Here is a 288,358-nt window from a genome sequence, read left to right on the forward strand (position 1 = left end):
CTTGCGGTGGAGGATTGTTGACTCCTGGCTGGTCCGTAATGGAAAACAAGCAGCGGTGTAATCACCATCTGCTCTGTGTATGGAACAGAGGCTCTTAAACTCTACTCTCTACTGTACCAGAAGTCAATGAAAGGCCTTCAGAGCCAATATATTGTGGTCTCTCGCCATAGACAGAGATGAAATCTTGTTGTTTAGTTGTGGATTATTTGAAGTATCCACAATTCCTTCTTAAGGACATCCACACTCTGCTGTAATAGTCAATGTAGTTAACAATATTTAAACGACAACTTTTTTTTATTAGATGAGCTGGTTAAGGTTTCCCGGTATAATTAGATTTTCTAAATGGAGAATGTTGTTATGAACTTCTATCCTGCTACATGTAGGATTATTTAACTCACTATGGTAATCAAGAAGGACGAATATCCTAGCTTTGTCTGTAGCATAATCATGTAACGAGAAGAGAACTCTTGTTAGAATGTCAACCACATTAATTTGGAAACTGTTGTATAGCGGAGCTGAGGGAAGAGAAAATGTTTGCGTGTAGAAGCTTGAAATATGAATAACCCTTTGTGCAGAGACCGCAAATGAGCAAGTTGGACACTGCTGCCTGTAAAATATTCAATAGATTCGATAAAAAGACTAAGGGCCAGATGTAGGTAAATTCCATTTACTGATTCATAAATACCGACTCATACCGAATCGGTATTATAGAATCGGTAAATGGAATGTAGGTAAAAAATCAGTAAAAGTTACCGATTCGGAATGACTCGGCAACCCAATTCGGTAATTACCGATTCGGAAAATTCCGAGTCGGTAAATTCCGAGTCGGTGAAACACAAGCATTCCTATGGGCCTCCTAGCCCATAGGAATGAATGGGATTTACCGAATCGGATAAATCCGAATCGGAATATACCGATTCGGTAATTACCGATTCGGTATTTACCGAGTCGTGAGTTTGAAAACAGCCATGTGAGCCTGCCAACCAATCAGGGACCCCCTCCACACCCCACAACCAAGGCCCTGAGAATCCAACCAATCAGATTGAAGCACTCCACCCCAGTACCTGGAAGTGGCCACACCCATGCAGGTGCAAAGCCAACAGAACAAACATTTCTGCAGAGGTGAGAGGAGCAGAGCATCCACAGGCAAGCAGTGCAACAGGATGGAGTCAACTGAAGGCCAAAAGGATGGTGGGGAGAGAAAAAGGAAAATCAAGTTCAGCCCAGGGGAACTACAGGTGGCTGTTGAGGAAATTGTCAGCCACTACAGCCAAATTTTCGGGAGGCACTCTCTGCATGTTGCAGAGAGTGTGAAGAGGAACATTTGGATTGCCATACAGGGCAAAGTGAATGCCATAGGTGTGACCCACCGGGATATTGAGGACATAAAAAAGCGGTGGTATGACCTGCGCATCGTGACAAAAAAGAAGATTGCGGCCCAGAAAAAGGATGCTGGGGAGACTGGAGGTGGCAGGAGCAAGCCCCTAAGCTGACAGCAATTGAGGAGCTAGTGGAAACCACCATGGAGCCAGAATGCATCCATGGGATAGGAGACATTGACAGCACAGCAAAAGCTACCAAAAATCAAGGTAAGAGGCATGTACCCTTATCCACACCCATCAACCTGACCCCGTACCCCACTGTGTAGACCCATCAAACTGCATAACAAATCATACTCGGTGTTAGCAATGCATCATGGTAGACGTAGTCATGAATACATAGATGCAAAGCATCCACCACATGACTCTGCAAGGCATGCCACACACATCACCAAACACACAATGTGCACTGGGCAAAGATGTGTAGACTATTTATTTAGGAACTACACACAAGTGAACAACAACATTGACCCTATGTCAATTTTATTCCACAGGAGAGTCCTCACGCAGTTCAGCACCACCAAGGGAGGAGAGGGCAGCTGCACCTAAGAGAGGGGAGAAAGAGAAGAGACAATCTGGTCACAGCGCGGTAGAAGGAGGCACTGACAACACCCAGGCAGCCTCATCACCAGACCGACCCACAACACCTGTCCCACTTTCCCCTCTATTGTTCGGATCGCCTGAACTGACAAACACACCCATTGCAATGTCCAGGGTGTCCATGCCGGGTGGGGCAAGTAGGCTTGAGGAGCCTCCTCAGAGGATCCTGCAAACCTCTGAATCGGAGGATGAGGATGACATCCCCCACAAGAATGCACCTGTGGCTGACAGGGCAAGACGACCGACAGCAGCAGGCGCTGCGCGCACCAGTGTGCTTGGCAGGAGGGTACGTTAGGGTGGGTAGGGGCAGGAAGGGGAGAGCGTCTTCTGTGGCCTGGAGGGCACAATGGTGAAGGTCCAGCGGCAGCAGGCCAAAGCACTGTTAGCCATGCATAGGCAGGTCCGCTGCATGAACAGTAAAATGTCCAACATGGACAAGGGCATTGGCCACATAGCCTCAAGTCTGGACCAAATTGCAAAGGGGATTACAGACATCTCCACATACATGGGAGTACTGTCAGATAAGCTGGACAGGGATCATCTGCAGCGTGCCAGGGATCGACAGTACATGAATCAACAAACTAAGGCAATGAATCCATTTGCAACTAGTACCTCACTACTCTGCAGACGCTCTATTTCCATGCAGGATGCAGTAGTGCACTGCTGCACAGACTTGACACGGGGCATGGGGAGAGTGACGTCTGCGATGGAGCAGATGCTCAACACCAACACTGGCAATGCTGGTGACACCGGTGTGGAGGAGACAGAGGGGTCAAGCAGCAGGAGTGGCTCTAGCACACCAGTCCCAGAGGTGCGCAGGAGCGACAGGCGCAGCCATGCAGAGTCAGGCCCCAGCAGGGGATCTGAAAGCCAGGAACAACAATCGCGCAATGTGGTGCGTGGACGTAAGCACTGACCTATGGTGCTGATTTATTTATTTATTTATTTTAGACATTTGTAAAGCGCGGCTGTCACCATTGCAGGCATCCTGGCGCTGAGAGATAAAAGAGACCGGAAAGAGAGCGGGCTAGCAGGGGAAAAGCCAAGTTTTAATCCTCCTTCTGAACGGGAGGAGTTCACTGATGTGCCTAATCTCGATAGGGAGAGTGTTCCATAGTCTGACGGCAGTCACTTCGAAGGATCTGCCACCGGCTCTGACCTTCCTGAATCTGGGAACAACTACCAGTTTAGCGTCAGAGGATCAAAGCTGTCTGTTGGGGGTATACCAGGCAAATTTAGATTGCAGAGGAGCTGGACCAGCTCCATGGAGAGCCCTAAAAATTATACAGAGTGCCTTAAAATGAATCCTCTGCCTTATGGGAAGCCAATGCAGTTTTGCCAGTGCAGACTTTACTGAACTGTTTGCTGAACTGCGCACAGTGATGGCAACTGAGCAGGAGCAGGCAGAGACATTGACTTTGAGTAACGAAGCCTTTTCGGTGTGACAATGATGATGTAGTGCAGATTAAACTACACTTGTCAAACACTACACCTGTCTCTGTGTCATACATTACCTAGAAATATCGACGTGTAATTTCTGTCCGTCTCAATCTACCATCTAGTGCTGCTGGTCCTGTTGCCTGGGGCTCTGCATGTTCTTGGTCCTCATCGATGTCCTCGTGATATGTCAACTCCACCTCTGTGCCTTCCTTGGTAGCAAGATTGTGCAAAATGGCACAGGTCACAATTATCTTGCAACACAGGATGGGGGTGTACTGTCGAGCACCTCCACTCTTGTGGAGGCAGCGGAACCTGCTCTTGAGGAGTCCAAATGTTTGCTCCACTACGTTGCGAGTAGACCTGTGTGCCACATTGTATCGCCTTTCGGCTCTGTTGGTTGGGTTGAGGTACGGTGTGTGCACGAAGGAACGCAGGGCATATGCACTATCACCTGGGAGGGAATGAGAGGTACATGAGTTACAAACACATTGCACATTCAGCTGCCATTCATTACAGGGTGTGTTACATGTATTTACCTAGCAGATATCCATCTCCAAAATCTCCAGCAACTAGCCGTGTGTATATTCCGCTGTTCTGGAAAATGTAGGAGTCGTGCGTGCTCCCAGGAAATTTGGCCACTATGTCGGTGATGATGTTGCCTGCATTGCATATCACCTGCACATTAATGGAGTGCGTAGACTTACGGTTTCTGTATATGTGTTCGGTGACTGCAGGTGGGCATAGGGGAATGTGGGTGCCATCTATGCAGCCTATCACATGCGGGAAGTGTGCCAGTCCATATAAATCTGTTTTTGTTTTTGCTAGTTCTGCAGGTGTGTCAGGGAACCGGATGTAATGTCCCATTCTCTGCGTCATGGCATCCAGGAACTTTCTGAAGAAACGGGACAGACAGCTCTGGGATACACCTCCTACCGCAGCTATCACACTCTGGTAGCTCCCAGAGGCCAGCAGGTGTAAGCTACACAGCACCTGGACATGGGGTGGGATGGCGTGGGCCCAGGGTGTTGGGTGATCCAGGTATGGCTGGAGGTCCCTTATGAGGTCCATGGTGGTCTTGGGGTGCAGCCTGTACCTCTGGAGTATCTCAGGCTCAATCAATTGGAACAGTGTGATCCTCTGCCTGTATACCTGCTCCTCCCTTTGCCATACCCTCAGACCTGCAGCCTGTAGCCTTCGCCTCCTCGCAATCACATAGAGTGCCTCCATTTTTGCAACACTGTTGCATTTTGGGCCAATTTTTATAGGCTGCACATGGTTACCACCTGCTTTCATTCCATGGTAAATACCGACTCTTAAATACCGATTTTCATTGAATTCGGTATTTTTGGCATTTCCTACATCTCGATGGGCTTTTTTTCCGATTTCTTATTTACCAATTCGGTGAATAAGGACTCGGTAAATAAGGAATCGGTAAATACCGATTTGGTATATATGTATTCGGTAAATACAGATTTGGTATTTTCACGATTCATATTTACCGATTCGGTATATTTTTGACTCCTACATCTCTTTTTCTCAATACCGGTCGGTAACGGCCGATTTTACCGATTTTGGCCCGTTACCGACCGGTAAAGGGCTACCTACATCGGGCCCTCAATCATTATAAATTGGTGAGTCAATTATGATAAAATATAGTAATGCACAGATACAATGAACCAATCAATCAATACCGTCTTTATTTGGTTTAAAAGAAAAAAAGCTAAAAAACAGACATAAAAAACAACAATTGGTTCATCACTTAAAGCAAAAGAGAATCACAAAAGTTTTAAAAAATGACGCAAAGCAAATAAAAGCATTCAATAGTAATTGTGGAAACATTAATGTTAATCTACATTTGTTAAATCCATAAAGTTTAGGTCAGGGTACTAAATACTGATGCATTAATTTCTAAAATTTACAAAAAAAAGATAAAATACATCAATTATTGTGTTAACAATTTATCTCAAGGGCAACTGAGTGTAAATTTAGGATGAAACCAGCCTTTGGGGAAAGAAAGTCGATGATAAACAATCCCTATCATGAAGAGACACAATACATTTATTTCCCAAGAATTATTGACTAAAAACAAATACAATTCTATTATATGTTGCCTGAGAGTGTTTTCTTAAGGCCCAGAGATTCCCTCTGCATATACCTGATTTCCAAAATATTTTTTGTTTTTAAAAACGAAATCTGCCAAGTTGAATATATAAATTATCAGCATAATTTAAGCATGGAATCTTCAAAAGTCCTTCCATTTTACAACAATCATTGACTGCAGCTCTATTAAAGGACGTTGCTAGTTGGACAAGTGCTCCCTCTGAAGATTGTGATTATGATTGGTTATCCATGATTGGCATATTTGATTTACTCTCAAATATGCCAATCATAATCACAATTTAAACAGGGAGCACTTGCACTTTAGCAGCGGTAGAGTGGCCTGAGTCCTAAAGCCAATGAAAACAGTCAGAAAAATGGAAGGCAAAAGGCAAAATGTTTAGGTATAACCCTGCAAAAAGGGCCAGGTCCACACAATCCCCCACCAGCCTAAAGCCAGGGGAAACCAATCAATACCTTGATGGACTTCCCTTTTTGGGGCAATAGAACATGGACCCTGGCCTGCAACAGCAGGGGCACATTCCAGTTCTATGCCTTCCTGATCCCAGTTGGATCCTTTTGTCCATACTCCCAAGGCCCACTAAGCTAACCCATGGGGAACCCTTCTCACTTGGGGGTCACATCTGTGCAGCATCTTACCACAGATGTCTCGCAGTAGGGCGACAATATCACCACGACCAACACAGTGGTGTGGCCCAGCCCATCCCCAGGGTGTGACAACTCTGTCCACCAGGACAGCAAGCTACAGTGGCTAATAATAGCTATCAGTGTCAAGAGCCAGGGGTCAGGCTTCTCCAGGCTCTCTATCCTCTTTGGTGTCTGAGATTGGGGGGTGGTAGCCACAGCTCTTGGCTCCCTATCTCCACTCTCCCTCCCAAGTTCAGGGATGACATCCTGACACTGGCCCACAAGCCCAGGGGCTGTACTCTGCGGCTGGGCAAGACACTCGGTGGGCTTTCCCACACCCTGTCCTCCCCCCTGGGGTCCTGAACCCTTCATCGTGGAGAGCTACCACCAGACTCCAAAACTGTTAGGACAATTGTGGCAAGTTTCCTGCACAATTCTCCCACCAGTTCAGGGGTGCTATCCTGCAACTGGCCTTCCCGCCTAGGTTTTGTACCCATAGACTCGACAGGAGTCAGGGGCGAGGCTTCTCTCCCTCTGCCTTACCTTCTGGGACTCTGTACCCTCCCACCTGGATTGGCACCCCCAGGTAACAAAATGGTAGGGACACTGCTAGCAGTCACCCCTTCCTCCAGGTCAGGGGGGACACCATGAACCTGACCCTCCAACCCATGGTCTATACGCTTAGGCGGACCTGTGCCTGGAAAGCCAGTACTTCCGGGGGAGTACACCACCCCTCTTCCCCCCAGGGAAATACCTTCCTCAGGTGTTGTGCGGAATCTGCCTGGGTCAAGCCTCCTGTCACCTGACAGTGCATGAAGACCCCAAGGCAACAAGTGGCCTCACCAGGGTCAGTCCTGGGGTGCTCTGACCATAGAGCTGACAAACCCTGACCCACTAGTCCTCCCACTGGGACTGCAACCCCCTCTGGAGTTCACATTTATATGGTTACATTACAGCAAATTACACAAGTTATGCCAAACCCCTACTCTTTCTAGACTCCTTTAGATGTATTCAGGGTAATATTCAAGTTTACTTTGGCAATTTTGTTCTAGTGCCAATAATTCATATGCCATGTTTTACCTCAGAACCCCAGCACAGTGAAATGAGGAATTGGGGAGGATGCTCTAATAAACAGTTTAACAGAAACTTGACGTAATTTGCTCTACTTTCTCCTGATGAAGGATGGAGGCCTCGGGTTAAACTAGACCTCTGGCCTAAGGCCAATGAATGCCTTTCTAAAAAAGAAAAAATTCTAAATCTTTACTCTGGCTCAGATCCTCTCTGATCTAGATCCAGAGTCCCTGGATTGTAGGATGTGTATTTTCATACACCAGTCCTGCAGCCACACAGAAGCTACCTCCAGGTCACAGTGGTGTCAGTACACTGCCAATTTGCCGTGCAGCCCTTCAACTTTACCTTTGTGCTTCAGACGTTCATGATAGTAATGAGGGGTTTGGCAGTTTTGCAACCCAGGGATACCTCAATGACTATCTGTGCAAAACAAGCTTGCCTATGTCCTCGGCCTTGGTGAAGATGGTTTGAAGCTTGTTGGGTTCACACTGCCTTCTTATCCCAAATGCCAGATGGCATGTGCAAACCCTGCATTGGTACCTAAGACTCGTCAATGGGATTAGCACCGGGGAGTTTTTTCAGCACTGTCCATTTCTCCTAGTCTCTAGTTGGCAATGGTTTGGACCTTTGGCCAAATGGGGACACTTGCTTCTAGTCAGGAAAAGGGGGATACTCTCCTAAAATAACCCCTGTTCACACCCTAGGTAGCTTAGCACGAGCAGACAGGCTTAGCTCAAACGCAGTGCGTAAAGCATTTGTGAACACATACAGTAATACAGTAAAAACACTACAAATGGACACCACACCAGTTTAGGAAAATAAGTAATCTTTATCTAGATTTAACACAAGACCAAACGACAAAAATCCAAAATACAGTATTTAAAAATATGACTTTCAAATGGTAGAAATAGATTAGTTCAATGTAGATGGTAAATGAGACACTTTACTCTCAAAGTACCTTGGATGCGTCACGCAAAACAAACAAAAGGGTCACAGGGAAGGTGATGAGTCAGTTCCTTACCCTCGTGGAGGCGATGCGTCTCTTCCTTACTGCAGCGCAGGGGAGGCGTGGCGTCTGTTCTTTATTGGAGAGGAGGGGACGCATCTGTTTCTTACTGTGTCCTGGCTACGATGCAACAAGATGGTGCCAAGATGCGTGGCGATGATCCGGTGCGATGCGACAAAAATGGCGCCTTTGATGCGATGCAACAACTTGGATATGATGCGTGCACGCCCAATGGGCGTGCAACAAAATCGGTGGTTGCTTGAGCAGCGACAGGCCATGCGACGCGACGCGATTCTCCGGTGATGCGAGAGCAACCTCCGCGGTGGTGATACACTTCTCCGGCAATGCGACATGCTTCCTCGGTGATGCGACGGTGAACAGCTGCGGCGGTGGCACGCTTCATCAGCGATGCAACGGCGACAGCTGCAGCGGCAACACGTTACTTCCTCATTGCATCGTGCTTCCCAGCTCCTAGCGACTCACAGTCTCTAGAGGTCCTAAAACAGTAGGCACCTCTCTGAAGGTAGAATTCCCAGCAAGGAAATTCAGGGGAGCTGGTGGTGAAGTCTTTGTGTCTCTGAAACTTCAGACAGGAGCCAAGCTCAGCTTCAAGCCCTTGGAGATCGTCCTTAAGATGATAAAGTACACACAAAGTTCCTTTTCTCCTTTCCTCAGCAATAAGTAACCACTGCAGGCCAACCCCAAACAGTAACCAGCTCAGGGGCTGTCTCCTCCTTCAGAAGTGATCTAAAGTTCTGGGGTCTGGGCCCCAAAATTTATACTACTAAATCCTTTGTTCTCTGTGAGTGTCTGTACCTAGTCAAAACCAGTTCTGTCCTCTCGGGTGCAGCTTTCTGGCAGGAGGTGGAGACCGCATTGTTGAAAGCAGACAGGGCCCAGGTAGCTGAAGAGAAATCTCCGACCCCTACTGTCTATTCAATGTAGGCTCAGGCAAGGGAAAGGAAATCTCCTCCCCCTACTCTCTATTCAACCCAGGTCCTATTCAGCCCAGCCCTGACTCATCAGACTGCTGGAGCCAAAGCCCTCTCAATCCCCCTGTCACTCACAAACCAGACATGTAATACACAAACCTAGTAGAGGCATACTGGATGGTTAGGCAAGAAAATACGTACTCTCTAGAAGTGGTGTTATCAAACACAGAACGTAAAAATCACCCACACTAAAAGATGTACTCGAACAGCATGTACTTAAATCTCTGTCAAGCTATCTGGAGTCTAACCATCTACTCCATGAGAGGCAGGCAGGCTTTCGTGCACACCACAGCACCGAGTTGGTCATGCTCTCGGTGCTGGATGAGCTCAGAAGGATGGCTGACAGTAAAAGACCGAGCGCCCTGATTTTGTTAGACCTATCGGCGGCGTTCGATACTGTCAGCCACCCCATCCTGCTGAACAGGCTGGCTGGGTTTGGGATCCAGGGTCTAGCCCTTCAGTGGCTGGAATCATTTCTATCTGGGAGAACGCAGAGAATCCAGATGGGAGATAGTGTATCAGGAGTGGGAAGTCTGACTTGTGGCGTCCCCCAGGGCTCAGCACTTTCCCCACTCCTGTTTAACATTTATCTGCAGCCCCTGATTAACACACTAGCGGGAATGGGCTGTCGAGTATTCAACTATGCTGATGACACACAGCTGCTGCTGGGCATAGATGATACAATACATGCCCAGTTGCACGCGCAAGATATACTCCGATACACGGTCCACTGGATGTCCATCAACCAGCTCAAAATCAACCCGGAAAAGACAGAGGTGCTGATAATACCATCTAAATGCACCTCCTGGAGCGATTTGTACTGGCCCCAGGAGCTGGGCCCAACCCCACAGCCGGCAGCCACGGTTAAAAGTCTGGGCATTAAACTGGACAGTGGCCTCTCAATGACCAACCAGGTTTCCACCGTGGTTGGCACTTGTACAGGTCTTCTAAGACAGCTGCGTAAACTGGTCCCTCTTCTCTCCCAGTCGATGCTACGCACAGTGGTCTCGGCCACTATAGTGTCAAGACTAGATTACGGCAATGCGCTCTACCTAGGCCTGCCAAAAATACTAACAAACAGACTTCAGGTAGTCTTAAATGACGCCGCAAGACTTATCTTCAATCTCCCGCGGAGAACGCATGCCTCTCCACTATTAAAAGATCTACATTGGCTACCAACTGGACAGAGGTCTGTTTTCAAAGGCCTCTGCATAGCCCACAAAGCCATCTACGGGAAGGCCCCGACCTACATCAAGGAACGGATCGAGATATACAGACCGGAAAGAAATCTCAGGTCCTCTGATGCCAAACTCCTTGTATGTCCCCGTTTTAAGCTGGCCACAATGGGTGGGAGATCTTTTTCGGTTGTATTACCGAAGCTTTGGAATGCCCTGCCTGAAACACTCCGAAAGGAGGAGAATCTACTCCGCTTCAGGAAAGCCTTGAAGACCAGCTTGTTCCGAACAGCACTTAGTCCAGCTTAGGCACCCCACCCCTTCTCTTTCTCGGTTGTTATGTTCTGTGGTCAAAGCGCCCTGAGACCTGTAGGTGACCCGGCGCTATATAAACCCATAATAACAAATAACAAATAACAAATGTATTTTAACATTCTCGGTTCAGGCATACTAAACTCATTTTTCTACCATGTTCCCTGGGTCAGCTAGGATTATAATATATGTTATAATCAAACTGCCCATTCTGGCTCATGGGAACAGGTAGCCTTGCAATAGTGAAAGACTAAATTGGCTGTAATTCACTATCAGGACATGCCACACACACCAGGGCATGTCCTACCTTTCACATACAATACACCCTGCCCATAGGTGTCCCTTGAGTCTACCCTAGAGGTGATTAACATGTAGAAAATGGCAGGTTTAGGGACTGGCAAGAGGGTCCACTTGCCAAGTCAACATGGCAGTCCCAGACTGCACACAGGCTCTGCAATGGCTGGCCTGAGCCATACTTTACAAGCTGCTTCAATAGATGGCAAAGTCAGTGCTGCAAGCCAACCAGCAGCATTTGATTTACAAACCCATGGCATGGTGCACTGTACTAGGGTCTGACAAGCAATCAAATAGGCCAATCATGGAGTCACTAATCCATTACAGAGATTTACAACAGGGAGCACTTGCACTTGCACATTTCCTTGATGCTAATCACACTCCTAATGACATGAGATGGACTGTCATTGAGCAGATTCCAAATGGACCCAACTCTCACAAGACCCTACATGAGAAGGAACAACGTTGGGTGTACCGACTTTCCACTCATATCACGGGCCTGAATGATAATGTCCCTTGGGCCTCAATACTGTAAGCCTACCCTTTGAGTAATATTCAGCCTACTCCTAACCATCTAATGAGTTGTCCATAAACATGACTGTAGCACTTTTGTAATTTATCAAGTCATGGTCCGTTCTGGTTAGTATGACCACGCCTAAATCATAACATTGGTCTCCTGTCGGGGTCCTCTGGTAATATACACCCCAGTTCTATCTCAGAACCCCCCTTTGATATGGCTATATAGGATGCGATCACCAATATTCCATCAGCCTTTCAGGTCTTTGTATATATTATCTGAAATACTCCTCATGACCTCTTAAGTATTTTACAATTTTGTAATTTGAAATATTGTACCTCCTAGCCTGGGCTTTACCCTACTACCCTACACGAGATTCGATCTCTGACATTCACTGCTACCATTTGAGGCTATGCGGCCACCGTCCTTGTATCCCTGTCGGCCTTCCGCCCACGTGATTGCGGCTCAACCACGCCCATCACGGAAGCGCCGACACTCTATTTCACTCGCGCCTTCACCCAGCCCAGTACTAGCGGGGCGGTGCAGGCAGTAGGTTACAAACTGAATACCTCGGCAACTAACTGTAAGTAAAAGTACCCGTTTCACTGCGGGCGTGTCTTTTTTCAACAAGCGCCAAAAACGAACGCGCCCAGGACACGAGTTGGAAGATATTCCTTACCCGCATTTATCTACCTCTTAAAAAATATCACTCTCTTTCAGAATACGTTTTAAAGAGGGTAACCTCCCCCGTCCCATGAAGTCCCTGAACACTCCATTGAGAGTGAGCCTTGGTTATATATACTTTCTGTCTGTCGTGTGTCTTTGTTGTGTGTGTCTCACTTTGTGTTGTACAGTTTCTCTTTGACAATGCATGCACGATCGAATTGGATATAGTCTCGCACCAAACTAGTCGGTATGCGAGGATGTAACACGCGGTGACCATTTTATGAACCACGTGTGAGTTGTGAATAGAGAAAATTACGATATTCCCTCTGTGTGAAAGTTGTGGGTAATCTACACTGTCCCACATATCGCACCTGCACTTCCCTCCTCTAGAAGTATGCTGGAGTAGAGCCCAACACTGGTAACGCTAGACGCTGGATGCTACCACTGAATTCACCATGTAACTGGGTGTGACAGCATGCTGACACAACGTTGAAGCACTGCACTACGTTACAGGCTTGTAAATATGTTCAATACTTTGACAAATGTCGGTATTTTCTTTTACAGGTTTTTTGATTTTTTAGCTCACCCAGTGTGGAGCGAGCTTACACCACGGGCGCATTTTCGCCATCCAGTGGTCCCATGTGGTAGGATTGGGTGCGTCTTTTAGGGGACGCAGACCGTCCACCACGTGGTTGTATGGTCCTGACGAAAACCTGGTTAACCTTAACCAATAAGGTTGAAACATGTAGACCTAACACTTAGACCCTATTAATTATAGAGATACACGGGTTCATTGTTGCCCTATTTTTATCTCGCCACTATTTTAATATTGTCCAGTTGCTTGCCAATAAAAAATCTTTATTTTACAAGTTCAAACCAGGACAATTTTTAACTCACTGATTTTTTTCATTTTTCACACACCACCACTCACAAACCTGCTCCACTGTAATCAGGTGTTGAAGCACACCCTGATGACGCTAGGTCATTAGGGTGGACCCCGATGATGAAGCATGTCATCACTAGGTGATGAGTGAGGGGTTTTTAAGAAAAAGAGTTTTCCTCTATTTTGTGAAAACCATCCACCAACACAGTGACTTGTGAATTCCCACTGGTGGTACTCCTTCATTTTTGTTTTTTCTACTATTGTATCCAGGGGTACAGGAGTACTCCCCGTTCACTCTGGTGAACATAACCCTTGCTCTCTCCATTGTTTTTGTGTAGCACTTGCACTTTGTCACTGAACAGCAGTGGCAAAGTGCCCAAAGCATCTAGACCAGCAAAACATAGCAAAAACATAGGAGGCAACAGTGAAAAAATGGAAGGGACACCCACACCAATGGTGCCACGCCTACCATCTCCCATAAGACATCACACAACCTCTTGTGGTGGCAGACATGCATCAACATGACAGTTGTGAGGCCACTCTCCCTTCCCAACCCAGATGTCACAGTTGTAACTGATGAGCTGTTACTTGTTTGGAGAGGCCCTCTTCGGGAGGTTAAGATCAAGGGCATCTGTTCTCCTTTAGAGAGCCAGTTCCACTGCAAACTTTTGCATCTTTCTTCAATTTGTCTGACCCTGCAAGTATCCTTCTTGACTATCAAGGGAAGGCTGGGTCAGGTCAACAAGAATGCCACCGTCAGGGGCAGTAGGCGCTATATAAATGTAATTACAATAGATTACAATACAATACAATACAATATGGTACTGCAACAGCAGATGTGGGTGAGGTCCTAAATCCTGTGCTGGGAGGCTACATGTTTCCATAGCTCGTGTGCTATGAGACTCTACGTCTCTGTAGGTGGCTGGACCAGCAGAAGATCATTTTGGTATGCAACCACCAAGCAGATTTCCTAAATGCCAAAGCTGATGAACTGAGCAGACACACGCTAAAGGACACCAAGTAGCACCAACATTCCGAGCTGGCACATGGCATCTTTGATCAGTGGGGAATGCCCTGGCTAGACCTGTTTGATACTAAGGATGAACTCTTCTCTCAGCAACAGTGGAGAGTCTTGTATCCAATACTCCACACTCTACACTTTCATCCAGGGAGATTAAGCGGCAAAAGCTGAATTCTTCTTACTTGCCACCTCCATCTACGGCAGGTGCTGAGGCAGGTTTGCCTGGGTCTGGGGTCCATCATCTTAATCCTCTTCGGGCCCAATTTTCTGTATATTGTTCTTTTTATATTTGACCAAGGGTTGCCTGGCACTGGGCACAGTTACCTGTTACTTGTTGGCCCTTTTGTTTTTTTTATGTTTGTCTGATTCCCCTCTATCTGTAAATCACTAGTTAAAATGTGTTTTGCAACGGCCTTGCACATATTTTTCCTCCTAAGCCATTCTACATACCTGAGTGGGACCTAAATTGAGTCCTGAAATTCCTTTTGTCTACGCTGTTCTTGCTTATGGCTAAGTTGCCAGCTATGGCTTTGGAAATTAAGAAGTATTTCTTATCGGCATCACGTTGGCACCCTGAGTGAGTGAATTACAAGTGCTCTCCATGCAATCTCCCTACATCACTTTCTTCCTGGGCAAAGCGGTGCCGAAGACTCTGGCGTCATTCCTGCCAGTAGTCTCTATATGTAAAAGTTGCCAAGAAAAATACCACTTGATATTCCCCCTTGGGACTAGAGATAGTACACTCTAAAAGGAAGAGATATTCCTGAGGAAATAATTCTAAGATGGCGATGTGCTAGCCTCCTGCTACCGTCAGGGCTACTCAATTCACTATATGAGTAAAGAGGCAGGAATATTGTTCCTGCACTAATAGGATTAGAATACTTTATGTTCTAAATTACTTATGTTATTGTGTTAATATTGTTCACTTCTGTGTTGCTGTCAAGGTAAGGAAATCAGAAATCTTCCCCTAGAGAAATTTTCAAATATGCTAAATGCTTGTGGCACAGGGGCACCTGAGTCGATTGAAAACATATGACAGTTTTGAAAACAAAGGGGTTTATTTGCAAGGGCATTGCACTACAGGAACATCAATGTTAACGACGTTCCTGTGGCACAATGCCCTGCTGCATATTTACAAAGTGACGTTGTGGCTTAACACCACTTTGTAAATATGGTACCCTTTCACACGAGTATTTGCATGAAAGGGGCATGCAATGGGTGTTGCTGTGGACATTCCACTGCAAAACCTATAGCCTTATGATACTGCCCCAGATTTACAAGATGTGTAAATTTGAGGCACCGCCGAAAAAATGAATGCCATGCGCGAGCAGGCGTTAGAATGGCGAAATGAGGAGAATTACTTTTATTTCTCCTTGTTTTTGCTTTTTCTATGTGTGCTGTATTCTGCAGCACACATATAAAGAGCAAAACGCCATGAATGATTGTTTAAGTGCAGGAAGGTATTCCTTCCTGCACATAAACATTAATTAAATAATGATGATTTGCTACTCCTATATGTGCTGCATTCTGCAGCACACATAGAAGTAACAAATCAGCATTATTGATTGTTTATGTGCAGGAAGGGACACCTTCCTGCACATAAACAATAATTCCCTGAGGCGCCGGCCTCCTTGCACTGTAGTGCAAGGGTGCCTGCATTAGCACTAGATAGATAATTGTATCGCCAGTGCTAGATAAAACACAGGGGTGTGCCACATTGTTGTAAATACGGCACATCCCTGCATTTTGGACATTTGCTCTTACATATCCCCCAAAGTATTCTATAAATATAACAGTTTTACGTGGCTCATATAATAATTAAGTTAGTTTGTGATTTACAGAGGCGCAGTAATAAGGTAAAGATTGGATGTTAGGGAAAAGAACATTTTGTGTGACAATTAGAGAAAGGAGAAATACAGCAAAACATTTTCACAAGATGATTCTGGAATATGGAATCCATCCCAATCCAATCCCAAGAATGGTTCCTGGCATCCTTCCCATTCACGACCTACATATTTGCAAGATTCCATACCTGTGAGCTCATTAGATAAATCTAATCTCTTTGGGCGAACAAAATCACCCAAGACACTATTCCATACATTTCATAGCTTAGTTTGGCAGGCACTGCTGGCTCAGGCTATTGCCTTATCCTCATATTGTATTACTTCACTAAGGCTCCCCAAATACTCTCTCTCTCTATACTCCTACCATCCTCAGAGTTTTTACCTTCCACCCGTGTGAGCTTTTTGATTGCTCTGCTGTTGAAGCTCATCGTGCTAGGTAATAAGGGGCAGATTTATGAGGCCCTTGCGCCACGTTTACGCCGCTGTTGCGTCACGCAAGGCGGCGTAAATGTGGCGCATCCCTACGAACGATTTACAACGTGACGCATCTAGGCAGATGCGTCACGTTGGAAAGCCCTGCGCCGCTTGTGGGCGTTCCGGCGCAGGGTGGGCGTTCCGGGGCAGGTGCGCCTCGCAAAAGTGGCTGAGTGAAATCTATAAGATTTCACTCAGTCACTTTCAGGCCAATGCTGCGTCAAAAGCCTGCGCCTGCTTGAAGCAGGCGTAGGTCTTGATGCAGCATTGGTCAGATAGGGCACCCCCGAGCCTTGCTGGAGCTGCGTCGCGCTTGCGACGCAACTCCAGCAATGCGCCGCCTTTACGGCACAGATGCGTGACGCATCTGTGCCGTTTTTGCCCCATGGTGCGCCGCATTGTAAATGCGGCGCACCATGGGTGGCGGAGCTGTGGCGCACTGTGGCGCACATTAACTGGCGCATCCCTGGGGATGCGCCAGTTAACATAAATCTTCCCCTAAGTATTTAATGAGAGGAATAATGTAACCTTTAAACCAAACAGAAAAAACGCACGACTCTCACCAAAGTATTCACAAAAAACATGTAATTTACTCTTTAGCTTTTACATATGAAACTGACTGGGCAAGCAACTGCAAGCACTGGGGTTTGGGGACACTACGGATTACATTCCAACACTTTTTTAATGTGCCAAAAAATGTAAGGTCTCTGTTGAGCCTTTCCATAGGACGACTCGTGCTGTGTTTTGTCGTGTCGAATATGGTCAAATAAAAAACCTCGTCAGTTGGTAGTGAATCAATCAAATAATTTGAATTTTCAAAACAATCGATCAGCCTACTGTCAAGGGTATTTTATTGCTTTGAAATTTGAATATATATGTTTAATCGTGCGAAAATTTTATAAAACCATATTTTTCCAACACAGTTTTCTATGGATATAGATAGATCTATACAATATCCTTTTAAGCACATTTGTACAGTATTACAAATTCTAAAATAGTTTGAATTGATCTACATTAACCAACCATAACATCATAACTATAGCAGATGTTTTCAGAAAAGACGTCTGAACGAAAGTAAAGGTAACGAGGGGGCAAGGATAATAACAGTTCAGCAAAATCTTGACCCGAACAATATTTATAGGATATTCACAGGATAATCAGTACATTTAATAGACTAACAGGCTGAGTGCAACAGTTTTGGAAACAAGCATACTGATTGTGTGTAATTAACTAGTATAGTTCATTATATATCTATTTAATCAAGCAAACTTGACTATCAAGGACACAATAAATCTATTAATGTGTGACAGCCAATCAGAAACTGGTAAATGTTTGTAAACAGAGAAACTAGTGTAATAGGCAGACAATCAGAATCCGGTGTTAGTATACCGAGAAACCAAATGAAATGAAGGCAGGACTATCATCACTTGTCAACTCAAACGACAAATTGAAGATTTCACCATGAATAGAGGTAATTTTCAGCCTAGATAAGCTTTTAAGTTACGGTCTTCCAGTTAAATATGTGCCAATAGCCTTGGTAATATGACATAACACAAAGATGTGTTTTATTCGCAAAAACTGTGGCCTTTCTTCTGACTGCTCTGTGTCCGATACTCAATAAACAGAGTAGGAGTTATACATTTCTCACCCTGAGAACATCTGGATGAAAAAACCGCTGTATGGATTTAATTTAAGTAAACAAGAAGTCTGGACCAAGTAAGCACTGGCTGCCCCGAGCTCAGTGGTCCACTGCTTACTCTTACCAGTCCAATTTAGAGGTAGAACTCCTGGCATCTGGTCATCACGACCTTGAGGATGTCCTGATTGGGTCTGGAAACATTTTGAAAAAAGCATTTGCAATGCAATAGGTCTCACATTTATAAGAGTTTGAGCTATGGGCATTGTAAATGACAATCAGCCAGATTTATGAAGCCAAATTGCGCTCGCAATTGCTGCGAATTCGCATTTGCGAGCGCAATTTGAACAAAAGGAATTCTTGATAGTGAAAACTCTATAATTGCAAATTCGCTAAAGAAAAAATGCGAGGTCGCAAATAAATTCGCAGAATCCAGGAAGAAGCCCATTAGCGAATCGGAAATTGCGAGATACCATGGATTCTGCGAAACAATTTGCGAAATCGCAAAATAATCGCAATCGCTATTCAAGAAAAATCGCAAAATGCGAAAAACCCGAAAATCGCTATTCGCGAGGCGCAATTTAAGGAGAACCCAAACCAGGTGGTAACCATTAAGAAAAAAAAATAAATAAATAACTTTACCAAACTACCAACAGGTGCAGCTCTGACCAAACAGACTTAAGGGGACGCAGCTTGGGCATGAGGACTCTCACAATGCCCGGACTCTACATGGTGGTCAGGCGGTGAAGGCTACAGCGAGCAGCACAGAACAGACGCAGGATCCAGGAGCGAATATTCCGCCAGTGGATCACCCTTCTGGGCCAAACTAATGAGCAAATTTACTCTAAGTACCGCCTGAATGGGGCAATGATCATCAAGCTGATCCGGGACCTAGACCCCCTGATGCAGCACCCAACAAGGAGGACCAATGCCGTGCCCACCCATGTCCAGGTATTGTGCAGCCTGCACCTACTGGCCTCCGGAAGCTTCCAGGGGATAGTCGCTGTTGCAGGTGGGATATCCCAGCCCACCATGTCCCGCTGCCTAAGGAGTTTCCTAGATGCAATGCTGACCCGGCTACACCACTACATCTCATTCCCCACCACCCAACAGGACTTGAATGACACCAAGCTTCATTTCAACAACATTGCACAATTCCCACATGTAATTGGATGCATTGACTGTACCCACATCCACATCTGCCCACCAGCACAAACGGAATACATGTACCGCAACCGCAAGTCCTACCACTCCCTCAATATCCAGATGGTGTAAAACGCCAAGACTATCATCACGGACATAGTGGCACAATATCCGGGGAGCACACATGACTCCTTCATCTTCCGGCACAGCGGCATGGACACACAACTGGCCAGGGGAGACTTTGGCGAAGGACACCTACTAGGTAAGTACACATGCCCCCAAATAGTACACTGTGATCATGTATCTGCGCAGAACAGGCACTCACCCTGTACTTCTTACCTTCAGGTGACAGCGCCTACGGTCTACGTGAGTACCTCCTCACCCCATACCTCAACCCTGCCACACCACAGCAACGGCGTTACAATGCTGCACACATCCGCACAAGAAATTGCATTGAGAGGACATTTGGCCTATTGAAGAGCTTTTTTGCGCATACTTCACAAGACTGGTGTGGCCATCAAATACACACCTGAGGTCTGCTGCCGCATCGTGGCCGTGTGTGCATTACTCCACAACATTGCTACCAAGCGCAGGATACCAGTGGAGATATCTGGCAGTGAGTCGGAAGGGGACAACCGCCCACCTCCACATGTGCGTCATGCACGCGGGGAAAATCCTGCTGAAGGACACAGGTGCCGCAACCACATCACTATTAACTGTTTCTAGTGCACCCATACCCCTCACAAAACACTGCACTCATGCATGACAAATGTAATAATACATGAGTTTGATTCAAGTCAGACCATAAATCTTTATTGTTAATGCACAATAAAGAGGCCTTTTGTTTCTTTGGTGTCACATGAGGACAGTATTTCTTCATACCTCCCCATGCAGGGGTAGAGGGCTTGCAGAGGTGTCCAGCATGGCCCTACCGACAGTGTCCAAGTTCTCACTGGCAGCTGCGACAAGACGCACCAAGTCGTCTCTCTGGGTCCTGAGGGACGGTGTTGGCCCGAGTTGATGCTGTGGGCCTGCTGCTGCGGCGTCGTACAGGCACAGGCGGCAAGGATGTGCTGCTGTTTGTCGACGCAACCTCGCTCACATCATCAGGCCCCCCTGGTTCTCCATGGGCAGTGGGCTGGCTGCCGAGCACTGCTGCTGTTAGCAGATCAAGTGACCTGGCCACATCCTGGCAACACTGTACCATCTGGCCCTGCATGGCAAGTGACCTGCGTGACAGCTGTGACGTCGCATTACCTACAATGTGGTTCGACCTGGTGTAGGCCGACAGGCGGGCCAGTAGTTGGCGGTGGCGGCGGCGGCGGCGGCGGGTCATGTCCTGCTGGGCTACCAGCAGCTGGCTGTTCTCCCTGACAGCAGCGGTCATCTGGGCGATATTTTGGCCAGTCGCCTGCAGCTGTGTATGGATTGCTGCCAGGTGACGCGCCTGGGTACGGTGCACCACCAGCATGCGGCATTCAATGGCCAAGCCAGGATCAGGAAGAAGGAGTGCCCTGCCCGTGCCTGTTGAGGCCTGACGCTGCTGGCGCCTCAGTGCGCTGGAGTGTGTTCTTGCTCCAGCTGTGCGCCTCATGTGCCTCCTAGGCGCTGGTGGTGTGGCCTGTACCACTGCTGTGGGTGTCTGTTGGGGTGTTGGCTGGACACCTGTGGCTGCAGGGGTGGCCCTGTCCACACGGGGTGGTGGTGGTGGAAGCACTGCAGGTGGCTGTGATGGACCGGGTTGTTGGTTGGACTGGCCCTCACCCTCAGTGTCCTCCTGGGTCTCCGCGATGTGCAGGGCCTCGCTATCAGTGCTGGGTTGGTCAACAGCACCTGTGATGTAAAAGGGTGCATGATTAATGTTATGTCTCTTGCACATGAGATGTTGATACATGCATGCAGGCTTGCTTTCCCTGACTGGCTTTTGGAATTACTTAGATTTGACAGGTCTGGCTGTGTTGAGCTATCTGGGGAATTATGATTTCACTACAACTACCACAATGCAATGGGGCATTTCAGGTGTGCATGGCCTGCATTACTGGGGATGTCATATTGCTAGCTCAGGAGTCATGGGCATTGTTGGGGGACAGGTTCGCAGTCGCATGGCACTTACCTTCTGGTTGTTGGCTGGGTCGGGACGAGTCCAGCTGGATTACCCCCATGCAGGCTTCTGGTGCGAGGGTGTCCTCTATGAGGTCCTCCAATGGAGTGTTTGGTGTGGCAATAGGATCCCCTCCACCGGTGGCCAGTCGCTCCCCAAGCCTCTCGGCAATAGGCTCCTTTGAACGACCTCTCAGGTCGTACCAGTGCTTCTTGAGGTCATCAATTAACCGCTGGGTCACCCCGACCGAATTTACTTTTGCGCGGATGCGCAGCCAGATCCGGCGCTTGTCTGCCTCTGGCACCCTCCGAGAGTCTTTGCCGAAGAGGCTTGCATGGTCCTTGGAGACGCCCTCAATCAAATACTCTAGTTCTAGTTCAGAGAACTTGATTTTTCTCTTCCTGCCTTGCCCACTGCTCCGTGCTGCTTCCTGGGACATGTTGAGGATTTGTGTCCTGCTGGGGTGCTGCACAATCAGAGGTTTGGAGCTCTTCAAAATGCTGCTTCCACTGTCTGGCTCAGTGTTCTGTTTGTGGGTGGGAAAAGCCTACTTCCTGGTTGTGATGTCATCAATGGGCTCGAAATGCGACTTCCCGTTTTTGCGATCTCACAGTTAGCGAGATCGCAAAATGCAATTTCGCTAATTGCGAGATCGCAATTTCTACATGGAAAAATGCTGATTCTGCGAAATTTAAGCGATTGTGGCAAAATCGCAATCAGCAATTGCGGCCGATTGCGATTCGCTTTTTTCTATCACATTTGTACATGAATGCTATTCTGCAAATTTCAAATTGCGATTCGCTATTTCTCGCAAATTGCTATTCGCAGAATGGCACTTTCATGAATCTGGGTGTAAGTCTTTTAATTATGTGTTGTTTTTAAAACAGATAAATAAAAGGCATTGTCATTTACAATTCCAATAGCTTAAACTCTTGCAAATGCGAGACCTATTGCATTACAAATGCCTGCTTTAAAAAAAAAGCGTTAGGAGAGAGCGTGTCCTGCCTGAATCAGCAAACATGACAAAGCTATTTGAGAAAATAGTGTTCAGAGGCTGTAATTAAAGCCTACAGTGCAACAACACACATAACAGGGGGGGTCGCCATGGAAGGTTACAAAATGAGACAAGCAGTACTAAGGAGGGACTATTAAGACTTTTGACCAATGAACAGCCACAGTTTACAGTGGAAAATGATACAAGCCAAAGAAAAATATGGGCGGAGAGTGGGCGGGGCTTCAAGTCCCTACCTCAATAGCCTTGCAGAGCAGCGCATGTGATGCCCAGGCTCAACCTAAAAATGTGTCACAAGCTGAAGAGAGCTGAACCCAATGCCAACTGAAGTGGGCTCGCCGGCAATCTGAGCTACCCTGACCCAGCCTGCATCACTTTACAGCACACCAAAGTAGTTGCAGGAGCCTGCTTTGGGGACATTGCCAAATTCTTCTTTCTTGCAATAGGAATTGGGTCAATTGTTCTGCTTTTAGACAAGAGGAGAAAAAGGAGTCACTAGATGAAATCAAGAGGCCGAGCTGAGCTAAATTGAGCAATGCAAGCCATGGAACCTGAGGGGGTTGAGGGGTGCTGCACAAAATAGAATGGGGGAATAGAATTGACTGCAAGTGAGGATGGTAAACATTCCAGTTAGGGAAGAGTGCATTGAACATGTTACCATCTAGGCCTACTGCGGTCATATGAAAGGCTCTACCAGGGTTCTGAATCCTCCCCCATTCTTTTCAATGTGTATCTTCAATTGCTAAATAACCTTTTTAGATTGCTCATGTTGTTCGAGTTGATTTATCAATAAAGATTAACTTTAATTTTAGGAATGTTTAAATTAGCACAAGTAGGTCGCAAAAACCAATTTACTTGTCCTCTTGACCTGGTTCCACTGACTACTGAAGAAACATAGCTATTATTGCGCACCATGCTTGATGTTCTCTCTCATTTTGTGTTTTCTTTTCACAAAATAGATAACATGTGATCTGTTCCCTGATGTTGTTTATTTCTACTGTATCAACTAATGTGATTTGAAGGAAGCCTACATTTATTTTTCAAATGTCAAGGTTGATGCTGCTATCTGGTTCAACTCTGCACCTATTCATGTTGAAATGATTCATTGTTCAATTATGCAATGGCATTTCCCCTTGTATGTAGACTATTAGATTATAAAATGTAGGTGGGTTTCTAGAGTGAGCCTGTTTTACGTAACCTAAGAAATATAATGTTGATTGGTTTCTATCAATGTAACCATATTAGTTCCTCTCATGGAGTCACCTCATACCATGCAAAGGGCATGATTCCCTATTCTTTTAAACCTATAAAATGTGCTGTTTTTTGGGATGACTTTGTCGGTCCTCTTGTTGCTCATATACTTATACACTTTACATGCCTTTTAAATTGAGCAGTCCATATGAAAGTTACCTCTTTGACTCTATATTTAGGGTATTTTATAAATGAATGAATTGCCTGACTATCTAATCTTTTTGGTTTCTATAAACATTCATTTTCTTTGACCCTTCATGGTTTGGACATTGAATCTTGTCTTGAGTCGTTTTTTTTTTATTACCTAGTGGCCTCCACTTTTTAATTCATGTCGCTCCGATCCGACCAATCGTCACATTTAGTAGAAAGCACTGAGAAGGTGGATTCTGTTTCTTATGCAGACTACACCCAGTTGATTCTATGGTTCAACCAGTCTCTGCCGAAGACACAGTCTACCCAGTCTACCCGACAAACCCGGGCTCCCTGTCATCCTGGCTTTGATGAGTGGGATTTTGATGACGCTCCGTGCCTCCAAGACAGAGGTCGTACATTTCAGCCACAGTTTGTGGTAGCCAGTCTTTTGGAAAAGGTGGATGGATTTTGCAAATCCTTAAAGTTAATTAGTCTTGGATTTTACTTTGATACAGATCTGTGACTGGATGTCCATGTTCATTCTGGGTAATCTACCTTTACTTAGCGGGCACTAGTACGCATTACCAATTCAATTCAATTAGTTTATTTGTTACGGAACTCCGGCGGAGGTCCACAAAAATACACTACATTAATATGCGCATTTATAACTTCGCAGGATCTTTTGTACGCATGCTTTTACTTAGCATGCCTTTACTTAACATTTACCGTTACTTCGGAAAATACTTCACTTTGCAGACTATCTACACCGTTGTTTGGAAAAGGAGTCGCTTCCATTTCCAAACAATGACGTGCAATTATGACGACGCATTAAGCAGGAGAAGAGAGGAACCACGGATGAAGGGGAAGAGAGGGACCACGAGGAGAGAGAGGTAAGTGGGTTGTGTATTTTGTAGGGCTGTGCAGGGGGTAGTCTTTTACGTTGTGGTGTTCTGTTTGTGTAGTGGTTATTTTTGTTTTTGGGTTTAGAGTAGTGTCGGGGGTCGTGAAGGGTAGTGTTTGGGAGTAAGGACAGGACTGGGGAAGGACATTTAGGGGGTAGTGATTTAGGGTTTAGGGTAGTGTAGAGGTGTTTTAGTAGTATCGGGTAGAGTTTTAGGGTTTAGGCTAGTGTCAGGGGGGTCATGCAGTGTAGTGTAAGAGTATAGAGACAGTACTGTGGGAAGGGGGTAGGACGTTTAGGGGGTAGTGATTTAGGGTTTAGGGTACTGTAGAGGTGTTTGAGTAGTGTAGGTAGAGTTTTAGGGTTTAGGGTAATGTCGGGGGGGTCATGCTGTGTAGTGTAGGAACATGACTGGGGAAGGCGGAAGGACGTTTAGGGAGAAGTGATTTGGGGTTTAGGGTAGTGTAGAGGTGTTTGAATAGTGTAGGGTAGCGTTTTAGGGTTTAGGCTAGTGTTGGGGGTCATTCAGTGTAGTGTAAGAGTGTAGGGACAGGACTGGGGTAGGGGGAAGGACGTGTAGGAGGTAGTGAGTTAGGGTTTAGGGTAGTGTAGAGGTGTTTTGAGTAGTGTAGGGTAGTATAGTGTTTGAGGATTTGTGTGGTGTAGTGTTCCTATTTGTAAATGTGAATGAGTTTAAAAAGTGGAAGGAATCACCCACCCAAAAGACATGCCTAAATTATTAAAAACATGTTGAAAATATTAAAATACATTAATGGTTACGTGAATTTTTTTAAATTAATGCGGTTTTTAATTACATTTGCTATACTCCCCCACCCAAAAACCATAAGTCCCTGTCATCCCATTCCAGGGGATAGGTTTGCATTAGAGATTTGTTGCACTTACTACGTGCAGTAAAGGAGTTCAAATGGCATTCATATTAATTAAATGTGGTGAAAATGCATTTTAAGTACATTTCAATGCATTAGCAATGTAAATGATTTTGCAGTATAAACTTGCGATGTAATGGTCATTGCGCAGTAAAAACTTCGTAATAATGCCATGTGTACTAACGGCTTGCGAAGTAACATCATATATTCTCATTCTGTGACCTTCTCCTGTTTCTATCAACTGTGGCTTCTGAAAATGATAATCATCTTGGAATAAAAACACCTCAGAGCCCTTGTGGAAGGAGCCAACACCCCACTCAAAAGCCAATATACTCTTGAGTATACCCTTAATCAAAAAGATGTACCTGGGAGCAAGGGATTTTTCCGTCATGACACATCAGCTCTGGAAACATTTTCTACTTTCCCTCTGGTAGTAAGCTGCAATGCCTTTCTGTAGGGTGCCCAAAGATATTTTGTCTTCTAATTGACAGATGGGTTGGGTTTATGTAGTTGTTGTACTGTTAGACTCACTCACTCCCACAAGTTGAGAGGAGACATGAATTACTAAGGCAGAATGGTACTGTGGACTAAGCAGTGCCATGTTAAAATCAGAGAAAATATGTGGCTGAGAATTAAACAAGGGGGAGTTAGGGGACGAGAAGCTGCACTGAACAGGAGGAAAGGGAAAAGAATGAAGATGGTGTGGGAGTGACATTACTGAGGCAATGTAGATATGTTTTCAGTGAAGAAAGTGTCAAAGTAATATGTGCTGTATTGCAGTGATGGGAAAGCTGGCATCACTGCGATTCGTGTAAAATGAGAAATAACTCTTATGCCCTAAGGCCTTAAATTATGTAACCTGGAGGTAATATATGAATTAAGGCTGCTTTAGTCCACTACATGATTAGCAGTTGTGGTCTACTTGAGCTGCACCACTGAATTAATGAACATCATACCTTACGGGTACACTTATATTCTAGGGACATATATGGGTAGTGAAGTACAGCAAACCTATATTTACCTCACTAGACATAGCTTCACAATATTATGACAGTTGATGTTTTGCCAAAGTATTTTTGTAGGATGATTTTTCAGTCATGATATTCTGGTAGTGTACTGCCTCTCTGGGTTCCTAGGCAAAACATAGCAAAATAACAAAATAACTCCACAAATGTAATGTTTAGAAACTCTCCACATCTCTCCAACAAGCCTGACAGCCAAGTTACTTTCTGGTCACTTGTTTTATGGCAGCTGAGTGGCTACAAATATTAGAAACTACTGTAATCCCAAATTAAAGGACAGGATGAAAAATAGTCCTTACAAATATTCACAAATTTCAGAGGTCAATATCTCAATCTGGGCTATACCCCAGTATAATGGTCTGCTACAGCAGATGGCTAATGGGCATAGGAGCCCTAAGGAATTATAAGAATTTCTACTACAACATGGGAAATGGATTGGGGTTCATAGGAGGATTTGTTGTCGTTTATTTCATGTTCACACACCACTAAGACATAACGTTACTTTGCAAAATACCAGACTACAAGAGGTGAGTGATCAATCAGACAGAACACAGCTGAGGAGGAGAGCCCACTCGCCTAGTGGGGGCTTCGCTGGAGGTCTTTATTGTTATTCTCTTTTCTTCTGAACTGTGCTAGACAGCAGGGCGGACAATCCTCTCCTCTAAGTCAGACCACACATTTCTGAGAAGGCCAAGACCGGTAATGTCTAGTTACAACTGACCAAACAATCTCTTCCTGTTCTTGAGAACCAGGATGACAATAATTTGGGCCAGATTTTTCCCTGAGTTGATTATTCCAATTGACTTCATGTACACTGTCCTGATTATGCTTATGTGTGACTTCTAGGAGTTCAAACCTGTGTTTTTCTGACTGTTTATAGCACAGTGACAGCTACTTTGTTTATGCCAAAGCATTAATGAAGATGAGCATACATCAAGATTGTTGTGGAACCAGTCTGCTGAAGGCCCTAAAAGTGGACCAATTAAATGTTAAGTAAAAGTATTTCTGCTCATTGCGCCAATCTAATGCCTGCTTTTGCATGGTGTTAGTTTTTGGTACTGCCTCAGATTTTCAGATCCATGTAAATCTGGGATACTATCAAAAAGCAATGGGTGTTGGTTTTCGGTGCTGTCTCATTGCACGCCCCAGCGTGAAAGGGTACCATATTTTCAAAGTGGCATTAAGCCATACATTGTAGCTAAACACCGCTTTGAAAACATGGTGCAGGGCATTGTGCCACCGGAACGTCAAAGAAAGTGACATTCCGTTAGAGCAATCCCCATGTACATATGCCCCTAAATTGTTATCCAAATGTTTCAAAATCTGTTTCTTCACTACTTGACTATGTTCTTACAAACGCTTCATCTTTGATCTTACTATCAAACTCTTAATCAGGCCAATATATGTTTTTCAATGTTACATTTTTCTAACACATCAACGCATCACGTCTAGCATAGGTTTTGCATTGGAGGGTACCCTTTCAGTACAAAATACTACACCTAGACAAACTTCAAAACTTTTCCACTTCAGATGGGTACTATTGAGGTTCTGTAACTCGCGAGTCTGATTCCATTTTGTTCTGTACCACCATTTTGTGTTGCCCTCACGTAGGCCTGTAAAGGTAACCTGGCGAACGAAGTGGCCTGACCTTCTTAGTTCATGTATACATTAACTAGGTTTCTTTTTGACTCTGAAATGAACTGTAAGAAACTGACCTCTTCACCTGAAACTGACCTCCCAAAGCCAATTTCCCTGATCGATCTTTATCTGAGATTGCCAATCAATGTTCAGGACATCGTTAACTTTTTAGTTTCCTTGCACGTGGTTTATCTTGTTCAGCATCTGTTACTGTTTCTTTTTTTATGTTTCTTCATTACATGGGTTATGCTTTCAATTATAGGTTTGTCCGGCTTGTGGAGATTGAATTTGGGACATTCCTAATAATTAACTAATAAAAATTAAAATAAAAAACACAACCGATCACAGAGAATAAAAATCAAAAACTTTAAATCCGACCTTCATCCGGTCATCAGAGGCGTTCCTCAAGGGTCTGTACTCTCCCCTCAGCTCTTCAATATCTACATCGAACCCCTCACCTCTCTACTCAGAAAATCCAATATCCCATTTCATCTATATGCTGACGACACTCAGCTCTAACTGGAAACTACCTCAATTAATAACATCCAGAGACTAAACAATACGCTCAAGGAGGTACAAGACTGGCTCACAACCAATCACCTGAATCTAAACCAAGACAAGACAGAAATACTACTCATTTCTAACAAAGATGATAACCCTCAAATCAAAGAATGGCTCAAAGCCATCGATGCCCTCAACGGCGACCTCTCTCTAGCAGACTCGGTGAAATCTCTAGGGATCACCCTAGACCCAAAACTTGACATGAAGAAACACATCTCAAAATCTGCTAAAAGTACCTTTCTCAACCTAAAATTACTTTACAAAATAAAACCCTTCCTCCCCCCCAAGGACCTTCAGCAAGCCACCCAAGCATTAGTCCTCTCCAGAATAGACTACGGGATCGCAACCCTGACAGGGACAGCAAAATCCCACCTTGCCCCCTTGAAGACGACACTCAACGCAGCAGCGAGAATGGTCTCCGGAATTAAGAAATTTGAGCACATCTCTCCAGCCCTGAAAGAACTCAGATAGCTCCCAGTAGAGTTGCGAGCCAATTTCAGAACAGCCTGCATCACCCACAAAGCCCTGCACACAGGCAAACCAGAATACCTGGCAGCCAAGCTCACCAGGGCAGGCCAGTCCAGGAACCTCAGGAGCTCCCACTCTCTACTGCTCATCCCCATGAAAGCTCGCAAGCACAGAACCTTAGCCAAATCCTTTGCTGGTAACGCTCCGAAAATCTGGAACTCCATTCCTCCCCACATCAGAACTATACCCTCGTTCTCTAAATTCAAGAGACTACTCAAAGCCCACTTCCTCGACCATGCTCGAGGGAACTGACAGACCCCAGACCACCTACATTGTCTCTCCAATTTTTTTTCTAAGACTTCGAGACGATCATCAGGGTCTCAACTCTAGATTCCACCTGGGACCAATCAGTTAGATGACCTATTCTGTACAGTTGATCATTTGCTAATTATTGTATATGATTTACATGTTGTGAAGCGCTCTGATACCTTCTGGTCTAGCTAGCGCTATACAAAACTACTAAATAAATAAAAAATAAATAAATAAATTAACTTTTGGGTTGGGATACTGTAAATTGAGTTTTTGCTATGTGATACTTTGTTTGAAAATGTATCTTATTGGATAGAATTTTGTGCAGTGGGTGTACATTTATAATGTGAATATTGGGTATAAAAGGAGACGTCTCTCCTTAGTTAAATGAGCAGTCTCCTGAGAATTTACACCGTGATGTATTTCTAGGATCACTGTTACTAGCTGCAGCTAATAAACTTGGTCTCTGACTCCATCCAGAAGTATTCTGTGTCTTTGAATACCAAGACAGGTGAACTCGAAGATCTTAGGCGTGCCCCTGACGCCGCGGGGTTAAACCCCGGTTCTTCAACTGGCGCCCAACGTAGGGCGACTTCAGCGGTACTGGTCCAAGCCCGAAGATTGTGAGGAGCCCCGTGAGGAAATTCTGGAGGACGGCCGCCACTTCATTGACCCCTGCATGTCGACGTGGACCGAAGGTTTTTTCTGCGAGGCTTCCCCTTTCCGACGGCTGCGAAGGACTGCTGCCCTGACTGTCGCCCTGTCTTGGACCCTCTTATGATGATTTGTAAGGCGAGAAGTTAGCCGGTCTTCTGGTGGCGTGACAGACATTTTGGTTAAGTATAAGTGGGTCGCTCCCACAACTTTGTTTTGTTTCTTGGTTTTGATTCAGCCATTGCAATAGTCGAAGCCGAGGGGTTTGTATATTTACGAGTGTATCATTTTTGATAACCCCTTGAAGTTTGAAGCAAGACTAGCGAGCTAAAGATGCCTGGTTTTGGCAAAATTAGGAAATGGTTTTATTGTAGTTGTAATAAGGATTCCCGATTGGAGGACTCGTGTCCGATACCTCCGGTTGGAACTCCAACCTATGAGCTCTATTCAAAGCATGGTGTGGGTCCCATTACCTTTAATGAAGTATGGGTCCGTTATACAAGAAAAGATGGTGTTTTACGATGGCCCCACCATGGTAGTTTTGAATCAGATGTTTTAGATAACCTAGAAGTTGTGCTATTTAAGAAGAAAGCCCGGCCGGCGATGTTTGACTCTTTCCGCCTTTGGCGTAAGGAAGCCAAACAGCGAGAAATTAAGCAAGCTCAGAGAGATAGAAAGGAAAGGCATATGTCGGTAATGCAAGCTGCTAGGCAGTTTAAGGAAGATGAAGAAGATCGTGCGATTGAAGTGTCAGATAGACAACATTACATGACCATTGACAAATATTATCCAGCTTTGCCACCTCCCCTTTCAAATGTGACTGAGGACCCTGAAAAGGATCCATTGATGTCACATTTACTGAGATTACCACCCCCTTATTTGCAGGGTGCTACTGTACCTCCGTTACTTCCAGTTGTTGCACCCCTTGTTGTCGTTCAACCCCCTGTTGTTGTTCCGCCACCTGTTGCTTCACAGGTGGTTCTTCCTTCCGCGGCGCAGCCCCCTACAGGGCCGCCATCTTTGTCACCAGCCTTGCCTCAAACTACTTTGCCTTACACTCCTTTATCTTCGACTTCTCTTATTTCTGTCCCTACGTCTCTCTTGCCTCAAAACACTTTGTCTCCTGTCCTCATGTCAACTTCTTCTCCTTCTGCTCGGCAACAAATGACTGAGACTGTCACTAGTCTTTTGTCTCCTTTCTTTGGGTCACTAAATATGACCCCTGTTTCTGAACGTAAGCAGAGACGTAGTCAGCTTCCTGGTCCCGAAGAGCGGGCAGTGTTAGATCTCATTGCTCGTAGATGGGTTTCGAATGCCTCCAAGTACGGTCCACAAGTGGTTATGGATATCTTCCTACAGTGGGATGCACCAAAACAAAGATATGTTTTTGATGTCATATGTACCTTCCTTCGTCAGGAGTGGGAAGATAATGAGTTGGGTTAAATTCCATTGGAATTGATTAATGTTCAGTCTGAATTTGCTAAAGGAACGATAGTGGGTTCCGATGTTGAGGAAGCGGTAGAGACACTACTCACTTTTAGGTCTAGACTTCCACCTCAGTTATTGTTCGAACCTGACCCTTCTGTTAGGAGAAAAGTGAAGCAGTATCCTATGAGAAAGGTCCCCCCTGTATGGAGAGAGGCAGTTGTGGCTGATGCCGCTCATGGTATTGTGGCTGCACCAGCATATTTTCAGCGAGTGTGGATGCATGTCCCTTGGAAGAGAGCTGAGGTCCTGGCTCTTAAACAGACCTTGCCTGACCCCCGTAAAAATCCTGCTGGTTATTACAAGGAGTTGTCTCAGACAGTTGATGCATGTGTTATGAATTTAGCTGACATAGATATGTTGATGGGTAATGTAGTTCCTCAACCCTTGTGGGCGAAGATCCGTCACGAGGATCACGCGCCAGAGTTAGGAGATACGTGGGTTAATATTACTGCTGCAGATGGTCGGCAGGTAGGAGGTGCCAAACCTGAACCCTTAGTTGCAGAACTACCTGGTAGGATTATTAATTTAATGAAAACTATGATGCCTCCTTTGCGGGTGAATTGGGACAAGTTAGCAGCATGCAAACAAAAGAAAGACGAGAGTGTGTCTGATTTCTTCACTAGGTTCGTGGAAACATTCATTGATCATAGTGGTCAGGACATGAGTACAGAAGGTGGTCAGAGGTTGTTTGTAGATAAGTTTGTTTTTAATTTACTTCCTGAACTTTCTACTAAGTTAAAAGATTCTGAGAGTTCATGGGCTGTTTCTTCTTCAGCCCAGATATTGGCTACTGCACAATACTATGAGAATAGAGATAAAGATGAGAAGGATAAAGTAGAGAAGCAGACTAGAGAATTAAAAACGAAAGTTCTTCTGCAGCAGGCTTATCTGCCTCCTAATCAGCGTCAGTTTCAGCAACCACTACAGTTTCAGAAACTGTTGCAGAAGCCTGAGTCTTTTGCTTCGCGACTCCCGCTAGGCCCTAATCAGTGAGCTTATTGTAAAGAGGAAGGTCACTTCAAGAATAGTTGCCCGATCTTGCTACAGCGTGCGAATGGGATCACTGAGATAATATCGACGGACAGAATATCGAGTTTGTATCAACAAACAGGTAAGTACAAAAACATCGGGTACAAAATATCGTTTACAAAAATATAGTTGTTAAAAATATCGACTTTATTAAAAACAGTGTTAAATTAAATTAATAGTAAAAATTAATTACTATAATATACTTAAAAATACTAAAATTAGCTTATAAAAATTAAATAATTAATGAAAATAAAAAATAAAAAATTTACAATCATATTTGTAAAAACATATATATATAGTAACATAATATAATGAAATAATATCCAATATTATTACCGTACAATAGCAGAAGTGTAAAAAATACTATTCCCACTCCAGAGAGTGCAACAATAGGGAAAGCATTGGATAGCGTAGGGGTAAAAATTACTATTCCCACTCCAATGAGTGCAACAGTAGGGAAAGCGTAGGATAGCGTAGGGGTTAAAATTACTATTCCCACTCCAAAGAGTGCAAAAGTAGGGATATGAAATACTTCATATAATATTTCTATAAATATAAACAATTATCTAGAAAAAAATAATTAAAAGTAATTACCAATTTAATATAATATAATAATTAATCAATTAAAATTACAAATTAAAATTAATTATTACAATTATTTACCTATTAATACAAATTAATTACAAATAACAGTTAACATAATTAGCAATTACTAAATTAATTAAAATTAATTGCCAATTAAAATTTAAATAATTACCAAATATCAATTAAATAACAATTTATTAAAATGAATACTAATAATTAAATTGACATATTTAATTAATTAAAATTAAATTACTTCCCACCCTATTCCCCTATACACCCACAACCCAATACAGAAAATAAATTAGCAACATTTACATAATTAACAATTAATCAATTAATAAAAATTAATTGCCAATTACATTTTAATTAATTACCAAATAAAAATTAATTAACAATTAATTAAAATGAATACCAATAAATAAATTTGCATATTTAATTAATTATACTTCCCACCCTATTCCCCTATAAACCCACAACCCGCTACAGAATTAAATTACGCAAAAATTAAAACAACAAATTTCATTCATTAAAACAAATTATAACATAAATACACACTTTCACACATATATTAACATTAAAACACTATAAAAAATTCGATATTATTAAAAACTCGATAATTTTAATAACCTATATTATATACTTCGATATTTTAACTGTCTATATTTTTAACATTCGATATTACATTACTTACCTTAAAAACGATATTTTTGATGTCTATATTCTGTCCTGTCGATATTTTGTCCATTCGATATTTAAAACTCGATATTATGTCCATTCCATATTTTGAAGTCGATATTTTGACTGTTTACCGTGCGAATGGTATGTCTGGTCTGAGAGGTCGTGGTGGTTACCAACAAGTACCTAGGGGTAGGGGACGTGGTATGTTTCCCCAGAATGAACGTTCCTTTTCCCTCAGAATTCTATAAATTATTTTGACCAACAGAATGTTCCTTCCGTTCAGTCCACTCAGTACTACACTGATGATTATTATGTTGGAAGTGAGAGTACTGGTTTTAATGATAGTTAGGACAGCCATGGACAAAGGGAGGGAGTAGTGTCAGTTCCAGTAGACCAGAGTGGACCTTATGTTGAAGTGATTACATCAGGTGTGGCAGAACCTTTTCTTTTGGATACTGGTGCAGCAAAGAGTTCTATCATGCACTCCAAACTCCCTGGCGCACCCTTGTCTGGCTTGACTAATGTTTCGGTAGGATTTTCTGGTGCCCCAGTTCGTAACCCGTTTTCTTGTCCTTTGCCCCTTTCTATTGGTCCTTGTGAATTGGAGGCTCCCCTTATTCTAACGACTGGCTGTGGTGAGAATTTGTTGGGTTTTGGACTTATTGAAAAGATTGCATGCGACATTACATTGTTCTCCTTTGGGAGTACATCTTACAGTGGGTAAGAAAGTGATTTCCCTGATGTATCTGTCTGAGGATCACCTTCCACTGGAACTGCGTTCTCTCCCTGATACACTTTGGGCTACAGGTCCTAATGATGTTGGTCTCTTGCAGATTCCACCTTACGTTGTTACCCTTAAGTCGAATGCTAAATTACCTCGCATTCCTCAGTACAAAATTTCCAGTGATGGCAAAAGAGCTCTTTTAGCGATTAGCTATGATTTGGTTGAGAAAGGTGTGGTTGAAGAAACGAGAGGCAATGTGTGTAATAGTCCTGTTCTGCCTGTCCTTAAGCATACTGACTCTTCTCGGCCACCTGTGTATCGGTTTGTGATTGACCTTCGAGAGGTCAATAAGATTGTTGTGCCACAGTTTCCTGTTGTTCCAGACATTACTGCTTTATTGACTATGATCCCTGCCTCAGCTGCTTGGTTTTCTGTTATTGATCTGAAGAACGCTTTCTTCAGTATTCCGATTGCTGAGGAAAGTAGGGATATTTTTGGCTTCTATTTAGGAGGCCGCAGTTTCCGGTTTAAACGCGCTCCTCAAGGTTATTGTGAGAGTCCAAATGGTCAGGCTTTGAAAACTCAGCTTGATACTTTTGCATTGCTTTCTGGTGCTACTCCTATCAGTATGTTGATGATCTGTTGGTTGCTGCTGATGATGAAGAGATTTGTAAAGAAGTTACTCTTTCTTTGTTGCGACACCTGTCTGACCTTCATCATAAAGTGTCACCTTCGAAGTTGCAGTATTGCTGACAAGAAGTGACCTACTTAGGTCATCTCTTGTCGAAGGAGGGAAGACGATTGACCCCAGAGCATGTTCAAGCGATTGCCCAAATGACTGTGCCATGCACATAGAGAGAGGTGCGTGCCTTCTTAGGTATCACCTCGTATTGTAGACAATGGATTCCGAATTTTTCTTTGCTAGCGAAACCTTTGTTGGCACTTACTCTTAAGGACACACCACACCCTCTTCCTTGGTCTGACGAATGTCAGAAGAGTTTTTCTGAATTGCGTGATGCATTGTGTTCTGCTCCGGTGTTGGGTACCTCCGACTATAGTAAACCTTTTACACTTTGGGGTCGATTCCGATCCCGTAAAAAGCGCTCCGAATCGTCGTACGGAGCATTTTTTTCCGTACGAATTGTACCCGTAACCGTCCCCGTACGAACGACATAGTACGATCCACACCCGATGCAGCTATCCGTCCGAATCGTACCAGGGACCGTACGAATGAAATTCCTGTACGAATCACCCTTGGAAGCCGCTGTACACAACGTTCATACGTTTCGCGGCTGCTTTTTACGACCCGGCAAATACGATCCGTGTTGTGTTCGCTCCGTACGACCCTTTTTCTACGGGAGCTGGAAACTGTCGTACAGTCAGAGTTCGCCCCGAAACAGGTATTGAACGGCATCCCCGGGTACGGCGCATACCCCCCATGACTGCAGGGGTACGCGCTGTACCCCTGCGATCATGGGGTACGTGCCGTACACCCAGCGTACATGGGGTACGTGCCGTACCCCATGTACGCTGGGTGTACGGCACGTACCCCCCATGTACGCTGGGTGTACGACACATACCCCCATGATCGCAGGGGTACGGCACGTACCCCTGCGATCATGGGGGGTATGCGCAGAATGGTGTGTAGGTGATCGTGCGCTTTTCCGTACGAATCGACGTGGACCATACGAATCGAGTCTGGGTCGCCCGATCGGGATCGGAATCGTCCGGTCGTACGGCGTCCGTACGAGTTGTACGGAAACGACTCCGGATGCGAGTCGTACGGACGGTGATTTTAACGGATCGGAATCGAGCCCTTTATGTACACGAGAGAGAAGCTGTGCGTTGTCAGTGTTGATGCAACAATTTGGAGACAAGCAGTGCCCATGTGCGTATTTTTCTGCCACTTTAGATCCGGTAGCTAGGGCATTGCCTAGTTGTCTAAGAGCTACAGCGGCTGTTTCTATCGACAGTCTGCTGGTTTGGTATTGGATAATACATTGATTGTGATGGTCCCACATGCAGTGGATACCCTATTGAACAGAACAAAGACTCAACATCTTACCAGTGCACGTTTGTCACGTTATGAGTTGACGCTTTTGGCTAGCCATGTGCACATCAAGCGTTGCAACACATTGAACCCAGCTACTTTGTTGCCAATTTTTGAAGAGACAGATGCTCAGGAACAGCATGACTGTTTTCTCCGGACAGAGGAGGAAACGAAGGGTAGAGTTGATCTGAAAGATACTCCTCTTTCGAATCCTGATGGTACCCTATGGGTAGATGGTTCATGCTTTAAGCTTCCGAATGGAGAGACGACTGCAGCATATGCTGTCACAACTTTGCATACGATTGTTGAAACAGCACGTATTGCACAGAATTCAGCACAGGCAGCGGAGTTGATAGCATTGACTAGAGCGTGTGTGTTGTCAAAAGGAAAGAGAGTGAATGTTTTTACTGATAGCCAATATGCATTTGGTGTGGCTCACAGCTTTGGTCGTTTGGGGAAAGAGAGAGGATTTCTTACTTCCCATGGTACGAAAATTCAGCATGGACAATTAGTGAGTGAACTTCTTGAATCACTTACTTTGCCGACCCAAATTGCGATAGTAAAGTGTAGTGCGCATAAGAAGGTTGGCTTTGGTATGGCAGAATGGTGGAATTCCTAAGTGTGCTGAGAATTTGGTTAAACACTGCATGATTTGCTTGATGCATAATCCTGGAAAGGGAACCCCAACTCCAGCGGGTCATTTTGATCCTCCAACTTATCCGTTCGAGGTGCTGCAGATAGACTACATTCATATGGAAACATGCAATAACTTGAAGTATGTCCTTGTGGTTGTTTGTGCCTTTTCCAGATGGATAGAGGCCTACCCCTAAAGGATAATACTGCCTTGTCTACAGCCAAGGTTTTGCTCAAAGAATTCTTTCCCAGATATGCTTTGCCGAGGATGGTATGGAGTGATAATGGAAGTGAATTTGTGGGTCAGATTATGAAGAAAGTATGTGCGGGTCTGGGTATTAAACAGAAATTTCATGCTGCAAATCACCCCCAGTCAGCAGGCCTGGTCGAGTGCTATAATGGCACTCTGAAGCTGAAGTTGGCCAAGGTGCAAGCGAGCTCTGGTCTTACATGGCTCGATGCCTTACCATTGGCACTTTTGTCCACGAGAACGACAGTACATTCTCGCGTGGGACTTAGCCCATATGAGATTGTTTTTGGACGTCCGGCGAATGTCTGGGGTGTGCCGAGGCCTAAGAAGTACAGTGATATCGAGTACCCTATGTTGGTTAACTACTTACATGATTTGACTGCTAAATTGCGTGTTCTTCACCAACAGGTCCATGACACTTTGCCTTCAGTTTCTGTAGACGCAGGCCACACGATCCAACCTGGCGACTGGATTCTAACCAGGAATTTTCAGAGGTTAAAGAACTTGGAACCAAGATGGACCCGTCCATTCCAAGTCCTGTTATCAACTCGGACTGCTATTAAGGTGTTCGGCAAGACAAACTGGGTACATGGTACCCATTGCAAGAAGATACCTTTGCCCTTACCGTATGATAAGTGGGTTTGGGAAGGTGTTGCCGATTCCGAGAGTGAAAGGGTTCCAAGATTTGTACCTTTTAGAGATGCACATCTGGAATGGACTCAGTCAGAACGTGCGGATAATGAAGTCTTGCAAGAAGCTGTGCCGCCGTGTTTGAGACTCGATACTACGTATCCAGAGAAACTCTTTCAGGATCAAACTGTGCCTGGTAAAGAACGATACAACTTAAGGTCTAAAAAGGACAAATACAATTTGAATTTTTTTGTGAATTACACTCTTTCAGACAAGAGACTATTTTTCTTTTTCTTTTTTGAGCCACCATCCAGGTTCAGCTGCAGGGTCGCGGTATAAGACTTAAGGGGTGGCCCGCGTTTTGACGAAAGGTCTGCGGTTCTAGGGACGTCTAGGACGCCTGGACGCACACTTGAGTGAAGAAGGAAAATTGCCGCGAGCAGCACGTTAGAGGATGGAGTCTGTTGTAACTGAAAGAGATGTTAAGAGAATAGATCTTAAGACAAGATTTTGTACATTGATATGTAGCAAATGTTTTATAATATTGTGCTTTTTGATGTTTTTAAGTATCGCATTAGCTTGTGTGGGTTGGATTGTCTATGTTACACAACAGACCTCTGCACCCACCTCCCAACCTATGCTTTCTTTCACTACTGTTTCTTTGCATCAGTTTTATACGTTGCCTGAACATGAGCAAACAAGGAGATCAGAATTTGTCAACAACTCGTTCATACAGTTGTTGCATCAGCATCAGTTAGTAGTAAATACCATTAATTGTTGGGTTTGTGGTCTTATGCCTCATACGACAGATAAAGGTATGCCATATTTGGTTTTGCCTTTTTCTTTTAATGGGTCTGTGTGGGCTTTACAGACCATGTTTATCTATGCAAATGAGGTACGCCCCTTACGTTCCCTTAAAGATAACTCCAGCAATAATGCCTTGATAAGGGGAATAATAGCTATGATCCGAGATGTTGATGCATATAATGCTATCCCTAAGGATGAGGTGCAGGCTTATGTTGGTTTGAACGTGACTGGATATAGTACCAGCTTGACAGAGAAGGAGAGACGAAAAAGGTCTCCCCCTATTTGGATTGTACCCCACCGAGGCCATTTTTGTTTGCAAGGTACTGATCGGAATCCGAAAGCTCAGCTGTGTGCTCAAACCTATGTCTATTCATCCCGGACTTCTCCACCGTTTGTGCCAGCTAAAGGCACATATTTTGTTTGTCATGACAGAGCCTACACATGGATGCCACCTGATTTTTCAGGAACATGTTATGTGGCGTTTTTGCTTCCCCCTACATACACTACTGCTTCAGACTATCATAGAACGAGATATGGTAGAGGTGTCTTCAATCAGGAAGATACTGCAGCACATGAAGCAGGAGATTTCTTCAAGGGCTTCCTGCCGTTTTGGGGTCCTATGATCAATAGTAGGCATATTCGACAGCTTGTCCGCGTTGTTGAAGCTACTATTAATGAGACAGGAGGTGCTCTTAGTAATGTTACAGCTGAGCTTCAAGCTGACCGCCTTATGACTTTGCAGAATCGTATGGTATTAGACATCATACTTGCAGATCGAGGAGGAGTATGTAAATTGATTGGATCCAGTTGCTGTGTTTACATACCAGATAATGCCCCTACAGTATACCAAGCCATCTCCAGGTTGCATAAGATCTCTGAGTCTATCCATGTAGACGAAGGAGACTGGTCATTGACGGGATGGTTTTGGGAACTGCAGTCTAAGTGGGGATGGAAGATTCTGACATTCCTTGGTATGGTTTTAGCCATCCTTTTCTTTTGTTGTCTTTGCATCCAGTGTGGTCCCGCCATTTGTAGTCTTTGTGCTACTATGTGTGTTCGGAGATCTGTCCCGAGAGAAATAGAGAATAATAAAATGATGCTACAGCAACACTTTGATGACCTAATGAATATTGATATAGACCTAGATTCAGATTAACATGAGACTTAGGTTATTGCCTACGTAATGGCAAAAGGAGGGGCTGAGGTTCTGTAATTCTCGAGTCTGACTCCATTTTGTTCTGTGCCACCATTTTGTGTTGCCCTCACGTAGGCCTGTGAAGGTAAACTGGCGAACGAAGTGGCCTGGCCTTCTTAGCTCATGTATACATTAACTAGGTTTCTTTTTGACTCTGAAATGAACTGTAAGAAACTGACCTCTTCACCTGAAACCGACCTCGCAAAGCCAATTTCCCTGATCGATCTTTATCTGAGATTGCCAATCAATGTTCAGGACATCGTTAACTTGTTAGTTTCCTTGCACGTGCTTTATCTTGTTCAGCATCTGTTACTGTTTCTTTTTTTATGTTTCTTCATTACATGGGTTATGCTTTCAATTATAGATTTGTCCGGCTTGTGGAGATTGAATTTGGGACATTCCTAATAATTAACTTTTGGGTTGGGATACTGTAAATTGAGTTTTTGCTATGTGATACTTTGTTTGAAAATGTATCTTATTGGCTAGAATTTTGTGCAGTGGGTGTACATTTATAATGTGAATTTTGGGTTTAAAAGGAGACGTCTCGCCTTAGAAAAATAAGCAGTCTCCTGAAAATTTACACCGTGATGTATTTCTAGGATCACTGTTACTAGCTGCAGCTAATAAACTTGGTCTCTGACGCCATCCAGAAGTATTCTGTGTCTTTGAATACCAAGACAGGTGAACTCGAAGATCTTAGGCGTGCCCCTGACGCCGCTGGGTTAAACCCCGGTTCTTCACTATACAGTGCAGCACACAGGCAAAGTCAGAAACTTTAGGATAAATAAAAACATTTCTCCTTTTTTAGGCCTGCCTCGAAGAGGCATTTGTTTTTTGGTGCAAAACTCTGTCTACTTGTGTTAGTAGATAGGACTTGACATCAAAAAACATTGGTGGTTGCATGGGAATGCCCATGTGCCATCCATGTGCCACCCCCTGGATGCAAAATACAGCAAAGAAGTGCAAATCGCTGCTTTGCGTTACTTTCACACAACTTTCCAGTGCAAAACACATTTAGCCCTGGAACATTAAATCCAAATAAACATTTTATGTCACGTTTATGATGCATATCCGGTGTAAAATGGTAATAGTAGGGTGTGGCTCTCCTGTCAAACTTTATCAGTGCTGTCAAACACATATTGAATATGATGCTTAACAGTTGCATCCCGTCATCTGCCTGACCTGGTCATGAAACCACTTAAGCTTCCAGAACTATGAAACGTAGGGCTTTCACCATTGTTACAAATAAACAGGCATGGCCTCCCTACTATACGTTTTACTATAATACACATGGACAACATTGATACTGAAGAAAAGGTAATGGTGCAGAATGTGAGACTTCTTCCTCCTTTCAGGACTCTGAGACTGTCGGTCTCCACCGACAGATTTCGTCAAGCAAATATTTTAGAGATAACTTGGAGTATGTCACTGGCGAAAAAAAAATGCAAGGTATATGCCGGCGAAGTTGTTATGTTGGTGTAATCTTGCGTAAATTTCAGCATTTACATCATGCTGGTTAAGAAATTCCTGAAATTACACCATTACGCTATCTTGCATAATTTCTCGTTCATTGGGGGTAGAAATCCTATCAAGAAATCCTATCAAAGGAGCATGGGAAGAAAGCGCATACATAGAATGGGTGTGGCTGTTGCTCATGAGGCATATGTTTTCAGTTCTTTTTTAACGTTACATGCATCGGCACACCAAAAATGGACAGAAGCATGCATTTCCTGCTAAAATGCAGTGCTAAATGTCATATTTATAATTTGCATAATTTTTTTGTAATGGGGCAAAACGAAATGACGTGAAATTCGCACACTCCTAGTAGGGATTACTGGTGTAGACTTGAGCTATTCGTGGTGTGCATCACAAATAAACAGTCTACAATGCTACTAATGCAGCAGACTTACAAAGGTGCCCTTTTAATCTGGTGTATTACACTGAAGAGACAAGTCCAAATCCACATCATCTGTTGTAGTCTCTTATGTGGCTCAGGGTTTAACATCATTTCGAAATGTGTTGCTCTGATTTAAATAGTTGTTTGTAATACAATGTTGCAACACAGTGAGACTCTTTGATTTATAACCATTTGTAAGTGGGGGCCATATTATGGAAGATGGATGGGAGCTCTGTGGGGTTCATGCTCATATGCCATATTATAGACAGCCAGCTGCACAAGAGGTCCTTAAGGTGCCCCACTGTCTGCCACCTACGAGGTGGCACACAGTTAGTGCCCCACACAAAATCATTTTTGCAAAGAGAGAATGGGAGTCTCAAAAATATGCCAAGGATCCCGTCTCAAGGGGTTGAGTCACAGACTGACCCCCATGTTGGAGACCTCTGCTCAACGCCTAGCGAGAGTGCACTTGCAACTTTTAGCAGGGGCGCCATCGACCTTAAATTAATGCAGGAATGAACATGGACTTTCCTGATCACTCTAGTTGACTATTAATGTATAGGCAAAATTGGGGTGCAGTACGTGGCCTCACACCGCTGAGTCCCAGTGCTGCTGCACCCTCTGTATTCATCATAGGTGCACTCCTGGCTAGCAATGAACCAGGAAGAATCAATTGCTATTTATATTCTTCAGCACAAGTGCTAACTCAGAAAGCAAATGCATTTTTGGGGTTAAGTGTGTTCATACCCCACTAGGCGCAATCAAAGAAGAAATGCATCAGCAAGAACTGACACTGTATGCTAGAGTACATAATTGACCCCTTGTTTTTTAATTCAAATATGTATGCTTAACCAACTCACATTTCCATGCTATCTGACTTCTTGTGAACATGTTTTAAGTATATAAAACTACAGACTTGTGAATGTTGCACTCAATGTTAAATGTTGACCTGCTTTTAAAGTCCCAGCAAACTAATGGAGGTCATATCACATAAGGATGTCTGAAGCTTCAGAACCATTTTAGAAAGAGTCAGTATATTCTCTGGTGGTAAAGTGGTGTGTGTGTTTGAATTACATTTTAAATGCTGTTGACACTATATTGGATGTAAGCTCAAAAACAAAGTTGTTATCTGCCTCATCTGGAAAGTCAATGACAATTACTTTGTCTGTTATAGAGCAAGAACTGCATATTCATGAACACTACTATTGACAGATTACAACTTATTGTTATCCAAAGTAGACCCCATGCCGCAAATTGACACTAACTGAGAGGACAGAGGGGTATGTTTACAAGGAAACTGTCTGAGTGCGGTGTTAAGCTAAAATTGCTTATGCTGTGCTCCAACAGGTTCAAAACGCAGGGATGAGCAGCATTTAAAAGAATGCAGTGCATCCCTGTGTTCCCCCTAGCGCTGGTGCTAAATTTAGCTGCCTAGTGCCAAAGCAGACGCCCTTGCACTACCTGCATTGCAGGGAGTGATTGTTCATGTGCAGGAAGATATCCCTTCATACACATAATGATTAATTTCACCTCGTCTTTGCTGTTTCTATGTGTGCCTCATTCTGCAGCACACATAGAAGTTGCAACTCGTCCTTATTTAATGGTTGTTCAGGTGCAGGAAGGGATACCTTCCTACACATGAACAATCAATCATGGTGATTTGCTGTGTCTACGTGTGCTGCACAATGCAGCAAAAACTAGGAAAAATTAATAATTTCTCCTCATTGTGCCAGGTTTTCCTGGTCTTACTTTTGGCGCTGGCCCATATAAATAGGGACAGCCTCAAAAAGCAATGGGTGTTGCGGCAGAACGCCCACTGCAACATCCATTGCCCCCCCCTTTCAAACTTAATGCTGCGTGATTAGGGGCATTATTTAAAAGGCCGCATTAAACCACATTAAGTGGCTTAAAACTGCCTTGTAAATAAGGTGAGGGACTTAATGCCACAAGAACGTCTCAAAAAGTGACGTTCTGGTGGCATTAAGTCCTTGTAAATATGCCCCCGTGTGTTCTACATCACCCAAAGCATCTCAGCCATAATCTCAGCAATTATTCTTGCAGAAAGACACACCAAAGGTGTATTTCTTCATGTAGATCTTTGGTGCACTCATATCTAAATTATCATTTGACTAAGCCTCAATTATGGGCAGATTAACTAAGATTTCACTTTTTTTTGTGTTCAATAAATTTATTAGAATTTTAAAAGGATAAAAATAGTTGCAGGCGCGGGCAGCAGAGAGAGGCAGTAGTGGCAGTGGGAGAACTGAGGCTATAAGGGCAGAGGCTGGAGGCAGGTGTCAAGGATCCAAGCAAAGCCCCTACTTCTCGCACTGCCAGGTCAGCCTACACTGTTGCCCATTGTATGCGGATACCACTTGCCAGGAGGGAGGCATAGCGCGTCACAGTGAGATCAAAGGGGGTAATTAACTCGCACCAACTGTGATAAATTACTTAAAGCGATGCCGCAACCTCCCGTTGACTACTAACTATTAGCTGCTGTAGCTTGCACGGTTCTTCTGCACCACCCCTGCCTCATCAAAATCTCTACGCCATCGCCATCGTAGAGGCACTGTGTTCTGCCAGGCTCTAGCATAGCCGCTCCTAGCGCACCTCGTACTACAATTACACCTCACCATCCTCCCTGACGGCAGCTGCTCCTGCTCAGTGGGGGCAGATGGGCTTGGGAGGGAGTGGAGTGGAGCGGAGAGGGAGGCAAAGGCCGGTGCGGTGCAGGCGGCACAGGGGGTATAGACAACGGGCCGCAAGGATACTAGGAAATCATCCACACAGCCCCTAAAGGATGAGATCAGGCAGGATAAGGAGGACACCAAAGCAAAATAAACGGACATCAAAGGCAAAGAAATCCCTACCAGTTGACCAGTGCAAAGCAAATCAGGAAAAAACACCACCAAACAAAACAAATACAAAAAAAGTCTAACAAAAGTGCTACCCACCCAACTTATCTCTCCAATTGCAACAATGTTCAGAAAAAAACAGGGCGAGAGAGAGAAACTAGAGGCAAACAAAGCTTTCTTCTTTCTGAAAAATCCAGGAGCCACTCTCCTTACGACCCAACAATCTCTTCCGGGCCTAACCACGCCCTTAACTCCCGAGAAGGTCTCCTGCAACAAAGGCCTAACATCAATATTCACGAAACTAACTCCCCAGTTACCTTCGGCGAATTCATCAAGCCCTCCTCGCCAAAAAAGTTACCAGGATGAATTTATAGCAATGGCCCACACGCAGGATGTACTGGGAGAGGGTCTTGACCAGGAAACTTCCCCGCCGCAAAAACGCAGTACAGGAGATATTTTTGTCCTGGATCTGAGTAAAACACAGGCAACTGGAACTACAACAGAGGCCACCATGGATAGTAAAAGGACGAAGGAAGTATCGACGTGCACAGGAAAATCAGCATTCAATACAGAACTTAAAACACCAACAGCAGCACTAACCTTTTTTAAAAAATTCTCAGAAACCAATACACACAACCCCCCAACAGTACCGCAAATACAGAAATGACTCAATAAAGAGCCCCAGATACTCAAAGTCCAGATACACAGGGAACAAAACACAACCCAAATGGAATTGACTAGTCAGAACACTTCAGAAACGTCATGGCTGAAGCTATTACATTTTACATCAAGCCCAACATCAAACAATGAATTAATGCAAGACATAAGCAAAAATAAAGGGGGAAAAAACATGGGGGAAATAAAATCATCAAGCCCCACAGTAAGCCTCGCACCAAGCCCAACAATAAACAAGGAAATGCGGCAAAATACAAGCATAACCAATCACAAAAGGGAAGAAATCTCAGATAAAAAACCAGGTAACACAAACGAGGACGGGCAATCCACTCAACTGCAAAGCAAAGGAAAATGAGTGGAATACCCCAGAGATGGAAGAACTGTTACTCCAAAACTGGGTAACTCCTCACTTCCCCAAGAACGTGCTGATTTGTCACTCAATCCGGACTACGAACAGAGTGCTAGTGTAAGCAACTCAGGGTTGTTACTCTCTACAATAGAAACACTTCAATCAACAGTAAATGCTTTAAACTGGCAATCCGACAAAATGGCTATCCAAGTCGACTTAATGAACACTATAGCCCACTACATTGCGGGGATCGACAATAAACTGGACAAACTAAATAACCTGATAATAACTGCTCAATCAAAGTACACACTGGAACAGAGTCCCTGCACCTGCGGTCCTATTATAGACAAACTAAACCTCCTTCCCAACCTAATAGAACAAATACTGGCTATAAGAAAATCAGACCAACATCTCTCGAATGGAAACTCAACCAGGAAAATTACTGATCACAACCACGCTAACAGTCCAGAAACAGTAAATTTGACCAAAAAAATTACTGACCATAATACCATAAAGATCCCAGAAACAGATACATCTAAAGGAAAGAACAGGGCAGAAATAAGTCAAGCAGTAAACATAACAACGCCAAATAAAAAAACAAGACGACAAAAACAACGGGAAAGAAAAGCAAGGAATAAACAACCACCAGGACACGCGGAAGAAGGTATCAAAATATTCCCCATATTCACCTCAGCTATAAACAAGGAGAAAACATCAAATACGACATTACAATCTGACGACTCATTTGATCAAATGTACAACTCATCAGGACAACAGCTCCGAACAAAAAAAGAAAGGGGGGCCCTTCGCGCAGAGACGATAAGCAACACTGGCATATGCACATTATTAACGGCCATAGGCGAAACAAACAGCAGAGACGCACAGCCGAGGTTGGTCTTGGGCAACAGAACACAGAAAATTGATACAGTGGAAAAAGGAAGCCGCATAGAAACCAGCAGCACATCAAAACCAACCGTTCCCCCAGGCCTACTTATAACCTCGGAGATCACCGAAAATACCAAGAGGCGGTCGAGAATAATAAACTAACACCAGCCAGACAAAGACGGGACGTCACCCAAGAAAAACGTCAAGAAGGAACCAAAAACTGCCCACAAGGCAGAGAAGAAACAATACTAAGACAAAGCAGGTCTCAAGGTACGTCACGAGATTCTACAATAGAGGACATACCTACTAACAACCAGGGGGAACCATCAATAATAAATGAAAGAACCGTAAACTGGAAAAGCAGGGTCTGGGATAGAAAAAGTCTACCCCCCACTGCGGGTATAAAAATACTACTAAGGCACGGAGTCCGTCATATAAACTTGAACTGCAACGAGGACGCCACTCCAGGGAGGGGAACAGACTCTGAGTACATCAGAGCCCCCCAGACTAACATAGCCACGAACGGAGACTCAACAAAAGAGAGTAACCAGACCATAATGACTACGATATCCCAGCCCGTACAGGCAATCGATACGCATGGAACACAAACATCCGCCGGGACCGGGCCTCATAGTAAAATCAGCCCAGATAATACACCAGAACTAGGGAAAGGCCCTGAGAACTGGTCTAGTAATGATAATTTACATCTCAAACAACTCTTTTTTACCCCGGAATACGAAACTCAGGGGCAACATGACATCCTCAACAGGGGAAATTTGTTTAAACTTTACGCCAACATTGAAGGGCTTCAACACCTAACTAACACGGATCTACTCTCAGTCGAATTCTGCAAGCAAGGTACAAATAATTCATTGGAACAAACGTTAACAACATGGCGAACAGCAGAAACTGCCCAGTTAATACTATCCTTTAGAGAGAGGTTCGAATCATGGGGCATAAGACTTTCCAGGCCGGTAAAACCACCCTACCCAGGCCCTCTTGAAGCTCGTCCGGTGACAAAAGAGAAAAAAGAAAAGCGGACAGAAAAAACGGATCAGGCAATTTCAGTACTATGGAATGCTAGAGGGAACAGCCCATCACCGACAATCCATCCCCTAACCACAACAGGTAATCAAATAAACGCCAAGGCTGACGCAGCCTATTGGCGCTGGCTAACAGACACATTAAATAAACAGAAAAATAATTGACCTCCGAAAAAACCTCAAAAGGATAGTACCCAAGAAATGTTCCACCTATTATCCTGGAACATAGCCGGATCCAGGAAATGGATGGAAGATGGCTCCACCCCCCACAACTGGACAACATGCGACATCATTGCACTCCAAGAAACATGGGCATTAGAGGAGCTACCTCTTGTTGGGTACACTCACTATAACATACCAGCAAGGAAAAATTTCAACTATGGTCGACCAAAAGGGGGTTTATCAGTTTATATTGCGTCGGATATCAAGATTAACTCAGAACAAATAGCCCCATATGGACCAAACATGCAACTAATAAAACTATCAATGCCAGGCAGACCAACTCCGGTACTACTTGTTAACTTCTACACACCCCCAAAAGTGAAAGAGAAACAAGTTGCATTGGATCAGCTAGTATCCATAATCATGGATACTCGAAACAATAACCCATCCTGGGAAATCATCGTAACAGGTGATTTTAATTCAAATCTATTCTACACGCCTGAGGATGATGAGATTATAGCAACTGATAACAAATTTTGGAATGTCAAACCACAAACTCAGCTGCAAACAGAGCGATTCGATCCAATTGTGCGCAAACTGGTAACAAGCCTGGAATTCCTCGGGCTGCGGTTCCTTAACGGGAGAATCAAAGGTGACAATCCACCGCAGTATACCCACCTAGGAACCTTGACGGCCTCAAGGCTTGATTACACAGCAGTCTCTCTTCCTCTATTGCCATTCGTCGATCAATTTTCAATAGATTATACTTCAAAAAGCGATCATTCATATCAGCACATTTACTTCAATTTAAAACTGACTAAATACCGCAGTTGTAACATAGTGGGAGATAACATGCCGACCACTAACATGAAACGACTTAACTGGACAACGTCTAACATCGATGAGCTGCAGGCAAATGTGCAGAGACTAAAAATAGAAAGTGAGGTTACAACAGGTACCCAAATACAAAAATAGGAGAGCTTTACGGGAAAATTAGTAGCAACGACGTCCGTTCCAAATAAATTACATCCTCCCACTAACAAAAATTCTCTGCCTAAGAACTTGGCAAAACTCAAAATAGAGATAAGGAGAAACGCCAGAGTACTAAAAAAGACAACTACGTCGTCCAAAGACTGGATCCGAAGACAAAACCTCAAGAAAGAATATAAAAAGAAAATGTGGGAATACAAAAGATCTCTGAAAGATGACTTCTGGGCAAAACTACTCTGCTCCGCCAAGAACACCAACTCAAACGCATTTTGGAGGATTATTAACAGCTTAAATCACCCTTCAAATCCAACATCATCCAATGTCCAAGAAGCGGACTGGGTTGCGTTACTAACAGAGAGGTTCGCAGAGATAACATTAGATCAGCCCAACCCAGGAGCAATCCAACAAACTACCAACGGAGTGTCCCAAAAAATAAAGGGAAGCATTACTCCCAGGCTTCCCCGCGACGCGGTTAACCTGTGGGAGAAGAAGGACGCAACAAATAAGGTCAAACAAACATGGTATAGCGAGGAGGACATAAGAAGAATCATAAGGAAGTCACGTGGCAACGGAGCACCAGGGCCGAATGGGATCACTCCAATAGTCTACAAAACCGATCCGGATTTTTGGTGCAGAAAATTAAAAATATTATTTGAAGAAATAATAAGCGAAAACCAAATACCATCTAGCTGGCAGGGCTCCATAATCTCACCCATCTTTAAAGGAGGAGACAGAACATCCCCAGCTAATTACAGACTGATCGCCCTCCTAGATGTGGAGGCGAAGTACTTTGCATCCCTCGTCCTGGAAGATCTAACAAATTGGTCCGACAACACAAAGAGAATACCGCTGAACCAAACAGGCTTCAGGAAAGGAACTGGGACACTAACTAATATTATGTCGCTCTCAGTACTAGCTGACAAATATCTCCGAAGAAAACAGCCCCTTCACCTATGTTTTATTGACTTAAAGGCAGCATTCGATAGTGTGGATCGTAACATCTTATGGAGGAAATCGCACAGTTGGAACATCCCGGATAAAATCCTGAGGGGGATTTTACTCCTTTATTCCAACACCTGGATGGAAGTTAAATTGGGGAACGGAACACGGCTCTCAAGAAAAATCAATACCAGCAAAGGTCTCAAGCAGGGCTGTGTTCTAGCCCCTCATCTTTTTAACCTTTTTATGGCGGACCTAACATCAAGTCTAAATAAGATCCCATCCCATCCACCTAAACTTGGCTCCATTCAGCTAACTCATTTATCCTATGCGGACGACGTGGTACTGTTGAACCTAACAAAGACTGGCATCCAAAGGTTACTAGTAGGGCTGGCAGAATTCATAACAAACAACAACCTGGAGATAAACACAACAAAAACAAAAACAATGCTTATCACCAGGCGGCGGACAGCCAGCACATGCATCTATCTAGAGGGAACAAAGCTAGAGGCTGTGTCCAACTTCAAGTACTTGGGCTTCTACTTTGATAATCGACACAGCCTTCAGCAGCAAATGTCGTACATCACCCAGAGATCAAATTCACTCTCATTTGCTTTTAGATCTTTGGCCAAAAAGCTCAAGGGGCCATCATATAAACCTCTACTGGCAACAATAAAAGCAAAAGTTCTTCCAACCCTGTCATACGGCAGTGTAGGACTGCATGGGAAAGATGTGGACCTGCTTAACAAAATGCAGACAGCCATCTTCAAATCCACCTTCCAAATACAACAGGGAGCCTCGCCAGCTCAGACGAGGTTAGAATTTGGAACAGTAAATGAAACAGTGGGAAGAAAGTACGCAAGTATTAAGTACTGGTACACACTGAAACAGAACACGTCAGCCTCGGAATTGCACCAAGCACTATGGGAAGAAATAAGATCTGACGCTAAGTCCCCATACAATCAGTATCTTGAAAAGTCCATAACTGAGACTGGAACAAGAAAACTTTGGGAACTTAACCTGCCTTACCCAGCGTTCACACAGGCTATAAACAAGTCAACAAAATTCCATTCCCTCGTACTTGATAAAGCCACGTTTAGTACCAGAAAGCACGCATGGATGGTTATATCAAATTACAAAACACTCGTGGCTGCCCCATACCTAACAATCACATTTCCAGCTCACAGAAAACAGAAACTAATGGGACTCCGTTTGGGGAATTTTCCATCGATTATGGACCAACCAATCTGGGTGCACGATGGACCGAAAATCTGCAGACTATGCGGGAGGAGCAACGAGGACTTCATTCACCTTGTCTGTATCTGCCCGAATCTAGCTCAAGCTCGAAGCTCTCTTTTAAAAAAGTCTATGAACGAGCGGGGTATAAGAACGTGCAGATCTGCAATTATGGCAACCTTGAACCCAGTAGACACGCGATTGAACTGCCTACTACTAAAGTTCCTTGCAGCCCACTCTCAAGCGCTAAAATACACCGCGGCACCCTGTCAACAAAGGGATAATACAACTGTGGTAGCTCGGGGAGAGAGCTTTCCGGAACATTAAAAGATGAAAAAATCAAGAACTTTAGAACTAAGCTATACAGACTGCATTTTAATTATACTTCATTTGATTTTAAATAACAAACTCGGTATTAGACAGAGAATGTTATAGAATATACTAACAGAGATTGCACTTATATATTAAGAAATTTTAAACACATTAGTCGATTTTTTTAAATGTATTGTTGTGGTTTTAATTAACTGAAACAATAAAAACTTTTTCACTTTCACTTTCAATACCAAATGATACAACGACTGGAGACAACGACAAATGTAGAAGTTCATTACAATACTTGGTCCAATGTCAGAAAAAATTATCTCGTATAATACGTAGATAAAAGATAAAGGAAAATTAATGGGGTCACGTTCATGAACCATATAATAAAAAACCATCAGCCAGGGTATCATTTATCAGAAAAGAAAGAAATACAGCTAAAGAAGAAATAAACTAGAAAGGAAGAAATAAAGCAGGGATGAAAATAGCAAGAAAGAGAGAGAGAGAGAGAAGAATAGAAAAAGAATAGGAGAGGAAAGGAAAGGAAAGGAAAAATATGGGCAAGAAGAAAGGAAAGGAAAGGAAGGATCTACTGTAGTGCTACAAAGACACAACAAAAACAAATAACAATCAGTCCGACGACACAAAGGGATACTGGTCATCCACCCCCTTGAGACCAAATCCATATATGTGTCCAAAGCTTTCCGAACATTACTAGAAATAGCGGGGTAAGATGAGCCACATCAACAGAAGTGTGTGCACTTCTTAAAAAAAGAGACCCATGCCCACCATGTATGATATGATACGGAAGAGAAAGACTTCCATTCCATAAGAATCACCTTAACCGCAACTGTTAATAAAAGATCCAACAATTGCAAATCCAAGGCATCTAACGGCACAGGCTCTCGGGAAGCTAATGGCCCCAACAAAATCATGGGAAAGGAAAGCTGGAAATTAATTTGGAAAATTAACATAAGATGTTTATGTATAAGATCCCAAAAGGGTTGCAAAAGTGAACAATGAAAAAACATATGTGGATAATAATCACCAGCAGCCAAGCCACAACTCCAACAAAGATCATCATCCTTTAAGTTTAGAGAATGCAGTCTCACAGGAGTCCAATGAAGAAGATTGATAGAATTTTTTTTAGATTGAAATAGAGATGGAGTAATTTTATCACGAAGTGAAAGCTTACCAATCAACTGCCATGTGTCCGGAGATATATACTCAGTAGTCTCGTTACCAAAGTGACGTGCCCATTTTTGCTGTGTAACACTACATAAAGCCAAGGAAGGTGAGGACAAGAATTTGTAAATTCATGAAGCGATATGGCCAGATTTGAGCCACAAAGAAAATAATGCAATAATAGGAGAATTGGGCTCTAGACGTACTTTGGCAAGAGCCACTTTAATTTTTAAGAAGGTATAAAAATCCAAATTAGAGAGTGAAAATTGTTGAGCTAAGGAAGAGAAGGGTAACGGATCATTATTGGAGTCATAAAGATGACGAACCAACGTAATTCCTTTGGACGCCCAATAGTGTATTAATGGGGGATCAATAAGAATCTTTATTCTAGGGTTACGCCACAATGAGGACCACCTTGATTTATGAATCGGGGTAGCCACTTTCTTGTCAACAGCTCTAACTGCTGCGATGGTGTCTAATATAATAGTACGAGGAAACGGAATACATAACGTGGACGCGGTTAAAAAGGAAGAGACTGGAAGAGGACAAGAAAGATCCTGTTCGATGAACATCCAAGAAGGCATGTGATCAGGCAGCGAGGAAAACCACAAAGCCCCTTGAGAAGCTAGAATAGCCAGTTGGTACTTCTCCCAATCTGGGAAATTACAGCCCCCCATATGGTAGGGCATCCTTAAGGACTTGCATGTGATTCTAGCCCTCTTATCATTCCCAAAAAACTTAGGTGTGATGGAATCAATCTCACGAAAAAAGGAAGAAGACAACTTCATCGAAAGCATGGAAGAAACAAAATTAATAATGGGAGTAACCATCATTTTCAATGTTTGAACTCGACCCCACCAAGAAATATGTTTAGGGGACCAAGTATCCAAGAGATGGCAAACTTTAAGTAGGGTCTGCTCTTCATTATAGGCCACCGTATCATAGCGAGTACCACAAAACCAGATCCCTAAATATTTGAGTCGTTTAGACTGCCACTTAAAACCAGCCGTACCCATATGTCCTGGGAAACAATAAGCATTGAGGGGAAACATCTCCGTCTTATCCATGTTAAGAGTATACCCAGAGACCTTAGAGAAAAGAGCAATAGTATCTGTAATTGCAGGAATAGCCGAAAAAATATCATCAGAAAAAATAGGGACATCGTCTGCATAGGCCGCTGTTTTTATGCAATGCGAACCAAAAGTAAACCCCTTAATGGCTGGGTGTAGATCAATGGGTCAATAGCTAATAAAAACAAAAGCGGGGACAAGGGACACCCCTGACGAGTACCTTGGTGAAGACTAAAAAACTCAGAAGTAGCCCCATTCACTCTAATATTTGCTCTAGGTTGGGCGTAGAGAGACATAACCATGTCGACAAAAGAATCCCCAAGATTATGTGCACTAAGAACAGCATGTAGAAAAGGCCATGAGACCTTATCAAAAGCCTTCTCGGAGGTCTAGGAAGAGCGCAGCGGCCGGAAGCGTAGACCGTTTGGCCGTACCCAAAATATGGCAAAAGGTACGAATATTATACCGAGCAAGTCTACCTTTGAGAAAACCTGTCTGAGAAGGATGAACCAGAGAAGGAATATAAGACTCCAACCACTTAGCAAGAATCTTGGCGAAGATTTTCGCCTCCATGTTAAGGAGGGAGATAGGACGAACATTTTTAGGATCAGAGATATCTTTCCCCTCCTTGGGGATTACCACAATAGTAGCATCCACCGCTGTACCCGAAACCGCACTCTGTTGAATAAATATATCAAAAAGAGCCTTAAGGCGGGGAACCATGAATGGGAGAAAAGTTTTATAAAACAAAATGGAGAATCCATCAGGACCAGGAGCCTTGCCAGACCGAGTGGACTTAATTGCATGTATAATCTCCTCAGCTGTAATCGGGGCACCTAATTTCTCCCCATCTGCAATTGACACAGAATGAAGAGGGATAGTTTTTAAAAATTCCTAACAATCTTCAAAAGACGACTGATTAGTGGGAGTATAGAGAGTACTATAAAAATCACGAAAAACCTCGAGAATCTCCTTAGTTTGAAATCCTTTAATACTGGACCTATCAGTGATAGAGGAAATTTGAGAGGACTTAAAACTAGATTCTTGAAATTTTAACGTGGCTGCTAGAATCCTACCAGCACGATTCTGTAATAGTAACCATTTAGACTTTTGGGCCTGAATCCCAATATGAGCCCTCTTAGTGACGATAGTGTTGTATGAATATTTCAAAGTTTTAATGGATTGCAACAATTGTGTATCTCTAGTCTGCCGAAAAAGAAGTTCCTTTTGCTTAATACTATCTGATAAATCAGCAAGTTCCTTCTTAATGTCAGCATTCATCTTCGCCATTTCTTTAATGATGTGACCACGAAGCGTCCCTTTAAATGCATCCCATAAGACTACTGGGGAGCTAACTGAACCTTCATTATCAGAAAAAAACTGCTCAATTTCAGTTTGCAGCGCTTGGACTTGAGAGTCATCATACAGAATCTCCGTATTCAGTTTCCAAGAGGAAGGCTTTATCTTAGGAGCAAGGTTTAAGAGAGAAAAAGAAACCGCTGCGTGATCTGAGACAAGAATAGGATGGATGTACGGAGAGGACGAGGATTGTACCAGAGACGAATGAACCAAGAGATAATCATCACGAGAAAAGCTAGAATGAGGAGAGGAGAAGAAAGAAAACTCACTACCTGTAGGATTATGAAGGCGCCAGATATCTTGAAGATGAGCAGAGGAGCACATATTTAATAATTGTTTGTGAGCTCTAGGAGGATGGAAGGAAAAAGCCGAATTCCTATCCAACACAGGATCCAAAGGCAAATTAAAATCACCGCCAACTATTAAATTACCATTATGAGGTGTATGGGCAAGTAATTTAATGATCTTTTGCCAAAAAGAAGGATCATCAGAATTTGGAGCATAAATATTCAAAACGACCCTCACAATCATGCTCAGTAGAGATCACTGATAATCCAGAATTTTTAGATATAAGTGTTATCATGCCATTCTTTTTACCAAGAGCATCCGAACATACCACATCCAAAACCCACTCTTTCTTCAACCACAGAGCCTCCTTACGGGATATCTTCGTCTCCTGCAAAAGTACCAGATCCGAAGATAGAGATTTAAATTAATCCAGAATTTTAGCCCTCTTGACCGGATGATTTAGTCCCTTAATATTAAGGGAGACCACAATCAAACCAGACATATTCGTACAACAAAAACATTAAATCTGAGTAACAATAGTGATCGAGGAAGCAAGACACCACCAGCCACCAATACAAAAGAAGAGCACCACCAGAAGATCCAAGAACAAAAAGAGAGAAAAATACAAGAGAAAGAAGAAGAAAAAGAAAGGAAAGGAGAAAGAAGCAGAGAGAGGAGTGCAAGAAGAGTGAAAAACAGACCCACCAAGGGAGGTCTATAAGAGACCAAACTCATACTAGGGGGACATGGAGAGGGAAACAGGAGACCATCAGGAAACAATTGATAAAATGACAGACCCCAAATTAGCTTGAATATAGAAACATCGAAACAAGCGCCCTGAAAATGATAGAAATAGGTGCCAATATATATTAAATTCATAGATAAAAAATAGAGAAAAGCTACAAGAAAAAGGCATAGAACAAGCAAACCAGGCCACTGAATAAAAACAGCATTGTATAAGCATAAGCATATAAAAAAAAGGGGAGGAAAACATAGCATAGAATGGGATAAAAGGAACTTGGATACAAACGACCAAACAAATAGCAAGAAATACAAATTCAGTACAGAAAACGGAAGAAGTATTTACAAAAGCAGTAAGCGTAAATGAACCAAAACCTAGCAAGTATAGTAGTGAAAGGTAATGAGTACAAAAAAAATATATGTAAAATGAGAAAAAACACAGTCATTGTCTATCAAAATTAGAATGAATATGAATAATAAGTAACGAGCAGTTCAATTCATCAACAAGAGTAAAACCTGCAACTGTATAAATAATACAGAAGTACAAACAGTACATTAATCAACATTCAGAAACAAAAGCAACAGGAAGAGATATGATAGAGCATAAATATATTGATATGCATAAGAACAAAACTAAAGCAGTGAATACAAAGATAAAACATGACGGTATCCGGAAAAATATCTGAAAAAACCAACAGAAATGCAACAACAACAATGAAAAGAACATACATCAGCATGAAATCAAGCGGAACAACAAGAATAAATGGGCAGACAAATAAACTAAATAAACCTATCACTATGTAACGAAAGTACGAGTAACAATAAAAACACGACCCGAACAGATACCGGAGACAATGATAACAAATAACAGTGAACACTATATACCAACGTAGAGAAAAGCAATGAAGGGAGTCGAAAGAACAAGCAGAAGTATATGATATATCATACAAAAGACGTAGAACAATCAAAAAGAAAAGGAAACAAAGAGACCAACAGGATAAACAACCACAGCAGGCCAACATGGCAGTTGGAAAACTATAGACAAATCACTTGAAAATCTGGTAATACCCAAAGTCTAACATATGAAGCAAAGCCCTTAACACATGCCAGACAGAAATAATCAAAAAACCACGTAAAAAACAGATACAAAATCAAGAACCAGAAGGAATAGGAGCAGGGGCAGAATCCATCTGAGATTCAGATTGATTATCCAAAAAGGAGGAAAGATCAGAAGGTTCATCAAAAATACGAGATCGATCCATTAAGATAATACGAAATTTGGAAGGACCAGCAAAGGAAAAGGGGATACTCATGTCCAAAAGACGTTTTCGCAGATTGAGAAACCCTTTTCTTCGAACCACAGTGTCTCTGGCAAAATCCTGTGAGATAGCAATCCGATGACCTTCCCAAGTCACTGATTTAACCTTCCTCATATGAGCCAAAATTTGCTCCGAATGCTGATGACGCAGCGGTTTAAAAATGACCGCCCTTGGATATGTGGAAGATTTGGGTCTGAACGTAGGAACTCGATGAGCCCTCTCAATTTCAAAGTCTCTCTGAAAGGAAATTTGTAAGGTAGAAGGAAGCCATTGGGAAAGAAAATCAATCATCGAGGAGGCTGATTTTTCCGCATCTTCAGGAAGACCAAAAATACGTAGATTACTCCTCCGATTACGATCCTCTTGCTCCGTGAGGTCTCTCCGCAAAGCCGCCATCGAACATTCCATCTGTTGAAAAGCCCTCGAGTGTTGGTGTGCATTATCTTCCACAACACTAATACGAGACTCCGCATTTGTAACCCTGACAGATAAAGCTTTAAACTCACTCCTGATAGCTGCCACCTCAACTTGCAGTAAATCGGTATTAGTCTTGGTAGATTGTGCAATGTTGTGTACAGCATTTAGACGCGCCAAAATAGTGTCCAGCATGGAAGTAGTATCCTTCTGAGAGGACTCAGGAGTGGGAGACTGTTGTTTAGACCTTTTTAAAGTCCCTTTAGAGTCTTTTCTATTGGAAGCAGGACCCATGGTGTCCGCCATAAGAGCAGTCTCCAGTGAAAGCACCAAAAGTGCGCTAGAACAGGTATGCAGCAAGGACAGATGAGAAAGAGGCCAAAAGTGACAAAAATGAGACCGCACCAGAACTCACTGATACTATAAGCTGTGTGGACAGCAAGCTAAGACTATGGCCGTGGCAATAGAGCACAAAATGGCGGCCAGAAACAAGCGAGGGAAAAAGAAAATGCCATATAAGTTCCACCAGAGCGTAAAAAATAGAACTGTCCCAGTGTCGAGCAACCTCTAGAACAGGTTAAGCAACACGCACAACCCAGATTGAGTAGAGTTTAGTAAGGGAACAGCAAAGGGAAGTCCAAAATGTCAGTCAGGAATCACCATGAAGCAAAAGCAAAACAAAACTCATAAACGTGCTTGCCAACAGTGAACCACTGCCATGGAACCAATTTTACAGAAGAATATTAAATGTCACCTCACATCATCTTCCAATTTGGAGTGTGATATCTCTCCACTGTTCCTGACACAGAAAACGCGAGCGCCGCCACCACAAAAACAAAATGGCGGCCGCTCGCGAAAATGCAGAGAACGGAGCTTCCAGACGATATAACTAAGGTTCCTGCCTTCTTCAGCTCAAATCACGCACTTCAACACACTCGTGGCATATTCCGATTCATTATGCCGAGTTCAGGACATCAAGCGAAGACAAACGGGACCCCAAAGTCATAACGATAGCCGCTGCTTCCCCGGAGCTCAAGTGCGATCCGCCATCACGTAGTGGCGCGCAAGCCACGCCCCCTAAGATTTCACTTTGGGGTTGCATCACTTCTGTGGCACAGCACCGTGGCAAAATTATTTTAAGATTTACTAAGCCACTCAAAGGCATGTTGCGTGGCTTAGTAAAAACAAAGTAAAGTAAAGCAGAGCATAGCACTGCCTTGCATTCCTTTGCATCAGGGAGGCGTTCCATGGGTGGAGCATGAGTGTTTGCATGCATCCACCCATGGATTTTGGTGCATTCTCAGATTTACTAAGGTGAGTAAATCTGGGAATGCAGCAAAATGCTACACCTCCCTGACAAGGCGTAACAAGGAGATATATCCTTATTTCTCCTTGTTACCTCCTCTTTCCATACATTTTGCATTCTGTGTCTGACTGTGTCACACACAGAAAGATGCCTTTAAGGATTGCTTTTGCGCAGGAAGGTGTCCCTTCCATCACGAAAACAGCTCTTCCTGTACCGCAGACACCCTTGCACCGTGCAAGGCTGCCTGCGTTTGTGCTAGGCACTACAAGACAGCAGAAATGCTCTATACCTTAGTTGAAATGGCACATTTCTGCTGTCTCCCTTTCTCGCAACTCAACACTGTTGCTTGCTGCCCTGTGTTGATCGAAATGTAAGTAAATATCCCCCTAAGTGTTTAGTATTCACATGCCAAATTTATACACATTCCCTCGAATCTTTGCTTTCCTTGATGTTTACCCACAAGAGCATTTTAAAATGTACACATCCAATTTCACATCACTAGCAGTGAAGGCTCTAAATTTGACATTTACTCCAGTAATTGCATAACGTGCTTACTTTTGATCAAATTACTTTAGCAAAGGTTAATTTTTTGATGGATTCGAAACAATTTGGCAATCCTTTAGGTAAATCGAATTACCACAAGTTTAACATGTTTGACTGATTTAAACTGGTGTCTTTAATGCATTTCCAATTCAATATTTGCTTTTTTACAAATCTGTTAGTGCTGTAAAAAAAAAAAAAAAGTAATAGAAATTCTCAATTTCACAAGGTTTTAAAGTGTGTCACCCCTGCAAAACTGTGCCAGATGGGAAAACTCCTCCCAAAAACATTTTTGCAAGAATCTTTTCATATAAAAAAGTGAGTTTTCTTGCAAATCCTTCTTTTTTAGTTTACAATTGATTTAGTTAGTCCACATAAACAGTGCATTTGTTAGAAACATAGTACTAAAATCCCTATATAATTTTCAGAAAATATATGTCAGAAGCAAAATGAAATAATAATCATCTTCTAAAATTCATGTTAATTTAATGAACACCCACAATTTATGTAGATGCCATCTGAAAATCATAATTGGAGGATCCCAATAAGATAATTACCAATTCCGTAACGTTCCTGACAAAGGTTTAAATTGGATAGATCCTCAAATAAGACCCATAACCAGTTCGGAACTTCCTGATCACAGCTGCACACCATCAGAGGATACTTTAGAGTTGACAATACATGAACTTCAAATTTGTTGTGTGGTCTAATTCTTAAACACACATCAGCAGTGTCATAAATCACTAGGTATCCCCCACCTAGCATCAGAGAGAGCCCAAAACATCAATATGCCCATGTTAACAGTATATATTTTCTCCTTATGATCAATAGTATCCCAGCTGGATGTGGTACTATAATTCCTCAAGCATGGTTACCAGTATCACATAGCGAAAGTGCAGGTTTACTCAATAAGTAAGCTAAGTCTACAAACTTAGGGGCATATTACCAATGATTAGCGATATTTATCGCTAACTAGGCTTAGCAACACATTATTGATCGCTAAGCATCGCCGAAAATTATGGCTGAGATAACTTGCTATTAGCAAGGTTTATCTCCAAAGCGATAATTTTTCCGGCGATAGCGTGAATATCGCTGAGAATACAGCGATATTCACCATTAGCGACAAAATGTTCTTAGTCATGTTATCCACCTCTCATTGGACAACATGGCTAAGAACTGGTCTGAGCAGGCGTTAGTTTTTGGAGATATTCGCTCTTAGAGCGAATATTTCCAATGCTACGCATGCCTTGTTATTAGGCGATAACGACGTTATCGACTGCTTTCAGTCACTAACGGGTTGGGTACGCCCACTTTGCATGTCATTAGCGATAAACATCGCTAACATGCAAAGCGGGCCCCAAACCGCTCGCTATCGCCTATAAGCTGTCGCTAACATCAGTTAGCGACAGCTTGCTAATGGGGCGATAGAATTATCGCCGCTTAGCGGCCGATAACGGCCACTAAATCGGCGATAATTGTCTATCGCCCCCCTTGGTAATATGCCCCTTAGAGTATTTCTCAAAACTTGTACCTACCACTGTCTTGAACAACTAAGGCCCTTATAATCAGAACCATCAAAATAGAACTAAGCGCATGACATCAGTCAGTTACATATCTGGTTGTCGCCCTAAATTGACGTTGCATCATGAACTTTCATACGGTATCTGGAAAACCTAAGGTAACTCATTACTATAGTACTATTTGGACTTCAAAATCTTTGTTTTTAGCCTAGTCACAATAATGAGGGACATGAACTTATCACTGAGCATGATATCTATATATTTGTAGTTACATAAACTTGATTGAAAGAAGGGGGTGAGCCAAATTTAAACAGTGATATCTCGACAGGTTACTAAGTTGATCGACAGAATTATCTGGACACAAAAAGAGTGGACGAGTAGCCAATTTTTATCGCGAGAACTAGATGTCCTCATTTCTCCTGTCGTATTTCCTGATTAATGGGGATTCTCTCTTAAATTCACTGCCCCTTTACAAAGAGTGCTCACTTTTCCAATTATGTATCTCCCTCCCATGAAATGTATCCGTGTTCTGTAAGTCTTTGAATGAATCAGATATCAATGTATTCAGTACTAATGGACTGTTTGTTTTGGACAGACTTATTGCGTACATTGAGATTCTAGCAATTGCCCATATCCAAGATGTTTAACCCCTTCGGTGCTCATGACGAGCTCAGCTCGTCATGGCATATACCTCTCGTCATGACCACACCCATTTTTATTACGGCCCAGCACTGCAGGGGAATCGCTCCAGCAGCCATGAGGCTAAGCATTTTATGTTTCCTGCTGCCTTACACAGCATTTAAAAGTGGCTACCCCTCAAGCTGGCCAAACACTGTTAATATAATAACCTAGGAAGAGTTGGTCTTTACAACTACTATTCTTCCAACGGGATGGCCAGACCAATTTTGGATCACTTGCAGCCTACGAGGACGAATTTTTAAAATACGATTGAATATTCATAAGGGTCATTCCTTATTTTAGAAACGTTAACAATACTTCTTTAGAAAAGACCCTGGGGGAAATTGTCAGAGACAATCAACCTTGGGCTCTCACTAATTTATATTATGCCTTATTTTGTAAAGTTTATAAGGCAGTAGTAGAAAAGGTTGTGCCTGTATAGTATAAATATCAGTCCCACATAATCAAAGCTGCCTCGTTGTACAAGGGGGAACTATGTTAAAAAATAGAGAAAAGGTAGAACACCAACGGAGATCAAATTACTGCAAAGCAATTAAAACAATTTACCTAACTATCTGTATAAAAAACAAGCGTACTATTTATAATATTTAGTTATAGGAATAAACGCCAGAAAAATCCAAGAAGGGGAATTTAAACTCTTAGAGGAGCTGACAGTGAAATAATCATTGTAATTCGCAGGTCATCTGTAATCAACTTGCTGTCCATCTTCACCATAAGGTTACAGTGTTTTGGAATGGTATTGGGACATCCAATGGATCCATTTCCATGGTTAATTGTTCTACTGTCAACAAAGCAATATCCCCCTGTTAGAAAGTCCATCTTGCCCATTGGATCACATTTAATCTGCTCTACGATGTTTCCCTTAGTTTTCTAAATAGCAATTGCATGTCTAGATTTCCTCTGGATCCAATTCCAGTTAGCATACTCTTTCAAAATAGTTCCTATTTGCCCCCTTTATAATTCCTATCATCTACTCGTCCCCTGCTACCATATTCTTAACAAAGGACATGAAACAGGGTATAATTACTCCCTTGATTAAGAAGAAAATATTAGATTCCTCAACTGTTGTCAACTATTATCTTGTTACTAGGCCTGAGTAAAATTTTTATTAAGCCAGAGTAATCTGAGCAATTTCAGTAACTACGCATTACTCTTGTGATAGAAAATATCCAAAATTTTACCAGTTTGAGTAATTAAGAGTAATTTGGGGCAAAAGCCTGCTGCAGGAGCACAGAAACAACACACTAAGAGAGAGCAAGTGCGCTGGCTGCCTCTGTTTGTGTCCTGTAGCATTTAGTACTATTTTCTTAACACAAAATGCATCCTCGGGCCCATTTTAGACACAAGGGTGCATTTAGCTGTAAGAAAATAATGCTAAATGCAATTATGCAAAATTATGTGCAATTCTTCTGCTAGTAAGAGTCATTATGCTAGTGAGAATTACGCTAGTTACTCTCACCCCCTACTTATTACCATGCTAACAGCAATAGCAAAAGTCATTGAACCCTATGTGACCAAGCATCTGTGCCACTACTTGAAGTCTAACACTTTGCTAGATGATGTCAAAGCAGGACTCCACCAAGGAAGAGGGACTGAGTTGGTTTTGACAGCTACCTTAGATGATTAGATTGATCTGAACAATGACACAATTGCCAGTTCTAATAGCTTATTCAACAAATCACTCTTCACAATGACACGTGACACTCATAGTGACTAGAAAAAATAAATTGTTTTTTTTTAATGAAGATTTGATTTCAAATAAAGTCAGTTCATGATATTATTTCAATGAACATTTTCAAAAATCGAACCACATAAAAAATTTACAAACATTCAACACATTACTTTTTCAAACACAAAAATGACATTACAGCGCATTTCATATTGAAAAACAGCTAAGAGGTATGAAAAAGCTCAAGTTCCAAAGAAAATGAAAAGTAGAATTAGTGGAAAATGAAAAGAAATCAGAAAAAGAAAGAGCAAACCAAGGGAAAGGTTGAAGCGTAACAACTTTTTTGAGATTTCTAGAGTACCACACCAACCCTAGGAGAGTGTTAACCAAACAGTCCTGTATTCAGGTCATTAAACCTTAATTTCATTTTTCATTATATGGTGCTTTCACCAAAGGTTTTTACTCTTCAACCTTTTCCAGTCACTAGGAGTGTCACATGTGATAGTGAAAAGTGATGTGTTGAATAAGCTATCAGTACTGGCAATTGTGTCGTTGTTCAGATTAGTGTATAGGCCTAGCCTTGCTGATTATGGGCCAGAACCCTTTATTGATTTAGATGATTAGATGTCAGCAGTGTCAGTGTGTTGATGTTATTTGATCTATCAGCTGCATTTTACAGTGTTGACCGTAATCTCTTACCTTGTAGGTTATCTACAGTGGACATACAAGGAATCGTTAATGACGGATTTGACTTGTCTTTATCTGACCCACACAAAAAATAAATTAGGTTCCTTCTAGTCGAGCTTTTTCCTTTTGCTGTCCCGTACTTCAGGGGTTGGCATTCTTTCTACATGTATTCAGTTTCGTATGCTTAACGCTTGTCAGTTTGGATTAGATCCTTTAGTATTCAACTATGTATGTAAGTGTATGATACTCAAATCCTCTTCCAAACTGACTCTATAAATAAAGTCAATAATTTATTAAGAAATACAATAAAACAGAGCTGACAGTACAGACATTGGTCAATCCAGACAAACCGAGGTTATAATCAGAGGCAGTGATCCTTACTTTATGGAATGCCTCTCTATGGACATACATTCTTAAGAAGTTGTTGAATGCCTCTAGACTCTGATTTAACATGACCTCGCAAGTGCTTTCCTTGCTATCATCATGTACTTATGCAGATTTGTGTTAAATCTTCAAGCTTGTAAGAAATCATTAGTGTTGACATTAATTGGATCTACGTTAGACTACTACAATTCAGTCTACCTCTGCATTAAATCATCTTTAATGCACTGGCTGCAGATTCTTCAGAACCAAGCCTTTTATTTGGTATTAGCAGCCTCTAGAAGAAGTAACTTGTTTGCCATCTTGGCTTCCATTTTACGCTTTCTTCACTGGGTACCTATTCAGTAATGGTTTCAAAGGGGCGTGTTATCAAGAACTGCGATAAAATTATCGCCGCTTTAGCGGCAGGAAACTGCTGCTAAAACGGCGATAATGGGCTCGATAATATGCCCTTGTGAATTCCCATAGCAGCCCAGGTTCTGGTGTTAACCTGGGCTGCTATGGGAATTCACAAGGGCATATTATCAAGCCCATTATCTCAGTTTTAGCGGCAGTTTCCTGCCGCTAAAGCGGCGATAATTTTATCGCAGTTCTTGATAATATGCCCCAAAGTTTTATGAACTACACATTGCCAATTTACAGCAATCTACCAGGTTTTCTAAACTGTAGAATTATAAGATTTATTCTACCTAGGACTCTTCTCCCGCCCAACAAACGTTTGCTAGCTCTGCCTGGCCTTAAAAGAACACAATTAGGAGGAAAATCTTTCTCTCTGCTGGCCGTTCTCCTTATAGAATGCATTCCCACAGGAGGCCTGTATTACCATGGCTCATCTTCCTCTTGCAAAATTTAAAGTCGTATCTTTTTACTAGGTCTGGGTGAACTGTTAATTACTCCCGAATAATTAGAGTATTTTCAGTAATTATGCGTTACTTTTGAGATTCAAAATTACCGAAATTATGCAATCACTCCTGCTTGAGTAATTAAGAGTAATCTGGGGCAAAGCTCCTACTGCAGAGAAGACAAGCAACTGCTGGCTACTGCTGTTCAAGTCCTGCAACATTTAGTAGTCACGGCTCGTGCAGGTAAGAGCTATGGGGTGGGCGGGGGCAGGGGTGGTGGGGTGGAAGTAACAAATGACAGAATAGGGAAAATGAAATAAATTAATAAATAAAACCACTTACCTTGCGTTCGCCACATCGCCGAGTCGTCGCAAGGTAAGTGGTTTTATTTATTCATTTATTTCATTTTCCATATTCTGTCGTTTGTCACTCCCACCCCCTGCTCCTGCCTTGCCCCCGTCCCACCTCACCATGCCTACCTACACGAGCCTTAACTGGCATTTAGTGCTATTTTCTTAGTGCAAAATACATCCTCTTTTGGACCCAAAACCCAAATTTGTAAATAGAGCTAAATGCCGGATTATGCTTCTCACATAATTACTCATAAGTACAAATAATTTGCGGTTATTACAAAAAATTACACTACCGAGTATTGCACTTGTTACATCACCTACTTTTTCCCCTATAATGCTCTGCAATTGTGTCCTCTGTGCCTGGAGTCCTCGTAGAGCTGACAATGGGCTTTATAAGATTCCTTTAACAAAACCCACAGAACCAATTCAAGAAGCAAAGTCTCCAAGCTGAGTTCATGGCTTGGTTCTACCTAACTTTCTCAAACAGGGTTGAATTACACAGTACTTTTTGAGATGATGATTCTTTTGACTCAGTGCCCACTTTCTGACTTTAGTTGAGAAGGAAGTTGCAAATCCAGTCTAAGGTAATTCCAGATATCCCTGACCATGTTTTTGGGTCTTTCATATGGTATCTTGTAACCCACAGTTCTACAAATTGAAAAGCGGTTGACCAGGACATAGTTATGGTTTTGTCCTTCGGTGATAGAAAGTTCCTAAGTCCACGTGAGCAGAATAATGTTTTTAAAAATGCACCATGTTAGTATTTATTTTTGCAGAAAGTTCTTAGAGGAGGCACCCACCTCCTGAGACCCTGTTCAGTGGTCGGGCTCCCTTGCTGCCCTTGCTTTCTTCACCCATTTTGGGGGTCGGTGGGACAAATTTTGTCTGGGCTCCTCTGAGACAGTGAGACATTTTGTTGGCTTACTGTGCACTTCAGGCATCCCCCCTCACCCCACCCCCCCAATCACGTACCTCTCATTGGCTCATTGTCACCCTCAATTGCTTGTCTCTAATGTCTTGCTGTAAAACGTGGATAAAACACATTGACAAAGCCAATAGCCCTGGAAGGCTTGACCAATCAGTTTTGCCAGTGCTTGTTGTTCTTAGAATGGTCCTGCATGCGTTTGCACTCATGCACTCTTGCTACCCCACAGTATCATTTAGATCCATAGGCGTAGTGAAATGCATACCTGACCATTGTTCTTTATGTCTTTGTTAAACAGCTGCACCAAACCACTTGCCAGAACCGAGAAACTCAGCATAATGTTCCACCAATTACAGAAAAGTCACAATTTCCTCGACGAAGCAGAAGGACGCGAAATAGATATCAGAATATAAACTCTGCGGCGGATGACCTTTAGGGATCCAAGGCTGTCGTCTTCATCAGCTGCGCTTTCTAAGAAAAACAGAACGTCAGCTGTGGATTTTGTACCATTTCAAGGCTGCAGAAGTCGAAAGTGCAGGTTCTGCTCGGACGGCACGAGCCCAGCAGGAGGAGGCTAATGATGTTGACGTTCTTTCTAAAGCTCGACGGGAAGCGGAAGACATGCAGGGTTATGAGGCGTTGGCAGGGCTTTATCTGGCTATCTCTGTTCTGCACTATTCCACGGAGAGCTATGGGTGGGCACTGCTTAATTTGAGCCGGTGGTTGCCGGTGGGGGTCAGCTGCACTTTTTAGTGGGGACAGGCACTTATTTTAAACTCACCAGACACTTCCTGAGAGCAAGAAAGAGACAAACATAGGTGAAAGAAGAGGAAGATAAAGATGGAAAAACGGTTACAAGGGGAGAAAGCAGCAACAGTGTTACACAGGTGTCTGGTAGCTGATTAAAGAGGCACGAGATGGACTGAAGACTACGAATCCTTGGTATTTGGTGCAATGACATTTAATAATGCCAGCTGTGGGCTTCTGAGACGAGATTATGGCACCCACACCCTTTCCAAAAAAATCTCTTTACAAACTAAGCACTGTGTGTGGGTGTCTCAGTACTAGAATATTGTAGCAGTGGGTGCCGATGGTCAAGGCTGAGGTGTATTGGAAAGCAATGTGTAGGTCTCAGTACTAGAATAATCACTGGGTGCTTCAGTCTCCTAATCCATTCCAGCCCTAAGGTGCATCAGAAGGTCTGTGCATAAACAAAGGAGAACACTGGGTATAAGGCAATAAAGATTGCACCTATCAGTAATATGGTTTGAGTAATACTAAAGTCAGGGTGCTATGGACCTGAAGCTCAATATCCCTAAGCTTCCAAAGGAAAATCCCACAATTTACAGTAAGATACAATGATCCAGCACACCACTCAAAAAGTTAACAATGAGCAAATATCACAGAAATTATAATCCATTCAGCAGATCTTTATATAAATGTTCTTTATTCAAATTCTTCTTGAGAATCACACGACCGTAGCCAACGTGTTTCGTCCATAGGACTTCTTCAGGGCTTGTCGGTTTCAAAATTGTCTTCCCTGGTTGCTGGCAGTATAGTTTTGGTAGGGGCGTGGCTAAGCGCCCGTGACGGATGGCAGCAGCGGGGTGAGGCTCCGTCTCCATCGGGGGATTTCGGCGGCTCCAGTCCCTCTCTACCGCAATGCTCACCTACAAACGACAGCGGACCCCTTCCGGCGCCTGATAAACCACACGCTGTGCACCAGCTCCTCATCCCGGCAAGGCGGGCTCCGTTTTCCTTCGGTCGCGGCTCCACCACTGCCGCGACCGCCATTTTGATGCCTCAGCCGGCGCTTGCCTAAGGAGCGCGCCTGACACGTCGTCATCGGCAAAACAGTGCACACCTCACGGCAACATCCCATAATTGCAGGAAATGACGGCGCTTCATGACTACATGGCCAGGTGACTTTCTTTTTCCTCTGGAATCATCCTCTTTCATTTTTATTCGAATTCCAGCATTCTCCTCAGCTTTGGTGGCCATTTTGCACTTTCCACTGCTTTGTTCAAATGCCACCTATGCTATTCATCTCATATTGACCGGAATGCGACCATTTCTTCTCAATTGCTCCTGACTTGGGTTGGATTTCACCCCACCTCCTCCTCTCATTGACTTTGCTGGGTTTTCCTCATTCTTGCGCTGTATATCTGCTCTACCCATTATTGGAGATTTCTTTTATTGTCGCTTCTATGGCGGAGGGTCCAGGCAAAACCCCTAAACGCAACTTCGTTAAAAACTCAAAGCTATTCACTGCGTTGGCTCAATTAGAAGCCTCTGCAGGCACCTCCAGTTGCGACTCTTCTCTCAACATGGACGCCCTTCCCCAGCCTGGAGCGAAAACCACTCCTAAGAGGGTGAAACATAATCCCCCGTCGCCCCCAAAATCACCGACAGCTATTTCCATGGAACTCCTTCTTGAGGAAATACGAGCATTGCGCCCATTTATGGAGGAGACCAACTCAAAGCTGCAAGTTCTAACTGACAATTGGTCGTTAATGGATACCAGAGTTTCTCATGTGGAAAAGGCTGTATCCTCTCTCCAGGAAGCCGCTACCAAATCAGTACATATGGATGTGAGGCTTTCCACTCTCCAGAAGCAGGTGGAAGACCTTGAAAACAGGAATAGGCGCAATAACCTGCGTCTTTACGGCCTGAAGGAAGGTTGCGAGGGGAATGACGCCATTGCCTTCTTCAAATCCTTCTTGCCCAAGCTCCTCCATCTTCCTGAAGGTACTTCTCTTAACATTCAGCGCGCACACAGGCTTGGTAGAGCTCCTTCCAATACTTCTCCTGCGACAAAACCAAGAGGCGTCATAATGTACTTTCTTGAGTATACTGATCTGCTGAAGGTTCTTTTTGCGGCTAAAGCAATACCTCACTTGAAATGGTCGGATTCCACCTTGTTTATTGCTCAGGATTATGCCAAAGCTACTGCCTCTCGTCGCAAAGAATTTCTCGACATGAGACCAGAACTGCGGTCCATTGGCGCCAAGTATGGACTTTTTCATCCCTGTTTATTCAAAGTTACTTATAATAACAAGACAATGACTTTTGAAGATCCTCTCCGACTACGCAGTTTCCTCAATTCCTGCGGTCCGGCTGATATGGAATTCTCTGGCCCTTCTTCTTCCTTCCCGCCATGACTCTGTTGCTAACATTTCCGGTCTTTCTTGCTGTTTATGATATTTTGTTGTTTCTCTAACGTTATGATATTTCTTCCACAGGTTCCTCAGTTACTACATGACCCTGTCGATCTCAGTTGGTGCTGGCTTATTCTTGTTCTCCAGCTGTTTAATCTACCGCTTTTCTTCTGTTATTTAGTCGTTTGCTTGTTCTAATCTCACTGTTTTCTTTTTCTCACAGATCATCTCATTGTGTGCCGTCGTGTCTCTCCGATGGGACGTCCCGTGACCCCGTTTGCTTGTCCTCCGTTGGTTGGCCTTTCCCCCCTCCTCTCGTCTCTCGTCTCCACTCCTTCCCTTCTGTTTCCTGTTCTTGAACATCCATCCCCCATCATTTATTGTAAGTACTACCCCATGTTTTTCTTATCGCAGTTTTTTCTCTCATGCTCTACCCTTTTAGTACTTCTATGCCTGTTTTCTTCTGTATACTTTCCTACCTTCATTCCTTTTTTCACTCTTTTCCTTTTCGAATTTTTTGAGGCTTACCTTCACTTCTGCTCTGCACTTTCCCCTTTCATATTTTCTTAATGTCAGTTCGTATTGTCTCTTGGAACGTTAAAGGTTTACATTCGCCCATTAAGAGGCAAAAGATACTTTCTCACCTAGCTAAATTCAATGTTGACATTGCCTTTTTACAGGAAACCCATTTACCCAACAGTGAGGCTGCTAAACTCCAAAGAGGTTGGGTGGGTACGGTTTTTTCTGCCCCTGGTGATGGCAAGAGAAATGGTGTTGTTTTGTTAATTCGTAAATCTTTTACTCATTCAGTGTTACACTCTGACTTTGACCCTGAGGGCAGGTGGTTATTTGTCAAATTATCCTCTAAAGGTGTCCCTTTCTCCTTGCTTAATGTGTATGCCCCCACAGGTGGGGATCCTATTTTTTGGAAGGCGTTTGCTTCCCGTATCACCGATTGCATAGATGACAATTTCATTTTTGCAGGTGACTGTAACCTGCCATTGGACCCCTTTTTGGATAGGCGCTCCAAATCTTCATTTGTTCCTAACAAATCACATAAACTTTTTGCCCACGCCATTTCCCAGCACAAATTAATTGATGCGTGGCGACTTTGTCATCCAACCGACGAAGAGTTTACATTTTACTCCCCGGTTCATCACTCCCAATCCCGTATTGATTATATATTTCTTTCCCACCATCTCTCCCAATCCCTTACCCAAGCGGAGATAGGTCCCATAGTTTTTTCTGATCACGCTCCTGTCCTGATCAACACTGATTTTCTACCGAAATCTAGTGGTCCTAAAAGATGGCGCTTCAACAATACCCTCCTCACTGATCCCAAATTTACCACCTCCTTTACTGAATTTACCAATGAATTTTTTGTTATTAATGAGACCCCATCCTTGCCTGCTCACACTGTCTGGGACGCTTTCAAAGCAGCTGCCAGAGATTTTATCCTCAGACATGTAGCGGCAAAACGTAAAATTGCTCGTCAGCGCACTAACGATCTGCTGTCTCAGATTAAACTCCTAGAGCATTCCTACTATACCTCTCATACTCCGGAGACTCTGACAGCTCTCGTTACTGCAAAAATGAATTATAATAAACAATCCACTGATGATGCTTCCCTGTACCTACTGAAATCCAGCTCAAAATTTTATGGTGGGAAAAATAAGGCGGGGAAAATTCTCGCCAATTATTTGAAAGTCAAACAAAATAAGTTAAATGTGGAGTCTGTTTTTGATATCAATTCAGTACTGCAACATAAAGATGCTGACATCCTGGAGGTATTTTCTCACTTCTACTCTGCACTTTATTCTTCTGGCACTCAACCCTCTGCTCACTCTATTTCCACTTTCTTATCCAGCATTCACCCTCCTTCCACCTTTCCTGTTGATTTGACCTCCCTTGAAGCTCCCCTTACCATTCCCGAACTCCGCACTGCACTTCATTCACTTAAAAAGGATAAAGCTCCCGGCCCAGATGGCTTCACCGTCGAATTTTACCAACACTTTGCAAACCTTCTCTTACCCAAACTATTCCACCTTCTTAATTCCTTCAAGACTAGCGATGCCTCCTCAGGTACTTTCTCGGATGCTTACATATGCATCATACCGAAGGAAGGCAAGGATCATCAACATTGCAAGAACTATAGACCGATTTCCCTTGTCAACATTGATTATAAAATATATGCTAAATCTTTGGCCATTAGACTTGATCCTTTTCTTCCAGATCTCCTTGGTCCTGAACAATCGGGCTTTGTTAAGGGTCGTTTTATCTCCGACAACACCAGGCTCCTTTTCAATGTCTTATCTAAATCCCCACGCTTCAATGGTTCCTTAGCTGCTATTGCCCTGGACGCCGAGAAGGCGTTCGATAGAGTAGAATGGTCCTTTCTTTTCTCCGTGTTAAAATGGTTTGGATTTGGCCCTAACTTCATTTCCCTTATTTCCCTCCTTTATGCAAACCCTAGAGCAGCGGTATGTGCCAATGGTCTCATTTCTTCATTTTTCCGTCTCGGTAGAGGAGTTCGGCAAGGCTGTCCTCTCTCCCCATTTCTTTTTAACCTAGCCCTGGAACCTTTCTTATCCAGAATACGTCAAAATCCGAACATTCATGGCTTCCCTCTTGCTCAATCACAAGTTAAACTTGCTGCCTATGCAGATGACATTTTACTCTTCCTATCGAATCCGTCGGTTTCCGTCCCCGCCTTCCTCGCTGAAGTCCACACTTATTCCCATCTCTCCGGTTATAAGCTCAATAGTGACAAGTGCGAAATCCTGCCTCTCACCAAATTCACCTTTAAACCCGATTTTGCTGCATCCACATTCACTTGGAGTCCGGCTCATATCAAGTATCTCGGTTTGTACATTACTCCTTCTGTCCCAGATACTATTTCACTATGCCTTACTAAATGTTCTCAAAAATTGTCTGACCTTACTTCTAGATGGCACCCCCTATACCTTTCTTGGTGGGGACGTCTCGACACTATTAAAATGATGCTCTCCCCAATTATCCTCTACACCATTTCTAATCTACCGATTTCCATTCCTGCCAAATTTTTCACTAAAATAAATTCCATACTCTCTGTATTTTTATGGTCTGGTAAGAGACCGCGTATGTCCTTATCGCGTCTCCGCCTCCCCAAATCGGAGGGTGGGGTTAATTTCCCTAATTTTCCTGCTTATCATAAAGCTTTCCTTCTGAAACAGGCAGCCGTTTGGCTTACAGACCCTGCTGACCCCCTTCCTCTATGGGCTGAACTTGAACGCCTATCTCTTTCTCCCTTTACCTTTGCTGAGTACTTATCCTTCTCGCGCAAGCCCCAATTCCTGTCCACTCCAATTCATAAACATACCGCGAAACTACTTTTAGCCAAGACTCCGGCCCCTCCCTCCTCTATTACAGAACTTCTAACCACCACAATTTGGTATAATAATAGCATTCTTATCAAATTGAAACCCATTTATTGGAAAACTTGGCGGCAGCGTGGTTTAATCTGGGTTTCCCAACTTTTCACGGGATCTGCCTTCACCCCTTTTCCAGTTCTTCGTCAACTCTTCTCTCTCCCTGCCTCCTTTGTTCATAAATACACCCTACTCAAACATGCAGTTATGTCTGCCTATGACTCTCTCTCTAACTCTAATTCGACTACATCCCCTATCACTCCCATCTCTTCTCTACACACTCAACTACGCTCTCACCCATCAGCATCCTCCATATACCATTCCTTTTACGATCCCCCATCACCTAGGCCTAAATCCAACATTGAGGAGCAATGGGAATCTGATCTTGATGTCTCGTGGCCCACATCCCTGTGGGACAAAATATGGACCAAAATACGCAAATCTTCCAGGGCAGCCTCTCTCACGCAAACCCTTTTTTTCCTCTATAACCGCCTTCTTTACACGCCATCTCTCCTCCACAAACGTTTTCCCCTGACCTCCGACCTCTGCTGGACTTGCTCTAACCCCAATGCCTCACTCTTTCATATGCTTTTCACATGTCCTCCCACGCATGCTTTCTGGACTAAAGTCTGGAATCAAATTAATTCTATCTTTCATACCTCCATCCCCTTTTCTATCACTGACATTTTCCTTGGTTCACTTTCCTCTTCTTGGATTGATGTTGATGCAAATGTTCACATTGTTGATTTATTATTGGCTGTTGCGTTCCAGCAAATTACTGTTAATTGGAAAGACTCCAAGGGCATTACTTTTAAAGCTTGGTGGTTTAATGTATGTTACAACCACAGACTAGATACTGCATTTGTTTACCCTACCTCCCTGGCTCCGAAAAGACTTGCATTATGGCTCCCCGTTACCCTTTACCTAGATGCATGTGCCCAGCGCTCCGTTCACATATCCCCAGTTCAACAAGAAGTTTCAAAACCCCCTTGAACCCCCTTGAATAACCTTTTGTTCCTTCTTATTCATTAGTGATTATTTATTTGCATATTTGTGCATTGCCTCTAATGTTATGTAGATTCAATGATTGTACTTTTAAAGTTTTAGCCTCATGGTTATCTCTCTGTATTTTTCTCCTCCCTCTCCTCCCTTTCCTTTTTGTCCCTCCCCTCATTTTATTTCACCGCACTTCTTATAATGCTCTCAGTTAATATTCATGCTATAGTTTTCTCTTTGTATATTATGTTGCCATTATTCAATTATTTTAATAAACTTTTCTTTGAACTAAAAAAAAAAAAAGTATAGTTTTGGTAGACGCTCACAATAAATAAATTCCAACTGATCCTTCGGTCTTTACTCGTAAAGTGGCCACTTATAACCTCAATCTTTTCCAAATATCCTTCTCCCTGTATTCGGGGAATTCAAAATATAATGTGCGCTCCCAATAAAATATATAAGGCGTTAGCCCATCTCAGTTTATTTAATGGATGCCGCATTCTCACGTCCTGTGTCGTTTCCAAAGAACCATCGGCCACTTTACGAGTAAAGACCGGAGGATCGGTTAGAATTTATTTATTGTGAGCGCCTACCAAAACTAGACTGCCAGCAACCAGGGTAGACAATTTTGAAACCGACAAGCCCTGAATAAGTTCTTATGCATCAGAAGGTCTGTGTTTGGCTCTCAGTGGTGAATACCTTGATTTCCATTACTCTTAATCCTACCTGTCCTCGCCGCAGTCGTCACTCGCAAGACCGACCCACCCCCAAAACTCAGAAGTGTGCTGAAATGCAGGCCTTGCACCCTCTGCTGGGTGGGCAGGGCTAGTATTTCTGTATTTGGTCAAAGTGGTGGAATGCTGTAGATAAGGGCCCTACTTCTCATACACACCAACAGATATGTGTATGGCGTCAGTACTGGAAAAACGCATTAGCTTGTGATGAAAGCCATGGCCGAGATGAGTGTGGTTTTATAACTGGAACAATGCATTCATTGTTGGTGAAGGATGGAGTTATGTGTGGTGCCTATATCATAACAATAGATTAGGTGGTGCTGAGTATCAGTACTGAGGTTCGTTCGGCAAAGCTTTATATGAGTCTCATGTCTGTATACTTCATCAGTGGGTGCTGCAGGTTAGTTCTAATGATGTATCATCAGAGCTGCATGTGGGTGTCACTAATGGAATAATGTATCAGTTGCTTCTGAAAAGCAGTGTTTAGGTGTATTGGTTGTTCTATGTTTGGGACTTATGTCTCTTAGTCTGGTATATTAAGTCTGTGGGTGCAGCAGGTTAACAATGAGGTGTATCTATGCAGCTGTTTGCAAGTATCACTTCGGAAATAATGCCAGTTGCCACTGTAGACCAGTACTGAATGCATAGACAGAGCATTGTGTGAGATGAAGTTTCTGATTAGTATGGTGCTACGCAGCACACATTGGGGCATATTTACTAGTCCCTTTCACCACTGGAGCGTCACTTTTTCTGACGTTCCAGTGGTGTAGCTGCATTTCACATATTTACAAGGTGGGGCTAAGCCACTTAGGCTTTTCAGATGTAGGTGGCCAAATTGTAGGATTCGGTAATTTACCGAATCGGTAACTTAAGGAATCGGTAAATTACCGAATTCTTAACATACCGATTCGGTAAAATTGCCGAATCCTTAATGTAGAGAGCACTCAAGTGAGTACTTTTTACATTTAAGGATTCGTTATTTACCACCAACTATTAGTTGATGGTAAATTCCGAATACCTTTCAAAAAGCAATTTTTAGCTTTTTATTCAGTGCCATGTGGCAGACATACATGCCCTGTCAGCCACATGTGCACCCATGCATCATACAGGGGTGCAACAGGGTGTCAGTGTGACACCCTGCCACCCTTGTAGGTCTACTCCCTATGACCGATTCGGTATTTACCGAATCGGTAATTCTCATTCATTCCTATGGGCCTCCAGGCTCATAGGAATGAATGGGGAATACCGATTTGGTAAATACCGAATTGGTATTTACCGAATTTTACCGGTTTGGTAAAATTTACCGAATAATTATCTACATATCATTTACCGATTCTAAAATGCTGAATCGGTAAAATTCGGTATTTTAGAATCTGTAAATGATATTTACCTACATCTGGCCCTAAACGTGGTATTTTGCTCTTTCCAGGTGTGCAGCATTCTGCAACGCACATACAAAGAGTGAATCGCCTTCAATGATTGTTTTATGTGCAGAAAATGCCCCTTCCCGCACATAAACAATCGTCCTTCAGTGCAGGAACCCTTGCAACATGGCAGCAGGGTGCCTGCGCTGCCACTAGGCAGCTTTTTTAGTGCTAGGAAAATGCAGGGATGCGAAAATGGCCCATCCCTGCGTTTTAAAAATGTCAGAGAGTGGCGTTGCCAAATTTGGTGTAACACAGCGCTCCAACATTTTTTTGTAAATAGGCCCCATGGTATGGAGTAGAGGAGCAAGGTGGGATAAGTAGTGGGCTATTGCCCTGCAAGTCACAACTGAAGTGCATCAATAGAGATGTATGTGGCTCTTTTTACTAGAACAGCTGAGCATGTGGTACCTAAGATCAGTGGTGAGTTGAATAGACTGAGCCTATTTAATTAGGGGTGTGGCTTAAAGCATGTTAATTAAAATGCAGTGCTTCCCATAATGAGACAACTGCCCAGATTTTGGTGTACCTATGTGAGCTTCCTATTATTGCACTCAGACATGTAACAAAACAATGTGTATACGCCTACAACAAGCAAGAGAGCTTTTGGAAATGTGTGGTATCCCTTCCGAAATCTCAGGTGCATAATATTGTGAAGGTGCACTGAGATTCTAGGGAGGGTCAGTGGGCCCAGGATTTCCTCTTGAGTTGACGTCATATCTAGCTCTTAATAAATGACTGCATACTTACCAATGAGTATGATCTGGGAAAACGTTATAGTTTGCCAATGCTTATTAGCTGTATGAGACGAATAAGTAACAGTGATTTAAATAGAGCGGTACAGTCAGGTATTTAGTACCTGCACTTCTTTATTTTCAGAAGGATAGTCCCTGTCCTTCTCAGTAGTGCAATACTTTTAAACAGAGGATACCAACACGCCTCCGAAGGAAGCAGATACAGGGTGCCTGTACTTTTTTTCCCAAGCACTGGTAACTTGTTGTGAATACTTTAAAATAAAAATGTTTCAATTATGTAAATATGAGACTGTGATTTAAACATTCCTAAGGTCTGTGGAAGGGGTAGTGGTCTTTGTATTCTCATGACCACTGTTAATACCCCTTACACCAATTTCCTCTGCAGTCTCTCTATGTTAGACACTTAATCCCATTTTCTCCATCCACCTTTCTGAAATCCTCCTTCTACATGTCTTACACCTCATCGTTCTTCTCTTTAGCACATATTTTCACTTCCCCTGTTTGTATTTCTTAGCATCTCCTTCATTTCACTTTCCGCCACCCACAGCGCACAAACTTGCCTGTAAGTATTGCCTTTTCTCTTACTGACATCTTGTCAATATTTTGATAGATGTGCATCTCTTTCACACACATTTACATAGAATCGCAATTCAAATTTGCACATGACCATTGTCTGTGCACTTTGCAGAGAGGCCAAGGATTTGAAGGGCATGTATTCTAATCATTTCTATGGCCCATTGACAAGAACTGAAAGAAACTCACATTGCCTTCAACTTCAGTTCCAGAGCTCTCAAACGTGCCTGTCATGAATAACCACCCACAACCTTCACTCATGCAGACACCAGGGGCGATATTACATACAATTAACAGTGTAAATGATAATTTAAGACACAGGCTGTGCCACGATTTTTAAATGACTTTTGTATGTCTAATTTACCACCACTGACAGTGGTAAATAGGTGTTTGTCATCGGAAGTTTCAAGGCACATGTTTTTTTTTGTAAACAAATTTTTATTGGGTTTCACATGAGCACCATAGAAGTACAATACAGCAGGATGAGACATGCTCTGAGGAACCCACCCTCCTTGCACCAATGCAGTTGCATGTACAGAGCAATGGCCAATGGACATGCATGAGGTCCTTTTGTACTCAGCATTCTACACACCCACCCGCCATAAATAATTAATAGTGGGGAGTCCTTCACTCAGATTACAGCTTCAGTAAGTCTGCCCAATAAACATAACCTGGAAAAACAGCATCCCTTCCCTCCCTCTCTTCCCGCTTCCGTGTGGTGTCCCTCCTTTCAGTTGACTGTGCCGCTAGTGAATATGGTTGTTGTCTCTGTTATCAGAGGAAAAATCTCTTCTGGTTGCTCCATGTTGCTATTAAATCTCCCTGGTGATGGTCCAAAGTCCTTGTGCTGGAAGGTTACAGGAAGTAGAGCCTTTGAATCAGTTTGTTGGGCCGGTGAACTTGAGGACATTTAGACAGATGCAGTAGTCCCATCATCATCATCCCCCTCTTTTAGTGTATCAACTAGTGCTTCCCAGGCTCTAGCAGGCACAATATTTCTCCTGAACCTTATGGGCTTTTCTAAGTAGGGCGCCTCCTTCCCATCTAAGCATGCCGGCTGTCCACCTTTTCACTGGGGGTCTGATGGAAGTCTTCCACTGAATTGTTATTCGCAGCTTGGCCAGTATCAATGCCAGGTCAATAAATCGAGACATCCCCTTATTATTAGTTGGGCAGGAAAAGTCCCCAATATACACGTTTTGGGCGAGGGGTCTAGAGAATGGTCCATGATCTGTCAGTAGGTGTAGCATAACTGTCCAGTAGGAGGTCAAGTGTGTACAGCTGCATATCATGTGTAGCACACCTGCCAATTTTAGGTGGCATCTAGGGCATTTGTGTGAAGTGTGTGTGAAGAAGGCATTGAGTCATCTAGATGTGAGGTATGCGCTATGTAAGACGCAATAAATAAATTTAAAGCAAGCATTTTGGGATACTTTCAGGACCACCTCTAGCATTTTGGTCCATTCCCCATAAGTTATGGGAGTCCCCAAGTCCACCTCCCACTTATCTTTCAGTTGACTAAGCAGCCGTATCATGTCTGACCGAAACGCTCCATAGAGTCGTGACACTAACCTCTGAGTGTTTGCAGTGTCGCAGAGGTATTGGCAACTTTGGTGCATTGGGGGTTTGGTGTCCCGTCTCCCCGTACTATTTCCTCACTGTCATGATCATCGTACCATATAGTAGGAACTGCCCGCTGGAATATCATACTCCTCCCTCATGTCCTCAAAGGAGAGTAACTCCCCTTTTCTGTACAGTGTATCCACTGTGTCTATGCCTGCTTCTAGCCAGTTCTGTAGCCATCCTTGTTCAAGCCTATGTGTATGCATAAACAAAGCCTGAAGTGGCAGCTTTAAGGAATATGGCATATTTATCTGGGTGTTCTGCAGTGCTCACAGCCAACAGTGCCAGATCACAGTTACGTCATTCCGGTCTGTGGTGGTTGCCCTTTCAGGGTCAAGTAGGAGGGTCCATAGCAAAGTCAAAGTGGGTGTGTTTGGGGTAAGAGGGACCCTCTCTGTGTCCCATGACCCTTGTGACTATTGCATATGCCAGTGGCCTTCTAAGTAATAGGTCTCAAAGTCAGGGGTGCTCGTTTCCCCTGCTGTGGAAGTGAATTGCAGTGCTACCCATCATCTGCCCTTTCCCCAGATCAGGTTGGCCAGTGTTAAAAGGGTGACACTACCAACCAGAATATAAGATCCTTAAGTATTGCCCGGCGGTGTCGTCTCTTGAACCCACAAAGAAGTTAAACTATTGAAGAGGCAGGCGCTGGAGACTGGAAGGCAGGAAACAAGGTTTTTATTCTCTCCGGAGGAGAACACAGCAAAACTGACAGTAGGTATCGTTCTGAGGTGCTCTAACTGCATCCCTGAGGCCTGGCCTCTTATACACAAGTTTATCTCTTTATTGCATGTAACACATTCTCGTCGATACTTTGATGTACGGAAAGACATCCTCAGAATCCCCCCTTCCCAGCCCGTTCCCACGCAAGGTTACAGTGGAAGTCCCCGCCCCGTTCACAACAGGTGATGATCATCGCGCAGCTGGATATTCCGCCGATTCACGGAGTGGCTGGGGTTCGATCGGATCTTGTAGGGCGGGGGGCTTTGATCAACCCGGGGATCCCTTGCTGGGGGGAAACTTTCTATTGTACGGGGAGGGGCAAGGAACAGTATCGGCAGAGCTGGGTGTCGGCCTGGGAACGAGGAAGACAAACGGGCACACGGGGAAAAGGGGGGGTTTGCATCAAAGGGCCGGGGATCATAAATGGGAAGAAGGGAGGTGTTGCGCTGGGAACAGGACGAGGGTCTGGGGCATAGCAGCGCTGAAGAGGGGTTTTATGATTCGAGGCAGGTGCAGGCAGGGGGGGTTGTCAGTATGCGGGGGATGCCAGTGAAGCTAGGAGGGGGAGAGAGGCGCGCTGGCTCTCGGCGAGAGCAGGGAAGCCATGGTGTTCAAAATGGCGGCTGTTTTACGCGCACAAAAGGCTTAAGGAGAGCAGAGGGCGCCGATAATGTTGACGGTTTCGGCCCAACTTTCAACAGTCCTCCCTTTTCAACATATCTAGCCAACTTGCTTTACTCAATGTCAATTTTCATCAAATTCCTAACTTCGGTATCATACAATGCTCTCATGTGTTCGCTTCCAAAGTCCACAGTTTTGGGAAAAATACAACTCGCACATAAAGAACACATAGGTGGCAGACATTGAATTCCTAAGCATAGGCCACATATTACAACTACGGGAACCAGGATAATGGTGAGCAGTCTCCAGCCCCAGCTTTTGACGGTGTCCCAGAACCAACCACCAAGCGACCATTCTTCTTGTTCTTGGTGAACTTCCGAAGAGAGTCTGTGAAGATGTTCGATGGCTTTGTACACTGAGGGTGAGTTGTCCGGTATGTATGTACAACAGCTGGACCCAATAATGCGGCATGCTCCTCCACGGTCCGCTAGAACCACATCTAGAACGAGGCGGTTCTGAAGAGCCACCAAACGGACCGCTTGGAGCTCGGCAGTGTTGTTGGCAAAGATGCCCGCTGTGATGTTCATGGTTGTCTCAACTGCCTGAGTCAAATGTCGGATGGCACGGCTGTTTGCCATCGGGCCCCAGAGGGGGACGAGTCCTTTCATAGCATCGAGGAACTGCGCCCCTGTTGAGTCGGCTTGTTCAATGTCTTTGGCTCGTCTTTGCCTGTGGTGATTCGCTGGGGCTACATAAGTCGGAGGAAGGACGAAGGAGATGTAGCAAGTGCCCCCCCAGCCTTTGGGGAGCCAGGTGTAGGCCTTCGTGCCGCAGATGAAATACATGTTTGGGGATGACACAAAGGAAGGTGGATCCGTGGAATCCAAAGTTCTGGTAAAGCGGCAAGCGCTGCGACCCACCAGCTGTGTCCCAAGTCCTTCTACACACATGTGGCCTGTGACGTTGATGACCGACAAGGCCACAGTCAGAGTGGCAGCCGTTCGTTTCCGCAGATAGGAGAAAGTGGATCTGGTTGGATTGTTGAACACCTGCATTTCGATCCGTTATTTAGCCGGGATGTCCATTTGGATTGAATCGTTGGAGGTCTGTGGGCAGAAGTGTGTCTTCGTTTTGTTTCGCCGGACCCCGTGGGAGAAATGCGTTACGGTTCTACCGGAGGTGGTATTGTCCTTATAGCTTTCTTGCAGGAGGATCAGCCAAGCAAGGCAGGAGCCGTGAACAGAGAAGGGTGAAGGGATGAATGGTATTGAATGTCCAGTGGCATGGGGTAGCAACCCACAGATCCAGCAGTTGGTGGCATTGGTGGCAAGATTGTGTTGGTGAAGCAGCTGCACGAAAGAGTTATTCCAAAACTCCTTTCGCCTCTCTCTTAGTTGAGGGGAGAGCGAAATCAGATAATGTTCCTTCATGGTGGTAGGCTGGGCAGTGGTTAGGAATGTTTCGTGAGCAGGTGCGTGTTCTTCCATAATCCAGAGCGTAGTCATGAGGAGAAAGCAGAGGAGGATTACGATGAAGAGTGCAATTGTCTTTGAGCTATGGAGTCTGTCTGTTCTCGGATTTTTGTGGTGGGTATTTCCTGCTGTCTCCGTCGGCTTCTTATTTGGCGCTTCCATCATCTTCTTATCTGGCGCTTCCATCATCTTCGTCTTCAAGGTGCTCGGTAGTGGGCAGGACCACAGACTTAGTTTTAGCTTCTCTCCAGGTAACCCTTGGTAGTTTGGGTCACCGTTCTGAGATCCTTTAACCTAGTCCGTGGCCTACTTAGCCGAAGCTCCCTCCTTTCGACGCAGGAAATACCCTTCTCGAGATGGCACAGTGGGGTCAGGATGTTTTGAAAGTTCAAGTGTCTCTGTGTCAGGATAGCAGTTCAACGATGGTCGGTCCTGGTTCAGGAGCTCTTCTTGGGTGTTGACGGTGTCTGTCGTGGCCAGGGCTGGAGATACCTTTTTGCAGTGATGAGCGTGCAGCCAGTGTTTCTTCCCCTCCACTCGAAGTGCGGTCCGAGTGCTGATCAGCACTTGCCAGGGGCCCGTCCACCGGGGTTCCAAACTCTTTGATCGTTGAAAATTTAGGATCAGCACGAAGTCCCCCGGCTGGATGGCGTGACCCGGACCCCTGGAAGCATCGGGGATGGCCTGCTGCACCTGCTGATGAAGGACAGACAGAGTTTCAGTCAATTTGTACAGATAATCAGACATTAGGACGTCCGGAACGTCATGAATGGAAGTTGGTTTCGGGGCAGACCAGACGCTCATGGGTCGACCGAAGACAACTTCATAAGGGGTTAAGTGATGTCGGGTGGGGGTAGAGCGCATCGATAGCAATGCCAATGGGAGGGCGTCTGGCCATTTCAGGCCCGTGGTAGCCACTATTTTGGCCAGTTTAAGCTTTAGTGTGGCATTGTGTCGTTCGACAAGCCCAGCAGATTGAGGGTGGAAGACTGCGTGGAATTTCTGTTTAATACCCAGCCCATTTAGGATGAGCTGGATAACTTTGGCTACGAAGTGGGGGCCATTATCACTCCATAAAACACGACAGAGGCCATAACGGGGGAAAAACTCCTTTAACAGAACCTTTGCAGTGGCCATAGCGGTGTTGTCACGGGTTGGATATGCTTCCACCCACTTGCTAAATGCGCACACCACAACAAGTACATATTTCAGGCCTTGGCATCTGTCTAGCTGGATATAGTCCATCTGCAGGACTTCAAATGGGTGGTTTGGGACCCCAAATCCCCCCCGGGGTACTACAGTTCCTTTCCCGGGGTTGTGTTGCAGGCATATTAAGCATTGTTGGACCAGGCGTTTGGCGGAGTCTGGGATCTTATCATTGTGCCAAACCCTGGAGACAAGTTCGATCATGGGGGCTGATCCTATGTGGGCAGGGGAGTGGGCCATGGTCAGTATGGGAATCAAGTATGAATCAGGTAGCAACCATTTGTTCGTGTCTTTTGTCCGCCAGCAGCCTTCATCGTCTTTCAATCCCACCCGTGTCCATTCAGTCAACTCGTGTTGTGTGCTAGCCGTTTGAATGTCCCTGATAGTGTCTCCAACGTCAGCCCATTTTTCCGCTTGTGATCTGGTCACATACATATGTGTTGTCGTCCTATTTTCAGCTGTTGTTCGGGCGGTGATGTCGGCTAGTGCATTTCCCTGTCCAATAATGTCTGTCACCTTCTTGTGTGCCTGGCATTTGATGACGGCAAGTTTGTTGGGGAGGAGGACAGCTTCGATTAAGGCGGAGACTAGATCCCCGTGCAAAATGGGTGTGCCGTGTGAGGTCAAGAATCCCCTTTCCCTCCATAGGAGCCCAAAATGGTGAACCACCCCGAAGGCATACTGGCTGTCAGTGTAAATGTTCGCTGTGGTTCCTGTCGCCAGGATGCAGGCTCGCGTCAAAGCAATCAGTTCCGCTGCCTGGGCAGATCGCTGGGTGATGCGGGCTGTTTCTACTACGGTTCGAGCCGTGGTGACTGCATAGGCAGCGGAAGTGGTACCGTCGGAGAGTTTGATGCAAGAACCGTCCACCCACAGCTCCCCGTCGGGGTCAGGGAAAGCCGTGTCTCTGAGGTCAACCCTACTCCTGGTCTGTTCGTCCGTAAGGATCACGCAGTCATGCACGGGGTGCACATTGGGATCGTTCTCTGGCAAGGGTAACAGAGTTGCTGGGTTCAGTGTGGTGCATCTTTTCAGGGTGATATGGGGGGCAAGTAAGGTCAGTTCGTATCCAGTCAGTCGTGCACTCGTCAGATGTTGCGTCTTGGTTTGGTTCAGGAGGGTGTCGACTGCATGGGGTACCAGTACCGTGAGGGAATTCGAAAGCACGATCCCCTCACTCTGTCGGATAGAGATCGCAGCAGCAGCTACGGCTCGAAGGCAGGCAGGTAAGGCTCTGGCGACAGGGTCAAGAGTGGCAGAGAAGTAAGCGCACGGTCGTTGCTTAGGGCCGATGGCCTGGGTCAGGACAGATAAAGCGCACCCCTCCCTTTCGTGAGTGTAAAGGGAGAAGGGCTTTTTGTAATCAGGGGTACCTAGGACAGGGGCTGAGCAAAGGGCATCTCGCAGTTCTGTGAAGGAAGTTTGACACTCAGGGGTCCAAGGGAGTGGGGAAGGGACGTCTTTGTTTAGCAGAGAAAGCAGTGGTTTTACAACGAGGCTGAAGTTTGGTAACCATTGTCGGCAGAAGGAGGTGAGGCCTAATAGGGAGCGAACCTGCTTCTGGGTCTTAGGGACAGGGGTATCTAGAATGGTTTGGATTCGATCAGGGGTGAGTTTTCTTCCATCTTTGGACAAAAGGTGGCCTAGGTAAGTGACCTGGGGTAGGCAGAATTGCAACTTCTTCTTGGAGACCTTGTGGCCATTTTCCGCAAGGAAGTGCAAGAGTTGAATGGTGGCGGTAACCGCTAGAGGGGTGGTGTCGGCTGCCAAAAGGATGTCATCGACATATTGTACCAACACCACTCCGTCGGGTAACTGGACTTGGTCTAGTTGTCTTTTGAGGGCCTGGCTGTAGATGCTAGGGCTTTCCGTGTAGCCTTGAGGCGCTCGGCAAAACCTATATGAGCGGGCTTTTAGGGTAAAGCCGAAGAGATATCGGCTGTCTGGGTGGATGGGGATGGAGAAGAATGCGTTCTTGAGGTCGATGACGGAAAAGGTGGTGGCAGTGGATGGAATCAAAGTCAGGATGGTGGTGATGTCTGAGACCACAGGGTACTGGGGTACCACCACTTTGTTGATCTCTCGGAGGTCGATGATAAAACGGTATGCTTTCTCATCTCCCTCTCCCTGCTTCTTGATAATGGGCAAGATAGGGCTGTTGCAAATGTTGCTAACCACTTCCTCTACCACTCCTGCGTCTATCAGTGACTGGATAATCATTACCAATGCCTTCTCGCCCTCTGGCGATATCCGATATTGTGGGAGTTTTGGGAGTGTTGCGTCTGGTCGGACAGTAATGTGCACTGGGTCAATTAACATACGCCCTACGTCCGAATCCGCTTTGGCCCACAGATACGGAGGTAGAGTGTCAAGCAGGGATGTGTCAACGTCGGTGATGGAAAACATGTGTCGGGGAGAGCAATGTCTAAGCAGAACGGGGTTGTCGTAAAGAAACACTCGAACTCCATCTTGAGAACACCTGATCGTCGCTCGGAAGTGTTTCAGTAAGTCAAGTCCCATAATGGCGTCAGGGCTATTGGAGGAAAGCAAGAACGTGGTGTCGGTGGTGTTGTTTTCTACGTCAAAGAGAATCGGGGCAGACAAAGGGTTGGTGGAGGGCGTTCCATCGAAACCTGTCGATGTTATGAGTGAGCCAGACAAGGGTGCCCTTGGAATCAGTCGTTTAGATAACGCACTACGTGTTGCGCCAGTGTCTACCAGAAATGGTGACTTGGTACCCAGGACCTTAGCAGTGACGTAAGGGCCCTGCTGGTCAACATAGAGCTCGACTGGATCCCTCCCTTGCCCTTGGCTGTCCTATGCGAAGGTGTGGGTGTCGTCATAGTCAGATTGTTGATATTGGTTCTGCCTGGGTCGATCGAACGTATTTGGTCTGCCTGATCTGTCGTTAGTCGCGTCATTTGGGGGCCCTCGCTGTTGTCCCTTAGGTCTCGGTCCGTTTGCTACGTCCCTGGGGTCTTTGTTTCTGATCATTTCCAGAAGAACTGGGCACTGGGACTTCCAATGGCCAGTCCCTTTGCAGAAAGCGCACTGGTTCTCTCTAAGGTCTGTGCGTCCACTGTAGGAAGTCAGAGTGCGGTCCTGGGGAAATGTAGTCTTAGGGACGTTCGTCTGGTAGTTTCCCCGATAGTGGTCTTGTCCTATAGTCACCCCTTGCAGTTTGGCAATCATCACCCTTTCTTTTAAGTCCTTCTTCTTTTTCTCTGTCGCCCTATCGTTTTCATTTTTCTGATGCTCATAATATTGGGCCATTTGGAGAATCGCTGTGGGTTTGGAGGCTGCCCAACTACTCTCGCTGGCCTGTAGTTTCTGGGAGATTTCCGATGATAGGCCCTTAACATAATTCTGGACAAACAGATGGTGTCCGGTTGCAGTGGTCATGTCCTGGCCGCTGTAATCGGAGAACACCGTTTCAAACCGGGAGAAGTATTCTGATACATCCTCCTGGGGTTTCTGGCGACAGGCTGTTACTATCGACCAGTCCACTTTCCTTTCTGGGATCAGGGTTTTTAATTTCTCTACGATTTTATCTGGAAGGTCTAGAATGGATTTTAAAGGCTTTTGCCCTGGTCCCCGTTGTTTATCCAGGTCATTGAGTTGTGTCCAGGTTTGTCCGAACAGCTCAAGGTGGTCGACTTTCCGGATTTGCTTCCACACATCAGCTGGTAGACATAACCCGAAGAAAAAGTCGATGTCAGCCAGGGTCATAATCGTTGAGCCCAGGGCTGTACCCAATTCAGTATAGAAGGCAGTGGGGTTTTTACGTAGGTCGGGTAGAGATTTCCGGAATGTCAGTATCTCTTGCCGATCCCATGGCTGGTAGACCCAGTTGTACACTACCCTTCCCTTCGCATCTTGGTGGTTTGCATCATCGTGAGTCCCTGTACCTCGGGGAGGAACCCAGTAAGGGGCAGCCTCTCGTATTGGCATCATGGTGTTAGATTGCTCGGTTGGTGGTTCGGTCACTACGGAGGTTGCGGATTTAGCTCCCGGTTTTCTTTCAGTGAGGTGGCGGAAGACCTCAAGCGTACGCGTAAGGAGGTCCGACACATCACACTCGCCCCCATCCCCGATATCGACCTTCCGGTACAGAGTCGTTAGGCTCTCGGGACCGTTTTCTTGATATCGGTCCTCGTATGCATTCAAGACATGATAACACAGTCGTACGGTAAAATGTCGTCTGTGGCTCCCTGTATACGAGCTGAACATATCTGTGACGTACTCTTCATCATCCTTCCTTTCTACCAGTGTCCTTGCTATTTTGTCGATCCCCGCTCGCTCATCTTTGCTTAGTCTGCTTGTTCTTGCAGGACCAGCCCCTCGGGTCTCATGGTCGTCTAACGTTGTTGTTGATGTGGTTTTTAATACAAGGGGTTTGGCTGGCACAAAGGCCGTTGGGGCCGAAGCTGTGGCGGTACCTTCGTTTGTACCTGGGGGTGGCGCGTGCTGCGCCAAGGGTTGGGAAGGGGCATATGGAGGGGGCATGTAGATGATAGGCGGACCTAACAGCAGATCCTCGTTGGCTCGTTGTTTCGAGGGTAAGTCAGGGTAGAGCATGGAGGGAGTTCTAACCGGACACTGGCTTGGTGTTTCCATTTCTAGTTTCTGTTTAGCTTTCTCTCTTTCCTTTATCTCTTTTTCTAGTTTCTGTGCAGCTAGGTGGGCTGCTTTTCGCAGCTCTTTTTCCAACCTACTCTCAGTTTTCTTTTTACGTTGTTCAGTTTCTTTTCGCCACATGCCGAAACTGTCAAGCATAGTGGGTGTTGTCTTGTTTTTACCCAGGGCAGTTTCTAGCGTTTTTATTTTATCATCATCGAAGGATCCTATCAGGGGCCACTGACTTTCTTGACCCTTTTTCGTATATTTATGCCATAGTTTACTATAGGCTATAGCGGTCAATCCATGCTTCATGAACATGTCCTTATTAGGGGTGCCTTCCAGTGGGGCTGGATGGTCCATCTCTAATAAGCGGTCCGGGCTAAACAGGCTACTAATCAGTGGGGAGAAGACAGACATGACGGCTCGTAACGAGGGACTAAAAAGTCAGCACTGCCTATCTTATCACTAGGTGCAAAGACTGGACAGAATATTTCTATTCTACGTTGTTTGCAAGCAGTGAATACCTCATGGATCAAAATAACAAAAGACCAATAAATATCAATGGGAAGAATGAGTAGGTCCGCAAAGATCTGCGTTACCTACCCTTTTCACTATCTGCAAAAAGGGTGGTCTCTTCCCTGTTTGCAGACAGAGAATCTCCAGAAAACAATAGTTTGCGAACAACAGTTCAGTTTCAAGTAATTATTGAGTGGGGGAGAAAAAATAAGCACGGCTGCTGCCCTACCTATCCTCCACTGTTTGCAAAGAGAGAGCCCGTTGTTTCTCCGTTTGCAGACAGCGAATCTCCAAATAAATAAATAAGAGCAATACTAGTATATTTTTTTTTTAAAACAATCAAGCAATCAAGCAATCATTTCGCAACTTGTCGTGTTTACACGACCTTACCCGGACCGCATGGACAGTTTCTTGTCTTCCGAATCCAGCGCCCGATCGTCCTCTCTTCTCCGTTTTCCCCGCGGCACTCCTGATGGTTCCCAGTCAGGACCGTAGATCACTCGAGAGAGGTCTGTTCGGAACCAGTGAAGTTCGGATGATCGGCTGTCAGACGAGGGTCTATCGGACAGACGCGTTCCCGATCGTTGCAGTCGTTCACTCTGTCGTCAGGACCTCTCCCACTGGATCCACGGGTCGTTGATGGGCCCCACGCTTGGGACGCCAATTGTTAAAAGGGTGACACTACCAACCAGAATATAAGATCCTTAAGTATTGCCCGGCGGTGTCGTCTCTTGAACCCACAAAGAAGTTAAACTATTGAAGAGGCAGGCGCTGGAGACTGGAAGGCAGGAAACAAGGTTTTTATTCTCTCCGGAGGAGAATACAGCAAAACTGACAGTAGGTATCGTTCTGAGGTGCTCTAACTGCATCCCTGAGGCCTGGCCTCTTATACACAAGTTTATCTCTTTATTGCATGTAACACATTCTCGTCGATACTTTGATGTACGGAAAGACATCCTCAGAATCCCCCCTTCCCAGCCCGTTCCCACGCAAGGTTACAGTGGAAGTCCCCGCCCCGTTCACAACAGGTGATGATCATCGCGCAGCTGGATACTCCGCCGATTCACGGAGTGGGTGGGGTTCGATCGGATCTTGTAGGGCGGGGGGCTTTGATCAACCCGGGGATCCCTTGCTGGGGGGAAACTTTCTATTGTACGGGGGGGGCAAGGAACAGTATCGGCAGAGCTGGGTGTCGGCCTGGGAATGAGGAAGACAAACGGGCACACGGGGAAAAGGGGGGGTTTGCATCAAAGGGCCGGGGATCATAAATGGGAAGAAGGGAGGTGTTGCGCTGGGAACAGGACGAGGGTCTGGGGCATAGCAGCGCTGAAGAGGGGTTTTATGATTCGAGGCAGGTGCAGGCAGGGGGGGTTGTCAGTATGCGGGGGATGCCAGCGAAGCTAGGAGGGGGAGAGAGGCGCGCTGGCTCTCGGCGAGAGCAGGGAAGCCATGGTGTTCAAAATGGCGGCTGTTTTACGCGCACAAAAGGCTTAAGGAGAGCAAGAGGGCGCCGATAATGTTGACGGTTTCGGCCCAACTTTCAACACCAGGATTGTGTCTAGATCTCAGAAGATATTAATTAATTATTGGGAGTGAGGTGAAATGGTAGAGTGGGCGGGGCAGCGTTACTATTTTAGAAATTGCTATCCATCCTGGTGCCAAAATTGGGTTCAATTTCCAGAAGTTTGTGCTAGCCTGAAAGGCTGCTACAGCCGCTCCTATGTTACCCTCTAGTTTATCGAGGCTTGTCCAATATATGCAGACTGTCAGATACTTTATTGATGTTGGTTCCCAGTGCATTCAGTGCAACTGGTGTTTCATGAGGGGTCGCTCTGGTGGGAAAAGGCTGGTTTTAAGACCGTTAATTCGCAATCCAGATGCATCCCCCAAATTTATTAGGGAGTTGCACTGTTCTCTCCAGTTCTGTCTGCGTGTCATCAAGAAAAAGTAGCATATCATCGGCGTATAATAGGATGTAGTGGGTAATCCCTCGTTAAAGTATTCTTGCATAGTGTATGCAGGCTCTGTCCTCCAGCGGCTCTACCGTTATGGCGAACAGCAGCAGAGACAGCAGGTAACCCTGGCTGGTTCCCCTCTTTACTTTGCACTGCTCCAGATTCTCTTGGTGAAAGATGCATTCAAAAGCTGTGTGCATTCTACAAACGTTTTCTCCAGTCCAATTCCAGTCTTCACAAACAGGAGACAGTCCCATTCCAGGCTGTCCAAAGCCTTCTCAATGTCTACATACATGAACCTGGCTCACTCCAGTCTGGTCAAATCATCCTTCGCCAGTAATCTCTGTATGTTTCTGTTTTCAATCTCTAGCCTGGAAAACAAGGTCTAGAATCTTCCCAAGCCAGCGACAGGAGTAGGCGGTTATAATTTGGAAATGGTCCTTGGCAAATATTCTGTGTCTGTTATAGCTCCCAGCACATCAGACGTGCATAAGAAGGTGTCTAGTCTTACACGTAATGCATGCACGGATGAAAAGAAAGAATAATCCTGATCAGTAGGGTGTTAAGGTCTCCATACATCTGTGATCCCCAGTGAAGTTGTCAAGCAGAGCACAGCCAGCCAGGTGAGTGGCAGTGGAGTCCCTGAGTGGGGGATGAGAGCGGTCCAGGTCGGTGTTGGCTAGGCAATTAAAGACTCCACCGATATGGATCTCCTGTGGCATTGGTGGGGCGGGGGCAAAATTCCAGATAAGGTGTCAAGAAATGTGCTCTGGTCAATGTTGGGTGCCTATACATTGACTATCAAGATGTCCAGCCCTGCTAGTTGGCCTGCTATAATGGTACACCTCCCTTCTGCATCCACTTTTTCACTAATGGCCTGGAGGGGTACTCTCAGTTCCACCCATATGTATGTACCTCTAAAAAAGCAGAGTGCATAGTATATTCAGTGCCTTCCCTCCAGCATTCACACAATGCCGCCCCTCAATGGCTATTCAAGTGAGTCTCCTCCAATAGGGCTATATGTACCCCCTTTGTTTTAAGTGCACCTGCATTTTATCACACATAGTCGTATTTTTAGACAGCAAATGTTCCAGGACATTTTTTTATATGTGTCGCATCCACATGGCGTCTGTGATCCGTGTTCACCCGACTTATCCCCAAGTACTACTGTTTGATAATGAGATGACCCTTGTCCCTACCTCTATATTAAAGATCCACAAGGCCCCTAAACTATAAATCCCACCTCCCCTACCCCAGGACAGTAAGGCAACATCTCTCCATCCAAACAGTATATAACAATGTCACTAACCAGTAGGCTACTATATCCACCTATCCAGCAAAACTGAGTGGGGGGGTGAAAGAAGAGGCAGTCCCTGTTTATGGGGAGTTGGCAGTGCTGCTCACCATCCAGCCATGTCTGGATTGATGGTGTAATACTCCTGGTCCCTGGGTGTCTCTTGGTCATCTTCAATGCTTTAGGCTTTGCACGGCCATCTGGACATGGAGCAATCTCATGCTCTGGCTGAAGTCCAATGTGGAATACGTATCCGAACCAGAGTCAGTGTCTCCCAGCATGTCTCTCGTTGGTGTTGGTGTCTTTTCAGATTCTGAAGTCATCAGCTTACCACTGCCTCCACCACATTTTGATGAACCTGGTATGCCTGAGCCACAATTGGAGCGCCACCACGGAAGCATTTGGTGCTGGGGCAGGATTGGGATCAGGGACGCCATGTGCCCCCCACCTGTGATCTCAGCTCCAGCCAGTCCCAAACGTCATGTGAGTCAGAGAAGAATTTGGTTCCCTGGTCTGTGACGACACGCAGTCTCACTGGATACAACATAGCATTTTAATGTCCAGTTCATTGAGTTTTTTCTTGGTCTCGGTGAGAGGTGTTGCAGTCACCACTCTCGGGATGGACCTGGTCAGGTTCCAGTGGTCTGCATTCAGTGCAGTCTCACACTTCCCAGCATCTCAGGGGGTTGTGTGCTAGGGGCTTCCCCTCATGCTTCATTCTGAGCCTCCACCTACCTAGTTGGGCACCACAGCTCCCAGCGCAGGCCACACCACACAGGCCCCCTCTAGCCAGCACTGACTTCCTCAAGCACCCAGCTGCCAGAAGTTATCCTCCAGTCTCTGGTAAGGCACACCTCTGCTCCTATAGGTGCTGGGGCCACCCAGGCAGCCGCTTCCCCGTCACCCCGCCATGCCTGTTGAGCTCCTTATTGGGGTCCAATGCGGGCCGTCGCCATCGCCATCTTGGACGTTTGTCCATCTGAGCCTCAATCTTTTCCCTCCTCTGCTCAATTACGGCTGCAACACCACCGTTTTCCCAGCTGCCATTGATCTGAGGCATAGAAACAATGATGTACACTGTGTTACCAGGGTTTGGGGGGTTAAATTCATGGCAGGATGGCGCCAGATGGGAGTGCTCCACCAGGAGCTCTGCAAACTGTGTTCAACACCATTAACATTAAGCCATGAACCCCCCTAGGCACATGTTGGTTATAGCTTTATAGCTGTTAATTTAGCAGCATTTGTTAACATTTATATGGCAAACAACTGAACAAAAAGCGATAACGTACACAAAACAACATAACAACACAATTAAAACATAACAGAAAATTACAGCAAAATGCTTAAAACAGAATGCAACACATCTGCAGTTCAACAAAAATCATTCAGCAAGAATGCAATACAACAACAAAGCAGCATAAAAACAACAGAATGTATCACCACCAAAGCACAATTCCACACAACCTACACAAAAGTTCCTGTTACGCATTACTATTTCCTGAATCCTAATTTCAGACCATGGTGTTTGGAGCAAGCACTGCCTTAATTTCCTACAAACCACGTGAAACAACAACAGGTGTTGCCCCCTAGAGATGACTCAGTTCACAGTATGCATTACAGAAAAATTGTAAGTTGTATGACAAAAAAAAGCATATAATCCGGATACAACAAATTCTCAAAGGGAATGTAAAATGAAAAAAAAGGTGAAATGTAACAGGAACTGCATTCGCTGACATTGATATAGCCCTAAAGCAAGAATCGTTTTTAGGTTACAGAGCTGGAATTATTCCGGTCTAAGGCTGGAGCTGCCTCGGCATGGCCGTGTGAATTCCAAGACTGAAACTTGAGGGGGCACGACGAGTCTTGGCGGAGGTGCACCAGCAGAGGACTCATTTTTAGGTCTCGGTGAAGCGAGCAAAGCTCGCTCTCGCCAAAGACCTATAGTCAGCGTGTCTGCTTTCCAGGAGGACAGCACTGGCCGCGCGCGGCGATTTGGTAAGGTCACGCGCACGAGAACGCGCTCGCGGCCAGGTGCTGTCCTCCTCGAAAGCTGCCTCCCTTCCCCGTGCAGGGCGGGCCGCCGCGCTGCCTGCGGCGACCCGGAAGCATTGCCGGCCAAACCGGAAGTAGGTGCTGTTGTTGCTTGCGGTTCTTCTTATTCTGTCATTGCAGCTTGTGTGGGGTGAGATGAGGCGAAACAGTTAAGCCTGCTGGCCCCCTCCGGCAGTGTGTAACGTGATCCCTGCCTCCCACAACAGGTTGGTTCGGTTTCCCGAGTCTGCTGTGCACACAGCACACCTTCGCAGCGCCTCGCCCTCGCTCGCACACCTGGGGATGCGCAGACATGGCTCCGGCCGCCCTCGGACGCTGCCGCATGGCTCTCCTGTAAGCGGTGCTGATGGACCTGGTGGGGGTGGCCTCCCTCCTGGTGGGCATCTTCGCCCAGCTGCAGATCAACGGCAGGGACTTTGGCGACTTGCTGATCTACACCGGCGCCATCCTGGTGTTCCTGAGCCTCATCGGCTGGATCTTCTGGTACACAGGCAATATCGAGATTTCCCTGGAGGAGATGGAGCGAGACTATGTCGTGAAAGGGGGCACGCTCGCCCACCTGGCCCGCAAGATCTCCCGCCGCCTCTCTCGTCGTAGTGGCAAGCCAGGGGGCGCTGGGAGGAAGAAGGGAGGGCCTCACAGGGGCATCGGAGGCGCGGCCGCGGCGGGGGAGGACAGCCTGCAGCTGCCCCGCATCAAGGAGCCGCCCTCAGAAGAAGAGGCGTCCCCGAGGGTGTTCCCGGCCTGACCTGTTGGGGTAAGTCGAAGGCTTCGCCCCGGCGTTCATGGCTTCGGTCTACAGATGGCGACAACAGAGTTAATGTTGATGTGTGGAAGTCAGTACGATCGATAGCCATAAACCATGGTAGGCGGCTTAAGGACAGACTATTACCCCCCTGCAATAACTCCGACCCGGTAGGGAGATAATGTTAAAACGAAGTGAGTTTGTACGATTTGGGCCCACACTTTCCCATCTTATTAATGCACACAAGGCCTGTGTGGCGACTGGCGTCAGACTTTATTTACCCTTCCACACCCAATTATGTAGTCCGACTGTTTCAAGTCAAATTAATCAAGACTAGAACTCCCAGAATGCATTGGTTGTAAATAAATACATGATTGGGTGGGAAAGATGGGAGGTGCTGCCTCTGACCTGTAAATGTATAGGCATTTATATTTATACATTTACAGGTCAGAGGCAGCACCTCCCATCTTTCCCACCCAATCATGGAGTCCTGGCTAAGCACTCAAGAGACTAGGGTGCGCCCCACCGCCTGTGGAGTTAGAATCGAAAGTCACGGGTGTTTACTCATTCGGCCCCTGCATGCGTGCAATGCCCTGGGTGGGAACCTCGCCGACTCCTTACTGTGGAGATTGCAACAGGCTGGGATCACACGCGGGGAGATCACACCTCGGCTCAACTGCCCATGCCTGGTGTGATCCTAGGAGCATCAGATGCTTGTATACCCGATAAGCATCTGACCCGATACGCATCTTTAATAGGAAGAAATGGGAGCAACATGGAATCCACACACTGACAAGAGTTGCTCAAAAATATCCTTTAACTGCTGGCATAACCGACGCTGTGAACCCATTTATCTAGTGGGCTTTATTGTTGGTATTTTTGTTTGCTCTGTTCGGATTTTTTGTTTAATTTTCAGTAGAACGTCTAATTTTACATTTGAATGGACTTAAAAATAAATACATTTCTAACTCGCGGACGTTTTCAACTAAAATTTAACAGGCAAACGAGCGCCGTCTGCACCCTTTCAAGGAGTACTAGAAATAAAACAACGTTGTATTTTCCCCAAAATTATAATAACGGTTATTCTGAAACTATGCTACAATTCTCGGTGAAGCAACACCAGGAGTATCTCTGTCTGGTTCGCGCGGGCCGTGGAGGGGGTGCTGTGGGGAGTGGGCCCTGGGGCGTGGCGGGGGTGCTGTGGCTTGTAGACCATAGTACTCGGTGCCCAGCTCTGGAAGATTCATCTTCCGTGCAGTCCGGTTTCTTGGAGTCTTCACTCCCCATATTGAGTGTATTGAGCAGTTCTGAGGGCCTCAGATTCAGCACAGAGCTCGTTTCTGAATATAAATTCAAAGCCGCAGTGGTACATATTGTCCCTCGCAGTGTCAGGGCCAGCACGCTCGTAATCGAGGCCTATGTGCTTAATGGGTCAACGGGAATACTAGCCTGGTCTAATTTGTCGTTAAATGTAGCGGGGAGATGAGATTCAGTGCCCAGTGGACGCTTCATCTTCTGGCGTTTGATCAGCCACAGGGAGACATCATAGCCCTCAAAAGCTTTCAAATAAATGAATTGAATAGCCTGCGTATAGCGTTCACACCTTACTTTTCTTCAAAGAAACTGTCGCAATTGCTGTCCCCTCTCGTGTTCCCCTGCGGGTGACGTGGCCATTCACCTTCCCAAAGTCTGGATGTTTGGTTTTGATGACTCTGTCTGGCAACACCTGAAACTGTCTGTAGCCAGACCTGAAATGCAGTATTTATGAAAGTAAAGACACTTGAGATTGTGTGCCAAAAATTCGTAGAAAAAGCAAACCAATTCTCCATTAAAATATAACAAGGAAACAGGGATGAGTACAAGGTCTGCCCGAGCAGCTCTGTAGTCTGATATACACTCTAGTCACCCCATGCCAGGCATGATAATCTTATTTCGTCTTTTTTTCTCTGCACTCTGCTACTTGTTCGAACATAAATGCAGAACAACAAGTACCAGAATGCAACGTAAGGACTACTTGTGCTGCTCCCACCTGGCAGGGACAGGGTCTGAAGCCCTTCCAGTCCCCATTCATAGACTATAGCTATTGGCATTGTAAATAACAATGCCTTTTATTTTTGTTTTATTTTAAAAAATATAAATAAAAGGCATTGCAGTTCACAATGCCAATAGCTCAAACTCTAGTCAATGCGAGACCTATTGCATTGCAGTTTTATCTTTTTCCCAGGGAGCATGAGCTCTACAAGCTGCTGTTTTTGGTTATACCAATGTACCATCACAGGAACGAGGCTAGATGCGGCGTAACCAGAGCCGCCAACTTTGGAATGTGGGGAACCGGGTCTCAGCTGAACTTGAACACCCTGTGAATTTGGGCAAATCACTTAATCTCCCTGTGCCAGCAAAACAGAAATGTGTCCTTGTGTAAGGTAATTGGTGCTCAGGTAAAGCCCTCTAATATCTTTATTATCAGCATATCAACGCATTGTCATACACAATGCCAATAACTCAAACTTTAATGCTGCGAGACCTATTGCATTGTAAATGCTTGTTTTCAGACTGTGGTCGAGGGCTCGCGCCTCCGTGACAGAGTGCTCCGCGCTGCGCCACGACAGGTAGCTCCCGAGGGGCCATTTACTCCACATGTACTTGCGGTTTAAATTAAGAGCGTTGCTGTTGTTAGTGCTCCGGGATAAAGACACATGTCAGGCGCGCTCACGACGTAGGCTCTCCGGTATTTGCTCTGTTAAATAAACAGCTTTCCCTGCGGATGGATTAATTATGGCTACATTGACAAAGAAAATACCAAATTGATTCCGTTTTAAAATCTTGCCCGGGGAGTGAATTATTGCTTCCACTTTACATCTACCTGGGAGTGAGCACAGACCTTTTGAACCCTCCGTAGTGCAATATTAGCTGCCCCTCTCGAGCAGGGTGAGTCAGTCACGCAATGTAGCGAGCAGTGGCGTTATTCTTCCACCACGCGCCACTGTTATACTTCTGTGCTAAATGGGGTGCATTGAGCAGAGCTGCTTATGCAGGCACCGCAGGTATAAAGTAAGGGCTTCAAGAAAGTGGAGGCGAAATGGTAAAAGAGCATCCGATTCCGGAGTCGTGCAGTGAGCAATGAATATGGCATTTTTGTGGCGCTGTGTATGGGGGGTTTAGTGCTGAAATAGCAGGGAAGGGATCCATAGCAAGGATGGCATACCTCCTAACTGCACAAGTGCATCACACTGCTGTGCCTGCAAATTAAACACAAACAATGTAAGTTGTGAAGGTACTGTGGGAGGCGAGCGTGTGTGTAGGCCTACTGTAGCTGGGTTTAACTTGGGTGGCCTGTATCCTCCTTAATAATCGGGAGAGTTGGCCTTACTTTGGGCTATGGGGTGCAGCCCATTAACCTATCGCTTCTGCCGAGGCCGTCGCGTGCACTACCTTTGGAGTGCTGCGCACGTCCGTTGGCCATTGCGGCCACGCCCGCGCAATAGAACGTTCCACACTAGTGCGGATTGTTCGGCGCAGTTAAGGAGTTAAATCGAGCTAGGGGAATGGAACAGACCAGACGCATGGGTTCGAAGCATCTGCCACTGGTTTCTTGACCCTCAGGTTGGTGGTTTGATTCAGGTCTCATATTATACAATTTGTTTTGGGCAAAATTAGCTCATGGAGGTCACCGTCAAGTAGGTTGAGCTAGAGGGGAAGCCACCACATGCTGCTTATATTTAATTTTTCACAAATTGATGGGTGGATGCACAGCTGGGTGCCCACTTTTGTCTGCACTATATATTGGCAAGAAAGACGCTCCGTGGGCCTGAACTTTTTTCATCGCCATTTAGGTTTAGTAATGGGGAGAGGGTAAAACCTAATGGCTGAGGTGGCCGCCGGTAAGATGGTGCACCAGAGTAGAGTCTGGCGGGAGGTGCCATCATTTGGTGGTTCTTGGCAAATCCCGTAATCCCCCCGTGCCTAAGGATGAATATTTCCATTGGTAATGCAACGGGTGCTTACTTGAAGCCCCCTGATACCGTCACGTCAGTTTCACTCTATGTAACACTGAGAAGGGTGTTTGGGGGCGGACGGGCCGGAGCATGTCCTTTTTCGGGAACCAAGGGTTTCACTTATATGGACATAAGGAGGTAGATAATTTTCACTTTAGGGATGACAGTAGCAACAAAGGGCTGAGATCCAAGTAGGCCCCATGGTGAACTTCCACGTTTGAGGATGTCACTAAGTTCCTAACAGGACTTTGTTGCTTCAGTTCGGGGCTTAGATTCATGGCCAGTTACATAGGGTACACTGTGGGAATTATCTTAGTGGTGGCTAGTAAATGCCCTCAAACATATGTTATGTTATGTTATGTTACCCGGATTTATTGAGCGCGCAGATGCCCCAGCAAAGGGGCGTCCTGGCGCTGGTACAGAACAGAGATCCGGACAAGAGTGAGAAACACGGCACAACAGAACTAAGGGACTAAGGGAAAAAGAAAGGTTTTTACAGCCTTCCTGAAAGCGAGGAGCCCATCGATAGCACGTATGTGGACAGGCAAGGAATTCCATAGCTTGGCGGCAAGAACTCTAAAAGAGTGTCCGCCAATCCTGGATCTCTTGAAACGAGGCACTATGGCTAGATGAAGACCAGAGGACCTCAAAGAGCGTGCTGGGACATAGGGGGAGATGTGATGCTCCAAAATCTGAGGGGATGAGTGTTTGAGGATTTTAAACGTCAGAGTGAGAGACTTAAACATTATTCTCTGAGCCACCGGAAGCCAATGGAGATTATGAATGGTTTTTCTGGCTGAACAGAATTTGGGTAGGCCAACCAGAGCCCTGGTGGCCGCGTTTTGAACGCGTTGGAGACGGGAAAGCTCAGCCTGATTGACTCCAAGAAAAAGGGAACTGGCATAGTCTAGTTTAGACAAAATCATGGCTTGCACAATGAGTTGTCGGGTGGGAGCGTCGAAGAATTTAAAGGTGGATCGAAGTTGACGCAAAATCCCAAAACACGTTGCAGCCGTCCTTTTTGTGTGGACGGAAAAGCTCAGTTGGGAGTCAAACCAAACCCCAAGATTTTTGACTTCAGTAACGGGGGTAGGGGTAGGACCAAGCTCATGCGGCCACCAGTTATGGCCCCATAAATGAGTTTGTTTTCCCACAATGAGCACCTCGGTTTTCTTGGCATTCAATTGCAGGAAATTGTCATTCATCCAGTGAGCCACAGATATTAGTCCCTCACGGAACTTAGTAGCCTCAAGATCGGAAGCCCCACTAATGGCAACCGCCAGCTGAGTGTCGTCAGCGTAGGACACGATGGATAGGTTCCCATGCTTGGCGACATCAGCTAGCGGTTGAACATAGAGGTTGAATAAAGTAGGGCTAAGAGCCGATCCCTGCGGAACTCCCTGGGCGATCGCATGTGGTTCAGATTCGAACGGGGGGGTGGTGACCCTGAAGGAGCGATCAGATAGAAAAGATCTGAACCATTCAAGGGCCAAATTGTCCACTGTCCACAAATTGTTCATAGTGATAGCGGGTGCTTACTTGAAGCCCCCAGATACTGTTGCATCGGTTTAACTCTATGTAACACTTAGAAAGAAGGGTATTTGGGGGCAGACTGGCCCGGTATGCCCTTCTTTGGGAACCAAAGGTTTCACTTATATGGACAGAAGGTGGTAACTAATGTTCTCTTTAGGGATGACAGAAGCAACAAAGGACTTAGGGGCATATTATCAAGGCAGGCAAAATGAAATTATCGCCGCTTTTGCGGCCGTCTTCGGCCGCTAGGCGGCGATAATTTCATCACCCTATTAGCAAGCTGTCGCTAACATCAGTTAGTGACAGCTTTCAGGTGGTAGCGAGTGGTTTGGGGCCTGCTTTGCATGTCAGCGATATTTATCACTAATGACATGCAAAGTGGGCGTACCCCACCAGTTAACGACTGAAAGCAGTCGCTAACGTCGCTAACGCCTATTAGCAAAGCAGGCGTAGTGATAAAAAGAATTGCGCTAAGCGCGAATATCGCTGAAAACTAACGCTTGCTCAGACCAGTTCTTAACCTGTATATCCAATGGGTGTTGGATATTCAGGTTAAGGCCCTATTTGCATTAATGTGTGAATATTGCTGGTTTTTCAGCGATATTCAAGCATTTCGCCACTATCGCCAGATATTTTATCGCATTGGAGATAAACGTTGCTAATAGCACGTTATCTCTGCGATAAAATCCGGCAATGCTTGGCGATAAAAAAAATTCCGCTAAGCTTCTTTAGCGATAAATATTGCTAGTTGTTGATAATATGCCCCTAAGATCCAAGTAGGCCCCATGGTGTACTTCCACGTTCGAGGATGGCACTAAGGGGCATATTACCAAGGGCCTTATCCCCGCTTTAGCGGGAATTTTTCCCCCTAAAGCGGCGATAATTTTATCCCCCTATTACCTAGCTGTCGCTAACACCAGTTAGCGACAGCTACTAGGAGATAGCGATCATCTTGGGGCCCACTTTGCATGTTAGTGATATTTATCGCTAATGACATGCAAAGTGGGCGTGCCAAGATGTTAGCGACTGTAAACAGTCGCTAACATCGCTATCTCCTATTACCTACAAAGGCGTACTTTTGGAAATATTCGCGCTGAGCGCGAATATCTCCAAAAGCTAACGCCTGCCCAGAGCAGTTCTTAGCCATGTTATCCAATGGTAGGTGGATAACATGGCTAAGAGCATTAGCTCGGTAATGCATGAATATCGCTGACTTTTCTGCGATATTCATGCATTACTGCCGATTTTTATCGCTTTTGAGATAAACCTTGATAATAGCAAGGTTTATCTGCGATAAAAATCGGCGGAGCTCGGCGATAATAATATTGCCGCTAACCGTATTAAGCGATAATTTTCGCTTAATCTTGGTAATATGCCCCTGAGTTCCTAACAGGACTTGGTTGCTTCCGTTCAGGGCTTAAATTTATGGCCAGTTACATAGTGTACACTGTGGGAATTATCTTAGTGGTGGCTAGTAAATGCCCTCAAACATATTCGTAGTGATAGCTGGCAAAGTGCAAGTTCAAAGTGCAAAGTAACGGTGTTATTTCTAAGGTTTGTTAATTTTAAACGCGGTGTGGCAATTACAGATGCTGCAATATTGTCACCTATGAAGAGGTTTGAGCTTGGGGAGCAACCTCATGGGGACACATGTATAATCTAGATGGCTGTCCGGGGTAAAAAGTACACAGTCGATCTCCTTGACTCAGACATATAGTGATATCAGGGTCAACAAACACAGCTATGAACCTTTTCAGCCTTGTAAGGTAATTGCAAATCGGTGGGATTCATGTTCTTAATTAATCGGGTAACTCATGAAAGTCACATGTTGTGGCACAGGTGCCAAATATTTTCTCTTAAGGCAGAAGGTGGGATTTGAAACAATGTTCGGTGGTGCAATTAGGGTATCTGGCACAGTAAGCTGTGTTCTATTCACAATAACATATAAACGCATCCCGCAGGTGGCAACACATAAGTAGCAGTTATTGGTGCTTAAGGGTCTCATACTTGGGAGGGGCAGGCAGACTAGGTCTTGACAAATATCGGGGATCACAACTACCTGAGGCAGTATACCTTGTCTTCACCAGCAGGTTTGCTGCTTTTCTGTTGGAACTCAGATAAGCTGGGCCTGCCAATATTTTAGCGCCTTGTAAACGGGCAAACAGTTTAAAATATCCAGTGTGTTGTTTACAGTGAACAAATTAAAGAATAATACTTTAAGATGTAATAAAAGACTGCGCCGTGATGACCAAATATCTGCCTGATGTCTCTCTGTGGTGCAAGATGATGGGGAGGGTAAAGTTGTTATCTTACTTGGGCGATTCGCACGATGTATGCACACTATGAACGGCACCACCCGCACCTAGGGGCATGGTGCCCTTAGTGGCATCTCGGGCGGGAGGCGGTCTGTTTCCTCTTTCTGTAGGTGGACAGAAGTAAGGGGGCGGGCCCTGCCGACGTCTTACAAGGGCGGAAGTAGTCCCTCACAAGCCACAGCAACTATAAAAGCAGCGGGAGAGATCGAGAAACCCTCTTTGTCCCTTCCAACAGCTCCCAAGGCGGTAGACCAGCAGCAAATTTCCCACCCACCCATCCCTAAGGCTAAGGACAGGACTGGCAGTGTCCCGGGCAAGAAAAGTGAGTGGACTCCTTTCTTGCATGGACTGTCTGACCCTGAAACAGGCCGAGCATTCAATGGGGTCCCCGGGCTGGCGGGAGGGGGGACTGACCTGCTGGTGGTCCTGGACTCTACTGCCCTACCTGAGATGCCTTGGTGTGTATTAGGGAGTTGGGGTAGCCAGTGTTCCGGAACCCCGGTGGGGGAAAGGCGTTAAGCTGTGGCCTTGTGGTAAGTGCCTCTAAGATGGAGGACTGGAAAGTTATTGCTGATAAAACAGTGCAAGTTGGGGCCTGCTGGCACAGCAAGCACAGAGGGATTGATTCATGACCGGAGTGTGTGTCTTGATATCCTGATGACCAAGGCCATGTCTGGAATGTAAAGTCAATCTGTTGCTAGAATGAGCCTACCTCTTGGGGCCTACAATATATGTGGTTGGTTTACCTATGCCTGAATAAAATATCCAGTGTGTTGTTTACAATGAACAAATTAAAGAATAATACTTTAAGGTGTAATAAAGGACTACGCCGTGATGACCAAATATCTGCCTGATGTCTCTCTGTGGTGCCAGATTATGGGGAGGTTAAAGTTGTTATCTCACTGGGGCGAGTCGCATGATGTATGCACAGTATACAAAATTGATTCTGTTTAAAAATCTTGCCCGGGGAGTGAATTATGTCTTTCACTTTCCATCTACGAGTGCTCTACAGTGCAATATTAGCTTCCCCTCTCCCGCAGGGTGAGTCAGTCATGCAATGTAGCAAGCAGTGGAGTTATTATTCCACCACGCGCCACTGTTATACTTCTGTGCAAAATGGGGTGCATTGAGAAGAACTGCTTGTGCAGGCTCCGCAGGTATAAAGTAAGGTCTTCAAGAAAGTGGAGGTGAAATGGTAAAAGAGCATCTGGAGTCGTTCAGTGAGCAATGAATAAGGCATTTTTGTGCCGCTGTGTAAGGGGGGTTTAGTGCTGAAATGGCAGGGAAGGGATCGATAGCAAGGATGGCATATGGGTAGGAGTATTGATTGTGGTGTACAGGTTGCTCTGCAGGTAAGTAGTGAGGCGCTATGTTAACGCTTTTCGAGGTCACCATTGTGAAATATTAGAGGGTCTGGTGCATGTCAGGACTAGGTGAAGGATCAAGGGAGTAGCCAGAAAATTAAAATACCCCCCCCCCACTTTGACCTATCCCTCAAACGCCGCCAGGTGAGCAAACTCTACACACTCTAGATGAGGTCCCTTAATCCAGCCTTCTATCCAACTATTCCTCCATCTTTTAAGCCTGTCATGCATCTATCCATCTTTTCATGTTGCACCTTACATCCATCCTTACACAATTCCATCCATCTACTCTCTCATCATTACAGTCTTGCAGCCATCCTTCTACTCACACTTCAAGCCATTCCCCCATACCCTTACCTTTATCCTTACATTCATTTTTATCCACCCACCAGTTCACCTTCCTTTTATCAATCCTCCAATTCATCGTTTCACCCTTTCATCCATCCTTTCATCATTACAGACACTTTCTTTCACCAACCAATGTAAATCTTGTTTTTCCCTTCCATCCATCAGTCCTTTTATGCTTGCATTCATTCTTTCATCTACCGTTCCTTCCTTATTTTATATGTCCTTCAGGCTATTGCCGCCCAGCTGGTGCATGTTTGTTTTAACTACCAAACATACCTGGTTTTAATACGCTTTAAAATATTTTAGAACTGTGTTTATTGAATCTGATGTGATTTTAGATTTGCGCCCAGACAGACCTGACTCCAAACACACAGGGCTGTCCTCCTCTCTACTTCCGCTTCACGGATGCGGTCTAGTGGCCACAGGGGAAGTCAGCTGCTGCAGATGCAGGGCGGATTGGCGGGGAGGGGCATGGGACGCGAAACATATTTCAATTGCACGCTGGAGTGGATGCGCCAAAGGCGTGCGTAAGGGAAGCCCGTCTGCGCTCGTCCGCTCCTGACAGGGTCCGGGGGCCAGGACCCTTGTCAAATCCGATCATACTCGGTGGCAGAAGTAAGGGCTCTAGAACACAGGTTTTTCCCTTGGAGCCACAGGTAGAAAAACTACTCCTGGCAGAAGAACTCCTCATCTCACATGAGAGGGGGGAGTTGAAAGTTAAAACTCCCCACTCCCTTAAAGGTAAAGACCCCAGCCACAGCAAGAATATTAAAACTGTGGTCCTCAACATGCGCTGTCTCCAGAAGCATGCCCTGGAGATCTTCACTCTCCTGCAAGAAGACTCTCCAGACATCCTTACACTCACTGAAACATGGCTCGATGATGATTCCCACCCAACCATAGTCGCAGCTCTACCCGCAGGTTATGAGGCCCTCTGGCATAATAGGCCTTACGGGAAAAGAGATGGGGGGTGGCAATACTGTATAACAAACGTTTGGTAATAGAAAAATTATCAGGAGAAAACCCTGAAGGCGACGATATTTTAATAGCCAAAGCTTGTTACAACACCTCAAGTATGGCAATTATGGTGGTGTACCGGCCCCCGTGAGCTCCCCCACGGTTCATTGACCTCCTCACCGAAAGTGTCACTGACCTTCGCTCATGTTTCCAACAACTCCTGGTGGTGGGGGACTTCAATTACCACTGGGACCAGCACCTAGAGAAGCACAGGTCCAACAGTTAGAGGAAACTACGTCCACACTTGGGCTGCAGCAGTTTGTGGTGACCCCCACCCACGAGAAAGGTCACATCTTAGACCTCATCTGGTCGACTCAGCCACAGATTGATTTGGTGGACACGACTCCCTGTGGGTGGTCAGACCACTACTTAATCAGCCTCCAGATCCCTCAAGCTAGCCACTATACGCGCCCGTCTCCCAAATCGAAAATGGTGTGTAGCTGGAACAAAATTGAGGGAAAGAGCTTAGGGGACACTTTGCGAGAGAACACGCCAAATAGGACTGGGACAGAGGATCTTGCAGAGAGGAGTGAATCCATCTCCAACCAATTGGTAACAGCTATCAACGGGCTGGTGCCAGCCAGACAAATAAGAGTGGAAAACAAGGGGAAGGGGGCTCCCTGGTTCACCGAAAAGCTAAGGGGACTGAAACAGAGGACAGTGGCGCAAAGCTTTTGAGAAAGGCTGAATTCTATGAACATAGAATTTTGGAGGCAGACAATAACAAACAAACGTTCAAAATCCTGAAGGAGCTTAGCTAAAAGCAGTCGTAATAAGCTCCCACCAGCCTGGAACACTGCAACAAGTTCTTGTCCTTCTTCATAGGCAAAGTACATGACATCCTGGCAGACATAGAGAATTCCCCCATTAACCAGCATGTCTTGGAAAGGGCAGAGCCACAGAAAGACAGGGTAGAATTGATCACCTCCTTCCAAAAGCTAGACCAGGAGTCCTTGTTTCGCACCGTGACCAGCATTAAATCAGGCTCACCCGCAGATCTGTGCCCTCCAAGGATTTTCAAATTAGCCCTCCCGGTGATTGAGGAAGAAGTCCTTTCCCTGATTAACCTCTCGCTAGAAACAGGGAAGGTCCCTAGGAAATTCAAAGAAGCTCGAGTAATCCCCCTTCTCAAAAGAATTTGAGCAGACACCACTAACATGAAAAACTGCAGGCCAATCTCCCAACTTCCTTTTCTGGCCAAAATCATGGAACAACATGTCCTCTTAACCTTTTTGATGTTTATGGAAGAACATCAACTACTTGGGGACAGACAGGCAGGCTTTAGAGCCCACCACAGTACCGAGCTGGTGATGTTGTCAGTACTGGACGAAATCAGGATCACAGCTGACAGCAAAAAGCTGTGCGCTCTGGTCCTCCTTGACCTGTTGGCGGTGTTCAACAAGGTCAACCACTGCCAACTTCTGGAAAGAATCCAGGACATTGGCATTGGGGGTACAATACTCCAGTGGATCACCTCCTTCCTGACAGATCACACCCTAACAATTCAGATGAGTGATTTTGTGTCCAATAGGGGTCTATAACCTGTGGAGTCCAGCAAGGGTCTGCACTGTCCCCACTTTTGTTTAACATATGTCTCAGACCACTAGTGAGGGACTTGGCCCAGATGGACTGCTAGGTGTTTAACTACGCGGACAACACACAAATTATCCTGCAAATTTACAACACCCCACAAGCCCACACATGGGTGCAAGACATACTGAGATATGTGGTAAACCGGATGACAGCCAATTCACTTAAGGTCAACCCCAACAAAATGAAGGTTTTGACCATTACTACGGACAGTAACCCTTGGACCTCTCTATTTTGGCCACAGGACCTGGGAGACACTCCGTCTCCAGTCCCGGTGGTAAAAAGCTGGGTATCAAAATTGACGCCAAACTCTCACTGTCCAACCAAGTATCCACTATCGGGACCTGTGTGGGCCTGCTAAGGAAGTTGAGGTAATTATCACCTATCCTCTCTTTCGCCACCACGAGGACGGTGGTGGCCGCCTTGATCATGTCACAACTTGATTATGGTAAATCGCTTTATATTGGCTTACCGGACAAGTTGATGGGCAAACTCCAGGTGGCGATGAATGATGCTGCTAGGCTTATCTTTAAGGTCCCCCGATGCACTCGGGCCACCCCCCTGCTGCAAAAACTGCACTGGCTATCCATCAAACAGGGCTAGATTCAAGGCCTTTGCATCGCTCACAAGACCCTGTATGGTCAGGCACCAAGATACATGAAAGAACGCCTGGGAAAATATGTCCCCGGCCGCACCCTAAGGTCCTCCATTGATGGCCTACTTACCTGTCCTTGGTTTAATTACAATACGAAAGGTGGGCGAGCTTTCTCTGTCCTCATCCCGCAACTATGGAATAGGCTGCCAGGCCACCACTGGCCCGAAAAGGCCCTCCTTCCATTCAGGAAGAAACTGAAGACTCCACTCTTCACAGAAGCCTGGGCATAACATAGATCACTCTGAGGCTAACATTCACCTATGGGACTATAGCTAATCTTCTCGCAGCGCTAAGAGACCTGCCGGTATTAAGCGCTCTACAAATCACAATTAAAATTAACATTTTGCTCTTCCTCCCAAATCGCTCTCCCACTCTCTCTTTCATTCCCTATCTTTTTTTTCTTAATTTCTTTGCTGTGGTTAACTCCTGATCACTGTGTTTATCGTTTTCCTTTACTTTTGATTTTTTAATAGCTTTGGTCTGCAGAGTTGCAGCCAGAACTGGGTCATAAATAACTATATTTGTCAACACCATCCCTGCTTAATCTGTGAAAGCAGGGGTTCAGGTCGCCATTGCAAAGGATAGCCAGAGTTATGATGGGCCTCACTATGAAAGGGTGCAAGGCGCAGATGACAAATTAAATACATGTCAGGAATCATTTGTTTTTGTGACTACTGGGGTGTGGTACCAGTACATGGGATAGTCACATTAATCCTGCTAAATATATGCCCAATGGTGGTCACCACTGGATAGGTATACATTAGGACCACGTTTCAATAAAAACTCGAGGGCATATTTACTAGAAAATGATGCAGCGCTGTGCTGCATGCCATTTTGCTGCTCTGAGCAGGCGCACAATTGGCTGTCTAATGCCAATGCAGGCACCCTTGTAACATGGTACCATATATATATATATATATATATATATATATATATATATATATATATATATATATATATTTATATATATATATATATTTATATTTATATATATATATATAGTTTCTTGCTCGAACACACGATCCTTTTCAGAAAAGACGAGCGTGGACCCAGATATTGCGCAGAATTTGTATCTTTATTTAGCCAGCTCTGCCACTACGCATTTCGGGCGCTCCCGCCCTTGATCACATATATATATATATATATATAAAACCTACAGGCGGTCTCCAGTAGTTAGTTATAATTAAGACCTAGTTTACATAGGAAGAACGTTTTTTCATTTTCCAATAACTATGGCGTCATTTGATGAATCCTTGACCTCATGAGGCCATGACCCCTGTGCGGATCCAGTCAGAGGCAAAGTTTCCAATTAGAATAGTTTACTCCACAACTGAGCTTCAGAACATCCGGAAGTTAGCCCCCGATTTACATAGTGCTATGTTAAACTGCCCCAAAACGTTCCCTGAGTTACTCGAAGGTCCGGTAGCTTGTTGAAGCTGCACCTTTCAGGGTAACCAATTTATTAGCCACGTTCCATTAACAAGACCCTTCAGGATCCCTTCTTAGGAAGGCCTAACCTATATTCTCTGTAATGTACGTTCCCTAGCCAGACACCCATTTGAAATATGGGACTTGATTAACACATATTCTCCGGAGATATGCTTTTTCACCGAAACTTGGCTGAACCCCACCAACCACCCGAGTATCAATATAGCTATTCCTGATAACTATACATTTATTCAGCTGGATAGGGTGGGAAAAACTGGAGGGGGTATTGCCTTTGCATTTAAAAAACATCTTAATATCTCTTGGATCAATTTGCTATTAGATGAAAATATGGAAATTGGCATTTTCAAAGTAATGTTCTCACCATCAGAAAGCTGGTCGGGAGCCTTAGTTTACCGGCCACTGCAGAGAGATTAGTGGATCAAATAGCCACCCACGCCCTTGCATCTAGTAAGTTTATGCTGTTGAGGGATTTTAATTTTCATGGGGAACTGCATTCACTTGCTGAGGAGAAGAAGCTTCTTACTGACATGGAGCAGTTGGGGCTCTTCCAAAGAGTTCACGGACCCACCCACAATGGGGGGCATACACTTGATTTAATATTCACTAATATTGACTCGCTTATGTATGATTCTCCCTGGCCTCTTACGTGGACGGACCACTTTATGATAAAGTTCATGATGCCACCCAATACGCAGATACTTAGGGGGCAGCCTGCAGGTAGATGCCAAACCCTGCAGCGGCCATGGAATAAGCTAACCCAGGCTTATAAGGAGGTGTTTTCAGCACTTCCATTAACAGAGGAGCAGGATGCCTGTTACTATAGGCTGAGACTTCTGCGGGAAATCTTCCCTTTTATTCCTTTGGAGCACCGCAGAACATTGACTCAAGCCATGGTTATTAGCCGTTTGGATTACGGTATATATATATATATATATATATATATATATATATATATATCACAGAAAATTCCTTAGAAAGCACAGGAGACAGACCACAGGACCAGGAAAAATGCTGAATTCTTCTTTTTTATTTGCTCATCACCGTGAGAGAGTGCATAACGCGTTTCGGGCTCCCTGAGCCCTTGTTCACATGCAACATTTTGTTTGTACATTTTCTATTTTTATAGTGCCCAATTCTCCCGAGTGTAGCCACCCCTCCCTACATCATGTGACCATAAACATGAAAGACAGATTTATATTTTAAATGTCTGAATCTCCGTATAAATACATATAAAATCACATGGAAATCTCGATCCATTTTAGTGGTTTCTGGATAAATCCATCCAACATTTTGTATCTAGAAGGGGGCAAAAGAAAAAAGGATAAAGCCATTATAAGCAATCCCTCTTCACTACCTAAAATGTATGTCTACATCTCATAAACGGGACTTAGAAGATTTCAATAACATTTGGGCAACATTTTAGATATTTTACATTAATTTCAAAAAGTGCAAACAGTGCATGTTCATAAAAAGTGCAAGAAACTATTGTGACCACTATTTTGTCAAGGAGGAAAAGGGAAGAAAAGTGCTTGAGTGCAGTCTGAAACCTACTCGTACATGTAGTACTTCAATCACATAATATCAACAATTGGGTTATCCACCACATTTTGTTCCATATGGTACATTTGATAAAAAGCATTTCCAAATACAAGCAAGTATGTTTTTCAATTATTAAAATTCATAAAAACACCCAGTGTATAAAAAAGTTAGTAGAAAAATAGAAAAATATCATGTTTAAATATAGGCAATAAATTACATATATTTACTGAAAAAGGAGAATAGATCAAGACAATTACATGTATTCCGACTAACAGGGACCCTGACTAGACGGAATCAGAAATATATAGTAATGTATGGGGAAACTGATTAAACTAAATCACTAGGTTGCAATAACCTCCAGGCAACAAGGAACTTGACTACCTGGGGGAAAGAATAGTGATTAGTGGTATAAATTCAGGCCGGATATCATCAAAATATTGATACATGAGGATTATTAAAGAAAAGTGTGCAAATCCTCTGTGTTGTTAAGGCCATTCGGGCTTTTACTATCGAACTCCAATATCATATTGGATTCAAGCTGTCTCAGTTTTAGATTCCTATCGCCTCCTCTTCTTAATTTAGGTACAGCTGCCACAACATAGTACGATAAACAATTTACATCTCTGTTGTGTATTGACTCAAAATGGCGTGCAACCGGATAACTTGAGTCATGATGCAAAATTGCCCGCAGATGCTGAAGGATCCTGACGTGCACCTGTTTGCTAGTACTTCCAATGTAGTTTAAGCCACAGGTGCACGTCAGGACATAAACTGCAAACTCAGTCTTACATGTATGTTGACCTACAATTGGAATTGCGGTCTCACTGAATGGGGTAAAGTAGTGTGTCTTATTGACCCCAAATTTGCAGGCCCTACAACTAGAGCATTTGCGGAATCCACCCATTGTATGCATCCAATTGGGTTTTTGCTTAAGTTCCGGACATGGTCGTTCCAAGACGGCTCCCATGTTGCGTGCTCTACGAAAAGTTATTGTGGGCTTGGGGGGCAACAGAACTCCCAAAACCGAGTCAGACATTATAATTGGCCAATTTTTAGTGATGATTTTCCTTATTGAGTTCTCCTGATCACTAAATGCTGTAATGAACCTAGGGCATGATTTATTATTGACTTCATCAACGGACGATGCCTCTTCTTCTCTAACAAGATTGGGTGAAAATAAACTGTCTCGTGGTCTTAAGTCTGCTTTGTTTAGGGCTTGATCAAAAGTTTTCTTCGAGTAGCCTCTTTCCCGTAATCTAATTTCAAGATCCCTTACACACTCAGTGTAGTCTTCATTTGTGCTACAGATCCTTTTAAGTCTGAGGATCTCTCCATAAGGGATACTATGGATGGTGTGCCTGGGATGAAGACTGGAGGCGTGTAGGGTGGTGTTCCCTGCGGTAGGTTTCTTGAATAGTGTAGTTTGTATTCTATTAGCACCATCAATGTATACCTTAACGTCTAGGAACTCTACCTCTTTCCTACTCATATGTGATGTAAATTTGAGATTCAAATGATTCGTGTTGATATCATTGATAAAAGCCATGGCCTCCTCCATTTCCCCCTGCCATATGATAAACACATCATCGATGTATCTGAGGTACTTGATTATTTTTTCATCTACCCATGTCTTGTGTGTTTTATTGAGGACCTGTTCCTCCCACCAGCCCACGTGTAAACACGCGTAGCTGGGAGTCAAGCAGGCCCCCATCGCCACACCTCGCAACTGTCGCCAGACATCCTTTTCAAAGGCAAAAAAGTTATTGCATAGACACCACTCAATTAGACTTAGAATGGCCTTATTGTGTTCATAGAAATGTGCAGGCCTACGACTTAAAAAGTATTTAACAGCATTGAGACCATCAGTGTGAGCTATGCTAGTGTACAATGACTCTACATCTAACGTCATCAATATCATATCATCCTGCCATTCCACCATTTCCAGTTTCGTTAAAAAGTCAGTAGTGTCTCTCACATAACTTGAAAGCAATTTCACAGGTTCTTGCAGGAAAAAGTCTATATACCGCCCCACTTTTTCACCCATGCTGTTGATAGCTGAGATAATTGGTCTCCCAGATAATGGTGAAATACCCTTGCGAATCTTAGGTATAAGGTAGAAGATGGGTTGGGTGGGGAATTCTTTGTACAAAAATTTGAACTCCTCCCCTGAGAGCAATCCTTCCCTTCTCCATTTATTAAGCAACTTGTAAAGATTGTCCTTTGCTTGACCATATTCCTTATTGCTAGACTTGGTGTAACATTCATTGTCAAGCAACTGCCTATGAGCTTCTGCAATATAGTCAGATTTTGGCCACAAGACTAAGTTACCACCCTTATCCGCTGTTTTTATCACAATGTTGGGATTGGTATCTAGCTTTTTCATCAATGCAAGATAATTTGCTTGTTGCTGATTGAACTTCTGTCTCTTATTTTTGTTAACTTTCTTGTAAAGTTTTTTCACCTCCGAAATTACACAGTCATGAAAAGTGTCAATAGCATCCCTAGCCATCAATGGTAAAAAATCAGACTTGCCTTTATATGGAGTCAATCCTGCTCCTTTCTAAGTCAAATTTATTCTGCTTAGTCGTTGTTGAGTCGAAATTTCCTCATCTTGTTGGACAAATTGCGAGTTTGGAGTCGTGTTTAAGTCATGTAAATCCAAAAATAACGGGACGTCAGCTGCTATTATCTCAGGAGCCCCTGAGACAGTGGCCAAAGTTCCAGAATTTGAGACGGTTTTCAATTTTTGTAATGTAAATAATTTTTTGAGCTTGAGTTTCCGAATGTAACAAAATACGTCAACACGGGTTGGCGCATATTTGAAAGATTGCGCTGGACAATAATTGAGGCCTAATGACAGTAGTTGTTCTTCTGCCTTGGTTAAGACCACATCAGTGAGGTTAACGATGGAATTATTTATTGTTGTTTCTTTTTCCGCCAACCTTGTGGCTTCTTTTGCTGTGGTTTTTTGTTTTTGTTTCCGTCGTCTCTCATGTCTTCTTGCATTCCGGCGTTTCCGACTAAGTTCTTTTGTCGAGGTCGGAGTGTTGACAGTCTTTCCGAAACTAAAAAATCAAGCTCCTGCTCTATGTTGAAAACCGTCTCCGGTTGCTGCTGGGTGTATGACCCTATACTTGAGACACTGGATGCACTTGACAGGGTATTGGAGTCCGTTGATATTGTACTCAGCGTATCAGTGCCACCCTGGCCACTCCTGCTTGTGCTTGCATTATTTTCCGTGGCTGTTGTCGTTTGTTGTTTGCAGCCTTTACCCATATATTGTTGTCGTTTCACATTATTATATTTACGTGCAAACGTGAAAATTTGGCCATTTGCATAATCAGCTTGGTCCCGAGCAAATTTACTTATTTTCCTCACTTTGATTTTGTCCCCGTGTTTTTTCAGTCTTTCCAGCATAGTGTCTTTCAGTTTTTTTGATGTTTCAGTTTCCGCAATTTTGTTGATGTCTTCTTGGATCTTTTCAATAATTACCAGAATCTCTTCCCGGTCTATGGCTGCATATTTCGTCAGGATTCGAACTGAATTCATGGAAGCAGCTAGATGGTTTTCTCCCCATTCCTTGAGCATCAAAGGATTAGGATTTTCAAAACTGGGCGCGAGTAATATGCGCAACCCTCTTGGAACCCGCTCAACAGCTATGTATTTGGATAACGAATAATGCTCCCACCATTTCGTTATCTCGAGCCGTCTTTGCTTTTCTAATGCTTTATACAATGTTGCAATATTTGTTTCCTCTCTAGTTGATGCGCTCGCTGGGGGCTGCTTATTACCATCGTGTCCCGGTGTAGAGATCTGGTCGAATAGTCCTTCGGCTTCCTCCTCCCTTGCACGGAACTCCTCGGCGGACATGCCTCTCCCACAGTGAAATAGAGCAACTTAGCTGTTAGATTGATGTCTTTCACGCTCCGGAAACGCCAGCCACTTTTGGCTTTTTCTTCGTTCCTTGAAGCGTTTCAAGCTAATCGGTCCACACCAAAATGTGACATTCCCACCTCCGCACTGCCAAATCTATCATTCACCGCGACGGCGTTTTCACCACACGTTTTCACGGAGCCCTCCGACTCCGCTTTCACCTGCGGACCCACACCAGTCGTCGATACAAACTGCTTGGCTGCTGAGGGAGCGTCTGCAAATATCCAACTTGAATACTTCGAAATTTCTCGGCTTGAAAGCAGAAACCTCTTCAGGGAAAGGGGTCTGTGCACGAAGGCAAGCCGACCTCCGTATTTATCACAGAAACCTCCTTAGAAAGCACAGGAGACAGACCACAGGACCAGGAAAAATGCTGAATTCTTCTTTTTTATTTGCTCATTACCGTGAGAGAGTGCATAACACGTTTCGGGCTCCCTGAGCCCTTGTTCACATGCAACATTTTGTTTGTACATTTTCTATTTTTATAGTGCCCAATTCTCCCGAGTGTAGCCACCCCTCCCTACATCATGTGACCATAAACATGAAAGACAGATTTATATTTTAAATGTCTGAATCTCCGTATAAAAACATATAAAATCACATGGAAATCTCGATCCATTTTAGTATATATAGATTGAAGGCTTCCATGGATTATATATAGACTTACAGATGGAGTTAAGGTGATATTTTTCACTGGAATATTATGAGTGTACCGGTGCTAGGCAGGCTTGAGTAGCTTTTAAGTACTGGAATATTATGATTGTACCAATGCTAGGCAGGATTGCGTAGCGTTTAAGTACTGGAATATTATGAGTGTACCGGTGCTAGGCAGGATTGAGTAGCGTTTATGACGTTCTATGGTGCACACAGGACACAGATAATAGAGTGGCCTCTATGGTTGAGGTGCATCTGTGGAGCTGTCGCGTTGTGTGCTACAGGATGAAATAATTAATATTCTGATCTCTCTGTACATGGCTGCATTATGTAGATATCGTTACTCGTTTCCCCTCTCAACAAACCCTGCCTGTGTGGAGTTGGACTGCACTTTGTTAAAAATGCAATGAGTTGTCACTGGAGTGTGGAACACAAATGTTGTCTCCATTGGCATTTGCAGCGCCCCTCCCTTTCTCTCCTGTGTGTCATTTAGAATAAACAGCTCAATTATTCATCTGAGGTGATAAAATACTTTTTTCTCTTTCCTTCTCATTCTGCCGTCTATTTGATTGTTCTTTCTCACCCTCTGGCCGCAGTACATCTCTCCCTCGCCCTCTCTTTCTCTTCCTCTCCCCTACAACGCTCTCGGTTCATTCTTATCTTCCTCTCTCAATTCAGTTCAGTTCAATTCAATTCTGCAACGAGGTTTGGCCATTTTATACAGCTTTACAAGTATTACTAGAGCGTATTCCCTTTGCAAGTATTACTAGAGCTAATCCCCTTTTTCTATTCACATAACCCTTCACTCCACCTCTATATTTTTGTAACTCTCTCATTTGTAGGTGTCTTCTTTCTCCCTCCCTCCCTCCCTCTCTTTCTCTCATCTCATCTCTTCTTTCTGTTATTCACTCACTCATTCTTTATTTTCCCATATCTTTAACCCCTACCTTCCACATTTTCTCTCCGCAAGTCCTTTGCTATATACATGATTTTATTTTACAGTTTTAACTAGCTCTCTCATCAAATTTTCTTACTTTTGCTTTCTCGCTCTCCTTTGTATCTGCCCTCTCCCCTTTCATCAGCCCCACCACCTTAAAAGTTGGTAGGAAGGCTTCTGTTCGAAGCAATAGCAGCTGCGTTGCAAAGTATGGCAGCAGTGGCATAGCGTGGGTTGCCAGCACCTGAAGCAAGACAAGTATTGAGCCTCTAAACCCGTGGACCATTAGCACTTCCTGGCGTAAAATTTTAAAAGAATAAAAATTAGTAGTACAATTTTTTTTTCTTCTAAATTTTTGCACCCCCCTAAGAATTTTGCGCCCTGGGCAACTGCCCCTGTGGCCCTGCCCAAGCAATGACCGCGTATGTCACCTCGGGCAATGCTAAACACGAAGCAGATTATTTAACAAATATGGATATCATGGACTAAATATCAATATTGTGTTCTAAATATTTTTTTTTTAAATATCCCATTATAGGAACTAACGTAAACTGTACACCCAGTGGAGAGATATTGTTTTACAGATATTCATGTCGGATGATACTTTATTATCAATATTCTGATACACAAACCTATTGTAGCAGTAGTAGGTCCTCCTAACTATGTCAATGCTGTTTTTCAATTAAATATCCTAAATGCGTTGTATCCTCTATTGAAGGCGGATGTATGTATGTTTCATCAGCATCATATATTTCTGGTAAATTGATTAAATTATTCACCCTATTTCAGCTATACCAGTAAGTAGTAAGAGTGAGGTACAATAATAGTCAGTCCTCTTGCTCTCTACATGAGAGTGTAGACTCTTACTAAGGGCCATACCATAGGAAGTGTTCCTGTCTGTGTGGTCACAAACCCCTTGTTGTGGCTCATAATCATCATGTGCATAGATTGTTATCATTGGAGAATGTTTTGATTTAACTGGGTGAGAAACAGCTGGGGACTCGTCTGTGAGTGGTCTATTAGAGGATTGGAGGTGCTCCTGTAATAACAGTGTCAACAGAGCTGGGTCAGGAGATGAGTGGATTAATAAATCCTTTGTATGGGCCTGTGTTCGGTCTCATGGTCACAAGTTCAAACCCGGCAGGTACGCTAAGCCTTTCATCCTTTCTGAGGTTGATAACATTTGTACCATTGAGTTGGGTAACAATAAACATCTGTTATTCAGCACCAAGATGCCCCTTTGGGGTAAACATGTGCTTTACAAATACAGATGTTATGTTAGGCAACAAGGATGAGATTCAATATGATTCCAAAATCTTTCAGGTGTCTTAAGCCTGGTGAAATGGTCTCCAAGCTTTGCCATATACACATTTCCTCCCATACCCCTGTCTTTAAATTGAATAATCAACACAATATGGAAAATATGTCAATATTTATACCACCACAAGCCCAAGAATTGATATCTGGTGGTGATAGCGTGATATCATCCTGACAAAATATATGTCCCAAATTATTGTCCGCAATCAAAGTATATGGTGACCCAGTCACCTAAATCCCTACCATCTTTCTGACAACCATCATCTCACATTCAGGTATCATCAAGGGTCACTGTCTACCTCTTCCATCGACCCACCTTCAGATTGACCATTTACATGGGAGATAATTTTCTGTACAATCGATGCTAGCCCCTCCGCCATCTTTACTTTCCCTCTCTTAGATTAACCGGTCAAATGGCCATGCTTTCCACACTTCGTAGATTTATCATTCTGGCTGAACAATTAATAGTAGTTGCAATGTGACCACAATTTTCACACTCAAAACATTTAAATTCCTTTGTTAAATTCTGACTTGAAGCCTTCTTTCTGCATTCTTCTGTGCACTACATGACATTCCTCCCTCAACCTTTTGCCTACAAGGTACCACCTCATTCACAATGTATGTATTTCCTGAAGGCTGCTTTCTCATCTATTTAACCAACATGAGGTATGTTCCATAAAGTGCTTAATTGTAAAAGAAATGAGTGCCCATGCAGTTAAGAGCAGTGGGTCGACAGACCACTACGAGGGAAAATTAAATAAATAATGAATTTCTCCTCATCATCTGTCAAAAACACCCCCTCCCTCACCTGGCCTCACCGCTCTTACCTGCACGGGCCAAGGCTGAAAATAAGTGCCAGGGTTTTTGTCAGAAGGCCACTGCAGCTTGCACCACACATTGCCCCTGCCATGCTGCCAATGCTAGTAGCAACAGAACTACTAATCATTAGACTCCTTCAACTGTGATATTTCAGACTATTTCAGGCCTCCAAAGCTATAAGAATGGCTTGGGTGGAAGGTAATAGACATTTTTTTATGTATATTGAATTAAAAATTATTGTTGTGTCCATCTCTAAATTAGCAGGTGTTGACAATTAAGGGCTGGTGACCTGCGCCGGAAACCACCTGCTCAAATTAAGCACTGCTTTCCATACCTTCTATGATGTCGATAGCATCTCTGAACAAGGAATGAACATAGGTTGATTGCACGAATGGCGCAATTCCCCTGCAGCACTCTGTGATACTTTTAACGTAATCTTGGAGGAAAATATTAATTTGACTCTGTGTGCTTGGTCCTTTCAGCACATGGGTAACCATATGCTTATATGTTATAGATAGATCCTTAAACCCCTGTTTTGGAATCTAAGTATACATTTATATCTCTCCACATCTACACATATAAATGGCGCAAAAGAGCATATTGCATTTGATGAAGTTCCTAAATCTGATAAATTGAGGGAAGAATTGGTCAGAGGGGTCTTTAAGGCAGCAAGCCAGTCAGACCAATACCTTGGCTGATGATTAATTTGAATATGGCTTGTGACATGCAAATGAGCCTGTTTTGCAAGCTGTGTCTGAACTGTCACAACATTATGATTAACCTATTGATGGCTTCAACTTCGCCTATGATTAGGATTCTGTTTTGTAAGCTAACACCCCGAGTAATTTTGGATCAAAAAGAGAGTTGTTTGCTCCATGGAACAAGATGTAGAGGAGTGATTTTACTCTTTTTCAGTTAGAGTCCCTGCTAAATTGGACGTGTTTATCGGAACTGGAAAAAACAGATCCACTGTTTTACTCCCAGAGACAGTGGAATATATTCCCTGCTGCAGCCTTGCTTGTCTGTTATTGAATTGCAAAGAATCCTGGCAGGTCTGGTATGTGCAGAGTGCAGGAAGAACAGGGAACGCAGAGTCGTGCAGTGCATACACCCTGAGGACGAAATCCTGCCTAATCTTAGCTCTATTCCATCAAGTCTACAAAAATAGTGAGACAAATACTGCATTCACTAGTCTAGTGCTGTGCTAGGACTTGGTCTTAAATTCACAGGCCTGAAAGTTCTTATCTGATTTCATAAATCAAAGTCCAATAGAGCCTAGTCCTCAGTTGTGGGATTTCTCCAAGCAGTGTTCAGCATGGTCCAGTGGTTAAACCTTACCGTCCAAAAACCCAGAACTTTTCCAAGAGCCATCGGAAGACTGGGATTAGGAACCAGCACCAGTCAATAGCAGAAGCTTCCAGATGAGCCTTTGTGTGCACTTTGCCTGGTTCAGACTCAGAGCTTTTTCTACCTGCCTAGAAAAATAGATATCGATCTTTTCCTCCACACAAGGATTGCATGTGAGAATTTCAAAAACACAAATAACATCTGAATTAAATAGTATGGGTCTCATTTATGAGAAGTGACGCATTGTTGCGTGAAAGCAACTATGCGTCACTTCTCAGTGCGTACTCCTTGCAACATGATTGATGCATCAATTTTACTGTATGACGCATCATGTCACAAGGAGTTACAGATACGTCAGTATTTCTGATGTATCTGTATGGCGCAAACGTGACGCATTGCTGGAGTGTGTCACAAAAGTAACGCAACTCCAGCAATGTGTCCTTTCACATGGGGCAAGCCCCATGTGAAAGGGCAGGCATCAGTCTTACGCCTGCTGTGAGGCAGGCGTAAGATATTGACACATTTGCACCCAAGAAGTGGCGCAGTGAAATCTGGTAGATTTCACTGCACCACTTCTACCAGGCGTACTTACGTGGGAACGCCCACCCTGCATACATTCTACCTGACGCAGGTAAAATGTAGGTCCGGGGTTTACAAAGTGAGAAGAAAAACCCCATTAACCCGGGAAAGAATAAAGGAAAAAACCTGTGAGTGTCACAATGTCACAAATAACCAATACCTAGAAATTACTAAAATTGAATTTAATGAAATTTAATGAAAACACAAGGGTGCACAAATAATTACACTCATAATATACACTCCAAAAACATAAACATATGTGAAATCCAAACAACAGTGGCAGAGACAATTACACAAATAACAATAAACACAGTACACAATCAAAAAATATAATGTCATCTCTGATTTGAGCCATGTTAGAGGCGTTGACAGCGTTTCAGCCCAACATTTCTTTAGGGTGATCATCAGGACTGAAAAAACTTCAAGAGTGGTTGCGACCACTTGATAAATTATCTATAAAGAAATCACAATATATACATTGGTTTTCATAAAATGGACATTAAGGTGACAAGCATTTCATATACGCAGGCTTTTCCACCACTGAAAAAAGTTTAAAAAGAGATTTAAAAGAAAGTGTCAAGATTTAGTCATGGGTTTTAGATAAGAATAGAACCTAATTTCATAAAGAATGCAGTCCAATTGTGCAAATACTTATATATAAACGTGAGTGTATAGAAAGAAAGATTTAAAAAAAGATTTAAAAAAAAGGGAAAACCTTAGTAATCCTCCTACACGTAGCAGTGGTCTTCCTCTGGTATACCAAAGAAATTCCAACAGGGAGACCTATAGAAAGTTGATGGAATACAGCATATTAAACCATTATTGCCATTAAATAGTGGGTAGTGAATCCATTACATATCACCACCCATATCGATACCTGGCAGTATACAAAAGTCCTGTTTAATTGGTGAACCTCCGAATTAGAATATAAATAGTTCAATGGCTTGTATGATGTGTAGCTCGATATTCAAATAAGTCGAAAGCACCGCGAGTCCATTCCTTGCATCAACTGCAATGTAAGAAATGGGACTTTAAGAATTTGTAATCATTTGCTAAAACCATAACTGCTTACAGTTTATTTAAGACTGAACATTTCATAAATGCCGATGAAATTTATACAGACTGAGCCTCCATATTCGTTGCTCAAACAATTTTAATTACAACATATAGGTGGAGTGGTATTCCGAGATACAGCCAGAGATTACAGCTGGGCCAAAACTCAAACAAACCGAACGAAGAGGTAACTCATATTTACCCGCTCCCAAATACGGGAGTTTGATATTGCGAGACTGAATAACTCATACTTATGAGTACCCGCATTCAAGAGCTTAAAGCTTTGTTTGAGTTTTGGCCCAGCTGTATTCTCGGGTGTGTCTCGGAATACACTGCTGAACGTGTTTTTGTGTTTCTCAGTGAGGTACCCCATTGAGTCAAGCCTACTGCTCCTGCTTGCTGATAAATTAAGCTCAACAAAATGGACCCAGACTCAGTAAAATCGCGGAAAGGTTGGTGAATCTACATTTATCACACTTTCTTGAGTCCAATGGCCTGCTGAGAAATTCGCAAACAGGCTTTCGGCCAGGCCAGGGCACCGACACTGCTCTTTTGGCAGTCGTTGAGGAAGCCAGAAGCATTTTGGATTCGGGAGGATCAGTGGCAGTGATCCTCCTGGATCTCAGTACGGATTTCGACACTGTTAACCATCAAGTGCTACTTCAACTGCTGTCAGATGTAGGGGTAACAGGAATGGCTTTGAAATGGCTTAAGTCATTTCAAAGTGACCGGACCTACCAAGTATGGGAAGGCAGCGCACGATCAGCGTCAATCCCCCTCCATTGTGGTGTGCCACAAGGCTCATCCCTAAGACCCACATTGTTTAATGTGTATATGGCCCCCTTGGAGGATGTGGTTGCCCCATTTGGTATCAAAATCGTGAGTTACGCTGATGATACTCAGCTGGTGGTCGCCTTATCCCAGCTTGCTAAAAGTCCAGACACGCTGCACTCCTGCTTGTCCAAAGTCTATACTTGGATGTGCAAATCGGCTTTGAAGTTAAATGGCTCAAAGACCGAAATAATGCTCTTAGGGCATAAAGGAGCTCACTCCCTCCGACTAGCTGGCCCAGTTGTTTGGGCGAGCCCCCGAGTCCAAAGGAGGAGATTAATAGTCTTGGGGTCTGGCTGGAACAAGATCTCTCTTTCAGGACCCAGGCGAAAAAAACCACGGGAGTTTGTTTCGGTCTTCTCCGCACAGCTCGGAAAGTTCTGCCCCTCCTTCCACCGCAATCTAGAAAGCTGCTTATTCAGGGATTGATCTATCAAGATTAGACTACAGCAATGCTATCTTTCTTGGTGCACCTGAAGCAACGTTTAATAAACTTCAGCAGATTCAAACGCTGCCACACAGCTTCTTAAGAGTACCCCTATGATATGTTCGGCTAAACCTGCATTGAAGGCGCTCCATTGGCTCCCAGTGCGCAAAAGGGTAAAATTTAAGTCCCTCTGTATCGCGCATAAAATCCTTCAGAACAAGGGACCTCCCATCTTGAAGAACCTAGTCGTACCCTACAAGGCTAATAGAGCCTTGCGCTCAGATCAGAAACATCTGCTTAGAACTCCCAGAGTTAAAAAGGCACGAACAGGGGGGAGAAGATTCTCAGTGAATATAGCGACTCTCTGGAACTCACTCCCCCTGAGTCTACGTTCAGAGACTTGTCTTCTCCGGTTTCGTAAACTCCTTAAAACGCACCTCTTCCCTAACTAATGCCTTTTGATTACGTTGGACTGCCACCTTTCTGTTGCTCTGGAATAAGCGCTGGGATGCTCTAGGGTAACTACGCGCTATACAAACTCGAAATAAATAAATACATAAAATAAGAACTGTTAATGAGTAAGGACAAATATTATATATCCTGCGATGCTGGGTGAAGTACACAAGATTTGAAATTGACAAAGTTATAGTTTGTGTACTTCGTCCAACTTCGCATGGGGAGAGGCTTTCCAATGTTGAGCAATGCTTGAGTACCTCATGGAAACACTTTGCAAGAGAACTTCTCTGATAAAAGAGAGTTTATCTGGCCTTACTCCTCCAAAAATTACTTTTTTGTGGAATGTATCGCAGTTCTATTGAACTGAATAATCTTTATGAGCAATACAACTTTTACAATTAAAGAAATAAATAATAATAATGTTAGGATAGGCACAGTCTCATTCCCACCCCCCTTTAGAATGATTGGGAGATTCTGCCAATTGCAATCCATATACTCCATTGGAATGTACCATCTCCCTGGTAGAGATTATAGCTCATCATCTGTTATACGATCAGAGTTTAAGGTGATCTCATGAGATAAAGCCTCGAGGCTCTCTTAGCTGGTGATGTATAAGCTACATAAAGGTAAAAGAAATCTCAAATTAACTTTTTCCCCTGAGAGGGAGATGGAGAAATGACACCTACAACTGAGAGAGTGACAAAAATATAGAGGTGGAGTGAAGGGTTATGTGATTAGAAAAAGGGAATAAGCTCTAGTAATACTTGTAAAGGGAATACGCTCTAGTAATACTTGTAAAGCTGTATGAAGTGGCCAAACCTCGTTACAGAATTGAATTGAACTGAACTGGGAGAGGGAGATAAGAATGAACCGAGAGCGTTGTGGGGAAGAGGAAGAGAAAGAGATGGAGAGGGAGAGAGGTACTGGGGCCAGAGGGTGAGAAAGAACAATCAAATAGACGGCAGAATGAGAAGGAAGGAGAAAAAAGTATTTTATCACCTCAGATAAATAATTGAGCTGTTTATTTTAAATGTCACCCAGGAGAGAAAGAGAGGGGCGCTGCAAATAATTGACGTTAATTTCGTTACAAGAACTTACTAAAACATTTCATAGTAAAATCCAGTAGTTAATGTTCTGACTTTGTAACTGGTCCCTCCTAGGTAACGTTAGTTGTTTTAAGTCAATCTTTAGTCACCTTGAATGGCTACAACTATTCTTTTGCTTTCGTTTCAAGATGTATTTTTCCTTTTCCTTGGGGACTGATAGTAACCTTATTTTCGAAACAATACTCTACATGTAGAGTTGATTTTCTAAAACTGTGGCTTAAGAATAACTCCGAAAAACATTGGTACTGTAATGATATAGGGTCTTTCAGTTTCTTATCACTAATTCAACTTACGATCGATAAGTTATCATTGTTATTCTCGAACCATAACATTGGAAAATCAACTCGTCACGAGGAGCATTGACTGGGTTATATCAGGGCCGGACTGGCCATAGTGGGCACCGGGCGTTTCCCCGGTAGGCCAATAGGGTGAGGCCCAGTTTTGGGCCCCTGGGGGGCCGTTTTTGTTACCGGGTTCGGCAATATCAGCACCCTGTAACAAAATCGGCCAAAACCGGTACTCGCAAACTGCTCGGCTGTACTCCCTCTCACCACAGGGGGGCCGGCTGAGCAGTTTGCCAGGGCAGGTTTCTGTTCCCAGTCCGGCCCTGGGTGTTACATATATACCCAGGGACATATTTATAAAAAATGCTTGCAACACAGTAAGCCATCTTGCTATACTGCAGTGCATGAAAGGGAAGACCAGGTATGCGCCGTCTTAACCATTACATGACAAATTTCTGTCTTTTCCTAGCGCTGGCGCACTCTTGGTTGCCTAAGTGTCAACGCAGGCACCCATACATCATGTTGCAAGGGTGCCTGTGTTGCAGGCAGCATCGTTTTTCTGCAGGAAGGGGCACCTTCCTGAACAAAAACAATCCTCACAGGTGTTTTCCTCTTTCTATGTGTGCTGCATTTTCTGCAGGACCTGTAGAAAGAGAAAAAAGAATTAGGAGAAATAAAGACCTTTCTCCTCATTAAGCTTTCCCTGAGAAAGCGTTGCATTTTGACTCATTCCCAGGTCTACCACTTATGGTAAATCTGGGCATGCACTAACGTCCTTAGGTGGATGCGTCTGAACACCCATGAGCCACCTATGGACCGCCTACCTGGGGCAGAGTAACACAAGACAGCAACTAGCACTGGCTTGCATAACTCCGGATTTACCAAGGACTGCAAGGCCACTCAAGCGCACAACACTATGATAAATCTGACCCCCAGTTCCCACATGGAATTTTGGGTGTCCCTATTTTGTTGGACAATACTTTTAACCCTGGTATAACGAGTCAGTATTCCACCACTGGCCAGGATCAACTTCACAATTGCCAAGTACAAGGTGTGAGAGGAGATGAAGTTCTATCAGTTAGTTGATAGGACCCCATAGCTGAAGTCCCAGTATCCCACCAAACACTTGACGACGTGTTAGAACTGGGTGGCCGTACTCACAGTATACTACCCCAATACTTTTAAACAGTGTGATACAAAAATATCATGACCAGAATATTGACTATCACAATATTGTGATTGTGAGAAGTTGGCCTGATACATGATGCTCACTAGTTCTAGTGATCACCCTGTATCAGTCCAAACAACCCTTATGGTGATTGGTTGAAAGTCACCCTTATAGACCAGCTATCCTAATGGTAGCATGGACAAAGCAGTCTTAGGCTAAACTCTTTTGGCATGTGAAGCCAGCTGTTTTACCACAATATAATCCCTTGAATACCAGATGAAAGGACACCACACAGGTTGTTATGAAAATAAACAGTATATTCATTAATAACAACACCTCTGAACTCTTTATGAGGTCGGAGGGCTAAGCACATGACAATCTCTTAAGAAAAAAAAAGACAAGTTGCACAAAATTACAATGGTGGCCTAGGGGCACGACAAACCATATACTAAGTATGTGGAATGTGAAAGTCGATAAAAAGAATGGAGCTGTCCATAGGCTGTAGGATCGATGGGACCACGCTACACTAACTCTAGGTAAGTAATGGGAGGCCCACGGAACGCGTGTGCAGAGTGTGAACTCACACGCGAGATGCGTAACAACGTCTATGGACAGTACAGTTCAAGTTAAAGATAAGTACGGACAATCCTGACTAGGTAGGACTAAAACGACTGTGGAACTGGACACTAGGACAGTTAAACTACCCTTGAGCACCGAAATGCTCTCGTTACCTCACCCACGGGCTGCGGGTGCATAGGTGTCAAAGTGTGTGGTGAAGTAGTGTGGCTCACTGGTTAGAGGCGGCAGACCCGAGAGCAGAGGACGGCCCGGGACCAGGGTTCGATTCCCGGCGCGGCAGGTTTCTGGACCAGGGTCAGCGGACTCGATAATTCTCTCACCTCGGTGCCCACTCTGATCAGTGATCACACTCGGCAACTCTGGGCATTAGCTTGCCTCATCTTCACTAACGGCCCCACCAGACCGCCGGGGATGCCTGGTCTCACCCTGGAGATACCCATTAAGGGACCATCTCTCAGGGAAGCCAGGAAGGGTTTCGCAGCGGTCGAAGCGCCTTGGGACCCTACGGGTAAGTAGTGCGCTATATAAATGCCTATACATTTACATACATACATACATACATTCTCGAGTTGAAGTCAATGGAGCCTGAAAGAAAAGATGCTGCAGGAGACCAGGAGGAAGATGTCCGGTGCGATCCAAGGGTGGATCGGTGAAGAAGAGGACCTGAAAGCAGAGGGGACAGTGTTCAAAGTCACTAGCCAGTGACCGGTGTGGAACCAGGAAGGAACCAGGTGCTGTCATCGCGATCAGGTGAAGAGTGTACGCTTGACTCTGCAGCCACGTGGACCAGGAGGTGTCTTCGATGACCAGGATGGAGGCACGAGCTGTCCCACGCAGGCTCTCGCTGTCGGTGGTGTCGGATCAGGGATTGGAGTCAACAGGCCTTGGCAAAGGCAACCCACGCGGTGAGTGGAAAAGACGTCTGGTGCGGACTAGGAGAGTCCGGGGTGCCCCTCTTTTGGAAGGGAGCAAGGGCCAGTCTGGAGCAACCAGACCAGCAGCAAAGATTCAAAGGTTCGTTGTCTAGGAGGCTACTAGCCAGACGGCAAGTGACCAGACAATGCGTCGAGCAGCAAACAAGCAGAAGGGCCCCACGCAGATCTCGTGGATGCTGGAGGGCTGATCTTCGGTGCAGGAGCTGCTCGGAGCTGGGGCTTCTCAGTCCCCAAAGCACTTGGTCGAGTTTACCTTGGGGGTTGTGCTGGAAGCGAAGTGCAGGTTCGTTCAAGATGGCCGGCCCCACGTGTCTCGTCGCACCCACTGGTCTCAGCTGTGCTGCAAGTGTGAGTTGAGGTCGGAGAGGTCTGGGAATCCGGGTCTCGTTGGGCTCTGAAGTCTGGATCCTCGAGGGAAGACGACAAAGTGAAGCCGCTGGATGCTTGATGGTGCCTGCAGTTGCAGGGTGGAAACTCCTTGCCCACAAGGGAGATTTCTTCAGTCTTCTGTGGAGCAGAACGTCGAAGTCCAGAGTTTCTTCTTGTAGAGTAGTTCAGGATTAATCTAATTTGGAATGGGACCAGCTCTACCTTTATCCTGCTAAAGGGGGCTGCACTACTGACTAGGTCCCTCCCCTGGGTGGGACCAGGAAGGGGTGTGGTTACACCCCGTATCCTTTGTCCGGTTTCCCGCCAGAGCTGGGGCTGGAGTGCCCCAGCAACTGGTTTGAACAGGTGTGTGCCAGGCACCTTGTGTGCCCCAGGCATGTCTCATTCCTTTCAGGCCTATCCTACCCAATACACAAAATCCTCTCTGGGGTGGTGCTAGCACCTCCCAAGGCAGGAAACCCTTTGTCCAAGCCACCCGCGCTGGAAGGACTCCCAGCAGCAGGAGGTCAGACTTGTGTCTGTGGTGGCAGCATCCATTTTGAGATGCCAAGGCTCGAGTTAACTTTAACCGGGGTTCACAGTTACATACATGTCGTGTCCCTCTAGAAGGGTGGAATGCTACCCCCGTCACCAGAATTGGCGAGGGGGTAGTATTCCAATTCGTATGACACCTTACTCGACATGTTTTGATAATGTTATACCAGAGTTAGCATTTAACCGCGAGGTTGATAATACACTTGAGAGTATATGGTATAGCGTTATCATGGAAACAGCTAAAGGACTTGGTTCCGAAAGCTGTAGACAGGCTCAGCTCATGCTAGAGCACCATCTCACATAATTCCAAGCACTCTGCCTTCAGGATTGATAAGGCCTGCCATAGGAGGGACTGATAGGAGTATATGTGTCCATTTTAGGGTTAGATATAGGTATACTATATCTATAGCAAAGGGTGATTACACCACCTTGCCCCCGCTGTCATGCAGCCAGTTGTGTCAGTTTTAGAAGGCCAGCCAGGTGTGGCATAATACATGCTTCAGCCCCTGGTAGGCCCTGGGTACACCTATGCCCTGGATACCTAAGGTATACTGTACAGGGACTGATAAGGTGGCCCAGTACCAATTGGTAAATGCACCTAAAGTACATGGTTGTCAATTTAGAGAGAGAACAGCTAGTCTGTGGGTCTGATTAGCAGGCCCACAGCCAGGGAAAGTCGTAAACCAGTGAAGCAAAAAGCAAAAATCTGGGGTGACCATAGGACAGCAGACCCCACTCTCCTACAGTGATGGTAAGAATATTTATGTAAATCTAAATTTGAAACTTATAGCAGGTACGGGTTCCACCAGGCACTCCTGCAGGGTCACAAGTTCGAACAAAAACATCAGTATAGTGGTGCTTGCTCCGCTGTGTTGATGTCCACAAACTGCCCATATTTCTCTTGCCAAGGCTTAGTTACCATGTAATTAAGGGTTCGCAACACTCAAGGTTTTTGTGAAAATACCAGGGTGGACTAAGCATTTATGCCTGGGTGGAGGTGGTGACTTCATCTAGATCCAAAAATACCCCTTGGCATTTAACTTAAATAATATATATATATGCCTCTTTAACAACTATTTCCAATTTGGAAAATAATTTTACCATCAGGAACGCGGGGTGGCCATGGGTTCATGCTTCTCCCCCAGCTATTCTTGTCTTCACGTTGGCTGGTGGGAGAGGCATGTTCTTGGGGTCACCCATGCACATTGGCTCCCTCACCTAGCGCATTATTGGTGCTTTATTGATGATATTTTCATCATTTGGCGAGGCACCAAGGAACAAGCAGCGTCATTCGTCACTGACATTAATGTCAATGACAGGAATCTAAGATTTACTGCCAACATTACATCTGATTTGGCAGAATTCTTAGATGTCCAGGTTTACATCGATCATGACACCATACAGACTAACCTCCACAGAAAAAGCACTGCGGGTAATTCCATCTTGCATGCCCGCAGTGCTCATCCACCTCATACCATCAATAGCATACCTTTGGGTGAATTCATCCGGATTAAACGTTTCTGTAGCAGTCCCGACATTTTAGATCAATGTTTAATGGAATCAAGGTCAAGATTCCTCAGCCGGGGCTACAGTAGAGCCATTCTAGATCAGGCTACGACTAAGGTACGTGCTCGCTCCCGCGAGGACCTTTTAATCCCTGAAAGTAAGGAGATCCCAGAATCTACTGAACAGGGCTCTGTTCGATTCATTACCACCTATTGCTCTCAGACATCTAAGATCAGCAACATCATTCGATCGGAGTGGCCAATTGTATTAACTGATGTTATCCTTGCTCCATTTTTACCTAAATCACCAGCCATAACTTTTAGGAGGGCTCCTTCTATGAAAGATGCATTAGATAGAACCCAACCGGAACTGCCACCTAAAACTAATTGGCTTAATAAATCTGGTTTTTTTAGGTGCACCTCGTGTCGTGCTTGCACATTTGCTGTGAATGGGACTCATTATGCATCTGCTTTCAATGACAGGTTGATCCCAATAAGAGAACATCTGACATGTCGCAGCGATTTTGTAGTTTACCAGCTAACCTGCACATGTTCTCTGTCATATATTGGAAGTACTAAACTTCCTGCGCATCAGCGTATTTTGCAGCACATCCGAGGGATAGTTAATTCAGATATGAACTACCCGGTGGCTCGCCACTTCAAAGCGGTACACGACAAGAAATTAAAAGATCTTAAATACACTTTGTTGTGTTCCGTAGCCAATCCAGGCAGAGGTGGTGATCGCGAAAAATTGCTTCGTCAAAAAGAAGCATTTTTCATTATGTTGCTTGATACCCGGTCCCCTAATGGGCTTAATGCTTTTGATGAATTACATCATTTTCTATAAATTGTATATATCTGACCTTGCCTTTTGAGAAATGAGCAATTTCTGTTTCTCCTTTTTTAAATTTCTTGTGATGATTCTGTCTCTGATTAATTTATGGGGATGGGATATTTTGAAGTGTTTAACTGTATCTTTCTTGTTCGCATTTATAGTTTTTCTAATCAGGTCTTCTGTAGCCAATATAATGTATTTCATTGGATTATGAAATTGTTCTTAAGCACTTACACTTTAGCACTTAGGCACTTTTTTTGTCACTTGACATTTATTGTGTTTATGACAGGTCTTTTTTTGACATGACATTTGAGCACTATGCTCTTACTTTTGTCCCCTTGTACATAGATGTAAAACACAATATGATTGGCACTATTGCTTTAACTACGAACTGTATGCCTCTTTGCTTTGTTGCAACCCTTGTGTCCTGTTTCTTTAGGCGCTTGGGCTTTTAATTTGAATTTAATGCATGGCCTACTCCTGACGCGTCATGTGATCAAGCTCCGCCTGCGGAGCGAAACGCGTCAGGGAGGGCACTCACTCTTGCATTCTAAACAAAATTAAATATGGATTGCTGGCAATGATTCCTGTGATGTGGCTTCTTTGGTGTTTACGATCTGACTAAACACCTGGTATCGAAGACGAGGTCTACGCCTGTTGTTACCGCTACCTTTGGCGGTCAGGTTCCAGCGTTCAATATATATATATATATATATATATATATATATATATATATATATATATATATATATATATAAATATATATATATACATATTTTTTGCTTTAAGTGCATTGTAGTGTGAATTATATCCTTGCACTCTCAGCACCTGCATTGAGTGGGTCGTGAAACGAGTTCATGTTATTTAGGGATGGGACAAGTCTACTTTTAGGAGCTCATTGATTTCCCTTTGTGAGAACTACTTGGCAATAGTTTATGAGAGCTTTGCCACAGCACTTACAATCTTCCCCTGAACCTATCATGTGGAATTGTTGCACTAAAATTATCCTGGAAGAGGATTAAGACTTTTGAAATGTTACTTACTGTAGTCCCCCACTTTGCTGGACTGAAACATGGATACCAGTTTATCATGGTACATGCTTAGGTATTCTGGAATGCACTGCACTCCCTTTACAACTTAGACTTATTTAAAGATGATTTTCAATTTTGAAAACAATTGAGAAAGCCTGCTGATATTAAAACGAATACATCAGCACGGTGAAAAAGCAGGTCAAAGAGAGGAAAGGCTAAAAAATGAAATTGCTTAACATAGGATGCTAATAATGATAATATAGAAACTGTTCTGAAGGCCTTTGTGTGAAACCTAGAACATTTGATTTTACTGAAATTGAAAGAAATTATCATAGATTGTCCAAAACTGAACGTTTTATTCTTCATCATCCATCCTTTGAGTGTTAGTATGAGGTTACTCAAGTTATGGAGGCTGGGACAATCAAGCTATACATTCTGTGTAGAGGCTCACAATGTCCACACTGTTTTTAGGTTTCGACGTGGCGAAAAGCTGCGCAAGCAGCGTTTCGCGCAAGGCGAAATCTTTTGTTTAGAGTATGTGGCTTGGGAATCCGCCCTCTGTTCCATTGGCTAGCTCCATAAATGGAGGCTAGCCATTAGAACAGAGATCTGTCCGTCAATTGCGGAGCAGATTCGGGGGCGTTCCGGCCATTTTTACTCATCCTGCCCCTTTTGTCAGGTCAGTGCGGCGGTGGGCGGGGTTTATTTTTTTTCTCGTCGAGGTTTCATTTGGTCATTCCTCGGCCGCCCGCCGCCGGAGGAAGTCCAGGTCAGTGTCTTTCTTGCCGTTTCCTCCCCCCTCCCGCTGTCGGTTCCTTTCCCGCCCCCCCTCCCGCTGTCCGTTCCTTTTCCGCCCCCCCTCCCGATGTCCGTTCCTTTCCCGTCCCCCTCCCGCTGTCCGTTCCTTTCCCGCCCCCCTCCCGCTGTCCGTGCCTTTCCTCCCCCCCCTCCCGCTGTCCGTGCCAACACTTTATTTCACATAGTTTACCTCTCAAGTTGATTTTCGTTGCTGATTGGTCGCGTAGGCTGTGCTGAAGAAGTCCATCTGCTCAGTGCGATAAAACATGAGGGGACAATCTTCGCATTACCATTACAAATTGCTAAAAGTGAGGATGCACGGTTGTGACCTACACAGCCAGGCATTGAGGCGGGGAGTGTTTCCTCTAGCACCCTCCTTTCCCCCCAACATGAAATAAAAGGAGCAGTGTTGATAAAAACAAGCAAAGGCAACAGGTTTCGCCTACGCAACATATATTGGCTTTGTCGGTGTTTATTTAGGCATGTTGCGTAGCAGCGCGGGCTGCTGTGCATACTAGTTTAAAATAAAGTAAAATAAAGCGCTAAGACCCGCCCACAGTGGAGTATTTTACAGCGCTTTGTTTTTGTTTGCGATATCCTGCGTTGCTGTGCACAAATAAACATTGACAAAGCCAAATCGCGTATGGGGGAGGAGCTGCAACACAACGAACAGTCTCGTAGCCATGACGGTCCTATACAGAGAGGGAGGTTTGTAGGAGTATAGACAGGCATCCTTCCGTTGTCTTGTTTAAAACCATTCATTTCAGAAGGGTGCGTTCGCGATGCCTTCGTGTCCGGCGTCCAACACTCTGCCCTTGGCCAAAGATGAGAATGAAAAGTGAGGGTGTGACGTTGGTGCTGGGAAAACCGCTTCAATTTTCGGCATCGGATTAACATCCCGTGATTCTGTGCAAAAGCCCTTAATCGACCCTTGCATTACAAACCCGTACCATGACCTTGTGTACTGCAACAGTTGCTTCTGTAAAAGCGCTCCAAGGCCGTTGGGGCAATTGGTGGGAGGTGTTCGCTTGTCCTAGTTCGCTTTCCCAGAAATATTCCCATCCGTGTGAGAAAACCATCCGACATGATTGATATGTTAACGAAGCGTAAATGTTCACGAGCAGTCTGCTGGTGATTCTACAGCATTCTACCATCGCTTCACACCGACAGAGTGCTAAAGTAAAACTAGAGTACTGACCTTCTGTTTCATGGCAAGCGTGGGACCTGTCTGGATGCCTCGTTGCTAGGATACCAACTTTTAATTTGAATGTACTTCCTTTGAAGTGAAGTGTATGACTATAAGATTTATTGTTAATACCAGTGATTCATTTGAGCTGGTTGTCCAGTGCTCGGCACCGGCACTTAATTGTCAGCACCAGCACTTAATTGTTAACACCTGCACTTATGACAGCTGCCATATGATGGCGCTGTTTGGGTAATGTAGTGGTGACAATACAGCAGTTGTTTATTCATTAAAACAAGTAATACATGCTGTCAAGCTATTCATATAGCCTTGGGGACCTCAAACAATCTTTATTGTCACGCTTGTAAGTATGTGATGGTGAGTAGTTGTGTTATTATTGTCATTGGCTGCAGGAGTGGGTGGTGTAAGCTGCAGTGGCCTCCTGACAGGGCCCTGGCACTTATTTATGGTTTTTAACAAAGTAAGTTAGCACTGGAATGCAGAGTTGTAACCAAATGTTAAAGAAATTACAGAACAAAGCGATTTTAGTGCTATTTGGCACAAGTTTTAATTGTTTCCATTATTTTCTTTCTTTCGCTTTCATACCACATATGAATTACAAGTGAGGCTTTATATAGGTATATTAATACCAAACCAGACTGCAACGTATAAAACGCTTGATACAAAAAAGGGTGTTCAAGTATAGCCAGAAACAGCAAGTGATGCACATAGGCTGTCAGCTCTCCTCTCTAGCAGGATCACTCAAGGAAGCTGAACTTCAGTGATGGTTTGGGCATGTCTAGTTCCTAAAACTGAGAGAAGGGAATCTGCTTGACCCAGAACAGATACATCAGCTAGGGCACACTGTCACAGTGAAAAGCGTAAGAATGGCTTAGGCCAAACTTTCAAAAGAGAAAAGTTGGAAAAATATAAACATAGGAATAGAAGCATAATGCAAATGGTAAATCTATCAATCAAATAGGTGGCCATGCTACAAACCAACCATGGTAAGCTAGCTTTAAACTAGCATTAAACATGGCTAGCTAACCACCGTATACCCAGTTACTTTTTATCTTATTTGCAGCCTTGGCTGGCTCTGTGTGTGTGTGCGCGGCTGGCTCTGTGTGTGTGTGCGGCTGGCTCTGTGTGTGTGCGCGGCTGGCTCTGTGTGTGTGTGTGTGCGGCTGGCTCTGTGTGTGCGGCTGGCTCTGTGTGTGCGGCTGGCTCTGTGTGTGTGTGTGTGCGGCTGGCTCTGTGTGTGTGTGTGCGTGCGGCTGGCTCTGTGTGTGTGCGGCTGGCTCTGTGTGTGTGTGTGTGTGTGGCTGGCTGGCTGTGTGTGTGTGTGCGGCTGGCTGTGTGTGTGTGTGCGGCTGGCTGTGTGTGTGTGTGTGTTCGGCTGGCACTGTGTGTGCGGCTGGCTCTGTGTGTGTGTGTGTGCCTTTGTGTGTGTGTGTGTGGGGCTCTGTGTGTATGTGTGGGTGTAAATGCAATAGGTCTCACATTTGCGAGAGATTAAGCTAATGGCAATGTAAATGACAATGCCATTTATTTATCTGTTTTCAAAACCAACACATAAATACAAATTTTGTCATTTACAATGCCAATAGCTCTAACTTTTCCAAAGGCGAAACCATTGCATTGTAAATGCTTGTTCTCTGTGTTAGGGGCTCCAATCATACGGACTTGTCAATGAGCCAGCTCTATTTGGTCTATTTTGAATCTAGATCGTTTGCACTCTGTGCATGTAAGTGCCTACTGTGGGTGTTTACTTCTAAGACATATGAGCACACTTGATGCCAAGAACTTTGCAACTGGTCATGTTTTCTAATATCGGAATTTTTTTAACTAGGTTTAACTAGGTGATGTTTTACCAGCCTAAATGACTAGATGGGGCTTACTGTTATGACTTAGTAGCGGATTTACTTATTTTGGGACACAATTTGGGTGTTCTACGCAACTATGTGTTAGGTTTAGCTTACACATGTATTTCCTATTTTGTAGTTTCAATCTCATACTGGAGAGATTTGGATTTTTATCCGTTTCACCAAAGATTAATTTTGGAGTTTGGGTTGTCTTAAGTACCCTACATATCAAGGGGATTTCTGACATTTCTTGGAATTCTGCGATTACAAAATTACAATTCGAGGTACTGATTCGTCTAAATCTTAACTCAGACTATTCACTTTTTCTCTTACCTGCAGGTGTTTGGTGCTTATATCTTTGCTAACTCACTTTCTATTCCCTTTTCGGCACTATTAGAATAGGAATTTTTGAGTTTATGTCAGATTTCTCTATTTCGGGTCTTGTACACAACGGTTACACTATCTTTTTTCTCTGGCTATTTCTTCTTCCTCTTCTTGTTCCCAAATATCAGGGTATGTTTTCGCGTATCTTTTATTATATTCTATCATGGTCTAGAGTTTTGTCTGAGCACGTTTCTTCTTCTGCCACCTAGACATGGGCTACTCTAGCATTGTAGATGCATGTGGCAACACTTTCATGAAGTGGTTGACGCTGGAAGTATCATCCTTTTTTTTCCAATTTTAAATAATCTTAGCAGTGTACTCTATATTTTTACCAACAGCCTTGAAAAAGTCGTTTACACGACGAAACACGTGTCCGCTGTCTGTACCAACCCTACAACTACATGTCCACAAGTCAAGCATTTATACTTTGGACTACATTACTTTGTCTCTTTTTTGTTTCTTCTTGGTGTATCATTAAATCTAACTGACAACAGAGTAAGTTTGAAACTATTTTGGTGCTGTGTTCTGTTTTATAAATTTTGATTATGTAAGTATATGGAAAATGTATTTTCCTATACAGAGCAACACTGTATTGGTGGCACTGTGTTTTGCATTGAGCACGCTCTCATTATTGTTACTTAATAATTGCAAACGTAAAGGAGGGGCTGACTGTTCTTTTGTTACCACTGCCGTCTGTCTCAAGTGTTACATACATACTGTGTACGTTAGGCCAGTTCCACTAATTTCTCCTATTAACACACATGTAGACATCAATTGGTTAATAATGTGGCCCCAACCACTAAAGCTGCATCAGGCCATGTCGTTCAAGGCCGTACTGAAATTGGAAGACACAAAGCGGGAGATCCCTGATATTCTGCAGATACCCCCTCAGGAAACACGCTCATTATTTTCTAATAGATGTTCAACCCCCTTTCCTCCTCGTGAATCATCATTCACACGAATACTATGTTCAGGTGAAAAATGAAACAGCACATTGATTAAAAACTAATAAGGGGGTATTGCTTTAGAATATATCAATATGATAAGAAGAGTTGGTTGGGTGAGTCATTCCGCTAAAACAGTACCTGGGAACTGTGTGGTCATTGATTATATAAGGCCAAGTAAATCTAAATAATTATTTGATCCTATACATTTTTTTTATGATATAATTTCCATATTTATATTATCCCTTTAAGCTATATATTTTTAGGCCCCTTTTATTCTCGAATGCTTCAACAAATGCTGTTGTCAACTGCTCTTCTCCACAAATGTGTCTTCCAACTATATGTCCTCTGGTAGTTAGATTTTTACCTCATCAATCATTAAATGACCTAGAGTAACTGCTTAGGACAGCATGGTTGTGTGTGCCTGCTTCTACCTTTGTTACCTTAGCCGTCCCACCGAATCCTGGTGTCTCAGAGTATTTGGAAATGTTAGGTGCTAGGTGTATCGCCTGAAATGTTTCTGGCCTTCAGTCTAAATTGATAAATGTATCCTTGGTCAAATTAATCTGTTAATACAACATTGTATTATTGCAAGAGACCTGGGAAACTTCTGCTCCCTATTCAAAAGGGTATGTGTCTTCTGCTGTCCTTGACCTGCCATCTATGTCTGGTAGAGCAGAAGGAGGTGTTCTCATATCCATTGCTACCTCTGTAAATTGTGATAAGGTCAAGCAGACAGGAGCCCTCAATATGCAGGGCCTAGAATCGAGATTAAGTAAGTATGATGATTTTTAGCATAATATTTTTAGAATGGCGATTTTATTTTCTCTAATTTCATGAATTTTCAAAGTCTTTCGAATATTTTGGATATTATATACTCCTAGATTTCAACGTAATATGAGGCCTATTGCCACTATACTTGCTGGAGATTTTAATGTTAACCGGGAGTAGTTGTTAATAACCACGGGCACTATTGTTGATAGTCCAAATGTTAGCACTGCATTTCATTGAAGTACAAGCAGTGTCATCCAACAAAGGGCATTTCTTGTAGACTTGATTTCTAAATAGAATTTCTGCAATGCCAATCAAACTTAATGAATTCTGCAGCCCCTTCACATTTGGGTTGATTATAGTGTAATCCTAAATCCTTTAAGTGACCTTAAACTCATTAAATATGTTCTAGAGATTAGAACATTCTGATAAAACAGCCTCCTTTGTAATTCTACATAATGAGTTCGCTATAAAAGGAAGTACTATAGATTATGATGGGATTTGAATGGCCCTGCTTCTGTTTCACAGCAGGTGAAAATCTGAAATGCATAATATTTTCTTTTGTCTTGTCAAAATGGCCAGGGATCAGGTATCCAGTATGTTTATAATGTAACAATTTAATAGCAGATGTTAAATGCAATATTTTAAACGTATATTTGCAGTGCGGGACCCACCACAAAATCAGGAAATGGTTTGATAGACCGTGCAGGGAGGCTTCTCAAAATCTTCACCCAGATTTTAAATGTTTATCTCGGGACAAGGCGGAACTTAATCACTGTGGAACTGCCTACAAAAAAATCTACTGAGAAATGGAAAACTTTGATAAAAAGTAACGAATGGGAAGATTTGATTAAAGCTTGTGTTGCCAAGGACAGGGCTCGTTTTTGGAAAGTGGTTAACTGTTCCCTTGTTTTTGAAAACTGCACAATCTATATTGAACCCCTATATTACAGTGGATCAGTGGGTCAACATTCCACCTTCATGTATGGTTCCATATATGTTGAGAGTTCAAATTTAGTAATTGCATTAGACACCAGCTTACACTTTCTGAGTTTATTGTTGCATTGAAAGTGGTACTTATGTAAAGTCCCAGGTCTGGGTCCCCATGGGTTTGTACAAGCATAGCATTGAATTGTATGCCTCTTTATTAACCAAAGTGTTGAGCAAGGACCAGGAATTCTAATTGCTTACTTATCAAAAACTTTGCTTACTTATCATAATGTGTTATCATTCTTGTGTTCATGAAAGGAGATAGAGGAGATCTGATGTGTTACAATCCAATCCCCTTGATAGATTTCACACTTAAGGAAGGTGTAATGATCTTGATGACCAGAATGTTGGCATGGGCAATATGGAATGGAATCCTACAGAAACTCAGTATGGTTTCAGAGAGGGTCGGTAACTACTGGGCAACGTTTATATCTGCGCCGGTTATCTAGTAAATGTGTGTTTCTCTTGAAGGTCTTTGCATTTAAATTCTATGGACCGTAGGTCCGCTTTTAATCAAATTAACAGGTATAGGTTTTGTTCTATTTCGAGGTGGTATCAGCTAGTATGATTTCTAAGTTCTTTGAGTTGTGATTTTTCTACAACGGCTAGATATGGACAAAGTGGTGAGTGCTCTGCGAGCCTTGACCTGGCTAGAAGTGTTTTTAAGAGGTGTATCTTGGCCCCCTTCTCTTCATCATTTGCACAAATTAGGTGAAGGCATGCTTGTGGGGGGCAGGCTCAGGATATCCACAGGCTGGGAAGCCAAACTATCCTTGTTGTATTATACACTGATGAGACTGTTCTTTTGTCAAGGGCGGCATATGGGTTTAACAGTTTGATTTAGTGCCATTTACTGATGAGCTGGAACACACCATGAACCTATCAAGAACGTTTATCTTACCTCTGGGGCCCACATTTGTTAGAATTGAATCCTTTAATGTTGCTCCCTCTTTAAGGATAAAGCCTTTGCAACATATTAAGCCTATTTATAACAGAAAGTATGTTCTTGTGGCCAATTATGGTGCCGGAGTTTGGGGTGCCACAGATGTTGCAAGCTTATGCTCGAAGACAATAGATTATGTAGGCATTTGTTAGATTTACCCACAAGTATGCCTTATTTCATCTATCATGAGCAACTTGACGGAAGCTTTCAGAAGGTAGAATTGATCTTGCACCAATATTCGTATTGATTTCTCTTTGGTCTAATCCTATGACGAGCTCAAATCAAAAAATCATCCGAACACAAAAGGATGCTAATTATTAGAGATCAGGGCTAATCTATATCAAAATGATTTGCTTTGATTTGTGCTGTCTAGAGTTGTTTGATGCCACCTGACTAGTCTGGAAAGTGGTAAGAGTTGGGTATAAAATAAAAGGTTTTTAAAGAAGTGGCAAGCTTCCAGGGAATCTAGCACGCTTGTGAAATCGAGGCTATAATTTTAAAATGAGTGCGCTGGTGTGTTAGCTCTAACATCACCATGCTTTGCACTAGTCTCTGGACATAAGGGTCAGCCCCAATAGAGCTGAAAAACACAGCACTGATTGTACTATGGCACATCAAAGACAGAATTGAGACAGAATATTGTGACAAGAACATTGAGGGCAAAATATTTTAAGTGCACAGAGGGAGGTAAGGATTTACTATTCTTAACTCCACATCTACATACCTTGAAGATATATATATATAACCAAGGTTTGAATATACGGAGTTATGAATAGAACATCTATAGAATCAAACCTTTTGAAAGTTCATCCCTCAATATTCTTGTCCTTAAATTCAGTCCCGTCAATATTCTGTCTTCGATATTCACTACCTATACCCACAGCACCTTCAAAAAAACATACATAATAACAGAACATTGTTGATATTGACAGCTCCTGCTGACTCAAACAAATGCTGACCCTGCAATGACCTAACAGGAACTAAAGAAACAGTTGCATTCAGGTTCTTTGGAGCTCCCTACTCACGGGTGCCCTGAAGAAGTCTAGAGTATAAGGTACATCTTCACTACTAAACGCTGGCATGTGATTGGCTAGCTTTGGACCCTTTTTCACAGCTGCTGAAGGCCTACCTCTCACTGACACATAATCAATATGACTTCAGTTCCAGCAGCAGCCCGTGCAGGTAAGAGCCGTGGGTCGGTTGGGGGGGCAGCGGCCCGTGCAGGCAAGAGCAGTGGGGCGGTAAGGCTGGGTGGGGAGGATTTCTACAGACGAGCGTGAGGGAAAATGTATTATTTATTTATTTTATTTTCCCTCGTGGTCGTCTGTCGAATTCCCCCCAACCCGGCCCACCGCTCTTACCTTCACGGACCGCTACTGTGCAGTTTGCCGTATTTGCGCGTAACCCCTAGCTGAAGTCATTAGTGATACAAGACCTGCTTAATTGTTCTGCCATTTTATCAACGAACCTTCATATAATGAAGTGGTTCAGCCTACAAATTGATTTAAAAAACTATCTGCAACCATTTTGGGGTTTAAAGAACCACTTTAGTTTTTTTCCTGGCAGGTATAAACCCTGCTATTGAGAAGACTTTCTTTGTCCACTTTAAGGATGTAACAAAGGTATAAACTTGAATCACTGAAATGGTATGTTAAGGCACTGATTACAAGTGAAGAGCTAAATTCCGATCCTTGTGCAAACACGTGTTTGGGATCGTAATTACCAGTAGTTTGATAATTATCACACCTTTGAATTTTTCTCCAGGTCAAACCTGCCTACATTTATAGAGAAAAAGACCCGTAAAAAAGGTAAAACATGCAAATTTCGGTGTTTTAAATTCCGATTCTGCATGTAATGCCTTATTTTAAAGGGCGCAACTTGGCATTGGCAAAAATAATAGAACATTTAAATTCTGATCCCTGTGGTATCGGATTTTAAAAGGTAAAATATTATTCACTTTGCCAGCCAGGCGCACGTAATGAGGGCTTATTAGTACTGTTTTAAACGCACATATAAAAGAAGATGTCAAATTTGCAGTAAGTGGCATATATTATCCATTTCAGTACACAATTGATTTCTGGCTTGACAAAGCTAGAAAAACAAATGGAAGCTGTACACATTCACCAGAAGCCACCATTGGTCCTCTGCTGTTCCTAAATCGGAGGGTACTTCTCTCTGGTGCTGGAAGTTATTCAGGAAAGGAGCCTATTGTGAATAGATACGATTCAGCACCCCCTCCAACCATCCAAGAGTCAAACCTGAAGGGATTGAGCATTTTTCCGAAATAAATGCCTTTTTAAACTGCCAGTAAGAAACTACCATCTGGGTGAGAAAACACCAGCAAACTGAATCTCAGAAGCCATTCCAAACTGCTCTCTAAATCACTGATAAGAGAGGCAGTACCTTCAACTAATTCTCTTGTGTTAAGGGTTAAGGGTACAGGGTAAGTTTAGGATTAAGTGGAGAGGGAAACACACCACTGGAAAGTCAAGACTTAAGATACCCATAAGTCATGCATTCAGGCAAGGGGGTAGTTCGTAAATTGCAATACCCCCATGAATCAAACTTCTAACAACACTGAAAGAGCACACAAAGTAAGTCAGACACATCCTTGAATAGTTCATCACCCTTATATCCACCAGTCCACCGATTCTTCCTCCCACACGTCCATCCATCCTTTTACCTATCCATCCTTCCATCCATGCTTTCATTGTTGCATCCACTGATTGATATTTCAGCCATCCATCCATGTACACATTTATCCAGTCACCATTCACCTTTCCATCCATCCATCCAGTTCACACATGATCCATACATACGTTCACCTGTCTGTCCATCCACCAACTCTTTCTACCATCCTTTCACAAGATGATACATTCACCCGTCAGTTTATTCCATCCTTTTTTATCTTTCCAAAAATCCAGCCCTGCACCATTACTTTGGTATTCTCCTCCTGTTCTCCTTCCTTTCACTTTTCTTGTTCCTTCCTTTTGTGTTTCCTTACTTTCACCTGTCCTCGCTTTGACCCTTTCCTTCTCTCCTTCCCATCATTCTTTCTTTTCATACATTATTTCACAATTCTTAACTTTCCCTTCCCCATTCCTTTTATTTGATGCCCTCTGTCCTTTTTAGAAATGTTCATCATTTCTTTCTGTTGCCTTCACTTAATGTTGCCCACTCAGTAGACCTTGACCGCAACCTCTCTGCCCTACCCTGCTTTTTAGAGCCTTTTATGTGCATTTGCCTGCACCACATAGACAAAAGAACCCACATTACAAGTAAGCAACTTGTAGAAGGGACCACATTACCAGGCCTCCAGGTGCAGTGGCTACCTCCTCTTAAGCTGCTATATTTGGGGGTTCATGGTGCCACTGCAGACTGAGTTGAATCTCTAGTGCAAGGCGCTGCCACTCGAAAAGTGCACCATGGGGGGCTTTCTTGCTTGCATACTAAAAGCAGCTTCTAGAAATATTTATGACCCACGGTTGTGGAAGACAATTGTGACTTCCCATTGGGAGGTTGAAAACTCCCGAAATTTTGACCCCTAAACTATACCTTGCCTTGCCTGCTTGAAAGGTCCTGCATGCATAAGTTTAGATTTGACCCTATTTGCAGGGTTACCCCCAAACGTTTTATCTTCTTCCCTCCTGTTTTGCTGTATTCACTTTTTGCTGGCCTTAGGACTCTGTGCACTTTACCACCGCTAACCAGTACTAAAGGGCTTGTGCTCACGCCCTAAACCATGGTCCAATTGGCTTACACCTAGTTGACATATTTAATTCACTTATAAGTCCCTAGTAAAGAGGTATACCATATACCCAAGGCCAGTAAACTAAATGCTGCTAGTGGATTTGCAGCACCTAGTATGCTACCCACTTAATTAGCCTCTTAAAACATTTCTTAGACTTGCCATTGCATCCTGTATGCAATTCGACTTGGCAAAATAAATCCCTTGTCAGATCTAAAACTCCCTTTTTATTCATTAAACAGCCTATAGGGCAGGGTACTTTGTATTTTAAATGTTGGACATGTACTTTTAAGCTCCCATCTCAGCCCTCAACAGAACAGACACAGCATGACAGAGCTGGGAATCATCTATTACAATGCAGGCATGACATCCTAGTGCCTTTACAACACAGACAGTACCACAACTGTGACTTTACCACAAATTCCATTAAAACGCAAGCCATTACAACGACTTGCTTAAGGGAATGCTGTGTTGGACTGGTATTGCATTTTAAGTCCAACAGCTTTTTTTTGTCTTTTTAAATTTATTTATCATTTTCATAATAAGACATACAGCGTATACGTACTCACTGTTGGCTTTTACACCAAAAGGAAAAAGACAGTTATGACTCTAACAAAAAAACAAGGATTTACATGATTAGAATTGTCCGACCTGCATTCGGCCCGGTCCAATTACCTGGCAATTTACATCTCGAGTATGCACGATATCATTCAGTCAGACTGCCAATGCATGTAATACACTCAGGAATCAGTTCATGCCAATACACCATGATGCCCTTCAAGCATATTTGAGCACTTACATCCCAAATGTGAACTACTTAAGACCATTTATCCTACTTCAGAGGGCACGATTGGGTCGGGCCGTTGCATGGTGGGGCCACAATTAAACTCAAGTCGGTAACTTTTTAGGGGACCCAAGATTTCTTTTGCCCGAGATGCCGGTGGCTGGGTGCTAGCGAATAACTCACTATTTATGTTACAGTACGTGAGACTGTGCAACCATGCTTTGACCGTGGGAGGGGATCTACGCCCCCAAATGAGTGAGATCTCTCTTTTTTCTAACAATAGCGCTATTGCCTTGAACTGATGCACCCCCTTGGGGAAGCCAGACACATACCCCAGCAGTGCGATCTCACGCGTGGGTTCAACTTCCAAGCCAATCATCTGCGCAATCACCTTACAGACCGCCCTCCAATAGGTCCCAATTTTAACGCAATTCCAGACCAAGTGTGAAAAGTCGTCGTGTGGAGCCCTGCATTTAAGGCAGGTATGTGGTCATTTTTTCTGGGGTCATATACATTCTCCATAAAAACTTAAAGTGCCTGCTATTGAGGGAGACTTCCTTAATTTGTGTGCAGCAGAATTCCCAGTGCGAGTCTTGAAGCAGGTGGCCCAGGTGGCGCTCCCACGCCTCTCTAATTTTAGCATCTTTACTGGGGACCAGGGCCAGACACGTTTTATACATTTTAGAAATCAAGTGGTCTCCCGCGGAGTCAGCAATGACAATGGACAACAGTGTAAATGATGAAGGTCTTATGGGAAGCTCAGCAACCCCTGCTCGCAGTGCACTGCGGACCCAGTTAAAAATAAGTTGAACCATAAACGTTGCCTCACTAAACCTCCCCTCGTCAGTACTTGAGAAAACATGCCTCTCCATGAAAAGGTCACCAATTGTTGTTATGAAATATTTAGTGAGTGTGCATTGCACTAATTTCTCTTGCATAATGGTAATCCATGGGTTGTTCGATAATGGGATTTCAGGAGAGTATATTGCGGCTGTCCTGGTGACTCGCTGCAATTTCTGCCAAGCCCAACTGATGGTAGAAACAGTTTGGATATCTCAGGGGTCTCTAGGATATCCCTGTGGCAATATAGTATTTAAGTTGGCAGGTAGAACAAAGTCAGCCTCAGGTTTGGCATCAGGGGATCCGTGCATCCGGATTGTACCAGGAGTGCGCATAACTACACTGCACCACTAAATAATACATCTGGAGATTAGGGACTCCAAATCCACCCCTTTCATGCAACAAGGTCATAGCATCCCAACAGACCCTGGGCCTGCCACCTCCCCAGACCAACCAAATAAGGTGAGAGTGTAGTGTTAGGAAAAAACTGTTTGGGAGTGGGAGGGGTATGTTGTGAAATAAATATAAGAACTTTGGGAGCACAATCATTTTTAATAATGTCACACGGCCTGCTAGAGAGACTGGAAGTCTTGTATACCTGTACAAATGCTCTTCTAGTTTAAGCATTTTCGGGCCATAGTTCAGTTGAAGAATCTGGTCTGTGTCTTTGTGGATGTGGATCCCTAAGTATTTCGTGGAGACTTCACACCACTTTAGGGGAAACTCCCACTCCAATCGCGTGGTGCCTGAGGTGAGTGGGAACATTTCTGACTTACCCCAGTTGTATCCAGGCCCGAGTATCCACCAAACCGAATAATCTCCCGTATTAGCGATTCTAGGTTATCACAGGGGGCACGCACATATAGGATGATGTTGTCTGCGTAGAGGGAAATGAGCAGGGAACCCGTCCGAAATTGGAGGCCTCTGTGCTGATGTCGTTATTGAAACTTTCTGACCAGATGGTCCATCGCTAAAATAAAAAGTAGTGGGGGGAGCGGACATCCCTGCCTGGTGAAACAGGATATACCGAAAGAACGGGAAATCGTGCCGTTCAGGCAAAGGCGGGTAATAGGGCCAGAGTAAAGTAAAGCAGTGAGGTCTATGAAACCTTTCTGTATGCCCATCCTCCTCATTACCTCAAGGAAAAAGGGCCATTCCAGGGCACCTGCAGGTACCTCGGGTGAAATTCTATGGAGTACTGTGAACAACGTTCTCGAATTGTGGGCGGTCGATCTATGCGGGACGAAACCCATTTGAGCCGGGGAGATAATTCTGTCCAGCAACAGAGCCAACCTTAGTGCTATCATCTTGGCCAAGATTTTGTAGTCTAGGTTTAAAAGGGAAAGAGGTCTATATGATCCACAATCCAGCAGGTCATTCCCAGGCTTGGGCAGCAGTATTATTACCACCTCCTGCAAAGTGGGGGGAAGTTGCTTGCTCTCTAGTGCCTCATTGTCAACCTCTAAAAGATGGGGTGCCAGCAGGTGTTTATATGCTTTATAAAAATCACCTGAAAATCCGTCCAGAAAGTGGGCTGTGGAGCCGTTCACGGCATCTATAGCACTAATTATTTCCTCTGGAGAGAAGGGTTCCCCAAGGGATTCCTGCATAAATTGTTCCAAATAGACCATGGCAATCTCTTCAAAATATCTCCCCAGCTCTGTTGCAGTATAAGTCGCCCTAGATGTGAATTGCTTGTTGTAGTATTTTAGGAATTCATCTCCTATTTCTGAGGTACTCGTGAGGATTCAACTCGAAGAGGACCGAATTCCAGGGATGCATGGTCGACCAGTTGAGGGCTTCAAGAGGCGTGATGATGTTCGTTCCGGTCTATCCCCTTCCCCATACCGACGGGCCACCCCATGTTTAGTTAAAAAATTAGTTTCCTCTCGGCGGCCTCCCTGAAGTCTGCCAGAAGGGAAAGGCGCTGACTAAATCGGGCCGGGTCAGGGTTAGCAATCTGCTCTTCATCCATCATCCTTAATTGCTGCTTAACAAGTGCTATCGTGGCCCTAAGGTCTCTCAGTACTTCTGCATGCTTGGAGATGGCTATCCCACATATATAGGCCTTAAAGGCCTCCCAAAGGACTGCCCAAGAGTTTACAGAGCCAATGTTTATATTGAAGCACTCCTCTATCGCGTCACAGAGCTCTGCCCTAAATGCCTCATCCAGCAGGGCCCGCTCAGGGAATCTCCACTGTCTCGCACAACCCTCAGGCCTGGGGACCCGGACCTGTATCACCTCCGGAGAGTAGTCTGAATAAGTTGTCGGCAGAGTCTGGGAAGATCAATATCAATTAGTCACGCCTGGAGAGACTAACCAATAGTCCAGCCTGGTCCACGTGTCATATTGGGTCGAGTAATGGGAATACCCAGGGTCCGCCGGACAGCGCAGCCTCCAGATGTCCACCAAGTCAACTGAGTCGCAGAAATCTAGAAGTGCCCGGCATGCCTTTGGTTTGGTGTCTGTAGAGCTGGAGCAACTGTCTACTGCCAGGTCCATTTATAAATTGAAATCCGCACCCACACATATGTATTCAGCATCTAGCTGTAGAAGTTGTGCAATGAGGTCTTGAAAAAACTCATTACTGTCTATATTGGGTGCATATACATTCATAAGTGCTACCCTGTGATCCATTAGCTGCCAGTCACCATTGTGTAGTGCCCATCAATATCATTACGTACTTTGTGTAGCTGGAAGGGGAGGTGTTTGTGTATTAGTATTGCGGTACCTCTGGCATAAGAGCCATAATTCGCGAAATAACGCTGGGGACGCCAGCTGGATGAAAAAGTAGTGACCTTAGGTCTGGGTAAGTGGGTCTCTTGAAGGAATGCAATGTCAATTCCGTGTCTTTGTAGGTAATGTAATATGTGCTTCCCTTTTCGAACATTATTGAGGCGCCTAACATTCCAGGTGATGAGCAGCAGGTCGGAATAAGTGGACAGGTCTTCTAAGCCTGCCATTTGTATTGAATACAGTATTCGCTGTTGAGTGTTACAGCAAGCCATATTAGTTAGACAGTGAGTATGCTGCAAATACAACTGATGTAGCCATATAATGAAATCATCCCCTCCCGCCACCGCCTACCAATCCCTGCACATGCAATCTCAGAGAGCAACCCAGCAACCCCATGAAATAGACAACCATATGCATCCTGTAAACATCGCAACAAATTATGTAGTATATAAACCAGGTACATTACCACCATGTTACACATAGAATGTGTTGCACACATGGGGGTGACAACGCCATGGCAGGGGTCCAACTTTACAATAACTGTGGTGCCTAAGACATATCCTGTCTCACTACAAGGAGAAATCAAACATTTTAAATCAAATTAACCTGGTGTGCTCGCCGGAATCATTCAGTAGAAAGGAGCTCAACACTGGCCACCGAACCACTATGAGGAGGAGAGCTTCGTACTGTGTCTTTGAATTTTTGATTTCTAGAGCTCCTATAGCCTCTACAAAACTCTTGCACAGCCGTGGGGGAGTCCAAGATGCGTGCTCTGCCATCAATGTCAAAGCGGCGCCGAGCTGGAAACAGCATGCCATACCTTAGACCCAGGTTCCTTAGAGTTGCCTTGATGCCATTGTATTTATCCCTCGCCTCCTGGACCATTGCAGTAAAGTCTGGGTACAAGGCCAGCGCAGATCCCTGCCATATTATAGCGCTGCGTTCACTTGGCAGCCGCAGCGCAGTGTCCCTGTCCCGTAAATTGAGGAGACGTATCATCTCCTGCTGTTCCATTTCATTCATCATTCTCTATCTCTCCATCCTAGCTTCTTCAGATCTTATTCCTCTTCCAAGGCCATCCTTTGCCTATTTTCCACTTCCCACCAGCAGAAAGAATGCACGTGCCAATATTACTGCTCAGGCACCAAGTAATTGCCAGTGGCTGGGATTAATTCAAGCGATTTGATCCAGCTTTTTTTGGCCCACTTGCTTAACATTGGTCTAGGGATGTACCTTTTCATTAGTCTGCGGAGTGATGGAAGATAGTATTAACAGTCAATCAAATTTCAATTAACAGTGCAACCCATTTGGCTACTCAGTGAGGATTAGGAATTGTTGGCCAAGTTTAAAAGGTTTATCACAAGTTAATAATAAAATTCAAATAAACAACTCTAAGTACCGTGCTGTAAAGTTACAGAATGACAACAGGGATCCCCAGATGCCAGAAGAAAGGAAGGTGAATTAGTATCAAACAAACAAGCAGTTCTATGATTGTGATACAAAACAGTAACATTAAGATGTGGTGCTCAGAGAACAATTTAAGGCTCTCTCTCCTACATATTAGGGGGCTCATTTACTAGCCCCTTGCGCTGCTGGTGCGTCACATTTTGTGACACACTGGCGGCAAAATCTGCTGCCCCATATTTACAAGGACATGAAAAGCCACCCTGCATGGCTTTTCGTATCCTTGTAAGTACGGCCCTTTACACGCAGAACTTTGCATTCAAGTGACAGTTCCATGGGTGTTGCTGTGGGTGTTCCCACGCAACACCCATGAAACGTGACCCATTTCCAGATTTACGAGGAATTTTAAACCTGGAAATGCATCTGAATGTTATGGCTCCCCAGGGGAGGCATAGGGAGGCGCAACGAGGAGAAATATATTTATTTCTCCTCAGGGTTCTCCTCTTTCTAGGCATGCTGCCTTCTGCAGCACATAGAACGAGGAAATCACCTCTGTTGATTGTTCATGTGCAGAAAGGTGTCCCTTCCGGCAGATAAACAATCATAAAAAATCAAATTATGTTTTACAAATTCTAAGCCTGTTCACTCTGCCCGAGCTCTCGGATCCAATCACCCCCGTCTTCTTCTCTCTCCCCGTTTCCGCCATTCCAGAATGGGGGGCAGAGCATTTGCTGTTGTCACCGCCAAACTTTGGAATAACTTACCAATAAGTCTGCGGCTGACTAAATCTGATTCTTTGTTCTGGCGCAGCTTGAAGACCTGGCTGTTTTCCAACCTCTAGTCATACAAGATATCCATGTTGCCATTCAGTCCGTAGCGCCGGGACACCCCCATTGGGGGTAGCCGCACGCTTTATAAGCTTAAAAAAAAATATGTGTGCTAATGCACCACACATAGAAGTTTAAAAACACCATTTCAGATTGTTTATGTGCAGAGAGGGAACCCATCCTGCACATAAACAATCATCCCCGTGACGCAAGCATCCTTGCACCATGGTGCAAGGGTGCCTGCATTGGTGCATGGCAGCTAATTGTGCCCCATTGCAGGGCAGAGCAAAGGGATCTGTTGTATCCTTGTGGATATGAAGCATCCCTGTGCTTTGAAAGTGCCGCAGCATAGCGCAGCCAAAGGGTTTGTGGTGATGCACTGTTGCACTTTCTTGTAAATGAGGTCCTAGAAATCTAAGAACTCTCTAAGTCCATCAAGCTAGCAATGTTTTGAGGAAGGAGGGATTCAAGGTAAGGGTTGTCAAGAAATCAGGAAAGCATCTGAGTAAAGTATATTATAACATGCAAAGTCCATTGGGCAACACCCCCTCGATCACACCATTAGCAGTCCATCGTAATCCACAAATCATCACGTTGCGGACTGCAACATTTCCAGTTTATCCCACACCGGACATGGAAATAACATCTTTCCCTCAAACACATGTAGATGGAATCTTTTGGACAAGTTAGAGCTCTGTTTCTCCATCTACCTTCATCAGGTCCTTTTCTCAGCCTCCTGTTCCTCCTATCTCTAATACAGTAATGTAGCTGTTATAAACAAACAATGCATGGGAATACCTGCAAGATTTGTTGAGTTAGCAGAAAAATTAAATCAGCTTCATACAGCATGGTGAAATACAGGCCTACTTCGGACAAGTTCAAACATTAACTTCAGTGGTGCACCTAAAATATATGTGTGTGCACATTTGAACACAAATGAATATACGTTTCTAATGCATTATATTTTCTACTACATGTAATATTCAAGAAGTCATCGTAATATTCAATAATAAGTATGACCGAGAACTACATTTAAATCAAATTGAAAGAATATTAATGCACACCTTACCTAAATCTAGTAATATTTCTAGTAAGATTACATTCTACATATAAGTGCATAATCACAGTTTCAGCTTATTTAATGCTATTCCCATGAACTAGCAAACACATTTAGAAAGTCACATTTCATCTCAATGGAGAGAACATATTCTACTAAGTGAAGATCATTCTTTAATAATCACTCTAAGTTAAGGCTAGATATTTATGTAAGTTCTCTAATCCTAAAGCGAAGGCACTCTTTAATAAATGTCAAGTGCAACACTTACATGAATTTGTTAAACCATACATGAATCATGTGCTAAGTGCAATTTCATACTTTGTGTTTCTTAAGTGTTTGTGACATCTGTGATGTTTAAAGGGTGGGCAATCTCTGCACTGCATCAATTTCATCCATCCCATTATCGGTAACGCTCAGGGCAGCAGCCAAGAGTAGAAGTGACTAGGCAGCACTTTGCCAGCCACCTGCAGCTCTAGCCTTTGTGCATGTCTCTTAGGAGGTAGCAAGACATTACTGGTAAACTCTTTGTCCACAACTTTAAAGTATCTCTCATGCAGGTAAGCCTAATTTTAGACACAATGTATTTTTTGTGACAACTTGTTTATTAGGGCCTTTATTACAATTATCATGGTAATTATGATTTTTACAGATATTGGTGTTTCTGCCAGGATTGGGATTTTGTGACATGCTGGATTACAGCACCCATGCAGTTTTTCGCAGACAATTGTGCCCTGTAAAACCTAGCAGTGTGTTGTCGAATAAGTGGCCTGAACGTTTGGAAAACATGTGGAAATCAGTGTGGAAAACAACAATTTTCACAGTGCAGTAAATACCAGTTTCAATAGTTTCAGTCTTGTGCTAGTGTGGTAACACTTCATCCCAGAGCTTCCAACACCAGTGGTATTGGTACTTTTCTGTGCAGAGTTACCAATGTCGTTCATGTTGTAACAGCATTTCATATTAAGATGACGCTCAAAAATTTTGGCAGTTTGGAAGCAAAGATCCCAACAGCTCTGTTATTATCTGCAAACGTTTTTGTGTACCTAAGCATACATTATTGACTTTTTATATCCTTGTTAAAAATCATGATACTAAGGGGCCCATTAGGATAACGGGCGGACTTTGTCCCCACGTCATCCTACTGGTGAAAGGGACCGCCCGCCATAAGGGCAGGGGTCCCGTGGCCAGCATTAGGATGTGCCACCCACAGTGGCGGGCGCATCCAGCATTCCTACCATTGTGGCGGGCAGTGCACTCAGTACCGCCCGCCACAATGGCAGGAAGGCATGCTGTGCACTTCCATGCACACCATTGTAACATGTCTGATAGACACCGCCACCATATGAACCCTTTTCCGCCCTGGTCGCCAAGCGGCAGACGGTCTTTCCGTCCGCCACAGACCCCCCCGCCATACTAATATGGCGGGGGGTCATTCTGGCACGGATGGCAGGCGGATCTCCGCCGCCAGGTGGGTGGTGGCTACCGCCAGCCTGGAGGGGGCGATCAGCCCGCAATCCTAATGGGTCCCTATGTTTCTTCAAACAGATATTAGAATGATTCTTATAATGCATTGCCTCTACTTTAACAGCAAATTAGTCATGTCACATTTGCAAGCGTGTTTTTTTTTTACCCACTCGCCCCCCAGACCACTAGGTGGTTGTATATATACAATTCTATATTCTCCGCAAGATTGTTTCTAATGTTGAGGCGGCCGATATTCACTTTGGGACAACCAATAAAAATGTTCATGCATACCAGCACTTAGGAGGGGAGAAGTTGAAGAACCGATAACTTATATTTATTATTTATTTATGTATTTATTTATTTATATCACTTATAGCGCGCTCACTTACAGGTATGCTGGCCTTAAGGGCCTTTACCAAGACAAGAAGTAAACTGCTACGGAGTGAAATGAAACAGTGAATGCAGAATTAGGCACGAAAGAGCCAGGGGGCATATGTATGAAAATCTGTGTTTGCGATTCTCAAATAGCCATTTTTTGAGAATCTCTATTTGAGAATTGCAAAACGGGATGAATTTAGAAATTTGCAATTTTTTTGCGATTTCTTAGTATTCCTTAATTGCAATTAGCAAATTGCGAGATCGCAATTAAGGAATACCTTCCCATTCATTTCTATGGGCCAGGAGGCCCATAGGAATGAATGGGAAGTCATTCTCGATTTGTGATTCGCAATTTGAGAATTGCAAATTGAGAGTAATTTCAAGGGTGCAAGGGTGTCATAAGGACACCCTGATGCACCCCTGAAATGAACATGTGTGCGCATATGGCGCACAAACATGCCCCAAGGGCATGTTTGTCGCCACATGGCACCTTGACAAATGCCAGAAAGTGCATTTGTGAAAGAAATCGCAAATTGCCACCAACTTAAAGCTGGTGGTAATTTGCGATTTCTTAAGGAGAAATCTCACAACTTGGGTGCTTGTTGCATAGCATTTTTTGCGATCCTTAAATGCTTACGCAAAATTAAGGAATCGCAAATTTTGCAATTCCTTAATATTGCGATGCGATTTTCCTCATACGTTACGTTTTGCAAATTTGTTGTCGCAAATGCTGCTTTTTTGCGATTCGCAGTGTTTGCGACTAAAAATTCCTTTCATACATATGCCCCCAGGTTTTTTATGCTTTTCTGAAGTGCAATAAGTCAGTTGCAAATCGTAGGTGGCTGGAAGACTATTCCAAAGCTGAGCTGTTCTGACCATGAAGGCTCAACCGCTGTGTCTTTTTTTCTACAAAATTTTGTAACGCAGATGAAATTTGCAGTTGTTGAACGAAGACATCTCCTTGAGAAGTATCTTTTTAATCTTCCTTATAGGGACAGAAGACCCTGACGCTGAAGTGCTTTGAAACTATGCTCAAAGATTTAAATGATATCCTCTGTTTTAGTGGGAGCCAATGGAGTTCCTTCATAGTGCTGGAGGCAAAGGAACTCCATGGTCTGTTTAGTACCAGCCTTGCAGCTGATGCTTGGACTCGGTATAGTCTCATTATTAGGCATTATGGTATTCCAAGTAACAACGTGTTACACTAGTCAAGTCTTCTTAGTATCACACTTCGCACAATCAACATTTTTGCATGAAATGGCAGAAAAGGTCAAAATTGACTTAAGCTTTGGAGAAGTGCATAGCAAGTGCCTGCCACTTTATTTAAATTGCTCTCCAATGAGAGCGTGTTGTCAAAAGTCAAAGACGCCAAATTGGGCACCATCTCTGGTTGTTTTAGCTCATTCTCCTTTGTCAGTGGCCAGATATTCGATGGGAGATTCATGGGGTTTTGGTAGCTGGACAACACAAAAACTCAGCTTTGTCCCCGGAGTTCCTGTCTAGCCAGTCGGTAATGCATCTAATACAGTTATGAAAAGGAAACCAGAATATCTGGCTTGTTGCTTTCAATAATAATAATAATAATAATAATAATGTAACACAAGTCATTTCTGAAGCACACAGCTACTTCTGAGGAGGTGTCCCGGCGCTAGCAGCCTAGGTCAAACAAGAGCAGAGTTAGACTGTAAAGTTGAAGAGGTAGGTTTTCAGGTTTTTTCTAAAGCTTGCTTCAGATGTATCAAGCCTCAGGCTAGTAGTAAGGAAATTCCAGAGACCAACATTAATGAAGGCAAATGATCTTCCTCCTCTCCTAGCTTTGTGCACCTGTGGACTTAGAAGTATCCTTAGGCTGCTGGATTACTGGGAACAGGTTTGGGAGTAGGCTGTAATTCTTTTTCTTAAATTAACAGGGCCTCTAAGCTGCAAGGCTGGAAAGGCTGAGGTGAGCACTTTGAATTGGGTTAGCTTCACCACAGGCAGCCAGTGAAGGGGATGATATGAAGTGTTATAGTTTGGAAGACTTGAACATTCAGAATCAGTCTGGCTACCACGTTTTGTACGATCTGCAGGCAACACTGTAAGTAGGTACCCAAGTAAACACCATTCACGTAGTCTAGTTTAGATGTCACTAATGAGTGAACGATGGTCTTTCACATGCCCTTCGGGACAAGGTGAATCACTCTTCTTTAAGACTTAAGGGTGGCGAAACAACTGTCTGTGACTCTTTTCATTTGGAGCGCAAAGGAAAGGTCTGGGCCAAAAATTACTCCAAGATTCCTAGCAACCAGTTCCACAGGCAACCAGTTACTTGCTTCAGGATAGCACCTAGTGCCGAAAAAGAGGACCTCGGTTTTATCAGAGGTAAGCCTAACGAAATTGTTGGTCATTCAGTCACCAACAGACTTTAGGCCCACTTTAAAAGATTAAGTATCAGTGTGCCTATCTCCTGAAAGTATAGGAGTAACTGAGCATTGTCAGCATAAGAAATCACCCTAAGACCCCAAGTTTAAGCTAGGCTTGCTAGCAGCTCCAGATAAATGATAAAAAGAGTGGGGATTAGGGCAGAGCCCTGAGTACCCCACAATCAAGTGGATTTACCGCAAAGGAATAAGGAGATAGCAGGACAGCTTGTCCTGTCTACCAGGAAAGACTTGCACAATGGGAGGGCCTGGCCTTGAAACCTATGTTCCTCAGCCTGACCAGCATAGTCTCATGGGAGACCATATCGAAGGCAGAGGATAGGTCTAGGAGCACAATCATGGCTGCCAAATTTAATCAAGCTTCTCTTTAATACATTTGGTGACTTCCAACATGGCCGACTCAACGCTATTACTAGCCCTAAAGCCGAATATGGATTTATGTAAGAAGCTTTTAGATTCTAGAAAGTTTGTCAGTTGCCAATTAACGCCTTAACCGCGCCGTTTTTTCCACCGTGGTGTGGGCGTTCTAAAAGGTGGGGGGGCTTCGTCGGCCGTTGGCCGACGGCAGCACTGGGGAGGGAGTGGCCGACGGGAGCACGGAAGGGTTAACAAGCTTAGCCAGCATTATTGCCACTGCTTGCAAAAGAGAGATTGGCCTATACTTGCTCAAAATCTTGGGGTCAGCATTAGGTTTTTTGAGTAATGGAAGCAGGAGAGCCTAAATTTGAGATGAGCTCTATAAAAGATTTCAAGTTACAGGGCCCAGATGTCGATAACATAGGACTTCTGAGAGGACACAGCCTTTCCCAGATTTTAATGTGAAGCCCATTAGTTCGAGGCCTATCAATTCATCAAAAGCAAGAGTGGTAAAGTCCCATTTTTCTTTGAAAATAAGTCCCACTCCTCCTCCTCTCCTGTTTTCTCGTGGCCTGCGCAGCATCTGAAAACTCAAAGAGCCGGCCTCACCAAAATCTATGGCTGAGTCACGAGAAGGCTAAGTTTCCGTGATGAACAGTGTGTCCCACTTATCGGTCTCTAACATCAGAATAATCTCTGTAGAGTGTTTTAGTATGGATCTTTCATTTATGAGTCTACATCTCATTTTACCAGGTGTTCTTTTAAAGAAGACAGAGGGAGAAACTTCCCCATTCCCAGTGGGGGTTCGTATCACTGTATAATTATTGTCCAGCTTACCGATTTTCAGTAGTGAGTCCTTTGTATAACAATTCTAGGCTTTGTGCTGTTCGTAGATGACCCAGCAGTCTCGAAATGTCTACTGGCAGCATGGTTGGTGCTGTGAGAGGTCGGTGCGCGGACGGGAACAGACGGGCTTGCCTTTGGTGCATCTTTATGGTGCCAGCGGTACTCCCGCTGCTTGCGGTTGCGCTACCGTCTTCATTAAACAGTCTCTACCCGAGACCACCGACCAAAATACAGGCTAAAAAATGTTTCATTTCTTTAAGGCGGGTTATCTGTATTTTAAATTCACTTTGATTCAGTTTTTAGGTCTCGCCTGTCGATGCGCATGCGCATCGAGCAAGGCGAGAGTATTGGCACTTATCCGCTCTTTATCCACACTGCAAGGAATCGTGGCGATTCCTTGCAGTGCACGAGAAATTTAAGCTCAATGCGCATGCGCATTGAGCTTAAATGCGCGTGCACATGCCCCCAGCCGCCTACTCTCTCTCACAGCCTCCCCCAGCTCCGCCCCTCACTACTTGATTGCACGGCCGCTAGGCCGTGCCTCCCCTACTCTCCTCCCCCCTCCTCCTTTCCTCCCCTGCCTGCCTGCCGCTAGGCCGTGCCTCCCCTACTCTCCTCCCCCCTCCTCCTCCTACTCTCCTCCCCTGCCTGCCTGCCGTGTCGCACCTCTCCCCTCTCCGCCCCCTCCCCTGCCCGCCCCCTCCCCTGCCCGCCGTGTTACGGTGAAAGGCTTGTTTCCGTTTGTCTCTCTCCTTTCAGGTATTCCCTTCCTGTATTCTTTTTCCTCGAGCTTTACAATATTTCTCCCAAGTGCCCCCACCTTCTACCTTTGTCCCTCAATTTAAACATTTTCCTTCGGCCTCCTTTTCAATTATGCTCCTCAATTTTCTGCCTTGAGGTTCAGTCGCCCCCTTCAATGGCCTTCCTCTCCTCGTCCTTCCTTCCTCTTGCCTCTCTCCTCCGTTCCCGGTTCCCACGCTGCCTGTCCCTGCTTCCTGCCTGTCTTTGGGGTCTCCGTCTTCTTTGGTTGTCCCTCCCCTTCCCGCCGTGTCGCATTTCTCCTCCCCCCTCCACTGGTCCCCGCAGCCTCCTCGAGTGAAGCCCCTGCCTGCGCCAGCCCTGCCTGTGAGTACCGCGTGCCTGCAGCAGCTCTCCGAATTCGACTGCCTCCTGCAGGCGACCCCTCCCTTACATGTTACTGCTCCATGTCTGTGACCGCATCGTTTCTCTCCGCCTGTGACTGCTCCTGCCTGCGATTGTTCGTTGACTGTAACTGGTCTCCAGTTCTGTGTGTGCGCTCTGTAACTGCTGCACACATGAGCCTGCTCCTGCGATTGCTTCCTGTCCGACTGTTTCTTGTGTTTGTTTAACAGTTTATTCTGACCAATTGATTTACAGTTCACATTCGGGATTTCACACGGTTTGCGAAGTTACCTGGAAACTAAGTATATGCTGGGGCTTTGTCAGGTACATGCAAACGAGAGCAAACTTACTCAAACACAACTCCAGACCTTCCTGAAGTAAAATCCTTGTCTGACTGGCGCAGAGTTAAAAGAGGCGAACGCGCTGTCGTCGTTTGCGTTCCAACTTAAATATATCGCGCCAAAAGATTAAAAGCAAAGAAGAGCTCACTCACGCGCACACACGCAAATAGTTGTAACTTTTACAGCCTCTTGAATTTACGTAGCAAATCTCGCGTCATTGTTGATAAAAAAACACGTGCTCAATTATACTATATCCAATCCTGGCTGCCCCGCTACAGTATTTGCACTGAATTATTGCTCGCCCATGTCAGGCTTCGTTTAGCGCTTGCAAACGGATGTAGATTTAATATAATGTTACCCGTCTTCAGCCATGGTTCTTTCCTTCGCGTTTTGCCTCGTTGACTCTGCGAGAACCCCTTTAACTTCCACGGCTCAGAACCGGAACGCAGCAGCCAGTCGGATACCAAAAGCAAACGAAGCCATAATCGTTGTCGCCCCACCGTCGCTCTCTTCCACAGGTTTCCCATCTCTTCGGACATCCGCTTCCAGGAACATACAGTTTCCTCTTTTGGTCACCATATAGCAGTGGGAGTCTAATGCTAAGCCTGCCGCTGCGTTTGGGTTTGAAGTCGAGCAGGCTGTGATGTCCTCGCTTCCAGGCACTGTATCTGACCCTCGGGCGCTCTCTGCTAATAGCCAGTCAAGCCCCAGCACTGTCTGCTCTTATTTTTTTCTCACTCACCCTCACTCACCCTCACTCACCCACCCTCACTCACCCTCACTCACTCACCCTCAACCCCTCACCCTCAACCCCTCACCCTCACTCACCCTCACTCACTCACCCTCAACCCCTCACCCTCACTCACCCTCACTCACCCTCAATCCCTCACTCACCCTCAACCCCTCACCCTCACTCACCCTCACTCACCCTCAATCCCTCACCCTCACTCACCCTCACTCACCCTCAATCCCTCACTCACCCTCAACCCCTCACCCTCACTCACCCTCAATCCCTCACCCACACTCACCCTCAATCCCTCACCCTCACTCACCCTCAATCCCTCACCCTCAATCCCTCACCCTCACTCACCCTCAACCCCTCACCCTCACTCTCACTCACCCTCACCCCCTCACCCTCCACCCTCACTCACCCTCACCATCACTCACCCTCACTCATCCTCACCCTCACTCACCCTCACTCACCCTCACCCTCAACCCCTCACCCTCACTCACCCTCACTCACCCTCACCATCACTCACCCTCACTCATCCTCACCCTCACTCACCCTCACCCTCACTCACCCTCACCCTCACTCACCCTCACCCTCACTCACCCTCAACCCCTCACCCTCACTCACTCACCCTCACTCACCCTCACTCACTCACCCTCAACCCCTCACCCTCACTCACCCTCAACCCCTCACCCCCACTCACCCTCACTCACTCACCCTCAACCCCTCACCCTCACTCACCCTCACTCACCCTCAACCCCTCACCCTCACTCACCCTCACTCACTCACTCACCCTCAACCCCTCACCCTCACTCACCCTCAACCCCTCACCCTCACTCACCCTCAACCCCTCACCCTCACTCATCCTCAATCCCTCACCCTCACTCACCCTCAACCCCTCAGCATCACCCTCACTCACCCTCACTCACCCTCAACCCCTCACCTACCCTCACCCTCAACCCCTCACCCTCACCCTCACTCACCCTCAACACCTCACTCGCCCTCACCCTCACTCACCCTCAACCCCTCACCCTCACTCACCCTCACTCACCCTCACCCACCCTCACTCACCCTCACTCTCACTCACCCTCAACCCCTCACCCTCACTCACCCTCAACCCCTCACCCTCACCCACCCTCAACCCCTCACCCTAACTCACACTCACCCTCACCCTCACTCACCCTCACTCACCCTCAACCCCTCACCCTCACACAGTGCAATAGGTCTCGGAGCATTTGAGTTAGAGCTTTTAGAAATGTTTATGGCTTTTTTTTTTAATTCTTTAGCATTGGCTACAGGAAACAAAAATGCTAAAGATTTACAAAAAACCCATAAACAATTCTAAAAGCACTAACTCGAATGCTGCGAGACCTATTGCATTTCCAATGCTTGTTACTTTAGTCAGCATAGAAACATATCAAAACCCTTTAAAACTCAGCGCCCCCCCACTGCTAGTGCAAAACAGGGCTGCACAAAATATCGCTTGGCAGCAGTGACCTGTCAGAGGCTTGTCTTTCCAACTGTAATGGCATTTATAAATAATAAGTTACTTTTAGGCAAATTGAGAGCCTTTGATTACATTTTAAAACATGGGTGTAACTACTAAGTACCCAAGCCACCTCTGAGCCACACCGGCATAAATGGCATTTGAACTGGGTATTGCATGCATTTTTGTGATGGATTTCCAAAGTTGTACAAGAATGAGAAAGAATGCTCCCATAGGGTACTTGCATGCATTTTACATGTGTCAATTCCGTATTTTTTGCCATTTTTCACTTTCATTCACCATCAGTTAAAACCTGGTAGTAAATGAGAGAGCAAGAGCAAGTACAGTTTGCTCACTAGTCAAAGGGCCCCTTTAACTCACTAAGGAGATATGAAATGAATTACTCTAGTCACAAACTGCCCATGAGTTGATAGGGATCATAAGTCAAACTCCCAGAAACAGGAAATAGACTGTCATACCCAACATTACTGAGTCGTCTTGCACAGGATTCTATCTAGTTTATGGGGAATGTATTGCTTCTAAGAAGGTTGTGAATTGGGGGGGGGGGTAGACACAGCAGGTTGCTGAGCAGAGACCAGGGGATGGGGAAGGTGGCAGATGGCACGGCAGGTTCTTAGGCTGATGGGGGAAGCATTTGATTCTACCCTCACTGACAGGGTCCGACTAGAATATAGGGCAACCAGACAAGGCCCAATGGGTTGGTCTGACAGATCAGTCTGTGGACCAGTTTTGTGGCTGGTTGTGGGCCTGTTTTATGGTCTGCTGGGCCAATTTTTACAGCTGAGTTCTCTGATATTACCCCAAACATTGCCTTCAACAAGCTTAAATCCGTACAATCTTCAATACCTTGCAAAACACTTATGCAGCTTGTCTTTACAAGTTCAAAACTGCCTCAATTTGCTAACATGAGCCACTTTTTTAGCTTTCTAATTCACTACTGGGAGCCACTTCTATTTTGGTACCCGTGCCTATTTTCTGTCATAGTCAGATCCTGCTCACTGCTCAAAGTGGTGATGAGGTGGCAACTGGTCTGAGCCTTTGCTTACTATAGTACGAAAACTCTCGAGATGTTTCGGGGTGCAACTCCATACCCGGTGAAACTGCGAACAGTGTTCCAGCATCTAGTAATGATAGATGTGGGAACACAGTGCCACTCCGAATCGGCCAGAGGTGTATCAACCTCTAGGGAAAACTCTCCAAACAACTTGATATGGGCCCCTTAATTAGCATTAATGAATAAACTGGCACAAATACCTTCTTTGCCAGTGTTGCTCTAGTGCCAGGACCTCACAGCTTGCACAAAACCTGGTGGTAAAATGACAGGGACCACCATTTTCCCCTTCTCCCAATACCTGGTAGGTCAAAAATATTCTCAAAAATAATTTCCAGTGTTGCGGGGGTATATATGATGCTGTTAATCTTGTGAATTCAGCCGTACAGTAGTTCGGGTTTTTGCGGTACTTCACTGTAGAAAATTATTCCAATATCACTCATTCCCCTGTGTATTTCATGTACTGAAGATACCAGGTGCGCCGAAATATTCACTTATTTTCATTCTTTGGTATGGAACTATTCCATATGACAGCTTTAACAAAGGAGTGTCACACGAACTCTCAATCAGGCTGATAGCAAATATAATTCCTTACAAGTTTGTCTTCCCACCTATATCTGGCGAAGGGACCCTGTCACCCAAAGGCATTTCTTGCAAAAAGGCTGCATTAATGTGACACATCTGAGTATATAAAAATAGCTGCCATGGTTGTTTAAATCACTAATTTCAGTGGCTCTTAAACCGATTCCATGTTGCTGCAAAAGAACAATAAATTGCTCTTGTCTGCAGATGTGGCAACCTAATTAGGGGTGGGCATAACTTTCATAATTCAGTGTAGTGTAATCACACTAAATTACCCAAAATTTAGTTAGATTACTCTTGAATTACATGAGAAGAGTAATTCTGCATTTAGCACTATCTCTTAGCACAAAAATGTGCTCAATGCAACAGAACTAAAAATGGGGGAGCGAGTGGATGATCGTGCTCGCTAAATGCGCTATTGGGTAGGATTTTTCCTCAATCAACTTCCGACATTTAGCGCTGTTTTCTTGCACTCGAAAAAAACACAAGGATGCATTGTGCACCAGGAAACAGCTCTAAATGCGGCTGAACACAAAGGGGCTGATTACGATGGCGACAGTCGGAAGCTTTCCTGCCGCGGTGGAGCCATTCCGACCGACTCAGTCGGTTTAGGGTCCGACTGCCCGATTACGATGTTTGCGGTCGGAAAGCAAACCAGCCAGTCATTCCGACTCAGTTCCGACTCGCTCTCAGAGTATTCCTGATGGTCGGAACAGTACCGTAACCCCCTACGGATGGCGTTTCCGCCGTCGGGATTACTACACTGGATTCTGACAGCCTTTCCGTGTCGGCCTTTCCGACACAGAAAGGATGTCAGACAGTGACTTTGGGGGCCCCTGGAAGGGCCCCCTTGCTCCCGCGGCCTACGGTTGGTAACCAAGGGGGTACCTAAGGTAGCCCCCAGTAAAATCATGCACTATGTGGCAGGCACCATGGGGTGCCTGTGACACGGTGCAGGGATTTTCACACACACCCTCATTTCCCCATAGGAGCTTATGTTACAGCCGGTTTATGGCCATAACGTAAGCTCCCATAGGGAAAAATGGTAATCCAACCGAACAGTGTTTGGTTGCATCGTAATCTGGCGATCGGAACCACCGCCTGCCTGTCGGTCGGTCCCGAGTCCAAGACGGTGTCGGTCAGAGACAATTCTGACCGACTTCGTATTGAGGCCCCTAAGTGCGAGCTTGGGCAGCCACTTGCGCTTGGTAAATGGGTTCTCGAGTTAAGCTTTTTTCCTCCAAATTGCTCCTATTTACATGAGGACATACAGGCCAACATTTTAGAAATGAAAGTTTGAAATTTTTAAACATTAATCGGAAGAATGTGTTTCTCCTATTGACTTCTATTGAAGCAGAAGTCATTTGAGGCGGGTGACAGCCAAAATAAAGCCATTTTTGGTTTAAAAAATTGGGAGCATACCACCTGAATCGGGTCTGTTGACATATATGTGAAGAGGAGTAATTGCATGATTATCGTTCATTCTGGCGCAAAGAGCAGTTAGGAATCAGCAAAATTGCTCCAATTAGTCCAGCGTGATTAAAATTCCACCCAGGCCTAAAACTAATGTGGCAATTTGATGTCGTAAAATATAGTTAAATCTGACCACCTCTAGAACAAATTGGTTATAGATATCCAAAAGATGAAAATACCCTCACTCAAGTTTCAAAATGTGTTTTATTTGCAATTTATATATCAGAAAAGTAGCAATTTGATAGAATCAGTAGTAAATTGAAAGGCCTCCAACATAGTACACAGAAAAACATCCTGAATCGGATTAGTAGTTATCAGATTATTGCTCACCTTTTTTAATGTCGCAGAATTTTGCTCTCAATTTAGGCCCTTGCAAAACTTTCTGAAACACTTGCATAATTTGCACAACTTCATGTTAAGCAAGTTACACAAAGTGCTGGAAATTATACCAGGTAGATATTTCACACAATTTCTTTTGGTGCAGAGGCTTGGTTGGGGCAGAAAATGTCTCACAGGAGACATATTTGAGCAGAATATCTATCTTTGGAAAATGTTCGATGCAAACCATTCCCCTTGCCCGTATCTCAAGTGACTTTTGAAAGTGAGGTATGGCTTTGTGCACGGTTTTCGCTCAAGGTACCACAAAGTGTCTTTTGCATATTTTTCACATAATTTCACCCTGATGTTTCTGACATATCACATTATTTCGGGGAACAAATTATGTTGTTTCTCACTCCATTAGTTTAAATCATCTGTTGACGGTCCCCAATTCAAACAACATGCATGGTCAAGTCCTTTTTTTTATTGGTCTCTTCAGAATGAACTGACACTTCCCATATCCAATCCTCTATTTTCATATTTTCTCTTTTCTATGTGGCTTACATGTTTTAACTTAATTTACTTAGTTCTCTTTTTTTGTTTCGAATATATGTATTGGGTGAACATGCCCAATGATATATTAGGTCTATTAAGGCAAAGTAATCAATTCCAATTTTCGGTATTCTGTTGGAGATAGTGTCTATTTTTAATGTAACTAAGTGATACTGTACGGAACTTCCTTCATATGACAAGTGACATCTGTCCTGATTTTATTGTTTTATTTTGTGCAAATATTTTGAATGTTAATAGAAAATATTTGCACTAAAGCAATCACTACTACCTGGCCATTGCCTTAAAAATACCTCCTGAAGCAGTTTTCTTCATACCACTGCTATCCTGGACTTCCATAAAATACCCACACTTCAACCTACCTGCTCTTCCATCTTCTATTACTTGCTAATGTTTCTTCTCAAAGCTGGGACATGCTTGTCCTCCCTGACATCCTGAACCAAAGATACTCCTTCACCTCTGACTTCACATTGCTCTTCCATCACCATGCATGCCTACAGTGTCTCCTCCAGAATCCTTCATAACCATATTGTAGCTTGTAGTCTTTCTTTGATGTCCTGGATCAACAGTTCTCCAGTGCCTACAATACTGATCACTACCTAGCCTGACCACATTGAAACACGGCCAACCATCCAAGGCTTTTCCTGCCCAACGCTAACAAAACAATATGCTCTATAAGTCCACCCTTGGTTACATTTCAACAAATGTAAATTAAACAAACTGTTTATGCTATGACCTGCCACTCTCAGGATTTCCAAGAAAAATCAAATAACCAAAAGAGCACCCCATAGTTGTTTGCAACATGCATTGGTCACTCAAAAGAAAATGTACGTCCCCCGCCCAAACCATCAGCTGACACTGCCTAAAAGCCAATCTGAATTTACAAGTTGATGAATTGGGCTTGACCAATCATGTTGTGGATAAGTGTCAGAATAATGCAAAAAAATATAGTCTGATATAACGATCATGGCCTTTGGGTGTAGATATTCTAATACTAACTGCAATTGCCGAATTGTCATTCACTACATTCTGTGAAATCTATAAACCTTCTGAATACATTCCTGTAGTAATTTGCTATGTTCAATTCTCCCTTATTTATTCACGGTGGTGACTTCCTTAGATCCTTTCATTGTTCTTTCCATTCCAAATGCAAGACTAGACTACTGTAGGACTTGATCTGTTCTTTTAAGAGTTTATCGCTGGCAAACATTGATTATATGTAATATAAAAAGAGGTATTTTCAGTGGTTTCTCCTTCACTTGACTACTTAGATCTACCTGGTTGCATGTAGTCTTCAAAGCATATGGCAGTGTCTGAACAGAACAATAATCAGACAATTTTTCTGTGCCCCCCCAATACACCATACTCCCAGGGAGCATGCTTCAATCAGACCCATAAATCAGGGGAGATTCTCTATCAGAACCTCATATCCCACCAAATCACTGATTCTATCATTCATACACACAAGTAGGCAGGAGGTCTATCGATACCAAACCCCAGGGAACCCAGATCTTTACTTGATCCCATGGTCCACATGACCACAACTTAAACGTATCCCAAATCCCAGGAGGCCCAGGCCTTTATTGGAGTCCAACACCTATGAAGCCCGAATCTTAAACTTAAACCAAACCCCAGGAGACCGAGACCTTTACCTGATCCCAAACCTTCAGGAACCCCAACTTAAGCTTATCTCAAATCCTAAGAGAGACCACTGATTCAAAAGATCCCAGAGGATTAATGGCTTTACCAGATCCCAAACCCTCTCAGAGCCAGGGCTCCACCAGGTTTCATTCCTCTAGAAGGCTAGTGGCCTGATTCCGAGTTTGGCGACCAGGGTTACTCCGTCACGAATGTGAAGGATATTCTGCCTGCCAAATTGAAATTCTATAGGATATAATGGAATTGTAATTTGGCAGGCGGGATATCCTTCACATTTGTGATGGAGTAACCCTGTCCGCCAAACTCGTAATCAGGCCCAAGGCCTTTCTCCTAACTGGAAATTCAAGAAAAACCTTCTTTAACATCCTAAATGTATAGGAGAGGGAAAGTTTTTCAAACTTCCAAAACACACTTAGAGCCCAATTATTAGTTTGATGGTGCGGCGCCGGATCTGCCCCGTGGCCGCACCACCAAACCCGTGGTGAGGCCGCTCGCCAGACTGCAAGTTATTCTTGTGTCTGGTGAGCTTTGTTTTTGGTGTTCTCATGGCGGTGCCCTGAAAATGGGCAACGCAATGGGAACACCAAAAGCAGTTCCTGCATGACATTGACTGAAAAGTCCATAAAATGCAGGAACTGGGGTGCATGCACACAAGTGGGCAACATGTGCCCCCCCCTGTGCATCCACATGCAGAGAAAGCACAAGGGGGCACTGCATGACCCCCTTTGTTTTCTCTCTGTCACTGTGTACATGGAGTAAGAACCTCCATGACACCTCCGGTGGAGAGGAAAGTTGCAATATGCTTGGCGGGACCACGACGGTCCCGCAAAGCATATTGTGGCCTCCTGACCACCGCAACATGTTCCCTGGTGGCTACACTGGGGCTGTGGTATTCTGACCGCCTGACTCGTAATTGGGCAGTTGGGAGATGGCTGCCACCGTGCCCCCACAAGTCTGGTGGTCCGTGGCCCACCAGACTCATAATCAGGCCCTTCGACTGTGTGAGATCCCTCTTCTGTTAAATCTCAGACCGCAGGCATAACCATCCACTGCCACATCTTGCCTCAGGAGGGAAGCCAGCTTCTTTCAGATCCCAACCTCCTGGGAAAGCAGGATTTTAATATATGAGACCCTGTATTCCAAGTGAACTGTCAGAATCTAAAACCCAGGTGGAGCATGCTTCTAACAGATACCAAGCATCAGGCGTGGGAGGTCAGGTTTCTAAGAGATCCCAGGCCCCTAATTATGAAAATCGGTTCACGCAACAACCAAGCTCCTTAGCGAGCCTAGTGCAATAATATGCGGTGTGAGCACGGGAGCCTCAGCCGGAGCCTGGGAGAGCTGAAAGGTATAATTACAGCATTAATGAGTAATGCCCTGAGGGGAATGAACTGCCTGGGTAATAATTAAGGGAAGGAAACAGTTGATTTTGTTTTCATTACTGATGAGATGTTAGCAGATCCCAAAAATGTGTTTGCACAAAGCCTGCTCATTATCAAGACACTGAGACTGGGGAGGTTGTGCCTGGCTTCACCAGCCTGGGTTCCCTTTCTCTGGGACTGATGCATGCATTAGCCCTTCAAGTCATGCGTACAGTACAGCTGCAATAGAAGCTAATGCAGCATTTCATGCTCTATGCTTAAGAGAAGAATGTACTGATAATCTTCATGTTGTATATGTCATGGAGGCTTGTAATGTTTCTAGATAAGCTGTATCTGTTAAGTGTGTGAGCAAAACCTGCACCGATGATACTAATGAACAGTCTATTTGTTCGTTGTTAGAGAGACGCTTGCATTGCTGTTGCCTGTGCTTTATTTCTGTGCATCAGGGAAGCTTGCATTGACAATGCTGTACCCGCTCAGTGTATTTGGGGAAACATATACAGAGAAAAAGAGAGGCAGAGAGAGATGGATAGGGAGGGGGCTGAAGAAAGAGAGAAAAGGAGAAAGAAGAAGAGAGAAGGGTGTTGACTGCTGCTTTCAGGGAAGCAGCTACCATGAGTGTGGCAGGGGTATGCACAATAAGGGTCTAATTAGGATGTTGGTCGGTAAGCCTCCGACTGCTCGTCGGACTCTTACTGACTGACATCCTTGGTTTGAAGTCCCACCGCCGTATTACAATCACAGCAGTTAGAATCCAAACCGGACGGTCAGTCCGGCTGGGTTCCGACAGGCTCAAGGAGCCTGTTAGCCAGTTGGAACCACCACATAATCCCTTACAGATGGCGTTTCCGCCGTCAGGATTATGATGTCGGTTTCCGGCAGGCTTTCAATGTCGGCTTTTCGACATGGAAAGTCTGTCAGAAAGCAAATTTTGGGGCCCCTAGCAGGGCCTCCTTCTCCCTGTGGCGTACGGTTGTGGGCCGGGAACTCCCTGAACCCTGTGACAGGCACTGTGAGATGCCTGGCACACAGTGCAGGGATTTACAGTGACTCCCAATTCTCTATGGGAGCTTGTGCTGCGGCCGCTTTCCAACCAACGCACAGGCTCCCATAGTGAAATGGGAGTTTGTGAACGCACCATGTGCTGTTGCATCGCAATGTGTGGTTTTGGACCGCAGACCTGAGGTCAGACAGCTCCGGAACCGCAGAGATGTTGTTTGGAGGCAAGTCCGACCGACAACATAATCTTGCCCTAAATATTGAATTCAGAATATTGAGGGTACTAAATATCCAGGACATAGTATTAAAAAAAACATATGTACAGGTAAGTCCAGATTTCCTATGCCTAACTCCACATATATGTACCTATATGATACATATATCCTTAAGGTATGCAAATTTTGGGTTAGGAATACTAAATCAAAACATCCCTATGTGCGTTTACCATTTGATATTTTGGGGCATATTACCAAGCTATAGCGATAATTATCGCTAAGCTTGATTAGCGGCCAAAATAATATCGCCGAGCTTCGCCTATTTTTATCGCTTATAAGCCTTGATATTATCAAGGTTTATCTCCTAAGCGATAAAAATCGTCCGAAATGCATGAATATCGCTGAAAAGTCAGCGATATTCATGCATTACCGAGCAAATGCTCTTAGCCATGTTATCCACCTACCATTGGATAACATGGCTAAGAACTGCTCTGGGCAGGCGTTAGCTTTTCGAGATAATCGCGCTTAGCACAATTATTTCCAAAAGTTGGTAATAGGGGATAGCGATGTTAGCGACTGTTTCCAGTCGCTAACATCTTGGCACGCCCACTTTGCATGTCATTAGCCATAATTATTGCTGACATGCAAAGTGGGCCCCTAAATGCCCGCTATCGCCTATTAGCAGTCGCTAACTGGTGTTAGCGACAGCTAGGTAATAGGGCGATACAATTATCGCCGCTTTAGCGGGAAAAATTCCAGCTAAAGCGGCGATAAGGCCCTTGGTAATATGCCCCTTTGTCCCTCGATATTCAGTCCTCGATATTCTTTTATATCGATATTCTTCATGTCAATATTCAGTAGTACATTTGTAGCAGTTGCCCCCTCTTATGGATGCCTTTTACTAACCAGAAGGAGGTAGGAGCCCAGCATTGGCAACTCCTCCTCTATGGCAGAGGAGCGTCGCCTACTGCTGCAAAGCAGTGAAAGAAAGAAAAAATGCAATGATGCTGTGCAGCTAGCTTTGCAGGGTGGACGAGGCTGCTCTGCTCAGGAAGCAGGGCAGGGGAGGAGTGGTTTGCCCACTACAAGTGGATATGACTCTTTGGCCACTCTTTTGGGCCATGCCAAGTCTTGCGCACTTTGCATGTTCTCCTTGCAGGCTGCATTACAGCCTGCATGGAGAACATGCACAGGTCCCCATTCCCTGGCTTTACACCAAACCACGGTGCTCAGACCAATCACAATGCTGCATTGCAGTGTTGTGATTGGCTTATGGGAGAGAGACTGGCTGCTTCCTGTTCCGGCCCTGGAGAGGAGAGACTGCGACGACATGGAAGAGAGCGGGAGAGCGGCGAGGAGGTACACTTTTTGCTTTTCTTTTTTTACATTCCAGCCCCCCTTTTCCCTGCCCGCCCTGCCACTCCCAATCCGTACCGCCCACTACTGGATCCCAGTCTATTTTGCTGCAGGAGTTCACTGCTGGTATGCTTTAACGGCTATGTGTTTAGGTGAACTTGCACTGATGCTGCCTGTGCTGTACCCGCTCTGTGTTTGTACATGAAATAAATTTGCTGTTGTTGCTGCCTGTGTGGCACCTCTTCTCTGTGTAGATGTGGGTGAGCCACTGAAGGGTTAAGCCGGCTTGAGCCAGAGAAGTTCCTCTTGGACTCTCCATCCCAAACAGAGCCATGTGGCATCTGCCTGCCACCCATGATTTAACACTATGTGCCAAGAAGTAAAGACAAAAGCATTACCCTTTGATTTATACCAAGAGAGAGAAAAAAAATACCCAACTTGTAGCTGAATTGCACAACTGCAAACCAGAAAACGTGGATCAATTAGTTTAGCCTGCTTGATCAGATTATGTGATCCTAGGCAAAGATCTCTTGTTCTTAATTTTATTGCCTATGATGTTACTACATGTATAATACGAATCTAGGCCTCTTATAGGGTGCACAAGACAGTAAACTTGCCTCTTAGTTCACTATTGCTTTGGGATGGGCGAGCAGGAATGTTTCCAAGTTAATGTTTAAACTATCACTTTTAATAAACGCCTCTCAGTGCATTGATATAATTTGATGTACCAAAGTGAAACTCTCCTATATGTTTTTTTGTATTTTAAAGCAACTTTATCATATTTTTGCATGCTTGTTGCACGATTTAATGCCAAATGTTTTCAGGATTCAGCTCGTGCATGGACTGTTGTCGCCAAGCCGGACATTTAGCTCGGATCTGGCTGTCCCTGTTAATTTGGCTCGCTCAAGTGTGTGAGCGTCCGAAACTTGATGATGCAAAGACGGCAGATAACTCTGCTTTGAGGTTCTTAATAGAGACACACTTGTAGAGCAAACTACTTTTTAAAATATTGTCTTACATTGTCTTCAAGTGAAGAAGCCGTGGAATTGAATCTACACAATGCCAAAGACGAATAATAATAGTTTCAATTACGTACCGCCTGACTGATAGACCCCTTCGGTGGCAGACAGACACCGCGCGCGCTCACCGACTGGAACATTCGGTGACAAAACCCGGCGCTCTGGTTAGGGGGGGGGCTGCCGGCTGTGTAAGGCCTGCTTAACAGTGCACATTTATTAGGAGTCGCCCTTTGCCCTTGTCGAGGAGCAGGGCGATAACTAGCCGTGCCACAGTAAATGATTATGTAGGAGGAAGCGAGGCAGACCCAGACAAATCCTGGGCATGTTCTCTTTGCAAAGTCCTTAATGAACAGAAACAGAAAGGACAAGGAGAGAATGTTCTACCCTGAGGTTTCTATATTTTATCTGCAAGAGAGCCATTAGGAGAGAAGCCCGCACAGGGAAACTATCTATCACTTCCTGTGCGGAAAAGGAACTATTGCTCTGGCAAAAATGTTAAAATCAGACCCACGTTGCACTGAGACAGTAGGTTTCGCGAGAAAGCCTGGCCGTTTGCACCAGGCTTGAGGAAGGAGAGACATTTGTTATGAAAAATAGGCCCAAATGGCGCACCTTATATAGCAGAATATTTTAAACGTTTAGGTCAGAGATTTTGGAACTGTAGCACCGTAATAATGCACCCACGCGTCAGATAGCCCTGTAGCTCAGAGCCACTGACTGCACATACCTGAATGCCAGAATGGGTAGTTTGATATTAATGTTCCAGGCCTGCATTAGAGAGAGAAACGAGGGATGCAGTGGTTAATTAGTAAAAAAAAAAAAAACAAGTGCCAGTGTCTTCCTCGGGAGGCCACTGCAGCTTGCACCACACATTGCTCATGTTTGCCCTGCCAATGGCAGTAACAACACAACCACTATCACACTCTTACAAGTGTGACAATTCAGACTATTGCAGACCCTCAAAGCTATTAGAAGCACCCGTGTTGACAATTAGGTGTCAGGGCCAAACACTGGAATCCACCGGCTCACATTAAGTTCAGCCTGGAAGGTAACTGAAGTGAAAGCAAGGGAGCCTTGCACCCTTTACATTGTGGGGTCACATGACTGGTGATGCCTGAGAGGGATTGTTGGGTGGAAGTGTAGGAAAGCCCTCTAGGAGTGGGGCTGCACAGTCACATGTCCTTGGAACCCTATATTTCTCCCAAAAACAAGAGAAAGGTCAAAAGGTCCAACAATGGAAAATCAAAACAGATAAAACAAGACACCACTGTGAGATCAGCAAACTCTTTTGAAGGCATACACAGCAGGATCATATCCAAAATGTACAAAGTTGGTGTGCCTTGCTGATACTCATGACAGTCAAAATGTGTATCAGGAGCGTGGCTGGAGACATATTAGTCTCAATGCTTAAGCACTAAAGACAGTCTTTGATGAGAAGGTTCTGTAATCTTTCTGTGGGCCACTGGCAACTCCTACATCCTTTAGCAGGGCCGGCTTTAGGGCAATGCAACTGGAGCAGCTGCACTGGGCACTGACCGGGAGGGGCTCACTGACCTCGGGGGTGGGTGCTGCATTTAGCAATATTGTTAGTCCTGGCTTTTCCAGCAGGTTTATCCCCAGACTTTTTGCTTTTGGGCCTCCTGTTTTTTACCCGGTTTGTGTTGGTTTTATGACTCTGGGCACTTTACCACTGCTATCAGTGCTAAAGTGCATATTCTCTCCCTGTAAATTGTGTTGATGGATTGGCGTTTCCAACATTGGCTTATTTTACTTACTACTAAATCCCTAGTACAGTGCACTGTGTGGGACCAGGGCCTGTAAGTCAAATGCTGCTAGTGGGTCTGCAGCCCTGATTGTGCCACCCACACAAGCAGCCCTTCAAAGGGTTCGCAGACTTGTCACAGCAGCGTCTGAACGCAGTTTTACACTGCCATCTCAACCTAGTAAGTGCACCCACTTCCTAGGCCCTAACCACCCCTTTTGTTACATGTGAGTCACCCCTAAGGTAGGCTCAAGGTACCCCCATATGCAGGGTGCATTGTATGTGTAAGGTAGGACATGTACTGGTGTGTGTGACAAGGCCTTATAGGGAAAAACAGTGTATTTAGTTTTTCACTATTGAACAGTAATCTGTCCCATAGGATAGAATGGGGAATACTTTGTAATATACTTGCAAGTATAACTAACCATCGGGACAAGATAGAAAGATGGAGTTTAATATGCCTGAACTCAGAATACAAAAATGCATCATTTAGTAAATATGATTTTTATATTGTGTGTTTTAAAATACCACTTTTAGAAAGCGGGTATTTTCTTGCTTAGCCGTCCTATGTGCCTCTGCTGGTTTGTGGATTGACTGTCTGGCTTTGGAGTGTCAGGTGCTGGGGATGTGCATTTTCTCAGATAGCCACTGGGGGGTTGAAGGATGTCCTGCATTTCCTGGATGAATCAGGGCTGGGCTGTTTCGACTTGAGCTGCATTTAGAGAGAGGGAGGAGATTTCTTTGCACCCGAATGAGCCTGGTCTGCCTTACACAATACTGTCTCCACCTCCTGCTGGAAAGCTGGGCCAGGGAGGACAGAACTGGTTTGGACTGAGCAAAAAACCTCTCTGCCAAAAGAATACAAAGGAAAATGCGGTATAAATATTGGGGGCCCGACCCCAGAACTTTAGAATACTTCTGGACACAAGAGGAACCTCTGCCAAGGAGAAGAGCTAGGAAAGCTGAAGGAGAAGTATTGCCCCTGTGCTGTGTGCTGTCTGGGGTTGGCCTGCAGTGGCTGTTTCTGCCAAGGAAAGAACAAACACTTGCTGTGTGCTGTGTATCCTGCTTGAAAAAGATCTCCATCGGATTGAAGTAGAGCTTTCATCCTGTTCTGAAGTCTCAGAGACACAATGACTTCACCACCAGCTCTCCTGAACTTACTGGCTGGGAGGTCTGACCTGCCAAGAGGTGCCCATCCCTGTATTGGTCCTCTGGAGGGTGTTCCTGCTGCAGGGAGCTGGACAAAAAGAAGCAACTACAGAAGCATGGTGCATCCTCACCCATTTCTAATGCAACACAGCTCTCCGGGAAGAATTTACATGCATAGCCATCGTGCCGCTTAAGAAACCAACACAGCGCCTTCCCCGGCTGCAGAATTCACTGCAGTCTTGCGCACCGATCCCCAAAGTCCGAGATCATTGCACCGCCTCCGATGCAGGCCCTGTTGTGCGAATACAAGAACCAACACTTCGTGTGAGCACGCTGGAGAGATCAACGCAGCGCCATTTCCGCCGCATCGAGAACCGAAGCATCCCCAAATCCCCGTGCATCGAACCAGGGTGCCGAGTTTACAGCAATGCCGGGGCTGCATTAAGAAACCAATGTATCACATCCCCACACAGTAAGAAACAGACGGATCACCTCTTCTTCAGGAAGGAACCAATGCATCACCTACCCTGTATGGCAGTAATGAACCAACACATCACCTCCCCTGGAGCAAGGAACCGATGCATCACCTTCCATATGCGTAAGGAAGCAAGGCATCACCTTCCCTGTGGCTGTTTTTACTTATGATTTTGACGCATCCAAGGTACTTTGTGTTGAGTGTCGCATCCATAGTTTGCTATGGCTAGAACTGTTTTTACCCTTTAAAAGTCACATTTTGATAAGTGTATATTAGATTTTTGTCATTTTCGTCTTGTTTGTTTTAGTTAAAGATTACTTACTTTTCAAAACTGTTGTGGTGTCCATTTGTAGTGCTTTCACTGTATTATTGTGTATGTGCACAAATGCTTTACCGTTTGCCTCTGAGATAAGCCTGTCTGCTCATGCCAAGCTACCAAGGGGGTCGACAGGGGTTTTCTAATGGCATAACTCCATTACCCTGACTAGAAGCAAGGTGCAAACCATTGTCAACTAGAGACCCCCATTTCTAACATATAGCTTGCAATTTAAAAGCACCTGCTGCAGAGTTCCTTGTGCGCCCAGCTTTCTGGCGGCAATACAAGTGTCAAGCTAACTCTTGTGATTAATGTTCCTGCTAGCGAGAGAGAGATCGGAGTTTTGTGTAGAGGCAACAACAAGGATTGTCATACCCGGCACCACAAGCATTAAGGCCTGCTCTGTCCTTCAGTGGCACAATGTTGAGTCCATCTCTTAAGTGAAGAGATGCCTTCAACTTATTTCCACAGGACTGCATGTGGGATGTGTTGGGGGTACTTGTGTGCTTTGTGTGAGCCACTGTAGCTCCACTGCCTAGATGCATCTCTCATAGAACACTTTGTAGAAAGTGGGCCATTATTAGGGTGGGAAGCAGCATGAGCAGATTGTTACTGTTTGGATGTTTTCTGAAATGCCAAGAATGCTTCATCAACTTTAGTGAGAGGCTGATAGTCTGACCCCAGTTGTATTGAGAGACTCTGCAGGGGGTAGCTGCACTTTTAAAGGCACCAGCAGGAAGGTATTCAGAGTCTGGTCACCCTTAAATAACATGGATGTCTGCATTGTTCCTAGGAGGACCAGTTCGAAGTGAGACATTCAGGATAGCCATGTTGGTGAAATGCAGAACTGCTGTATTCTTCTAAGGTTTATAAACTTAAGCTGTTAACTTTTGAACTGTAGTCCATAGATTTGTGGTAGTTCTTTTATGGATACCGGGACTGCTATTGTGTCTGAATGTTATCTTCCTGATAGCAAGATAGACTATATAGACTGGTGGGTCAGTAAGTTGCTGGTGCTGAACTTGGTAGGTCTGTGCAAGGTATCAGAAATTATTGATGTTTATACCATGGCTTGCAAGGAAGCTAGTGACAGCATCTGAACAATTGATGTAGGGAGCTATGGGGGGAGAGAGACTATGTTGCACCTGAATACAGCTTATTCTTTGTTCTCCTACTAGGGCTCTGCAAAGCTGTTGTTGTTCTTTATTGGTGGCCTGTACGTTGTGAATGAATGCTTCCACTCATAGGTAGCAGATTGTGTCTTTGGCAAAGTCTTCAGCTGTGATGAAACTTCATCAAAGTACATGGCAAGGTTATTTATTCTTTTCCGTTGCTGAGGTTCTGGTTCATCAATGTGGACTGACAGGTCATTCGCTTCTCTTCTTTCTTCTTGGTGCACAGGTATTGCACCATTTTCTCTAGGGTTATGCCAAAGGGGCCTCTGGGTAGTGGAGTCTTGTAAGTGATCAGACTTTGACTCTGTTCCTCACCAGTAGGTAGGCAGGCAAGTTGGATTTTTAGGCTCCTCACCTCGGTTCTCACTAAATAAGGGACCTCTAGGAGTGTTAGGGCATTGCTTCGAGCTGTGTAGTAATGTGATGCAGTGGCACTGTGATGTTACGCAGAACGGTTAAGGGAGGAGTATTCTAGGGTGGAAGGAATACGCTGATTTAAAAGATTATAGGGCAGTTATGTTAGCGAATGCGGGATAGTGGCAGCGCTTCTTGTAAGTTCTAATAAATATGATATGTATCATCACTGAATCTCCTAAGTATGTTGCGGGCTGTCACAGTGGTAAAGAGGACGAAGCTCCATGTGTGTAACATAGAGTAAGCCGACCAAACAATAGTAAGGCAACCAGCACTCCCTGCCAGCACTCACAAGTAATGCTGGAAAGGAAATTTCAGGAGAGCCACCTTCCTGGACTGCACCTGAAGCAAGAGGTGGCCGTGGACTCTATAGTAGCTCCGCGTTGCGTGGAGAAAGAGAGGCAGAGAGTGCGAACTAAGAAAAGAACAGGAAAGTCAGTTGGGAGGTGCGTGAAAGCGTGGTGTAAACGCGGACATTCTAGCCACCATTTTAAAAATGTTTTATATTTTTGTTTAACCCTTTTTATTAAACATGCTCATCGTACAGCATAAGGCATAACAATACAAATCAGGTACAGAAGTGCACTGTGACATAACTGTTACATCGAGTCAAGTCTTTGCTTCACATGCGATGTGTATACAACCATATAGAACCACAATATATAACCAGACAGTGAGTATAACCTTCACTTTCTCCCCTTCGCTCTCTAGAGGGAGCCGGTCATCAACCCGTGGGAATCCCTACTGCGGTACACTACCTTCTCCACCCTCTGACACCAGTATAAATCCTTTTCCCACTTTGTCATTGATGGTGGGAGCCGTGCCTCACATCTCCTCACAATGTTACACCCCCACCGCCAGTGCCAACCGTAGCTGGATGTATCCAGGCAAGTCTTCCTCACTCTGTATCATCAACAACAGCCATTTAGCATCAATTGGGACTCTAACTGAAAGGAGCCTTGACATTACAGTAGTCACTTCCTGCCAAAATCACTGGGCAGTGGGCACTCCCATAAATTATGGAAAAAGGAGCCTACTTGTCCACAATCTCTTATGCATAGAGGCCCACCTACTGCCCCCATTTTATCAAGTAGGGTGCGTGGGTAGTATTTCCTTTGTAGGATCTTGAGTCGTATTAACCTAAAACGCACTCAGATTGCTATATCCCAGGGACTTCGGAGTGCTTCTACTTATTCCTCTTCCTCTATGTTGCTCATGTCGTCAATCCAAGCCTCTCTCAAGGAGCCCTGAGCATCTGGGGAATTGATCACTATTTTTTTATAAATTGCTAATATACCTTTGTGTGGAATGGGATTAGCTAGCAGGCAGTCCTAAAGAGGAGAGGAGTCTGGTAAGCTCGTCCCCTCTCAAAGGTGTACTCAGAGAGCGTGTCCTAGCTGGTGATAGTGAAGTGCTTAGGAGTCAGTTAGGCCATATTTGTGCCCCAGGGTGTACAAAAGGAGATAAAGATTCCATTGCTCCATACCTCACCTAAGTGTACGGGGAACATCCTTTACAACGCAACTTTTACCACGCACTACCATTACAACACAACCATTACAACGCAAGTCATTACAACGACCTGCGCTGGAGGGCGCTGTAGGATAGGGAATAGTTTAATTTTCTATCCAACACCTACCCTACTATCCACGGGGACTGGAGTTGGAATAGAAAATTAAACTATTCCACTATCCAGCGCCCCAAAACGCAAGTCGTTGTAACGACTTGCGTTGTAAAAATTGCGTTGTAATGGCATGCGTGGTAAAAGCATGTGTTGTGATGTCATACAACCAAGTGTACAATACCTATCTTTGCCCACCTATCGGGAAACAACCTTTACATCGTGGTCATTAGACTGCAATGCCTTTACAACCCGGTCTTTACAATGACCGCATTGTTACAACACAATGCCATTACCTACGCAAGTCATTACATCGACTTGCAGTAGATTGCGCTCTAACATAAGGAAAAGTATAATTTACTATTCCAACACCTTCCCTACTGTTGTGTACGCTGGAGTTGGAATAGTAAATTATACATTCCTAATGTTTTAGCTACATCTACTGCAAGTCGATGTAATGAATTTCGCAGTAATTGCATTGTGTTGTAACAACGCGGTTGTTGTAACAACCGCGTTGTTACCTACGGCGTAGTTAAAGCACGCATTGTAATGTGCTATATTCCCACCTATCGCTATACCAAAGTGGAGTCATGGCCATCAGCACATCCCGTCCTCAAATGTGAAGCTCAGCCTCAGTCCAGCACCTGCGATGCTTTCAGCGATGATTTCAGCCGCATTCCCTCGATGCGTTGGTTCTTCCACAACAGGGCCTGTATCAGAATCACTGCAGTGATATCGGACGTTAGATGTCTGAGATCGGTGCACAGGATTCATTGCACGGCAGACACTTCAGCCTCGAGTAGGCGCTGCGTCGATTCTTCGGCGGCAGCGATACGTTGGAAAATTCTTCTCTCACTGCTCCGCTGTATCGGAAACAGGCAAAGCGTCAATTTCCACAGTTCTTGCAGATCCAGTCTCAAAACAACCTCTAGAGGTCCGGAACACTGAGAGGCACCTCTCAGCAGGTCAGAACTCCCAGCAAAGGAGTTCAGGGGGCACTGGGGTGACGTCTTTGCATCCCTGAGACTTCAGAACAGGAGGAAAGTTCTAGTTCAAGCCCTTGGAGATCTTCTTTAAGCAGGGGACACAGCACACAGCAAAGTCCTTTTCCTTACCTTGGTAGAAAGTAGCCACTGCAGGCCAACCCCAAATAGCAAAAAGCACAGGGGCAGTATTCCCCTCAGTTTCACCAGCTCTTCTCCTTGGCAAAGGTTCCTCTTGATTCCCAGAAGTGATCTATGATGTATTTTCTATCCCTGAGACTTCCAACAGGAGGCAAGCACTATTTCAAGCCCTTGGAAAAAGCTCTTACAGTAGGATGATGAAAGCACAGTCCAGTCCTTCCCTGCCCAAGACAGAAGCAACCACTACAGGCCAACCCCAACAACACACAACACAGGGGCAAGAATCCTACTCCAGCTTTCCCTGTTCTTCTTCCTGGCAGTGTCCTAAAGTTCATGGGTCCGGGCCCCACTTTTTATAGTCCATTTCTCTTTGCTCTCTGGCGTCAGAGAAGCTCTTCTCTCAGCCAAAACCAGTTCTGTCCTCTCTAGTGCAGCTGCCCGGCAGGAGGTGGAGACAACATTGTCCAAGGCATAACAGGCCCATTCAGGTGTGAAAAAAATCTCCTCCCCTTACTCTAAATGCAGCCCCTGTCTATTCAGCCCAGCCCTGACTTATCCAGGAAAGGCAGGATACAAATCAACCCCCACCCCCATTGGCCGTCTGAGAGAATGCACATCCCCAGCCCCTGTCATTCAAAAGCCAGACAGTCAATCCACTAACAAGCAGAGGAACAAGCAAGAAAATACCCAATTTCTAAAAGTGGTATTTTCAAACACACAATATAAAAATCATCTATAATAAAAGATGCATTTTTATATTCTGAGTTCAGGCATACTGAACTCCATCTTTCTATCTCGTCCCAATGGGAAGTTATATTTAGAAGATGTTATAAATAATTCCAATTCGATCCAAAAGGACAGATAGCCTTTCAATAGTGAAAAACTAAATTGGCAGTATTTCCCTATCAAGACATGTCACACACATCAGGGCATGTCCAACCTTTCCCATACACTGCCACTCTGCACACAGGTATACCTAGGACCTACCTTATGGGTGACCTACATGTAAGAAAAGGGAAGGTTAGGGCCTGGCAAGTCGGTGCACTTGCCAGGTCGACATGACAGTACCAAACTGCCCACAGACACTGCGGTGGAAGGTCTGTGTTACATTTACAGGCTGATCATGTGGGTGGCACAATCAATGCTGCAGGCCCACTTGCAGCATTTGGTTTACAGGCCCTGGGCACACACAGTGCACCATACTAGGGACTTAACAGTAAACCAAATAAGTCAATTATGGAAACACCAATCCATAAACACAATGTACAGGGAGAGCATATGCACTTTAGCACTGATCAGCAGTGGTAAAGTGCCCAGAGTCATAAAACCAACAAAAACAGAGTCCAAACAGGAGGCCAAAAAGCAAAACGTCTGGTTATAAACCAGGTCTAATATATATATATGGTGACCGTGAAAATGCCCTTCGTTTGCTGGAAACTAAATATATATTAGAACTCAATACAAAGTTCCCATCGGGTTTAAATACGACTGAGGATTTATATACCTGTCTATAAGTCATGATATCCACTTTAATGCTACTGTTTATAATCCTTTTCTGATAATTTTTGTAATATTATGGAACGTGCATTTAAACTCCCACAACTGAACAAGAACTGTTAAACAACTATGCGCTAGATGTCGTTTATCAATTTATTTTTTTGGTTAATGTGGTGTTTGATTTGCTCACTACACATTTAATTTTCTTCACACACCACCCTTATCTCTTCTCCATTGGTTAAGAGTTAATCTTTTTTTTAGGAAAGTCAGCAAATTGATTACTGTGCATGCCCATATGGGCTTTATTGTATATATTTTCTTGGAATTTTATTTACATATTCGAATTCCGATTTTCTGATAGATATTTTTGCGACATTTGCATTAATTATGTTTAACATGTGACTGGGTATTGTTGATAATACCTGGGGTATGTTAATTGGAAACTTTCTATTTTTGAAGCTTCCATTTGGGCAACTCCTAATATAATATGTAGATATTAGAGAGATAAGTACCATTGAACATTACCCTGTTGATTGCACTTTATATCACATATTATTTGGTGTACATATATGATTATTTAACTATTTATATATTTATATATTTTGAACAGGTTTTGTACCTATGTCCATGTAGCAATTAACTATGCATTTATGCAGTTATTTATTGCTAAATTGATGTCGCAATTTGAAATTTGATGAACTTTGGCATTTATGCCTTTACTTATGAAAATCTCGAGTCTGCTTTCAGTGTTTATTATTGCACAGCACAGCTGAATTGAATTTCCATTGCACTTGCACTTTAAAAGCGTCTTTTCCTAAGCGCAACGCGTCATGTGATCAAGGCCCAGGTGGGGCTGAAACGCGTCATGGCGGCATTGATGCAGGGTGCCTAAATAACACTTTTGGCACAAAGTACTTTTGGGTCCGCGATTCATCTTTCCTGTGCTCATTGGATTTTTGGATGAAAACAACAATATATATACATATCTGTGCCTGCCATCGATTCCTACTCCGCGAGTGAAACCCCACCAAGCATCTCCTTCCCTAGTTGGCACCATACCGTGGCATTCTGGGATTTGCAGTCTTTGCCTACAGGACTGCACGTGGGAGCTTAAAATCATCAGGGGGCGGAGCAAATTGGACTTACACAACCTCGAGGCAGGTTTTCCTACGCCACAGCAGAGCAAGCAGATGGGAAGGAGCGCTGACAAATGCACACATGCCGAAATGCATTCGCTGAGGACATTTCTTTAATAAAGTGCCCCTTTGAATCCTCTGCGTGGGTCACTACTTCTTTTCTTTGGAGGAGAATTTTCGTTCATGTTTCAATGCGACTGCCAGCGCGCACTTCAGTGTACCCCCGCAGCACAAAGAGGTCAGGGCGCTCTGGCTTGCTCATCCGAGCATCTCTTCACTTTGATTGCGTTAGCAATTCCGCCCAAGAACCCACCTGGACGCCGGGACCATGCAGCGGTTAGGAGGTATTACACTTCCTTTTTGGGTGACCGGGATTCCTGTGCACACCCCCGCGCCGAACTCCCGGCTGAGAGGTTGCTGCGGTCTAAATGCAGGGGACTTGAGGGGGCGCTGGATTATCGATTTGCCCTACCTGCCATCATGTTTGGAGTCTGTGCCTGCCATCGATTCCTTCTCCGCGAGTGAAACCCCGCCAAGCATCTCCTTCCCTAGTTGGCACCATACCGTGGCATTCTGGGATTTGCAGTCTTTGCCTACAGGACTGCACGTGGGAGCTTAAAATCATCAGGGGGCGGAGCAAATTGGACTTACACAACATCGAGGCAGGTTTGCCTACGCCACAGCAGAGCAAGCAGGTGGGAAGGAGCGCTGACGAAGGCACACATGCCGAAATGCATTCGCTGAGGACATTTCTTTAATAAAGTGCCCCTTTGAATCCTCTGCGTGGGTCACTACTTTTTTTCTTTGGAGGAGAATTTTCGTTCATATATATATATATATATATATATATATATATATATATATATATATATATATATATATATATATTCACTGAAAAAAACATAGGTTATAGACCATATATAGTTAGGAATTAGCATTTACAAAACCTTGAAAATTCACTGAAAAAACCATAGGTTATACACTATATATAGTTAGGAATTAGCATTTACAAAACCTTGAAAATTCACTGAAAAAACCATAGGTTATAGACCATATATAGTTAGGAATTAGCATTTAAAAAACCTTATTTTATTCACACAAAACCATTGAAATTCCATATATAGTTAGTTGCACTAACTATATATCGCGCACCCGCAATCCACTGCTGATGATGTCACATATTACATCATTCATGACATGGTCAGTGACATCACTGATGACATCTCAAATGACATCACTGATGACATCACTGATGACATCACTGATGACATCATCCAGTGACTGTGTGTTTCTGTAAAGTTTAAATATGTTTTACATATTGAAGAATGAGTAGATGTAGAAGTGTCTGGATGAAGGATTTAGTAGGTGCGTGACTGACTGTATGAGTGAGTGATTAAATGTGTCTCACTGAGTGCATGGGTTAGTGACTAAACTGTCTTAATTTGTGCATCATTATGTCTGTTGTTCTGTAAACTGCTGCATGTGTTGATCAGTAGCTATATGAGTAACTATATGGGTTATTGATTGATTGCTCAAGTATTTGTATGGGAGACTGAGTGTGTGTGTGGCTGGCTGGGAGGTGTGTGACTCTGTGCAGATCAATGTGTACTTGTATCAATGATTGTATAAGAGAGTAAGTATGTCTTAGTATATGTTTGAAAATGTAAGGTGCTCTATGTTTAACTGTATAGATTAAAAAATGGAAGTGTGATTGATTCTTTACAGGACTGACTAGGTGTGTGAGTAACTCCATGGATGAGTGGCAGAGTGTGAGTATCTGTATAGGTGTATGAGTGCATATGATAGTGTTGTAAAGATGAGTGATTGTATGTATGAATGATTGTATGGGTGAATAAGTGAATGTGTGTGTAGACGTAGGAATCAGTGAGTGCGTATGTAGTAACTAGTATTGGTGTGTGAATGGTTTCAAAAATTATACTCTGTATTTAACACTGGGTGTAACAAAGGTTATATTAAAATGTGAGGAGATGCATTGTATTGTCACATGAATGATATCATCAGTGATATGGTCATTGATGTCAAATGAGATGTCATCAGTGATGTCATTTGAGATGTCATCAGTGATGTCATCAGTGATGTCACTGACCATGTCATGAATGATGTAATATGTGACATCATCAGCAGTGGATTGCGGGTGCGCGATATATAGTTAGTGCAACTAACTATATATGGAATTTCAATGGTTTTGTGTGAATAAAATAAGGTTTTTTAAATGCTAATTCCTAACTATATATGGTCTATAACCTATGGTTTTTTCAGTGAATTTTCAAGGTTTTGTAAATGCTAATTCCTAACTATATATAGTGTATAACCTATGGTTTTTTCAGTGAATTTTCAAGGTTTTGTAAATGCTAATCCCTAACTATATATGGTCTATAACCTATGGTTTTTTCAGTGAATTTCAATGGTTTTTTAATAGCAAATATCATAAGCTGTCGAATGTCAAGTACGTGGTAAGTGAAAACATTTTCGTGTTTATGCACACTGATCTGCTTTGAATGGTGCCCCCCCCCCTCATTTCTATTAGGAGTACTCTCTCTTTGCAGATAGTGAAAGGCAGTTAACGCAGGCCTTTGCCCCCGTTGTAATACGTCGTGCCTGCTTCTCTCTCCATTTGATTGATTGTTATCCAAGCATTTACTGTTTTAGAATTGGTTCTCTTTGGTTCATTCTCTATTTACAAACAAACACAGAGTCGCAATACTCTGTTTAGTCTTTGCAGATAACGAAAAATCGTGTAAAAAAAAAGAAAAGGAATCGAGCAAAATTAGTAGGCCACTAATGGGATCTCTTTTTGACCTCGCTAAAATAGAAACATTAGGAACAACCCCTCATGACAAATACGAAACTAGTGAGATGAACTGAACTCCACACAATGATGGCTGCAAAACAGCTCGGCTCCGCCACCCACCCCGCCCAAAATAACGATAAAGAGCGGCTGCCATGATTGGTTGCGGAATGGCCACGACGGAGCTACGAAATGGTGGTGCTCTCATGCTAACCCCAGCTTCAGTCTGAAACATCCAGAAACACTGTAGACTACCAATTCGATCAGTTCCGGTAGCGCCCCAATGTAACCCGGTAGAGAAGAACTAGCCCTCCCCTCTTTGACTGATGGTTCTTGTTGCCTGTCCCTTCTGTTGTCATTTAACAGAACTATTTAGCCTGCTGAAAGGGGTTGTGTTCCGACCGCTGGTTGGTGGAGACATTTTGACTATATTCTGGACCTGCGTTGTCGCGTAATGCGTCATATGACGCGCCGCGTTAGCGCATCCGGAAGTCATCCGGGGCGCGACGCGCAGCGCGTAACGTAAGCATAACAAGTCATGTGACTTGTTAATAAAACTTTTCATTGGTTCATTTTACTTTTCTTATTCTAATGATGAAAGGCTTGGTCATATGACCTAAAAATTACGCTTTTTATTACTTCCGAACATTATTTTTTCTTAAATATATGTTATAATGTTCCAGGCTAATGTACTTTTCCAGAAAATTTACAACTGTCCTGCAAGTAAAATATATTCTTTTTTCGAGAAAAAGAGCGTTTCTTCGTCCCATGACGGAGCCGTTGAGCAAAAGAGGGTCGACCTGCTGTCTTAGTCGCCGATACGCCTGAATATGAGATTCTTATCGATCACTTTATGTTGCAGGAGTAGAAAACACAACAGCCCTTGACCATTTATCTTTACTGCGTTCCGGCGTATTATACCTTTTACCCTTCATGTAATTGGTCTGCTTTATTTCACTTGCCTTTTAATGATTCTAAAACAGTGACTATTATTAAAAACTTTACCAATGTATATACTACTACCATGTATTCTTTTAAAAACCTTTATTGTGAAAATTTCATTATACAAATACGAGCCTATAACCACGTGGGCCGGCCACGGAGCAAACTGTAATCGTATATGATGAGTAGACATTTACACTGTAGAGGAACGTAACGGGCGGGCCATTAGGTTGCAAGAACTAAGGTGTCTAACAGTTGCGGAATCGGTGGACGTACATTTTATAATTAAAATACGACAGGGCCAGTTACAATAAAATTATCTAGATATACATTTGCGGGCAAGTACCATGGGTGACGTTAATTCGAACTTTCAATAGTACAGTAATCAATAAAACATCAGAACTTAATATCAATAGGGATGTCGAAATATTCAATCAATTCTCGTCCCCGCCCGCCATGTGCTTCAAAACTGCATACGTATCTCGTGATTTCAAGGTTCTGCAACCAGTACACAACAAGGAGTTACGAGTCCCATTTACTCCGGCGCCATTTTGGGCGAGGACGGGCAGGTCCAGGATATAGTCAAAATGTCTCTACCAACCATCGACTATGATGATGTTCATATGCTGTATTTATTAGAGTAACACTCATCTGTCCACATGAAATTAATTTGCCACAATCTAAACATGTCATTTTAATCTTTCCAAAGTTCTTCTAAATATTTGGGACCGTTTCCCTTGCCTCTGATGCTGTCAGTGCCACTTCTTTGATGAATGTACTGGCAGGTCAGGGGTTCTCCTCCAAATCTCTCTTTTATGCAGCACTATAATTAATTGGTGCCACCTCTCCATATGACGATGCATGGTATAGTTACCATAACTATATTTTTTTTCGGTTCCTCTGGAGAGTTCATCGTGGCAGATGAAGCGTGTAACGTACCGGGCATTTACCTTTTTTTGCATGTACAGGAAAGGAAAAAAAAATCGAGCGTCCGAGTTCTAAGGTGTCCCAGGGCCATTTTAGTGGACCAGGCCCAAATCCAAAGAACAGGCCGCCATTTTGAGAGTCCTGTTGCAGCCGCCTGTCGCTGTAGCATCAAGAGCAGCTGAAACTCAGCTGAATGGCAACTGAAACGGTAAAGGGGCGCCCCACTACAGCAGACGAGCCTCCACCTAGGAAGGCCCGTTCACGCCGCCTCCCCCCCCCCTTTGGGCACCCCACGCCGTTATTCGGAGCAGTATTGTAGGATGGCCACACCAGTGCGGCAACTTGCTAGACATCACCTCGGTGGTAATCGAATCTCAGCGCCTTGTGGTGTCTCCTCTTCAGAAAATATTCTTGCGCTACCTTTGCCCCATTCGCACATCGGTCCGCTACTGACGCCATCTCACAGGCTAATGGGGCGCCCCACGCCGAGTTTCAGCATTGTAGGATGACCCCACCAGTACAGCAACTTGCTAGACATCACCTCGGTGCCATCCGGATCTTGGCATCTCAACGCCTAGTGGTATCTTCCATACAGAAAATATTGTTGCGCTGCCTTTGGCCCCATTCGCACATCGGTCCGCTACTGACACCATCTCACAGGCCAACAGGGCGCCCCACGCCGACTTTTACCATTGTAGGACGGCCACACCAGTGCCACAACTTGCTAGACACCACCTCGGTGCCATCCGAATCTTGGCATCTCAGCGCCTTGTGGTGTCTTCTATTCAGAAAATATTGTTGCGCTGCCTTTGGCCCCATTCGCACATCGGTCCGCTACTGACGCCATCTCACAGGCCAACGGGGCGCCCCACGCCGACTTTCAACATTGTAGGATGGCAACACCAGTGCGGCAACTTACTAGACACCACCTCGGTGCCATCCGGATCTTGGCGCGTTGTGCTGCCTTCGGCCTATTCGCACATCGGTCCGCTACTGACGCGAACTCACAGGCCAACGGGGCGCCCCATGCCGACTTTCAGCATTGTAGGATGGCCACACCAGTGCTGCAACTTGCTGGACACCACCTCGGTGCTATCCGGATCTTGGCGCGTTGTGTTGCCTTCGGCCTATTCGCACATCGGTCCGCTACTGACGCCGCCTCACGTGCCAACGTATTTTCTCCGCATTTTATACCCTATGCCGCATAACAGGTCATGTGACTTGTTTATAAAACTTTTCATTGGTTCATTTTACTTTTGGTTTCCTAATGATGGAAGGCTTGATCATATGACCTAAAAATAACACTTTTCATTGGATGAAAACTTTTTTTTTTCCCAAACGATGAAAGCCCCACCTTGTTTCTGGATGTTTCAGACTGAAGCTGGCGTCAGCATGAGAGCACCACCATCTCGTAGCTCCGTCGTGGTCATTCCGCGAGCAATCATGGCAGCCGCTCCCCACCAGAATCCTGCAGGAGTCGGGGGCCCCCAAAACTTTTGATGAATCCTCAAGGCGGAGGGGACGCTTTCGAGAATGGGGTCCAAGACCTAGCAGACAAGCGTCCGATTTCCAAGGTGTCCCAGGGCCATTTCAGTGGACCAGGCCCAAAAAGGAAACAGCCTGCCGCCATTCTGAGAGTCCTGTGACAGCCGCCTATCGCTGCACCGCAAGAGTGGGCGCAACTCAGCTGAATTGCGGCTTTTGACACAGTGGACCAAAAGCGGACGGAATGGCAACTGAAACGGTAAAGGGGCGCCCCACTACAACAGACGAGACTCCACCTGGAGAGGCCCGTTCACGCCGCCTCCCCCGGGGCGCCCCACGCCGTTATTCGGAGCAGCATTGTAGGATACCAAAACCAGTGCGGCAACTTACTGGACATCACCTTGGTGCCATCGTTCTGCTGCCTTGGAACTATTCGCACAACAGTTTGCTACTGATGACCCACCCCCCGCGACGCCCCACGCCAGAAATCTGGACGTTGTGCTGCGTTGGGACTATTCGCACAGCCGACCGCTACTTCGTTGTTTTTCCCTAAAAATGTTTATATGTTATTACTGTTTTTGTTTTCTTGTATATATTTATAAGTTATTAAAGTTTTATAATCTTACTACTTTGTTGGAGTGCTATATATTTTTAATGTGACACATAATTGTAAAAACTTTGATGTACAAAGAGTCATCCCTGGAATCTTCCGCTTCAGGCTCGGTCCCCTCCCCAATCACAATACAGGATGGTTTTCAGATAATAGGAACGCGTCTGCTGTGACGGATCTCATCGAGTGTGGGCCTTGATCTACTATAACTCCTTTGAAGAGGGGTGATTCTTTACAGCTGGGGCCATAAACTACATCTGCAGGGCTAGCTGATACCCTAGGACCGGCCTGGACAATCGGACACAGAGGAAAAGGAGTGTCAGAGGGTGCGGTAGTGAATAGGGCGAAAGGGAGGTATCGGGCGGGCACAGGGTGTGATTCTCAGGGAAGAGCAGCGCAGATGGGGGGTGGTTTATTACCCATGCATAAGACAGAGAGCGGGGGTGACCACTGCCTGGGGGAGATGCTTGCGAGGGTGGGGAGCCATGCTAAGGATCGACAGCGTGCAGAGAGTGGGTCTGGTCAAGGCATCTAAAATGACTGCCGTGCATGACAAAAGTGTGGCATTTGAAAAAAGGCAAGATGGCGCAGACAATGTTTATCAACACTTCCTGATTTCCTTCGAATCGAACGTTAACAGACGTTGGGGCATATTACCAAAGTTAAGCGATATTTATCCCTAACGATGCTTAGCAACGAATTTTTTACCGCTAAGCATCGTCAGAAATTATCGCAGATAAACCTTGCTATTATCAAGGTTTATCGCAAATACGATAAAAAACGACCGCAATGCATTAATATCGCTGAAAACTCCGCGATATTCATGCATTACCGAGCTAATGCTCTTAGCCATGTTATCCACCTCCCATTGGATAACATGGCTAAGAACTGCTCAGGGCAGGTGGTAGCTTTTGGAGATATTCGCGCTTATCGCGAATATTTCCAAAAGTTGGTAATAGGAGATAGCGATGTTAGCGACTGTTTCCAGTCGCTAACATCTTGGCATGCCCACTTTGCATGTCATTAGTGATAAATATCACTCACATGCAAAGTGGGGCCCAAGATGGTCGCTATCTCCTACTAGCGGTCGCTAACTGGTGTTAGCAACAGCTAGGTAATACAGAGATAATTTTATCTCCGCGAAGCGGAGCGCTGTTACAGATATATATCTTGTTTTTGAACGTTAATTTCTCAAAATCCACTGAAGCACATATATTGAGAACTAGCAAAGGCACATCGAGCTACCAGTCCCTACAATTTTGCCAAGTTTCGTGCAAATCCATTCAGCCGTTCGATTATTATTATTTTTTTTTTGCCCCGCGGGGCCCTTTTAAAACCTCCACATCAAACCTAAGAGGTCAAGGAGGATCTACTATGCCCCCTTATGGTCATTTGCCCCTTCGCTTTTGCCTCCTCTTGTCTCTCGATCCTACCGAGAGACAAGATGGCGGCCGCTACGGACTGTTTGCAATGTTTACAGACGCCGGAGAACCAATCAGCTTCGCAAAGCTCCGTAACGCGAAAAGTACGCGAAGCGGAGCGCTGTTACAGATATATATCTTTTTTTGAACGTTAATTTCCCAAAATCCACTGGAGCACATATATTGAGACCTAGCAAAGGCACATCGGGCTACCAGTCCCTAATATTTTACCAAGTTTCGTGCAAATCCATTCAGCCGTTCGATTATTATTATTATTATTTTTTTTGCCCCGCGGGGCCCTTTTAAAACCTCCACATCAAACCTAGGGGGTCAGCGAGGATCTACTATGCCCCCTTATGGTCATTTGCCCCTTCGCTTTGGCCTCCTCCTGTCTCTCGATCCTACCGAGAGACAAGATGGCGGCCGCTACGGACTGTTTGGAATGTTCACAGACGCCGGAGAACCAATCAGCTTCGCTTCACAAAGCTCCGTACCGCGAAAAGTCCGCGAACCGGAGCGCTGCCCGGTCCGCTGTTACAGATATATATCTTTTTTTGAACGTTAATTTCTCAAAATCCACTGGAGCACATATATTGAGACCTAGCAAAGGCACATCGGGCTACCAGTCCCTAATATTTTACCAAGTTTCGTGCAAATCCATTCAGCCGTTCGATTATTATTATTATTTTTTTTTTTTGCCCCGCGGGGCCCTTTTAAAACCTCCACATCAAACCTAGGGGGTCAGCGAGGATCTACTATGCCCCCTTATGGTCATTTGCCCCTTCGCTTTGGCCTCCTCTTGTCTCTCGATCCTACCGAGAGACAAGATGGTGGCCGCTACGGACTGTTTGGAATGTTCACAGATGCCGGAGAACCAATCAGCTTCGCTTCACAAAGCTCCGTACCGCGAAAAGTCCGCGAACCGGAGCGCTGCCCGGTCCGCTGTTACAGATATATATCTTTTTTTGAACGTTAATTTCTCAAAATCCACTGAAGCACATATATTGAGACCTAGCAAAGGCACATCGGGCTACCAGTCCCTACAATTTTGCCAAGTTTCGTGCAAATCCATTCAGCCGTTCGGGCTAAAAGTGAGGCCAACCGCCCTATGGAAAACTCAATGTTAAAAACATGTTTTGGGACCCCCCTTTTTTCTCGGCCCCCCCTTGACGAACCCCCCCCCCCAAATTTTCAAGGGCTGCTCAGAAACAAAATGTGCCATTTTCCTGAACATTTCAGCCAATTCCGTCCACAAACGCCAAAGTTATTAGACATAGAATTTTCAAAAATCCCATAGAGAAAAAATCCTAACTATATATACCTACTGGCGACTGCCAGTAGGTAATATATATATATATATATATATATATATATATATATATATATATATATATATACAAAAACCTTCATTTCCTTAGTGCTTCAAATCCACTGACAGTCACGACCAGGAACCAAGCACGGACCATAAATTCGGTAAATTAAGTTATTTTATTGCTGTCGCCATCATAACGTTTCGGCTCTCCTGAGCCTTGATCACATGACAACGAGTAATTGTGAAGGGTGAATATTTAAAGTGCTAGTGCTGCAATCGGATTGGGTCATAAAAGCATGAACATAGTAAACAGACCAAATGTAAAATCAATGTAGAATACACGATATATACAAATTAGAAACAGTCAGGTCTTTGGAAAATACAGGTAAAATACCAAGGTTCCAATACATGAAATACACCGAATCAATATATTAAAATTTGTCAGGGACAGCATCACATAAAACTTTTCAAAATGCGAATGTCACCAGACACTAAGAAAATAATGAGATAAATCCCCAACGGTGTATGCACAGTTCAAGTCATGACCCATACATAAAGTGATAGAGAATAAAAGTGCGTGAGTGCAAAGAGTGAAAATGAAATAAACATTTTTTATAAATAAGAACCACACTAATATAACCAATAACCATTCTCCCTGAAGACTGAGCCCAGTTTATCTATTCTTGTAATGAACTATGGTTACTGGCAGGGCTTCCTTTTAATCAAGATAAAAGAATACTTGATTGTAAAATCAGGGGACATATTCACAGACAGGAAATCTCTGCATGATTGGGATTTAGATACCGCTATTACATGGATAAAATGACATAACAAGGGGGAAAAAGTATGATTACTGGATAAGCAAGATCCCTTGCATTTCCCTAATTGGATGGTTGTAATTTGTTGTAATTGGAGGGTTGCGAGATGTATATATATATATATATATATATATATATATATATATATATATATATATATATATATATATATATATATATATATATATATATATATCAAGCTCCCAAACACCGGTACCATGAGTCACTCGAGTAGCAGGTGCTGTATCCGCGGCGGTGGCCCACGGCAATAATATCGGCTCCACTCCTTCAATTACACCCATCCGGGTTAGAAGAAAACAGCACTCGCGGGGTTTCAGCTTCAGCAAAGGTTTATTCCCAACAAACGCCTTTCCGGACAAGATCTCTTCGTCAGTGTTTACAAGTGAACACGCAGCACGGTATCATTATATGTGTTCACTAAGGGTCATTAACACAAACATAGGACTGTAACAAACGCTCATATTTACGCGCCATCTTTAAACATGCATTTCATTAATGACGAAAACATTTTTACACTCTGCAATTCCTAATTCTGTTTTTTCACAGCTAATCATGCCGTATATCGGCACAAACGTAACTACCAAGGAAGTACAATCCACTGTTACGCAAACATTAGAGCTTATTTGAACTGGTCGCCTGGACATCATTCTCCTGAGAAACGATGTCATATATCTTACAACATCGTAATAAATACGCTATAATCGTATAGATATCAAATACATTTCTGATTACTATCTTGCCACACAGATCATGCTGTTTACTGTTTAATGTGTCCCTGCCAATTGAGATATATTGGCAGCACCATTAATTCAGTAAAATTGAGGGTGCTAGAACATATGCGGGCAATAGCAAACAGGGATTTTTCTTATCCAGTAGCCCGGCATTTTGCAATCAAGCACAACAGCAATAGGGACCTATTGAGATTTTTCTGTTTAGACTGTGTCCCTATAAGTCCACAGAGTGGTAATAGACTACAGACACTCAGAAGGCTAGAGTCTTGATATATAATCGACTCAGAAACCAAGGCACCAGAAGGTCTGAACATGGGGGAGGAGTTGTCTTCTCACTTGGGATAATCCTGAAATATCGAAAATCACGAATTAAAACATGTCGAATTCTGAAATGATTTGTTAATTTAATTGTTTTTGCTACCAAGAATATATATCATGCATGAGGGTTTACTAGATTGTTATTGTAAGATGTACCATTTGAGATAAGTCACATTGGGTTATGAGATTGTCTAGAGCTTTTTGTATTTGGTCAAGTGTCTGCACATATCCTACCATTTGGAGATTTTTGCGGCCAAATTACAGGCTGCAATTGCCGATACACGGCAAGATAGTAATCCGAAATGTATTTGATATCTATACGATTATAGCGTATTTATTACGATGTTGTAAGATATGACATCGTTTCTCAGGAGAATGATGTCCAGGCGACCAGTTCAAATAAGCTCTAATGTTTGCGTAACAGTGGATTGTACTTCCCTGGTAGTTACGTTTGTGTCGATATACGGCATGATTAGCTGTGAAAAAACAGAATTAGGAATTGAAGAGTGTAAAAATGTTTTCGTCATTAATGAAATGCACGTTTAAAGATGGCGCGTAAATATGAGCGTTTGTTGCAGTCCTATGTTTGTGTTAATGACTCTTAGTCTGGTGCGTAGACAAATAAATCAGAAGGTTTTCCGATGCGTGAGCTGGCCACATACAGTTGTCCATGTGAGAAGCACGGATTCTCCAAAATCTACTCCACACACTTGCAGCGATTGTCCTTGTGCTTTGTTGATGGTCATTGCAAAAGCGAGTCACACCGGAAAGTGTAAACGTTCAGTATTGGAAAGATCATGAGGGCCCTGGGTGGCCGGGGTGCCGATATTTAACACATTTTGTTTTTGCCCGAAACCTTCGCGGGAGTGTACTCAACAACTTAAAAAAAATATATATATATTTTTTAACATTTTTTTTAGCCAGAAACCTTCACGGGAGTGTACTCAACAACTTCCCAAAGTTTCATGCCGATCGGATGAATGGTGTAGTAATGCATAAAGGACAAACAGACATACTTTGGTTTTATATATATAGATTGCACCTAGTATTGCACCTTGTTTGTGGTAGACATTGAGTGCCAATCCCTGTCTCTCTGGGGTGTAAAGGGGGCATAGTTATGGCATTGTTCCACCTCATACTGAGTACCAGAGCCATGGTAAACATGTTCAACCCAGCACTGCTCCCTTCCTGCCCACTCCCATCTCTCTCCTCTTGTCACTGCCTCTCTCTCTCATTGCTGTCTCTTCTCTCTCTCTCTCTCTCTCTGCTCTCTCTCTCTCTCTCTCGGTTTCCTGAAGACCCCTGTGAGAGCTCTATTTTCATGGGGAAGTTGAAGAAAGTTTGAGAAGCGCTAGCATCAGCCTTCTGCCATAAAAAACGCCAACTAAGGTTCCAGCCCACAGAGGAAATGCCCACTGGAAAAAAAACGGCCAGTGAGGCCTGCTTCTATACAGTATGGTGGCCCCTACAGCTATGTGCCCCAAAGAAAAAGAAGGATTAGACCGGTCCTTTATATTTCATAAGCCTTAAAGGACCTGTCACTCAGGTTATAGGATATGAATAGTGCTCATGTAAAATGCTCTGTTACCTTTGGGTCGAGTTTGCGCTATATAAAACTCCCCCCCCCAAAAATGTATCAAAGTGTTGCATCACCTTTGTACCATGTAACGGGGAGCAAGCACAATGCAACCCTTAAGTGTGATTTTTCAATCTGCGCAAGGCAATCTTGCGTGGCCCTGAGTGCCTGATTAATCTAGAGAAATGCAGCGCAGCGCAGCGCAGTTCACTGTGTTGTGTTACTCTGTCCCAGGGAGGCGTTCCACGAGTGGTGCATGGGTGTTCCCACGCAACACCCATGGATTTGGCACATTCACAGATTTACCATTACTAGTAGACCTGGGAATGCGTTAAAATGCTGCACCTTCCCAGGGGAGGAGTAGCGAGTAGAAATGTTTCTTTCTCCTTGTTTTTTTCTCTTTCTCTGTGTGCTGTATTTTGCAGCACATACAGAAAGAGGGTAATGTCTCAAGGTTTTTTTTGTGCAGGAAAGTGCCCCTTCATGCACAAAATCAATCCTGTTTAAAACACAGGCACCCTTGCACCATGGTTCAACAGTGCCTGCTTGGCACTAGTCGGCACATTGTGCGCCAGAGCTGGTAAAAAGCTGGTATGATAAATACAGTGCATTTCTGGCCTTTCACTATCATGCAGAGCAGCGCTGCAAGGTGGTTTGCTGCGCTGCGTCACATGATGATAATTATGTCCCTCGGAATTTATACAGCAGAACTAAAGTCAATATTACAAAACTAGAATACGCAGAATTAGTTATCTCAGGTTACCCATATATTAAAGGATAACGTCTCAAACCGTAAAGTTATCTCTAACTTTAAACACATTTTATAGGCTCATGAGTGAGGCAGCAGAGCTGTCCATCAAGTTACATGAGGCAACCACTGAGCCCTCAAAAGAGAGTGCTATGGTGCTGAGTGGTCCAGGTTTCTCGCTCCCTATTGAAATAAACATATTTCTGCAGAGCTGCAGAGTGCTACTTTGCTTTTGCTCTTCTTCTCCAAAGTAGTACATGAAAGTGTGTAATGATCAGTTAGGACTCATCAGAATGGCAAAATATATCATGCGTTAACAATGGGTTCCTGGGAATAATATATGCCACCAACTGGAGCTTTAAGAGTTGACAATGGCGACAGCTGCGCAGGCTAGAGGTGATAATGGGCAGGCTCGTGAGCTCTTTAATTCAGCTTCTGCCTAACCTGCTGAGCTCTTGTCTGTGGAGAGACATTTTCCACCACAGGTGCCTGCTTACTGTTCTCTTCTGCCCCCTCTCTCTCTGTTCAGTTGTTCTGCTTATCCAATCGTCCTATTCACTTTTCCGTGTTTTTGCTATTAGTTCATATTCACCTCTATCTAGCTATCATACATATGTATATATATATATATAACAATGTTCCTGTTTCACCAATCCACGGTCAAATAGGTCAGGTAAGGACCCCTTGCCGTGACGTTTCTTTAACCCCTCCCCTGCTGATGACGGAACCGCTCCGTCATAAGCCGCGGTCGCGCTGTGCTGATGACGGAGCGGTTCCGTCATGGCCCGCCCGGCACGCCTGCGCTGAGCGTTCTATTGAGCAGGGCGGGCCATGACGGAACTGCTCCGTCATAAGCACAGCGCAACCGATGCTGGTGACGGAGCGGTTCCGTCACCAGCATGCGCCCGCCGCTCTTCCGCCCCGCCCCCTTAGCACTGCGGCGGAATAGCCGCCGCAGTGAAGGGGTTAAATTAGGCAGAAAAAGGCAGCAACAATGTTTTCCAGTGAATAGTAAGTATTTATTCCACACAGATTAAATAAAAAGACATGGTGTCGTCCATGACTCGTTTCACTCCTAAAAGGAGCTTGTTCACATATGTATATATATATATTCACTGAAAAAACCATAGGTTATAGACCATATATAGTTAGGAATTAGCATTTACAAAACCTTGAAAATTCACTGAAAAAACCATAGGTTATAGACCATATATAGTTAGGAATTAGCATTTAAAAAACCTTATTTTACTCACACAAAACCATTGAAATTCCATATATAGTTAGTTGCACTAACTATATATCGCGCACCCGCAATCCACTGCTGATCATGTCACATATTACATCATTCATGACATGGTCAGTGACATCACTGATGACATCTCAAATGACATCACTGATGACATCACTGATGACAACATCCAGTGACTGTATTTTTCTGTAAAGTTAAAATATGTCTTGAGTGGATGTATAAGTGTCTGGATGAAGGATTTAGTAGGTGCATGACTGACTGTATGAGTGAGTGATTAAATGTGTCTCACTGAATGCATGGGTTAGTGACTAAACTGTCTTAATTTGTGCATCATTATGTCTGTTGTTCTGTAAACTGCTGCATGTGTTGATCATTAGCTATACGAGAGGCTATATGTGTTATTAATTGGTTGCCCAAGTATTTCTATGGGAGATTGAGTTTGTGTGGGGGTGGCTGGAAGGTGTGTGACTCTATGCATAGATGTGTGAGCAGTTTATTCACTAGGTGTATGAGTTCAAGAGTGCATGTGGAAACAGCTACATGGGCAGTTGACTGTGTGCATGAGTGTATTGATGAGTGAATGGATATCTCAATGCTACATGTCATAGTAAGTACATATGTAAAACACAGTACATGTGAGAGTTGGCATATATAAATAACTGTGCATGAGAGCCACTGAATGAGTGAGTGGTTGTATCGATCATTGTGAACTTGTATCAGGGATTGTATAAGAGAGTAAATATGTGTTAGTATATGTTTCAATAAGTAAGGTGTGTTTAACTGTATAGTTGAAGAAATGGAGGTGAGATTGTTTCTTTGCATGACTGACTGGGTGTGTGAGTAACTCCATGGATGAGTGGCAGTGTGTGAGTGTCTGTATACACTGAGTGTATCTAAGGTTATATTAGAGTCTGAAGAGGTTTATCGTATTAGCACAAGAATGATGTCAAATGAGATGTCATCAGTGATGTCATCAGTGATGTCATTTGAGATGTCATCAGTGATGTCATCAGTGATGTCACTGACCATGTCATGAATGATGTAATATGTGACATGATCAGCAGTGGATTGCGGGTGCGCGATATATAGTTAGTGCAACTAACTATATATGGAATTTCAATGGTTTTGTGTGAGTAAAATAAGGTTTTTTAAATGCTAATTCCTAACTATATATGGTCTATAACCTATGGTTTTTTCAGTGAATTTTCAAGGTTTTGTAAATGCTAATTCCTAACTATATATGGTCTATAACCTATGGTTTTTTCAGTGAATTTCAATGGTTTTTTAATAGCAAATATCATAAGCTGTCGAATATCAAGTACGTGGTAAGTGAAAACATTTTCGTGTTTATGCACACTGATCTGCTTTGAATGGTGCCCCCCCCCCTCATTTCTATTATGAGTACTCTCTCTTTGCAGATAGTGAAAGGTAGTTAACGCAGGCGTTTGCCCCCGTTGTAATCCGTCGTGCCTGCTTCTCTCTCCATTTGATTGATTGTTATCCAAGTATTTACTGTTTTAGAATTAGTTCTCTTTGGTTCATTCTCTATTTACAAACAAACACAGAGTCGCAATACTCTGTTTAGTCTTTGCAGATAACGAAAAATCGTGTAAAAAAAAAGAAAAGGAATCGAGCAAAATCAGTAGGCCACTAATGGGATCTCTTTTTGACCTCGCTAAAATAGAAACATTAGGAACAACCCCTCATGACAAATACAAAACTAGTGAGATGAACTGAACTCCACACAATGATGGCTGCAAAACAGCTCGGCTCCGCCACCCACCCCGCCCAAAATAACGATAAAGAACGGCTGCCATGATTGGTTGCGGAATGACCACGACGGAGCTACGAAATGGTGCTGCTCTCATGCTAACCCCAGCTTCAGTCTGAAACATCCAGAAACACTGTAGACTACCAATTCGATCAGTTCCGGTAGCGCCCCAATGTAACCCGGTAGAGAAGAACTAGCCCTCCCCTCTTTGACTGATGGTTCTTGTTGCCTGTCCCTTCTGTTGCCATTTAACAGAACTATTTAGCCTGCTGAAAGGGGTTGTGTTCCGACCGCTGGTTGGTGGAGACATTTTGACTATATTCTGTACCTGCGTTGTCGCATAATGCGTCATATGACGCGCCGCGTTAGCGCATCCGGAAGTCATCCGGGGCGCGCAGCGCGTAACGTAAGCATAACAAGTCATGTGACTTGTTAATAAAACTTTTCATTGGTTCATTTTACTTTTCTTATTGTAATGATGAAAGACTTGGTCATATGACCTAAAAATTACGCTTTTCATTACTTCCGAACATTATTTTTTCTTAAATATATGTTATAATGTTCCAGGCTAATGTACTTTCCCGGAAATTTTACAACTGTCCTGCAAGTAAAATATATTCTTTTTTCGAGAAAAAGAGCGTTTCTTCGTCCCATGACGGAGCCGTTGAGCAAAAGAGGGTCGACCTGCTGTCTTAGTCGCCGATACGCCTGAATATGAGATTCTTATCGATCACTTTATGTTGCAGGAATAGAAAACACAACAGCCCTTGACCATTTATCTTTACTGCGTTCCTTCGTATTATACCTTTTACCCTTCATGTAATTGGTCTGCTTTATTTCACTTGCCTTTTAATGATTCTAAAACAGTCACTATTATTAAAAACTTTACCAATGTATATACTACTACCATGTTTTCTTTTAAAAACCTTTATTGTGAAAATGTCATTATACAAATACGAGCCTATAACCATGTGGGCCTGCCACAGAGCAAACTGTAATCGTATATGATGAATAGACATTTACACTGTAGAGGAACGTAACGGGCGGGCCATTAGGTTGCAAGAACTAAGGTGTCTAACAGTTATGGAATCGGTGGACGTACATTTTATAATTAAAATACGACAGGGCCAGTTACAATAAAATTATCTAGATATACATTTGCGGGCAAGTACCATGGGTGACGTTAATTCGAACTTTCAACAGTACAGTAATCAATAACACATCAGAACTTAATATCAATAGGGATGTCGAAATAGTCAATCAATTCTCGTCCCCGCCCGCCATGTACTTCAAAACTGCATACGTATCTCGTCTTCTGCAACCAGTACACAACAAGGAGTTACGAGTCCCATTTATTCCGGCGCCATTTTGGGCGAGGACGGGCAGGTCCAGGATATAGTCAAAATGTCTCTACCAACCATCGACTATGATGATGTTCATATGCTGTATTTATTAGAGTAACACTCATCTGTCCACATGAAATTAATTTGCCACAATCTAAACATGTCATTTTAATCTTTCCAAAGTTCTTCTAAATATTTGGGACCGTTTCCCTTGCCTCTGAAGCTCTCAGTGCCACTTCTTTGATGAATGTACTAGCAGGTCAGGGGTTCTCCTCCAAATCTCTCTTTTATGCAGCACTATAATTAATTGGTGCCACCTCTCCATATGACGATGCATGGTATAGTTACCACAACTATATTTTTTTTCGGTTCCTCTGGAGAGTTCATCGTGGCAGATGAAGCGTGTAACGTACCGGGCATTTACCTTTTTTTGCATGTACAGGAAAGGAAAAAAAAATCGAGCGTCCGAGTTCTAAGGTGTCCCAGGGCCATTTTAGTGGACCAGGCCCAAATCCAAAGAACAGGCCGCCATTTTGAGAGTCCTCTTGCAGCCGCCTGTCGCTGTAGCATCAAGAGCAGCCGAAACTCAGCTGAATGGCAACTGAAACGGTAAAGGGGCGCCCCACTACAGCAGACGAGCCTCCACCTAGGAAGGCCCATTCACGCCGGCTCCTCCCCCCTTCGGGCACCCCACGCCGTTATTCGGAGCAGTATTGTAGGATGGCCACACCAGTGCGGCAACTTGCTAGACATCACCTCGGTGGTAACCGAATCTCAACGCCTTGTGGTGTCTTCTATTCAAAAAACATTGTTATGCTGCCTTCGACCTATTCGCCGCAAGTGCGCACACAACTCAACTGCATAGCTTGCTAGACACCACCTCGGTGCCATCCGGATCTTGGAATGTCAGCAGCTTTTGGTGTCTTCTCTTCAGAAAATATTGTTGCGCTGCCTTTGGCCCCATTCGCACATCAGTCCGCTACTGACGCCATCTCACAGGCTAATGGGGCGCCCCACGCCGACTTTCAGCATTGTAGAATGACCACACCAGTACAGCAACTTGCTAGACATCACCTCGGTGCCATCCGGATCTCGGCGCCCCACTGCAGATGAAGTGCCTCTCAACTATGAAACCACCACGGTGACATCCGGATCTTGGCGCGTTGTGCTGCCTTCGGCCTATTCACACATCGGTCCGCTACTGACGCCATCTCACAGGCTAATGGGGCGACCCACGCCGAGTTTCAGCATTGTAGGATGACCACACCAGTACAGCAACTTGCTAGACATCACCTCGGTGCCATCCGAATCTTGGCATCTCAATGCCTAGTGGTATCTTCCATACAAAAAATATTGTTACGCTGCCTTTGGCCCCATTCGCACATCAGTCCGCAACTTAGACATCACCTCGGTGCCATCCGGATCTTGGCATCTCAGCGCCTTGTGGTGTCAGTCAGAAAATATTGTTGCGCTGCCTTTGGCCCCATTCGCACATCGGTCCGCTACTAACGCCATCTCACAGGCCAACGGGGCGCCCCACGCCGACTTTCAACATTGTAGGATGGCCACAGAAGTGCGACAACTTACTAGACACCACCTCGGTGCCATCCGGATCTTGGCGCGTTGTGCTGCCTTCGGCCTATTCGCACATCGGTCCGCTACTGACGCCATCTCACAGGCCAACGGGGCGCCCCACGCCGACTTTCAGCATTGTTGGATGGCCACACCAGTGCGGCAACTTACTAGACACCACCTCGGTGCCATCCGGATCTTGGCGCGTTGTGCTGCCTTCGGCCTATTCGCACATCGGTCCGCTACTGACGCAAACTCACAGGCCAACGGGGCGCCCCACGCCGACTTTCAGCATTGTAGGATGGCCACACCAGTGCTGCAACTTGCTGGACACCACCTCGGTGCCATCCGGATCTTGGCGCGTTGTATTGCCTTCGGCCTATTCGCACATCGGTCCGCTACTGACGCCGCCTCACGTGCCAACGTATTTTCTACGCATTTTATACCCTATGCCGCATAACAGGTCATGTGACTTGTTTATAAAACTTTTCATTGGTTCATTTTACTTTTGGTTTCCTAATGATGGAAGGCTTGATCATATGACCTAAAAACAACACTTTTCATTGGATGAAAACTTTTTTTTTTTTCCCAAACGATGAAAGCCCCACCTTGTTTCTGGATGTTTCAGACTAAACTGGCGTCAGCATGAGAGCACCACCATCTCGTAGCTCCGTCGTGGTCATTCCGCGAGCAATCATGGCAGCCGCTCCCCACCAGAAGCCTGCAGGAGTCGGGGCCCCCAAAACTTTTGATGAATTCTCAAGGCGGAGGGGACGCTTTCGAGAATGGGGTCCAAGACCTAGCAGACAAGCGTCCGATTTCCAAGGTGTCCCAGGGCCATTTCAGTGGACCAGGCCCAAAAAGGAAAGAGCCTGCCGCCATTTTGAGAGTCCTGTGACAGCCGCCTATCGCTGCACCGCAAGAGTGGGCGCAACTCAGCTGAATTGCGGCTTTTGACACAGTGGACCAAAAACGGACAGAATGGCAACTGAAACGGTAAAGGGGCGCCCCACTACAACAGATGACACTCCACCTGGAGAGGCCCGTTCACGCCGCCTCCCCCGGGGCGCCCCACGCCGTTATTCGGAGCAGCATTGTAGGATACCAAAACCAGTGCGGCAACTTACTGGACATCACCTTGGTGCCATCGTTCTGCTGCCTTGGAACTATTCGCACAACAGTTTGCTACTGATGACCCACCCCCCGCGACGCCCCACGCCGTTATTTGCTGGGTGGCAACTTACTAGACATCACTTTCGTGTCATCTAGATTTCGGCGCGTTCTGCTGCTTGGAACTATTCGCACAACAGTTTGCTACTGATGACCCACCCCCCGCGACGCCCCACGCCGGAAATCTGGACGTTGTGCTGCGTTGGGACTATTCGCACAGCCGACCGCTACTTCGTTGTTTTTCCCTAAAAATGTTTATATGTTATTACTATTTTTGTTTTCTTGTATATATTTATAAATTATTAAAGTTTTATAATCTTACTACTTTGTCGGAGTGCTATATATTTTTAATGTGACACATAATTGTAAAAACTTTGATGTACAAAGAGTCATCCCTGGAATCTTCCGCTTCACGCTCGGTCCCCTCCCCAATCACAATACAGGATGGTTTTCAGATAATAGCAACGCTTCTGCTGTGACGGATCTCATCGAGTGTGGGCCTTGATCTACTATAACTCCTTTGAAGAGGGGTGATTCTTTACAGCTGTGGCCATAAACTACATCTGCAGGGCTAGCTGATAGCCTAGGACCGGCCTGGACAATCGGACACAGAGGAAAAGAAGTGTCAGAGGGTGCGGTAGTGAATAGGGCGAAAGGGAGGTGTCGGGCGGGCACAGGGTGTGATTCTCAGGGAAGAGCAGCGCAGATGGGGGAGGTTTATTACCCATGCATAAGACAGAGAGCGGGGGTGACCACTGCCTGGGTGAGATGCTTGCGAGGGTGGGGAGCCATGCTAAGGATCGACAGCGTGCACAGAGTGGGTCTGGTCAAGGCATCTAAAATGGCTGCCGTGCACGACAAAAGTGTGGCATTTGAAAAAAAGACAAGATGGTGCAGACAATGTTTTTCAACACTTCCTGATTTCCTTCGAATCGAACGTTAACAGACGTTGGGGCATATTACCAAAGTTAAGCGATATTTATCCCTAACGATGCATTGCAAAGATTTTTTTACCGTCAGAAATTATCGCAGATAAACCTTGCTATTATCAAGGTTTATCGCAAATACGATAAAAAACGACCGCAATGCATTAATATCGCTGAAAACTCAGCGATATTCATGCATTACCGAGCTAATGCTCTTAGCCATGTTATCCACCTCCCATTGGATAACATGGCTAAGAACTGCTCAGGGCAGCTGTTACTTTTTGGAGATATTCGCGCTTATCTCGAATATTTCCAAAAGTTGATAATAGGAGATAGCGATGTTAGCGACTGTTTCCAGTCGCTAACATCTTGGCATGCCCACTTTGCATGTCATTAGTGATAAATATCACTCACATGCAAAGTGGCCGTCGCTAACTGGTGTTAGCAACAGCTAAGTAATACAGATATAATTTTATCTCCGCGAAGCGGAGCGCTGTTACAGATATATATCTTGTTTTTGAACGTTAATTTCTCAAAATGCACTGAAGCACATATATTGAGACCTAGCAAAGGCACATCGGGCTACCAGTCCCTAATATTTTACCAAGTTTCATGCAAATCCATTCAGCCGTTCGATTATTATTATTATTTTTTTTTTTTGCCCCGCGGGCCCTTTTAAAACCTCCACATCAAACCTAGGGGGTCAGCGAGGATCTACTATGCCCCCTTATGGTCATTTGCCCCTTCGCTTTGGCCTCCTCTTGTCTCTCGATCCTACCGAGAGACAAGATGGCGGCCGCTACGTACTGTTTGGAATGTTTACAGACACCGGAGAGCCAATCAGCTTCGCTTCGCAAAGCTCCGTAACGCGAAAAGTACGCGAAGCGGTGCGCTGTTACAGATATATATCTTTTTTTGAACGTTAATTTCTCAAAATCCACTGAAGCACATATATTGAGACCTAGCAAAGGCACATCGGGCTACCAGTCCCTACAATTTTGCCAAGTTTCGTGCAAATCCATTCAGCCGTTCGATTATTATTATTATTATTTTTTTTTGCCCCGCGGGGCCCTTTTAAAACCTCCACATCAAACCTAGGGGGTCAGCGAGGATCTACTATTCCCCCTTATGGTCATTTGCCCCTTCGCTTTGGCCTCCTCTTGTCTCTCGATCCTACCGAGAGACAAGATGGCGGCCGCTACGGACTGTTTGGAATGTTGACAGACGCCGGAGAACCAATCAGCTTCGCTTCACAAAGCTCCGTTGCGCGAAAAGTACGCGTCCTGGAGCGCTGCCCGGTCTGCTGTTACAGATATATATCTTTTTTTAAACGTTAATTTCTCAAAATCCACTGTAGCACATATATTGAGACCTACAAAAGGCACATCGGGCTACCAGTCCCTACAATTTTGCCAAGTTTCGTGCAAATCCATTCAGCCGTTCGGGCTAAAAGTGAGGCCAACCGCCCTATGGAAAACTCAATGTTAAAAACACGTTTTGGGACCCCCCTTTTTTCTCGACCCCCCCTGGACGAACCCCCCCCCCAATTTTCAGGGGCTGCTCAGAAACAAAATGTGCCATTTTCCAGAAAATTTCAGCCAATTCCGTCCACAAACGCCAAAGTTATTAGACATAGAATTTTCCAAAAACCCATAGAGAAAAAATCCTGGGCCCTTTTAAAACCTCCACATCAAACCTAGGGGGTCAGCGAGGATCTACTATGCCCCCTTATGGTCATTTGCCCCTTCGCTTTGGCCTCCTCTTGTCTCTCGATCCTACCGAGAGACAAGATGGCGGCCGCTACGTACTGTTTGGAATGTTTACAGACACCGGAGAGCCAATCAGCTTCGCTTCGCAAAGCTCCGTAACGCGAAAAGTACGCGAAGCGGTGCGCTGTTACAGATATATATCTTTTTTTGAACGTTAATTTCTCAAAATCCACTGAAGCACATATATTGAGACCTAGCAAAGGCACATCGGGCTACCAGTCCCTACAATTTTGCCAAGTTTCGTGCAAATCCATTCAGCCGTTCGATTATTATTATTATTATTTTTTTTTGCCCCGCGGGGCCCTTTTAAAACCTCCACATCAAACCTAGGGGGTCAGCGAGGATCTACTATTCCCCCTTATGGTCATTTGCCCCTTCGCTTTGGCCTCCTCTTGTCTCTCGATCCTACCGAGAGACAAGATGGCGGCCGCTACGGACTGTTTGGAATGTTGACAGACGCCGGAGAACCAATCAGCTTCGCTTCACAAAGCTCCGTTGCGCGAAAAGTACGCGTCCTGGAGCGCTGCCCGGTCCGCTGTTACAGATATATATCTTTTTTTAAACGTTAATTTCTCAAAATCCACTGTAGCACATATATTGAGACCTACAAAAGGCACATCGGGCTACCAGTCCCTACAATTTTGCCAAGTTTCGTGCAAATCCATTCAGCTGTTCGGGCTAAAAGTGAGGCCAACCGCCCTATGGAAAACTCAATGTTAAAAACACGTTTTGGGACCCCCCTTTTTTCTCGACCCCCCCTGGACGAACCCCCCCCCCAATTTTCAGGGGCTGCTCAGAAACAAAATGTGCCATTTTCCAGAAAATTTCAGCCAATTCCGTCCACAAACGCCAAAGTTATTAGACATAGAATTTTCAAAAAACCCATAGAGAAAAAATCCTAACTATATATACCTACTGGCGACCGCCAGTAGGTAATATATATATTACCTACTGGCGGTCGCCAGTAGGTATATATAGTTAGGACCTAGTTTCCAAAGGAACTCCGCAACATTCTATTGGGAAAAACTTTGGCGCCGGTTAATGAATGTATGCGATTTCTCAAAGAGGATGGCCCGTTACGCTCCGCTCTTTCCCTGAAAGTTTCGGGGGGATTCGTGAAGCGGGGGCCGAGAAAAAAGGGGGTCCCAAAACGTGTTTTCCCCGTGTTATTTTCCATAGGACGATTAGACACGGCTACAGCCCGAACGGCTGAACTGAATTACACCAAACGTGGCAAAATGGTAGGGACTGGTACGCAGTACGGTCTTTTGTTTAAATGGTGTAAATCCCTCCAGTAGTTTTTGAGAAAATTGTATTTGAAAAAATTTATATATCTATAGGCATTGCACCGTGCGCTCACTGTAAGCTTACTATGCTCTGTACCTTCCCGAGTACGAGCTGCATGCTGATTAGCTGCCACTGTCTGTCAACACTCCAAAACAGAAATTGTTGGCAGCATCTTGTGCCTCGGTAGACTGAGGCACAGGAAAGCAGAAAAACAAACGTGTAGAACTCAAAAAGGGGGCAGGTTAGAAGTACCCTGACCCCCTAGGACTGCTCAGGGGGTCCCACAAGGACCCCCCAGGCCCAAAAAAAGTGTGTTTTTTTCTTTGAAAAATAGCGGTGTGCATACGGTGCGCGTACGGTGCGCGCACCCCGTGATTTAAAAAAAAAAAAAAGTTTTTTTGGGGCCTGTGGCGTCCTTGTGGGACCCCCTGAGCAGCCCTAGGGGGTCAGGGTGCTTTTACCCTGCCCCCTTTGCGTGTTTTGCACCTTTGTTTCACTGCTTTCTTGTGCCTTGGTTCTACCGATGCACAAGATGGCTGCCAACACTTCCTGGTTTGGAGTGTTGACAGACAGTGGCAGCCAATCAGCATGCCTTTCACAGTAAAGCAGCATGCTCATTGGCTGTCAACACTTCTAACCAGGAAGTGTTGGCATTCATCTTGTGCTAGGTAGACCGAGGCACAGAAAATCAGAAAAACAAACATGTAGAAAAAAAAGGGGGCAGGGTAGAAGCACCCTGACCCCCTAGGCCTGCTCAGGGGTTCCCACAAGGACCCCCAAGGCCAAAAATGTTTTTTTTTAAAACCCCGGTATGTTTATTTAAAAATTACCCCCAAGGGGGACCAAATCGCGGGGGCATAGTGATAAAGAAGTGTGGGTGGTGCCCAATCCCCCCACACTGCCCCGGGGACCGCTGCCCTCCGGGGCAAAGCAAAGCAGCCCCCTGGCGCATACTGGAGGCACCTGGTGGGTTAGTTGCCCCCCAGGGACCCTCAGTATGCAAGGGGAATTAGTTCCCCCTCTGCAAACATGCCCGGGGGCTGCGTTGCAGAGAGGTGTAAAAATGGGTGTGGCCTCATTACACCTCTCTGCAATGCAGCCCACTGGCTTATACTGGAGGCTCCTGGTGGGCTAGTTGCCCCCCAGGGACCCCCAGTATGCAAGGGGAATTAGTTCCTCCTCTGCAAACGCGCCAGGGGTTGCGCTGCAGAGTGTTGTAAAAAGGGGGCATGCCCTCTGAACACCTGCCTGCAAAAATGTAGTAAATCAGTATAATAAAAATAACAAATAATACATTTAATAATTGTCATTTAAAAAGCCTTCGAAATTAAATGAAAAAAACATAGGTTTCAGGCCTGATATAGTTAGGATTTAGCATTTAAAAAACCATTGAAATTCACACAAAAAACATAGGTTTCAGGCCTTATATAGTTAGGAATTAGCATTAAAAAAATCTTTGAAATTCAGTGAAAAAACCATAGGTTTCAGGCCTTATATAGTTAGGAATTAGCATTTAAAAAACCTTGCAAATTCACTGAAAAAACCATAGGTTTCAGGCCTTATATAGTTAGGAATTAGAATTTAAAAAACCTTGCAAATTCACTGAAAAAAACCATAAGTTTCAGGCCTCATATAGTTAGGAATTAGCATTTAAAAAACCTTTGAAATTCACTGACAAAACCATAGGTTTCAGGCCTTACATAGTTAGGAATTAGCATTAAAAAAACTTTGAAATTCACTCATAAAACTATAAGTTTTAGGGGTGTTATAGTTAGCTGGACATTTCACTCATACAAATCCATTGAAATTGCTCCTATATAGTTAGTTGTACTAACTATATTTCGCGCACCCGCAATCCACTGCTGATGATGTCACATATTAGATCATTCATGACATGATCAGTGACATCACTGATGACATCTCAAATGACATCACTGAGGACATCCCTGATGACATCATCCACGTGACAATCCCATACACCTTTTCATACACTAGTAAAATCTTTCATCAAATACAGAGTATCATATTTGAATCCATTGTCACAGCAATATAAGTATCTAAAAACCCACTCAGTGATTCATAGATGTATACACACATCTAATCACTTACCTGTAGATTCACTCATAATGAACAATAGAACACTATCAAAAATACTTATACACCTATATCGACATTACACACCAACACACATCCTATTCACACATGAAGTCATCCTACTCACTTATGCAAACAAAGGATCATACTTACATATTTACTTAGCTACACACTTATACAAACACCACTTCATCTATTCATTTAGATAGTAAGTCATACTTAGTGAATTATAAAATCACTATTACAAGTATACAAGATCCATTCACTCTCCCATACAAATACTCAGTTAACTAATCAATAACTAATATAGACTTTCACATAGCTAGTAACCAACTGGAGAACCAGTTTACACAACAACTGACAAAGTGATACAGATATTCACACAGTTTAATCACTATCCAGTATATTTAGTGAGACACTATACATTGGTAAACAGTCAATTACACTGCTACTAAATCCTCCATCCAAATATTTATTTTTATATATCTACTCATTCTTCAATGCAAATTGCTATATATATATAATACATATTTAAATAACGAAGCAAACCACATTCACTGGATGATGTCATCAGTGATGTCACTGACCATGTCATGAATGATCTAATATGTGACATCATCAGCAGTGGATTGCGGGTGCGCGAAATATAGTTAGTACAACTAACTATATAGGAGCAATTTCAATGGTTTTGTATGAGTGAAATGTCCAGCTCACTATAACACCCCTAAAACTTATAGTTTTTTGAGTGAATTTCAAAGGTTTTTTAAATGCTAATTCCTAACTATATAAGGCCTGAAACCTATGGTTTTTTCAGTGAATATATATATATATATATACACATATGTGTGTATGTGTATATATATATAAAATAAAAATGAAAATGTTTGTATGTTCAAAATCGTAAATCTCCGAAAGTTCTTGACCGATTGCTTTGAAATTTTGACACAAAATTCGATTAGAATACGCAAGTGTTTTTATATACACACCGTTGGATTTGAATACGCGTGTGTCGAATACGGGCTTGTTTTTAATCGAAAGAATGAACAGACACATAAAAATGTCAATGTTCGATGGTTCAAAATCTTAAATCTCCGAAAGTTCTTCACCGATTGCTTTGAAATTTTGACACAACGTTGGATTCGATTAAGCACTTGTTTATATATACACAATGTTTGATTCGAATATGCGCTTTTTTAAATCGAAAGGCCAAACAGACCCTATCGTCGATTTGGTTGCTGCGCAACAACTACAATGGATGCATAGAGGCAATAGTCTACATATATTAGGATGGACAGTTGGTGTCAGGATGCCAGAGCGGGAAGAGGGTGGAGGGAGGGGGGAGGAGTTGGTTCACTTTGCAACATTAAGAAAGGACGCATAGAGACAATAGTCAACATATATTAGGATGGACATTTGGTGTCAGGATGGCAGACCGGGAAGTGGGTGGAGGGAGGGGGGAGGAGTTGGTTCACTTTGCAACATTAGGAAAGGACGCATAGAGACAATAGTCTACATATATTAGGATGGACAGTTGGTGTCAGGATGGCAGACCGGGAAGTGGGTGGATGGAGGGGGGGGAGTTCGTTCACTTTGAAACATTAGCGCGTGTTTATATATACACAATGTTGGATTCGAATACGCGTGTGTCCAATACGCGCGTGTTTTTAATCAAAAGGCCAAACAGATCCTATCGATTTGGTTGCTGCGCAACAAATACAAGGGACGCATAGAGAGAATAGTCTACATATATTAGGATGGACAGTTGGTGTCAGGATGGCAGACCGGAAAGTGGGTGGAGGGAGGGGGGAGGAGTTGGTTCACTTTGCAACATTAAGAAAAGACGCATAGAGACAATAGTCTACATAGATCAGGATGGACAATTGGTGTCAGGATGGCAGACCGGGAAGTGGGTGGAGGGAGGGGGGAGGAGTTGGTTCACTTTGCAACATTAGTGCGGGTTTATATATACACAACGTTGGATTCGAATACACGCGTGTACAATACGTGCGTGTTTTTAATGGAAAGGCAGAACAGACCCAATCGATTTGCTTGATGCGCAACAACTACAAGGGATGCACACAGACAACAGTCACAAAAACATATTGTATACCCACAAGCATTGTGACATTAAACATATTAGAAACGTGTGCTTACTCTTTTCTTTCTCTTCCATTTACCCAGACTGAGCCACAGCAACACGTGGCTAGGTACAGAAACGCATCGAACGTCCCTTTTGTTTTTTGCTCTTGGTGTTAGAGGAGAAAAAAGGAAAAAATAAATATATTTTAAAACTTGCCTTTCCGTGCTGTAGAATCCCTCTGTGCCGTGGATACTCTGGTGGGGGGACACTGCCAAGTTGTTCTGAAGATATATATATGTGGTACATGTATTTTGAACTTACCAGTCATGTGATCGGAAGTATTTAAAAAAGCATGCTGTAAATGCACTGGGCTAAATAGATTGGTTTCCACCTGTGATCAAGGCTGATAGAGACGCCGAAACGCGTAAGGACTTTGGAAACTGTGCGTGACTTTGCCTGTGATTAAAAGCAATAACTCCGGCAACGGGCCTTAATCATTGTTTTCTTTGTGAGATTAAGACGGGCTGCTCCGTGCCCGTTTCTGAGGCCGCCCTGAAGGGTTGGAGGCTCCTATCTTCGGAGGATCTTGTGTTTCATATTAATGGGGAGTATGACCCACTCACGTTCACTTGCCCACGAGAGGAGATGCTACATAGCGAAGGAGTGAACATGTTGGAAGGGATTTGGAGAGGAATTCATTACCTCTACAATCATGCCGGAGGACAGGCTTTTTTGAAAGGCACACTGCAGTAAGTGAGCACTGCGCTGAAACTGTATCTCACATTATGGTGTGGAGAACATTTTGTACTTATCCCGATGCATGCCTAATGAACACATTAAGAACTGTAAAGAACACATTAAGAACTGTAAAGAACAACGCAAATGAAGTGCATTGCATTGTGGTACATGTATTTTAAAATTACCAGTCATGTGATCGGAAGTATTTAAAAAAGCACGCTGTAAATGCACTGGGCTAAATAGATTGGTTTCCACCTGTGATCAAGGATGCTAGAGACGCCGAAACACGTAAGGGCTTTGGAAACTGTGCGTGACTTTGCCTGTGATTAAAAGCAATAACTCCGGCAATGGGCCTCAATCTGTGTTTTCTTTGTGAGATTAAGACGGGCTGCTCCGTGCCCGTTTCTGAGGCCGCCCTGAAGGGTTGGAGGCTCCTATCTTCGGAGGATCTTGTGTTTCATACATACATATATATACAGCCTGTTTTTCACTGTTGGAAAGGCACATGAATATATATATATGAATATATATGTATATATATATATTCTTCATGTGCCTTTCAAACAGTGAAAAACAGGCTCCAAAACAGCTCAGGTTTGCGATACGCTCGACTTTTATCAGTAACATGTTTTAGCAGTAAATGCAACCTTTTTCACAACAGCAAACAATCGCCGTTTTGCGGTTTATATCCATAGTTTTTTGGAATTGCTAAAGTGACGTGTGCATAGAAACAATAGAAAGACTCACAGTAGTACAAAATCCACAAGTGCTCCTGATTATAAAGAGGTCCCTAACAAGAAGAAGTCTGGGGCAGAGTACAATATCTGCCTACCCACACAATCAAGCCCAAGTGGGCTGACTACCTAAACATTTATGTTAGTTTGAGCCCTTTAAGATTACAGCTGCACTTTCTGCAGAACCTTGCTACAGTGTCTTTCACATTACAATACAAATTCGAGCAGTCAGTGTACCCAACATTTCTCCGGGCCAATGCTTCCTAAAAATCAAACAGATGTGAAAAACTTAAAAAATACCAAAAACATTTGTGTAAATGTGATAAAAATAAAAATGAAATTAAAAGAGATATATGCCAAATGACATACCCATAAAGGGACATTTATCCCCATCTGCACTGCATGACTACACAAGATGTCTACATGCGTTATCTTTGGAGGCGGATAAGAGAACTAGTCTATGAAAGGTCACTGCATAGTGCTGTGCCTACAGATGTACAAACAGATTTTCTTCAATGTTCAGGCCTAGGGGTGTCTAGGTATTCAATCTGAGTATGTACCTGGACTCCAGCTCTCAACTGCCACCTCTGACACTAGTAGGGACTGCATCTAGGAGAAAGTAACAAAGGTCACCATCTCTACCCCCATGGACCTTCTCAAAATGTCGCACCACAGGGTAGGTGGGGTTCTTGTTCCTAATGACCCTGATATGCTGCAGGACTTGCAAATGTACCTTAAGAATAGTGTTCCCTACATACCAGCCGTGGTCTGTGCAGGTAACAGCAGTGGGACAGTGGAACAGTGGGGTTGGTTTAGGGGGGATTTCGAGGGACGATGCCGAGAGAAAATTAATTATTGATTTAATTTTCCCTCTGCATCGTCCCTCGAAATCCCCCTTATTGGGCCCCACCGTCCCACAGCTGTTACCTGCACGGACCATGGCTGCTACGTACATGATCGTGATTGTACTTCTAAATACATCCACTACAAAGTTCCCCTACCTAAGCTCCTTCCTGGAAGGTTTCAGGGTGAGCCATCCAGTGGGGGTTGAGAGAAAAAGAGGCGGTCCCAAAACTAATGCAGAATACAGCACTCATAGAAAGAGGAAAAAGCCTTTTGTGATTGTTTTTGTGCAGGAAGGGAAACCTTCCTGCACAAAAAATAATCATCCCCACAACTCAGGCACCCTTACACCATGGTGCAAAGCTGTCTGCATTAGTGTATGGAAGCACATTGTGCACCAGGCAGGGAAAAAGGACAGGAATGCACTGTGTCTGATAGATGCAGTGCATTCCTGCCCTTTTCCTTTGCTGTAGCACAGCGCAGCAGGAAGCCCTGCGTTGTGCCCTATGGCAAAAAGCCATAGATTAGGCCCTTCGTATCTAAGGGATAACCACTGTGAAGATAATAAATGTATATTATTTTTAACACATTTGTATGATTTCGGAGGACTCTCACGAGATTGTGAATAGTAAAAAGAAGTAGATGAGTTCTCAATGCACTCTATCAGTAGGAAAACGTTTTGTGGTCCCTATTTTTTAGAAGAAGTGTGAAACAGATATGTACTGTGGTTTAGGAGGTTAGATCTCATGAGACTCTCCTGGGATACTGAAAAGTAGGAAGGAGTAGGTGATGTTTGAATACAATCTGCTATGCAAAGTTATTGTTGTATGAAGGAATCTTACTCAAGATTATGTTTATCATACTATACTATTTATACTCATTGGTTTGAGAAGAGTTGTAAGTAGAATTAAGGCTCAGCCAAGCCCATCCTACACGCACCATCATGTGAGATAGAGGTCTGAAAGGAGAGCCCAGTCGTTACACACACCCTACGAGGCATGCCCATCATCTGAGCGAGAGAGGTGTGAAAGGAGAGGGCAGTTCTACCCCACACCCTGATATGCACAACCATCATCTTAGAGAGAGGTCTGAAGGGAGCGAAGGGAGAGGCCAGTCCCTCTCCACACCCTAGTATGCAAACCTATCATTACAGAGAGAAGTCTCACCAGGGAGGCCAGCCCCTCCACACTTCCTACTTGGAACACCTGTCATTTGAGAGAAAGATCTGAAGGGAGAGGCAGTCCCTCCCCACAGGTTACCATGCACTAATATAATTGCAGAGAGAGGTCTCAGTAGAGAATCCAGTCCCTCTACACACCCTGGTATGCACACTCATCATCCAAGACAGAGGTCTCAGGGGGAGGCCAGTTACTCTCTATGCTCTACTACTCCCTCCATATATTCTAGTATGCATACCCATCATGCAAGACAGAGGTTTGACTGTAGAGTACAGGCCCTCCCTACCCTCTAATACACACACCTGTGATGTAAGAGAGAGGACTAAGTGAAGAGGCCAATCTCTGCTCATGCCCTACTATATATACTTGTAATCCAAGAGAGAGGTGTCAGTGAAGGGGCCAGTCTCTCCCTACACTCTAGTATGTGCACCTGGAATCGAAGAGAGAGGACTTAGCAGAGGGGCCAGTCCATCCAGACATCCTACTACGGACACTCGTCGTGCAAGAGGGGCTTAGTGGAGAGGCCAGTCCCAAAACACACACACTATTAAGCACAGCTTTCATCTGAGACAGAGGTCTGTGTGGAGAAGCCAGTTTCTCCCCACCCTGTACTACACACACCTGTCATGTAAGAGATGGGTCTCAGTGCAAAGGATGCTCCATCCCACATACTACTATTGCTCTACTATTTTGTTGCAATCGGGGGAGACTCTCGCGAGAGTAGCTCAAAAGCTTTGTCAAATTAGATGCAAAATATTTTAGATAATTATTTTACTTCTTCCAGATTCCCGTAAGATCGAGGGTGACCACTTCATTGAATGTATCTATAGAGTCTTGTGGTGTGTTGGGTTACATGTAAACCTAGTTTAAAAGGATGCTGATTGGTTCTGTGCAGCTCAAGATAGAGCAATGCTAATAATTGGCCTTGGAATTCCTGAGACCACTGTATTATCAATCAACCCTCTGACAAAGGGGGACATGTGGTCTTATGGGATGTCAACAAATATCTGGGAGAGGCACATAGGTAGCTAGAGAACACTAACAATTTGAGAAGAGCATGCATAACTCCTACTGTTCAGCAATTGACAAATTTATCACACATTGCTAAGAGGGTGAAAGGAGAGGGGGCTTTTAAGCACAGATGAATATCAATTTTTATATGTCAAAGAACTGGTTGCAACGTTGTTTTTATATGCTAACCAAAGTGCACAAAGACAGAGAGGAGCCAATCATCTCAGCCAATGGGAGTCTACTGGAAACTTCTATTTACCTGGACTTCTTTCTTCTATCTTACTTTCTAGCCTTACCGTCATATTGCAGGGATAGCACAGATTTCATTACCAACATCTCAGCTATCCTGTGGCAGCAGGATTACACCCTGGAAACTTTGGACGTAATGTCCCTTTATACATGCATTGATCCTAACCTTAGGATTCAGGCCTACAGACACTTCTTTAGAGACAAACCCATACACAACAATGACCACTCCACGATGTTGTTGCCTTGTTGGATTTGTTGTGGTTATGTTTGGAGAAGGATTTCTTTATATTTGATGATGTTTGGTACTGTCATCTGGTTGGGATTACCATGGGAAGTTGCTTCACTCCCAGCGGCGCTTGCATTTTCATGTGGATGGTGTGAGGAGCAGTGTGTATGGGTCGATGCTATTGAGAGATGGACAAAACGCATTGCTTTTTGGACCAGTTATATAGATGACTTGTTCATAATATGAGAGGGTCCCAAACAAGCACTACCCAAATTATTTAACACACATAGCCCACATTTACCTAAATCAGCCATTCACACATAGTATTCATAACAATGAGATGGACTTTCTTGACGTATTTATCAAGATAGTGGATGGCAACATACAAACCAGCCTGTTCTCTAAAAGGACGTAGGAAATAGTACTTTCCACGCTGACAGCAACCATCCCCATAAATTAAAATGGATTTTCACATTTGGGGAATTATTTAGGGCGAAGCGTAACTGCAGTGCTGGACAGGCTTACAAAGAAGAGGGACAAATGAGAATTAGATTTGGAGCAAGGGGCTACCCTTACAGGGTACTAAGAGCTGTGAGTGATACATCAGCTCATGCTATGAGAGCAGGCCTCTTGACTAAAAAACAGAAGAAAGAGCAGGACCCCCGCACATTCAGACTACTCATGACTTTTAGCAGTGATTCTGAAGCCCTCGGGAAGAAGCTGAATGGACAATGGCATCTTGTTAGGGCATACCCAATCATAGGGAGCGCCATGTTCCCTCATCCGTTTGTCACATATCGTAAATCTGAATCCTTACAAGATTTTCTTGTACACAGTTACACCAACACACCAGAAACACAGGGAGGTTGACTGCATGAACAAAATGGCTTCCACAAGTGTGATAGATTTAAGGCCTGCATGGGAAGAGTAATCAGAAGGAATATCAACTCCCCACTGGTAGGACCCACTGCATGAAAAAGTTTATAACATGAAGAAGTGATTATGTTGTATATGTCCTGCAGTGTCCATGTTTCAACAAATATTTGGCAGTACCATCTGCTCAGTCAAGAAAAGAGAGTTGGATCACTATAAAGCTAGTAAGAATGTTGATGTGCATGTTTGAGAGGTGAATCTTAGGGCGGAATTCCTCTGTGTTTATATGCAACTCTGCAGAATTACACGTAGTTCAACTCCGCGAACTCTGCCCACCCCTAGTACCAAGGGCCTTGTGGCCAGGGAAGTTCCTTAGGGCTGCAGCATGTATTGTGTCACCCTAAGACACCCCTAACTAAACACAGGCATACTGCCACTACAGCCTGCGTGTTTTGGTGCAGATAAAAGTGACGAGTCAACCTGGCACACATTCTTTGTGCCAGGCCTGCCAGTACTGCAAGAGGCATAGGCAATAAACCCTTACAGCAGGCCTTACAACCCTTAGGGCATGGTGCACTATAGCTTAAGTGAGGGTATAGCTGCATGAGCAAATATGCCCCTATAGTATCTAAGTCCATTCTTAGACATTATATGTGCACAGTCAAGTCATACTGAGTACATGGGCTGGGAGCTTGTCACAGCGAATTCCACAGCCCCACGATGGCTTTACTGAATTCCAGGAGGTTTGTCATGAAACATCTCAGCTTAATCAACCCACACTGATTCCAGTGTTGGATTTAGAGAGAAATGCACTCAGACGGCACCTCAGAGGTGGCCCCTGAAATCCTACCATCTCTCTAGTGTGTGCCTGACATTTCCCACCAGCCTGCAACCTCTAGACATGTTTCTGCCGCCTTTTGCACTTGTGGGTCAGAAACAAAGCCTACTCTGGGTGGAGGTGCTTCATACTTACACCAAAGCCGGAACACCATAGAAAGGCGGTAAGCCTCAAACGTTTTCCATCCTTTCTTATGCTGTCCAGGGCCTCTCCAGGTAGTGGAGATGCCCCATCCCCCATGACCAAGTCTCATTTCTGGCAGTAAGGTTGGCAGAATAATTTGTATGCAAGAGAGGTGTGTCCCCTCGCAGCCAGGACCACTCCTCAGGGGCCTGAGCTGATGTGTCCCCCTCCTTTGAGATTCCTCCATATTGTTTCCGAGGACTCTAGCCAATCAATCAATCAATCAAAGACATTTATAGAGCGCACTACTTACCCGTAGGGTCTCAAGGCGCTTGGGGGGGGGGGGGGGGATATGCCCCCTCCCGATGACCTATGAAGAACAGGAAAAAGGTGAGCCATGCAGCAGCAAGGACTGAAGACATCAACTACTGTCCTGTCTGCCGCCCTTAAAGATCCTGCTAAAGAAGATCGACTTGTCATGAAGTTCAGCAAACTCCAGAACACTAGGAGGACTGCCTGCCTTTCAAAAAGACTCCTAATCTGCCGTTTCTAGAAGAAAACCAACTTTAAAGACAAAGTGCTCTGCCTGCGGAACCACAAAAACGACCACCTTTGCACCATACTCCCACAGCCCCAGTTCCAGTGGTCCATCAGTCCTGTGAAGATTCCCCAGTGCTTCAGAGCAAAAGGCCACTGTGGGCTGACCCCTGCCGGACTCCACATCAACGCCTGCTGCCTCTGTAATGCGACCCCCCCAAAGCGCGACCTTCACTGGTAAGCTGTTTTCCAATGCCAAAGTTGACCATACCATCCTTCTAAACCGTGTCGAGCAGGCCGGCCTGCGAGGAGCTGCCTTAAAATGGGTCAAATATTTCCTTGCAGACCGCACCCAGGCAGTCAGGCTGGGAGAATTCACTGCTCCCAAACTCCCTTCTACATGCGGGGTCCCACAGGGCTCCTCTCTGTCCCCGCTGCTTTTCAATCTCTACCTCAGACCTCTTATTCACTCACTCAAAAATAGAAATATCACTTTATTCAACTACGCCGACGACCTCCAGATCATCTTTCCTCTCAGCTCCCCCAACGCCGTAAGCGAGTTCCATTCCACCTTGCTCCATATTCAGAGCTGGATGGATATAAACCATCTGAAATTCAACCCAGGCAAGACAGAGCTGGTCCTGCCTGGTGACAGTAAGTTTAGCTGGGGCCCGCATTTCTGGCCGCCTGAACTCGGGCTCCCCCCGGTCCCCTCCTCTTCCGTGAAAAGCTTGGGAATCACCATTGACGCCGACCTCTCGCTTCGCAGACAGGTGGGTGCCGTGATTTCTTCCAGCGTTTATCAGCTACGGAAAATAAAGAAGATCGCTCACCTGCTTACCCACTCTGCTCTGATTCAGGTGGTAATAGCATTAATACTTTCACGGCTCGACTTCTCCAATTTCATTTATCTTGGCCTACCTGCCGGTCTGCTAAAAAGGCTTCAAATGGTCCAAAATCAAGCAGCCAGACTGGTATACAAACTACCTAAGCGGTCGTCAGCCAGACCTTGCCTTGCACAACTCCATTGGCTCCCTATAGCCCAGAGAGTGTCCTTCAAGACGGGTTGCTTGTCCTTCAAGGCTATGCACGGCAACAGCCCCAAATTTATCAGCAGCAGGCTCACCAAATACATTCCGCGGTGCAGCCTTCGCTCCGCCCACCACCTCCTGCTTACCACCTCGTCTTTCAGACGAAACGTCTGGGTGGCTGCAGCTTCTCCCATCTGGCCCCAAGAGTCTGGAACTCCCTGCCTCTGGTACTCAGAAGCTGTGATGACCTCATCAGCTTCAGAAAATCCTTGAAAACATGGCTATTCGTGCAAGCGGTTGGTTAAGTGTCTTGGCCACAACAGCCTTCTGTCCCCAGCGCCATGAAACCCAAGGGTGTACATGCGCTTAATAAATACCTGTTAACAGAACATAACATAACCCCTGAACCTGAGCCCCTGGGCATTAGAGAGATCAACCAACAGTGTCCTGGCTCTCCAACATTTTCCAATTTACCTGCCCAGCTATAGGTCTCCTTCGATCAACCTCCTGACCTGAGCTTTCAGGATTTTTCAGTTTGAGATTTCCTATTGATTTGCATTGGGCACCAAAGCTGTGCTGGCACTCCACACCCGGCCGCCCCTGTGCCGATGGAGGTGTAATTTTGGTGCTGCCTTGTGGCCCCCCTGTGCTTGCCTCAACCCCTGGAGATGGAATGACAACATCGTTCTACTTATCTGTCAGTAGTACCACTTAGATTGCCCCCTTTTTCCATTGGATAGCATTGGCACCAGATCCTGAGTTTAACCTCTGCACCCGGCCGCCCCAATGCCACTGATATTGCAGTTTTGTCACTTACTTGAAGATCACCTGATACTGATTCTTTATCCCAAAACTGAATATCATAAATTGTTTACTTGCTTGCATTTTGCTGATTGTGTTTACTCAGCTAGGATAACATTGTATTGTTGAAAAATGCAGTGTCCACTTTTTACATTGAAAGTCATTGATATTGCCAAACGTATTGACATGCAACAAAGCATTTTTGGTTCTATAAAATAAATATACTAAAAGTAATATGATTACCTACTATTGGTCTCGGATTTAGTCACTGAGTGTGTTTCTTTTCTTGCCTCTTTGTGTACAACAAATGCTTATCACTGCCCTCTGATAATCCTAACTGCTTGCACACGCTAATACAAAGGAGAGCATTAGTATTATCTACCTGAGCCTCTCTAAAGCCATTGGGGATCAACTGGACTCTGTGTAAACTATACTTAATTTTGGTATACTCTATACAGAGCTAGCTTCCTACATAACCTATCTGGTGGACCTTAAGTTCAAGTTCAAGTTTAAAATTTGTATAGCGCACTACTCACCCAGAGGGTCTCAAGGCGCTTGAGGGAGGGGGTACTTTACTTATCGAATATCCAAGTTTTTAGTTGTTTTCTGAAGGAGAGGTGGTTCTGTGTAAGGCGGAGGTGGGTGGGGAGAGAATTCCAGGTCTTGGCCGCTAAGTAGGAGAAGGATCATCCCCCCATGGTGGATCTTTGGATGCGTGGAATTGCGGCGAGGGCTTGATTGGCCGATCATAGTTGGCGGGTGGGGGTGTAAAAGGACAGGCGCGTGTTGAGGAATTCTGGTCCTAGGTCGTAGAGGGCTTTGTGTGCGTGGGTGAGGAGGCGGAACGTTATTCTCTTGTTGGCGGGAGCCAGTGGAGGTCTTTCAGGTGACTGGAAATATGAGCTTGGCGGGGGATGTCTAGGATGAGTCTGGCCGAGGCGTTTTGGATGCGTTGGAGTTTTTTCTGTAGTTTGGCTGTGGTTCCGGCGTAAAGGGTGTTTCCGTAGTCCAGTCGGCTTGTGACCAGTGCATGGGTGAACGTCTTTCTTGTTTCGATGGGGATCCAACGTAAGATTTTTTTGAGCATACGTAGGATGTTGAAGCAAGATGATGAGACGGCTTTGACTTGTCTGGTCATTGAGAGGGAGGAGTCCAGGATGAAGCCCAGGTTACATGCGTGGTCTGTCGGTATGGGTGCGGTTCCCAGGGCCGGTGGCCACCATGAGTCGTCCCAGGCGGAGGGGGATGATCCTAAGATGAGGACTTCCGTTTTGTCCGAGTTCAGTTTTAAACGGCTGTTCTTCATCCATTCGGCTACTTCTTTCATCCCTTCGTGTAGGTTGGTTTTGGCGGTATTTGGGTCTTTGGTGAGGGAGAGGGTCAACTGGGTGTTGTCTGCGTAGGAGATGATGTTGAGGTTGTGTTGGGGCGCGATGGATGCGAGGGGACTCATGTATACGTTGAAGAGGGTGGGACTCAGTGATGATCCTTGTGGTACGCCGCAGGTGACTTCGGTGGCCTCTGATCTAAAAGGGGGGAGGGGGACTCTCTGCGTTCTTCCGGCGAGGAACGAGATGATCCAGTCCAGTGCTTTTCCTTGTGTTCCGACGTTGCTGGGGCATTGTATAAGGGTGCTATGACAGACTGTGTCGAAGGCTGCGGAGAGGTCAAGTAGGATGAGGGCAGCTGTTTCTCCGTTGTCCAGTAGAGTTCGAATGTCGTCAGTTGCTGCAATGAGGGCGGTCTCGGTGCTGTGTTTGGCTCTGAAGCCGGACTGAGAAGGGTCGAGGGCATTGTTGGATTCGAGGAAGGCGGCGAGCTGATTGTTGACGGCTTTTTCGATTACTTTTGCAGGGAATGGGAGGAGCGAAATGGGGTGGTAGTTCTTAAGTTCAGTGGGGTCTGCTGTGGGTTTCTTCAGGAGGGCGCTGAGTTTGGCATGTTTCCAGCTTTCCGGGAAGGTAGCGGAGTTGATGGAGCAGTTGATGACGTCTCGGAGATGGGGTGCGATAATGGAGTCTGCTTTGTTGAAAATGTGGTGGGGGCATGGGTCGGTTGGCGATCCTGAGTGGATGGTGTTCATTAGGCGGATGGTGTCTTCAGTGGTGATTGGGTTCCAGGCGCAAAGGTTGTTGGAGGATGATTTTAGTTCGGAGGTGGGTGGGGTGGACTGGTCTCCAAAGCTGTTATGTATGTCAGCGATTTTGTTGTGGAAGAACGAGGCTAGAGAGTCGCAGAGGTCTTGGGAGGCAGTGATGTCGTTGGTGCCGACGGTGGGGTTGGTAAACTCTTTGACGATGTTGAATAGTTCTTTGCTGTTGTGGGCGTTGTTGTTGAGTCGATCCTTGAATGCTGATTTCTTGGTGGATCGGATCAGTTGGTGGTGTTTTCGGGTGGCGTTCTTGAGGGTGGCTAGGTTGTCAGTGGTTGGGTTTTTTCGCCAGGCTTTCTCGAGGGTGCGACAGATCTTCTTGGATTTCTTAAGGTCATCATTGAACCAGGGGGCTTTTTTGCTACCTTGTTTGGTTTGATTGTTTTTCAAGGGTGCTAATTCGCAGCGCTGTGGGAGATCCATTGTGTGAGGTTGGTGGCTGCTTGGTTTGGGTCCGATGAATTGGCAGGAGGGTTTTGGTGGAGCGATGTGAAGAGCTGGTCAGTGGTGATTTTGTTCCAGTTTCTGCTGGTAATTGGTTGTGGGTGGTTGTAGGGCGTAGTCTTTTTGTAGTTGAAGTGAACGCAGCTGTGGTCCGTCCAATGGAGGGCTGTGGTGTGATTGAAGGAGATGTGCTTGCTGGAGGTGAAGATTGGGTCGAGCGTGTGCCCGGCATAGTGGGTGGGGGTGTCAACAAGTTTTTTGAGTCCGAGATTGGTGAGGTTGTCCAGAAAGGTGGTGGTGTTGCTGTCGTTGTTCTTTTCCAGGTGGAAGTTGAGGTCTCCCAGTAGAATGTAGTCCTCGGAGGGGAGGGCGTGTGGGCTGATGAAGTATGTGATGTCTTTGCAGAAATGTGTGCGGGGTCCTGGTGGTCTGTAGATGAGGGTGCCTCTGAGTGTGGTCTTGGGGTCGGTGTGGATCTGGAAGTGAAGGTGTTCGGCGGCTGCGAGGTTATCGTCGGAACTGGTCGTGATGCGGATGGTGTTCTTGTGGACGATGGCGATGCCTCCTCCTGTTTGGTTGGTGCGGTCTTTTCAGATGATCTTGAAGCCGTCCGGGATGGCTATGGCGATGTCGGGCGCTGATGAGGCGTTCATCCAGGTTTCTGTAAGAAAGGCGACGTCCGGCGATGTGGTGTCGAGTAGGTTCCAAAGTTCAATGGCGTGTCTGTGGACCGAGCGGGTGTTGAGCAGGATGCACTTCAGGTGGTTGTTGTCGGAGTTCTGTTTGGAGTTTGTGGATTTGGTGTGGGTCCTGATGCAGTCGAACTTGCAGGAGTGGCAGGTGAAGGGTCCATGGGTGAGTCCTGGGGCGGCTTGTAGCAGTTAGGGAGTCGGCCGGGGTTGAGTGCTGAGAGGGTAGCGGCGTCGTATGTTATGCGGGTGGAGTGGGTTTTGCGGGGGCCAGGGGATCTGGCGCTGGGCGCGGTCCAGGCGCGGACGGGCGTAGACGGGCTTAGCTTTGCAATGCAGTGCGCGCAGCGAAATTCGTTTGATTTATTTAAATGTTTACTTACCTGCAAACCTCCATTATCCATACATTACTAACCCCCACCCTGCCCCTCCCCCTCCCCACGTCACTGCCCCGGCAGGTACTCCCCTACCGACCACGGCTGGGTCAGAGCTAGTGCTCTCAGAGGACAGAGACAAAGCCTGCTCTTGGCAGAGGTGCTTTACACCCAATCTAGGATAGGATGGCCTTCCAGGGAGGGAAGCTTCAAAAGCCATGCCGCTGTTGAAATCCAACCCGGGAACCTCCAGATAGTGAGTTGGCCAGGCCCCCTTTCCTGCTCCACTTTTGGTGGGAGGTAAGGTAAGGATTGAGAGGAGGGTCCCCACTTAGCCTACACCACCCCTAAGGTGGGGCAGGCAAGGTGAAACCCTCTCCTGAATGTCTCCATCTTGGGATGGTGAGAAAACCTCCTATTGGGGCTTCGGTAAAGCAGGAAGTGGTCACTAAAGGGTGTAGACAACCTAAAGGTAAGTAGCCCATTTGCTATTACCTGTCTCCCCTTGTAACGTCCCATAATTCAGTATTTAGTTGGTACCCCGAGACCTGAACATCAGATTTGATGGACAAGTGAAGACCAGGACAAAGAAGATCCACTGCTCGAGAACCATAGCCCTGCTGCAGAAGAAAAAGGGTCCAAACCCTGTCTGCTGCTCCCAGGAGTTGGCAATTGCTGGTTTTGTGTTGTCCTAAGCCTGAAAGGACTCCAGGTACCCCAGAGCACCTCCAGCCTTCAAGAAATTGCTCTGAAGTTCCCTTGGAGTAAAGGTATTACTCCCTTGCATCCCGCAGGCAACAATCCCATGCAGTCTGGTTTGTAGATGTGCTGCCCTCTAATGACCTCGATGCAGCACCGAAGCAAGGAAAGGTACAACAGCTCCAGTGGGTTGGATCTGTCTCCCCACCAAGTTTGGAGACACCAGGACCTACCGGAGCTGTGGCGTACCAATACCCGGGATACCGGATCTGCAACAACAAACACCTAAAAGAAAAGTCCACCCCGGACTCCTGAAGCACCAGAAGTAAGCACCTATCAAGGGATGTCAAGGCTCCTGAGACATATTTCCTGAGTGGCCCAGCTGTCCTCAGATCGCCTCAACAATTTGCCTGCTCCTGACCGCGAGGACCTCAAGGCGCACAACACCAGGCTGACCTGTTCGTTCTGCCCAGCTTCACCGGCCCAGACACCAGCCAAGCAGCCATGCTCACATGATCCCCAGGCTCTTGCGAACTCCTCCCTCCGAGGAGACCCACCAGACTTACATGTAAATCCCTCTGTGCAGTGCTTTTCAAAGTGGCCCTCTTCTTCTTTGCGCACCAGCTTCCACAACCTCAGAACCTTAACACCTCAGCCCCCGGCCGATCCGGGATGCTCCTGAACTTCTCCTGCTGCAACTTTGGACCTGATCCCAACTTCGACCTAAAACGGAAGGTGAACTTCGTGAAAGTATTGCCTGAATTTCTAAGCATTTATCTGCTTTATCCCCATTATTTTCTATGGTGCGTAATTGCTCATAGAAGTGATATATTTATCAAACTTTGCAAAATCGTATCACCGGACGTACTCATCATAGAACTGTGTTGATGGTCTTAACATTATATAAAAATCAACATTATATGCTTAAGTGTGTGTCTCATTTATTGCCTCGGTTAGTACAACAAATGCTTAAAACTACCCTCTGATGAGCCTAACTGCTCACCCTTACTACCACAAAAAGAAAGTTAGTAATATCTACTTTTACCTTTATCTGCCATTTGGGGATTTCTTGCACTCTCTACATTATTAGCTTTTACAGTCCTATGTATCTTTTTACATTTACAGTGGACATTGGGATTAATTTCTATAAACTTCTCCTATTGATTTAATCATATTTTCATATTGCTGGATTGGTATTTCTTTTCATTCGCATGTACTACTCTATTCTACTTGTACAGATATGGGATGTATGACGTTACAACGCATACTTTTACCATGCATGCCTTTACAACGCATAGTGCTTTTGGGCGCTGGATAGTGAATAGTTTAATTTACTATTCCAACTCCAGTCCCCGTGGATAGTAGGGAAGGTGTTGGATAGTAAATTAAATCTATTCCCTATCCTAGAGCCGCCCCCAGCGCAATGCGTTGTAATGGTTTGCTTTGTAAAAGTTGTGTCGTAGAGGCACTGCGCGGTAAAAGTTGCGTTGTAAAGGATGTTCCCCACAGATATGTAATTACCATCAAAAATCGTTTGTATTTTGCACGGTTGCACTTTTGTGTATAATTCATAGTAATAGCTCTTTGGCTTGTTTTATAGCTTTCATATCGATTTATTTATGAAGTACTTGTTAGTGGTATATTTAACCTGGACAATACTGGCACTGCACGCAGCTCTTTATCTTGCCTCAAAGGACTAGCTCTACCCCTGTTGAGCTACAACTTGAGGATGCTGTACTCATTTCCAAGTTTGTTAGGCTAATTGTTCTAGTTGCGCTTTGGCAATTGTACCCAGCACTTTATTGAGATTGTATACTATTTATTTGGCATCTGGAAACAAATAATACCATTGATTGTCTATTATTGTTAAGTTTGGGCCTGGGAGTGTTTTTACTTACAGTTCTCTATATTATCGGGGAATTAGCTGAAGTGACTTAACAAATCCAGGGGCTTTTTATTCTCATTTAATATTGTATGTTTTTATTGTATGGCTTTCTTGTAAAGCTTATCCAATAAACTTGACTTGACTAGTATACTTCATTTTAGTACACTGTACAGAGAGGCAGTATTCTACACTCCTTCTCATGGATGATACAATGCCAGCATCTCCCCTCTTTGCAACCTTCACGAGATCTCACAAAGGAGTCCTCAACTCCTTCGTTTTTCATCCCATACATGTGCTGAAAACACTGCGCTAAATATTTAATTGTTGTACCTTCAAACTGTAAGTTAACAAAGAATAGCGTTTCAAATAACATGACTCTGGTGCATGAAACTAAAAGAAAATTATACACAGCAACCGGGAATATACTTTTCATTTTAAAATCGAGTAAGGCACCTAGGCCTACGAAAGACAATGTTAAAATGCCTGTATGTTAAAGTTAATCAAAAGCATGTGGTTATTTTAGTTTAGTAAATATAAAACAATACATACCATAATGTATGAAAAAATATGTAAAATAATGAATAAATCATGATTATTTCATATAAAAATGTTAAGATTGTAAAAACCTTCACTAATCCTACAGCCATAGACAGTACGTCTTCTCCCTCACCTGCTCTTTGCTTTAGCCTGTGGGGCTTTTTCGAGGAAAAGAATCAGAATATTTATTCTGGGTTTCTCTTAGAGGCACAACCACCCACTCATGTGCAAACACTGATCCCGGAGTCCCTCAGTGCCTTGTCAGAATTTCTCCCTTCGTCAACTGAGGAGTCGTTAAGGGAGCTTTCCAAGTGTAAGTTGAGCTCCCCTGGAGATCCTTGTCCTGCATGTTTTTTAGGTCTCAGACCGTCGCACTGCGTAGCAGTGGGCGGAGCCTGAGATTTATTGTTTCTTAGAGGGGGCTTGGAACCCGCCCCTTTTCTCCATTGGCTGGCCTAGTAAATGCTGGCCAGCCATTGGAGGAGAGGGGTGTCACTCGGTTCAAGCCCCGTCTTTTTCGGATTCGGGGGCTTGTTTTTTGCGTTCTTTCTATCTGTGACGTCATCCGTCACTCAGCAAAAAACACGCCCCCCAGTCTGAAAAGGACGGGGCTCTTTCACGACAGCCTCCGCTCTCCTCCCCATCCCTCGGCATCAATGGCTCAGCTGTCAAGCCGAGTTGGTCTTCAGTGGTGTGCGGTACTTTGCTCCCCGTCGCGTTGTGCCCTGAAGTACAGCTCGGACTGCTAAGGCTGAAGGCGAACCACCTGATATCCGCGGCCCATCGAGCAGTGCTAAAATGGAGCTCTGACCGCAGATATTTCATTGTCTTTGGCTATGAGTCTGAACCCTCGCCATATGCACTTCAACTTTGGGATTTGCTATTCTGACCGAGCCACGCCACTCACCACGGACCTCCTCTGAGTCAGCCTGCTGAACCGCTGCTGCTCGCCGGACCCGCTGCGCGGGTCCCGCTTCGCGGTGTCAGCGGCTGTTTGTATTTTTGCAAGGGCTTTCAGCTGGTGACCGGCAGGGCTGCGAGGAAACTGCGGGTGGACTCCACGGACCAGGAGTCCCCGCGCGCCCGTTTCCAGCTGGGCTCCTCTCCCTGCCGGCCCCGCCCCCATCTACTGCATCTATTTAGTGGCTCTCTGCCCTTCCCTCGGCGGATTTGCTATTCTGACCGAGCCACGCCACTCACCACGGACCTCCTCTGAGTCAGCCTGCTGAACCGCTGCTGCTCGCCGGACCCGCTGCGCGGGTCCCGCTTCGCGGTGTCAGCGGCTGTTTGTATTTTTGCAAGGGCTTTCAGCTGGTGACCGGCAGGGCTGCGAGGAAACTGCGGGTGGACTCCACGGACCAGGAGTCCCCGCGCGCCCGTTTCCAGCTGGGCTCCTCTCCCTGCCGGCCCCGCCCCCATCTACTGCATCTATTTAGTGGCTCTCTGCCCTTCCCTCGGCGGATTTGCTATTCTGACCGAGCCACGCCACTCACCACGGACCTCCTCTGAGTCAGCCTGCTGAACCGCTGCTGCTCGCCGGACCCGCTGCGCGGGTCCCGCTTCGCGGTGTCAGCGGCTGTTTGTATTTTTGCAAGGGCTTTCAGCTGGTGACCGGCAGGGCTGCGAGGAAACTGCGGGTGGACTCCACGGACCAGGAGTCCCCGCGCGCCCGTTTCCAGCTGGGCTCCTCTCCCTGCCGGCCCCGCCCCCTTTGTAACCCGTGGACATTATTAAGAGGTGTGGTCATACCCGCGGCGCGGGAGCGCGCGGGAGCGCCGGGAGAAGCCCGGGACAAGGGCGGGACCGTCTGTGGCCGTCCGGGGCCGTAGGAGGCCGGGCTGGGCCAGGTTATTGACACTTTGTACTGTATTTATTGCCAGCCTATCCTATTGTGTTTTTAAATAACTGTTGAAGGGTTCTGTTATGAGTCAGTCTGCCCCCCCTGGTGTAGGGAACTCGGTTCTCGGTCCACTTGATAAATTTTTAAAAAAATCTACAAAGGAACTTGATATGGACTTACTCCTAGCCGAACGAAGAGCCGAGCGTCGTCGCTCAATTGAGCATCTGAAGAGAAATTCAATGCAGTCTTTAACTGTCTCGAATTTCACCCATGATATGGTTGGGGATGGGCAGAGTTTAATTGATGCTGATGTCACTGACATCAATCAAAGCCCGAGTATATTTAGATTTCCAACTATCTCTCCGCTCTGTGTTAATGCAACTAGTGGCGACCGGCTAGGTTGCCCGCCGGTCGACCACTCTAGCTTTGTGGAGTCTAACATCCCCTCGACCAATCTTATTGACTTGGATTCATGCTCCACGCTGCCCTCCCCTCCACAGTTTGGTTTGGCACCAGGAGATGGTATATCCCCCAAGAGTGGATGTAACAGTAGAGCCAAACCTGTTGTGGCCAAAAGGGCTGCGCGATCACCACCTAGAAAAAGAAGGAGGAAGGGGGGAGTAAAAAGAAAAGGATATAGTGGTCGACCTCCTACACCAGCACCACTATCACCACAACGGGCAGTGGAATTGGCCCCTCCATCTATTACAGAGCCTAAGGCTTTAGATATACAGGGATTGGAGTCCAATGAAATATGTAGTGAAGGGGTTCAGGAGGTGTCTCTTGCCAACCTAGAGAAGCTTATTAAATCGTATATGCTTCCTGTGTTGGAGCGTGTTAGGATACTGGGGGACAAACTGGATCGTTTGCTGGTGACAGTCGAACCCACCCACGCTCCTAGTGGAGAAAAGGTAAAGGGACCCTCCAAGTTAACTCAGGGTATATCGCACGTTGCTGCTAACGTGATTACCTCTTCCAATAGAGCTAATAAACATGTCTCTACTAATGAGAAGGCTTCTGCAAATAACAAAGCATTGGTTTCAGCAGATAAACAACCCCCTGTAGCTAGTACTGCTATAACTCCCGCTAGGGTGGGTGTAAATAACAAACCCCCTGAGAAGGTGGGTGTATCTCAGCAAAGGACTGGGGCGATTAAATCCGCCATTCCCACTAGCAAAACTAGTAGACCCCTCCCACATAAGAAAAATGTTGATCTGCCCCCGGACTCTACGAATTATGTTATCGTTTTGACGGGTGTGCCTCCACTTGCGGAAGGGGACAGGGAAAACTATGCTAGTTTAAAAAATAAAGTCATCTTCTGGCTGAAAACAAATAGGCCCCTTCCTTCACATCTAAATGGGGACATTGTTACAGTCAGAAGATGCCGGTGGGTAGGGGTACGCCCCAAGGACATAGAGGGGGATATAGTTATTATTAACTTTAGGGACCACAAAGTCGTATCCCATCTCTCAGACTGGTATGTAGGTAATAATGAGGGTGGGATCTCAACTAGGAACCTCACCTATTTCTACCCTGAGACTTTGCTTAAACCTCCAGATCATCCACCAGTTATTAATAGCAATAATACCAATAACCTCCTTAAATGGACCAATTTCACCCCAAATTTCCATGGTTTTCAGTTTAATCCGGAGGTGCAGTATCGATCTTATATCCAATCAAATTACAATTGCCCTGACCAGACGCCGGGTTGGGCTAAGATCAATACCCAGTTTAAGGGTCCTCCAGTGCTACCTCCAGTCTTACATGACTCTTTATTCCCCAATAGGCCACAGTATCCACCTGTTTCCAGAGCATTTGATCCTATTCAGACTCAGCAGTACCCAAGTTTTTTCCCAACACATTCCTCTTCAAATATGTCTACTCAGCCTAAGGAGTCTTGGAAGATCCCTCTGAGAAACCTTTACGATCCATTATCCTGGCTGGCGACCAATGATTGACCAGCACCCCAACCTGGGGGTGTTGTCTCCAACTCAGAGTGTGGGGGGGGGGTAGAAGCTCTGGGTACTCCACCCTATGCTGTTGAGAAAGGGGTGTTCAATGAGGTCTCTTCATTGGTTGAACTTTCCCTGCAACCCTATGAACAACTCCCCAAGGATACAACAGTCCAGTGTGCTCAAGGTTGTGTTAAGGGTACTATTTTGGGATGTTGGAATGTGGCGGGTATAGAATCCTGTTTATGTATACCTGACTGGGCTGACTTCATCAGTAATGGTGATATTTGGTCTTTTCAGGAGACATGGTCAACCCATCCAGTTTATTTTCAAGGATTTCTGTGCTTTAACAAACCCGCAGTTAGAGGCCAAAGAGGTAGAGCAATGGGGGGCCTCACCGTTTGGGTTCGCCAAGCTGCAGGGGTTTCTGTGAAGGAAATTTATATTGACTGTCCTGATATCCTTATAGTTAATTTGAAATTTAATAGTGGGTTGGACGTCTTGCTGTTTAATGTCTATGCCAGTGGAACCGCGGGTGGTCGTGTATCTTCCACCCTAACACGTTTAGACGAATTCCTTGGCTCTACAAATTCAGTGGGTCAGGTGGTTGTAATGGGTGATTTTAATATTTGCTTTGAACCTTTAAGTGGAGAAGACGGGATGTTAACTGAGGACGAAGATTTGATGTGGGGTATTCCCCAACTTGAGCTTCCTCCTATTGCTAAGTGGTCCCAATGTGCTACCTTTGTCAAAGGTTTATGTCTGAATTGGGGGTTGCGCGCTCTAAACGGCCGCACCAGATCGGACAGACTGGGCAGCCCAACATTTTTCAACGGCAGGCATAGTAGTCGAATTGATTATATCTTAGTTGATATGTCCCTGTGGCCCTTGGTGACGGACATGGCAATTAGACCACGTCCTGAAAGTGATCACGAACCACTCATCGCTGAACTGAAGGACTTTAGTTTTGCTGGGCCTATTGTGCGACACTCTAATCCCGTCCAAGGGGCCGTTGCATTAACTAATGATATGAGGAGGGTTCGTTGGCCAAGGGTTGCCGTTGATGGGAGTGCACGTAGTAAAATAAGAACACTGGTTTCAAGTTCGCTAAGGGAACTAGAGAAGTGTGTTGATTCGAATCAGACATATCCTAATATTTTAGACGTTCATGCAAGCCTGTTTGCATCCCTAAAGAAACTATTCGTTAAAATTGTAGCTAAAAAGGGCTTAGGTAAGACGAGGAAGCCTGTGAACTGGTTTAATGAAAATTGTGCCAATTCCCACTCAACCCTGTTTAGGGCATTAAAATCTAGGAATCCAGCCCTTATTAAATCCAGCAGGAAGGCTTATAACCAAGCTAAACGGAGGGCTAAAGCCGCATGGGATGATGAGCGCTGGACTCTCCTTGTTGATGCCTGCGGCTCTAGGAACCTCACGCAATTTTGGCACCTCCTCAAGTGGGGACAGTGCCAGGACGATCGTCCTAGTCCTGCTTCTGTTGACCCTCATGCTTGGGTGTCTTATTTTGAGGAACAGTTTAGGTGTGTTAGGGTGGGGGTTGCTCCCATTGGTTGGCCATTGACTAGCGAGATCCTTGTGTTTTCTGCTAAAGAGGTTGAAAACGTTTTGAATGCCATCCCTAGGGGCAAAGCGCCCGGCCCGGACTGCATCCCAGCAGATATTTTCCAAGAGGACCGGGACCTATGGGTTCCTTATCTTCTGTATTTGGCAAACTCTTTGGCTAGGGGTGTAAAGGTTCCTGATTCATGGGCTGGTGCTGAGATCCTGCCCATCTTCAAGAAGGGTGATCGGTCGGTTCCTTCCAACTACCGGCCGATCAGCCTTATTGATGCGGTACAGAAGATAGTTTCTCGCCTTGTCTTATCTAGGGTCCAGGCATGGATTGAGGAATTTAATGTACTCACTCCTCTCCAAGCTGGGTTTAGACCTCACGTAAGCACCCTGGACCAGGCTTTTCGTTTCATGCTTTTACACTGGAAGACGGTCACCCTGGGCAAAGGAAACTTATTTGCGGCATTCGTAGACCTTCGGTCTGCGTTTGACCTTGTCCCGAGGGCTGGGCTCTGGAATAGCCTTCTAGAAATGGATATGCCTCCCTCTTTGGTCCGCATTATAGTTAATCTCCACACAGAGACCTATGCCTTTGTAAGATGGGGCAAACCTGGTGAGGTGACTAAGAAATTCCCTGTGTCGAAAGGTGTCAGACAGGGATGCGTTTTGGCACCAACCTTGTTTTCTCTATACATTAATAGAGTTACCAAGTACTTCGACGGATTTCCCACTGATGCTCCGAGTTTGGCTGGCATGAAAATCCCCCTGCTCATGTTCGCTGACGACACTCTCCTGATTTCACGAACCCGACAGGGCCTCCAGCATGCACTGTCGAGGTTTGAGAGTTTCTGCAGCGAACATGAGCTCGAGGTGAACGTAGCCAAAACCAAATTCATGGTGATGAGGGGGCACAAGCAGGTCAACGCGAGGGTTGTTATGGGGGACACCCCCCTGGAGCAGACCAAGTACTTCACCTATTTGGGAGTTACTTTCAGTGACACCCTTAGTTGGACACATCAGATTGAGCTCATGACCCTGAAACATCAGCAGCTGGGCGGAGCCTTGATTAAGGAACACAAGGGGTCATTCACGAAGCCCATGTCACCGCTGATGAAGATCTATGGAGGGAAGGTACTGTCAGCGGTGTTATATGGAGCAGAGCTCTGGGGTGGAAGTAATCTGGATTCCCTGAAACATGCCCAAAATAGGTTTATAAGGATGGCAACAGGTCTGCCCCAGTCAACTCCTTTACTCCCTTTATTATTTGATTTGGGCTGCCACTCGGTGGTTGACTATGCCAAATATCGGCCCTTATCATTTTGGCGACGCCTGTGGATGACGCCTGATTTACACCACTACGCGGAAGCATGCCTGGAGGTAAAAAATAGTCCTGGAGCCACCAAAATTGGTTGGTTTAAAGATCTTAGGGCCACCTTACTATCTTTGGGCCTTAACGAGTTGTGGTTTTCGCCCGAGACAGCCAAATTCCCATCAAAAAATGAGCTAAAAAAATGCTATTGGGAATGGGTGACGCACAACATTTTCTTAAATACGAGTACGAGCAGTCTTTCTGGCCAATTTATGGTTCATAAAGATTCTCCTAGGTTAGAAGGGTATTGGGAAACCATCACCAAACCACTGGACCGCAAACTTTTTTTTCAATTCAGATGTGGTACTCTCCCTCTGGGGGATTTCACTAAAAAGTGGGGAACGGGCAGTTTGGGGCACTGTGCTAACTGTCAGGGCACAGGGGAAAGTCTCTCTCACCTTTTGTATGTGTGCCCCCTATACACAGCACCTAGAACCAAGTGGCTCATACCAATATGTAGACTGCTAGGTACCAGATCAGCTGCTGAAGCCTTGAGACTGTTAAAAACGAATCTGGATCCATTTATTGTTGTGGGGGTTGCTAAGTTTCTTGGGTGGGCATGGGTGATTAGATGTAGGTTTATTAAACACAATACAGCAGAGACTGCTTAAACTTTTTATATGTATTTTGATAATATGGTATACATGACAATATTTTAAATTTTTGTATAGTTCTGTATGAAGTCAACTCGATGCTGATAATTTAATACTGGTTTTATATGTTTTTGTGCAATTGTATTTATGTCTTTTATGATGAATCAATCGAATAAAGACTTCTTGAACACACTTCAACTGCTTCGGACAGCAAAAGGTGCCTTGTCTGTAAATGAGACCAAAATATCGCATTTCTGACGAGGAGCAAGACCAGCACGTTCTAAACTCCTCCCCCGCGTCATTACTGCCTTCCTAGTCAGCTCCACCCTCTCTGTCCCGGTTAAATTATAGCAGCGCCTGTTGTGTTGTGGGAAATGTAGTTTGAATGGGAAGGAACAAAAGAAAGATGTTGGGTTCACTTCAGTCAACTGACCGCCCGAGGCTTCATAGATCACGAGACATGAGTTAGAAGCCGAGATGTTTGTTTCACAAGAGAGGCTGGTTCTGCGGGTGGCAAGTGTAGAGGGGGGCGGGGTGTGACGGAGACTAATCGCTCCTGCTGCTTTGGTGCCAAGTAGCTCTGGAGCCGGTGTATGTTGGGTACGTCGAGCCTGGATGACCACCACGGGAGAAGCGTACATGGGTACAAGTTGTTAGAGGAACTAGAGCTAGCATCAGTTAAGTGTCAAAGATAGTATTGCAATTGAATTATCTAGTGTCTGTTAAGAGCTATAGATCTGTGCTTTAATTGAATCTGCCAATGCTTGTTGATCATTGCTCTTACCAATGTTTGTTGATCATTGCTCATCATGATGCTGTACTCGGTATTTGTTATTGCCAATGCTTGTTTTTGTATGATCTTCTAAGAAGATCTTCCCCTGGGTTCTGGAAGGCACACGTGCTCGGCGCTCCGCGTGAGCAATATGCAAATAATTCAAACTGAAAGCCAGCCGAGCGTATATTAAGGGGAACGCTCCTCGAGACGGTGCTTCGTCTCATTGCATGTTGTGCCAAGCGCTCCTGCCCACTTCAGAGATCCCCGCCTTCCTTCGGTAACTAAATCCTTCAAGCCTCAAGCCCTCTCTTCCTGAGATCCCTCGCCTCTGTTCCTTCCTCCCTCTTCCCATCTCCTCACCCGAGGCTCGTCTGAGCTCTTCCTCTTGCTGCAGTGGAACGTCTGCCATCGGAATCACGGACCTCCGGACTTCCTGCACACGCGTCATCGGACCCTGGGCAGCTTGTGGACACGTCACTGGATAGCTGCAGAAACCAAGAAAGGACAGTAAGATTTACGTTGCTATGCAACTAATAGCAATTTAAGAACCTGCACTTTCAGTTTAAATAGACTTCAACTTTACTCGGTTTTGACAGCAAGACTATTTTCTCGAGTGTTTCAAAGGTGACAAGTCAAGGGAGTTAAGTAAAATTCAAGACTTGATTTCCTGAGAGGATTTAAGGACACAGCGTTTTTTGTAACAGTACCTTGTAAATTAAACAAGCCTATGTCAATCCAAATCGGAGAACATTGTAAACATAGGTTTGTGAATGTCTAAGCAACTTGAGTTCATAAAAGACTTATGAGGTTAATAAGTTGATTCAAGGAGCTGCTATAATTAGTAAGATTAGACCAGATAGTTTGGTTGTTTCTTTCTTTTACTTGTTTTGCAGAATCCACCTTCCAGCCTAGCAACTGGGTTTTTCAGGTATGTGCATGGTGTGCAAGTGTGGTCCAAAAACTAACCTCATTAACCAAGTAGTTGAATTTGGTAAAGTATAGTTTTTTGGTAGGAATTCTAGTTCATGTTCATGACTGCTTCCTTTTAAAGGTTATCAAGAGAAAAGAGAACTATAACCTCAAAACCCAGTGAAGTGTATACAAGGGCTGGTTCTTTAAACGGTTAGTTAATTTCTTGAATACTCTCATATGTATGTATCAGATTTTAGGAGGATATAGAGACTGACAGTGTGTTTGTATAACCCCAGAGTCTCATAAAGGTTGCCAACTTGTTACCAGCCCAGAACACTTGAATGACAAACTGCGACTGGAAGAAGACAGACCAGCGTTGTTTTCTCTTTTGTTGTTTGTCAATCCACTTCCCCTTTCCCTTGGTGACTAGAGGTTTGGCAAGCGTTTAATAATCCTTGCTGAGCAACTAGTTCACAGGGGAGTTGGGAATTAACGGCATCAAGAAGGAAACACAACAGGAGCGTCTGGCGTGATTACGCAACAGAAGACGAAGCCACACACACCCTGTTTCCTCTTGATTCCGTTAATTCATTCCCATGGATGTTCCACAGCTCACCCAGTTGGTACAAAAATTGGCTGAGGAAATGGAGGAGTTGCGAATGGAGAATCAATTCCTTAGGCAGGAGTTGGACAAAACTAAAGTAGGCTTCACTTCTTGGAGGGATACTTCTACAGACAAAAAACCCATCATAGCCCCTTCCAAGTTTGGTTCCTCAGCCTTCCAGACTGGTTCCTCTAGTGGTCAGTCTACTGAGCCTCCAGTACAGGTCACAGTCATCACTCCCAGTCCGGTTCCTCTGGCCAACCCTGAAAGGTTCACTGGTGATAGTAGTAAGTTCACTTCCTTTTTAAGTCAATGTCAGCTGCACTTTTTGTGCAAACCTCAGGTGTTTGTTAATGACACTGTCAAAGTAGCTTTCATGATTTCCTATTTGGGAGGGGTGGCTGCCAATTGGGCCATGCCCTTAGTAGACACTAACGACCCACTCCTCCGTAATTTGACCGATTTCAAAGCAGCAATGTCAAATTTATTTGCTAAGCATGTGTTTATCCAAGCTTCAGACAATGAACTCTTAAATTTGCGACAGGGATCAAAAGACTTAATTTCCTATGTAACCACCTTCAACAGGCTTCTAGCTGAAACTCATTGGCCCGCAGAAAAAAGAATCTCTCTATTTTATAGAGGGTTAAAGGACGATCTGAAAGACTCTTTGGCCCACATTGTTAATTTACCTGATGACTTCGCAGAATTTCAGGATCTAGTAGTAAAGCTAGACCATAGACTAGGAGAACGTAGAAATGAAAGACCTAAGGGAGACATTAGAAATCTGCATTTCAGAATTGATAAAAAAGAGTCCGAAAATAAGTCTTCCACAGTAGAACCAATGCAGATAGGAGGGGTCAGGGGGGCATTAACCAATGAGGAAAAGGAAAGGAGACGCAAGGGGAACCTGTGCCTTTACTGTGGGAAGTCAGGGCATTTTGCAAAGAATTGTACTGTTAAACCAGCTCAAAAAAAGGCCCTAGCGCTTGATGTCATTCCTCATGAGCAGTCGGAAAACTAGGTGTCTCGGAGAAGGTCGAGATCGATTCCCCGAGATTAACTGCTTCTGAAAAGATCTCACATTATGCTACTAATGTAGATTCAGGCTTCCCAAAACATTTCACGATAAGGATGATATTTATATTATCTCTTCAGCAAAGACATAGCATTCCAGTGCTTCTTGACTCAGGTGCCACTGGAAACTTCTTTGATTTGGAACTTGCTCGAAGGTTACATTTGACTCAAGTTCCTAAGAAGGAACCTGAACCGGTCAGAGCTGTTGATGGTTCAGCGTTGTCATCTGGTCTGATTAGGTTTCATACCGAGCCGTTGACCATAGTTGCGGATTATGGCCACACAGAACACACTGTGTTTGACCTGATTGATACTCCTACCTTTGGAGTTATCCTGGGTATTCCTTGGTTAGAACTACACAATCCTAAGATTGATTGGCAAAAAAGAACAGTTACTTTAGACTCCTCTCACTGTAAGTTACACTGTTACCAAGAAACCAAAGACCCGGTAATGCCCTTGTTCTGTGCTATTGCTACTTCTGAAGTTATTAGTCTTCCATCCAGTTTTAGTGACTTCTCAGATGTCTTTGACCCGGTGAAAGCCACTACACTTCCACCTCATCGGGTCTATGATTGCTGAATCGATTTAATACCTGGGGCAGTACTACCATGTAGTAGAATCTATGCCCTTACTGAACCAGAAAATGAGTATCTAAAAAATATCTTGATGAGCTATTAGAGCTAGGTTTCATTAGACATTCAACCTCCCCAGTCTCATCTCCACTCTTCTTCGTAGCTAAGAAGACGGGTGATCTGAGGGCTTGCATAGACTATCGCGTGGTTAATAAGGCAACTATTAAGAACAGATACCCACTCCCTCTTATTCCGGTGTTACTGAATCAGGTTAAGGGCTCTAGTATTTACACTAAGTTAGATCTTAGAGGAGCTTACCACCTGATTCGGATTAAGGAAGGAGACGAGTGGAAGACGGCCTTCAGGACCAAGTTTGGTTTATACGAATATACCATCATGCCATTTGGTCTCTGTAATGCTCCAGCAGCATTCCAGTACTTCATTAATGAAGTGTTACATGACTTTCTGGATATTTATTGTATTGTATATATTGATGACATCTTAATATACTCCAAAAATACAGCAGACCATATTCAACATGTCCATTCAGTTTTACAAAGGTTGAGGGAACATTCATTGTTTGTAAAGCTGGAAAAGTGTGAGTTCAACAAAAACTCGGTGGAATTTTTAGGATATTGTTTATCACCAAAAGGGATCCATATGGACCCAAAGAAAGTTGATGCAATCCTTAATTGGCCAATCCCCAAGACAGTCAAAGACATACAACGAATCCTGGGATTCGCAAACTTTTATCGACGGTTTATTGCACGTTTCTCTGACATTGTTGTACCCATCACACAGCTATTGAAGAAAGGAAACCCTTTTCTTTGGACAGAACAGGCAAATAATGCCTTTACTTCATTGAAAAAGGCATTCACTTCGGCACCAATCTTGGTTCATCCAGACCCTGATAGGCCGTTTTTTGTAGAGGCGGATGCCTCTCAAACTGCTCTTGGTGGTGTCTTACTACAAAAGAACCCTGACTCAGGTAACTTACATCCAGTAGCTTTTCATTCCAGGAAATTATTAGAAGCAGAACAGAATTACACCATTGCAGAACGAGAACTGTTAGCGATAAAAGATGTTTTCCAGGAATGGAGACACCATTTATTAGGGGCAAAACATACCATAACAGTATATTCCGATCACAAAAATCTTCAATTTTATTCTACTGTAAAAGCTTTCACACCTAGACAAATGCGGTGGTTACAATTCTTCAGCGAATTTGATTTTATAATCACCTATCGGCCTGGAAATAAACAACTATTATCCGACACTCTCTCTCGTTTAGTGTGTAAGAAAGATAATGACCAGATTAGAGAATCACCAAGTATCCTCCCAAAAGAAAGAATAGTAGTCGCGGTTGACACAAACAATTTTCTTGACCTGGTAAAAAATGAGCTCCAATCCCATGACTCTAACAAATGGTTATCCAAAAAGAATAATACCATTAATGAGGGGTTTTTCTTTCATCAAAACAAACTGTTTATTCCTACCAAAGATTTGCAGGAACAGATCATGCAATGGAATCATGACTCAGCCATGGCCGCGCATCCCGGAGTAAATAAAACGCTAGAATTATGCCAACGATATTTCTGGTGGGAACAGATGATCCCTGATGTTCAACGATATGTCCGAACTTGTCCAGTTTGTTCTAGGCAGAAATCATTGCATAAACCCCCCATGGGGTTGCTTCAACCGATGGATCTACCCCCTCAACCATGGCATACCATTAGTTTAGATTTTATCACCGATCTGCCAGAATCTAATGGTTTTAACACCGTCCTTGTGGTAGTAGATTTACTTTCTAAAATGGGACATTTTATTCCATTGTCAAAACTACCAACCGCTGTGGAGTTCAGTACCATTTTCTTATCCACAATAGTTAAGTTACATGGTTTACCGAGTAAAATCATCTCGGATAGAGGTCCACAATTCATATCTAAATTCTGGTCACAGCTCAGTAAACACTTGGGAATAGAACTGGCTTTGTCCTCCTCCTTTCATCCTCAAACAGATGGCCAAACCGAGAAAGTTAATCAATCCGTTGAACAAGGCTTACGCTGTCTGTTGTCCACCACCACTTCCCGATGGGATGAGATGTTACCTTGGGCTGAGTTTTCATATAACAATACCTCGCACTCAGCCTTAGGTTGTTCGCCTTTCTACTTCCTTACTGGACAACATCCTCGGTCTCTTCCCATTTCTCTGCCTAATACTCAAGGGACCATGCCAGCAGTCATGGATAGATTAATCAAATTACTTGATATTCAAGAACGTGCTAAAAAACAGTGGTTGAAAAGCAAAGACAAGATGAAACACGCCGCTGATAAACATAGAATTCCTGCACCTGAGTATCAAAAAGGGCAAATGGTTTGGCTTTCTACAAGAAATATTCAAATAGAAGGTCCCAAGAAATTAAAACCCAGATTCATAGGACCCTTTCCCATTGATAAAATTGTGAATCCAGTATCTGTTAGGTTGAACCTTCCTGAGGATTATGCTATTCACCCTGTGTTCCATGTATCCCTCCTGAAGCCGTATGACCCCAATACACGGCCTGATAATCCTCCTCCTCCAATCGTAGTGGGAGATCACCTCGAATATGAAGTTAAACAAATTTTAGATGCTAAGCGTATTCGAGGTCGTCTTTACTATCTCATTGACTGGAAAGGGTACGATCCCTCAGAACGTTCTTGGGAACCAGCAAATAATGTACATGCCCCCAGATTAGTGAGATCATTTCATGCATTACACCCGGATAAACCACGCCCTGTGAGACGACCTTTGGGGGGGGGAACTGTTAGAGGAACTAGAGCTAGCATCAGTTAAGTGTCAAAGATAGTATTGCAATTGAATTATCTAGTGTCTGTTAAGAGCTATAGATCTGTGCTTTAATTGAATCTGCCAATGCTTGTTGATCATTGCTCTTACCAATGTTTGTTGATCATTGCTCATCATGATGCTGTACTCGGTATTTGTTATTGCCAATGCTTGTTTTTGTATGATCTTCTAAGAAGATCTTCCCCTGGGTTCTGGAAGGCACACGTGCTCGGCGCTCCGCGTGAGCAATATGCAAATAATTCAAACTGAAAGCCAGCCGAGCGTATATTAAGGGGAACGCTCCTCGAGACGGTGCTTCATCTCATTGCATGTTGTGCTAAGCGCTCCTGCCGACTTCAGAGATCCCCGCCTTCCTTCGGTAACTAAATCCTTCAAGCCTCAAGCCCTCTCTTCCTGAGATCCCTCGCCTCTGTTCCTTCCTCCCTCTTCCCATCTCCTCACCCGAGGCTCGTCTGAGCTCTTCCTCTTGCTGCAGTGGAACGTCTGCCATCGGAATCACGGACCTCCGGACTTCCTGCACACGCGTCATCGGACCCTGGGCAGCTTGTGGACACGTCACTGGATAGCTGCAGAAACCAAGAAAGGACAGTAAGATTTACGTTGCTATGCAACTAATAGCAATTTAAGAACCTGCACTTTCAGTTTAAATAGACTTCAACTTTACTCGGTTTTGACAGCAAGACTATTTTCTCGAGTGTTTCAAAGGTGACAAGTCAAGGGAGTTGAGTAAAATTCAAGACTTGATTTCCTGAGAGGATTTAAGGACACAGCGTTTTTTGTAACAGTACCTTGTAAATTAAACAAGCCTATGTCAATCCAAATCGGAGAACATTGTAAACATAGGTTTGTGAATGTCCAAGCAACTTGAGTTCATAAAAGACTTATGAGGTTAATAAGTTGATTCAAGGAGCTGCTATAATTAGTAAGATTAGACCAGATAGTTTGGTTGTTTCTTTCTTTTACTTGTTTTGCAGAATCCACCTTCCAGCCTAGCAACTGGGTTTTTCAGGTATGTGCATGGTGTGCAAGTGTGGTCCAAAAACTAACCTCATTAACCAAGTAGTTGAATTTGGTAAAGTATAGTTTTTTTGTAGGAATTCTAGTTCATGTTCATGACTGCTTCCTTTTAAAGGTTATCAAGAGAAAAGAGAACTGTAACCTCAAAACCCAGTGAAGTGTATACAAGGGCTGGTTCTTTAAACGGTTAGTTAATTTCTTGAATACTCTCATATGTATGTATCAGATTTTAGGAGGATCTAGAGACTGACAGTGTGTTTGTATAACCCCAGAGTCTCATAAAGGTTGCCAACTTGTTACCAGCCCAGAACACTTGAATGACAAACTGCGACTGGAAGAAGACAGACCAGCGTTGTTTTCTCTTTTGTTGTTTCTCAATCTACTTCCCCTTTCCCTTGGTGACTAGAGGTTTGGCAAGCGTTTAATAATCCTTGCTGAGCAACTAGTTCACAGGGGAGTTGGGAATTAACGGCATCAAGAAGGAAACACAACAGGAGCGTCTGGCGTGATTACGCAACACAAGTGTCCCTGCATTGGGCAGAGTAGGCAGTGGCTCGCGTTTCTAGTGCTGAGACAGTTTAACTACAAGACCTACTTCACTTTGACAGGGAAGACCTCTCTCGGGTGCTCTGGTAGAATGTATACTAAGGCTCGGCGGGACACGGATAAAGGAATCAATTTAGTTATAGCAAGGTACATTTAATCACGGCAGAGTTAGTGACACCCCCGCTGTCTTCTGAGAGGAAAAGGTAGCAGTTCGTCGGGCGTTTGTGACGGAAGGCAAAAAAGGCGTGTCCGCTCCTCCCCTCTAATGTGTGTTGGGGCAGTTGTTGGCTCACGGCGCCGGGTCTGCGTTAGTGAGCGCGCGCCCCCCTGCCATCTCCCCTCAACTCGGAGGAGCCGCCATGGCTGGGCAGCAGTTCCAGTACGATGACAGCGGCAACACCTTCTTCTACTTCCTCACATCCTTCGTGGGGCTCATCTTCGTGCCGGCCACCTACTACCTGTGGCCCCGGGACCAGAACTCCGGTGAGTGCCCCCCTCGATAAACAATGTCGCGAGCATCAGCAAAGCCAGGCTCCAGGGATGTTGGTTGATTACATCTGTTACACTTGCTGTTGTCACTAGGTATACCTAGCTCCCCCTGTTTCCTTTTGTACCTTTGGTTCTGAGGCCTCTAGGGCAGGCAATATTGATGCGTACTTGACAGTTTTTTTGAGGGGGTGAAAGGCTACTAAAGTGTGAGTCTTTGGTATTGAAGTCAATTGGCTATATGTACTAGCCAAGAGAGAAGCTCCCGGTAATTCAAGTGACAGACCCACTCTCCACTTTCTATTCTGTTCTCTCCAGATTTGCTGCAGTTCCTGGGCATTCCAAAACAAATTTAAAGTTGTACATGCATTTATGAGTTTAGTTTCTACCTGTGGCAGTCTGAGAGCCGTGGTCACAGTACTCCTGGTTGGGAGGCTGCAAGAGTTTTTGAAGATATTTAATGCTGGTTTGTGTGGCGCATTGCATAGCTGTTTGGTGCCCTCTTCTTTTTGAGTGACCCATGGTGTAGTGGAGGTATATTTCCATGTTCATTTTATATGTGTAAGTCGCACACCTGAAACGTTTTATTCGTTTTCCCTATCGTAAGCTAGGTTATAGGAAGGGTACCCGTAACAGCCAAAGTTATTTGAAACCTAATCTGCACGAAGCATCTGTGCAGTGTAAGATACTCAGCCTACCAAGCCAGTCAAGTGCATGCTGACAGCTGCCGTGTTGTAGCACCCTCTAGCAATCGTCCTGCTGTTAGTAAACCCAGAGAGTCCTTACAGCACCCAGGACATGCAGGCTTTCAGCGATGTAAAAGAAGGTCTACGTGTACCCATTCGCTTTTCCGTACAGCTCTTAGTGACTGTAGGTATCTTGAGCTGTACATCGCTGAAGGCGCGTTGCAGTGTGGCGGAGCAGGGATTACTGTTGCACCAAGGAGCTGTATGCAGATTGGGAATCTTAGAGGTGTGGGTCATACCAGCAGGCTCTGAGTGGTGGTAGCTCACTCGAGTTTCCAAAATAGCTGCTTCCTCTTGGAAATCCATCCTGCCGCCTCCCACGGGACACCAAGCCCACGGACCCGTGGAAGAGAGTGACGCGCCTGATGACGTCATCTTTGTTTTTCTCCATTCGTTTCTATATCTACGAGGCTAAAGCCTAGCCCCGCCATACATAGCACCGTTTTCTGCATCACAGATCTGGTGTTAAAGTTCCTTTACAGTGAAAGACGTCACCCACGTCCTATCTTCAAAGGAAGAAAGTGCCCTATATAAACCTGTATACCATGACATAACATACTAAAATATAGCATAATATATGAGATAAAGTAGCCCCTGGCTGTGCTTGCTCCCCTGCCCCCTGGCTGTGCTTACTTCCCTGCCCCCTGGCTTTGCTTGCTTCCCTGCCCCCTGGCTGTGCTTGCTTCCCTGCCCCCTGGCTGTGCTTGCTTCCCTGGCTGTGCTTGCTCCCCTGCCCCCTGGCTGTGCTTGCTCCTCTGCACCCTCGCTGTGCTTGCTCCCCTACCCCCTCGCTGTGCTTGCTTCCCTGCCCCCTCGCTGTGCTTGCTCCCCTGCCCCCTGGCTGTGCTTGCTCCCCTGCCCCCTGGCTGTGCTTGCTCCCCTGCCCCTTGGTTCTCCTGCCCCCTCAATGTGCTTATTCTCCTGCCCCCTGGCTGTGCTTGCTCTCCTGCCCCCTCGCTGTGCTTGCTCTCCTGTGTGTGTGTGTGTGTGGCTCTTGGTGTGTATGTGGCAAAGAAGTCACCCACGTCCTATATTCAAAGGAAGAAAGTGCCCTATATAAACCTGTATAACATGACATAACATAGTAAAATATAGCATTATATATGGGATAAAGTAGCCCCTGGCTGTGCTTGCTTCCCCTGCCCCCTGGCTGTGCTTGCTTCCCCTGCCCCCTAGCTGGGCTTGCTTCCCTGCCCCCTGGCTGTGCTTGCTTCCCTGCCACCTGGCTGTGCTTGCTCCCCTGCCCCCTGGCTGTACTTGCTCCCCTGCCCCCTGGTTGTGCTTGCTCCCCTGCCGCCTGGCTGAGCTTGCTTCCCTGCCCCCTGGCTGCGCTTGCTTCCCTGCCCCCTGGCTGTGCTTGCTCCCCTGCCCCTGGCTGTGCTTGCTCCCCTGCCCCCTGGTTCTCCTTCCCCCTGGCTGTGCTTGCTCTCCTGCCCCCTCGCTGTGCTTGCTCTCCTGTGTGTGTGTGTATGTGTGGCTCTGTGTGTATGTGGCTCTGGGTGTGTGTGTGGCTCTGGGTGTGTGTGTGGCTCCGGGTGTGTGTGTGGCTCTGGGTGTGTGTGTGGCTCTGGGTGTGTGGGGGGGGTTCTGGGTGTGTGTGTGTGGCTCTGGGTGTGTGGGGGGGGGCTCTGTGTGTGTGGGGGCTTCTGTGTGTGGGGGGGCTCTGGGTGTGTGGGGGGCTCTCGGTGTGTGGGGGGCCCTGTGTGTGTGGGGGGCCCTGGGTGTGTGGGGGGGCTCTGTGTGTGTGGGGGGCTCTTTGTGTGTGGGGGGCTCTGTGTGTGTGTGGCTCTGTGTGTGTGTGGCTCTGTGTGAGTGTGTGTATGTGGCTCTGTGTGGATAGCTTTTTTTGTAGGTAGCTCTATGTGTGGGTGGCTCTGTCTGTGTGAGGGTGGCTCTATGTAGGTGGCTCTTTGTGAATGACTGTGTGGGTGGCTCTGTGTGGGTGGCTCTGTATGTGTGTGTGGGTGGCTTTATGTGGGTGGCTCTGTGTGGGTGTAAATGCAATAGGGCATGCATTTGCGAGCGATTAAGGTATTGGCATTGTAAATGACAATGCCACTTATTTAACGATTAAGCTATTGGCAAGGTAAATGACAATACCATTTATTTATGATTTAAAAAAAATATATGTCATGAGCAATGCCAATAGCTCTACCTTTAATAATGCCGAGACCATTGCATTGTGAATGCTTGTTTAGTATTATGGCCCCTTGGCTAAATCCCATATTAAATCAGATTTGGAACTCCTATTTGGGTACTACCCTACCACATGGAAACAAGCATTCCTACTGCCTTTGTTAAAGAAGCCTGACACCGACTTTTCGGTGCTCAGTAATTTTAGACCTATCTCATTGCTTCCAGCTCCAGCTAAAATTCTGGAGGAGGCAGTTCAGAAGCAATTAGCAGAATTTTTAGAAATTAATGGCCTCCTACATGATTTACAGTCAGGTTTCAGAGCTGGCTACAGCATGGAGACCGCGCTTCTTCAGGTTTCCGAATCTGTGAGAGTGTCTGTGGACCAAGGCACTTCTGCGATGCTGGTTCTACTAGACCTGTCAGCAGCATTCGATATGGTCACATATTTGATTCTGCTCAAGAGACTTAATCAAGCGGGAGTGCGGGGAACAGCTTTGTCCTGGCTGCAGTCGCTCCTGGAGAATTAATCGCAGCAGGTGTTTCTGCGTCTTTTTTCTCTCTTCACAGAAGCCTCTAGTATGCGGGTACCTAAGGTCTCGGCGCTGAGCCTGTTGCTGTGCAATATCCACCATTCCCCATTGGCTACTCATGTGGAGTCATGGGGCTTGAAGGTGGTTTTCTATGCTGATGACACGCAGCTGATGTTCTCTTTTAAAGAACTTTCGGTTGCAGCCTTTCACAAATTCAAGGAATGCCTGAAACACATCTCGATATGGATGAATGAAAATTGCCTAAAACTAAATGCAGAGAAGACCGAAGTCTTGTTCTTCAGTCAATCATCACCCCCTCCATAAAATCTTTGGTGGCCTGCAGAACTGAATTCACCACTAATTCCTATGGATTCTGCTAGAAATCTGGCGATTAGACTGGACAAAGACTTCTTTTTAAGACGCAGGTGCGTCACGTTTCTTCCATGTGCTTTTGGACATTACAAGCCAATAGGATGTCAATTCATTGCTTTAAGCTGAACGGCTGTAAAACTGAGGTGTTGGATGTAGGGAAGTCCCCTACCATCTGGTCCTCAGCGTGGTGGCCCCAGACTCTGGGTCCACACCCATCCCCAAAGGAAGCTAAAAATTTAGGGGTTTGGCTGGACCACAAACTTTCCTTCGAAACCCATACTAGGAAGGTTACAGGGAAATGTTTTGGAACCCTAAAAATGTTGAGGAAAACTCTGGAGATCCTCCCCATTTCAGCCAGGCAAACCCTGGTCCACAATCTTGTAATGTCCCAGCTGGACTATGGACATGTCCTCTATCTTGGAGCAACAAATAAATGTCTCCATAGGCTACAACGCATTCAGATTGCAACAGCATGTCTAGTTCTCAATTTACCTAGGAGAGCTTCTTCTGTCTAAGCCATTGACTCCCTGCACTGGCAGCGAGTCAACAAAATAACTTTTTTTTAAACTTTGCACTTCTGCCACTGGAGTTTGCAGGGCAAAGGATCCAGCTTTCTCCATGATCTTCTTGTTCCCCATAATCCAACACGTCAACTTAGGTCATCCGGGGCTCACTTGGTTAAAGTCCCTAAAATCCAAAGAGCAAGAATTGACGCTTGTTCATTTAGTTATTTGGCAGTCAAAAACTGGAATGCATTACCTCTTTCTCACCGTGCAGAGCCATCGTAGAACATTTTCTGAAAAAGATAAAAAACTTGGCTCTTCCAGCTCTGAAGTCTCATGTTCGTATTGCACCCGTTCCCTTTTCTTGGGTCCTTCCAGCCATTTTTACGGAGTAGCACATAGTGCAGGGACACACCCGCTGGCATAACCAGGTGCTTTATAAATTGATTTATTATTATTTATTATTATTATACCCCTTCTGCCAGAGGAATGTCGGAAGATTGCGGTCCAAGCTCAGGTGACCGCACAGCTGGACTACACCAAAAGCCTTTATATGGGGTTACCTACATATCTAGCCCACAGGCTACAGATCATTCAGAATCCTGCAGCTAGACTGAATCGGCAGGTACCCCTCTGACAACATATCTCCCCTCATCTTAGACAGCTCCATTGGCTTCCTGTTATCAGGAGGATGGAGTTCAAGTCTTTGATCTTGGCTTTTAAAGACTCGGGGGCAGATGTATCAATATTGTGTTTTGCGATTCTGTAATCGCGATTTTTTGTGAATCGCAATTGCAGAATCGCAAAATGGTATGTAGTATTTAGCAATTTTTTTGTGATTCCCTAAAAATCGCAAAGAAATCTGAGAATATTTTGCGATTTCTTAAATTGCGAAATTCGCAATTTAAGAAATCGCAAAAAACGGGAATTTGCAATGCAGGTACAGGCTGATGACATCACACCCAGGAAGAGGGAGTGATTACCTGCACCTGCTAGCCTGAGCCACACACAGTGGCAGTGGGAAGACAGAGCAGACCTGTTTGGAGTGTAATGGAGTCCCAGAACACACAGGAGGGAATGGCTGGAGACAAAAGGAAGAGAAAACACAAATTTTCAGAAAAGGAACAAGAAATTCTAATAGAAGAAATGGTGTGCAGCCATGAGTTGCTTTTTGGGGAAAAGGCATTAAAAGTTCCTGAATCAAGGAAAAGAAAAATCTGGCTGGAGATTCAGCAAAAAGTCAATGCTGTGGGAGTGACAAGCCGTACCATAGAAGAACTGAAAAAAAGATGGTATGACATGCGTCAAAGATCTAAAGAGAGGGTTGCTGAAAGAATTAAGGAAGCAAATAAAACTGGTGGTGGAACTTCAACAGCAGATCAACCAACACCACACGAGGAACTTGTTGAATCCACTCTGCTGCCCGAGAGTGTGAGTGGAGTGGCTGATATAGACAGCTCTGACCCTACACCAACTGCACATGGTAAGATGCATGCAAAGAAGTCCAGAAGAAGAGTGTAATGCATGTGTGTTTGTGTAGTGCATGTACTCAGTGTGAGGAATGTAGTAGTCCTGGGAGACAGTTTAACACATATCAAGCAATGCCTCATGGGAGCTGTAGTGCACTCATAATTGTATCAAATTGCCATCACAGAAACACATGAAAAATTTGTTATTTTACTTTGAAGGCAGAAATATAGTATAGTGAAAGTTAGTTTTAAAAAAAAAACTTTATTTGTCAGAAAATGCACATACAAACACAAACTCATATGTCTCACTCTACATCCACAGAACAATCAAGGGAATCCAGGAATCAAAGTGAGGGCGAAGAATCACCTCCCCATGTTGTATCTGATGCTGAAGGAGGATGCAGTGATGAGACTGTCAGTACTCAAATTGTGCGCAGAAAGCGCAGGCAGGTAGCTCCTCTGCCACCTTTAGAGGAAGATGTCAATAATGATGGGGGTACAGTAGACAGTGGCCATGACACAGTGTGCCCTCGTGACTCTCAAGAGCAATCCCAAAGTCAAAGAAGGCCACGTACATACAGGTTGGATACATCTAGGAGCAGCAGTGGTCAAGTGGAAACACCAACAGTTTTTTGCAGGTTTAGAGCAGGACATGCTTCACATGCAGCGCCTGCAACATAAGGCTCTTTGTTAAATAAATAGACAGCTTTCGAAATTAAACACAAACCAAGAAAGCATGGGTGAAGGAATGAAGAGTATGGCTGCATCGATTGACAGACTGTGTTTTACCCTTGAACATACTGAGACTTCTCGCAACAGGGCTGCACACCATGCACATGGGAGAATGCATGGTTATACAAAAGCCATTAACCGGCTATGTACCGTGACATGCAACTTCACTAGGCGCTGCATCAACATGCAGCGTGAAATGAGTGAATGCATGGCAAAAGGCTTGGATAAAGTCACCTCTGCAGTTAAAATATTACAAACTGCAAACTCTGGTGCAAGCGCTCTCATTGCTTCAGCTGACAGTGAGGACACCTCCAGCAGGAGTAGTAGGAACCCCACACTGACTTCTCAAATGACGCAGCGCAGAAGTGGAAGGCTTGCTGGCACTGCACCTGATCATGAAAGCATGCAATCAGAAGAACGCCCTGCACCAAGCCGCCAGCGCAAGAAGTGACAGTTTACAGTGCAATACTTTTTTCATTAATGCATTGTCTAACATGGCTTTCGGTCACATTTATGTTACTTTATCCTTACTGTGTACTAACATTTACAGTTTGAAAACTGTACTATGGTTTGTGTGTTGTGAATATAAAAAACACTTGCAAAAATGAGAAATTTTGAGAAATTGCTTGTCCTACCTAAAAGTAATTCTGTGTAATCTCAGACTGTCTTTGACGGCCAGCCGCTGCTTCTACTCCAGCTGCAGCCCTTCTAGGTGGAGGTATGGCATCATCATCTGATGTGTCTGACTCACTCACTTCAATGTCTGTCCTTTGCGCATAGCCATGTTATGCAGCATTGCACAGCTAGTTACAATTTTGCAACAAGTTTCAGGACTGTATTGCAAAGCTCCTCCACTTTTGTATATGCAGTGGAAATGGCTTTTTAAAATGCCAAATGTGCATTCAATGACCCCACGTGTTGACCGGTGTGCCCTGTTGTATCTTCTCTCACTTGCATTTGCTGGATTCAAATATGGCGTTAGGATGAAGTCACACTGCATAGGCACTATCACCTGCATGGAAGAAACAAAAGAGTAACTGTGTGTTCCATTGTTAAATGAATGATGGATGGATGTATGCATGAGTGTGATTTACCTAGCAGGTATCCCTCTCCAAACTGTCCAGCACTCAGATGTCTATGAATTCCACTATGTCTGAAAATGAAGGAGTCATGTGTGCTGCCTGGGTACTTTGACACTATATCATTGATGATGTATTTGGCATTGCACACAATCTGGATGTTAAGGGAGTGGTAGCTTTTCCTATTTCGAAAAACATATTCTGTGGCTGCTGGTGGAGTGATGGCAATATGGGTTCCGTCAATTCATCCAATCACATGTGGGAAATGTGCAATTTGATAAAAATCCAACTTGGTTTCTTGTATGGCTTGTTGGGTGTTTGAGAAGTAGATGTGATGTTGAAGCCTGTTCAGCATTGCATCCAGGAAGGCATGAAAAAAACGTGAAAGGGCACTTTGGGACACCCCGCCAACCTCTGCAATGACACTTTGAAAAGACCCTAAAGCCAAAAGGTGCAGTGAGCACAATACCTGCACATGGGTTGGAATTGATTGTGTTCTGTCTGTTGGATGCTCCAAAAGAGGTTTCAACTCATCAATGAGATCCAAAATTGTGTTTGGATGAAGTCTGTATTTGTCATATATGTCCTCTTCAGTCTGCTGGAACAGCGTGATGAGTAGTCTGAAAATTCTCTCCTGTCTCTGGTGCAACAGCTTGAATACGCAGCCTCCTGGCTATCAGGTATAGTCCAGCCATTTTAAAAAAACACTAGTGCATTGTGGGTGCCTTTTTATATATTTTTTCTAGTTACCACCTGCATGTAGTTGGTGTTAACTGCGATTTCTTAATTTGCGATTTTATGAAATTCGCAATTTGCGAATTTTCCATACATCTAATTGCGATTTCTTATGCTGCGATTTCTTGTTTGCAAAATTCGCAAACCTGGAAACACGCAAAATAAGGAATCGCAAAAAAATTCTCAGAATACCATTTTTTGCAAATTAAGTAATCGCAAATTTTGCAATTTCTTAATTTGCGATGCGATTTTTAACATACATACTGTTTTCTTATTTTTTAGTCGCAAACGCTGTTTTTTAGCGATTCGCAGCATTTGCGACTAAAAAATACATTGATACATCTGCCCCTTGGATCCTAGCTATCTCAGGCAGAGACTACAGCTATATCATTAGGAACGGGCCCTGAGATCCAACCACCTACGATTCCTTTGAGTTCCATGCTTTTTCAAAGCCCGGCAAGGTGGCAGATCCTTCTCGGTAAAAACATCGAAACTGTGGAACCCTATGCCGACACATCTCTGCTTGATTGAAACAGAACCTGAATTCAGGAAAGTGTTAAAAACCTTGCTCTTTATCCTGTCATAAGGGCCAGCGTGAACCTCTCACTAGTAAGCTATTAGCACGGGACACCTCATCTGAGGTAGCCGCGTGCTCTTAAAATGGCTATGATATTATTATTCATATGTAAACCATGTATAAATTAATTTGGCAGAGGTTATGCTGGTTACAGAAAAATTTTCATTAAACACAAATAAATGATGGTGATGCTGCATCTCCAGGTGCTTGGGTTTTCCTATTGTCTCCACTGTCTTCCTAGCTGCTGCATCGTTATACTTCAGAAGGCTTCTAGTATGTAGGTATTCTGTTCATCTCCTTTTTTCTGATTGTACTTTTATTATGTAATCTTGTTTATCTTTTTTACTTTTCTTCTTTCTCTTTCTTAGTTCCCTGTCCCTTTTTTAATTTTTCTGATTCATTTTCCTCCAATTTTCCTGTCTTCAGTTGTTTCTCTTTCTTTCCCACTTATTTTCTTTAATTCTTACCTTTAGGCTCCCCTCCTTTCCCCTTTCATGGTTCATGGTTATCAGGTGCATTAAATTGTCAAAAGAAAGACAAGGAGCAATCATTGTTTGCAAACTGAGAGCATACTTAGCAATTATTATTGTGTGGCAATCAGACGGCAGGTATGAGTGAGAAGTGTTCATGTGGTCTGCTTTGGCTCCTAATTGTCTAAATATTGTGTAGTCAGCACCAAAACGTAGGAAGAACAGAAGTCTGTTATAACCTGAAAAAATCTGCCAATAGTGTGCACATAGGGGCATATTTGCAAACCCATATCCCCACAGGAATATCACTTTTAACTATGTTCCTGTGGCGCTAGGGGCTTTGCCTCATTTACAAGGCAGCGTTAAGTCACTTAACATGACTTACCACAGCCTTGTAAATAAGATACTGTTTCACGCTATACTTAGCATGTAAGGGGTGGCGTATGGGTGTTGCGGTGGCCGTTTCGCCACAACACCCATTGATTTTGATGCTGCCCCCCCATTTACAAGGGTGGCGTAGATAGGATGTAGAGCCAAAATTAAAACCAGGGAAAACCTGGTCTTAACATGGCGAAATGAGGAGAAATGCTCTATTTCTACTCATGTTTTGCTGTTTCTGTGTGCTGCATTGTGCAGCACACATAGAAGCAGCAAACTGCCATGAGTGATTTTTTATGTGCAGGAAGGTGTTCCTTCCTGCACATAAACAATCCTTAAAAAATTATGATTTACAACTTCTGTGTGTGCTGCGCAACGCAGCACACATAGAGGTTACAAATAGCCATTCTGGATTGTTTATGTACAGGAAGGGACACCTTCCTGCACATAAACAATCATTCCCTCAATGCATGCACACTTGCACTATGGCGAAAGGGTGCCTGCATTGGCGCTAGGCAGCTGAATTTAGCACCAGTGCAGGGAGAAATGCAGGGGGTGAACCGTATTATTCTAAATACAGTGTATCCCTGCGTGGCTAAAGTGACGGAGCATGGTGTTCACTATTTTAGAGCTAACCTGTGCTCAGCCAATTTATTGTAAATATGCCCCATAATTTGAGTTCATTGATTTTCGGACTGCAATTCGCATGACATTTAACATTTGCACACTCCCTTTACATAGGAAATACATACAACTTTTTGAGTCATTTGTTGCAATCTGGGACAGTCTTGTGGACAGCTGTGATGGCACTGTAAGGTAGCTGACTTCAATGGCTTAAATATAGCTCCAGTACAGTGTATACACCAGAGCTTTCTTCTGTTTTGTGAGGCTGTGCTTAATGTACAACCCGTACATGTCAGTACCCCCTTGACTGGAAGGTCTGACCATCATTGAATTCCATTTTTCTTTCAATTTAAAACGTGCAGCTTTTATTTAATGATGCTTCTACCAAATGATCTTGATCCCTGCATTGCACTAGAATATTAATGAATGAACCTCCTTTCAACGAATTATGATCTGCATTGCAGCTCTAAAATGTTTCTCCCTATATAGTTGCCTTATTTGATTTCTGGAAGTGTGACTTAAGGTCGAGGACAGCTCTCTGAGAGCAGGTCCTCGCCCTAAACACAGGGCCTTATTTAGGAAGGCATTGCAAAACTTGTGCGTCGCCGTTGCGTCACTTTTCGTGATGCAGCGGCGTAAACAATGTGCCACGATGCGCCATATTTACGAGGCGAAACATTTAGGCAGATGAGTCACCTTGTAAAGCCCTGAGCCAAATTATGAGTGGGCATTCCCACAAAAAAAAGGGTCGTAAAAGTCTTGCAGTGAAATCTATGAGATTTCACTGCAACACTTCTAGGATACCATTGCGTCAAAACCTTGCGCCTCATGGCAGGTGTAAGGGTGACACAGTGTCATAGGCATAGGCCTACCCATGCATTGCTGGAGTTGCGTCATGCTTGTGAAACAGCTCAAGCAACGCATGACTTTTGCGCCAAAAGATACATCAGGATTCCTGACGTATCTTTCATTACTTGCGACATGGAGCGCCGTACATTAAACATGGTCCATCCATTGTGTCGTTAGGAAGAAGCAGTGAAAACTGATGCATTGCTGTTTTATCGCAGTGATGCAACAGTTTTCATAAATGAGGCCCACAGTGATTAACTTCGAAGGTTTTTCTTCTGAACTCACTGGTAAAGCAGCCGAATCTTGGTGTTGCCGAATACCAAGGATGTCCTTTTTGAATTCACTGCACTACACTTCTGGTCTCCTTTACGCACTCTTGCAGCTTAATTCTCATCCCAGCGTTCGCCTTTTCTCACTTTTTTTCCTATCTTTTCTCTTCCTCTTCGTTTCTCCTTTTTCCTTCTCTGTGTCAAAGCCTGATGATGAAAAGTAAGTCCTACTCCCCAAACCTGAGCGCTGCTGCCCAACACATGCAGCCACCGGCACAAATTAAGCAGTGTGAATGCTTGAACATGGCGGGCCCTGCTTGAGACAGTAAGCGGAGAAGTGATCCTGCATCACAGTGAGAAGTAGGCTAAAATCCTGCAAGGCCTCAAAGCTACAGGTGAGGTAGTAGTTTATTCTACAGGAAGCGATCACTTGGGTTGGGTGAGAGTGCAACTCTTGTCTTCTGACAGCCTTCCTAGCACAAAAAAAACTGTTGTCAACCGCTGGCTCACAGAGCCGACAGGTTTTCAGTTTACACCTGTGTGACATTTCTTTATTGTTTCTGTGCTTATGTGTGACATTTTCAAAGCCTCATGTGTGACACATTGAGCGACAACTTGTCACCAGAGGTTGTAGAAAAAAATAGTTTAATGTAAAGCTGTCGAGTTTTTTCCGTGTCAGACTTGCGAAGCGAGTCCAGTCTGTGATTTTACTTTGCATTCATGTTTTCGATGTTCTTGATTTGTGATCACAACATTAAAACTGCAAATATCAGATATGCTAACGAAAAAGCAAGAGCGGATTTTCTATTTACCCATGATACCCGTGGATGATGCAGTCTTATGTCTGGTCTTGCTGCCACAATAGGCATCTATATTTTTAGTTTGTAGACCGGTGTTAGCCATGACTATTTATTTTACTAAAATTATACCTATAATATAAATCCTTATAAAGGTTTTCAGAAAGGTCCTCTTCGTACATTGGTCTGTTGTTGTGTCACTCACATTTTTCTTCTGTCTACTCCAGCACGGGCACAATAGCTCAGCCCGCTTCAGCCATTGACTGATTTCACTGTGAGTTACAGCATTTTTCCCTTTCACAACAAGTAAATGCACATCTGCATGTCCTGGGGGTTACTATGGCAATGAGTGCTTTTTGAGACCAAAAAATATTTTTGCTTTCAGCCAATGTTTTAGATTGTGTCCCCATCAATAAAGATTTTCACAAAAAAGACTAAACAAGCATTCACAAGGCCAAGTGGCCGGCAGCCAACTCCAGACCCCTCGGCTTTGCCAATACCTATTTCTTTGCAGGAGTGAAAAATATGCTGTTGTTGCAGCAATAGTTCAGTCTACTTTACAAAGTGGCACCTTGATATTATTCAGAATCTATATTTGGAGGTGTTGATTAATGTTTGTTTTGTGGCACATTTTCTGTGTAGATCAGTTACTAACATTGTTAATTTGTAAATAAAAAAAATAATTGCAGGAGCTATAGGTTTACCATAGGAGCTAGCCTCCAGCACTACTGTATGCGTAAATTGCCTAATACCCAGGTGGTCTAGCATTGATACAGTCTGCCTCTTTCTTCCACCATCCAACATTTCTTGTCTCTTTATCTCACTCTTAAGGGACCGCTTTTTCCTATTTTTATCGTCTTCCTTTTTTCCCTCTTTACCAACCTTCTCTCTTACTTTAGTTCAATGTAGATTGATGACAAAAACGGATTGGTGCCAAAAGCTTTCAACCACCTGTACTCTTTAAGCACTGTCTAGAACGTGAATTTGATTCTGTTACTGCTAATAAGAGTGTGATTTCGCAAAGAAGATCTGAGAGGGAAATTAAGGAAAAGAGGGGGAATATATGACGTTACAACGCATGCAATTACAACGCAGTCTTTACATCGCAACCACCATTGCATTGCATGATTTTACAACGTATGCCATTACAACGCATTTTGTAAAAATACCATTACAACGCATTCCATTACAACGCATACCATTACAACGCATAACATTTTTAGGGCAACAGTGGGGTAAGTGTTGCATAGTGTAGGGGTAAAAATTACTATTCCCACTCCAGTGAGTGCAACAGTAGGGTAAGTGTTGGATAGTGTAGGGGTAAACATTATTAAGTGTGGATAGCGTAGGGGTAAACATTACTATTCCCACGCCAGTGAGTGCAACAGTAGAGAAAATGTTGGATAATGGAGGGATAAAAATTACTATTCCAATGTACCCCAAAACCCATACTCACCCTAATACAAAACAAAATCTCCATTAATTACCTTATAATGCGTTGTAATGGAATGCGTTGTAATGGTATGCCTTGCAATAGCATGCGTTGTAGTGTCATTTGTTGTAACGGCATACATTGTAATGGCATGCGATGTAAAGGCAGTTGCGTTGTAAGCGTTGCGTTGTAAAGGTAGGTCGTTGTAATGACTGTGTTGTAATGGATGTTTCCCAACAGGAGTGGCCTCCACTCACTTCAATACACATAATGAACACCTGACTCCTACACCCTAGGTAAAGTGATATTTATTCAACCCTTCCACTGGTAAAGTAAGGCTAGAGCGCTCACCACTGCACATTTGGTTCTTATGGGTGGGTGTCAACATTCTTAAGGACCTACAGCCTCGGCCGGACTGAGAACGCAAACCAGCCCTAGCAATTAAGTTGGACTGGCCCCCTAGGGAGGGTATATTAATTGCTCAATCACAAATCAAGCGGCTGGGAATTTAAAGTATTCATATGTATCTATCCCTACAGCTAAATATGTTAGACCCATATATCATTCTGTTGCTCTTTACTCGCAAGGTCTCATGCATCACAATTACAGCCACAGGCAGGGATCTTAAGGTAGCACTCCGACTGCAGCAAAGTAGTGTGAGGCCGTGGAGGGGACCCAACGCATGTCCAGATTTATGCACACGCCCCACTCATGCATGGCAGCACACAGGGCCTCAGTCAGAGATCTGGGGGAACTCTCCAATGGCAGCAAAAGTGCAGTGAGGCAAGTGGTGTTTAATAAATGTCGATGGTCATAGTCGGCCATCTGGGTGAGTGATCCAAAGGCTGTAAAAGTAGAATGAGGCAGAGGGTGTCCATTGGAGGTCCAGGTTTATGCATACACCCCACTCACCCGTTTCAGCACTCAGTACCACAGTCAGGAGTCTGGGGGAGCTCCCCAATGGCAACAAAAGGAGAATGAGGTGGATGGTGTCCAACACAGGTTCCAGTTTACGCAAAACTCCTCTCACTCATTTCAGCACTCAGGGCTACAGTCAGGGGTCGGGAGAGCACTACAACAGCAGCAAAAGCAGAGTGAGGCAAATGATGGTTCAACACAGGTCCATGCGATAGTCAGGGGTCTGGGTGACTGCTCCTATGGCAGTAAAAGGAGAAGGAGGCAGAGGATGAGCAATGATGGTCCAGTTTTATACACACGGCCCACTCACCCGTATCAGCCCTCAGTGCCACAGTCAGGGGTTTGGGGGACACTCCAACAGCAGCAAAAGTAGAGCGAGATGAAGGGTGTCCAACACAGGTTTAGGTTTATGCAAACACCCCTCTTAACTCATATCAGCACTCAGGGCCAGAGTCACAGGGACCTACAAGGGTAACAAAAGTAGAGTGAGGTAGAGAGTGTTCCAACTCAGGTCCAAGTTTATGGGCCACCCTCACTCAGAAATATCATCACTCAGGGACACAGTCAAGGGACTGGGGGAGCATTCAAAGAGCAGCAAAGGTAGACTTAGGTGGAGGATGTCCAATGCAGGTCCAGCTTTATGCGTATATCCCACTCACCAATGTCAGCACTCAGAGCCAATACCAGGGTTCTGTGGAGGGCTCCAATAGAAGCAAAAGTGGAGTCAGGCGGATGGTGTCCCAACACAGGTCCAGGTTTACACGCTCTCCCTATTCACTCATATCAGTGCTCAGGGGCGGCTGGCAGGTTCATATATTGGTGGGGTGGGCAAATGGATGGTGGGTGGGTGCATGCATGCGGGCAAGGTGAGTGGCTATGAATAAAAAAAAATAAAGTCACTTACCTTGCTTGCTGAATGTCCGACGTTCTCCTTGCTCTGATCCCTTGGCCAAGCCAATTCCATTAACCAATCTTGGTGTTACTCTCATGCTTGTAACCAGCATGAGAGAAGCACCAGGATTCGATGGTGCGGGCTGGCTGCATGCTCCTTCAGGCCCTGGAGGCCTGTGCTTGGTCTCCACCCTCCTGTCTCAGACAGCTGGGTGGAGAGTTGCAAAGTGTGGATGTCACATTGGCCGGCCAAAGAGAGCGGGCCAAACTGACTTGTGTACTTTGGAGAGTCCAGCTAGTTCTTCCAATCCTCTATGCTGCCAGTCAGCAGCAGAGGAGGACAAGTCCCTATTTCTCCTGGCTGGGGGCAGGCTGGCCGCTGCGTCACATGAAAAGTAAAATGGTAATGAAATAAGTTAATTGCTATTATCTTTTTCACGTTTAGCGTGACTGCAGCAGATAGCGGGACAATGCTCCCCCGCCCTCATGCAGAAACTGCTGCGGTCAGCGCTCAATGTTACAATCAGGGATCTGAGGGGATGCTCCAGTGGAAGAAAAAGTAGAGTGAGTAGGAGGATGTCTAATGCAGGCCAGGTTTAAGCACAAACACCACGCACACATATCAGAATTCGGGGCCACAATCAGAGATTTAAGGGGGGTACTCCAGTGCTGGCAAAACTAGATTGAGGCAGAGGGTGTCCAACACATGTTCAGATTTACGCATACACCCCACTCACAAATATCAGAATGCAGGGCCTCAATCAGAGATTTAAGGGGGTTCTCCAGTGCTGGCAAAACTAGATTGAGGCAGATGGTGTAACAACACATGTCCAGGTTTACGCACACATCCCATTCACCCATATCAGTAATCAGGACCACAATCAAGGATTTGAGGGAGAGCTCCAACAGTTGAGGGAGTCAAGGTGCGTCCAACTCAGGTCCAGTGGTACACACACCACTCATCCATAGTATTCAGGGCCACAACCCAGGATTTGAGGGTGGGTTCCAATGGCAGCAAAACTCCACAAATATACAGTGAAAGACTGAACTAAAGACAACTATGGTGGGAAAAGTACAGTGAGAATACTGTGTGTCCAACACATGGCCATGAAAACAAACAGGCAGATACACACTCATGGCTGCTGATGAGACAATTATCACTCTGAAGAATGGCACTGTCAGCCATTGGCTGTCCACCAAATAACCAAGAACACAGACAGCATCACTCACTTAGGTGCATACTCAGGAATAAAGACAGAGAATTGAAGACTCTGATGGAGTAAGGGTCAGTGAGGCAGCGAGGTAGTGGGTGTTGAACACAGATTGAAGATCATAAACACTAGCACTCACTGGGATACTCAGTAAGTACAAAATATTAAAATTTTGTTAGCATCTTGTTTCTTTTTCCAACTATCAGGTACAAGTACATTTTGGTTGAGGCTCACTAAAAGAAAAAAGGGTACGATTATTAAGAATCTGGTAAGAAATTGTTGATTTCGAAAAGCATGTTGTCTCAAGTGAAAAAAATATGGGGCCGATTATGATGTCAGTCAGAGAGCCTCCAACTGCTAGTCGGAAGCTTTCTGACCACGGTCGGAGGCTTTCCAATTGACAAGGTCAGTTTGCGGTTAAACTGCCCATTTACGATGTTGGCAGTCGGAAAGGAAACCGCCTGATCATTTCGACTCAGATCCGACATGCTCTGTGAGGCTTTCAGCCAGTTGGAATCACTCTGTAATCTCGTATGGACGGCATTTCCACCATCAGGATTACGATGTTGGTTTCCCACAGACTTTCTGACACAAAAAGGCTGTCGGAAGGTGACATTGGGGGCCTCTAGGAGGGCCCCCTTGCCTCAGCAGTTTACGGTTCATGGTCGAGGGGGTACCTAGGGTACCACTTTGAAAAACCCTGCACTGTGTGGCAGGCACCATGGAGGGCTTGCTACAGGGTGCAAGGTTAGACAGACACACCATTTCTCTATAGAAGCCTGTATTACATCTGTGACAGAAGATCCCATAGAGAAAAGTGAGTATGTGAACAAACACTGTTCGGTCACATCATACTCAGGTGGTCAGAACGGCCGACCTGAGGTCGGTCGGTCCTGTGCCCCAGACGGTGTCTGTCGGAGGCAACAGACATCGTAATGAGCCCCTGTATGTTAGTGATATGTTAACCCATATTGTTTGAGGTTGACAGCTCTGATACATCGGTAGGGCCGCTTACGGTCAGACACTAGTTGCCTCCGGGCGGCTAACTCATCACAGCCTCTTGTCTCCAGTTTTTGCATTATGCAACATCATGAAATGAGGAAATGTGTCCACATTGGCGGCACTTTACAATATTAGCCATCAGCCTTCAAAGGAAGTGATAAGGTCATTTAAACTTCCTATTTGCCTTACTTGCTATTTAGTGCCCCATGGTCGTCACCCGCACCTCTTGCAGGTACCAAGCTGCGTGCTATGGAGCCAGCGCATCTGCTGCGGATGAGGAGAAGAAAGCACACCACAGTGACTAGTTCAGCCAGCCACAACAGGTCTCCTGGCCAACGCTTAGGTTTAAGCCAAGTGCAGCAACAATTACCAATGAGCCGCTAACCTCGCCTACTCATGGAGGGCAGTGAGATGCAAGCTGGGGCTGAAAATGGGTCTGCCATGAGTGAGAGATAGAGTGATCAAAGTGAATCCCCTCTGCATACTGCTTTCAGCTCCACCACGATTCAGCTGCAAGTCAGATCAGGCTGTGTAAGCACTTGTTTAGGGGCAAGCTACTGAAATATTGGAAATTACAAGAGAGTCATAGTGGAGTCTACTACTACAAAAACTCATGAATGTTGCCTTGTGGGGCGCATTGGTAAAAAGTACCAGATGTCAATAACCTAAGTGCAACAAATAGGAGAATAAAATAGGACTGAAAACTGCACAAATGAGGAGTCCTCCTCACTTGAGCAACCTCCAAATGTGGTCAAGACAACTTTGTTATCGATTAGAAGTAGAGCTATCCCCAGTTAGTCAAACAAAGGGCCCACCGAACATGCAGAGACTGATAAAGGTCTCCAGACCAAATAATCAGCGCTTCCCAAGAACTGCAAAAAAGAGGCACCCTGGATCAATGGTGCATAAAGTAGCCAAGCTATGAATAGGATCTGAGTCTAATTTGAGCAGGTGGTTTCCGATGCTCAGCAGCAGCACCCAATTGTCAGCACCAGCTCTAGTGATAGTCCACCACATGGTGGTGTTATCTATCCAATTTGGAGATGAGCACAGCAACAGTGTTTGATAAGTCAATATCCATTTAAAAAAAGAATAATACATGCGGCTCATGCCATTCTTACAGCTTTGGGTGGCCTGAAATGGTCTGAATTGCCACACTTGTACGAGTGACCGTCCTGACTCGTTCAGAAGTGGTCGCTCCCCACACGCTCCCTGGTCACTTGGTATCGTAGCGCTATTGTGCTCATTGCTGCCATTAACCAATTTGCGCATTGCCCTCATTGCCTGTATTATCATTTGTGGCTGACTGGTATCGTAGCGCTATATTGCATTGCCCTCATTGCTTGTATTATTGTTTGTGGCTGACTGATATCGTAGCGCTATATTGCATTGCTCGCACTGCTTTTGTAATCATTTGTGCCTGATTGTGCCGGTGCCTCTGCCCATATCTTAGCGACATCCCAGACTGTGCCCCAATCTCGTCCTGTTGCACTTTTGTTTTTGCTGCCATCTTGTTGTTGTGCCTCCTAGCCCGTCTCTCCACCCCGCTCCCGCCTCCCAGCTGCTCCTCCCTCGCTCCGCCCCCCTCCACTCTCCACTTATGACAGATGTATTTGCGCGCAGCATCCACGCGCAGCGGACGCGCCCTATGCGTGCCGAAGGCGCCCCAAAGGTAAGCCCGTCTACGCTCGTCCGCGCCCGGACCGCACCCAGCGCCAGACCCCCTGGTCCCTGCACAATCCACTCCACCCGCATAACGTACAACGCCCCAACCCTCTCTGCACTCAACACAGGACGTCTCCCAGACTGCTACCAAGCCGCCCCAGGACACACCCATGGACCCTTCACCTGCCACTCCTGCAAGCTAGACTGCATCAGGACCCACACCAAATCCACAAACGCCAAACAGAACTCCGACACTAACCACCTGAAGTGCATCCTGCTCAACACCCGCTCGGTCCACAAACACGCCACTGAACTATGGAACTTACTAGACACCACATCGCCGGACGTCGCCTTTCTCACAGAAACCTGGATGAACGCCTCATCAGCGCCCGACATCGCCATAGCCATCCCGGACGGCTACAAGATCATCCGAAAGGACCCCACCAACCAAACAGGAGGAGGCATCGCCATCGTCCATAAAAACACCATCCGCATCACGACCAGTTCCGACGACAACCTCGCAACCGCCGAACACCTTCACTTCCAGATTCACACCGACCCTAAGACCACACTCAGAGGCACCCTCATCTACAGACCCCCAGGACCCCGCACACAATTCAGCGAAGACATCGTAGACTTCATCAGCCCACACGCCCTCCCCTCCGAGGACTACATTCTACTAGGAGACCTCAACTTCCACCTGGAAAAGAACAACAGCAGCAACACCACCACCCTTCTGGACAAACTCGCCAATCTCGGACTCAAACAACTGGTAAACACCCCCACCCACTACGCCGGACACACGCTCGACCCAATCTTCTCCTCCAGCATGTACATCTCCTTCAATCACGCCACAGGACTCCATTGGACGGACCACAGCTGCGTTCACTTCAACTACAAAAAAACCACGACACACCACCACCCACAACCAATCCCCCGCAGAAACTGGAACAAAATTACCACCGACCAGCTCTTCACATCGCTTTACCAAAACCCTCCCGCCAAATCATTGGACCCAAATCAAGCAGCCATCAACCTCATACAATGGATCACTCACTGCGCAGACGAATTAGCACCCTTGAAAAACCATCTAACCAAGCAAGGTAGCAAAAAAGCCCCCTGGTTCAATGACGACCTTAAGAAATCCAAAAAGATCTGCTGCACCCTCGAGAAAGCCTGGCGAAAAAACCCAACCACTGACAACATGACCACCTTCAAGAACGCCACCCGCAAACACCACCAGCTGATCCGATCCACCAAGAAATCAGCATTTAAGGATCGACTCGACAACAACGCCCACAACAGCAAGGAACTATTCAACATCGTCAAACAAGTTACCAACCCCACCGCCGACACCAACGACATCACTCCATCTCAAGACCTCTGCGACTCTCTAGCCTCATTCTTCCACAACAAATTCGCTGACATACATAACAGCTTTGGCGACCAGTCCACCCCCCTCACCTCCAAACCAAAGTCCCCCTCCGACATCCATTGCGCCTGGAACCCAATCAGCACTGAAGACACCATCCACTTGATGAACTCCATCCACTCCGGATCGCCAACCGACCCATGTCCCCACCACATCTTCAACAAAGCAGACTCCATCATCGCACCCCATCTCCGAGATGTCATCAACTGTTCCCTCAACACTGCTATCTTCCCAAAAAGCTGGAAACATGCCGAACTCAGCGCTCTCTTGAAGAAACCCACAGCAGACCCCACCGAACTTAAGAACTACCGACCCATTTCGCTCCTCCCATTCCCTGCCAAAGTCATTAAGAAAACCGTCAACAATCAGCTCGCCGCCTTCCTCGAATCTAACGGCTCCTCGACCCATCACAGTCCGGCTTCCGAGCCAAACATAGCACCGAGACCGCCCTCAACGCAGCCACAGACGACATTCGAACACTACTTGACAACGGAGAAACAGCTACCCCTCATCCTACTGGACCTCTCCGCAGCCTTCGACACAGTCTGCCATAGCACCCTGATACAACGCCTCAGCAACGTCGGGATACAAGGAAAAGCACTGGACTGGATCATCTCGTTCCTCGCCGGAAGAACCCAGAAAGTCCGCCTCCCCCCTTTCAGATCAGAGGCCACTGAAGTCATCTGCGGCGTACCACAAGGATCTTCACTCAGTCCCACCCTCTTCAACGTATACATGAGCCCCCTCGCATCCATCGCGCGCCAACACAACCTCAACATCATCTCCTACGCAGACGACACCCAGCTGATCCTCTCCCTCACCAAAGACCCAAACACCGCCAAAACCAACTGTAGTAACGAGGTCCACACGTTGTAGAGTTCAATACCATTTAATAAGTTCAATTCCTCATGGGTGCTCCCTGCTTGACAGGATCGTAATTTCGCCAACATTCCACAGCTGCCTTCAAGTGACAGCACGGGTCATACCAATGGGAGGGAAGCGGGAGGGGGGAAGCAGGGAGAAGAGGGAGGAACCAAGTGACAAGTTACAACACATCATCCTCCCTAGGGAGACAAAAGGGGAAAAGGCAGGGGGCATATGTAAAGGGGAGCGGAGTGGATAGAAGAGAGAGAGAGAGAGAGAGAGAGAGAGAGAAAGAGAGAAAGAAGGAGAGAGAAAGACAGAAACAAGAAGAGAGAAGATAACTGCGACTACACAAAGAGGCCTAAAAGCGGGTCCTGCAAGGAAGACCTCAGCCCCTGTACGAACCTGGGACATAGAGAAGGATGAACCAAAGGCCTCTGCCAAAGCTTTGGCAGAGAGCCACTTTAAACCAGAAAACAGTCTGTGTGAGGGCGGGGTGGAGGAAATCAGGAACAGGGAAGATTCTTGAGCCTCTAACTACTCTTCCCCTCCCTTTCCTATCAACCGTGAGAAGACTATGAATCCCCAGAATATCCCGGTTGAATCTGATAGGGAAGGGTAAAGCGTGAGATGAACACCCACAATTCCCGTCCACCCCGAGCCCCTAAAATACTAACAAGAAACAGTAAGGCTTAATGCTACTAATGATACGTGTGTCTGTCCTCAAGGAAATAATGTAGACACTGGTAGAAAATAACTACCCCTTCGTCATGTCCCGGGGTCCAACACTTCAGGCTTCTAGATAAACTCAGTTAATATTTCACATGTGGTACTACTGTAAACAAGGGTTATTAGTTCTGTGATGGCCAACCCAAAGTCAAAGTTATAATAATCCTCAGTTCCAATATTACCCAGGAGGTATTGCTGTTAAAGAGAGTTATCAGTTCTGTGATGGCCAACCAAAAGTCCAGGCCATAACCAAAGTGGAAAACAGATTTCCCTGGCGGATGCTGCAGAGTAAATGATTCCTAGAATACCTGCTTTTCCGCTATGCCAGTAAACCACCAGTCAGTTCCTAAGTTTTACCTCGAGGAGGAGCGTTGCACCTTGTGGTGTGCCTCTTTACCCTCCTCCACAGTCTCCTCTAAACTTCCCAAACACCTGGGAAGACTTTACAATTATGCTCCAGGCTACTCTCCAACGTATCTTCACCTTCCATGCAGGTGAGAGATCAAAACTTTAAGATCTTCTCCTTGGGTAGTTTCCTGGACCAGACCGCACTGCGTCTGCGCCTTGTAACCACACAGACCTCATACACCTTATCATAATCGTTGTCTGGTCTAGACCATCCTCCCCCTTCGGATCTCTTTCCATACTCAGCACCTGAACCTCTGGTCATGGGTTCACACCATGAAACTTCATGCCACTCTCTCCAAAAGTTGTGTCGAATAGGCTTACACTTTTCCTCCTTTAGTCTTTTAGTTGGAGTAACTTTACATTTTCCTTTACTACCAAACTCATTTTCATTTTTTCTAACTTCTTCACTTTCTTCCTTCACAGATTTCATGCTTATATTTTCCCTCCTTTCAAGTCCTTTATAAATACCATGTTTGACTTTGTGTTTGTCCATAACTACCTTTTTTCTCCATTCCACTCTCCAAGCAGTTCCTTTCCATGCCACCTCACCCTCATATGGTGGTTTTCTTTCTTTTAACCGCTCAAACCAGGCTATTTGTGTACTGTTGATTTTCACCAGATCACTACCGAGTTCATTGCTTTCTAGATATATCATCCATCTTAATATCTTTTGTTCCACCCCTCTCAGATGGGAGAGTTGATTTTCTGTGTTGTAAATCTTTTCCTTTGTACTTCTTTTCCTGTGTGACACAGAATCAGCGACAATAATAATTTCACTTCCTCCAAAGTTGATAGTATGCACAGGGTTAACTTTACTCATGTTCATCTCCACTTTGTCATCCTTGTCATCCCTGATAACTTCATATCTTTGTACATCACGAGACATCACTTGCATATAATGATCCCTAATACCTTCCATAACTTCTTCACCGACATTCCTTCCAGCTCCCTCTTGGTCATTCTTTTCAATGTTAATGTAGACCTCTTCTCCTCCTGCTCCTAATCTATTCAACAATATTTCCACCTTATCACTGGGGAGTAATGATTGTTCCTCATTTTCTATAATATCTAACAAATTACGAAAATCTTCCTTCCACTTTTCCTTTGTATTTGTAGTAATACCATCCCTTCCAAAAAATGGCTCCAGTGGCGATGAGTTATACCTCTTGTTTATTTCCATGTTAATTTCACTGTAAAACCAGATGAATAGAACACAACAAGTAAATTTCTATGGGTACTATGTTACTAGCGATACACGCAATAGGTGAAAAGAGAAGGGAAGCTAAATTCTCTTTAATCCACCCAGCGCGATGGCGTGATTGCTCCGGAGCACAGTTGTCATTTACCTTAAGTAGCTCCAAAAATAGATTACTCAAAAAATGCTTTGCGCCGTTACCCGTGTGAGCTGACAACAGGTAAATTTCACAGTTAGATTCATCACACGTTTTTTTTTCTTTTTCCCTAGAAAGTGGCTATTTTATACTTCTTGACGCTTGTAAAATCAAAATTCTTTTCAATCGTAAGTTACAGTTCTTAAGAAATGCGCATCACCTCACGGCGCGCTGCCTCAGATCAATTTCATACGCTGCACCAGGGGTTTGCTGTACACCCTGTTATTCTCACTTTCTTCATGAAATGTGCATCACCTCACAGCGCGCTACCTCAGATCACTTTCATACGCTGCACCAGGGGTTTGCTGTACACCCTGTTATTCTCACTTTCTTCATGAAATGTGCATCACCTCACGGCGCGCTGCCTCAGATCAATTTCATACGCTGCACCAGGGGTTTGCTGTACACCCTGTTATTCTCACTTTCTTCATGAAATGCGCATCACCTCACGGCGCGCTGCCTCAGATCACTTATATACGCTGCACCAGGGGTTTGCTGTACACCCTGTTATTCTCAATTTCTTCACGCAGCACAAGGACGCCTCCTTAGATCTGTTTCAAACGCGGGAGCAGGGGTTTGCAGCACACCCTGTCCCGCTCCCGTCTCCTCTCATGGTTTCAATGGCTTCCCACACGCACTTGCACCACTTCTGTGTTTTTACAACTAGGGTACCCTTCGGGAGTTTTTTCCTCAAACGCTTATACCAACATGCCCGATTTCACAGAGGCTGTTCCTTACTCGCATCCGATAATACTTTGTTTAGAAAAACTAACTTCCAAATGCAGTCACTCACTCATGCTTAAATAGCTTGACGCACTGCCTCGGGTCAGTTTCCACTGCGATGTCAGAGATTTGACACAGTTCCCTGCTCAGAACACTTCTCCTCCGACAGCTTTAAAAGTCTCACCTCCTTGACTTGCGCTGATCCCCTTGTTCTCCGACCTGAGTCTTGCTTTCCTGCACCATAAGAATATCAAGGGAACGCCAAAGGTAAAATCTGATATTACTTTCACCTTATTTCCTTTCCCAGTCCGAGTAATAATAATTTCCGACTCCTTCTCATATCATTTCTCATATGGGATTCACTGCACCCCAATTAAAAAATTCATGGAGTAGGTTGAACTCACACTTGTAACAGCCATCATACACCTTGGCACCTCATGTCAACAATTCCTCACGTGGGTAGTTCACCATTGTGCCGTTCTTTACTCCGTTCAAATTACGACCAGCCTCCTTTCACCTCAGAAAATGACCGGCTCTTCACGCAGGAACACTCGCTTTAATGCTTAAAATGGCCAGACGGTGGCAGTGCCTTCCCAGGTTTGCACTGTAGATTTGAGGGGAATTTCGTAAAATGTGACAGAACTTTGGCTGCAATCATGAAAACTGAGGAGAGTTAAATTTCGAACGCAAATTTCGCAGATCCACCTCAATATCACTTGCGGAAACAGAGGACACTTGGTACCTTTGCCTTGCTCATACTTCAACTCAGTCACCAAGGCTCAATTTGTAAAGTTCACAAAACGGCGTAAACGATTCCGAATCCGTTCCCCGCTCCGCTCAGCTCTCCTCACTAAGCTGAAACTGCTCACCTCGTGAACTTTCACAATTAACTTGGCTCTTGCTCCTCTCACCATTTCATTTCCACACGGACTTTCGCCTTTTTCCCAGAGCTCGTTTTTCCAAGTCAGTCACCCAGGCTCATATTTTCAACTTCAAAGCGCGGGGATAGCGAGCTCTCCTCATGAGCTTCAGCTGCTCAACTCATGAACATTAGCCTCTTCCGAAGCTCATAAACTCGGGTCTTACACCTCTTCACTATCACAATTACAAGAGCGCCCGAGCTAAATCATCAAATCATTTCTTTTTCCTTGTTCAAGCTCAAAAATTCCAGGGGAGAGCACCCCACTGACCCTGGCTCAGCTCCGTTTCCGTCGTCGCCAAAATGTAGTAACGAGGTCCACACGTTGTAGAGTTCAATACCATTTAATAAGTTCAATTCCTCATGGGTGCTCCCTGCTTGACAGGATCGTAATTTCGCCAACATTCCACAGCTGCCTTCAAGTGACAGCACGGGTCATACCAACGGGAGGGAAGCGGGAGGGGGGAAGCAGGGAGAAGAGGGAGGAACCAAGTGACAAGTTACAACACCAACCTACACGAAGGGATGCAAGAAGTAGCCGAGTGGATGAAGAACAGCCGTTTAAAACTGAATTGAGACAAAACGGAAGTCCTCATCTTAGGATCATCCCCCTCCGCTTGGGATGACTCATGGTGGCCACCGGCCCTGGGCATCGCACCCAAACCAACGGATCACGCACGTAACCTGGGCTTCATCCTGGACTTCTCCCTCTCGATGACCAGACAAGTCAACGCCATCTCATCATCATGCTTTAACATCTACGTATGCTCAAAAAAATCTTCCGCTGGATCCCCACCGAAACAAGAAAAACGGTCACCCAAGCACTTGTCACAAGCCGACTGGACTACGGAAACACCCTTTACGCCGGAACAACAGCCAAATTACAGAAAAAACTCCAACACATTCAGAACGCCTCAGCCAGACTTATCCTAGACATCCCCCGCCAAGCTCACATATCCGGTCACCTGAGAGACCTCCACTGGCTCCCCGTCAACGAGAGAATAACGTTCCGTCTATCACCCACGCACACAAAGCCCTCTACGACCTAGGACCCAAATACCTCAACACACGTCTGACCTTCTACACCCCCACCCGCCAACTACGATCGTCCAATCAAGCCCTCGCCGCGATTCCACGCATCCAAAGATCCACCATGGGAGGAAGATCCTTCTCCTACTTAGCGGCCAAGACCTGGAACTCTCTCCCCACCCACCTTCGCCTTACACAGAACCACCTCTCCTTCAGAAAACAACTCAAAACTTGGATATTCGATAAGTAACGCTTCCCCCCCCCCTCCCTCAAGCGCCTTGAGACCCTCTGGGTGAGTAGTGCGCTATACAAATTCTAACTTGACTTGACTTGATTGGTAGTAGTGATAGAAAGTCCAGAAGGTATAGGTCCCAGAAATCAGAGCCTACGCATCACTGCGAAATGTCAACTTGTAAAAAACCCTTGGGAAGAAACACAATCCCACTATATGGAGACGAAGCTTGACATGGTAAGATACAGAAAATCATACATACATTTGCGACACAAGTTTCAAGTTTTATTTTATTTAGCTTATGGAAATCTGAGGAGGTCCACAAAAAATGTTATAACACATACATGCACACAAATACAAATAAAAGGGTGTACCGAAAATGCAACTTTAAGTTACAAAATTCATAGATCCTACCCAAGTAGTGGGCGCGCCAAATATATTAGATGCCCAATCTTTTAACATTACGTGTTAAATAATTTCTCGATATACTACAGGGTAATTGCTAAGGTTCTGCCAGTCCAACCTACGCAAACATTATGAAATAAATACATTATATAAAACCACACAAGCAGTAGCAGAACCAGAAATATGGATGAATAAGGACAAAATATTGCACTTAAAAGTACATAAAATAACTATTGTGCCGCAAGTGCAAAATATGCAAACACTGTATAATGGATACATTATATAAAATACATTAGCAGCATCAAGAGCAAAATGTAAAAGGCTGAAAAAGGCAGGATTCCAGCTTTATAATCATTGACAACCACAATCCTATTCAGGCAAAAACACCCGTTAATACAGCATTAAAGAGCGAAATATTCTATAGCCAAACATTTCATTCGGAGGTGCATAAAGTGACTGTAAGATTGTTCGGGCTGAGAGAATGGACAGCTGCAAACATATGGCCCTCAACATTTGCAGGTGAAGTGGAAACTATAATTGGGCATATTAAAGAACTCGAGCAAATGTAGGTCCCTGGTTACATCTGGATCATCCATATGTTTTAGTAAATGAACTATTTTTGGGATTACTGCCAAATAGGTGATACCTGTCTTTTTTAAAAGGCAATCATTCAGTCTAGTAGAAAATATTCATGGATACTCCTTACAATTTATGTTAAAGCGTTCATTTGTTTATAGATGGGTTTTTTTCAATATTTTAGCAATTGTTATAGAGCAAAAGAAATGCTGAAATGCAGTAGAAAAGATGCGTATTTCTACTTGGTACCAAGGGATTGTATAGTGGAAGAAAAGGCAGAAGCTGTGTGAATAGGCCCAGATTTACTAATATTTGGCGCAATGTAGCATGACACCTTGCTGTGCCACGACACATAGATAGAGCAGGAATGCACCATATTTTCTAATATATGGTGGATTCCTGCTCTCTCCCTCCACTGGTGCACACAGTGCAGCCTAGCACCAACATAGGCACCCTTGTACCATAGGAACACCTTCCTGGACAAAAACAATACTCAGAGGCATGTTCTTCTTCCTACGTGTGCTGCTCTATTGGGAGGGCGTAGCATTTTGAAGCATTCCCAGGTCTTCTAGTCTTAGTAAATCGGGGAATGCACCAAAGAGGGGCGGCTCCTTTACGGTGGCGGTGGAGCGTTGCCCCACTAGTGAAATGTGAGCATATAGAACAGAAATAAAATTACAATAAAACTATTTTATTGTTGTGTTATTTTTTACCTCTAGTGCGCGACGAGAGTCTGGGGCGGGGCCATGTCTTTGCATCAGCTGTGGGGCGAGTGGTCGTAGACACTGAAAATGCGCATGTAGGTTTGGCTGGATATCTACAGCCATCCAAACCTACATGCTCATTTTCATATATCTCCAGGCTGTGCCCAGAGCACAGGCTCCCAGTCCTCACGGAGCAGTAAACTGGCCCGCTTGATCATCTGTGGTCTTTGTAAAGGGGAAATATGTTGAAGCCAATTCCTGGACTGGTGAAATAACAATTTTTGGCCATTTATTGTAGTCATGTTGTGATTGGGAAGAAATTGGGAGACCTCTTGCAAGCAAACACCCACACCCTTGCACAGCATTGACAAAGCCAATTGTTTTCGCCTTTGCAAAATCTGTTGGTTTTGTCAATTTCTTCAGACATATTACACAGCAGCAGGAGCTGGTGTGTAGGATGGCTTAAAGTTAAAAGAAAAGCACTATGACGCAGTGAAAGCTGACCGAATCCTAGTACTTTAAAAAAAAAACAACTTTAAGCCATGTTGTACAGCAGCCAGCACCGCTGTGCAACAGGTCTTAAAATAAAATTGATAAAACCAATAGGTTTTGTAGAGGCAAAACATTTTGGGATTGCCAATACTTGTTGATTTTTTAGCACAGGGGGATTAAGTGATTTGTCCAGAATCTCAGGATTTTGAGCCAATGCCCAGACAACAACCTTGTCCCCCAAATCCAAAGTCAGCAGCCTGGCCGTAGCGCCACATCCTCTCCCTGTTCCCCTCTGTATCACAAAGTTTCTATGTGATATTTAGCAGTATTGTGACACGTCGCTAAGCCAGGGCTGGAGGGGTGGGCATGTTCTCCATGCAGGCTGTAATGCAGCCTGCATGGAGACTGGTGAAAGTGCACATGACTTGTTTGGGTGGCCCGAAAGGGCCGACCAAACAGTGATTGCGCACTTAGGAATGGGCAAACCACTCCTTCCCTGCTCCGAGAGCAGAACTGCCCTGCTATCATTTTATGTTTCTCACTGCTGAAAAGCAGTGGTGTGACACTCCTGGGTGTTCACTCCCGCACAGTGAAAGGAAAGATGTGAGTGTTTGTGTGTGAGTAAGCGGGGAGTCATTGGACTATTTAAAACAGTCATGTTACAATTGATACGGTGCATGAATGGATGCCCTTTCTCAGGGGCCCTCACATTGCATGAGGGGGGCACTGCACATCAGACACTGTCATTAGCACAGCTCTTTTTGCCTTGGTCTGTGGCTAAAACAGCACGTCAGTGAACATTTCACATAAGGACACCACACATGCACACTTGTGGCCAGGCAGCAGAAGGCTGATGGTGAGCTTCCCTGTTTGTAAATAAAACAAAAGTACCTCCAGAAGCATGCCGCCACTGGAAGGAAACTGGCAACCGGAAGCAGTACTTGGTCCAAGCTCCGTAGAATGATGACAGAGGTGAGGAGGAGGCGATGACCAACAAGGAAATGAGTGTGACATGTGAGCCACGTGTAAGCCAGCTAATGTAAGTTAAGTGACATAGGAGTTACGTGGGAGCCAGCCAATGCTAGTAAAGTGATCGGAGAGTTACGTGGGAGCCAGCCTATGGTAAGTAAATGTAAGTATTGGGCGGATTAGAATGCCCATTTTAAGATTTTTTTTAATACAAGATCTTTCACAAGCACACCACAAGTGCTGTGCAGGCGAACACCACGGAAGCCGCGGGTGAGGGAGGAAGCGAGGACTTATCGCTGGATAATGAGAGTTTCATTTACCCCCCACCTTGGACGGCTCATGGGGCATTGACTCCTGATTTTTTCAGCTCATTTCTAAGAAATACTGACAGGGCTTATACTAGACATAACCTTCATACCTCATATGTATTGTATTTTATTTCACTTGTATACACTTGGCACATATTGATAGCAACTGAAGTGAGTGACAGAGGGATCTATCTCCGTCCTGACGAAGAAGCATGTAATGCCTCGAAACATGTTGACATGCCCAGGAGAACTAGCACAGTAAAAGCTTTGTCTTCTCCGCCACACCTTTTTAGTAATACCAGCCTATGACCAATAAAAAAAATTGAATTCAGAGGGCCAGGTATTTTTTAATCTCACTTTTCATCCAACACTGACCCTACCTTCACTCACTCATATACACCTCACATAGCACTTACAAACTAAAAGTGCACCAGCGTAGTCGCCAGTCGTAGCACACCCCGTCCCGCAACGGGGCGGAAAGACCCCGATGATGAAGCATGACACCAAGGTCCCTTTTGGTGTGTGAGGGGTATTTTAACAAATACTGTGTATGCCTTTTACCCCCTGGCTCACAGGTAACCTCTTAGAGGTGGATCTTTTTGATTGTTAATACCTTTACTTGGAGGAGGGTGCATCCACCAGAGGGCTCTTTAGCACTACCTCTTCACTCCCTGTTTTGATTCTTAATTAAGAAACCTAAAAGTATCCCATGTTTGCAAATTGGGGCAGTTTTGAACTTGTAAAGAAACGTGTATGTGTTTTGCAAAGCCTGGAAGATTGCATAGATTTGAGATTGTTCCAGGCAATGTTTGTTTTAATATCAAGCAAATCAACTGTAAAAACCATAAAACAGCACCATAAATCAGGCCCACAAACAGCTAAAAAAAGCTGCCACACACTGACCTGTCAGGCCAGCCTATCGGGCAGTGCCGGATTGCCTCATAGGGCACTAAAGAGGTATGACAGGACAATCATTCAATCAAATTCTGGTGTCTAGAAACGGCTTGAAAACTATTCCTCCCCCTTCCCTCCCCATCTCTGGTTATCGCGCAGTCACTCCCTCGAGCCCACTTTACTCAAGTGCCTGCGTTCATTTTGACACATTTCACGGCTGATGCAGCGGGATCTGTTCGCGCTCTCCCTCGAGACAGGTGTTCTAGCAAACTCCAGCTCGTGGACGCCCATAATGAGATGTGCGCAACGGCTTACCAGAAAAGAGGCGCGAAACGCTGTCATCAGACGGGACTGCGCAACCGGATGTAATAATCCATCAGAGCCCCCTCGCAGATTTGTTTCTATAAATACTTATCTGTGCACTAACAAAAAGCAGTGTAATTTGCCCTTTTGCAATAGAATTCGGGCAGAGGAAGTGGCCTCACGGCTAGAGCGGTCGACCTCAGAGGTAGGAAACCTCGTTCGAGTCTCGGCAGGAACGCTCAACATCCTGTGATTCTGGGCACATCACTTAATCTGCCGGTGCCTAACAAAAATGAACGTGTCAGTCTGGTCATGTAAGGCGCTCTGATACCTTCGGGTCTAGTTTGGCTATATAAACCAATCTCATCCCTGATGTCGCACTTGCTATTTTACAATACGGATTATTCTGCAGATCTCACCTATTTTCAAATGGACCATTGCTAAAATGTATGTGTCAATCAGGGACTAATATTTAACCTTACCTTTCTTGTCCTGTAGCCTAGGACATTCACCCCTGCTGATACTCGCTGTCAATTGTGAGCAACGCTGCCAGACATTATATATTGTCCTGATTAGTCCCTACAATGTTATTGTACTTTGAAAATAAAAACAAATATAAACAGATTAAAAAAAAGATGAAGCAACATTATTGCCTATTAAACCGCGCAAATACCTATGCTTTTGTAAAACCCACATCCACATTCAGAGATGAAATACTTCATAGCTTTCTAGGACTGGTGGTTCAAGAAACCGAGGCAGTGTGCAGCAAAAGCATTTGCCTTGAATTTCGCAATTTGGTCAAATAAATAAAGTGGGAGTTGAGCCCAGTTTTCCTTGGTACACATTGTGCTGTTCACTTTCTTAATGGATAGTCCCTTCTGTCTAGCATTCATGGAAAAAAGTATAATGTTAAGCTAATGAGAAGGCGCAAAGCTTTATATTTAGATTAATGTCGCACTTTTTCCTTGTTTTACAAAAAATATATAGTGTAAGCAATTAAATAGATTAGCAAAGCAAAGAGGCCACAGAAACCCCACAGAGGCTGATTGGGGTTAGCTGTCTTCATGAGTCACTTGTTAAGAACAGCCTGCACTTAGGAGACTTTCATTAACATGTTCTGCTTTAATTGAATCACAAATGAACATTTTATGTCTCGGCTCAGCATTCCTGCGTTTAACAATTAGAGGGAGTGGAGGGCAGCACATGGGGTGCGTTTTCTGGCTCTGTTTGAAGCCACTCCTTTTGAAACCAGGACCAAATCAAACACTTGGCCTGAGCCTGGCTGGAGCATTTCTTGGCTCTCTACCTCTACTTAGCAATTAAGTGGCTTCAACTAAAAATCCAAGACATGTGAAGCTGGGGCAGTAAGTCATAAGGCTGAGCATTTAATTCAAAGGATTGATGACTCGGGCTTCATTTATTCAGTTAGGTGGCACAAAAATCCAGTCATGCATCAGCTCCAACTCCGAAAACACAAGGGGGCATATTACCAAGGGCCTTATTGCCGCTTTAGCGGGAATTTTTCCCGCTAAAGCGGCGATAATTTTATCGCCCTATTACCTAGCTGTCGCTAACACCACTTAGCGACAGCTAGTAGGTGATAGCGATCATCTTGGGGCCCACTTTGCATGTCAGCGATATTTATCGCTAATGACATGCAAAGTGGGCGTGCCAAGATGTTAGCGACTGTAAACAGTCGCTAACATCGCTATCTCCTATTACCTACAAAGGCGTACTATTGGAAATATTCGCGCTAAGCGCGAATATCTCCAAAAGCTAACGCCTGCCCAGAGCAGTTCTTAGCCATGTTATCCAATGGTGGGTGGATAACATGGCTAAGAGCATTAGCTCGTAATGCATGAATATCGCTGACTTTTCAGCGATATTCATGCATTATGGCCGATTTTTATCGCTTTTGAGATAAACCTTGTTAATAGCAAGGTTTATCTGCGATAAAAATCGGCGGAGCTCGGCGATATTAATGTTGCCGCTAACCGTGTTAAGCGATAAATATCGCTTAATCTTGGTAACATGCCCCAAGGTTCGCCTGCCACATTTAGAGTTAGGCAAAGCAGTGCTTCATTTCAGCTAGTGGTTGCCGGTGGGGACCACCACTTTTTTGGCTCCATCAGTCATTTATCGATCACAAGAGAAGGAATAAGCACAAATTTGAAAAAAAGAGAAACACAGAAACCCGTCACAAAGTGGAAGTAGGAACCTGCTTAACCCCTTCTGCGCCGATGACGAGCTCAGCTCGTCATGAGATTTACCTGTCGTGCGCTCATGATGAGCTGAGCTCGTCATGAACCGCGGAGTTTTAAAAACTTCAGCGCGCAGCGGGAAAACCCGCCGCGCGCATTATGTTAAAGTGAGATAAAGTGGCAGGGAGTGTCTGGTAGTGGATTAAAGAGACCTGAAGTGCGTTAAGGAATGATCTGCTTTAGTATTCGGCGCAACGACATTTAAGTGCACCAGCCCCGGCTTCTGAGCAGAGCTTTGGGTACTGGCACTCATTCTTTTACAAATTAAGCACTGGCAAAGCGAACAGTATATCATGGTGGAGCTTCATCTGGCTGTGCTTTCAGAAACCTCTGCTGTGATTGTTGGACACAGAGCATTCAGATCATAGTGACAGTGGTAAAACAATAGCCCCCGCAGCCCCTGAAGTGCGGGGGGGGGCGAGTTCCAGGGAGTCCCTTCCAGCACTGTGCACAGCGGTCATGAGAGCTCCTGGCTGGGTCTGGAGCTGGGGGGGGGGGCTCCATGTACCTTGCAGGGATGCCCCCTCAAGTTTCGTTATGCCTCTACATAGTGACAGTCACCCCCCTCCCCAAAATACAGCAGGGCCACTGCCTCCAAATGCCCATGAAAGCCATGCGAGGCATGGTCCTTCCAGGCAGAGAAATCCATGCGTGCCCCCTGCGGAAGGAAATCACTCTCTATGCATCAAGGTCATTGTGTTTTTTTGTTTTTCAAGAAAAAACTCTAGATTGCGGATTTTATTTTGGAGAAAGAAATCAAATTTGCTGAGCAGGGGCAATAAACATGGCACCTGCTTGGCACACTTTTCAGCCTTCAGAACAGCTGCCTGTGAAGATGTTGCTCTGAAGGTGTAGAGATCTGTAACGGGCAGACAAGGTATCAATTCATGCCTCTTGCCAGGGTGTCAATGGCCCGGTCACTCAAAATGTCTGTGTTATTGTTCAGCTGTACACCATTAAGATCTGTGCTTTAAATTAAAATGTACAAGTGCAGGTACTCACTAGCTAGAGTACCTGTTTGCTCCCAATAAGTGTCAGTACTTTCCCATAAAATGTATTATACTAGTGTTGAGAAGTGCAGGTACTCCCCCATTCAAATTAAAGAGGTGCAGATACTCAGTACCAGACAGCACCTGCCCATTTAAAACACTGATTGAGATGAGCACTAGTAATGGAAAGAATGTATGCATCAAGCCACACTGTGATTGTGGGGCGTGCTCTGTACGCTGTCATTTTACTTTTCTTTCATTGACTTTGCCCCAAGGAATGGACGGTTGACATTAGTACCAGAGGGGGACATCCTTTACAACGCGGATGTTACCCCGCACTACAGTTACGATGCGTCTTTTACAACGCAAGTCGTAACCACGACTTGCGCTGGAGGGTGCTCAAGGACAAGGAATAGTAGATTTACTATTCCAACACCTTCCCTACTGTACGTAGGCTGGTGTTGGAATAGTAAATTTAACTATTCTAAGTCCAGCACCCCTACAGCGCAAGCCGTGGTAATGACTTGCGTTGTAAAAAACACGTTGTAACGGTACGCGGGGTAATACCACGCGTGTACCGTCATACATCCGTACCAGATGTCCACAGCCTAGGAAGTAGAGGAACAGCAGAAGGCATCAATTCAGTGCTGCAGTCAGTGCCGTCTTAACCCATGGGTACACTGGGCAGTTGACCGGGGGCCCTTCGAGCATAGGGGTCCCATGCAGACCAGAATTTAACACAAATTTTCTGTTAAACATTTGTATTCCCGTGAGTCATTGTGTAGGCAGGGCCCAGTGCACTGCTTTGGCCGGGGGCCTATAATGCTGTTAAGACTGGCTGCAGTGCTACTTCCTTTCAGCAAATGTGCGCGTTTCCTCCTTGAAAAATGAACCCCCCTTTTTTTGATAAATGATAACTGCTTAGTGCCCAACTACCCAAGTAATTGCTCTGAATGTCCAGAGCTCTGGAAGGAGCCTGGGGGTGCATATCCTACTGCTGTGCCAGGCGGTGTGCTCTGCGGCAGGCCGCAGCGCTGTGTTCACACAGCACGGAGTGTCGGGAATCTAAGCCCCTTAATTTCTCTCCTTAATCATATTTGGGTACGGCTTAACCAGGGAGGATTGGCTGAGGGGATTTGTTTCAGAACATTACCCCGCAGAGAGAGCTGGTAAGTGGAGGAAGATAGAGCGCGCCTGCCTCCTGGCTGCTGCGAATTGCTAGGCAACAAGTGCAGCTGCTCCCCCAGTCACCGCTAGACTCTGAGATGTGGAACCTGAACTTTGTTGAGAGGACCTCATTTTCCGGTAATTGGTAAACCTCTTGGTTGAGATGCTGGGATCAGTGAGAGAATCTTTTTTTTTAGCTCCGCCGTAGAGAAAGATTCTCACTCTGAACCAGTAATTTCAGGCCAAGTGGCCCTGTGTACTTGTCATTCCCCTCTTCATATTTCACCTGGAGAGTCCACCCGCTTTTAGCGTGTGGAGTCTCTGATCCAAATGCCCGTGACCAGTGCAGTTACTGTGCATCTCATTATTCCAAGAGAGGGACAATCACCCCATTACTGGATCCATCGGAATTTTTATGGGCAGTTCACAATGAGGCCCTAACAGTTAGGGGCATATTTACCAAAAAGCCATGCATTGCAGCAAGTCATGTTACTGCACTGTGTGACAGGGAAGGGGCAGGAATGCACCATATTTAACATAATGCTGCACATTCCCCTCTTTCACCAGCCCTGGCGCTTAAAGTGCTGCCAAGCGCCAATGCAGTCACCCTTACACCATGCTGCATGGGTGCCTGCGTTGTAAGCAATATTATTCTTGTGCAGAAAGCGGCACCTTCCTGCAAAAAAATAATAATCGCCTGGGGTATTTTCCTCTTTCTTTATGTGCTGCAGAATGAATGAAGCACACATAGAAAGAGGAAGTTACGAGGAGAAATAAAGATATTTTCCTCATATGCCTCCCCTGGGGCGGTGTAGCAATCTGATGCATTCCCAGGTCTACCGCTATTGGTAAATGTGGGAATGCTTCAGAATCCATGAGTGGATGCGTGGGAACACCCACAATCCACCCATGGAACGCCTTCTCAGGGCAGAGTAATGTAACGCAACGCAGCAATTTGTGCAACATTAGTCTGAATTTATCAAGCCACTCAGGGCGGAGCAAGGTGGCCTTGCGTGGCTTGATAAATCCAACTAAAGAGTTGTGCCACTTTTTCACCCTGTTGTGTGCCGCAAAAGTGACGAGACTCTATGATAAATCTGGCCCTTAGTATGTAAAGTTACTTCTTCACTCACTGGGTGAATTATTGTCTCAGCCTCTGGACATTAGTGTATCTACAAAGTAGAGTTCTTGAGTATGAGTCTGTGGGCTAGTGTAATCCTCTACACCTTTGCTTATTGGAAACGTTCTTTGTTCAGCCACTGGGATCTCAATATGTAAAAGGCTTACTGTCCCATTCTGCGCTATGTGCACCTTTATTAGGTCACCTAGTGCAATCAGAGACAGTGCCTCCAATTACATATAATCTGCTGCTCAAGGGCAGCTGTGAACTACTGGCTGACTTGGGGGCAATGCATTGGTGAAATGCGGAGCTACTGTCTTTTACAGAGCAGGCGGCACGCAGCCTACATTACAAAGGGGTCAAAGATCCCCCTGCTGGAGTGCGGTGAGGGCCTGAATGCTACTAAAGGGGGTATCTAAAGGTTCATTGGACCACCTTTGTCTGTTTCCAGTGGCGCCCTCGGAAGTACACTGTGTGCCTCCTGATGGTCTCTTTACCTCTGCACTCTTGCACATATAACAGCTGAGGTTGAAAGATAAAGCGTATCCCTCCATAGCATGGCACACTGTGCCCATGCTAATATGTGTTTCAGTGCGACCTGAATTACAGAAGGGGGCACACAAGTGTCTGTGCGCCCTTCTGTAATTCCAAAGGGTAAGAAATTGGGTCATTAGTTGTCTGGGCTGTACAAGTAATTGGTTCACAATTGTCTTTACTGGGAACCAAGCAGCCCATTGTATTGCTTGATGTTCTCAGGGTACCTGGCAGAGCAATCCAAGGCCTACTCAGTGGAGTTGTTGTGGGCTAATAATCACTGTTCACTGGCACACAGTAATAACACGCAATAAATGAATGCCCAGTCAGTACTTTTTCTTTAGAAAAGGAGATTTCCATTTATCATAAACACACTACTACATGCTATGCAGTCATTTATAAATAGGTACATTGGCAGATGGAAAATACCATATATGATATTGTATAATCACCCTTGAACCCTCTAAAGGGGTCACACAACCATATAAGGTAAGTATATTGGCTTGGTCAAAGGTTCAACATAAACAAACCACATGTGGAGAAGTGTGGCTCAATGGTTAGAGTGGCAGACCCTGATGCAGAGGTCTAGCCCGGGACCAGGGTTCAATTCCCCGCCTCGGTGGGTCTTGGGCTCAAAAATTCCACGGACCTGATAATTCTCGCCTCGGTGCCTATTCCAATCATGGAGTCCCACTCTGCAACTCTGGGCAATAGCTTGCTTAATCTCCACAACGGCCCCCACAACGCTAAGGATGCCTGGCCTCCACCTTGGAGGTGCCCAGGAGTGGACACCTCACAGGGAAAGCCAGGATGGCTTCCACAGCGGTATTCGTACAAGCGCCTTGAGACCCTTGCGGGTGAGTAGTGCGCTATACAAGTATCAATTTACATTTTACATTTTTACATATGTATAATGCAACATTTTGGGGCATATTATCAAGGGGGTTTATCTCCGCTTTTTTGGCTTTAAAAGCCAAGAAAGCGGAGATAAAATTATCTCCCTATTACCTAGCTGTCGCTAACACCAGTTAGCGACAGCTAGTAGGAGATAGCGACCATCTTGGGCCACACTTTGTATGTCAGTGATATTTATCACTAATGACATGCAATGTGGGCGTGCCAAGATGTTAGCGACTGGAAACAGTCACTAACATCGCTATCTATTACCAACTTTTGGAGATATTCGCGCTTAGCGCGAATATCTCCAAAAGCTAACACCTGCCCTGAGCAGTTCTTAGCCATGTTATCCAATGGGAGGTGGATAACATGGCTAAGAGCATTAGCTCGGTAATGCATGAATATCGCTGACTTTTCAGTGATATTCATGCATTGCGGGCGTTTTTTATCGCATTTGCGATAAACCTTGGTAATACCAAGGTTTATCTGCGATAAAAATCGCCGCAGCTCAGCGGTAAAATTTTGTCTCTAACCAAGCAATAGCGATAATTATCGCTATTTCTTGGTAATATGCCCCTTTGTATTTAAATGCAATCATCAATCAATAATAGTCATGAGTCAGTGCACTTATTAACCCCTTTGCTGCATGCGTTGGTCAAAGGCCGACGCACACATTACCGCTCTGGTGGGGCGCACGTCCATTAGCCGACATCTGGGAGGGCCCCCTTAAATCCTCTGGTGCAAATCACCAGAGATTGTATTTTCCCCGGGGGTGAGGCGGAAGGCTTTCCGTGTTCCTCCCCACCCACTCTCCCTCTCATCTGTGACATCAGTGCACCACGAGGCGCTCTGAAGTCACAGTTTCCAAACCGGGGCCGAAGAAGCAGCAGCTAAGACCGCGCTCAACTCCGATCGGGAAAACAGGCTTGAAAAGGCCTCACCAACTATCAGGGGAGTATTGTTTTAAAGGGGAGAGTCTCCCCTTTCAAATGAGGCCTTTCTGAAAGGGTTTTGTGGCAGTGGATAAGGGCAGCCCTGGAATCCACGGCTCAAAAACAACACCAGACTCCAGGGATGTCAGTCAGTCTTGCTTTTTATTGCAGCCAGTCATAATTCCTTTATTGCATAATTAATTTAAATCATTGCAATATGTGTACAAAAGCATGAATATAAATCGAATGATTTGCATGCGTAGACAGAAAAACTGTCTTAGAGATATACAACTTACTAAGCCTCATTAAATCCATTCCATAAGAGACAGTAAAAAAAATACAAATTCATGAGCAAAGTCAAGGCTAAAACCAGATCGTTACTGTGCAAAGATGCTAGGGCTGTGAAAACTGTACATAAAGTGCATATTATCTTAGCTGCAAAATGAGTAAGGTTAGAGTTAAATAAATCCCCTGTAGATCTGGGTGTCGCAGATAATGCCTGGGGATAGATATCTGCTCAAATCTGCATAAAAATAAGTTAAATGTGTAAAACAGTGCTTAAAGTGCATGGTGAAATAAACAAAAATTATAGGCCAGTCATTCGTGGAGAAAAAAGACATTAGTCCTTCACAGTAATAGTTAGGGAGTTACTTCAACTTGTCAGTATCTGTAAGTAACACTCTTAGCAGACTGATATACTTACCAAATGTTGCCAAGTCGCATGGTTCCACTATGTTATAAACCAAGTTCATGGCCTCTTTACAAGTTTGTATCCTGTTTTTGAGAAGGAAAGGTTTCATCAAGGTGCAACAGGCATTCAAGAGTGTGGGACAGCAGCACAAAAGGTGGTTAAACGTTTCATTTTGGTGTCCACACAGTCTGCACTTAACTATCATTGGAAAGGGGGTGCCATTTTGGGTTCAACTCTTTGATCTATAGGCACATCAACCTTGCAGGCATGATTTGTTTTAAACATATCTTTCAAGTCGCGCTCCAAAGGTATGGCTGTGGTCTCAGATATGGCGGAGCTTGAGTATCACATGAAGTGGCCACTGCAGCAAATACCGGAGTGCAGTTAGATTTTAATTTTGCCAACTCAGCTAGCATTGACTGTGTCTTTATCTGTCGTTTAAGCATCTATTTTAGGGCTGAGTGTGATAACTGTTTATTGTTTAGCACTGACAGATCTATTTGGAGTGTGTTTACTGATTTCATTAAGTAGTTTGATTAGGGGTTTGACTTTAGGGTGGAGATCTGTTGAAGGATGAATTTCATGGTGTCCGTAGGAGCTTTGATTATCCTATAATAGTATTTTAAAAATGCTCCCATGTTAGACCACATTTGCTCCTTGAGGCACATTTCTAATCTGATCATATGACCCCAATGTAGGTTAAGAGTCTAAAAATTCTCTTATATGCTTTGATTTGAAATTTGTCAAGTGTTTGAGTCAGATTTTCCAGAAAGGCCTCATGGCCATAATCAAGTGCTGGTAAAAGGGAGGTCGGGAGGAACCTTTGTCGTATTGTTGATGAACTCTCTCGGATTGTATTGAGCTGGCTTAAGTTCATGGTGATCAGCACTGCCTTGGTTTTAAGGTGGCCCAAGTGAGGTTTGAGTCCACCCTCTGTTGACAGCCACACACCCAAATAATTATGGGAGTTTGTCTTTTGGGCTTTTAGGGTACCTGGACTCCAAACAGTGTTTGATTTCTTGTTGTTTTGGCCGAATATAATAATTTTCACTGTGCCACATTGACAGTCATTTTGTTTACTTCATAATATTTATGTAGAGCACTCATGGCTTTTTGAATCTCCATTCTAGAGTGATCCAGTAATACATATCATCTGCGTATTGTAATAATGTTTTCTTAAAAGACCCAATTTTTGGTGCAATCAAGTTTGCCTATTTTAGGGCTGAATGCATGTCAGCTGTGTACAGGTTAAATAAAAGGGGGCCAAGGGGCTCCCCTGCTTTGATCCACTGTCTGTCATTATTTTCACTGTTTCAGAAAGCTTGATCTTGACCCAAGTTGAAGTGTATAATGACATTATGGCCCAGAGCAGATTGTTTGGAATGTCCCAATCCTGTAATTTCTGCTACAGTATGTTCCTGTCCATTGAGTCAAAAGCGGAAGAATAATCAACAAAGCATGCGTATAAAGACTTAGATTTACGGCTTAAGGTATGTTGAATAAAAAATTATATATGGCCACGATATTGTCTGTCATTGATGAATTAGTCCAAAAGCAGATTTGACAAAACGGGATCAGGGCATTTTCTACAAGCCACAACTGTAGGTCTTTCAGGAGGAGTGAGGGGTAGCCCTTGGCTTCAATGTCCAGCAGCTCAACGAGGTTGTAATTACCTGGATCCAATCTGCCGCCCTTCTTAAATATTGGATGATGTATGGAGCCTCTCCAGCCTTCGAGTATGTGCCCAGCCTTAGTACATGATTGATATAATGGGAGAAGTATGGAAGTCCATAGATCTATGTTGGTCTTAAAAAGTTGGGCTGGGATGCCATTTGTTCTTGGCGCTCCCGTTGGTCTAATTCTTGATAGGGTGCCCGAAAAAAAGTTTTGCTGTAAAATTCGAGGCTTTGCTAGACTTCAAAAGATCTTTACATGAATTGATGTTAAACAGAGCCCATGATGTTTTGGCTTCATACAGGTTTTTTATGTGCTGTGTCCGCTGCACCTCTTCAATTGCGTTAGAGCGTGGCCTGTTGTGAGAGATTTGGTTTTTGATGTAACTCCACAACTCGGGATAGCTGCGTTTGCCCAGAAGGGAATATACATGTAGCCATTCTTTCTCCATTTTTTCTCGCTTCATGGACCAGAGCAGCTGCTTGTGTGAATTAAGTTGTTCCTTTAATTTTTGAAGCAAGTCAATTTTGAGATGTTGGTTATATGTCTTATTGAGTAGTTTCTGTATCCTGGAGATTTTCTGCTCACTGGCTATCAGTGGACACTTTTGGTGGCAGAACTTTTCCTTGGGCCTGGGAGGAAGAATTTTGGGACCTATTATAGTATGGATCTCATTGATGATAGTGTCCAAATGTGCAAGTAGAGTTTGTCTGTTATGCATCTGGAGAATAGGACCACAGGTGGATTTCCGGGATTTAAATTTTTCCTGTGGAATTGGGCCTCATTTTATTCAGCAAATTAATTGTGTTGTTTCATCCTCTTTTGAAGACCCAATTGTCTTCATGCGGTCGTATTTCATAGTTTTTAATTATAGGTCCAAGCAGAGTGGAAGGTGGTCACTCGCGTAAAGTAGCAGATTTTTAAAGGGAACAAACTGCTCGATGATAGAGGGCGTCATGAACATATAATCTAATGTGCCTAGTCCTCTAAAGTGTGTGTTGGATAGATTTAAAAATACTCCATAATTGGTTGAGTGGCATTCATACAGGGGTGTGTTTAGGATGGTAGAGAGACAAAATATCGAAATTAAAATATCGATATACAATAATGTCGATGTTTTAATTTCAATGGTATAGAATATCGGTGTGCAAAATATCGACAGACAGAATATCGTTTTTAAGGTATGTATGTTACTAATATCGAAATTTATTAATATCGAAATGTTGTTTAGTGTTATGTGTTTTATTATGTTGTTTATATGTTTGTTAAATATGTTTTTTAATGTATGTTTGAAAATTTGTAATTTTGTTTACTTTTTGCGTTTTAGTATCAGAGCTGGTTGTGGGTTTATAGGGGAATAGGGTGGGAAGTAATTTAATAATAATTAATTAATTAATATATTATTAAAAATATTTTTATTTAATAATTATTTTGTAATTAATTAATAATAATTAGTTAATTAAATTAATTAGAGTTACTGTGCTAATATATTTAATATTTTGTTATTGTTAATTAATAATTAATTGGTAATTAATTAATATTAATTAGTTAATTGAATTAATTAGAGTTAATGTGCTAATATATTTATTTTTTGTTATTATTAATTAATAATTAATTGGTAATTAATTAATATTAATTAGTTAATTAAATTAATTAGAGTTAATGTGCTAATATATTTAATTTTTTTGTTATTGTTAATTAATAATTAATTGGTAAATAAATAATAATAATTATTTAAATACATTAATTAGACTTAATGTCCCAATATATTAATTTCTTTGTTATTGTTAATAATTAATTGGTAATTAATAATTATTAAGTGATTAAATGATGTGATTTATTTATGTGTAGTAGGTTGTGTGTTTATAGGGGAATAGGGTGTGATATAATTAAATGTAATTAACTAAAGAGATTGTATTTATTTATTGGTATTTATTGTTAATTAATTGGTTATTAATATGTGTTAATTAGTTCATTTATATTTACATCAATTTAATAATATTCATTGTTTTTAATTGATTAATTGATATTTATATTAATTGTGTTTTTTGGTATGTACTGTGTGTTGTGTGTTAAAGTGGGAGTAGTGTGGGAAGTAATTTTTACCCCCATTCTATCCAATGCTTTCCCTACTGTTGCACCCTCTGGAGTGGGAATAGTAATTTAAACCCCTACGCTATCCAACGCTTTCCCTACTGTTGCACCCTCTGGAGTGGGAATAGTAATTTAAACCCCTACGCTATCCAACGCTTTCCCTACTGTTGCACCCTCTGGAGTGGGAATAGTAATTTAAACCCCTACGCTATCCAACGCTTTCCCTACTGTTGCACCCTCTGGAGTAGGAATAGTAATTTTTACCCCTACGCTATCCAACGCTTTCCCTACTGTTGCACCCTCTGGAGTGGGAATAGTAATTTTTACCCCTACGCTATCCAACGCTTTCCCTACTGTTGCACCCTCTGGAGTGGGAATAGTAATGTTTACCCCTATGCTATTCAACGCATTCCCTACTGTTGCACCCTCTGGAGTGGGAATAGTAATTTAAACCCCTATGCTATCCAACGCTTTCCCTACTGTTGCACCCTCTGGAGTGGGAATAGTAATTTTTACCCCTACGCTATCCAACGCTTTCCCTACTGTTGCACCCTCTGGAGTGGGAAAAGTAATTTAAACCCCTACGCTATCCAACGCTTTCCCTACTGTTGCACCCTCTGGAGTGGGAATAGTAATTTTTACCCCTACGCTATCCAACGCTTTCCCTACTGTTGCAGCCTCTGGAGTGGGAATAGTAATTTTTACCCCTACGCTATCCAACGCTTTCCCTACTGTTGCACCCTCTGGAGTGGGAATAGTACATTTTACCCCTACGCTATCCAACGCTTTCCCTACTGTTGCACCCACTGGAGTGGGAATAGTAATTTTTACCCCTCGCTATCCAACGCTTTCCCTTCTGTTGCACACTCTGGAGTGGGAATAGTAATTTTTACCCCTACGCTATCCAACGCTTTCCCTACTGTTGCACCCTCTGGAGTGGGAATAGTAATTTAAACCCCTACGCTATCCAACGCTTTCCCTACTGTTGCACCCTCTGGAGTAGGAATAGTAATTTTTACCCCTACGCTATCCAACGCTTTCCCTACTGTTGCACCCTCTGGAGTGGGAATAGTAATTTTTACCCCTACGCTATCCAACGCTTTCCCTACTGTTGCACCCTCTGGAGTGGGAATAGTAATGTTTACCCCTATGCTATTCAACGCATTCCCTACTGTTGCACCCTCTGGAGTGGGAATAGTAATTTAAACCCCTATGCTATCCAACGCTTTCCCTACTGTTGCACCCTCTGGAGTGGGAATAGTAATTTTTACCCCTACGCTATCCAACGCTTTCCCTACTGTTGCACCCTCTGGAGGGGGAAAAGTAATTTAAACCCCTACGCTATCCAACGCTTTCCCTACTGTTGCACCCTCTGGAGTGGGAATAGTAATTTTTACCCCTACGCTATCCAACGCTTTCCCTACTGTTGCAGCCTCTGGAGTGGGAATAGTAATTTTTACCCCTACGCTATCCAACGCTTTCCCTACTGTTGCACCCTCTGGAGTGGGAATAGTACATTTTACCCCTACGCTATCCAACGCTTTCCCTACTGTTGCACCCACTGGAGTGGGAATAGTAATTTTTACCCCTCGCTATCCAACGCTTTCCCTTCTGTTGCACACTCTGGAGTGGGAATAGTAATTTTTACCCCTACGCTATCCAACGCTTTCCCTACTGTTGCACCCACTGGAGTGGGAATAGTAATTTGAACCCCTACGCTATCCAACGTTTTCCCTACTGTTGCACACTCTGGAGTGGGAATAGTAATTTTTACCCCTACGCTATCCAACGCTTTCCCCACTGTTGCACCCACTGGAGTGGGAATAGTAATTTTTACTCCTACGCTATCCAACGCTTTCCCTACTGTTGCACCCTCTGGAGTGGGAATAGTAATTTTTACCCCTACGCTATCCAACGCTTTCCCTACTGTTGCACCCTCTGGAGTGGGAATAGTACATTTTACCCCTACGCTATCCAACGCTTTCCCTACTGTTGCACCCACTGGAGTGGGAATAGTAATTTTTACCCCTCGCTATCCAACGCTTTCCCTTCTGTTGCACACTCTGGAGTGGGAATAGTAATTTTTACCCCTACGCTATCCAACGCTTTCCCTACTGTTGCACCCTCTGGAGTGGG

At 44.7% G+C, this 288,358-nt stretch overlaps 2 long non-coding RNA genes across 2 annotated transcripts; one reads left to right on the forward strand and one right to left on the reverse strand.

Moving 5' to 3' along the window:
- Nucleotides 1–12,064: 12,064 nt before the first annotated feature.
- Nucleotides 12,065–12,882, forward strand: LOC144783121 (uncharacterized). Its single transcript, XR_013601413.1, has 3 exons — nucleotides 12,065–12,114; nucleotides 12,252–12,312; nucleotides 12,762–12,882. It is a non-coding gene; the product is annotated as an uncharacterized LOC144783121 (long non-coding RNA).
- A 97,115-nt stretch (nucleotides 12,883–109,997) lies between these two features.
- Nucleotides 109,998–234,492, reverse strand: LOC144783122 (uncharacterized). Its single transcript, XR_013601414.1, has 3 exons — nucleotides 234,406–234,492; nucleotides 224,089–224,245; nucleotides 109,998–110,286 (listed from the first exon to the last, which is right to left on the reverse strand). It is a non-coding gene; the product is annotated as an uncharacterized LOC144783122 (long non-coding RNA).
- Nucleotides 234,493–288,358: the final 53,866 nt, after the last annotated feature.

This window comes from Lissotriton helveticus, chromosome 9 (genome assembly GCF_964261635.1).
Source record: "Lissotriton helveticus chromosome 9, aLisHel1.1, whole genome shotgun sequence".
NCBI lineage: Eukaryota > Metazoa > Chordata > Amphibia > Caudata > Salamandridae > Lissotriton > Lissotriton helveticus.